The sequence below is a fragment of the Aphelocoma coerulescens genome, chromosome 3 (assembly GCF_041296385.1).
Source record: "Aphelocoma coerulescens isolate FSJ_1873_10779 chromosome 3, UR_Acoe_1.0, whole genome shotgun sequence".
Classification (NCBI taxonomy): domain Eukaryota; kingdom Metazoa; phylum Chordata; class Aves; order Passeriformes; family Corvidae; genus Aphelocoma; species Aphelocoma coerulescens.
The window spans coordinates 13,032,668-13,307,597 of record NC_091016.1 but is presented as its reverse complement, the minus strand read 5'-3'; the positions used below and the strand labels follow the sequence as shown (position 1 = coordinate 13,307,597).

Sequence of the window (274,930 nt, the reverse complement as noted above, 5' to 3'; positions counted from 1 at the left end):
CAGCCTTCCACGGGGGCTTTGCCCACACTTCCAGAGACAGCAGCCGAGGGAATATTTCATATCATCACAGCACTGCAGTTTTCCCGACATACAGCAGGGTTTTTCAGGGCCAGCGCTGGCAGGGCAGCAATTGTATGAAGGCTTTTACTTTTAAAGTCTCAATTTCACAGCTACAAGAGAAAAGATTGTGTTTGCTTCAGCTGATCTGAGCTAAGCTACTCCTCAGTTAGACTGGGCTTAGAAGTTACAGCGTTTCTACCAAACAGCTTCAGGAGTGCTCACAGTTAAACCAGGACAAGGATCAGCTCAGCAGGGGTAGTTGGTGTCCCGGCTCGGAGATCCAGCAGCTGTCCCCCTGTAATTTGTGTGTGGGGCAAAACTGCAGGAAGTGTATCGTGGGCTTGGCTCTGGCTTTACCTGAGAGAACCAAACCACAAAATCCAGACTTAAAAGAAGCTCGGGCAGCCAGGCCTGCTGGAGGTGCAGTGTGCCTGTAGCTGGGGTAGGTCCCAGGGGCTTGATGCAGCTCTTCCACCCTTGTAAGCAGGGAGCAATTCCCCTGAAGCTCATGGGTTTGAAGTTTCAAAGCCTGAATCAATTCAGGGTCTGGCAAGAGGGGCCTGATCCCTCCCTGCTCACATCCATGCATATCCCAAGCAGTCAGAAACCTTTGATCCCGTGTAGGTGCCCTGGTGACATAAGCTTCACTTTCAGCTACCTCTAGGGAGCACCAGAAAGTGTGTATCATGTTGAGGAGAACAATTGCTAGAAACGTTTGTTCTTCTGAGCACAATTGAGATGATCTTGTTGATAGTTTTGCACAAAGACCTTGGAGCCTGTTTTTTTTACTGCACCACAGATGTTTACAAAATAAGATTGTTTAGTTAGTTATTGACCTTGGGGAATACCTTTAAAGACCTGCAGATACTCACTTTTAAGTGAATAAAAGCTGTGACTTTCCTTCAGCTGTATTTGCTTTTTGAAAACATTCCCTTCAGTGCGACTAGTGGCTTGAAATGTTTATGGAAAGATTTTAAAGCCTGTTTTAGAGGGTATTCATGGAAAGCAAAATTTTATCTCAAAAACACAGTCATCTTACGAGGTGTTAATTTATGTTCTGGGAATGCAAACCAGTATTACATGTCTGATTTGTTCAGGATTTGTATCTCTGCTGTTTATCCAGTTTTGTCTCTTTTTCTGCCGTGCTGATTCCTACTCCTCTGCTCTGCTAGGGATGGAAAATTGAACATTTTATTTGTTCACTTCACACCTTCTGCATTTCCCTCTTGAACAGAGGGCTCCTTTCTTGAGCAACAGTGAAACTAAACCGCTATCACAAAACAAACTTGGGGCCCTGGAATATAAAACCACTCCCTGCAATATTTAAATTCCTTTGAAAACCATCCTCTGCCATAGGCCTATAAACATTGTCCAGCTGCAATGAGTCTTTAGATTCTAGGAGACCATCTGTATTTAGCAAAGAAATAACAATACTGTGTGCTGAAACAGAGATAGTTGCCATTTTAATACATTTCATGTAGATATTGGGTACTTCTGATTCTTTCTCTGTTGCCAGCTGTAAAGTAGATCAGGGAACAAAGGTATACCAGTGTAATATGCTTACTTTTTTTAAAAGACATTCATCTTTCTAAATAGTTACATGGACAATACTGGGTTTATTACAGGACATACAATATAATTGTGTAGTTTGAAGGACTGAGATTTAAGTTTAATGTTACTACTACCACCACATAATCAGGCTCATGTGTGTTCTTTGGCAATTTAGCATCACATTCCCAATCCCTTTGCTTCCCAAATGACCAGGAGCAAAGATCTAGAGCTCTTGTTGCAAGAAAACAGACCCTCCATTACCTAAAGGCAAAAAAATCTGTGATGTTTTATTCCTAATTCATGCCATTTATACCCATTTGTAAGATGCTCTTCACCTTGGACCATGTTGCTTCTATTGGTTATAATGTTTTCAGCTGTCCAGTGTCTGTGTCCCTGTACAGCACTGCCAAACACCAACTTCTCCCATCATTTTAAAACTCAAATTAGTTCACTAATATCTTGTCAATACTTCTGCTCATGCAGCTTTATTGCCTGGTTTACAAACATTTCCAACCTAATCCATGAATGCATAACACACTGAATTGCTTGTATTATTCCACTACCAGAAACCACATGACATTTACTAAATTAAAACACAATGGTGAGCACTTCACTCTTAAGTCCAAAGTCTGAACTGCAGTTTAAAGATGGGGTTTTTTTTGTAGAAATTAGCAGAACTTTTATGTAGACCTCTGAAATGCCTAATGGGTGCTTGTGTGCAAACTTCCCCAGCCATGTGTGCCACCTGCAGCACCTCAGCATTACCGGCTGTCCTCTGACTGCAGCCCATCCAAGGCAGAGCCTGTGTGGTTTTTCCTGCTTAGGAATGGAGTGGCATAACTGTAGCACTGGCAAAAATACCATAAATTACAGCAATGAAACAAGCACATTCCTCTGTCAAATGTGGCAGGTACTTGTAGCAGGGATGCTTTCGTGTGGTCCATGAGAACAAGATTTACTTCTAGGAAACCCCCGGTGAGAAAATTTCACACACAAAAATTGGAGGAAACAAAGCTGCATGTGGACAGGGATGCTGAATTCAAGAGTTACATCTTATGAGGTGTTTGTCCAGCTCAAGTTGCAAGTCCCTTAAAATCAGGATTTTATTGTAGGAGAGCAACCAGACATTTATTGTGAGTCATGACCACCTTTCTGCTGCTGGCAGAAAATGGCATGTAAATGAAAGGAACAATTTCAGTCATACAGCAAAAGTGCTTTCACATTTTAATTGTGCTGCGGAAAGGTCAAGGCTGGATCTTTGGTGAAAGGATAATTTGCTTTTATGGTTTATGAATGTGCCTCTCCAAAACTGAAGAAGTAGGAACTGGGGAATAAATAAAAATTTTCGTGTGCAGGCTGTTGCTTCTGACCTGCTTTTGAAACAGCTTTCCAGAGGCATCCTGAAATTTTACTGGCTTATCCCACATTTCCAGGGTGACCGTGCAGTTTTCAAGGCAGGGCTAGAGCATATCCAAGTTGAGAAGGATGCAATACTGAAGTGTCCTGGCTGTCCCTTGTGGCAAGGGGAATCCGTATGTACTGATTTGACTCTAAAAAAGGGTCTGTAGGCTTTCAGCTCTGCAGAGTGTGAGGAGAGAGGTCAGCAGAGTACATGGCTCTTCAGTGCCACACCATGCACCCTCCAGCACGGTCAGATGAGAAGGGGTGCTTTCCCTTTGCCAGGACACTTCCCATCCACTTCCCATCAACTTGTTTTTGACCACTGGCAGCCCACTCACCTTGTCAGACACAGCAAATGCAATTCTGTGAAGCCTCTAAAGGAGCTGCATAGAGGTAATAAGAATTTCCTTTCTCTTACCCAGTTTTTCAGCCCATGTGACCTGGGCATGACACAGCTGCAAGTAAGACACCTTTAGCAAGAGCCTCATTCGCACTGAGGTTTAGAAATGGGATTGGAAAATTATGAACAGACAAGCTTGTCAAGAAAAAGTAAAATGCCTTTGGTTCTGTGGCCAAATGTTAAGCACCATCCCCAGGTTCAAATGAATTACTGTATCTGCATTTTGATGAGCTACAGAATCAGACTGGGTCAGATTGGAGGGGACCACAGTGATGTGATCCAACCTCCCTGCTCGGGCAGGGTTGTCCTAGAGCACGTGGCACAGGAGTGTGTCTGGATTCTTCTGGAATATCTCCAACAAGGGAGACTCCACAACCTCTCTGGGCAATCTGTTCCGTGTGCAGTCACTGCACAGTGAGGAACCTCTTCCTCATGGTCAGGTGGAACTTCCCGTGCCTCAGTTCCTGCCCGCTGCCTCTTGTCCCATTGCCCGGCACCGCCAAGCAGAGCCTGGTCCATCCTCTGAGCCCTCCCTGCAGACACTGACAGACATGGATGAGGTTCCCTCTCAGTGTCTCTTCTCCAGCCTGAACAGGCCCAGCTCCCTCAGCCTTTCCTCAGAAGGGAGGTGCTCCAGTCCCTTGATCAACTTTGTTTCTGCTGGACCAGGAGCTGGACCAGGATTTCCATGTCTCTTGTACTGAAGAGCCCAGGACTGGACATGGTAAATACTACAAATAATAATAAATTTGAAAAACATAATGCATTAGCTTTGGGACCAGCTGCTTGCAGCAGCTCTCCGACCCTGGCCCTGTTATTTGTCTGCCAGCGTTGCTGCAAGCCTCAGCCCTCTGGGGATGTGCCTGGAGTTGATGCTGTACATCCTGCCCTGCAGTGGGAGAGAGCCCCAGAGCCTGCAAGTCCACAGATAAGCGTGGAGCAGGGTGCCATACAAAAACTGAGAGGTAAAGTGATTTACCTAAAGATAAGACTGACGAGACACTCCCACCCCTTAATTGCTTTAGCCCTGAAGTGCTGATGGAGCTGCAAGGAACGGAGTGTCTTAGGTGGGGCAATGGTTAATTCAGTGAGAAAGTGGAAGAAAAATGGCTTGCTCCAGATTTAATTCCCACAGTCGTTGTCTCTTACCTCTGTTGTAAACCTGAGGGCCTGCACGCAGATGGGAGTGTTTCTGTTAGAAATGCTTCTGACAATAAATATTGTGAAAATCAGCATTGTTTTGTTAAAAAAAGAATGGATGTGCACCTCCAGTGACCTCTATTTTTCACTTCACTGAAGTGATTATAAATGGCTTTACTTCTCCATCAGTGCCTTTGCTGTGGACACTAGGCATTGTTTTTACCTCACTGGCCGTATCCAGGTGTACCGAATTTTTTACTCGCATTTCCAAATGCCACCTCTGCCCCAAACTGGAGCAGACTGTGCTTCTGCAACAACAGCACTTTAAAACTTACTGCCGTGGTTATCCACGCTGAAGGAGCACCCAGGGTCGATGCGTGGGTACAGTTTCCATCCACAGCTCCGCTTAGTCCTCAGTGATTCACCCACCGGCACGGGAAAAGGGCAGGGGCTGGAGAGACGTGGGTGACAAGGGTGGGGACCATGGGTCTGTCCTTCAGACGGTGACCGTGGGAGCTGAAGCCAGACCCTGCAGTCAGGAGAGCATCAGATGTCGTGGGCCAAAATAAGGGTCAGGGCTCAGCCTGGGTATTGGAGAGAGACACGCAGGGAAGCTCCTGGCAGGAACTGGGGCAATCTGCCAAGCTCAATAGAGAGGTCTCCCCCTCTCTGGTCTGTATCCAGCCCTGCTGAGGAACAGCCAAGCCAATGCCAGGAACTGGAAAGTGAAACTGCGCAGAGAGAGAGAGAGGGAAAAAAAAAAAAAAAGGCAAAACGGGAAAGAAATGCAGGCTGAAAAGGAGGAAAGAACACCAGAGTGAAAGGCCGGCATGCTGGAAATAATTTGTTCAGACTGAATCCGCTAGCAGAGGAGCAGAAATTTTGCTGTGCTTGGGAATGTCGCACTTGGACTCGCTGGTTTACTGACAGCATTTCTTTTGCTCCCCCTCCTGTGCTGAGCTAAAGCCAGTGAGTGAGATGGAGGGAGGGAGGGAGAAAAAGCGAGGCCAAGAGCTTTCTGCGGTCGGTGGGGGCCTATAAATAGCCAGTGAAGTCTTCTAATACCAATCGGGTGCGTCACTAGGGCCCTCCCCGGCCCCGCTCCGCAGCAGCCGTGCCAGGGGGAGCGGGAGCTGCGGCGGCACCCCGAGCCGAGCAGCTGGGCTTGGCAGGGATGGAGCCGGGAGAGGGAGGCCGGGAGGTGCAAACGGGGTTGAAGGCTGCCTGCCGCAGTCAGGCTCGGGGGGAAAGGGGGGGAAATGATTCACGCGTCCCTACGAGCCGCCTTGCCTCGCCCCAGTGTTGCTAAGTGTATTCTGGTTCCTGCTCTTGCGACTGCCGGGTTAGCACTGATAAATGCTTCTTACTGGAATAAATAGGTGTCCAAGGTCTGTGCCTCCCCCTGACTTTGATGCTGGGAGGATTTCTGAAGTCCTGCTGTGTTGTTTGCTCCCCCACCTCACTCCTCCTCTCCCCATAGTGAAAGGTCAGAGGAGGAAGAAGAGGAGCTGAAGTTGGGCAAGATGTGCAGGCTGGGTCAGTGCCACCACTTAGTGATCCCTTCTCTGCAGGGTTAAACTGCAGGGTTAAACACTGCTCTCAAAGCTGACTAAAGGCAAAAGTCTGAGGGATGCTAGTGAGCATTTCTAGCCAAAATTTCCCATTGCTGTTGCCATCACACCACACCATGGTGATAACCCTCCCGTAAATAAAGCTGCTGCTCCTGCCTGATCTTTTTAAACCATTGCTGTCTAATCCAGATTTCAGGGCTGGGGTGAGAAAAGACCTGGACCTTGCTTTCTTGAGCTCCTGCTCTCAGCCCCATAGCAGCACGGTATGATAAAGCACTTCTTCCACAGAACTTGTATCTAAGACAGTATAAAATGCTTGCATAATCATGGGGATGAATTTTTATACTGATTAAAATGAGACTCCAGTTATTCCCCCCCCCCCTTTTTTTTTTTGCAACACTGCTATATTTTCTGAGCATCTGACCTGCTTCATATCAGTCATTTCTCCATCTGTTTTGTATTCCTTAATTCCTCCCTGGAAGGTTTGGCAAACTTAGATGCAATTTGATGTATATTTGTGGGAGCCCAGTTAATGGAGTTCTCCTTATCTTTTCCTGATTTCCTAAATTTCAGTGACTCACGATGTCACTGATAAAAGAATGAGGATGGACTAGCCAAATCTGACTGGTTTCAACCCTCTTCCAAAATAAATTTTAAATTCTGGGACATTGTTGAAGTTGGTGACATCAATCCAATGGAAAGAAGCAGAGTAACCTGCTGACAAATTCTTCTTATATGGGTCTATTTGCTAAAAATCAACCTGTTCAGCAGAAGATGCCAGACTGACACAGGCAGGTCTTTCTGATCAGCCAATGCCTTGAGATGTGCTCCCTTTCAAGGAAGGTGATAATTTCTCCCAGATTTGGGGCTCTCCATGGGGCCCACAGGTGCCACATCAATGTCCAGTGGAGGAACCATCTCCCCGTGACATTGCACTGCATCCAGCAACCCCTTCAGGCATCCTAATTTCCTAAATTCCCTGATGATGTTGAAGCTCTGGAGCCATGTGGAGTTGGCTAAGTGCAACCTCTGCAGGAGGAGGTGCAGTTTTCTGTGGGTATTTCAATAGCCAGCAGGTTTACCAGTACAAAGCCCAGCACAAAAAGGGGATAATGAGGTTGTGGTTAATCTTTCTGGTGTCAGTGGAGATCACTGACACATAAGGAACAGCCCGTGGTGGGCTTTGCTTTGTCAGGGGACACTGCAGTGCTTGCAGCAAGTGATAAAATGTCACTGAGAGAGAGTAGGACCATCTCCACGTAGGAACAGCTCACTTGAAGGTGGGTGACTCCAAGCATCACTGTTTTCTCAGGGTCTGAAAGCTTCAAAACACTTATTGTTGAAAGCATTTTAAAAGGATGGATGCAGAAAGATCTAGCAATCCTGCCTCCCCCTCCAAAAAAAACACCCTAAAATCCAGTGAATAAAATACTTTATATGAAACTTCTGTCTAGTCTGACTTTTAGGAGGAGACAGTGGACTTGGAAGCAATCAATAAATCACTATAATAATATTATCTCATCTCAAATGTAAATATAATTAATTGTACACTGAATGTTCAATGCTCCCCCTCAGATGTGCTCTTCTGTTTCTCTTTCCATCCAAGCCATCTTCTGTACAGGTTGCAAGAGCCTGGGGTGGACACAGTCGTGACCTGTCCTGTTTTCTCCACACCAGACAAGTCCCACTCCTGAGGATGTGATGTCTTGGGTGCCCATGTCCTGCTGCACACTCCATCGTGCCAGAAGTGTCTCCATCATTCTGCTTTTCCGGCTCTGCCTGCTCTCAGCAAAACACAACCGGAGCAGGAGCAGCCTCCCCAGGCAGACCTGTCTCAGCCCACAGGAAACCTCAAACCCCTTTTTCCCCAGCTCAAAACAGCCACCTCCACGTCCTTATTAATCTGAATAAATTTGGGCATGTATATTTTTTTCACAGGGAAAAATAAAATGTGACTTAAAAGAGGCTTAAAACATTTTTTTTTCCTAACAGTGAGGTCCACACTGACAACAGGATGATACGAGCTGGGATCTACGTTTCTGAACTGAAATCATGAGGATTACTCACATGTCTAAAAATAAGCCCGTGCTGAAATTCCCTTGTTGGATTAAGACCTAAACCCTGCAATTGTCACTTTTCCCACCAGTGTCAATGGCTTAACTAAATATACTGTCCACATTGCTGCCTGACATTCCCAGATTGTTTCTCTTTCCCCTTTCACTGGAACTTCTCCATGTTTCTGTAAGTTTATTTCACTTTTTGGTTGCTTGCTTCTTCTTTTCACCAGTTCATCAACTTTCCTGCTACATTCCTTTCCCTAGCCATATATGACCTCCCATCGTGTCCTTTCCATTTCTTCTCCAAGATTTGCCACCCACTGCTTCAAACTTGGAAGAAAATAGCCAAACTTCTGCAAGTGGTGGAAAAAGTATATCCAATTTGACCCTGGATTTGTGTCTCTTCCATGCAAGAAAGGGTAGAAGTTTTCCCAGGGTTGGGCCAATTTGCTGGTAGGGATTCTCTGATGTCTAATAAGAGTTGTGCTGTCATTTCCAGGTGACATGGATCACTCTGATGAAAAAAGTGGACTCATGGTTTAGTCACATATGCAGAAGCACCTAAGAGCAGACACGAGGAAAAGGCAAGGATTTCATGCAAGTCCAGCATTTTATTCTGTGCTTTGCAATAAAAAAGTTCACAAACAGGTTTTTAAGCTCTTAAAGATGTGTGGAGTTTGACAGCACCCATGTGTGAGGAGAACATTAAACACTCTTGAAGCACAATTACCTCTACAGCTGCTTTACCTGGGTGCAGCCCCCCCAGCTCTGGTCTTACATAGGAGAAGTTAAGTCACAAACATCATTTCTCATAATGCAGCGTAAGCTCCCCCCATCCTTGCTTACAATAAATAGCCCTCTCAGTCCGGAAGGAAATAATTTTCCCTCTCTGAGCTGCTTTTTTTTTCCCTCTTGGCCTTCCTCACCACTGCATTGATCAGTGTCTCAAAGAGGTCTTCATTTGAGAAGTTTCCTGATGCACAATGTGTGCAAGATTAAGCTTTTTTTCAAGAATTTGATGGTACAAAAGAAATGTATTTCACAATAAGGAGAACAATTGCCATTCTAAAAATCAAAGCATGATGATACACACTTTGTATTTCTGCTCCAAAGAACACTTTTGTTTCAAATTCTCTCTTTTCGGGAGCTGTTTCTTCTGAAATTTCTCACTGTTGTCAAGTAGCCCAAAGGGGGATTCTGTGTGTGTGTGTGTGCATGGGAAGTTTGGCATAATTCATTCAGCATATTGAGGTAATGGGGTTATTCTAAGCATGAAACGAGCTAATTTTCATGCCTTTTGGAAGCTGTTCTCCTGTTTGCCTAATTTCAAATTGTTTCCCTTTTGAAGGTTTATTGCAGCTGATTTGTGTGATGTGACCAGGGCAGCAGACTTGACCAGCTGGGACTGGTCCTGACATGGGCACCAGGCTTTTCTCTTCTCCATCACCTGGGGTAAATCCCATCAGTGTGAGTACAAGCCATGGGTAGGGCCAAGGGAAACCACTGCCTGCAGTCTCCTCACTCCCTCTTCCCAGCAAGACCACTCCATCACCTGGAAATCTCATGGTACCTCCCACAAACAGATAGGAGTATCCTTCAAATTTGGGAGGTGCTGGAAGTAATCTTTCCTGGCTCACTGCCTTGCTGGGCTGAGTGAACTGTGATTTTTACAGAGTGCACTCAGACCCTCATCTCCTCACCAAAAAGAGGAGGCAAGCAGCAGCACCTGCTCTTACAAGGGACACATCCTCCAGTCCATCCCACCTCCCTCATGTTAGTCCCATTAACCACAGGTTAGATTCTTTGAGTGTATTTAGTGGTCTGGAAGTGAATGATGCCTAAAATTTCACTGACAGCACAGGAGGTTAGGTGCTGAACTGGTTTAGATGCTTCCAGACCCTCCCATCCCACTGCAAACTTCTGCCAAGCTCGTACCTGTATCTTTAGGGATGAAACCAGGAGGTTGACCCGTGAGCGTGCACACTATGCTTAAGTGCTTTTGCTGAAAGCCTTTGAAATCCTTCCCCTCAATTTGATAAGACAACAATTTACAACTGATTTATGCCATGTCCCAGTCCTTCTCACTGTTATCCTGAAAGTACAATAGCAGTATGCATGATTCTGATGATGATTTATAACTCCCATAAACGCTGCTACTGCTTCAGCTAAGCCCTGCATTCACCCCACAGTACTTATGATGCTGTTATTAGGGATATGTAAAACACACATGAAAGGAGACACTCAGTGAGTTTGGGAGGCCAGACCCCCACATTCCAGCATGATGGGAGCTGCATGTTGTGCCAGGCAGAGGAGGCAGAAAGGTTTGCCAAGGGAGGCTTTATATCACCTCAGGGCTGTCCTCATGCTGGAGCTGGCAGGGGACCAGTGTAGCTCCTGGCATCCTTTCTTGCCATCTCAGGGTGGCTCTGATTTATGCCTGGCTCCAGTGGCCCTCCAAGGGCTGTCCCATCCAGCGACATCCCTTATCCCCTGGCCATCTTCCACAATTTCCACCCAAGCCTGGTTTTGGGCAGAGAAGTAAGGATTACTCTGCTTATACTTGGCATATCTCGAGATCCCAGTTATACAGGAGGCTGTAAGCTCTATGGCAGACAAAATATTTGTGTGACATGTGAATTAATCAATAAAACAGCTATTGGTAGTGGAACTGAGCATGTATGTCCCTGGCAGCTGAGAAGGGGCATTCCCAATCCCTGAAGCTTACGAAACAAAACAGATTACCACTGAAAATTTAACTCCAAACTGTGAAATGACAACCAAAAGAAAGGCTTTTGTTTTCCCTCTCCTTTTTTTCTTGAACCGAACAGTACCTAACTGTTTAACATGCAGGGAAGGATTATTTATGTAGGGCTCTTGTGTAGGTAAAGCACCACGTCCTTGGCCCTCTGCCCACGTAGCTCAGCACGGGATCTCTTGTTACAAATTGCAGCTGTGTAACATAACAGGAAACGTGAGGCTTTAAGTTATTCCACTGGAAAGATTAATTATTTGGAAAATAGTTATGCAGCAGCTTTGTGTATTTTTAGAGCAAAGGTGACCAGCACCATCTTAAATTTAAAGAAAGAAAGTTGCTGGGAAAAGAAAAACAGGAGCTTTGGGGAGTGAGAGAGTTTTGGGACAATTTTATTTTTATTTTTTTAAATAGTTTTTTAAATGTCTGCTATCATGGAAGGAGCAAAGCTGAGCTCCACAAGGGACAGCCCTGGCAGGGTGAGGGTGAAGGAGGAAGGGGATCTGTTGGATTCAACTGGACCTTGACCCTTCCCAGCCAAAATCCCATCCATCTACTTGGGGGGGAAGGTACAGGAATCCTTCTGACAGAAGAAACAGATGGGAAGTGAGTTTGGAGGTACAGGCTCAGTGTGGCATGTTGTGGTCTCCCCAAAGTATGCTGGGACAGCCCATGGTAAGACACCATATTCTGGGAGCCTCTTCCCTCCAGTCAAACACTCTTGAAAAGGCAAAGACGGTGTCTGGAGGGGAGCTTTTTCCATGGGACAGGGGATTGGGTGACAAGTGATACCTCCCGCTCACAGAAACAGCGTGGCCAGCAGGACCAGAGCAGTGATTGTCCCCCTTATGCAGCACAAGTGAGGCTGCACCTCAAATCCTGTCTTCGGTTTTGGGGCCCTCACTACAAGAAAGACATTGAGGTGCTGGAGCATGTCCAGAGGAGGCCAATAAAGCTGGGAAAGGGTCTAGAGAAGCTTCTAGGGGAGCACTGAAATAGGCTGCCTTGGGAAGTGGTGGAGTCACCATCCCTGGAGGTATTTAAAAGACGTGTAGATGTGGCACCTGGGGACACGGTTTAGTGGTGGCCTTGGCAGTGCTGTGTTAATGGCTGGACTCGATGACCTCAAAGTCCTGTTCTAACCTAAAGGAGCCCACGGTTCTCTGTCGGTCCCTCAGCCTTCCCCAGGCAGCCGTGAGCTTCTCCATACAGCCAAACTCCCAGGATTTTAATTTGCTCTTCTGCATGTGAGCAATCACCCCAATTAAAGGAAACCACTCAAAGAGCCAACTCGCTGCTGCAGTGCCTAGGCATGGGTGACAGCCAAGTCCTCCCAGCGCCTCTGCAGATGCTTCCCAGTGACTTCAGAGAGATCTGCGGCCAAAGCAAAATGTCTCCCTGATTAGGATTCCTCTTAGATCCAAATGTGCTTAAATACTGGAGCCCTCTGGAGGGATGTGGTTTGGACAAAGACATGGTAGTTATTTTTAGGCAGCACAATGCACCTTTTAGTGAAGTTTTTCCACTCAGACACTTAATGCATGGCCATTTTTGAAGAGCAGCTATTCCAGAGCTAGCTTTGAGCTCACCTGGTCTCCTGGGGCTGTTGCCCACAGCAGTGACAGGGACCTGGTGGTCGCACTCTCTTTGCTCAGCTAGAGCTGATGAAATGAAAGCCCCGAGGGAGAAACCCTTCAGCGTGAACATCTCAGTGGGTTTGGAGATGAAACTCATGAAAACCCTGACTTCTGGCCTGGCAGTTGTGCTCTTGGACCCCTCTCCTCTCCTGCAGGCAGAAGGAACAGGCAAGAGGTGCCTCAGAAGCAACCAGACGTAGAACCCAAACCATGTCTGTCATGCCTCCTTCCATCAGGAGACTGGGGAAGACTTTCCAAAGCAGCCCATTTTTACAATCCATTCTGGGAAAAGGACAATTAATAATAGAAAGAAGAGGCATTCAAGGCGTAAGTGTCTCCTAATTGATGCAGGACAGTCCATTATTTTTAATTTTTACGTTTCAGGTCCTGGCAAAGCACAGCGTCAGTTTAAGAAGGGGTGTATAGGAAGTTTCCTATAAATTCAAGAATGCTTCCTACGTAAGTAGCAAACCAAACAGAGAGAGCAGTCTCTTAGCATTCCAAGTTTTTTATTTCTGCCTCATTTGCTGCTACCTCCGACTAACCAAGATCTCCATGTTTATCTAATATAAAACTCTGTATTTTTGCAAAACTCTTCAAGGCACAATAGTTTAGCTCTACCACAATGATTTGACATTCTGCTTCAGCAAATGTTACTATATGAAACAAAACACTGAATATTTAAGAAAAAAATTTTTTAAAAAGAGGAGGAAATTATTTAATTTAATGGAGTCATTTCAGTGCACTTGATAGAAGACAAGAGGCATATTTTTCACCAGCCAAAAAAATAACACTAGTCAAAGGCTACTTTCTTCACTGCATTTGTACCTCCTGTGGCTGTCGGCTCTTTTATACCCATAAATGCACTCCCAAAGCAGATTCCACAAAATCCTTCTGGTTTGGGACCTGAAGAATCCCACCCTGCCCCATAGCCCACATCACCTGAGTGATGCCTGGGCAAATCATCTCTGGTATCATCATAGCACAAGTGAATTACAAGTCAGCTCTAAGCTACCCTGCATACTGTTGCATACTACTAAGCCATCCAAGATAGGACCATGGTCACTCAAATAGAAAGAAAGACCTAGAGAACACCATTGTGCCCAGCTGTAACTCCTGCTGGGAGAAATATCTCTTCTGTCTTCTGTGGCGATGACTTCAGGGACAATCCAGGATGACAAAATGCCTTATTTAGGTTTTTCAGGGAACTGCTTGAAGTTGGGTGAGACAGACAGAAGGCAAAAGTGAGCTGTGTGGGGAAAAGGTCAGTGCATGAACCTTTTCCGAGGAAAAAAGAAGCCACTGTGCATAGCAGAAATGTGGTTAGGTCTGAGGCTAGCAAAGGGTTCAGCTGAGAAAAAAGGACAGCATAGATAAGCTGAGAAGCTTTCAAGAAACCAGGTCTTTTGGGCAAAGCAACCAATCTTCTACATTCAAAAGCCACCTGAAGACGGGAGGTGATGGGGAAGAGCAAGCTTTTTGTGCCAGCCCATATACAACCTCATTGTACAACCAGAATCCACACCAGAGAGGCTGGTTGACACAACGGTCTTTGGAGTTTGCCAAAGAGCCAGATGTTCCTTGCCTGGGGGAATTATCTTCCTCACCTCAGCATCTGGTTCCTGTAGCTGCCAGTAAAAAGAAGGGGACAAGCACATTGTGCAGAGGGGCAGGTGGCACATTGCAGTGGCTTTTTCAAATAATTACAAAGAAGAAGTATTAAAACAATTTTTGGCTGAAATTATACAGATAAACGCCGTGAACAAGTTCTGTGAGCGTGGCTCAGGGAAACATTGAAATTAGTATTTATCTCTTGATATTCAGAGTGCTGGGGTAGATGATTTCAGGAATGAAGGCTTATTTGGTAATAAAGCCCTGTTTCTGGTGCTGTGCAAAGAGCAGATCCTTAAGTGAGCAGGCAGGCAGGCTATGAGTTATCCTGTGCCCACTCACACTGATTCATACCCTAAGGGCAGAACACCAAGCCCTTGTTAAACTTCCTGCAGGGTTGGGCATTTCAGAAACTATGTAAGAACAAGCCAAGGGCTTCAGTAATAAGGCAGAAAAAGAGTGATTCTCTTCATACTCCATTTGAGCAATAAACAAAATGTTTGTGTTAGAGGCTGTTGCAAATCTGGCATCTCAGTTATGTGCTGGGGTGAGACTGCTGCCTTCATAAAGCTCTGTGGGGTCCTTCCCTGGAGGAGGGCATTTTCCAGGTGAGAAAAGCAGTGTGAGCACAGGAACAATGGCTCCAGGTGCAAATCCCTTCCTGATGGGGGAGGGTTATCTGTTGCAGTTCCCCACGGGCAGAAGTTACACCAGCCTCAGGGCTCCCCATCCTGGGTCAGAGGGTTTCCAGCCAGTCCTTCCTACCTTTCCTTGGCTGCTGCTCCCCCACCATTCCACTTTGGTCCTTGCTGATCTCCGTGGAGCTCAGAAAAGGCAATGGGAAGGCCTTAAGAAGAGAAGTCTGGAAAAATCGGGAATGCTTCCTAAAACCCTGGCTTGTGTGACATCCATCTGCTCAGAGCGTACATTAGCGGGTTGTTTCTTCTAAACTGAAAGCTGTGATAAACTCAGCTGCTGTCGCTCAGTCACCATCTTTATCCTTCGGAGTTAATTGGCTGAGATGAAAGGGGCTATTCCCACTTCACAGATAACTACTGGCCTGCAAGCTGGGGCAGACCTCTGCATCCTACCATAGCAGATCCTGGGCCTTTCTGCTTTTCCCAGAGCAGCCAAGGGAGCAGGGAGGAGGTGCGAATGGCACCAGGCACGCTCGGGCTGCAGCGTGGACCACGCGTGGTGGCCCTGCTCAGCTCCCGAGCGCTGCTGGTGGAACCATGGTGGAGCCTGGCAGGCGTCTGAGCCACCAACACCAGCAATTAAGTGTAATTATCTAAGGGGAGCGTGTGCTACATGGAAACGCAGTCCTGCCATGAGTGCTGATGTTCAGAGGTAAACACAGAGCTGAGTGGGGAGATAAAAGTCAACTCTCTTTGAATTTTTTTTTTTTTTTTTTTCACACAGACCTGCTCACTGTTACAGCTGAGCCCTAGAGGGTTGATTTCTTTACAGAGACAGCGTTTAGGTGTTTGAGGGACATGCCACTGCCCACCAGATGCCATAGCAAGATAAGGATCTGGCCATGTCCTCTGTGCAGAATGACCCCAGCAAATCCTACCCATGGGGAGTTGGTGAGACACTGCCATGAGGAAGTGAGGAATCTCAGGAGATCTCAGTGTGGTGGGAATAAGGATGGAGAAGGTGAGGTGAGCATCCAAAGAATGGGTGAAGATGGGCCCTGAAAACTGGGAGATCCCCATTTTATGGTTTCTATGTGGTTTCAGCCACCTTGAGTGGGGCAGAGCAGGAAAGGCAAAACAATGACCTAGATAACATTGCTGGGCAAAACAAAGGACAAGATGTTTATTGGGGAGTAGCTCCTGGCTGGCTCCACTCAGGCTGCAAAGAGTTTACTCTTCTCAAGGCTAAACCTGAGATTAAAAGGAAGATCTCAAACATTGAAGGACCCCAGGGCCCAGCCAGGGCTTGTGAAGGAGGGGAATGGAGACACTGTGGAGCCGTGCCCACTGAGGAGAATAGCCACATCTTTGAAATAAGTAAAAATGGCTTTACCTGGACAGGGCTGGTTTGATGTTTATCTACCAGCTGGCAAGGCTTATGTGCCTTCAGACCAAAAAAACTGGGCATAAAATCCCAGCCAGATGTGCCAGAGCCAGCTGGGGGAAATGTCCCTTTGCTTTGAGGGACCCACTGTGCCACCTCCTATTGGATCTCGTGTGCTGGACGCATGGAACACCTCAAAAGAGATGCCAGCACCTCTTCACCCTAAAAAAGGAGCACCTGGGGGCATGGGGGGGGGGGGGGGGAGAAGCATTGCAAGGAAAAAATTTTGAAAAACATCTCTCCTTGGGTTGAGGAAATTTTGGTGGTATCAGGCAAGATTTTCAAAAGTGGCCTGTAATTATAAAAAAAGAAGCCATGGGTTTGTGCCAAAGTCTCCTGAAGTTACCAGGGAAATGACCTTGGATCTGTCCTGATCAGGATTGAAGGGGATGGTGCGTTATATAACCTCAACTTTATATTACAAATGCCTCAGGACACTGGGATTTTTACATATCAGGCAGAGTACTTGGTGAGAGGCTTTGAGGTGGGAATTGCAGCCCTCAATTTTTCTGAGCATCACAGAAATGTATCAAGGCCGTAGGGAACATTAATATATTTTATTGGACAAGCCACTAGAGCTGGAAACAGCTTGTCAGCTGTTGGGCACACAAAAGCTTCCAGAATAAAAGCAAAAAAGCTTAAAAGCTTTTAAAAAGTTCCCAGAAATCTCCCACTTGTGCCAACAACACCTTAAATAAACCATCAAAAGTAGCCAGATAAAAACTAAAAATATTCACAGAAGCCAAAGAAGTTCTGTAAGTGTGGATCAACTTTGGACAAATTATATCTGCTTTGCTTGGAAGGCAAATTTTTTTCCTACAAAATAAAAAAATCCTTCTTTTTACTAATTTTCTATCAAGACATGGAAATTTAATGAAGGGATTGATTGAAAACCAGCCTGGCTTGACACAGATGGAACTCTGACCTAAGCAGTTTTTATCGATTCAAAATTCTAAACATTTTCTAAAAATAGCACTATAGGAAATCCCTGTGGATTGGCAGGGTTGGTGGGAGGGCCTGAGCTCCCCAGGCATCTTGAATGAACAAGACCTGATAGCAAGAGAAATATTAATATTATGAATGAACCTGAACTGGAGCATTCCAGCACTGGAGCCTCGTCCCATTTTTTGTTTGATCCTCTTCAGTGTCCAGGACCAGACAGCTCATGAGGCTGAAGCTCTCCCAGTCACTGGATTTGGATTTCTGAGAAATTCAGTTGAAAAGACAAACAAATTCAAGGCAAAAGAGAGTATTTCTCGTTTTCTGTATCCTGCTTCCCTTGTTTTGTGAGTCACAAGGAATATTGGACAATTTCTTGTGAACCTGTACAGCTGAGGAGTTACTTGATCACTTATTGCCCAGGCACCTGCTGCCTGCTTTGCCTTTCTAGCAGGCATCAAAAAAATAGAAGTTTTTGCCCAAGTAAGAGCTCGGATATCACTTTGACATTTCTCATTCATATTCAAAATCTGCCATGTTGGGTCAGGCTGTAGGGTTTGTCCCAGCAACTCCTCTCATTCTGGACACTTCTCCATCGGAAGAAAAGGAGGATGTTAAAAGCAAAGCCCACAGGTTGTGTTTCTTGTATTGCTCTGCAGAAGGAATTTCAAGTGAGGCTGACATCACAGCACCACCACAGGCGCCAAGGAAGGATTCCATGATCCACAGGCCAGGACTGAAATGGGGACTGCAGAGCAGCGTCTCCCCCTCTTTGGGCTCCTTATTGAACCGAGGTTCTTGTCAAAGGCACAAACCCCCAGCCCCTTGCAACATCAGACATTTGTTTAAGTCATGGCGGCTGCCAGAAGATAATAGCTGTCACTGTAAAATTACAAATCATTCTGCATAATGCCGTGCTGATTACCATGAAAGCAATGGCAGGATTTGAATTCTACTCCTTTTTTTTCCTTGTCTTTGTTGCTCACAGCAGCAGCATCACAAGGCAGCATTTTGTGCTCAGGTCTGCATGGCTGGCCCGATCCACGTCTGCATCGCTCTTTTGCCACTCGACAAAAAGGTTCAGCAGGTACCTTAGGGCAGATGGATGATCCTACAGCAAAGCATCCTTATGAAAAGGGCTCCTGCTCGGATTCTCTTCAGGAACAGCATGGGGGGAGCAATTTTCACCTTCCTTTTCATGGAAAGCCCAGACAAGGGAAGCACAAAAGCCTGAAGTCACTTGCCCTTGCCTGCATTCACAAGTGGCAAAAAAGGACTTTGCACTTGGATGTCTGGAGCCATGGGGAATGACACACCCACCCACTCACCCGGGGATCTCTCAAGTGCCTGTAGCATGATGCTGCCATCCAACAGAGCTCAGCTAACATCCACCACCTCAAGTGTTTACCCTGAGTATTGCTCTGTAGTCGTGACTACCCTTCCCACAAAACCTGATTTAGATTGTCTAAGATGAGCTCAGGTTAAACCATGGCATCAGTGTCATTGTGTTTTTGCAGTAAGAAGGTCATGGAAATTTTGACCAGGGAGATAGTTAATGAGGGGTGCTTGGAAAGGTGCTATTTTGTGACGAGCATTTATCCAAAGGGAATCCTCTGCCAAGAGAGAATATTTTGTAGTCATGACAAAAGCTGGCACTTAATTCTACTTGATGTGAAGAAAAAAAGATCATTGTCAACATTTATTTCTCTGTGCTACAGAATAGGAGACTGCTTGACTCAGGGACTTTGCTGTGGGGAGTTATCTGGATTAAAACATAATTAAGAGAGATGTAGAAATAAAGTATGACAAGGGGCAGAGCTACGAAACAAGAAGCAGAAGAAGGGCTGGTATTTTCACCTTAGCCATCAGTAAACCCAGCTAATCCAACCACAAACAAAATGTATTTCATTGCTTCTCCCTGCCTGGACAGCCAGGGCTCCTGCAATCACCCCCCGCTGCAAAAAGCACAGGAGTACCTGGGGCAGCAGCGTGGTGGCTGGACAGCCAGATGTGCCTGTTGGCTCCACACTGTGCCCTGCCTTGGTCAGAAAGCTTTTGCCAGAGCACTGTGGAGCGAGAGGTGTCGTGCTTGCCCCATTTCATGCAGCTGGACTCTAACCCAAATTCATTATATATGAGCTCCGCTCGGTAAACACATATAGATGTCTCCTTCCTTCTGCCCTGTAGCAATTTAGGTGGTAAAACTGCAATTCATGTGGTGTGTTGATAAAACTCTGCTGCACCCAGTGCCACTGATGCAAGGCTGTGTCTGAAGGGGAAGTATAGACAAGGGGTTTAGGATGGTGCCCAGGTGCTTTGCTGATCCCCGCTCCCAAAGATTCTTCTCAAAGGAGTCTGAGGGGTCTTTGTGAAGAGCCTGAAGATGGGATTTTTGGACTCTGGGAGGGGTTACGGGTCACACTGAAAAATATGCCAAAACATGGGGTTGTGCAATAAATAAAGGGCATCAGGCCCTCAGAAGAGCTGACATGTCCCCCTCCCACACAGGATCCTGCTCTGTGTACAGTGGAATCCACCACTAGCTCACAATCGGGCTTCCCAAAGACTTAGAATCCACTATAAATGAGGCTTTCTGCCTTTTAACCCACCCCTGGAAATGCTGTCTTCCTTCTTCCTGGCATCACAGAGGTGCCAGCAGCGCCATTTCAGAGAGAAGAGACATTCATCTTCTTCTGTAACACCCTCAGTTTTTGCTTAGGTCAAGATGTGCTCATCTGCCATTTTCTGGTGAATCACAAGCCAGAAAAAGATCCTGGATTCTTCAGAGAAGGGGTGCATGAAGCCCTCAGTCACCATGAGTCACTTCTCTGCCAAATGCTAATTTTGCATCAGAAGCGTGTTTTACTTTGAGAGGACTTTTTTCTTTTTTTTTTTCTTCTCAGTTCAGTCATTTGAGGACACATCCTGCCTGGGAGGTGGTGAGCACCCAAAAATCCTGTGAAATTTGTGAGTGCCAGAGATTCTTATGTGGGATTTGGGACTAGAGCTTCCTTGGCTGTTACTTAGTGTAGACATCCTGATTTCAGAGGAGCAACTTAATTTTGTAATCGGTACAGTGGTCTAAGCAGGGTGTTAAAAACTAATCAGAAAAGGTGAAGCTTCACCTAGCAAGGAGGAAGATTTCTTAGGGGGTCATCGAAATTACATCTTTGTTTTCCTTCTTTGAACCATTTGCTGCCATTGTACTTGAAAAATATCTTATTCCCAATGGCAGCAATAAGGATGTCTGGCAGGTTTTATGGCATTTTCAGGACTTTTCCTCTCTCCCAATCTGTATACTTGATATTTACTTACGTCCTTCTCCCTTTCTCTTTCTTCATTTCATCAAGCTAAACCCCGTGAGTATTAACTGTCATGGTAAATAAATGTCAATGAGTTAAGAGGAAATAGAGCAGTGGTACCATCACAAACTTCCCTTTTCCTTGTGGATAAAACTTGGTAGGTCTTGTTGGATCCACATGTTTAAATGCTTAAACATCAGCCTTCAGCGAGCAAAGCCTCTGGATGCACGTTGTACAGGAAGAAGAATCTTGCAGAGGACATCCCTCCTCAGAAAGGGAGTCAGTGAGGATGCCAGAGATATGACCCTGTTCCCCAGCAATCATGGTAGATGCTGCATCACAAGCAGCCACATGGAAGTTTCTCTTCTTCCTGCCTTTCCCATCTAGTAGAAGATTAGAGGTTTCCACCTAATCAAGTACTGGAGTGGAGGCTGTAGACAGAGGACAACCTGCAGAGCTGAGATGTGCTTGCTTGGTAGGGTAACGTGGAGCAGCTCCACTGGGGAACAGAAAGCCAAGGTGGAGAGGGAGGCAGACAAAAAAAAAAGACAGTGAGGAAGCAGAATCCAGAAAATTCTTCAATCCCCCTCTCCCACCATGAGCATGATCACTGTACACTCACATGAACACTTAAGTGCCTGCTAAAAAGCCTGAAACACCGAAGAAAATACAGGCTCTAGCCCCAGAGGCAGCAGAAGGAATGAAGAGAAATATCCACCCTCCTCCAGGAGATATGGGACATAACCTGGCACAGGGAAACCTGCTCTGCTTCTTGCTTGAAATGTGCCCAAGTAATGTCTTTAGTGCTGAGACCCTGAGTGAGGGCTTCTAATGATTTATTTACATCTGGGATTGTCTCCCCTTGGTGCTCACATATCTGTGTGCAGGGCTGGAGCTCGCCAGTGAGAGGTGGGAAAGCTCTATTAAATCATGAAGCCTCTCCCCTGAAGCGTGGGGCCTGTGCTCTCCATCTGATAGAGACTGATACTGCAGTTTATCTCTGTCAGAAGCGCTGTGAACACTTAGCGTCTGTCTCTTAATCTCATTGTTTTCTTAAAATACCACATCCTTGGGCCCTGCTGTTGTTTCAGCAGAAAAAGGGAAAGGTGAGGGGGAAATTGTGCTTAACCAACCTGAAGGAGGTGACTGGGGGGATGCAGTGGGAGTGGTGGATGTTCTTCACCGAGGTCTCGACGCTGTCTCCTGGACAAACGGCAGGCTAGAGGAGAGGATGGCAGGGTGGGTTGAAAAGCAGCTGAATGTCTGGGTCCAGAGGGTCGTGGCTGGTGGCACAAAGCCCACTTGGGGGCAAATGGTTCAGCCAGGGATTGACAGCAGGGCCCATGCTGTCCCATGTCTCCGCTAAGGACTTCAGGGAGAGAATAGGGATGCATCCACAGGGAATTCGCAGACGATACAGGACAAGGTGACCTCCAGATGTCTCTTCCCACCTCAACCCTGCTGTGATTCTGATTTCCTTCCTGATGTTTTTTCCAATGAGGAAGCCTTCTCTGCCTCATGTTGCCTATATTTTTCTAGGAATCGCCATCCAAGACATTTGGCATCATCAGCCAAAGATTTCCAGCATGGGGAAACTGAGTCCTATTGCCAGGGTTTCAAATGCAGATACTCAGCAACCAGTACTAGCTTTGGTCAGGTGTTTCACTGCTCTTTCCCAAAGGGATGATATATTGATCATAATCTTTGGTGGGTTTCAGCAACTGTGGGATTTTTTAATCCAGTGAACCAGAGCTGTCTTACAGCTCTGTGATATTAGCAGAGCCTTCCTGCATTACACCTTGCCTGTAAGTTTTATTTCAATAGGGGAAACCATTTGTTCCCTGCCACCTCCTGAGTTGGCCAGACTTTCACAAGTCTATTGCTAACCTGCTTTCTCTAATGAAAGCATCAATTCCCAGCAGCGATAGTTGTCATTAAATCAATAAGACACGTAACCCATTCTTCTGGTGCCTCACAAAAATGCTCAAGCAAATTGTTAACAAGATTTGCTAATGCTGGGGTCCCACAATCCAGAAGTCTCTGCAAAAAATAATGGTGTTTGGCTCACAGAAGAACTTTCCTGGCTTGCTTTGTTCTCTGAAATATTTGAACCCTGTTTTCCCTACAATTTTTCAGTTTTTGAAACCTGTGGAGCAACTTTGCTTGGGTGGAGGCAGTTCAGGCTGGAACAAAGCCCTGACAGCAAATATCAAGGATAGTTTTCTGCAGGTAGTCAAACACTGCCTCAGACTGTCAGTTCTTGGTTTCCCCAGCAATTTATTTTTCCCCCAGGAAAACACTAAACTGGCTCCTAGTAATCCCTAAGGGGTTTCCTTCTCTCTCTGGGATCTATTCCTGATATTTTTCCTAAATCACTTGAATGTAAAACTATGGCCTCTTGTAGTCTCCCACCACTCTTCTGGGTGGTAAAAAACCTGTTCCTGGAAATCTGGAGTCTGGCTAATGCTTTAAGGATGAGGAGATGACCCAAAGGTTGGCAGGTTGGCAGTTTTGCCTCCTGAGTATTTCCTGACATTAAATTGCAGCTGACGTGGCTTTTCTCTCAAGCACTGGGAGCAGCATATGCTGAAAAGGGAGTGCTTCTATGGTAAGAACCAGCCTTTTTTACTGGTTTTACAGGGTTTTGGTGCCTGGGCCTGACATCTCCCTGAAAGACGTTTGCCAATGTTTGTGTGTGCATTGACATAGTGGGATTGAGGGCTGCAAAAATAAGGATCCTACTGCTGACCTTCTGGCTTGTAGACCATAATTAGTTTATGTCTGAAAAGCATGGCAACAGCAAAACACATCATGTGTGTCTGTTCAGAGAGGCAAGCAGGGACGAAAGGAGGGTGATGATGCTCAAGGAAGAAGAAGAGAAATGTAAGAAGAGTGAACAAGCTGGCAAAGGGGCCAGGAGTGCTCAAGAAGGAAGACACAGGAAGCTGATTATGAAGAAGCAGAGGCTGCGCTTCAGAGCATAAAGGGGAGCAGCACAGAGAGACACAAAGGAGCAGGACTGACAGGGAGATGGATCGGATGGGCAAGCCGTGGATTGAAGGCAAAGGCACAAAAGGGCAAGGACAGATACACACGGCTTTGCAATTAGCAGCTGTGATTTATGGTGGCTTCTTTGTCTCATCATCCTCCCCTGGCAGATGTCCTGCCAGCAGGGGCAGTCGAGGGGTATCTCGGGAGGAGACAAGAGGGATTTTAAATAGTCAGACTAATTGTGAGGTATGGAAGGGGCTTTCTAGCAATCTGTACAGCCTACCCAGGCAATTCTCATTAGCAATATCTATTCTAAATTAAATAGTAGCAGACATTTTTGCAATAATTTTAGGAGATTTCTTTTCTATTTACCTCAACATTTGTGCTTCTCACAGCAGGTTTCTGTTCCCTCAGACAGAGCCCGAACACTCAAAGCTGGTTTGGGCTTCAGCTGGTGGCTGATGAGGAGTTGGGGGGAGTTAAACAGGAATGAAGGTGATGCAGAGAAAAACTTCCTTTGTTGGCACAAATCTGCTGCACTGCTCCCTGATCCTTTCTCCTCATCCTGATCATCCCCTTTCCTCTGTACACACACACAAGTTTCTGTCCCATCCTTGTGCCAAAGCTCGAAGCATTGTGATTGCATGGCCCTCATGCAAGGCAAGGCTGTGAGGCTGATGGAGAAGCTCCAAGCCAAGAAGGGGGCTTAGATGTCTAACTGTGATTTATTTTCAAGGAGTTGTTTACACCTCTGCAAGATGAACACCTTCAGAAGGGAGCAATGGGCTAATCCTTACCCGGGGCTGCCCCGGAGGGGGCTCCATCACTGCCGGTCCCTGCCACAGAGGAGGGGACATCTGAAGGAGGAACTGGGACTGCACAGAAGGAGAACTGGAGACAACAGTGAATTTGGGAAAGGAGGGGTGCACTCCTCTGGGAGCAGAGGTCAGAGAGGCTCCAATGTCCAGAGGGAACCAGCTGCAGCCACAGCAAAGGCGAGTGGTGGGGCAGGAGGGATGCATGGGTGACCACAAGCTCCTCTGCTAGATGTCCCTCAGGGAGTGAGTCAGGACATGTGGGCTCACTTTCCTAGAATAGTTAGGGCCGAGGGTGTTTACCCTGTCTGCTTGGGCAGCTCAAGCACAGGCACCCTTTGTAGTCCTGCAGGAACCCACCTGCAGCTCCAGGCTGATGGGCTTCGTGCCCAGGGCACCTCGGGACTCATGTACCACTCAGGGGAATCAAGAAATAAAGCTCCTGGTATTGACTGTGTTAATAATGACACTAGAGACACTTATATAAAGGCAACTACATGAGTATATTGACTTTGCTTCTCTGTTCAATAGCTCCAGGAAAGCTGATGTTTGGGGTGAGCACACTTCGGTAAATCACTCCCAAACATCTAATTTTTTGGCCTGGCCTAGAAATGAGACTAAATGCACTTTTTTCTCCCTTAACCTGCTTTTGAAATTTCTTTTGCTGTTTTTCTCTTATCTGCAGGTCCTTTAGATGAGCTGCAGATACCTGCTTGTCCAGCTTTACTGCTTATTCTTAGTATCCCACACTCCTCCTAGTATTCCTTGAAGTCTGTAGCAGGTCCCCTGCCCTTAGAGGAGCTCAGGAGGAGCTTTGCCTGGGAAATGGGGATTTGCTGCCTCTTAGGCTGAACAAGAGCACACGCTGTGGTAGTAAAGCATTAAATCTCCTCTGGCATTTTGTGTAAGAGATGCAACCCTGAGGTTTTCTGTCTGGTCTGGGGAATGGTCTGTTTTTCCCCTAAGGGAATCTGTGAACGGCAATTTAGGAACATGAGTCAGGTGAAATACAGGTATCATCATTTCTGAGTGGCAGCTTTTAAAAGAGTCTGTATACCCAAAAAAGGTGCCAACAGCTGCAGGGGACAGTGTCCCAGGCTTGCTCCTGACAAGAGCTGATCCCCGTACTTGGAGGTAACTTCTCCCAGATGAGCCCTGCTTCCCCTGGAGCAGACTCTTGAGAAGATGCCTTGTTAGAGGTGCCTCAGTCAAGCATCCATGGATCTCAAATTAAGAAGGAAAAGTGAAGGGAATCCGTTTTTATCCTGGAAAGCAGAGGTTACTGGCCCAGCCTGGCTCAGTGGGGTGCTTCCAGCTCTCCAGAGGAGAGCTGAGATTTGCCCTTTGCCTGCTTGGAGCAGTTTCAACAAGTTCAGGAGGGAGGGAAGCAGTGGGAAAAGGGATGGGGATAAATAAAATAAAGACAGAAGAGAGAGAAGTTCTTTATGTTAATACTCACTGCCCACCTGCAGAAAGGGAAAGAAACATGCTTGGGTGTTTGTTGCCCTTTTAAAAACACATAGAAATGAAAGTGCATAAATTGTTTGAAAAAACAACACCTGCCAAACTGAAGGGGAGGAGGAGGAGGAGCGGAGAAAAGAAGAAGACATCAATTGGAGGGAGAGTGGAAAATATTTTGATTGAAAAATGTCAACAAGCTCTCCCAGAAGCAATAACAAGCAGCAGTGATTGTGTTTGTACAAAACAAGCCCTTCTTCCTGATGTAGAAGATTGATTTTATTTTTCCCACACAAAAGCCAAATGAAACCCCCCAGACATTCCAGCTCCATCCGCTGAACTCCCCAGAAAACTTTGGGTTGCAGAGAGGAGAAAATAAGAAAAAAAGAAAGCCCTCAGAAACAAAGTATGACAGCAAGGTCCAGATCCCCACAGACCTAAAAACAGCCCTGAGGGCTGGGCTCTGTGCTGGCAGTGACATTTCAGTGGAGAAGCTCTTCCTGCACATTCTGGCCCATAGCTCAAATTCAGGCACAGAAAGGGATTTTCGAGGTGTTTGGGTTGTTTGCAGGTTTAGTGCCTTGCCAGTGACTTCTGGGTTTTTTTATTCCCTAATCCTATGTGAGCATTGTAGGCCGAGAGGGACCTAATCCAGACTCTTGAATGAATCTCACAGAGTTTTGTTCTTAGACAGAAAATGAATTAGGTTAAGCGGGGATTAGAGGAGACACACCACATGCCCACTTGACCCCCTGCAATCACAATTGTTTATGTGTGAGCTGGAGGAAAAATGGGTTTGGGAAAAAAGAGTTGGTGTAAAAAATTAATGGATTTTACAAAGGAGAAAAAAAAAAAGTAAAAAAGTAAGCTTGGAAGGTTGAGGAGCCTTTCTTCATATGGCAATCCCATAGTACTGAATAGCCCTGGAGGTGTGGGGGAAAATACATCTAAGATGGAGACAGTACCCATGGAAAGATGGAGGCTCAGCAGCTGTGGGTAAGTCTGGGAATATTGAGACAAAGCTTCTTTGAGCTAAGAAGGCTGGATAGGGAGAGGATACCTTTAGACAGCAAAGATCATGAAGATTCAGGTGGTGTTTTACAAACTGCAGCAGTGGGTGGTGATGGCCTCTGGGTCCTCTTCCTTAACCCTGGCATTTCTCTGGCCCTGAGAGGCCAGATCCTGCCCTGCCTGCCATGCTGGAGCCAGGCTTGCTGAGCGTGGAGCACAATGCTTGCTTTCTGGATTTTCTATTTTAAGCAGCTTCCGTCAGAGGTGAGGAGTTGAAAGTTGCCATGCCGACAGGGAAATTTCAGGCCCTAAAATAGTCAAAACTTGCTCCTGCATCATGTGAGTGTGCGTGTGCTTCCTGCGAGGGAGGCGAGGACCCAGCTAGGAGGGTGCAGGGAGGCTGTAAGGATCCTTCCTATGCAGGAGAGGAAACCATCCTCTCAAGAAAATATCTGTAGGATGCTATCAGTCTCCTTTCCTATTCCTATAGGGTATCTGGATAAATTAAGCAGCAGCTGGCAACAGACTGCATCAGCAATGGGAGGATCTTAATGATCACAGCATTAAAAACAATGATTCTTCCCGTTTTCACTGTTACTGCTCCTGCTAGAGGTCTTAGGCTCTGGATCCTGATAGGGAATCCAGTCCTCAGAGGGAGACACAGAGAGCAGAGGAAAGTGAAAAGGGTGGTTTTTAAGAAGGAATACATATTTCTCAAGGAGTTCTTGCAGTGTGCTTGTGGGGCATTAGTGGTCCAGCAGGATGTAAAAGATTTGCAGCTGTGTGCTGGAGATACCCAAAGGCTGCACCAAGCGCCCAGCTACATCCTGTCAGTCATGGACCTGAAGCCTCCTGTCATGCAGGGATAAATGGGCTTGGGTTTGCCTTCTTCCTGCTGTTCAATTAAATTTCACCAAAAATCTCAAAATGTGGATGTTTGTGTAAGTGCTTTAAAACTGGAGTAGAACCTGCAGAAATGCCCAAAGTATTCAACTAGATCTGCCAGTGGTTAGGGGATGTTTTTGTCCCTCATGCATGCTTGGGTGAGATTATTCTCAGAAGCACGAACACAAATGCTGTTTAGACATCCCTGAATGAGGAGAAAATCTATTCCCTACACATGCCATCAAAAATGAACCCCAGCAGAGCCCATGAAGCTCCCTGCTGCATTTTGGTAGGGAGAAATCATAGCTCACCTTCCATTTCCCACATTCTGCCTTTTTTTCTCCCTCCCTCCCTCCCTCACTCCTATTGTTTTTCCCTGCTCGCCCCTCCAGCCAGTTGTCGCTTCGCAGTCCACGCTTACAAATGTAATTTCTTCTGATGTATGAATATTTCACAAGCGCTCCCTCCCTGGGGATGCTGCCTGTGAGGAGGAGGCAGCCTCTGCAGGGATGGAAATGGTAGCAAGTGACAATCTTAACGAAAGATCACTTCTCCAAGGGCATCTCTGCAGAAGAGAACACCATCCTGCAAGAGCTCCCAGCTCGTCAGAGCATGCCCTGCTCTCTGGCTGCTTGAATTGCCTTTGGCCGTGGGTGGTGGATGTATAGAAAAATACAGCTCGGTCTTTTCCCAGGATACACGGTTTTGTAGGCTTAGAGGGTCTTGGGATGCTCTGGTCTGAGCTCCTCATAAAAGTTTTAGAACTATCTTCCCTTCTGTAGATGCACAATGGCATAACCTAGAGGGTTATTTGGGTGAAATATTTTCCACCCAATGTCCAGACAGAGGAAATTAATCACATAATTTCATCCATCCTGATACACACAAGTAGCTGATAATCAAAATATGTATCTATTGCAAACGACAAATTAAGCATCTTCACTGAAGAAATGTGCACATGGGCCCGTGTTTCCCTGCACCTCCACATCTCCATCCCCTCCCAATCTCCTTGACCATCCCTTCTACACCTGCAGGCCACCACGAGGGGCTGGCACTCAAATGATGTGTTTTCCCAGGCAACCGTGACTTCCAGACCCATCCAAAGTATTTCCAGCAAAGTCTCCTCCTCGCTGGATCTCCACTCACTTCATCTTATTTTTCTGTAACCCATCAAGACTCAAAATGGTACACAGATATTGATTGATATACACAATATTTATATCATATTGAGATATATATATGCAATATTCAAGTGATCCCAGCAGTATGTATCTATCTGGAAGTTTATATCCCACCGTATGCAGAGAGCTGCCTTACAGACATCTGTCTGTCTCAGATACCAGAACGATGCGTCTCAAGGAAATATCTTTGTTACTGATGGGAGCAGCAACGCCCCGCCCATCCCGCGCAGCGGCCCCGGTGCCGTCTGTCTCTCCGACAGTGGGTGGCACTGTGCAATCAAAATAGCTTTGCTTTCCCTTTATTCCGCTGCCTTCATCCTTCAGCCCGCTGGGGTTTGAGCCCTGCGGTTCCGGAGGGACAGGGGGTTCAGCACCGACAGCATCTCAAAGCTGAGGTTCATAGCATGGGAACTGGAGGATGCTTCCCTGTGAAAATCCGAAATGGTAAAGTTACTCCGAAGGCTGAGCTTGATTTCAGGGATGCTCTTCATTGCTTCTTCTATTATTTAAGGAGCAGTAAGTATTTATTAGGATAAATCAAGTAAGATTGCCACTTGTTCCCCTTTTTTTCTTGAAAAACACAGAGAATAACTTCTGGTCTGCTTTTCCAGGATGATGTTATTTTGTGACCGTCCCTCTCCTATGCACATCTTCAAAATATTGAGACTCAGTGTTGTGACTTGTTCCTGATAAGAAGAGATGTGGAACTTGATTTGCATCTGTTGCAATAATTTCTGTTTGTGTTTCACTTCTGTTAGACATGCAAGGGAGATACTTGAGCCCGACTTTCATTTGCCCTAGTACTTTCTCATCAGCAAGCTCCCCCTAATTAACTCCCACTGCAAAAATTCTGCCAAATTGAATGGACTTCAAGTGAACAACAGTAAGATGGTGTGATCTGTGAGTCCCTGAGCGAGGGCACAGTCAGGTTCATCGTGCAGGGAAAGGACACAGAAATGTTTGCCCAGATTGCTGGGCTCACCAGCTGGACTGGGCTTGTATGAAAATGTTGTTCTCAAAAAAATTAAGAAAGTTTCTGCAATATTAGCAAACACTGAGCTGTATGGCAAACTGTATCTAAAAGTGGAATAGATTTTTTTTAAGCTAAACCACAGCCTTGGCAGGGAAACAGTGGGATGCTAAAGAAACAATGAGAAAACAACCACGTGTTCATGACAAAAATGGAGAATCTCCTGACACCTCAAAGCAAGACCAGGTTCCAAGGTGGCCCATGCATCAGAGTGAAACCCAGTGTGTCGTGTTGGGTACACCCCAAAGCAGAGTTTCTCAGGCAATGGCTGGTGAGTCATTTCCCAGTGATACACTGTACCAGGAGGTGTCAGTGTCTCCTGCCTCTGCTCTGTGTGCCTGCGAGGGGTTCATGGTAAGAGCTGCTCAGAGTTTGCAGTTGGGATCTGTTCAATAGAAAACTGCCCCTGCCTTAAGCAGAGGAATGGGACCAGCTTTCAACAGCAGCATGGTCCCCAGAGAAAAGCAGCAGAGTTTATAGGAGTCAGTAGGGGAATTAAAACTTCTGTTTGGTTCTTCAAATAGAACAGGGGGATATCCACATCCATACAAGTCCTGGGTTCACCCTAATGAAGATGACCCATAAATAGGATCAAAACATTTTAGTCAAGCAGCCCAAGTAATACAGTACCCACTGAAGAGGGTTTGTAAAACAACAGTGCATCATCTCTCTGAAGGGTATTTTACCTGAGGGCCCTTCCACTCTGTCAGTCTTGGCCAGTTCAACTTCCCTGAGGCAGAGGAGGACCCAAGTGAGGAAACTGCAACACAAACATCTACAGAGCCAAAAATGTTGTGTGACCCCAGGAACTGCTGGTTGTGCCTGCAGCATCTCGGGCTCAGTTTAGAGAACAGGTTGTGCCCAGCCTGGCACACTGACTGTGGACACATCCATCAGCAAGGATATAAGTCATGCCTGGGCAGTAAAATGCAAACAAAGTGAGTCTGCTGAACTGGAAATGCTCGATGTCATGCAATGGGGGCTGTGCTGGCGCTGGCAGCCAGGAGGCCTTAGGTTAACCCTGCTTGAGGTGGTGATGTGGGATCAAGCTTCTTTTCCCAAAGAGGGCACCCTCAGGACCTCAGAAAGCTATAGTTTACTTTGGAGCTGTGCATCAGCTAATCATTCTTAGATGTTTGGGGGAAGCCTTTGGAAGAATAACATTGCTTCTTTTGAGGACCCAGAGTAGAGAAAAGACTTTCACAGCACTCAGAAACCTGGTCCCTACATGCAGGGAGAGTAGCAGATGGTCATCAAATCCCTCTGAGGTGCAGTGAGAGGCTGGGCAAGCACACATAAGATTGGTGCCACATGGTGGACACTCACTGCAGACCCCAAAAGAACTACATCAGCAAGGGATACAACTGTGCTGTGAGAGTCCTGCTTTTTCCACTTTCAGAAGATGCCTCTTTGGCAATTGCAAAGCACACTCCACTTTTGCAGGCTAGAGCAGGTGACTGGTGTCTCTAGGTACCACTATGTCCACCTCAGGAGATGACAGCTGCTATGATGCTGGCCCGTGACCAATCCCAAGCCCTTTGTGCACAGTGTGTGTCTCCTTTCACAGTCATACCCTGCTCTTCTTTATTTTAAAGTAAATGACTCTGTGGGCCTTATGCCAGCACCTCAGATTCTCCAGTGTCTATACATCAGTCATGTCTAGATCCAGATGTGTGCTGATGGCAATGGCACGTTTTAGTGTAGCTCCAGCAAGGTTCATCTTAGTGGGACTGGAGGGGAAAACAAGAGGCTCCTGTCCCAGGGGAGATGTCTGGGTGTGAGAAAACACCAGCTTCCCCGAGGCACATTGACTTTGTACACCTCAGCATCTGGACTGCCAAAAACCTCAACACAATATCAACCCCCCTGCTCCCTTTTGCAGAGGACCTGGGGCTCAGGGGTACCAACCACATGGGCCAGACCTTCACCCTCCCCTTCACAGCATCTTCTCTGCTTGGATGGGCAGTGCAATAGCAGGGGAGCACTGAGTGACAACATCTGCTGCTGTGGTTGCTGCCCATATGGTATGGGTTTTGTGTATGCTGGTGGAAATCCAAAATCTGCACTTGTAGTGAAATCTGTGAGGTTTTTTATCAGGAAACTATGGTCCTGTCATCTGTGCCAGAGCTGGAGGTTTCCTGTAAGTTTCTAGCATTTCCCCCGAGATCCCCCCACCAGTCTCCCATCTTTCTTACTCCAATGGGAGCTCATTGCCCAAGATCTGTCCCCACTGTTCCCTTCCCATACAACATGTGCCTCAGTTCCTCCTGCCTTGAGAAGCAAAATTAAATTCTGCCCCTGCAGCTAAGAAAGGCCAAGCTTTGCCCAGACTTGTGCCTGTCCAGTGCCCATAAACGCTGTAATGCTTGGAAAAGCCCAAGGCTGAAGCCCTTGGCTCAGACTTGTTCTCCTGGCTATGCTCACCCTCACTCCTCATCAGGCCGGGTGTGGACATTGTGGTTGGTGTGGCCAAGTCACAGCCCTGGCCTGAAGTCCTTGCTATCAACAAGATGCCCTTTATGAAACTATATCTGCCAGGGTCATTTAATGGGAAGTGTTTTGCCCTGTTTTGTCTCAGTTGGATGCCTCGGTGGGACGGGTGGGAGGTTTGCTCCAGCAGGGTCGGTGTCTCATCCAGGAGCCAGAGGCTCCCAGAAGTGGCTTTTCTGAAATTAGTCTGCTCGTGACTCACAAACTTGTGTCTTGCTTTCAGATGAGAGAGGGAGATAGAGGAAGGATGTGTAAATAGGCAGACTGATGCGAGTTTCATTCCAGGCTCTGCAAATTGCTTGAGCTACATTAGAGATGTTGTTGGTGGGCTTTAGATGTGCAATTCCTGCCTGCTCCTTCCCTCTGAGCAGAAAATGAGAGGATTTCATTTCCTCACCAGGAGCAAAGCACATTTCATTTCCTCACCAGGAGCAAAGCACAGTGCTAGGAAGGCAAAATGACTCCTCATGCTTGTGTGCTGTGGGGGCCTGAGAAACAGCATGGCCATGAGAAGTGTACAGGGCTCCATCACTGGGGCTGCTGGGTCAGAAAACCTTCACCAAATCCTGTTGCATTTCTCACCAGCCTTCCCATATGCCTGAGATTTGGAGAAAGAAACTCTGCATAACATAACTGGCCACAGGGAGGAGTAAGGAAGGAGCCAGCAACAAAAAGCTAGATAAAACTTCACTAGTCCCATGTCCCTTCATGTTGGATACCTGCTTCACACACGGGGGTGTGAAAAACTCCCAGGAAACTATTTCAGCATATGCACAAGATTAAAAGACAATTGTTGTTTTCCTGCTGGCTGCAAGAGATCTGAGAGTACAGCTACACACCTGGCTGCAACTGTTTAATTATTGGAAATTTGAATTTCACTGAATGCATTTAGAAATAAAAGTATTATTCTATTTTTATTTACTGTATTTGCCACTGAGGCTTCTGATACAGTGACAAGAGAAGCTCCTAAGATATTTGTGGGGTTTTCACTTCTGGAATTGGTTTATCTGCTGTTAATGAAAATCTAGGCTGTATTTACAAGTTGCCTCCATTGCCAGTTGGAATTGTTTTCCATAGATTCCAGATCCTGAGGAAGGGCCCAGAGTCATGAATATTGCATTTCTCAGTCTGGGAGTCAGACCTGTGTACCCTAAGTATGTGCATATACCCTCACACAAACTCATACATCCCTTCTTGTTTATCTAGTTCAGCCTCTTGTGAAATACTTCTACCAGATTTGGTGCATTTTCAGCCCAATTGCTCTGAATTTAATTACCCAATCTTGCTAAAACTGTTTAAATGCAATTAGCCAATGCAATTATCCAATAATAGAGTAAGTCCAAAAACTAAAAGCAGCAGAAATAAAAGAGAGGGGAGGAAAAAAGAAAACAGAGGCATTTGCATCAGATTTTTAAAATTAATTTTCCTATTTGACAATATGGAAGGAACAACCCTCTGCAGCTAGAAAAAGATTGGTTTAAAAGTGGAAAAAACCCAACCCTGCCTTACCACTAGAATTCATTCTTTGAGAACGTTTTCTGTCTGAAAATGCTAATGCAGGGAAGATTTTGTACTATTTTCCCTGAGGTCCTCTTCAGTCCCCTGGAGGCACGAGAGATGGTATTGCCTTGTTCCACGTGAGTGGGATCAACAGTGGTCAGTGTCCCGTGAAGAAAAATGCATCCAGAACCTGCTGGGGCTGGGTGGTGATGCTCTCCATGAAAGATGCAGAGCCCTGGTGATGTCCTTGTGTTCTGGGGTAATCATTTGGGGATGAAGTGGGAACTTTGCTCCAGATGTGTGGGCAAATGCTGTGTCATGCACAGCAGCAGCATCTCAAAAATTTGCATCCCCCTTCACCCAAAATGGCCCTTCCAAGGACATCATATGGTCACTGACTCAGCCTTCACTGATAGACCCTGAGGCTGAGGGCTACTGATCAGCTCAGTCCCTTTCTCTGCTAATTCCTCACCACTTTCTGCAACATGTGAACAACCACATTAAACATCCAGACACCAAATGAACACAGCTCTCCCAGCTCAGTAATGGAGGTTATAAGCCAGATGAACAAGTTGAGACTTAATTCTATGCATTCACTTTTCATTCTTCATTTCACTAATTAAGCAAGAAACTTGGGCCATAAATTAGTACGGTTAAAGCAAATTAAGCAGTGTAGAGTACACCCTTAACTGTACAGATCATGTAACTGTGCAGATCATAGGTTGCTCCATCTGTGCTTGTTTGCTTAGCCCACTCTGGACAAAGTCCTAGTAGATTTTGAGCATTTAATTGTCAACTCTTCTTTTTTTACGGTTCACTGCTTGCAAGCCCACAGATTGGACAGACATCTAGAGACAAAGGGCCAAATCCTGCCCCATCCAGTCCCACTGGGAATGAACTGAATCAACAAGACAGGCGACTGTGCTGCCAAGGGTGGGACACACTAGTGCCTGGCTGCTCATGCTGCACTTTGGATTGAGCAGAAGTACGAGGAAGTGGTGTTTTACCGTGGAGGAATTTCCTACCTCCTACCTACCTTGCAAGACTCACCACAGTGACCTCCTGTCCCCATTAGCTTCCCCTTTTCAGCTCAGGCTGGATCTCAGAATTTTTCCTGAACACTTTCTCTATCTGTTTCCAGCTGGGTGCAAGAGGTGCCCAGTCTCCAGTCACGGGCTAACAGTGATAATTCATCCTTGTGCACATCCTGGAGAACCCTTGCTGCTCCCCTATCTTTCTGCTCAGTATCAGATCGTTCAGGAACCAAGTAGCACCCGGCCACCACTTGCATAAATGTGCTGCAGCACTGGGAATATCTGAACTTTTCCTGGCAGTGCACATGGTCTCCTGGAGAAGAAATTATAAGAACACCATCATTTAATTTTGGGGAGGTAAACTAGGGAGATGAAAGTGGCTTGTACTCCCATCTCAGCCATTCATCTCCAGGATGCACTGGGGTGAAAATGCTAGGAAGCTTTTGCAGGCAGATCTCCGACCCTTCATTAGCTGAGCCCAGCTGAACATCTCCATTCCTGCCTTGTTAGGAGCTGTGGCGCCTGAAAAGGTAAGTCAGGATTTGGGATGGATGCAGGGAAGGAAGGGCAAACCTCCAAACACCAATATTTTTTTGAGCCCCAAGGGTGTAGGTGAAGCAGTGCATCTGCTGGCTTGAAGTAGATATTGTTACTGGAATTTGGGATGCCTTTTGGATTAAGCATCATGCAGTCTCACAGGGCTCCACTTAGCTGACATGTCTGAGCTCTGCCTGAAAATTGGATCTCCCTGTCATTACTCCTAAAGCTGTCTTTGCCTCTCCTTCTTTCTTTTCTGATTCTTTTCATCCTGGCCAGTTGTAACATGCACTTCCCTGTTATGTTCTTCAGATGTGCTGCTCTGTTTTCACTTGAACGAAATAATACTCTGTGCTCTTTTCTCCCCCTTTCCCAGCATTTACCCTTTCCCCAAATTCCTGGTGCAGGCAGTTTGTTTTCTGTGGTTTTCCTTCAGCTGAGTTTGGTTATTAAACATGCTTTCTTCTTTCCAGAGAGACTCCTGGTCCAGCCTCTGAGCAGCTTTTCCAACACATGAAGTGTTTCCATGTCTTTCTTCCAGTTGTATCCTCAAAAAAGTAGCAGTAACCTTGGACATTTCTACTTCGGTCCCATTTTCTATGGACATGAGGTTTATTTAAGGGTGCTATGTATGGGCATAGCTGTGGATTTCCTCACAACTTGAACCCATCAACCAAATTTAATGAAGGTGGACAGAGAGTCAGAGGGCTCAAAGGCTTCAGGTTCTGAAAAGTCTCACGGATATGTGTGAGTGAGCAGACAGGGAAGGTGCTCTGTGTTGCCTAACCAAAAGGCAGAACAAACACTGATTTTTGGGCTAAAACCTCAAAAATATGATCCAAGAGTTCCAGTACCAAAGGCAAATTAAGAGCATGCACTTACTTTTCTTTCAAACCTCATGCTTTTGAAACCATAAAGTCTCATGCTTTTGGAGGGACCTAACTCATGACTTTTAAACCCTTGGGTATGGAAGTGGTCATGTTGGAGTCTCCTTGCAGCCACGACTAGTTAATAGACCATCTCAGCCCCCGGAGGGTAGAGCCTCACCTCCTCCTTCCTGCTGGTTCCCTTCCACTCCTAGAGGCAGGAAAGCAGGGCTCCCAGGCGGGAGCTGTGCTAATGCGACCAAGTATGTCATACGGGTCCCAGAGGGACCAGCATGGAACAAAGCAGATCAAAGAGCTGGGTGTACTGAGTAATCCTGGGCATGTCTCTTTACCTTCCCGTGCCTCCGCTTCTCTACTCATCCTGCAGAAACCCTTGATGGGGTGTGGGTTTCCCCACAGCACTCACTACTACAGAGTTCCCACCAGGTTGAGTGTGCAGGGAGGGAGGGCACTGGGTCCTAAAACAAAATACTTATGGGCACAGCAATGTCACAGGATAAGTTTCACCTTAGAGAGCAAAGGGGACAGCCTGTTTTGTAGGAGTCATTGCTCCGGGGCTTTGTTCCTTGGATGGGTTGTCCTTGGCTAGGGTTTGTCTCACAGGCGCTCATCCCAAACAACATTGAGGAGATAAAAAGCTAAGGTGGGGTAAAAGAAAGAAATGTAAGAGCAGGCAGGAAAGGAAGGCAGAAACTGGGACAGAGAAAGCAGGAGACAGCACTCTGGTTTGCCAGAACAGGTAGTTGCTGATTCAGGGCAAAATATTCCTATTGGGAGACGGAAAGGCTTCCCTAGCCCCAGCTGCCTGTGTGCACAGCCCCTGCACCAGCAGCCAGCCTGGAGTGGGTCAGGCACTGCTGCCCGCTGAGGAGCACAGCTGAGAACAGCCACATTTGCAACCTACAGTTCCCACACGAAGAAACCCCCTCAGCTGTAACCCAGCTCCTGCCTCCATGCAGACAGCTATTTACAAGATTTCAATGGGTAGGGCTGAAATGACTCCATGTCCAGAACTGCCACTGCCAAAGGAAGGAGACGAGGGTCTTTGCAAAGGGCCTTAATAATCTCTCTGTTGCTCTGGCTGGCAGTTTTCGGCATGCATCCCACATTCTTCAGTAGCCCTTTCCTTAGCAATGAATAGGCTTTTAGCATACTCTCATAATGGTTTCTTTTCCTGTGGCACTCCAAAAAAACTTTCAGTCTGCTCCAGCAGCCACCTCTGCTGCCTCTCCTTATCCACCAGAAGGATGTGGTGGCTCTGCTCAGCATATCCTCTGCTGCCAATAGAGCCTCTCTGTCACCTCTGAAAAAAGGTGGCGTGTGAGCAAGGGATGGAGAGTGGCTTTGCCTCTCTTCATTTTTCTCAAAGCTCCTTTGCAAGCTGGGGGTAACAAGCTGAGTTAGGACCTCTTCACCCACCCCCAAAAAGCACACGTGGTCCCACAGATCAGCAGCCCCAGTGCAGGACCAGGGGGCTTCACCCTGGGGCTGACTCTCTGCTCTGTGGCTGCACTGTGCCAGAGGTGAATTGCACTCCTTGATGCAGGAGGGCTTGGCCCTGATTTCAGGCAGGTGGAAAGTTCACGCTCCTCCTGCCTTATTTTTCTCATCTTAATTCCCAGCTGGGCTATTACTCCAAAACCTGCAGTAACAGGACTGTTACACAGCCACAGTGGTGTGTAATCTACTCTGCACAGGTATGTTGTTGTTTGTTTTGTTTCGCCTGGATTTGATAATGATGCTGCTTCATAGGGAGCTAAAATTGCATCAGTTCAGGGGAGTAAAAGGGCCTTTGGAGCTCCCAGCAGGTATCTCACATACCTACAGTAGCCTAGGCATCTTTGAAAATTGTACAATAGGTAAAGTAAGCTCAGATTCTCAAAGACTTTGAGATCACTGAGAACTACAAGCCCCAGTAAAACATCAGGTACCTATGTGCTTTCCTAGGTCCAGCTAAGAAATGCATCTGAAACTGTGGATTTTAGCAGCAAAAAGCTCATCTTCCATGATGCAAACGTTGGGAGGAAAGGGAGAGAGCAGCAATGCAACACCCTGCTGTGACTTTGAAGACTTTGAGGTTATTTTCATACTAACCTGCAGTCTCATCACACACGTTTCTGTGTTTCTCCTTTCTTTTGAGTATGCATTTACCATTTTCCTTAGATACATGTGACTGCCCTGCATTTCCACATATTTTTATGGCTCTTTTCAGGATTGAAGAGAAAATCTGCATCAGCCTTTTCTCCCATATTAGGAGAACTACTTTGTGAATCACATGGAGAGCTGGGACAACAGGAAACATAAAGATGTTAGCCTGGTACATTGGCTTGTGCACTGGGAGATGTGTCTCTACTTGACTACATCCACCCATCCCTCATTAACAGCACTTGATTCTAACATGCAATTTCACTGAAAATTTTGCTGAGGAGTGGAAATCTCACAGGAAGTGTATTTCTGTGAGTTTCACAAAAACAGGAAGGTTGGCTGAAGAGAAACCTTTGCTGAGCAGCTGCCTGAGATTACTTCCGAGCAGAAATTCAAGGACTCGCAGCCTCAGAGACCTATGGCATTATTAGACTCATGAGCCTAATAACATCTCCTGAGCCAGAATGCCAAATTCCCGTCCTCATGAAGGAGGGAATTACACTTGGTGGCTGAACAGCAGCCTTGGAGGACAGAGGCAAAAAGTTGTAACACCTTCTTAAACCTGTATTTCACAGACTATAGCAAACATGGAGATTTTTTGTGGTTATAGTCCTGATAGCTACCTGTCTCCACCAGGAGAGGTGCAGAGGGCGACAGAAGCATGCAGGGAGCTCTGTAGAGGACTAACCACATCTCTGGGAAAGAAATGATAGGGATAAAAACACAGCAGACTAATTTCCAGGCGGAAAATAAATTGAAGGCTTTCAAATCAAAGGACCACCTGGAAATACCTGAGTTGCAGATTGTTGGATACTTGGAAAGTATTCTCTGAAAATATCACATTCTTGCTTTGCTTACCCTTATGTTCTTTTCCAGTTTCTTCTCAAAGACGTGTTTGGTCCCCATGTTGGCTCCCACAGCCCCTTGGTGTGGCCACTGTCACATCCTGCAGCAAGCTGGAGGCATGGGGAGACAGCCTTACAGTGGCTAAAGGGCAGCTGCACGGTCGCCTGTGTTCCTTGGCAGAAGCTTTGTCGTTCCTGCTCACTGTCATCCCGGTTTACTGTCACCCATAATCAGGGATACAGTATTCATTGTCATGCCGTAATCAGGGATAAAATATGTAAGGATAGAGATTCCCCTTGTTGCTTCTAGCCACTGAATCACAATCAACGTTCAGAAATTGCTCACACTTTTTTTTCCCCCTAATGTTGCTTTTTATATCATACTCCATACAGCTGATGTAAATCAATGCAAATGCACGCTCTGCTTGTGTATGGATCCTTGAATGCCAGGCAAATCCTCAGATGTCCAACTTACCCACCTCCTGCCAGTGATAAGACACTTTATCAACCCAATACCACGGGAGAAATCAGCAGGCACTTGGAGCACTTTCAAGCTCTTCATTCAAGCATGTTTCCCATGGCTGAGACACTCCGGTCTCTTCCCTTGCTTCTTCAGTAGCAAAGCTTCACTGCGAGGGGAGATCACACAGCTTGCTTTCAGATCAGCCCAGCTTGTTTTGAAAAGCCTGACCCTGAATCTCCCCCACCAGCTAGAGGCAATGTCCCCTGCTAGGACAGGTTGTCACATATCCAAGATCTTGAATGTCTGTGCTTGTTCTTGCCCTTTTCCCCTACTTTCCCCTGCTTTTCCTTGCTTTAAAGTCAAAGAAAAACCTCAGGGAGAGCTTATGAAGGAGAAAATTCCACTAATCTTGGGGAGTGATTGGCTTTTCTTGATGTTTTTATATTATGATGGTTTTGAAAAAAGGAACAACAACACACAGTTTTAAAATTATTCCTGCCTCAATATAACTTTGTTTCCAGAGACATTAAAGGATCCTTAGCATAAACAAGGTATGTGTGTGTGCGTATTGTCTATATTTTTCATCTTCTTGCTGGTAAAACTGCATGTGCCTTTTAAGGATAAAGTTAAATATTTACCCTAGGTCAACCATCCCTGTCTGCAGAGTTTATATTTTGTTGGAGTTTGGGCAAGCAAGTGGTATTTGCAAAATTCCTTGCCTGCCTCTGCTATTAGAAAATGAATTTACGGAGGAATTTTTTTTCCTACTCAGAATATTTTTAATCAGGTGTGAGCACTTACCTAGCCTGGAGAAATGCTGAATCAACATGTGACACCATGGTAGGGTTGTGTTTGGGACTGTATTATTTCAGCTGCTAGTCAGGAACCTAAATGAAGCTGGGCCAGAGCAATATTCTTTGGCTCTGTCATCACTGGAGGCCAGGGGGTTTCTTTCTGTGGTTTCAGGTATCTTGAAATGTGGCTCATTCTAGTAAATTCAGGTAACTGTGCATGGGTAGCTGGTCCTGCATCCAGCTTGCAGTGAGGTGAGCAGGCCAGGGGCACTGGGAAGGGCCAAGGAGCACATCTCATGTTCCTCCCAGATGCAGGCAGAGAGCATTTCTGCAAAGGGGCTGGAGCCTGTCCAAACTGCTTGGCATCCCAGGCCCAACAAAATCTTCTTGCCAAACTAAAGTCTGCATACCAAGGAAGTGCTCTAGGCCTTCCTGCCTCAGCTCAAGTGTTGTGGCTCTTCAGAGGACTTCCCTTTGCTCAGTAGAAAACAAGATCTCTCTCATGTGCTCTTCATGAATCCTCCTCAGAAAAAAGCCACACTGTAATACAGCCCCTTAGGACACTGCAGGCTGCCCAGAACATCTCCGTTGGGATGTCTGGGAGCACCTTTATTCAAGCTTCTCTTGAAAAACATGAATATAAAATGCAATCCCTTCCTGCCCTCTTCCCTTTCATCTTGTTCCCTCCTCCCCCACCTTGCCTTCGAGGCATCAGTCTTCAAACTACTTCAAATCAAAGCTGTTGAAGGAGATGACTGATGGCTGAATTCTCTCGAAGCCTACAGATGTTTCTGTTGAGTCTCCCAAGAACAGAGAGCAAACAGCAGCCAGACCCAAGGAAAAAAGCTGCAGACGACTTTGCCAGTCTTAAGGAGAGGGAAATAGCAGCAGGAAGACAGAGGGAAGCAGAGGTGGCACAATAAGTGTTCTCTGCACTCCTGCTGCTATGCAGGTTTGTAGGAAATGTGGCCTGAGGGCCACTCTAACCTGTGCCAGGTGCTGAGACTTGTATGTATCGGATGTGAGACTCAGGGAGTTGCAAACAGCTCTTTGAAGGCCCTCCTCTCCTCCCCTAGCAAAGAAATTCAAACCTGACTCCTTCCAGTCTTGTGTTGACCTTCCACAGGTGTGGAAAACCATCACCTCTGTTTCCTAGGGGCATTAAAATTTGACCCTACATTTCCAGGAGGCAGCGGCTAGATTACATAGATCCTATTATGAGTGTCCATCCCACTGATGTGCAGCAACATTGTGCTAAAATTTAACAGTGGGAGTGGATAAGCAGTAGGATAAAGGAACTGTAAGCTTTTCCTCTGAGAGGTCTTGCTATCAACTTCCCTTCACAAAATAGGAACATCTGTGACAGAAATGGCTGAAAAGGGGTCCTGTGATCTGCTTGCTTGGTGATGAAACATAGAGGGGAAGGACCTGGTTCCCTTACAGACATTAAGATTTTTTTCATTCCTTCCACTGAGGCCAAAATTTCAAATACCTACCATCAAAAATTGGTATTAAGTTAAATTTGACTGGCAAACAGCATGACATCTTCCTTCCTGGGCCAGTGGTGAAAACTATATTGGCTGTTTCTTCACTGAAAGCAAAAGGATTTAAAAAAATTTTATTTAAAAGTAACTGGATTTTTTTTTCTGGTTGTTTTGTTGTTGTTGTTGTTGACTGTTTACGATTCCTCTGTTGATTTCTGGAGGAAGCACCCTAGGCCCGTGCAGGTGAAAGCCACTTAAGCCAAAAAAAGAATCTTCAAGTTTCAATAGGGAAAGTCAAAATCCCTCATTTAGAAACACCAGCAGGGTGGACATTGGAAACATGCAGACTCACTCACTGGAAAGCTCCCAAGATCTACAAGTGCTGAAATGAAAACATGACACAATGGATCAGTCAACGATTACTACTGAATAAGCCAGCAGGCTTCGGGGTTAATCACTGCAGCCATCCATGAACTCTCACAGGGTGTGGAAAAACAGTCAGCTTTGCCTAGAACATCTTTGGGATCATGTCCATTGTATGGTGGGAGGTTCATGTGGTCTGTTGTCTTCTTGTTGACAAAAGCATTGTCATCTGGAGAGATGTCAAGAGAGGAGGGATAACTATTTGGATCAGTTTTTAAATCAGAAAATCAAGAGGCGGGAAAATAGAAAGGAGAAATTGGGAATCTGAATTCCCATGGTGTCATTGACCAGGAAGCTTGACACCAGCATCCCTATGTCAAAGTGTTCTTTTTGAAGGGTTGGCTATCAAACAGCCTCAGCATGGGTTACAGAACTTTCACTGGGATCTACAGTCTTGGAGGTGTGTGTTCCTGCGGGTCACGTGGCTGTTCTCGTGGCACTGCTCTGAGCAAAGCCAGTGCCACAAGGAAATGGGGGGATGCCCCAAGAGAGAAGGAGTCTACTGTCATATGGTGGAAAAGGTTCTGTGTTAGTTCTTGCACTGGTCTCATACATGTGCCGCTATGAATGAGGTTTCTGATTTAATACATTCTTCTTGTTCACACCTTCTTGAATTTCTCCCCTTGCTTTCAGTTTGCACAAGGGAACAGCATTTATGTTTGTTGTTTGGTTTTAGAATCTTTTCTCAACTGAAACAAGGAATAGATTTCTTTATTTTCATATTTATTTTATAATTTTCCTTCTTTTTTGCTTTTCTCTTCCCCTTCTCATGGGTAAATGGAAAGAAAAAAGGGTGGGATCAAGAGAGAATGGCAGGGAAAAATGCAAGGAAAAAATGAAGCATGACATTTTCACAAAGAATGCTCTGAAAATATTAATTTAAAAACCATTTTAGAAATGCTTCTGATGGTGAAAGAAACAATTACATTGGACAGTAACTTGTTTATTATTCACAAACCTATTTGCAGAAAAAAATTCAAACCCAATTTTAAAAGATCTGCATAACTTTTTTGTCCTTTTGAGGTTTGTGGAATTGAATGTGTTTAAAAGTGTTTGCAGACACTTGTTTTCCTGTTTACTCTAGTCTCTGTTTCCTATCTCTGCTCTCTATTGATTCACAGACTTCCACAAACCAAGTGTTACTGAAAGGGAAAGTTATCAGGGAAAAAAAATACAAAATCAATAAGAATGTGCCTGGTATCGTGAGTCTAACTTCAGCACAAGAGCGAATCAAGAATTTTCATCAAGCTCTGAAGTGGATGGTGGTGAACACAACTGCTTGTTAGTGGTGTTGTTACCTATTTACACACAGACAATTCCCAGCAGCTCCAGCCATGGTATAGCGATCTTCAGGTCTATCCATGAGATTGGAAAGCAGAAAAGTCTTATTAAATCGGGATTATTGTCCCATCACACCCTGTCAGTCTCTTTAATTAGCACAGTCTACTCAAAAAGCAGATGTGTGGCTGGTTGTTTTCCCAGCGTGTTTTCTGCTAGGCTGTGCTTTGCTGATGTCAGGAGAATGAACTGAAATGGAGCCCCCGACAGAGTCCAAACACCGGCTGGAGCTCCTGGAAGTGCCCTTGTGAGCAAACATGACAGTAGTGCACCCACGAGGCTCTTGTGGGTTTGAAAGCTCCAAGTGACATTTATCAGGCCCTTGTATCATCACAGACATTGTCTGCTCCTCAGACAACCAGCTCGTGTGGTCAGACGTGGGTTTCTTCAAGGAAGGGTGCTCAGAGTCCCTGTGTCCACATCACCCTGATGAACCCACGGACTTGCCGAATGGCTTTGACCGTGGGGACGGGGACACAGACACAGCCTGTCCTGGTGCAGAGGATGGCTCCTGCCTCCATGAGAGGTTTCTGGGGAGGAGAGGGTGACACAGAGGGCACATGTGAACCCCACTGATGGGGACAATGCGTGAGTTGTGAAGACACTGAGGGGGTCTCTGAATGGAGATGTGAGCGGTGGGAACACTGATGGGGATGTGTACAAACCACGGGGACACTGAGGGGGACATGTGTGAGCCACGGGCACACTGAGGAGACACGAGTGAACCACGGGGTGGATACTGACAGGGACATGTGTGAGCCATGGGTGCACTGAGGGGATGTGACTGAGCCATCTGAGGTTCAGTCTGAACTGGGATGCTGAGGGGGACGTGTGTGAGCTGTAGGGACACTGAGGAGGCATGTGAACTATGGGGACACTGCAGGGGTGTGTATTGAAAGGAATGAGAAGGAGGTGTCTTTTCAAACAAACTGTGGGTCTGATGGTAGATAAAGCCAGATACTGAGAGGTGAAAGACGCAATGGGATAAATTCCATAAATTCCAGAGGAATTCCACTAATTGACACAGAGTGTTACTAACTCAAGGCTGTGCTAAATCCCTGGACTTAAAGAAAAAGAACACAAGGAAGGAGAAAAGGGAGGGAGGTACACATTAGAAAGGGGTCTGTATTAGGCGATTCGGGAAGTCTGTACCTCTCAAGTACCTCAGCCAATGGGGAAAGAGAGAGGGAAATGCGACCGGGAAATCAGGATAAAAAGGAGGCTGCGTCCTCCAACAACTTTAGAGACCCCATGGGAAATGCCTATGGCCTCTCCTTTTATTCGAAAAATGTTACAGGACAACTCTGTTTCCTTTTTAGACATAAACCTCTGGTGTTTGTGGATTAATTTTATTGACAGTATGAACCATGAGGTGGGGACAATGAGGGGCAGGTGTGAGCCACGGGGACATGGAGGTGAACAGAGGGGACACGTGTGAGCCCTGGGCCACTGAAGGGGACACTGAGGGGATGCGATTGAACGACGAGAACACTGAGGGGACATGTATGAACTATGGGGACACTACGGGGATGTGAACGAACAACGGGGATATTGAGGGGGGACAATGGAGGGACAAGTGTGACCCACAGGGCCACGAAAGCAGACGTTGATGGGACACGTGTGAGCTCTGTGACGCCAGCGGGGATGTCTGTAAACCGTGAGGACACACACGTGAGCTCGGGGACACCGAGGGGGCCCTTGAGGACACGGAGAGGCCTCACGCCACCCGCGGGCGGGCCAGGGCCCGCGGGCCGTGCGCGGGGGAGACGTGCGGGCCCGGCGGGCAGCGGCGGCGCGGAGCCAACGGGCCCGGGGGGCAGGGACGGGGCGGGCGGGGGGCAGCGCCCTCCCTCCCCCGGGCGGGGCGGACCGCTGCTCCCGGGGCGGGGCGGCAGCGCGCCACTGTCCGTGCTCAGAGCGCCGCGTGGTACCAGGACGCGGGGAGCTGCCGTTGAGCGCAGCATGGAGGAGGCGGCGGCGGGTGAGGGCAAGGCGGCCCACAGTCGGAACGGCCATGCCGAAGGCCCGGCGGCGGAGGAGCGGCGGGGCGGCGGGGCCCGGCTGCGGGGCTGCCGCGGGTTCCTGCGGCGCAACGCGCTGGTGCTGCTGACGGTGTCGGGAGTGGTGGCCGGGGTGGTGCTGGGGGCCGCCGTGCGCGGCGCGGCGCTGGGCCCGGCGCAGATCGCCTACCTGGCCTTCCCCGGGGAGCTGCTGCTGCGGATGCTGCGGATGGTGATCCTGCCGCTCGTGGTCTGCAGCCTGGTGTCGGGCGCCGCCAGCCTGGACACCCGCTCGCTCGGCCGCCTGGGCGGCATCGCGCTCGCCTATTTCCTGGGCACCACGCTGCTCGCCTCCGGCCTCGCCGTCGCCCTCGGCTTCATCATCCGCCCCGGCGCCGGTGCCTCCGCGCTCAACACTCCCGGGCTGGGGCTGCCGGGCGCGCTGCCCACCAGCAAGGAGACGGTGGACTCCTTCCTCGACCTCGTCAGGTGAGGCCGCCCCGCTCCCCTCCTTCCCCCGCCCTCCCGCCGCTGGAGGATGATGACAGACCCGGCAGTGTTGCACGCTGCAGCCGGGGCCGGGGAGCCCCCCTCCTCCTCTTCCTTGTCAACCTCTTTCTTCTCAACCTCCTTCATTTTCTTATCCTCCTGCATCTTCACATCTTCCTGCATCTTCCCCTCATTCTTCTTTTCCTCCTTCTTACCATCGTCCTCATCCTAATCCTGTCTTCTCCAGAAGCAAGGCTCTCTGCCCAAGTACCCACAGCCCGGTCAAGTGTAGGGCTTCATGGTACTCTGCTTCTCCCCGCTTTGTTTTTAATTTTGCCTGGGTGGCTGCAGGGATGAGTCGAGGCTTGCTCAGAATTCTGGGTGCCTGGGCCCGTTTTTGGTTCTGCCTGGAGGGAGAGCGGCTCCTGGGTGCTAGCTGTGGGGCAGGCTTTGCCTGGCACTTTCCCCTGCCCTCCTACCTGTTGTTGCCTGTCTCCCGCAGGTAGAGCAGGGCTGGGCAGCTCTTCCCATCCCTCACACACACCTTTTTCTTTAGTTCTCCAACACTTAGTCTCCTCACCCAAATGCCTACCTCTTAAGAGTGCCCTCCCATAGTTGTGGGCATGGAAATGCAACCCTGCAATTCCATGGAGGACATACCCTAAACATTGTCCAGTGTGAGGATGCTCTGTAGGTTTGTGAGCTTCCCATCCTACCTCTGCATCTTGCAAAGACAAGACTTGCATTCCCCAGATCTATCTGGAAATGACTTCCACTTCTAACCAGATAATAGTGTTTTTGTATATCCTTACTCCTCCTTACAAAGTTGCAGACTTCACCCTTTTTTTTTTCTCCTCTCAAAGCCCATGTCCTGTTGAGATCTCTCTGGCTTTTTAAATAAGATAGGAGCATACAGACAAACGAGGCAGGCATCTAGATGGTGCTTTGAGTATTGGACTTCCAACTACATTTCCTTGTGCTTTGCACCCAGGTGCAAACAGAAGAATAAGGGAGGGGACCTGTGTCACAGCAAACTGGCTGGAAAGTTGAGCTTAGTGGAGATCCTGGTAATTATGAAGCTGAGTGGGTTTTTTCTTTTATTTTGGTTGTTTGCTTTGCTTTTATGAGTCCAGTTTTTCAGCTGAGATATATTTTTGCTCTGTCTGGACAAGTGGATGTGGCAACAAAGATAAAAAGACTTTCTGAAAAAAAAAAACCAACCCCAAACCCAGAACTGTATTTACAAATTCAGTTTAATGTCCTTTTCTCCCCCTGAGACAAGTATGTTCCCTTTGGACAGAAAGTAAGTCTGGTTTGTTCCATTGGCAGCCCATGTACTCAGTGTCCTCAGCTCACCTCTCCCTCTCTTAAGAACCAACAATTAAGGACCTTTCTTAAGGACCAGCAGTTCCTGACAGCCTGTTAAGAAGGAATAGCAGGACAGTGGGAGTAGGTAGTCTGGCTGTGGTAGTGATATATTGTTGAATGGAGAGGAGGCAGGTGAAGGAAAATTACCAAAAAAAAAGGAGTAGGCACACCTGGGAGAGTTGGGGAGATGCCTGTAGTGATTGCTGCCCCAGTGCATCCTGGCGTGGCTGCTGTAGCTGGCGTTACATCCCTGTGTCACCTGGCAGCATGGAGTAGGATGGAGTTAAGGAGCAGGCCAGGGATGTTGCAGTGAGCTTCAGGCTGTGGGTAATAGCTAAAGTTCAGAGCAGACAGCTGTTTCTTGATCTGGTCTGTAAATGCAGGTGGAGAGTTCATCTTCAAAGGGGTTATGATGGTGATGGGATGGAGTCCCTAATTCCGAAGTAGTGCTCATAATGATGAGCCTTGGGTAAAGCATGGTGGGTTGCAGAGGAATTTCCTTTTGGGAGATGAGAGGACAGGAGGTTTCCCCCAATGCATGGATGGGGGGCTGTGAATACAGCTTTTTCTTGGAACCCCAGGGAAGGGTTGTTGCAGCCACACTCTTGGGCAGTCAAGTTGCTTCAGTAGTGACAGTGAAATCCACTCCAGAAAAGTTGTGATGATAGCCATCACTAAAATGTTCAGTCTTAGCACAAATCCCTGACAGACCCAGGGATGGAGAGAATATGTGATTTTCAGGAAATAGGATCTCTCTCTTTGCCATGTAATGTTATTTTTTTAACTGTTCTTGAAAATGTGTGCTTCGGTTTGAGCACTGAAATTGGTCCCTGCCAAGATGAAATTACTAGAGTAACCTCATCTTCAGATAACAAAGCCTTGATTCTGTAGGGCCTGGAGGGTTGAAATGATTGTTTTTGGTGTGGGTGGGTCTTGCAGCATGCTGTTCTTTGCTTCTTGTTTTATCTCGTCTGGCCATGAAACTTTCTATTAGATGCAAGAAAACTTTGTTTTCAGTTGTGTCACAAGTTGTGTCCTTCAAAGCTTTGCTGCTGCTTGGTTTCAGAGGAAGTGTAAAAAGAAGTTGCAGATGGGTAAACTGAGTCCCCCTATGGGACTGAACACCATTGTAAAACATGGCCCAGGGAAGAAGCAACAAAGAGGAAATCATGACTGTGTGTCACTGTTTGCTTCTTCAGATCCCTTCTGCCTTTGGGAAGTCTGTTAGGTAATGACCAAAGATGTTGCTTTTCATTGTTGCAGTGATGTCTGGAGGCCAGCTTAATTCTTGGTTTTCCTTTTCCAAGTCTAAAGCTTCCCCACAAACACGTGTCTAGGCATGGAGAAATGACCACTGGAAAAAAGATTTATCTTGGGCTTTGGTATCAAATGAATGATGATGGACTGTGAACACAAAGGCTGTCTCTGTTTTATTTTGTCCATTGACCATAACCTCCAGATCTGATTTATCTGTTTAAAGGTGCTGGAGCACCCTCCTGGTTTCCCTTCTGGCAAGTGCTGGAGGCAAGCAAGCCTTGAATGTGTCTAGTCAGGGCTTAGGCACACTGTCCTCTGCCCCAGGACTTGGGGTGGGGACAGCAGAGCTGTTGTAAGGTGCTTTTGTGCCCCGAAGCAGGGATGCTGATGGCTCATCTCATCTCGGGTCTGTCATGTGGGCAGCTCCTGGGAGCTTCCTGAAGAGGAGCATGGCCAAATCACTGCAGTGATCACGGGAGGGGATTCAACAAGAGTTCCCAGCTACTTCCACAAGGCTCATGGCTTTAAAAAAAGCACCCAGTAAGTGCGGTGTTCTCTGAACTTAAAGCCGGATCTTGGAATTCCTTAACTCTGTCAGCAGAAGATGAGGGGAGTGAAGGGAAATCTTAGAATTTCTGGGTTTTTCCCTTATTTATTTGGTGGAGAAGCTAAAGCAACAGGGAATAAAGAGAGCTTGTGAGCTTGATTGTGAAGTAGCTGGCAGCTGGAGGAAAGGGCTGGCTGGGATATGGTGGGCTCTGGGGCTCAGCCCCCACCTGAGAAGGTGCCACTGTACAGAGCTGGCTTGGCTCTGCTTGTGCCCTGCATGTAACCGGGGGAGGAGAGAGGTGGTGACAAGGATGGGACTCCAACCACCTGCTAACACAGCCCACCTGCAACTTAATGGAAAGCAGTTGAAACAGCAGGATGAAGTGTTTTGCAAGAATCTATTGATTTGTTAACACTTTTGATGGGCAATTGTCACAACTGAATGTTTCAATAAGATCAGAGTTTTGTTCTGGCTCTGATTTATATTTGCTGATTCAACAAAATTGAACAATTTCACAGGAACCTATTGATCCCGTCAAAATTTCTGTCAGTGGGTGATCGTGGCATTTCATTTCAGTGAGGTCAGTGTTTTGCTTTCATTTTATACAAAAGACTTAAGCAGAAAATCTCACTCATCAAAAAAGGAACATTTCAACAGATCATTTTACAATATTTTTTTTAGTGGAAAAAAAGATCTGAAACAGGCTTTCTTTGCCCAATTTTGGGATGAAAACATGTTTTGCAACTGTGGAATTGGCTTTGGGGAAGGGAATTCTGTTTTTAATCCAGCCCTAGCTGTAATAGTCTGGGAAGGGAAGGAGGTAATCCCTCCTTTTTAATAGGAAGAGTGCACAGAGGTCTACATGTCTGCCCCAAGCAGTAAGGTCAGGGTTTCCCAGGTTGCCAGGCAAGTCTGCAAAAGCTGTTTAAATTTTATTGCTTCTCACTGCCTTCTCTGTCTCTCTGCCAGATGTTACCAGCTGAGCTGCCAAAGGGAGCACCCACAGCAAGTTTGTGCCTTTGCTCCGAGTGTCTTTGGGGCCGTAGGGAAGGCAGACATGAGCACAAGGAGAAGGATCGGTTGTGTTTTGCTGGCTGGGCTGCAGAGCAGGTGGTCAGAGTGGGCCACTCAGGCAGTGACCCTCTCCTGGGCACCAGTTGCTCCAATAGCACTTGTTCCTTATAGCTTTGGTCTTCCCAGTGAATCACCCAAAACCAGCAACCATGAAGGCCATCTCTGAAATCCCAGTGGGGAAAGACAGTAAAACGTGTCTGTTAAAAAAGGAGAGGGAGATGCCACCTTTGAAGTCATAAATAGAATAAAAAGTGGCCAGGCAATGACTGCAGTTATACCAAGAGATAGGCTGACTTCTGGCTTTGAAGCTGATGGCTAGTTCTTAAAGTAAAGGTAAGCGTCCCTCTTTGCTTGTGTCACTTTCTGAGTCTGGAATCTCTCTTGAAGTACAGGGATTGCTGACTGATTTTTGTAGGAAGAACTCAGTGTTTTCATTCATGTGCCTGCATTGTCTGGCAGGGTTTTCTAGTAAGCCTCTGAACATTTCTGCTCCTCTCATTTGTTCCTTATATCTGTTGCCTTTTACTACTGACTCCCCCCAGTTACGTTTTATTTTCCAAGCATCAAAAATACAGGCTGGACCATTAAGGCAAAAAAGTATCAAATATCTGCTATAAGTAAATACATTTTCAAGTTTCTGTGTGTTACAACAAATGCACATACTCACAAATATGAGTATGTCCAGGGCACGTGTTGTGCATCCACGTATCAAAAAGCAGATGAGGAAAATTGCTGTGTGACATTGAATAAAAATCTTGGGACAGAAAGAAAAATGAAGGTAATGAAGGGTACTGGGCTCTGGCATTTTGCCACAGGTGCAATAAAGTTACTGTGAGTGGACTTGTACCATTGGGAAAAAAACCTGAAAACTGGAGATAACTAACACAGAATATTTTTTTTCTAGACTTCCTCAAAAAAAGTATGTTTTTCAACAGCAAAGTTTTCGGCCTCAGAAGTGGAACCTTTTTGTAAGAAGCAATGCAAGAGGAATGTGTAGTATTTTAGGGTTTCATTCCATTTGCCTGGATTTCCCTTCATGCTTTTGCTGCCAGAGCAAAGTTGTTTGCAGAGCTCTAGCAAACGAATCATTTAGAAACAGTTGTTAATCATAATCCCTTACACATACAGTGGAGGAGTTCCTGTGTAATCCTCATCCCACTGGTGGTAAGATACAGGGCTGTAAAGAAGAGAGCAATTTGACCATAATATCAAAATGGAGAAGGAGAAGAGTTACAGCCCCCCTTTTCTCCCTTTGCAGCTCCAGGTTTCCTTAGTCGTCTGGGATTCCCAAGAGTGGATGTTGCAGCTAAACTAAGATTTCTATTACAGCAGAAATACAGTGGGATCTTCCTGGGGAGTAATGGTCCATTTTTGACTGGTAAGAGCAGCTTTTCACAGGAAGAAAGGTGCATTTTATCTAGCTGTGCATAGGGGAGATGGTGTGATGAGCACAGTATTCAAGCAGGAAATACTCACACACTGAAACACCCGCCCTTAGTGCTGCTGCTTTCTTGTTCCTATTTTAAGAGGATCTGAGAGGGGTGCTTTCTCATCCTATGTGTTGTGCAGGTACGTGGAGGTTTCCTGGCGCAGCCCAGCTGTTGCTTCAGCCCCAGGACGCAGCTGTCCCCCATGGCAGCTGTCCGATGGATTTCTGATGTGGGTTTTTTTGGGGCTGTCTGCACAACTCGCAGCACGCAGAGAGAGGCTTTTGTGCCTGGTGCTTGGTGAGGGGACTAAGTCTCTCTGTGCCACATACTTCACTTTTATGGCACAAAGGAGGTGGGGTCTGTGCATGTGTGGAGTGAGGTGCTGGCAGCAGTGGAGCACCTGGGGTGCAGGGAGCACATCTGTCCACCTGCCATGTTGTGTTATTATGGCCTATCTCATTCGTGCTACGTGCAGCAAGTTTTGTCTCCCTGCAGTTTGGGGCCAAGGATGTCTGATCCCACACTGCTGTGCTGGGCTCCTTATCACCCAGAGCCGGGGTTTGGCCAGTGCTTCATTCTTGCGATAATCCACATCTGCTTCAAAGAGGCGACTGTGTTCTCTAGTACAGGGCATGGGGATGGGGCCATCAGAAACAGTCAACAATCCAGCCATACAACCAGGGTGATTTCCCTAAACTCCATGTTTGAAAGCTGGCTTTCAAAGCAAAAAAAAAAACCTTCTAAACGTTTGGTCCTCACAGAAAAGCCAACTGGCAGACACCCAGATTTCATTTGCATGCCCAATTACCCAGCTCATCAGCTTTCCTGTTTGTTGGTTCACCCTCATAGGAGGGATGTCCACACTTCCCCATGCGACTCCTCTGCTCACAGGGACAGAGCTGTGTCTGAGTTTCTGTGGTAGGTGAGCTTCACCTCACCAGGTGTGAGGAGCAAACCCTGCAGGCACAAGTCCATGATGGGCCCAGGCAGGTCACCAGCCAGCTTTTGTCTCTCCCCGGAGCACGCACCATCTTGCCCCATTCTTTTAGGCTGTGGTGGTGGTGTACAAATCCATCCAAGGGTAAGAACTTGTGATCTGACCCACCTGTAATTAAAGATGAATTTAATTCACATGCTGACTGATCTTAGGTGAGGAATGAGTACAGTCTGTGCAGACCTCCTGCCTCTAAGATAAGCCATTTATTTGTTGATTGCTTTTTATGACGTGACACATTTTGTTGTTAAGCTTTGGGATTGGAAACAGAGAAGCAAAACATTATTTTATGTGGTTTTGGTATTTAGCAGTCAGGTATACTTAGAAGTTGGATTGAACAGAACATACCCCTCCTGAGCTGCTTGATTAAGATCCAGATTTTTTTACTTGGCTAATTGTCAAGTCCTGTGACTGGTGCTGGAAAAATAAAGCAAAGTGTCTACTCTAGGTTCTTTTTTAGCACTATTCACATGTGAAGTAAGAACCTGCCCCTTGCCTTGCTGTAATAGGGTTGCTGGCATCACTTAACTATGTGCTTTAAGTATATGCTTGGAGATAAGTTAATGTTTGGTTACTGAGGCCCATGCCTGACATACTGTGCAAATTATGGAGGGTTTGGTTTCCTGGCCACATTTAAACACTGGAGAACCATGTTGTTTAGGCTGTAGGATTGCTTCCTTTGGTTTTGTTTTCATCAGGATGGAAAAGCTGATTTAAAGAAAAAAAAAGAATTGATTTCTGGTTGCTTTTCAGTCTATTTTCATCTCTTTGCTTCTTCAAAGTCCAGTCAGTTCTTTTTTTGAAAAAAGTAATCATCCTGCTATGAAAAGCTGAAAAGAAATATCCTTTTTTTCCCAACAGCATGGGCCCATTTGTATATGTGATATTTTACTCCTGATAAAAGCAAGTTTGCTTTTATTTTACTCAAGGTTTTTATCCACCAGGGAGTTCCAGCTGTGCAAGAACTGGAACAGCTGAATGGACAGCACGTTAGCTGTCCATTGATCTTATTTGACCAATTCTTTAGCGCCTTTGCAGAGTGAGAGCTCGCTCTCGTGCTTTCAGACAGACCAGCTGTATTGTCAGCTTTTGAGGAGGAAAAGTTGGTGTTTCTTTCATGCTTGGTGGAATGTAGACTCCAGAAGACAGATTATTCTTGCAGCAATCTTCCTAATACACTTGTAGTGCAACTGAGAGAGAGAGGCCGAGGTATTTCACAGCAGATGAATGTTTGATGAAGTTCCATGGCCTTTACAGTTGCTGTCAAGGCTGTGGGAAAACTCCCCGTGTGGCAGGAGAATGGAGCCATGCAACCAAAAAGGCCAAAGTCCTTATCTGGGCCATATTTTAATCTCCCTCTTGCTTTCAAAGATTTGACTCTGCTGCTCCATTTCTTGCTCTGGTTTGGATTTGCACATTCCATGTCATTCGTGGAATGACCACAGCTGAAAGCCTCATTTAATGTTTGCCAGGATAACTACGGCAAAAATGGGGGGAAGTTAGCAGGGCACAGCCTGGAGGGAGCTGCAGCTTCCTCGGAGCAGCGCAAGGAGCAAAGGATGGGGAGCAGCTATCCAGGTGGTTTTTACCACAATTAACTGGCTCTGGGTAAGGTCTTCTGTTTCCTTACCGTAAGAGTTCTTGTGCCTCTGTGATGCCTTCTACTGGCAATATTTTCTGCTCATACCCATCACCTTCCTAGCCTTGCCAGCTGGGGTCCTGCCCAGAGATCAGCTTTTATTCCTATTTTCCTTTCTGACACAGAAAACCAAAAGGTGTCATTTAACATGGGGACACATACTCTTTGCCTATAAGGGGAGAAAGGAATTGTAGCATTAAAACCAACTGTAAGATGCCACAAGAAGCTTGGAAGAATTCCCTGCTTGGTCCAGTTCACTATTAATTTCCTGTCTGCATCCTGTATGCAGATACTGGATGCTCAGAGAGAGTGTACATCACTTTGCATACTGTCCTCTCTGCACTAACCTGATGCTAGATTGGCATTTCTGTGTGAAGGCACTACTGGATCCCAATGTTCCATAGGAGTTGCCTGTACTTTCCGTCTGTGTTGTCAAAGCCCTTGCAGAGAAGTCTGGCCTGTGATATTGTTCTGCTCTGCCTTGGTGATTAGGGAAGCTGGCCTTGCTGTGTTGAAGGGTTAAGCCATTCTCATAAGTGGATTTTGCTGATTGGATTGTCCTCTATGTTGATGCTGTGATCGAAGTGTAATCACATGAGCAATGTTAAAAATCTGCCTGACACTGGAGGCCACAAGCTGGTGCTGCAGCTGGTGTGGCTGAGCCCGTTTCTGTAGCCACTGGGCAATGGGTGTGTGTAACCACTATTGTTTCTGATTGCCTCTGGTGGCCCTGCCCAAAAGGTGAGGTGTGGCAGACAAGTATCTGTCATCTCTTTCACGTGAGCCGAGGCATCCACACCTCTGGACACACAGCAAGCTCCGTGCTGCTACAGTGTCCTCTGTGCCACACACCTCACCAGCTCCAATGTGCTTGCCTTTGAGAAAGGAATTCTGTTTCTGAGAGCAGGATACATCGGTGCATTCATTTGAGAAGTTCTCCATGACGTATTGCATTTCTTGTTTGTCGTTTACAGAAACCTGTTTCCTGCAAATCTTGTTGCTGCGGCTTTCCGAACGGTAAGGTCTGTGTGGACTTTGGACGTGAGCTACAGTGCACAGGCTCTTTTATTGGAAGAGGACTAGAAAGATGGTGTAGGAAATACCAAAAGTTAATTTACTTACGGAAGGTGGGGTTTTTAAAAGCACATGATATAGTCAGACATACAACTTCCATGGAAAATGATTTGAAAAGTATTCCTCAAACAAAAGCATATTCAAAGCCCATCTTTTCTACCTTCACCAAAAATATTCTTAAAACTTTGGGTGTCATGTTGGGCAGCAGTGGCAATCCTACTTTGTGCCAGGCTGCTTATCATTTTGCAGGAGCTAGCTGGGAATCCCTTGGCTATGTAGGTTAGAGCTGGGCTCAGAACAGACAAGGCTGAAGAATTCTAGGCTCCCACATGTGTAAGCATTACCCATTGCCTGATGGTTTTATTCAGTAGTTTCCGTTGTATCCCTTGCTGGATTAATTACTCAGCCTGGCTTCTCTTCCAACAGAGACTATTTGGTGGGATGATAACTGGCACCGGAACACAGTGTGGTTTAAACTGATGGATAGGAGCTGTAGGGCTCCAAAAAGATTTTCATTTAGTTATTATTGCTAATTTTAGGTGTCAGGATAGAGAGGGTTGAGAATATTGTCATGGTGCAGAGTAATTCTTTATGATACAGGAGCAGAACAATAGCTTTTGCCTTCATGGTGTTCTGTGGGTTTGCTTTTGTATCAAAACCAAGGGCAAATTCTTAAAATCAAGTTCCATTTTGCGTGAATATATAATGTATATATATATATATATATATATATATAAAATGTATTCCATGAGTAAAAACAGAAGCAGTACAAAAATAACACCATGAAAAGGATATTCTGTGATGCCTCGAGTGTCGAGGTTGCTTGTGTTCAGGGATGAAATAAAGCAGTCCTCTTTTCCTCTGTGGTGCTGTTGTCACAGGGAATTGACAAGGACAGAAGCTTTTCCTTCCCTCATATTTAAAGAAAACAAGCCCAAAGAAGTGCCCTGCTTTTGTGAGGTGTCTGGTTTATTTATCAAAGTAAACTGTTGCCCTAGATTTTAGATATTTTGCTGACAATTTTAATGCCTGCCTCACCATTTTTTTCTGGTTGTGGTTTCTTTCTTACCTGCAGTATGCGACAGATTATAAGATGCTGCTCAGAAACACTACCTCTGGAAACACCACATGGGAAAAGGTAAGGTTGCTTCTTAGGTTTTGAAACAAATTGTTGTCAGTAGTATTTGACTACTTCACAGCCTTTAATCCTTTCCAGCAGTCTTGGGAAAGAAACAAGTACTTTTCTTTGCCTGGAACTGAGATACACACAGGCTGGATGAGTACCCACAGCCACAAGAGAAAGCTGTGATGGAGAGTTGAGCTCAACTGATGTGACCCATGACACTTTATTTTTTTAGGCTGTGCTTTCTTAGACCTGGTCTCACTTGATCTAAGTTTTAGTCAGTCTGCCTTATGTTTCCAAATAACTTTCTGTAGACTTGGAATTAAATAGCAATCAGGCTGGCTGAGTATGTCCCTTAAGCCTTAGTCTTCATTAAGAGTTTGGAGAGAATGAGTTTTTTTCCCTCTACCCAAGGCTCTTAAAAAAAAAAAGAGATTTGTTGGGTTGAGAATTTTTTCTCATTGCTGAAATTTCGTTTGAAGCAGTAACAAGTGGTCTGAAGGAGTAAAAATTACAGACAGAACATTACAAATAGGCTCTTGTTGCAATGGTGTCAAAAAGGGAACTGATGTGTAGGTGTAGACAAAGCAGAGAGTGGTATCTTCTATATGTAGCTGGTAGGACTTCCAGAGATGCTCTGTATCTCACTGAGTGTCATTTCTCCTGCAGACAGGGCTATCAAACATGTTTGTTACTGGCCAGAGCCAACATGTTGCAGGCCCAGCAGTAATTACCATTGTCTTACAGGCAGCATGCTGTGAAACAGACCCAGGGTCCCAGCCTGCAAGGTGTCACCTTGCTCCAAATAAAGTGTCTCATGTGCTGCCATGGGATTTTGGGGAGACTGGTCTGAGAAATTTCAAGGTGATTTTCTCTTCCTCAGGCTCATTCTGGCTGTCTGAGCTCAGTATCAGATGTTGGGTTACTATGTTTTTAATATGATTTGAATTCCCCTAGGGCAAGAGACTTGTAATGTTTGCATTTGTCATGGAAGGGCTCAGCTGGGGTTTGCACACCAGTTTGTAAAACCATAAAGGAAAAAGCAGTTTATGCTCCCCCAGGGAGCTCTGGAGCCTATCCCTGAGCACAGGAAGCATTGGCTTCATTACCTTCTCCTCCCCGTGCATGGTGTGTGAGCAGGTGATGCAGAACAGTGTTTGCAGACTCTGCTTCCAGCCCTGGGCTGAACTTTCACCAGCCCTGGAGACAGGATGACAGGTGACTGGGATGATGCATGAACTGAGCAGGGGCAAAGCTGTGCCTTGCCTGAGAGCCTGGCATCACAGGGTGAGCAGTTCCACTGGGGAAGGAGGCAGCTCCCTCCGCTCGGCGCTGCCCGTGCCTGTGGGATTGCATTAGCCCAGATCCGCAGTCACCCCGTGTGACACGGATGCAGCCAGTGACTGCAGAATGCCAAGAGGGCACTTTCTCTCTCGGTGCCCTCCTGTCCTCGGGCAGTGCATGCCCCTGCAGCATTGTGCTGCTAGAAACACGTTCGGTATGAAAGGCAGCGTGTGCTTAGCGTTGCGTGTTTGTTGCAGAGTGCACAGTTATTCGACGTTTAAGCAAGGGTAAATGAAAGGGGAGCAAGTCTTATATTTATCTTCAGTGTCAGGTTTGATATGGGCTCCTTAGCAACCAAGCACGTATTAAGGCTAACCATATCCATTGGACAGAGTGCTGGCTGTCAAGTATTTTCTTAATGCTTGTTCAATGCCATCACTTTTCCTTAAGAGATAAGAATGCATCTTTTGGTCCTCTAAAATGCAAGATTATTTTTTCATTTTTCCTCTCTCTTTTTCCTGCGTATCAGTCTCCTGTTTGATGTAACATCAGAAAAAATATTCTGAATATGCCACTGGTGTCTGTTTTTGCCAAGTTATGATGATGTAAAGGTTATTTCCACTACTACTTTTCCAAAACCTTTCTCAAGTTGTTGGAGCAAAACCAGAGCTGAGCTCCTTTAATTCCAGCAGACGCCCTTCTGTCTCTAGGGAAGAACAGACCAAATAAAAAGAGAGCATCATCTCAGTTTTGTTAGCTTAGTTTCAGTACTGGTCTGACCATAGTATTTATGGATAGATGAGAATTAAGTTTGGAAAGAAGAGTATGATTTTTGGATATCATAGTGACAGAAGTTTGGTTCCAGAGCAATAAGATCATATTCCTATCTACTTTTTTCTTTCTTCAGCAGAATATTTGAGTGAAGAGGAGAAATGTTTTCCTTCAATTTTCCATACGAATAGTGTAGAGCAAAATTTTCCATTGATTCTATTTTTTCCCCCCACTGGTTAACAGGCCCTGTCTTCTCTTGCTGATGAAATGAATAATGGGGCACGTAGATGTTTGCTCAGCCATGTCCTTTTTTTGTTGTTTCACATGCTCACCTCATGTTTACCCAGCTTTTATGGCCACATCCTCTCTGTTGCTTTGGCAGCAAGACTTCCTGGGGCACGGACTATCGCACTTTACCATCTGCAGGACAGGGAGCCTGGGGGGGCTCAGTTCCTTTTCTGACAGGAGTAAAAATACACAAACCAGTGGTTGCTCTTCTTCCTCACACCACATGGCTGCATTTTCTTTTCAGCCACCTACTACTGGGACAGTTCAATGTCAGCAGTTGTTTCCTTGATAAGCATTTTGTTTCAAGAGCTCAAAAACAATGGGATCTTCAGAGAGATTCAAGGACCAGAAGAGCTCCATGAATCTTCCTAAGAGAATGAATAATTTCAGGCAAACAATAGCATGTCCCATAGTTTGTCCAGGAACAAAGTTCTCAATAAAGCTGTTTTTGTTTGGTGTCCACAATGCTGCTTGGTTTGGCAGCCCCTTTGGGGTGATGCACTCTTCTGTTAGAGTACAAAAAGGCTGTTCAGCATCTGCCAGTTTTAGAGGCAGGGATTGTGAGGCTCTTCCGCTGAAGATTTACTGCTGGACTCATTCCATATTGTGTCGCAATGAGGTGGAATTCCCTGAATGCTGCTGCAGATCGTCCCCTTGATTTGCAGGGAGAAATTTCTTGCAATATGTTACTACTCTGGGCAAGTGATGCATCTTCTGCCTACATCTGCAGTGATGGGAGGCTATGGTGAATGCTGTGTGTTGTAAAGAAATTGGTGAGAGAGAGAGAGAGAGAGAGAGAGAGAGGAGAGCAAGACCTGAAAGTGGGGACAGGATGACAGCGAATAGAGGGAGACAGCTCGCAAGGTTTTGGCAGCGGCACACAGAGTCATCCTCTGGTCACCAAGCGGGCAGGGGGTCCCCAGATCACAAAATCTAGGCTTGAAGGGTTGGTGAGTGTGAGCACTTGGAGAACAGCAGCAGCAGTGACCACAGTGCTGGGAGTAAGGTGGAGAGACACCTCTCCAAGGTTGAAAGAAGACCATGTACTGTCGTTCTGAAGAGTACAGAGTTTCTCTCCCAGCAACACCCAGGTCAGAATGCCAGGCTTTTGCAGCACTGAAACACTGAATTTCTGTTCCACAGTGAAGTTTTATATAATTTTTTTTTTCAGAATGAGAGCCAAAACAAAAGAGTATTCAAAGTTTTTAGGACTTTTTGTAGGAAAGATTTGAGCACATTAGGGTAAAATTCTGTTCCACCTGAACTTCTCATATTAACCCTGTATCAAATGAACCCAGTATAAAATGATATAGATTATAAAATAACATCTCATGTACACAGACTGTTGATTAATGGGAGGGTGTCATTTTTTTGGTCTTAACTTCTCTAACCACAGAAGAGTTTAGAGCTTTCAGTCACAAAAAACCAGAATATAGCCAAAACTCTCCAGACAGAGAAGTGTTACTGTGTCTAACAGCATATTTCTTCAGACATCTCTGGAGATACACTGTGCCTCATGTTTAATATCTGTCCATGTTCTCAGTTCTTTCAATCAGAAATCAATAAGTAGTGGCAGCTTAGCCCTGGACAAGCAACTATCATAAAAATTTGCAGATTCCATATCTAATTATTTTTTACCTAGCAAATAAAAAAAGCTAGCACCTTCACTGTTTGTAAACCCTTCTGTTAACAGCAGTTTAGCCTTCCTGCTTTTGTATGTAATTTATATTTTATCCCCTTCCCTGCAGGACTGTGTTTCCACCTGCCATTGAGAGACAGTCCAGTTCAGCAGTGTACTTCCAGCAAAAACATCATCTTAAGCAGGCTGGTTTTATCAGATTTAGCAGATCAGTATCCTGAGTTCTTTAGTCAATATTCATTTCAAGCTTTTAGCTCAGAATGTATTTTTCTTTCCTAGTGTTGAGCTAGTGTCCACTTAAACTAGCCAAAAGGCCAAAACTTGTACACAAACCTCATCTGTTGTAGAAGTTCTTCCAAATAAAACAACAATTTGACATGTTGAGTTTGTACTGCCAAGTTGGGGGGGAAAAAAGAAACAGTTTGTCAAAACAATTATATTTTTATGTAGCCACAAGAGCACTCATTCAGTTCATATGATACTACACTGCCAAAGAGAGCTCCAGCTCTCTTTGACAAGCAAACCGTGAAGGACTAACATAACTAGTCTGCCCACAGGTCTGCTTTTGTTAATAGGTGGATCCTGTTTTTTATCCTCTCACTTTTCCCAGACAGTGACATGGTTTCTGAGAAGGGGAGCAGGTATCTCCCACAGACATGGACAGATGAAGGAGTAGGCTGCTACAGTTTGCTGCCTTTCTCTGCCTTTCTCCCCTCTTTTCTGCTTCATAATACGTTTTTTTTTTCTTGGGGTTTTCACCTTGGTATCATCATTGCACCAAAATCATGAGTAAATGGGAGTTTTTGTGTTCTCAGTGACCTGAACACAAGTATTATATTGAAGGGCACAAGGGGAGGTAGTAGCAGGCCCTTTCCTTCTCCACTGAATCCATGCCAGCTCATAGCTAGGGAGGTTTGTATCTGAACTGTGTTCTGATCTCTTTGATTCCCTCCAGCAAAATAGGTTCTTCCTTTCCAAAATAGGTTCTGCATGTCGATTTCAGATCAATCAGGCAGCAACAAAAGGAGGTGACCCTTTTGTTAAGTTTTGTGCTATTCTCACATGTAACAAGCCTTCTTGTTTTGTCTCTGCAGATCCCTGTCGGTACTGAGATCGAAGGGATGAACATCCTGGGACTGGTGCTGTTTGCTCTGGTTTTAGGAGTGGCACTGAAAAAGCTTGGCCAGGAGGGGGAAGATCTGATCCGTTTCTTTAACTCGTTCAATGAGGCAACAATGGTCTTGGTTACCTGGATTATGTGGTAAGTGTGTGACTGCACTACAGTCTAAGGCTGATTTATTTTTTTTATCCTGACTATTAATGAGCAAATACATTATTTCACTTACTTCCCTGGAGTCTAAAGTTTATGGGGTGAATGTTGCTCTGATCAATCCCACAAAGCTTTTGACTCCAAAAAAGTCTGTTAGTTAGGGACTGGAGCACACTGAACTTTCTCATTAGGCAGGAAACCAGCACTGGAGGAGGCAGGCACCTCTAGAGAGTGGTTCAGGCTACCTAAGCTGGGGTAGGAACAGCCTCCTGGCTGGGTTTTCCATCAGGTAGGATGAACCTTGGCCTTAGAGCAGTATCATGGCCGTCCTTGCGTAGCTATATGGATTTAGGCTGCTCTTGTGGCACCAGCAGTACTAATACCTCACATACAAAATTAAAAATATTCATAAGGATAGCTAGCAAACAAATGAACAGTGGGACATTTCTCACTCCCTTTCCAAAGCTGGTGAAAAAGCTGTAAATGCACCTTAGCAGAAGTATTTTTTTCCTCCTTCATTCTGCATTTTTTATTTCTACTGTTTTCCTCTCCCTAAGAAGTAGAAGGGTTTTAACAAAACACCTGATTTTACACAGTTAGTTGCTATCATAAGGGATTGAAAAATTCGGTCTCCAAGCAGCTTAAGCTTTTTGCTGTTGAGTGTAATTCCTTGGACACTGAATACTCATAAGAGGCAGTTCATGTATTCAGCTTATTCAGTGCTAGCACTTCAAGCCAATCAGTTGGTATGTAATCTTTTATTTTGTGGCTTATGGGGACCACTGCTACTCTTAACAGTGTAGCCCTTACTTGTTCTCTTTCCTTCCTTAAGGTTCTTGTGTAGTCCTGGTATTTATTCAAAATCTGTCAAGCTGCATGTGCTTCCCAAGGGATACTTGGAATGGTGAAATCATACAAGCAGAAGCAAAGGCAGCTTGAGCTCGTATCTGGTCCTGTTCAACAGCTACTCTCGTGTTTAGCAGCACTTCAGTCTCAACTTCCAGTTCTTTCCTCTCCAGCCTCCCTCTTCAAGGGGAGGAATTCAGTGTTCATGTTTGCAGGGCTTGGGCAGGACCAGGGCTCAGCTGGATCTGGCTAATCAGGGTCCTCAGAAACACAGTTCAAAGGCAGAATTGCAGAGGCTAAGTGGGGAACGTTCCACAGGCCCCCCATGAGATTTGGCCAAGGGAGGACAGAGGTTGCTCCCATGGGTCTGGGACGTAGGGAGATGCTCTCTGCATGGAACAGGGGAGCTGCAGAACCGCTGAGGGAGAGGCAGGCCAGGAAGAAGTGAGTGATCTGAGCAGCCTGAAGGCTTGCCCACCTTTCCAGACCTTTGCATGCTTAACCAAACCTTCAGAAGTTTGTCCTGACTCCACAAATCAGCTTCTCTGAACATGGGCATTGGATTCTTTATTCCTGAGATGTACAGCGAAACCTTTTTTAGTCACATGATTTCCTGGGGCAGGATTTTGGGGAGCTGGATGATCTTTTAGTATTTCTTAATCTTAGAAGCAGAAAGGGATGGAGCATGGACAGCATCAGCAGAGGTACTCAGACACAAACATCCCAGTAGAGCTTAGGAAGGAGCTGGCCCTGGGCCTGCAGTGATTCACACAGTTTATTTAGAGCTGCTGTGCTGTTGGTACAAGGGCAGTTCAGTCTTTTCAGGGCTGATCCCAGCTGCATTACTGGGACCAGAGGTGTGGCTGTGGCCTGCAGGTGGCCCTTCACCTGGAGCAGCTCCAGGTGCTCTTGACAAAGGAAACTTCAAACAAATGCTGACGTGGCATGTTTCTAGATGGGAGGCATGGATGTGTGTGTGTGCCTGGCTGTTAGCTTGGGGGAAACTCTGGAAGCCTGATCATTTAACTTAGTCCTTTTTAGGCAAATAGCAGAGTTAATTGCTGTCTTTGGCACACTCATCAGCAGCCTTTAGCTGAGCTCTCTGGTATGTGCACAGCTTTCTCTTAACACCCACTGTGTTGGCACCCCATATGTCTGTGATTTTGGTGACCTGACTCTGTACTCGTGCTGTGAGTTTCTGCATGTGTAAGACCAAGCACTTTCACCCCTCTCTCTACTTTAGTGATATGATACTGCTCCTCTCCTCTCCCCACTGGTGTCTTGTCCTGGTAGCTCCTGGCAGCATTCCTGCTTCCTGCTCACCTTCCCTTTGGCACTCTCCTAGCTGTGTCTCTGAGGGCATAAGTGAACAGACCTTTTAAAATTTGACTGCTTACCATCCACCAAACAAGAGTCTTAGAAAAGCCTTCCAAATTTGCCTAACCTGAGCATGTGGTGAATAAGGAACCACCCTTCAGTAGGAGGAGCAGATTCTTTAGCAGAATGTCATCTCCAGGATGGAAAATGTCGTGTTTTCCAAGGCTTCTTGTTTGCACTTAATGACAGCCAGTATTTCATTTACACAGGTACGTACCTATTGGCATTATGTTCCTTGTTGGGAGCAAGATTGTGGAAATGGAAGATATTGTGCTTCTGGTGACCAGTCTGGGAAAATACATCTTCGCCTCTATCCTGGGCCACGTCATCCATGGAGGAATCATTCTGCCGCTTATTTATTTTGCAGCCACACGGCAAAATCCGTATCGTTTTCTCTTAGGAATTATCACACCACTTGCCACTGCCTTTGCCACTTGCTCCAGGTGGGTTTCTGTGCCACTTCTGGGATTATAGCCTGGTTATGTTTGTCACCCTAAACTGGCTGTATCCACTTTTAGTTTTAGGTGTGAATATTGTTCCTGAGATTGCGAAAAGAGACTTCTGAGCATAGAGAGTCCCACTACTGTCAGCAGCCTGCTACACAGCACATGCTGATAATTAGCTGTTGAAAACAATTCCTCAAAATATTGGGACTGTAGCATGATGCAGATTTGGAAATATCTTGGAAAAAAAAAATTATTGTCTTTAAATGATCCTGACAGCTGTCCTTTCAATTTTAAGTAAAGTGAGGGTCAGTAGTGAGAGACTTTGTCCTCAGAAGTTTACTTATTAAGTTCAGAAGGACCTGGAACAAATTTAGACTTATTTTTGTAAGAGCAAAGTGGACTTGCTAGTGTAAAGGAATTTAACATTATTGATTTCAGAGATCTGGCCCTATTATTTCTCATAACCAAACTATTGAGCATGTCATTTACACTTTTCTCAAGTACAAACACCTGATCAAATAACACATCTGTAACACCTGAACAAACAACATTTCTATATAAAATCATTAAATCTCTATAAAATCATTTTGGTCATCTCCAAAACTAGATGCATGTCTGTCAAAGGAGCTGAAATACTATTCATAAACTCTCTCCTCTTGCATAGTAGGAGAGGGTTTATGAATAAAACCATGTGATTTGTAATGCAAGAAATAAATCCAAGAGTGATGTTTTATTTTTAATTACTTTTCTGTTCATTTGAGAAGGTACTTAAACAGCATTAACAGAGGTTGCTGTTGCATCTGTTGTATTTATATTATCATAGAATCATAGAATGGTTTGGGTTGGAAGGAGCTTTAAACATCATCCAGTTCCAACCTCCCCTGCTATATTTGCATCTGTTATTGTATTTTTGTAGTCTGAGACTTGTTCATTCCACAGCCATGTAATGCTGCATACTGTGTTAAGTCATGAGTTCTTGCTTCTGGGAGATTAAAGTCCTTATCAGCTATTTCTGGATGAAAGCAGATTATTAAATACCTCTGCTCAAAACTCAAGGAGTCGGGTCCCTCATTGCCATAGTGTCAGAGAGGGACTATAAAATGGCATTGTTGTCTTGGCAGTCCTGCCTGCAGCATGTTAGGAACATGAAAGCCATGAGAGCAATGGGGCATTCAAAGTACTCTGATGCTCTGTGTTTCATTTCTCCCCGTTCTGTTTCCAGCTCAGCCACACTCCCGTCCATGATCAAGTGTGTTGAGGAGAACAACAGAGTCGACAAGAGGATCAGCAGGTTTATCCTTCCCATTGGGGCCACTGTAAACATGGATGGAGCTGCTATTTTCCAGTGCATGGCAACTGTGTTTATTGCTCAGCTGAACAACGTCGACCTCAACGCTGGGCAGATCTTCACGATTCTGTAAGTTGCTTGCAACCCCATCCTTCTGGCCCCTGACACATTCAAGCTGTGGTCTCTCCGTTAATAGCTAGCAGTTTGCATTCCACATCTCTGACCTAAAGCTTACAAACTGCTATGTAACATAATTATAGGGTGATTAAAGGATGGAGTCTTTAAACCTTTACAAGATTTGCCAGAGTCTCGATTTAACAAAAGGTAGAACCTGGGGGGGGGGGGCGGTAATTGAATTCTGAAACAGACTTTGAGCTGTTTAAAGCTCTTTCTCACATGAAATTCCTCTCCTTCCTTAAGCATCTCACTCCTCCATCCTCCAGTCAGCATTAGGCTGGGTAATTGAGGCATTCTGCTCTGCCCAGAATTCCCCCTCTGGATGTCTTAGAAAATTCTCCTGCCATCTCCTCGCTTCCTTATGCATCTTTTTCATACTAAAAACTGTTCCTGCTTACGTCTGTCCTTCCTACCATCACACTGCTGGCTTTCCTGATCAGATCTCTTTTTGTTCCCCTCCTAACTGCTTTGTTCCACTATCCCCTCCACAACCTCAGTCCTACCTCCTTCTCTAAGACTCTCTCCCCTCTATGCCTGGAATATCCTCCAATGTCCCATATCCCATAAAGTGTCATTATCTTCATTTCTCTCCTCAAAATCCCTTAAATGAGGATGATACAAGCAGTTCTGGCTCCTCACTGTGCCCAGCAGCGACAGCTGCATCCACCAGCTGCCTCTTAGGGCTGGTTCCTGGCATTTTTTTACCTTCCCTGGGCAGGTTTTATTTCCTTCTTGGTTGTGTTTCCCAGTATGTTGTTTGTCTATTTAAGGCAGGGCTGGGGCATTGGTTTGTTGTTTTTTTTTTTTTTTGGTGGGTAGCCAAATTAGCTTTTCAGGTACTCTCAGTGAATCAGGTGTGAAGATAGGTCTGAGGATGATGCAGTGATAGCCCAAGGAGAGCTCAGTTGCAGATACCTGCACACAAAACGATGTGCTGAGTACAGGCACTGCAGGTTTCCAACTCCTGATTTGGGGTCTGTGTTGGAATGCGAAGGAGACGCAGAGAATGTGCTGTGCCCTGCACGGCACAGTTTGCCTTTATACATGTGGGGTCAGAAGGTGTAAGTCACTCAGCGTGCTGGAGCTGGGAATGTTAGTAAGGATACAGTTGTGTTGGTTGTTTTTTATCCTGGAAAGGCAGTCCTGGTGTTGAACCCGGAGCCATCGCTATGGTAACTGCTGCGGATCCCTGCTGAGCCCCTGTCCTCTGTACCCGTTCCTTTGCATCATCTGGCAGGAAGGGGTTTGCCTGGGAAGCAAATACTCTGTGTGTCCCATGTTGGAGCGTTTGTTTACAATTCCCATAGCAGGGAAACACATGACAGAGTGCAGCAGGGGAGAGCTGGGAGCTCCTCTAACCAGGCACGGACGTTGATTTGCAGTGTGACGGCCACCGCGTCCAGTGTGGGAGCAGCCGGGGTCCCTGCCGGAGGCGTCCTCACCATCGCCATCATCCTGGAGGCCATCGGGCTGCCCACCAACGACCTGTCCCTCATACTGGCCGTGGACTGGATCGTGTGAGTACTGCAGGCCTCATGTAGCTGCTGCTGCAAGGCATAGAAACATGGAATTGCAGGATGGCTAAGGTTGGAAAAAAGCGTTCAGATTGTCAAGTCCAGCCATCAGTGTAGCATCACCACCATGCTCACCATTTCATGGGGACTCTACCACTTCCCCTGTTCAAATGCTTTACAACTCTTCCCATGGAAAAGATTTTCATAATATCCAATATAAATCTCCCCATGTGCAACTTGAGGCCATTTCTCTCAGCTTGTCACTTGTTACGTGGGAGAAGAGAGTGACATCCACCTCACTACAGCATCCTTGTAGCATATTCAGCTGGAAACGCGGTCAAAGTGCAGAATAAAACCTAGTAGAAAATAAGACCCTACAAGATGTCTACCTACAGGACAGGTAGCTCATCATGGGGAATGGAGAAGGTGGTGCCTTCCCAGTTAAGGCAGTCAGTATGCTAAAATCCCTCTTCAGCTTTTTTATTCAGGCTTTATAGAAATGTATTTCTTCTTGGCTTCAATTCCCTTCAGAAGGGTTGTTAAAAGTCTGTTTAGAAGGTGTTGTTATTGCTGGAAATCAGTTGGACACTAGAATGGCAGGGGAGGACAAAGGAAATTGAGTCTGAATATCAGTTGTGGAAAGCTTCCTTGGTCACATGTGGGAAGCAGTTTCCATCAGAAGCTCTTGTCAGCTATTGTTTGAATTTTTTTTGTAGTTTCAAGACTGGTCAAAGCACTAACACAGGTGTCACAGAGCTGTCCATTGGCAGGACAGGGACACAGGGTATGTGGCACTCGTCACTGCTGTGGGTAGTGTCATGGCTGGAACATGCTGAGAGTCACACGTTTAGTAGACAGTATTACCACCTTTCCTTTCCATCTTCTGGGAAAGAAGTAAGAGGTCAGTATGGGTCAAGTGATCTGAATCCCACTTAGGTAATTTGTTTCCAGTTGGTGGGTTATTGGGCAGTTCATGGTTTAGACTGCACGTAATCCCTCAGCATTGCTTTTTGGAAATACCAGCCTCTCTGTATAGATGGTGCATTCCTACAGCAGATGTGGAAATTAGGATGCCTGAGGATACCCTTGAATTTCAGAGACTGGAGAAGGTGACAGCTGCATTACCTTCCCTTCCCTCACAACACGTGTCTGTGGAGCATAATCATATTCCTTCCTTAGGGTCATCACACTCTTTCTTACTGTAACCTCTTGGGGATCAGCCACCTCCAAAGGACAGGAGAGACAGGCAAAGCAGTGGCTAGCCCTTTTTATCCTGTCTTCCTAAGGAAGTACAGTAGTAGCTGTGCATTCCACACTTGTACTTGCAAGTGCTTGGAGGCAAGAGTGATAAACTTGCCTTTCCTTTCACTCTGGGCTGCTCTCGGCCTGTGTTGTGCTGGCTGCCTTCATCATAAAATATGTAGCATCCCTCTGTGGTCAACACTGTTCTAGTCAAGGAACTCAGCCTTGTGGTAACAAAAGGGGAAGGAGGGAAGAAGCTGTTTAATTACCAGAGAGGACCACAATTACAAGTTGAGCCTCTGTTAAAATTAGGCTGCAGAATGACTAGCAAGTCTCAAAAGGCACATGAAAACATTGTTCTTCTTTATGACCCATAAATATCCTCCATTACACCCTGGCACACTAGTTTTGTGTTGTAGGACCAAAAATTAGGGCAGGTGCTACAGGCAACAGATGCAGAGAACATAAGTCATTCTGCCTGCTTTTGGAAGGATCCCTTAAGTAAGTGCTTGGATTAAGGTACAAATCACTGTAGTTAAAAAAGAGAGCTGGGTGCTCTGAGTTACTTTCCAGATAAGCCCAAAATAAGTTCCTGCTCTGAACTTGCATTTGAAAAATGCTGGCCTGGGGAAAGGGAAGAGGAAGGAGGTGGGCTGTGAAAAGCAGGATGGTTGAGAAAGAGTAGTACCATTTCTGCAACCCACGGAGAGATCAGAACCAGCTGATAGTAACAGTTTGACTGCTCTGGTGCACATCTTTAGTTCTGAAATAGTGATGCTACTTCTGTGGAAAACACCTGTGATAACTACACATCTCCCTTGTCTTCTCCACTGATATGTTAGTGGTTCAGCAGGGGTGAATCAGCTCCCCTTATTGTGTTGTAACTCTTAAACTAAAAGCCTGCTGCTTTGGTTTTTATTTCTTATCTTCACCAGGGACCGAACCACCACAGTTGTGAATGTGGAAGGGGATGCCCTGGGAGCGGGCATCCTTAATTACCTGAATGAAAAGGAAAAGAAAGACAGAGAGCAGGAGCTAAAGGAAGTCACCGTAGAAGCAGTTGCTAACAGCAAGTCTGAAGCGGAAACGTCACCTTTGGTAACCCACAAAAACCCAGTCTCCAACACAACCAGCACAGCAGAGCCTGAATCCAAGGAATCAGTATTGTGAACTCGAGGCCACTCGTCAAGACCAGTCCTAGATGTGGCTCAGGGACTTGTCAACGCACCCAGACGTTTGCAGTGCAACCAGGGGCTGGATGGCTCTTCAAGTGCTCACTTCCAGTCTGTTTTGAAATATGATGGCCTGGGGAAGGGGAGGGAGGTGGGGTAGGCAGAGAAGGGGTGTTGAGAAGGACCACTTGCTTTGTAATAATATTTTGATAGCTTATATGTGTACATGTATACGTGTTGCACGTGCACACTTGTGTACATGTACGTGAGAACTACTATTGAGGCTTCTGGTGTAACAAGGCTTCCATTAGTGAAGGCTCAGATGGGTTGGAGATAGGGAGGTAGACAAACCCAGTATGTGCTTATTGTAGGGAAAAATTAGTAAGCTTATTTTTGCTGCTGTTTGAATGGAGAAGCAGTCTAGAAACTCCAGAGTGGGTGAAAATGTTGCTTAAATTTGTTTTCTAGCCTGGAAACACTTACCAACCATTACAGCCATGATATGAAGCAACATTTTTCTCCCACTCCCCTTCCTCTCATGTTCTCTGATCCATTAAAAACGTTGAATATGTCCTTAAAACTAGCTGTTTTCTATTTTTAATTTTTTTCATTTCATACCTAAATTAATAGCTTATTGGCACTTGTTTCATTCTCCCACTGCATTGCAGCTCATAGCAGCTTTCCTGCCTTTTGGTGAGTAACTCCCAAACTGCGGGACCAAACATAGGAGATCTTCGTGCGGATCAAGGATTGGTTTCCTCCTTTCCTCTAACCAAGCTGTTAAGGAAAAAATCCAGAGGAAGCACAAATTTTAAAAGTTAAAGTAACCCCTTTGGGGCTGAAAAAAATGTTGAGTCTGTTACAGCATTAGTATGTCTGAAAGAGGCTTGCCTGTGACAACATCCATAAATCCAGAAGTCAATTCCCTTCATGAAAACACACATGATCCGCTGCTAGCACACCACATCCTGCTCATGTTTATTTAATGGATAATCCAAACAACTTTAGTCATACTCCTCTTCCAGCAAAATTGAATAGGGGAGGAAAAATTCTGAACACACATCATGTGGAAACTGATGACAGGCAAGTCTGAGTCTTGGCTTGAAAGGGGAAGAGAAAAGGTGAGTTTATAACCCTAAGTATTTCAGTGATTTCTGTGTGGGAGCTGGCTACCTGTTCCTGCTAGGAGTTTGGTCCTGCTGTAAATGTTCTGGCAACAGTTTCCTTTTAGTAATTCTGGGTGGTGCTGGGCCAGGGTAATGCTTTAATGGCAGATGGTAACCTTTGCTTGAGGCTCAGCCAAATGCTTCTGGATTCTTATTCCTCCTTTTTGCCTTTACAGTGTCCTTCCTGAATTTGCATCCCAAACCTGAACAAAGTCTGGCAAACTCATTGCAAAGTTCCTGTTGATTTATCTTGGCTCTTTGGATGCTCATAGGTAAAAAGTTATGACTGTACACATGCCAGGATTTGCTTGGACTTCGGATGTTTTCCCTTAGCTACTTCAGCAAGAGATTGCACGTGGTCAATTTCCACACTGTTAATTCAGCAATATATATTTACACTTAGCTTTGATATAAAGTAATGCTAAGTCTCCCTTTTTCTTTCTCCTCTCTTGCTTCAGAGGAATCTATCTTGGAAAGATACCAGCACTAGGAAGAGGCAACTCCAATTCCATAGCAGCAGCTGCCCTCCTTTGCAAAGCATGCCTTCTGGTAAAGGGACACAATTAATTTTGCAGAAAGACACTCAGAGTGAGATGTGGCCACCCCTGAGGGAGAGCGCGTCATGACTGGCTGGTTAATCCTGTGCACTGGAGCCATGCAGACAATCCAAGTAGGAAAGGATTAGTCAGCCCACTGGGAAACTGCAGGTGGAGTTTCTTTTAAACAAGTTTATTTATAACCATGTCCACAAAATTTGGTCTTTCCTTGGCTCATCTTCAAAATGGAAGGAGACAAACACAATTCTGTAGAGACGTGTTTTGCCCAGCAGATCAACTTTGCATTTCTTCCTGTTAGAATCATCCTGACTCCTTTCGACTCAGGAAACCAAAAGCGCACTTTTAATCTAAGTGTCTCTTTGAAAAATCTGAATGCACCAGAACCCCAAATACTTTTATTTTAAAGCAGTATATGGATGTCTCAAGGAAGCTGAAAATCCTGACTGTCCCCTGTGTGCTGGGTTCTTGTCATGGTTTGATGCTGGCTAAGTGCCAGGCACCCACAAAAAAACCATCTACTTATTTTCCTCTGCTGTAGCTGAGCAGAGGAGGGGGAATTGAAAACTTCATTTTCATGAGTTGAGATAAGGATTATTGAAAAAAAAACACTTTAAGGCAAAACAGGTTTAAAACGTAAACAGTTATAAAGAAGATTTATTATTAACAGAATTAAAAGTAAAAAGAGTAATGAGAACCAAAGCAAACCTTCAGAACACCTTTCATTCCCAGTCCCTCCCTCTTTCCACCGACCGAGCAAGGAAACAAAACACAGGGTTTTGGTCAGTATTTCACTTCTTAAGTGTACTGTAGAAAAATTCTTAAGGGTTTCTTCTGCTGTGCCATGGGGTCCTTCCCACAAGAGACAGTTCTCTGCGAACTTTTCTAGCATGGTTTTAACTTTCACAAGCAGCAGTCCCACCTGAGCCTGCTGCAACGTGAGTCCCTTCCACGGGCCAAGCAGTCTTCCCACAACTGCCTGGCGTGGGTCATTTTAGTTCATGGGGTTTAGTCTTTTAAGGATGAGCTGTTCTAGTCTGGAAGTGAAGCCTCTCTTCTATCTCTGGAAGCAAGGGACATCTCTCTCTGTTTGAGTTCCTCACTAGAGTACAGCTTTTCAGTATCCATACTCTTCTTCCTGGGCTGCATGTGGATCTTTGCACCCCTCCAGGCACCTCATGAATTATAGGGAAACAGTTTGTTGCATTATGGTGCTGACCACAGTTTGCAGGAGAATCTCAGCTCTGGCATTTGGAGCACCTGCTCCCTCTCCTTTTTTTTCCACTGACCTTGGTGCCACCATGTTGGTTTTCCTCATGTGTGCTCACTTTTCCTTTTTCTCTGACTTGGAAGAAACTTGGTGCCTGTAAGTTGGAGTTGAGAGGTTGATCTTGTCCAGGCTCCACATTGGGGAATTGCTTGCCATGTCTCTTGCTGCTGGCCACATGGTCCCGGCCGGCCCGGCCATGTGGTCCTTGCTGGCACTGTGCGTGTGGCTCTGGCCTTGGGAGGGCCCTGGCTGCACAGTTCTGGCTTCAGGAAGGCCCCGGCCACACAGCCCCTGGGGGCCCCTGCCGGGATGGGCCCTGGTGGCCGCCTCGCCACCCCTCAGGAGAAGAAAGAGAACATGCTGTGGCTTTTCCTTTCTTAAATATCTCATCACAGAGGCGTTACCAGCTTCTCTAATTGGGCTAGTAACCTGCCCATTGTCAGAGCCTTCAGCAATTGGCTCTGTGCCAGACATAGAAGTTTCGAGCAGCTTTTCTTCCACCCCCACCAAAAACCAGGCTGTGTTAAACCAACACAGTTCTGTAGTTGTGTTTTATCCCTCATCAGACATTTAGCTCCTGTGCTTTTGTGAGACCCCCTGGAATACTGTGTTACAGGTCTGGTGTTCCCAACATAAGAAGGACATGGGACTGTTGGAGCAAATCCAGAGGAGGGCCACAAAGAGGATGGGAGCACATCCCCTGTGAAGACAGGCTGGCAAAGCTGGGGCTGTTCAGCCCAGAGAGGAGAAGGTTGCATTGCAGTCTTCCAGTATCTGAAGGGGGCCTGCAGGGAAGCCAGAAAGGGACTCTGTTTCAGGAACTGTAGTGGTAGGAGAAGGGCCAATGGATACAAACTGAAAGAGGGGAAATTTGGTGAGATACTGGAACAGGTTGCCCGGGGAAGTTGTGGATACTCAGCCCTGACAGTGTTCAAAGCCGTGCTGAATAAGGTCTTGAGTAACCTGGTCTAGTGGGAGGTGTCGCTGCACATGTCAGGGCCATTGGGACTGAATGATCTTTAAGGTCCTTTCCAACCCCTTAACATTCTGTGGTTCTGTGATGCTCTCCCTCACCATGACACATGCAGCTAGGATCAGGACATGAGGGCAGCACTAGAATGACCATGAAGTATCACAGCACCATTTCAGAGTAGAAAACATCTCAGTTATAATTTTTTTTCACCCTGAAGCTCTTGTTGCCCACAGGTAAGAGTACTGACCTGGGCAAACCCAAAGGCTGGGCATCCTTGCAGGCAGCACCTTGGGTTTGCCATATGATCCTTCTTCCCTGTGGTCCTGCACCTAGAGCGTGCCTCACCCTTGTAGCAGCGTGCCATAGACTGTGGCACATTGTTCCTGACAGGGGATCCCAGGAAATGGAAAATTAAAGCAAATAGCCCAGTATTAGTATTTTCCAATAGCAATGCAGAAGCTCAGAGTCTTCACTGAACACCTCTCCCACTCCCCACTAGTGGATTGCCATGTTTTGCATCAATATGAGTGTCTAGTCCCATGTAAAGCTTGTTAGAGCAGTTGGATTTAAGGAGGTCAACTCATTCTCACAGCAGGATTTTAATCAAGGAAATCTGACATTCCTTCTCTTGGGAACAGATATCATAGGATTCATATAAACCATGAGTATTCGGCTCTTAACCTGCCAGAAATCTGTAGTCTTACAGAAGCCCTACTTTAGACTTAAAAGGTGCCAGTTCTTTTGCTGTTTGCAGAACAAGAGGCATCTATGGAAGCAGGAGTGCTGGGTAACTACTGCTTGTCAGAACATCTTCGTTGTTTTTTTATCATTTATGTCAGAATTTACATTTCTTGTTTTTCTGTGATGTACCCATTCCTCGCAATAGCCATGATGCATTCTAGAACTCTCTACCTGGATTGTTTTCTGGAATATGAGAGATCCAGTATTGCCCTCTCTCAGACTGTAAAAAATGTGACACATTCCAACAACTGCCACCATAATGATGTGGATCCTGCTGGAAAGCCTGATAAGATAGAAGACTTGCCATTTGCTGTAAGTGGTCAGAGTCCTCAGGTAAGGCCACTGGGAGAAAAGTGAAAGAGCTGTTGAGGGATGTGCATTTTAGATGCTGTTCTTGATCTGCAGTGTAATGTGTTACACTGGGAGCTTCCTGTTCCAGGAGGCTGTGTGCTGAGAAGGTGCTCAGGAGCCTTGCAGGTGCAGCCAGGGGTACCTGCTCTGCTCTGCTCTGCTCTGCTTTCACCCAGGCACTCCACAAATCTGGTGCCAGTGTGGTACTTAACTCCAATGTCTCTTGACTGGACATTTATTTCTGTTCTCCTGACATAACTGTAAATTGGAAACCTTTAGTCAGTTGCTTTTTTTTTTTCCCCTAAGAGGAAATAAATTCCATCTAGAAAACACTATTTTTCTACTTGATTTTAGGTTGGGTTTTTTACTGTTTTGGTTTTTTTTCTGGAAGGTACAAGTTCTCTCCTCAGCTTGTGTCCTACCCTCTAGTACAGGAATTGCTTTTTGAGAGAAAGATACAGAAATTACATGGTGTGGTTCTTGGGGTGTCCTGTGCCAGGCCAAGAGTTGGACTCGATCATCCTCATGGGTCCCTTCCAACTCAGTGGATTCTGTGATTCTATGAAATACTGCATAAGCCTTTGGCATATGCAATCCCACTTTGTCTCTGAAGTCATTTATTCTTCCACTTTTACCTTTTTCAGTGAAGTTTCTTTGACCATTTTTCACCACCTTTTATTTTTTCTCTAGGATTGACTTTTCTCTCCATGCTTTATCTATCACTGCCTGATCTCATCCTGTTTCCTGGAATACCCTATGTTTTTATGTTTCAGTGGTTTGGAATAAATGGGAGAGTGGACAGTTTTGAGGGCTCCAGTTTGCATTCTGCCTTGCTCCTGTCCTGAACTCAGCAGAGGTTTGTGAGCCTTGGTAATTTAGAGTTGCTCTGAGAGTGCAGAGCAGTATCTGTCTGTCACACTGAGAAAGATGCTTGTTCTGTGCTGTGAGATGCAGCTGTAGATGCCTGAAAAGCTGTAGTGAGCAGTGGAGGGTGCCAGGACTCGACTACTTTTAGGATATTTTCAGTAAAGATCCTGTATTCCTAAGAACTGAGCTTCAGCTGAGTCTTGGTAATTGCAAAGGGCTTTAAACCCTTCTGGGGATGTCTCTTTCAGTCAGGATGGTTTTTGTGTGGAGAACAGACTAGAGCCAATCCCAGGGCTTCCCTTGCAGGGATGTGACAAACAGGACTGTGTCCTTCAGACATAAACAGAGATGTGCAGCCAGCCAAAGTACCACATCAGTTGGTGAAACAATCTCTGCTTTGTCTTCTCTGGGCAGCCCTGAGGAGGCAATGCCCTGAGCTGGAGGTGGGGAGAGACTGGGAGGATGGTATGAGGGGCAGGAAGGTTTCATGGTGCTTGCTCTGTTCCCATGCTCTTCCCTGGGCATTTGCTGTGGCCGGTGCCAGAGACGGACATGACCCAGTGTCACCATTCTTACTCTCCTGTGGTTCCTCCTTATTTTGCAGCAAGAATAGGGAAATCTGAGGTGTTTAGGCAGTTCCTCTTTCAATCAAGTCAAAGTCCCTGTCATCTCTGTGACTGACCACCCAGCCATATGTTGTAGGTTGTGTCCACAAGAGCTTGCAAAAGGGACAAAACCACCACCTCTTCTGCAAAGATTTGCAGTGTTGGTCAAGAATCTGGGCTAAATCTTCACCCTGGTCCTCTGCTAACACAGTGCCTTTCTGCAGCCACTGTAAAGCATCATCCTGTTGGAAATGATAATTTTTCATCCTGACCCTCCCATAGGCAGTGAGCAGTGGACCTCAGGTACGAAGTCAAAAGACCAAAAGATAAACTCTCACCAAACAAAAATTGTCACATCTTCACTGATTTTACCAGAGCCTTGGCAGTTCATAATCACAGAGCTGCCTGTAATGACTGATCCAGTAACAGATGAACAGCACAGAATTAGGCAGGTTGCATAAGTCCTATACCAGTGCTTCCTTTTCTCTAAATTAGGTTTACAGATATTTACGTGTCTTGCACAGGCAGTAGTGTGGAAGATAGTGAGTTGCAATGTTTGGAAAGCACTCTTAAGACACAGACCAGTAAATCTTGAGGAATAATGAACTTTTCAAAAATATGAAAGGAATCAAATAATGAAAGTATGCAGAATTGCATTGTGCTAGAGGAGGAATGACTGATGGAAAGGAGATCAGGTGGATGCATTTGCTGGGCTAATTTGGGGGGAGCAGGGGAGCTGGTGTCACTGTGAGCTGCAGTTCAGAAAAGGGATGTGACTTAGTCAAGGACGACACAGTGCCCTGTTCTATCTGCCTCCTTCCAGCTCCACCTGACATGCCATGAAAGCTTAGGCTCAGGTAAATTAACAGATATCACCATGGATTCAACATCTAAATGGGGAGCCTTGACAACTTAGTTCCTGACTAGTTTCAGGGGGAGAAGGAGTTTTTCAACTCGAACTCAAAGTTGTCTTGTCAGCGTGGGTGACAAAGGTGGAGAAAAAGAAGGAAGAGCTGAAAGGCTGCAAGGGCACGGCACAGAAAACAGGGTAAGCAAGAGGATAAAGGAGCATCTTTTCCTTGGCACTTTGATATAGATAGGATCAAAAAGGCTGCAGGCATTTATCCAGCACGTGGCAGAGACAATGCAAATCCCTGCCTGCTCCTCGGGTGGGATTTGCAGGGAGAGGCAGGAGTGCTGAAGTTTCTGAAATGCATCTTCACTGAGCAACAAGGCAGCATGCAGAGGGCCAGTGTGGAGCTCTGATAAGCTGCTCCTGGCTGCTGGCCATGACCAGAGGAATAGCAGTACAGTTCTGGATCAGGGATTGACCCACATTCCTCCTTGCAGGGTAGCTGGGACAAATACTCCTCAGATAAATGCATGGAGACCATTATTCTCCGAGGACAAAGACCAACTTGTTATCTATGGAAGCATATTGATGAAAGCCGTGTTCACTTGCTGCTTCAGTTTCTGGCTGGAGGAAAAAGGGTTTGACAAATGATCTAAAACTTTTTCCAGGCTTTGGGCAACACATTGAGACAGTTGCCCCTGAATATTTTAACTCTGACAATAAGTGATCAAGAGCCTTATTTGGCTCCTGTAGGTCTTCACATCTGAGCACTGTCTTGGGAAGTTAATGTTAACACAGAATTCATTCTCTGTATAGGGTCTTTACAGACATTTGTGACCAGCAGGCATCAGTTCACAGCTGCACAAGTGAATGAATACAGAAAAAGGTGAAAGAACTCTCTTGAGTCACATGAAGAGTTGCCAAGCAGGCTAGGAGCAGACCCTGAGTCCTGAAGCCAGGTTCATTGTTAGCTAGCAACTATCACCTCCTTAAAAAAATCCACACCTAAGGGTTTAGAGATATATTTGATTATGTACAGTTTTTAATAGAAGAAGAAAAAGAAAATCTCTTTGATTCAAGAGTTCACAGTGTGGTTACTTATCAAAATATATCTCAGTGTCAGCAGATGCATCATCCTTAACAGTTACGAAACCTCATTTGGGTTTAACCTCAGATCTCGGTGCCAGCAGGAGGTGAGGACTGTGGACATTTCATCAGGCCAATAGCTCTTATGTAAAATCCTGCTCAGGAAACACTTATACTTGTCTCCCAAGGCCACAGATGCTGCTTGCAAGGCAGGCGGGGCTACCAACAGGAACCAGCATGAGGAAATGATTTTTGAGCCAACTCTGTTGCAATGCAAAGTTAACGGTGTGGTTTTAAGCCACAGAGACCATGAAATTCGGTATTAGATGTTCCTTAGGATAGCTTTCACTTGCTCCTTCTGGTAAAACAACACAGAGAAAGTAATGCTCTTCCTTGCCAAGCAATTGCATTTAGCAATTGAAACTAAACTGCATATGGCATGTGTGTGCAACTTAATTGCAGTTGCATGTTGCAGAAGGAAATTACTAAGGGAGCTCTTCTCTCAAGGAACTGTTTACACATGTCTGAATCCCCCAGATTACATTCCCACAGAAAGAATTGTGCTTAACCATAAAAACTACTCCAGATATTAACTGGTTTGGATTGTAGCTTTTTTAAGATCCAGAAGGAATGCCACAAAAAGGACAGGCCAGGGCCTTCACTGATGTGCATTGATGTAATTTCCTGAGCTTTCCATGGCTTCTGGATTTCTGATGGAGATATCTCCTTACAGCATAGGGGATTGGTCTGGGCCTTTTAAGATGATCCTGATCAGCAAAGCAGCAGTAAAGCAGTGTTTTTAGAACTTATTCACTGTAACTAGAGGCATTTTACATGCTCAGAGTATTCTTATGATGTGGTGCCTCTAATAAGAAAAAAGTGTTTTCCTAGTGGTCAGTGTTGATGCAGAAGGAAACTTCCTCATGTTTTGTTCAGTTTGCCTTCTCTGTATCCCTCCTGCAGTGTCTGTTGTGTTCCTTGGAGTCTGCCCAGATCCCAGCAGGATCAGGCTCCTGTAGTATAGGATAGATCAAACTTAAAGATATCCTGGCCCCATGTGAGGACATGGACTGTTTCACATCCTGTTAGGAGGGGACAAAGACATGGTTTCAGCTTTGGAGAGTGTCTGAACTGAACAAACCCTGTTTCATTAAGGCAATACCTTAATGACTTTTTACACTTAATTGGTCAAATAACTGTAACCAAGGTGGCCCAGCCCTTGCTGCCTCCCTGCTCTGCTCCACAACAGATGCTCTGTTGACATGTCTTCCCTGAAGGCCACTGTGGAGGTGATGTGTTTGCCATCCATGAGCATTCCATTCTTTTAAGAACACAATCTTACTTAAACTTCCTAAGTTACTATCCTGGCTGCACTCTTATAAGGTCATGCTGTATGGGATGGAGACCATGCACAGAACCACAAATAGCTGAGCAGACCTCTGCTCCTGAACTGCTTCTGGTTACAGCAAACTGAGACTGACTCACTCACACTTTGTGAGGGTGAAGATATTGATTAGATTTTGATTAATCCCTCAGATGCAGGGATAGCAGGAACACCCCTGAACATGAGGAGTCCCCTTCTGCCTTATTATCCTTAAAGGTGCCTTGTCCTGGTTCCCTTCAGGACAAATTCCAAGTTGCTGTTTGGCTTTCAAATATATGCACCAAAGCTGAAAGACTCTATTATCCCTGGAGACAGGAGGGAGAATGTGATGTCCTGGTGTGAGACAAGGAAAGTTGTTTTCTTTTCTTTATCCTGTGAGCTCTCTGACAGCAATCCTGAGGTGTGTACGTGTGTGTGTGCTTTTATTTCTACCTGAACACATATTGCTCTAATTAGGAGGGAGGATTATTGTATTTTTATATGCTAAACCATTTGATTAATTACTTTAATAAAAAGACAGATGAACTCTGAAATTCACTGCCATCCACTCCAGTACAATCCAGTATCACTGATACAAATGTACCTGCCTTCAGTTTAAAACCTTGTGCTTAAGAGTAACCACTCCATTGAGGAAGAGTTTGTGCCATGTGGGTGTGTTGATCCTTATGAACATCTGTAGCTGTTCCTCTTTTAAAGCTGTGGGTTTCATCCTTGTGACTCTGTATCAGCCTTTCCATTGTCTACCCAGAACAGATGGTACGTGCACATATGCAAAAAAAAGACCATACTGCTGTGTGGGGGGGGGGTGTGACCCTGGGGCAGATGTTACAGATGTTTGTTGTGTAAGAACTCCCTGCCTACCTGGGGAGCAACCAGTCCTGTGGCTCAGGTTGGGATGGTTTGTTGTATTTAGGAGGGTGACACAATGGGATACTCTCTTTTTCCCTTCTCTCATGGAAATGTATATTTGTTCTCTCTTTGTGTAGCTTCTCAATCTGAAATAAAAACCACCCCAAACAGAATTCAGGTTTCCATCTTTGTTTGGAGAAGTCCTGGCCTTTTAGTTGGATCAGCCTTGCACAGGCAGCGTGACATCCTGCTGGACCAGGCTCTTAGGCTCTGTCACCTGAGCAAAGACTCCTCTGGAAATGCCCCTGGATGAGAATTGTGCACCTTGGTGTTTGGTTCCACTTTCCCAGACCGTGCCCTTTGTTGGCATGCTGGTGTCACTGATTGCCAGCATTTAACCCTTTCCCTGCCAGCATTTCTCCAAGCCCTCTGCACAGGTACTGGGCTCTGAAGGGGCTTTGGGAGAGCCTGGACTAGTAGTTATGCAGTGGTGGGGTAGAAGGGCTGACAGACACGCCTGTTGCCCTTCTTCCAAGACTTGGTTCCTTGGAGAAGGATTGAGGAATGGGAGTAATCATTCAGAAATGCTTTTCAGTAGGCAGCTGGGCTGGTAAGTTCAGGGTCATTTTAGATTTGCTACACAGTCCATCCAAGCAGTGTGCTGGTCTCAGAACTGAGGGCTTGGGTTTGCCATCTAAGTGGGTTTGATACAGCTTTTCCATGAAAAGCTTATATATCTCCAAAGGGTGGATTCTGTCCTGAGATGCACACACATAACATCACAAATCCAGGGAAAAACATCTACTTTGTAAGTGTAGGTCGGTTAGTTGAGAGCATTAAACTCCCAGAACAAATAAACAAGGGGGCAAAATTTGCAAGAATTGCAAGCATCAAAAGAAAGAAGCATAATTTGAAGGACCTGCTCGTATATGACTTACAAATTGTGACCGGTGTTAGGCCCTGGTATGTGAATCTTACAAAACCATCCATGTGGTGGTTTCCCAAAAGCCTTTCTGACCCCATGGTTGTGTCTTTGGCTGAACCCCTGAGGGGATATCTGGAGGAATGCTAGAGCAGGGAGATATCCTCTGGGACCAGAGCCTGGAGCCATTCACATGTCAGCTTTGCATACAGGTTTTCTGAAGTCTTCTCAGGTGATTATCAGAGCCATAGTGACTTGCCATTTGAAACCCATGAAGTTTTATGAGACCCATGGAAAAGGTGGAATGATTGCTTATCTTTAATGAGAACTAAGCTAAGCCTTAAACTGAGTCCCAGCTGCCTCCAGCCAGACATTATTAGCACTTGTTAGGTATTATTATGGATAAAGAGATAAAGTTTCCTATGATGTTTCAACAAAGAGATAAAAGTTGGATAAGTTCGAATTAAAGTTTAATGATTTTATTCTGGTTTTCTACCACCACATACAAATCTGGCCACCTGCTTTCCAATTTCTTAATTTCTTTTTTTTTTTTTTAAGAGAAAAAAGTATTTTTGGGGAAATGCTCCTCACTTCTTTCCTCTAAGAAGCTCTAGGCAGGCAACACACATTTCTCATTCACATGAAGAAAAGCATTTAAAAGTAAATTTATTACCAAAGCCACTGCTATTGTTCTAACTTAATATTTGCAGAGGAAATCTAATTATGGCCAATGAGCAGATTAGTCCTTTTTTTTAATCCCCAGTTTGTCTGATTAAGGTAGATAGAATTATAGGGAAGTGCTTTGTGAATTAAACAGAAGACAATACCATTTGTTCTGCCCCATAATGAATGGTTTGATTCACACAGGTTGTGTGGTACAGCTGCACTACCTGGTCACCTTTAAAACCTGTAGGTTTGTTGAAAGTCAGATCTCTGCTATGTCCCCATTATGAGCTTTGAAGTATCAGTGAATCATTGTAGGGGATCTCACAGAAAGGGAATATGGTATTTATTTACATTTTAAGCTCATTTTAGCCACCTGCACTACAGATTTCATTCACTCTCAAGCAACAAGTTCAGTCCAGCCCCAATCACTTGTGTGCAACATAACCACAAGGGATGATGCTTGTGAATTCTTCACTAAACCTCCCAGTTTTGGGGCAGTTGTTTAACAATCAATAGTTGTTCTGTGATGATCCTTTGCTGCAGTCTCTCTTCCTGCCTGGCTGCAAGGGAGGGGAATGGCAGATGTGATGTGTTGCCATCCTCCTGCTGTCAGAGAGGAGGCTCTCCGTCAAGTGAGGTGTGTGTGCAATGGCTCAAATTATCAGTCCCAAATTCTCTTCTGGTGTCATTTGTCATAAATTCAAGCCGTTCTTACCTCCCCCCAGCCCTGCTGTTTCTTCTGGCACTTACATAAACAGATTTTAATTTGTACCAATCCCAGTATTTCTGTTACAAATCTCTGTGCTGACGACTGGTTCCTGCAGATCCCAGCTCTGGTTTTGAAGAGCTTCTTGGTGCTGCTCAAAAGGGCCAAGACACCCCAGCAACTGGAATGAAAAAGAAGTCGCTCACATTTCCCCACCGAGAGCAGAAGTAAAATCTCACATTTAATAAGAAAACTTAATTCCAATTATTCACTGTCTGTTATAATTCACACTGATGAAAAGCTGCTACTACCTCTTGACCACTCGGCTCCTATTTCTTTCACAGCAACTTATCACCTTCCTCAAAGGCAAAGCATCTGGACCACACCAGCTCCATTCCAATCACCCCCCTCTGCTCCATGGCGCCTGGCCCTGGTCTGCAGCTGTATGAGTGTTTTAGAGGGCCTGGGTAGAGGTAAGGCGGTGCTGTGAGGGAATACAAACCCCTGGAACCCCACCTTTGTGGCTACATCTGTTATTGCTGGCGGGCTGGCCAGGCTGTTCGTGGTGTGATGGGCACATCGTGTGGCCAGAAAGGAGAAGTGCAATTTCTGTTTGACCTTTTCCTTGGGCTAAATCCTACCACTCGGTCCAGCTGTGCAAACAAGTGGTAAAACGACTCAAATTGCCCAGCTGCTAGCACTGGACAACGCACCCAACTCCGCACTTCTATGCTGACGCTAAAATACTTGTCACTCTAGTTTTCCCTCTGTTCTTCCTTAATCCTGCTTTACATGTTTCCTTTGTCAGCTGCCATGGGTGTGCTTAGGTCGTAATTTTGGGTGCTTCTCCGAAATCAGGAAGAAAAAGCACCAGCTACCTTTCTTAGGAAGTATTCAGTTGGTGCAGTGATGATCTAGAGGAGTGATGGGAAGTGTGCAGGCTTCAGGCAAGTCTTCCCATGGCTTTATAAAGAAGCTAAAGCAATGTGGTTATGCTTGAACCTGCTTATTTAGGCATTACCAGAGCAGCTGTCCAGCTGAATGACTGGATTCCTCGGGAGCCTGCTGTAGTTCCAGGACCATAAGTAGCTGATTAGTGACTTCAAATGTCAGAACAGAGAAAATCGGCAGGTGGAGAAGAAGGCCTGGGAAAATGGAAAAGTGTAGGGCTGAAATTCACAGCAACACCAGAAAAACTGACAGAGTCTGGGAAACAGAAGCTGGAAAGAATTAATCTAGATAAGAGTAATTACCTGCACTAATACTGGTGGGAAACTGTAGGTTAAGGAGCAGGATCACAAAGTTACAGGCAGTCAGAAGCAGGACTCCTGTGCTGTGAACAAGGCAGATCCTGTTCCAGGGTGTGTAAGCAGGATCACAGCCTGGACTACCACACCGGTTCTGCCTAAGTACAGCCAAGCCCATGCTGGAGCTTTGGATCAGTGTTGAGTTTCAAAGAAATGTGGCCCAAAGAATGAGAAACGAGATGAGAACAAAGAGAATGGTCCAAGATGTGGCAATCCTGACTTCTGGGGAAAGGAAAATAGTTGTTAGCCTTGAGAAGAGAAGGACAAACACCTGCAAACAACTTTCAGAGAAAGGTTAGGCAGAGCAAACAGCATCCCGAGCAGTTTGTACAAAGACTAATTAGTATTGTTATCAATGCTCTGGGAACAGATAGGTTAGGTCCAAGTCCTGCATTTGCTGACGTCTCATCCATCCCAAATATTTGCATTGCAAGACTGAAATTTGATGCTGAAGATAGTTCAGATGCTATGCAAGAACATATGGTGCACCTCCAGGCTTCAGGTTTCATCCCAGAGAGCTGGCTGTCTGACTTGTAGCGTGAAACCATTCAGGGTAGAAAGAAAAAAACTGATGTGCCAAAGACTCTGGATAACTGCAGGTCACTGCACTTAGGGGCATATTAAAACTGAGTACATACAGCTGGTGTTCATGATGGATCCAGTTCTGTACAAAAACCATGGATATTCCCACCAAAAAGGTAGCTTCTCATATATCAGAAATACACTGCTTTCAAATCTGATCATCATAAGGAAGCTCTACTTCATGTCATAGATACGGAGATTACTGCTGAATTGTCACATCCGCAGGTGCAGAGAAATAATTTGTCTTTGCTGGGAAAAGAACAAGTTTGAAAGAATCCTGAGGTCTCAAATCAGCAAGAAAATATCCTTGTTAATCTTTGCCAGCCTTGGGTGACTTCGGGTGGGAGTTTGGCTGGGTTGACCCCATATTATAGATCAAATAGGCCAGTTTCTCTTCAGCGAAGTTCCTAACAAAGAGGGCCAGACGCCAGCAGAAGAAAATCGTTATTTCCCCCCTGAATTTCTTAAATAATCTCTCCTTTAGATCACCAGTTGATTCCCCCCTTGTTTATTGACACCCACGCAGCCCAAGCCCAAGGGGAGGGGAAAGATTTGTCGGCGCTTTGGCTGTTCCCGCAGACATCCTGGCACTTGTTTGATCGGGGGAGGAACAGGACGCGGACCTTTCCTGCCGGGGCCGAGCCCGCAGCCGGGTGCTATTCAGCTCCCAGAACAATGCCTGGCAACTCCCGAGTAATCTAAACCGGCTAAAAACAGCCCAGCCTGGGGATGAATCATGGCCCATCCGTGTTTGCTTCCGCCTTTCCACTCGCCTGAAATCAGCACGGCCTCTACTGGCAGGCAAGCGGCTCCCTGGAGAATAAGCAATAAACAATATTTTAAAGGGATTTTCTTTCACAAGGGCTTTGCCTGTGTGAATTCCAATGAGAAGCCAACTCTCGAAAAAGTGTGCACATCCGGGACAGAGGGATGTGCAGCCTGCCGGGAGACTTGCTGTAGCATTCATCAAAGAAACCCCAAACACAGAAATATTACACAGGAACAGAGGGGATTTGGGCTTTTTCCTGGCTGTGAGTGCTTCTGAGAGCACCCACCACGTTATACCGCAGCGTTACAGCTCCTCTTCCTGAAGCAGCCCTGGAAAACATATTCCCACTGTGTTTCTCCTGGGAGAAAAAGCAAGATCTGCCAGGATGTAAATGGGGCTGGCTCCACTGGGTGCAGCAGAATGAACCCAGTTCACAGCCACTGGGAATCTGGACCATAACACTGGGATGGCAGAGGTGGAGCACACTGCAGGGCCAAGGACTGTGGCCAGCATCAAAGCACTAGCCAGGGACTTGGGGTACCTGTACTGTCCCCCTCACCCTGCTGCCAAACTGATAAGCAAACCCAGGATGTCTCTTTGGTCCTTCCTGGCCTAAAGCTAGGAACATTGTTGTCCATAAAGCACTTTATGAGATACTTGACCTCTGGAAAATCTCTGCATTATCTAAGAAATAATCTCCAGGATCCAGGTGACATGGACAAAAAAACCCACAACAGAATAAGCCAATGGAGAAAGGTTTGTATTTGCACATGACGAGAACTTGTCAGGATATGTCCACTCCAGCCACCAAAGAAAGGTCTGGCCAGATACAAACCCCAGAGCAGCCTGCTTTAAAGTGTGGCATGGCGATCTTCCCAGAAAGCTGCCCCGAGGGCAGAGCACGGCCGGCGTCCCACAGGGATCATCCCTAGGACAGGCCACCGGAGGGAGGTCTTGCACCGGGACTGCCTCCTGCAGCCGTGCCTGAGGATACCGGGATCCCTTCGCCATGGCGCGGGCAGTCGTGGCTCGCGCAGCGCCAGTTTCAGCCGGTTTGCAGCCAGGGCACAGCTGAGCCACGGGAAGGTACAATAGGGGTACAAGGAAACACCCTGTTGTTTACACAAGCCCCTCAAGACGCTCCGCAGGTTCCCGGGGCCCAGCGGGACCCGGCCCGGCCGCGGGCGGGGCGGGGCGGGGCCGAGAGAGGCCGGGGCGGATCCGGGCCCGGGGCGGCTCAGGGGGCGGGGCCAGGGCTGCTCGGGGGGCGGGGCCGGCGCGGGGTCAGCGCCAGCCGCGGGGCGGGGCCGCCCCGAGCTCCGCTCCCATTGGCTGTCGGGTGGCGGGGGCGCGCGTGCTGACGCACCCGGCGCTGCCATTGGCTGCTGGCGCGGAGGGGGCGGGGCGGGGTCGCCGCTCGGTGAGTGAGGGCCGGGGCGCGGCGTGAGGGGGGTCCCGGGGGTGTCCTGAGGGTACCGGGATTCCAAAGGGAAAGTGGCCCGGGACCCCCGGGTGCGGCGCCTCCTCGGCTTCTTTGCCTTTATTTCTGGTCTTTATGTTTAATTGCCATTTTTTTCCAGTGGCGGGCGAGGAAAGGAGCAGAAAATAGCAACCCGCAGATCCCGCAGGCCTGAGGGGCGAGAGCGGTGTGGGTTTTCCCCAAAACAACCCCAGAAATGCTCCCCAGCCAAAGCGGAGCTGGAGGGAGACGGAAATTCCATCGGCAGCCGCTGCGCTCACTGAATTCCATCAGCCAAGCCATACGCACGGGCAGAGGGAGCCCCTCCTTGGACAGAGCCCTCCTTGTCCGCCGGGCTTTGTGCTGCGCCTTGGCCGGCAGGGCCCTTCTGATGGCGTGAAAAAGCTCAGGGATCGCTTTTCAGGAGAGATCCCTGCGGACCTTCCCTTTGAAATGAATGAAGCAGCCCCACTGTCTTCCTCTGTTATCTAAAAACACGGCCGCGAGTACCATTTCTGGGAGACAATTGAGGGCTTGGCTGTAGCTGGGAGTTTGGGCTGTTTCCCTGTGCTTTTGAGGCCAGTGGAAAGTTTCCACCGTGCCTAAAGCTGTGGTCGTACATCCCTCCTCAGTCCTGCCCGAGGATCTGGGATTGCTTCTTCCTGTCGCGAGGGTTAATCTGGATGCGTCGCTGCCACGGGCAACCTGACCTCTGAATTTTTGTAGGCTTGTTGGAAAATGGTGAGAAACCTCGTTTTCTAGACGCTCGTGTGGTTGGGAGTTGCACTTAGTGGCAGCAGTGTTTTCACTTTGTTGTTAAATACGACTTTTTGCCCGATTGTTCTGTGTGTGGATGTGTGTGACATCCCCGTCTCGTTTGTGTCCGGGTGTGGTTTGGATATCCAGCTCCCTCTGAAGTTAACTGAAATCAGCTGCCTGAATTAGAGACTTTGGGAAATGCAGTGAGATCTCTGGTGTCTCTTTAAATACCCTTACAAATCCTGCAGTAAGCAGATTTACTCTCACTCCTGTGTGTTGGCAGGTTTCCTGGTTTCTCTTCAGCATCCAATTAGCTTCTGGAGATTTAATGAACCTGTGAGCCAGCACTTGCTCTTTTTTTAAAGACCAATGGCATCGTAGGAATGTAAATCACTGCATGCTGCCTCTGTAAGATAACAAATGATCTTAAGTTCAGAATATTTGCCCTCCTCCACACAGTTAGGAAAATAACAGGTGGGTCTTGACCTGTAAGTTTTATTTTATGTTGCCTAACACATGCTTTTCAGATTTAAGGTCAAACTTCGATGTTTTTACAGTTGTTTTTACTGGGCTGTCACCTGACTCAAACCACTAAATCTGCTGGAGGTAAAGATGTTCAAATCCCTTTGAATTTAACATGGCATCTTCTGAAAAATAAGGCTGTCCTGAGCTTGGTTGTTAGTTACATACAGCACATTCACTTTTAAACTTTAGAGGCTGCTTTGATGCCTTGTTAACCTTTTCTTTCTTTTATATGTGTATTTTTAAGCCACCTAACAAGGGTAGCTTTATTGATTCCGTTTTTTACGACAACCCCACTTCTTTGTGTGGAAACAGGACCTTTCTGAGGGCAGCAGAGAGCAGTGCCATCCATTTCAGATAACGGGATGTGCGTAGGGTTGGCTTTGGTAGCAATGTAAGGAGTGGAATGGGGGGGGGGGTCCAGGTGTGGGCTGGGGGCCGCTGGGTGAGGGCTGGCGGAGCTCGGGCTGTGCTCGTCCCCTCGGCAGCTGCTGCCGTGCGGGATCAGCTGCCGGCTCTGGGGAGGGGACAGGCGGCTGCGGGAGCTGCCACAGGTTGTGCCTGCGCTGGGGATTTGGTTTCCCCTGGAGAGCCGGCGCGTCCTCCCGCCGCTCTTTGTTCCCAAGCCCGTGGGAAAACCCCGCTTGTGGGAGGGAGGGGTGGGTCATAAAACGAGACTGTGACAAAAGAGCTGATGGAGGGAGTGAGCATCAACTTGTTTCCCACTTCCAAATATTGTTTGGGAATTCTTTTTTTTTTTTTTTCTTTTTGTTGTGTTTACTGTTGATGCTCCCTTGGCTGGTCTCTGCTGGCACTAGCTGGGGGACTACCAGCAAAATCACTCTGCTGACGTTTCCCTGCTGCCAGCACCATGGTCTGGGCTGGAATTGTTGGAAGAGGATGTGTTGAGTCTCCTTGATTTGGCTCAGGGGTTGTCCTGCAGCAGCTCCTCACTCAAGCCCAAGCGAGTGCAAGCATTTCCATAAATTAATTTCCCAGAGAGTTAATTTCATGAATTGAGGTAGAAGCTGCAGAGCTGAGCTCCAGGTTTGAGTTTTACAGCCTCCTACCTCCCCCTCTAACTTTTTATAGCTGCTTCTTGCTTCTGGGTGGCTTCCACTTCAAGGTTCTGGGTTTGTATCTTAAAAAAACGCTCAGCTTTCCACTCCAACAGCCTTCAGGGCTCAGCCACACCAGTAGGTGCTTTGTGTCTGAGTTAATGGTGTCTCATTCAGGCCCAGTGACCTCATGGTGCACAAAATGTTGGTGACATTGGCCATCAGTGCAGGACTCCAGTGCCAGCAAGGTATAAAGCCCAGGTTTGTTCCTGGCATGGCCAGGGTTGGAATGAGATTTTCCTGGTGTGTCACATCCTCAAAACCAGGAAATGCTGCTGAGATGTGAGTGTTTTCTCTTTCTGCTGTCCCACGTGACATACCAAGATGCTTCTTTATGAATTTCGGGGTCTCACCCAGGCCATGCTTAAGCTTTTCGTTATTGGGCAAACCCAGTTTTTGGCATGGAGACAAGGGGGGATGGTGAGATGCCATTGCTGTGTGCTGTGCATTTCAGAGAGCCCGAGGCTCAGCATCGTCCTGTGGAAGAAGCTCTGTCCTGATGGCTGTGGATGTGGGAAAGTCACCTTCTGAAGCCTCACTGAGCGGGAAGGCCGAGGGCGATGGGAGGTGGGACAGCGCAGATGTGGAGACGGACTTCCCGGAGCTGGCAGGGAGCCTGCACCGGCTTTTGGGGACAGAGGAAGCCAAGCCCAGCCTGCAAGGGACAGAGAGCGTGGCAGTGAGCAGACAGAGTCACATGGCCACTGGTGTTACCCAGGGAGGCTCAAGCTGCCACCCAGAAGTGTCTTCAGCCTCTGCACCTGGATTTCCCAGAGCAAGAGCAAACCCCTCAGGGAAAGGGGCGTTAATGGATAGAGCTGCTGATGGTGGCCCTGTGCCTCGTCGAGTTGGCCACTGGTTCCTCTCCTCAGAAGAACAGCAGGTGAGAGGGTTTGTACCTGCAGGTGTTGCTGCACCACCAGGAACTCCCAGGAGAGGTGGGGACTTGTTTGTCAGGGCTGGTCCAGCAAGGGCTTTCCATCTCTCCCAGCCAGAGTGTGCCCACCCCTGCCCAGGATAAGATGGGTGGTGAGGAAGGGCTTGGGCTCCAACACCCAAGATGTTGCCTCCATTCCGATGTTGCCAGTGCAGAGCTGGGAACTTGCTCAGGACAGTGCTCTTTAAATAAGCCTCTTGCTGCCAAATGACTCGTGCAGCTTCCCAAGCCCTTGAGATGCCTGTCCTCAAAACCAAGCCCTGCTCTGAGCAGCTGCAGGACATCCCACAGATGGAACAGAGTTCCACTTCCAGCCTCAGCTCATGGCAGGTCCAGGGTTGGGCTTTTATCTCCATATCCCAGCACAAAGGAGCCTTTTGTCCGGGTGCTGTGCTTCATTTCATGCATATCTCTCTCTCCCTTTCCTTTTCCACCCCGTCCTTGAGCAGGTGAAGGCATCGGGCTGTTGGGACCCGGCGTCCAGCCCTCCCAGCCAGCGCAACTCTGCTGAGGAGAACATCCTTGCTGGCAGCCACCACGATGTCCATGTTGGCCCTCGGAGACAAAGTCTGGGAGCTCAATCCCCATGTCCTTCCACCCCAGAGCTCCTGCGGCCCCAAACCCCGCCCAGCCCCGGGAGCGCCCTGCGGAGCCGCTCCGTGCTGAGCCTCTCCGCTCTGTCCTCAGAAGGGGACGGCCCCTCCGAGGAGCCGTCCGGCAGCTTGCCAGCCAGCACGGATGTCCCTTCTCCTGCAGCCACCACGGCTGCTCAGGACCTGTGCTGCCGATGGGGAGCAGAGGGCAGGGCCCTGCAGAGGCGGGAGCCCCTGGGCCCTCTGCTCGATTACCGCAGCGCCGTGGGGCGCATCCGGGAGATCTCCTCCTACCAAGCCGATTACTGGGCCTGTGCCATTCCGGATTCATTGCCCCCATCCCCGGACCGCAGCTCACCCCACTGGAACCCCAACAAAGAGTACGAGGACTTGCTGGATTATGCTTACCCGCTGAGGCCGTGGTACAAGCTGGGAAGGATGCCGGAGCCTTTCTTCCACGACTCAGGAATAGGTCTGGACAGCTTTTCTGCTTCTCCTGAGGGCACATCCAGGTCCACCAGCATCTATGGCCGAGCTGGGCAGGCTCGGGGAAGCAGAGAAAATGTTCTTTGGGAGGTTGTGGCCTCTGCAGAGAGATTCTCCACCCCGAAGCCTGGAAAAGGAGGCTGTTCAGGAGCTGGCTCGTACTGTGAACCTTTACCTATTGCCAAAGCATCATTTGCAAGGAGTGCTTCCTCTCATCCTTCCAGAGGTTTTGCTAAGGATGTAAGGGTGGAATCAGCTGGGCCAAGCTCACCTGGGTGCCCTACTGGCGATGGGAGAAGCTGGGCTACCAGAGGGAGCCCCTGCCCAAACTACACAGGGCAGGCAAAAAGCACCAGTAGGTTTTTACCCACCACAGGAGTGTTCCCCCTGAGGAAGGAGTGGGAAGGTGATGAAGAATTTCTTTCCCTGCCTCCGAGACTACAGGAGCTGGAAAGGCTGGCTCATTTTTTGTCCAATCTTTCCTTAACTATAAGGATGCCCAGGCATGACCACCATAACCTTCCACATCACAGCACCAGCAGGCAGCCCCTTTCATCCAGGTTGGCTCCTTTTGGAGAAGCAAGAGGCAGGGACAACAGAGGGAATATTGAGGGTTATGATGGGCTGTGGCAACACCGCGGCTCCCAAAGGCCCAGCTGGGAAAACATGGAATCATATGGCTGGATCCATAGGGACCCTCTCCAGGGACATCGTCTACCATCTGGTCTCAGGGACACGCTGGATGGGATGTACCTAAATGAACCACGGGTCAAGGGGCATCCAAAGAAGAGCCAGCAGAGTGAGTCCCTTGTCCAGTGTGTTAAGGTAGGCTGAGACCAGAAATAAAGTTTATTCTGGGAAGATTGCACATAAAACGTGCCTGTCTTTATGGCACGATTAATTAAAGCTTCCCGTTCTGCATGATGTGCCCCGCCTGGCAGCTGGTGGTAATTTATGCAGGGGGGCTCACCAGAGCAGATAATTCCTTCTGATGGAGCAAGACTCTTGCTTTCCCTGGGGCTCAGTGTCATAGGCCAGGCTGAGTGGGGATGTGGCACTCAGCTGGGTCCCCCAGCCCACCCATCCTGCAGGCAGGAGGCAGGAGCTGCAGCAGCTCTGAAGGGTTTCCTGATTATTTTATGGATTATTAAATTTGTCCCACCACTGTGCTCCCACCCTCCTCTCCATCTTCTTCCCACCCCAGTGCTGGGATGAATTTGGAAACGATGCTGGGCTGTTTGCACAGGAGCGTTATCATGCACATAGCTGCAAACTCATCCCCTCCTCTGCTATGGAAATAACTCTGTTGATTTAAAAGGGTCTTTTCTGTATTTGTCATGCCAAATTGCAGTGCCAGGGAAAAGCTTACTGCTTTATGGGAAACTCCTGAGGAGCAGGAGCAGGTCTTGAGCCTGATTTTGATGCCAGCAGAGGCTCCTGGGTTTCATGCAGCATCTTACAAAAATAATCACTTACTGAGATGCTTTAAAAACAAATGAAAGCACTTAATTGAATGAGACAGTCCCTTGGGCAAAAGCAACTGCAAATTAACTGCCTGGCTCCGGTGAGGAGGAGGAGGGTGAGGATATCTCTTGGGCTGGGAGGTGGTGGAGGCCAACCTCTTCCTTCAATCTGGGTGCTACCAGCCTCCAGCACCTCTCCGTGCAGAGATTTCATGGTGACCCTCAATTCTTCAAACTCACACGGTGAGTGCTGGAGCTGTGCAGGAGTTTAAGTTAATTTTTGCCTTTTTCCTGTTGACCCTTGGTTTCCCAGGCTTACAGATGTTTGTGTGCTGGTGTTGGAGAGGAACAGGTGCTTTCCAAAACACCACTGGCTCACCTTTTCCTGTCCCTGCCCTATCTCTGTTGCAGAAATAGATCGATGACCTCATTTTTATGCTTTGTTGAGCAGATGTTTTGCTCCCAGCTGGAAGAGCTGATCTGTTGGCTGTACAGCGTGGCGGATGTCACCGGCAGCTGGGTGCCACCCTCACCAGATGCCGAGAGCGTGCTGGCATCGCTGCACCGCTACCTGGTGGGTGTCACCCTTGCTCTGCTTCCTTCCCCCTCTCCTTGCAGGCAGCAAGCAGTGGGAAGCCAGGCATCACTGGAATGGTCCAGGGTGCACTGGGTTTGCAAAGCCAAATTTGGGAGCACCAGGAATCTGCTTGGAGGAAACTGCTCCCTGGGTAACCTGCCACAGGTGTGTCTCTTTCAAAAACCCTTCTAAGCAAGGCTGCTCTTCTCCTTGCCTTGCCAGGAGTTCAGGAAGGATGTGGCTGACCACCGGAGCCTGACTGAGAGCGTGCTGGAGAGGGGAGAAGCTCTCCTGGCCTGCATGGCATCAAATTCTCCAGGTGAGGAGGAGCACTTGTGTGGGGCTGCTCATGGACACAGGTGATGCTGGTCAAGGCATCTGTCCCCCCAAAATCCCTGGCCCAGCCTGGCTGGTGCCACAGCACACATAGAGTGGTTGCTCTGGTGATTTAGAAGGGATTTCTACAGGGTGGGCTGTAGCTGCAGTCACCAAAGGGGCTTTAGAGGTTGAGTGCTGCATTATGGATGGGCTTTCTTGCACAGTTCCAAAGGTTTTCTTTAAGACCCCGTATTTCTGCATCTTCGTGATGAACCTGGAGCCTCCTGGGTCAGTCCCCACCCCCTGCAAATGCTGCATCACAATGGGGATGGGATGAACAGCACATTATTGATTTTTAACATTCAATTTCCTTCCAGTCTGCCTGGGCAAGCAGAACTCTGCTCTGACAGACACTGAATTATTGCATTCCTGTCACCTCTATTCAGACGTTTTTGCTTTCCAGCTCTGAAAGACACGCTGGGTCTGATTGCCAAACAGTCAGAAGAGCTCGAGAGCCATGCAGAGCACCTGTATGAGTCCATCCTGGCTGCTCTGCGGGGCAGGGACGCGCTGCAGGACGAGGGGGGTGCAGCACACGGCTGCTCCATGGGTAAGCAGGGGGCAAACCAGCCTTGCTGCAGTGGGCAGAGGGGTGGAAGCACAGGAACACTGGAACTAGCAAACACCAAACATCAGGGTCTATTGTTACTACTTTGAATCTGTTTGGAAAGCCTGAGAAGGCAGCAGGGAGACTCAAAATAGCTGCCCCGTCATGTTTAACCGTGTCAGGGAAAGGGCAGTGCGGGTGAACCAGCTGATGAAACCCAAGAGGGCGAGGGGAGCGATGGCAGCGCTGCAGGGACCCGGCAGGCAGGTCCCTGTCACTCAGGGTTGGGGACGGCAGCAGTCCAACACAGTCACCTGCTCTCCCCAAATCCCTTGCACAGCACAGGAAAGATGAGGAAGGGTTATCTTTTAGTTTTGTGTTTTCTCAGAAACACTCTGATTGCTATATAATGGTGGGAAAGGCAAGAAGTGAATTCAGGTATAAAATAGGGGCTAGAAAACTTGTTTGCTTATTTCTTGACCATATCCTTTCAAAGAAAACTGGAGGCAAGTGTTTCAGGGGTGCCAGCCTCTTAGAAGACAATAACAATGGTTTAAGTAGTGTTTGGTTTGTTGTGGCTTTTGAATTGCTACCTCTACCCAGCTGTACCCTCTACACTGGTGAGATGGGGCAGTAGAGCTGGGGGTTTCTTTCTTTGTCAGACTGCAGGCAAAGCACAGCACCAAACACCTCATTTTATTTCAGGTGCTGCCTCTGTCAGACCTAGGCTGCATTAGCCCATCTCAGGAGGGCTGAGAAGAATTGCAGCAAGCACCAAACCACTTCCATCACCTCTCCAGAGATGCCAAAATCTGTGTCCAGTTGCCCACAGGGCTGATTCCGGCGTGGGTTTGTGCCAGGGCTTGAGAAAGGTGCCCTGTACAGCAGGTGTGCGGCTGCTGAGATGTCCGGAGTTGTGTAAGGAATGTACAGCTGGCCTTTTCTGGTTTGTTTATTAACATAGCTTCCCTTTTTTTATTGAAGTGGGCTGTTCTGTGTTAGCAAAACATCAGGAACACGGAGTTTTTAACTGAGCAATCCATAGTGTGCCGTGAGCTCGCTAAGTAAAGCCTTGTGATTTTAATAGCCCTGTTCTCATGGTTTGTTTATGCTCATCAAAAATAGGTGTGAGAAGCCAAGAAATAGTAACTCCTTCTGGTTCTTGGGAGCAAACTGAGGGCCTGTTTATAATTACCACTCCCTGCTGAAGCAGGGCCTACTTAACTTTCAATTTTGTTATTCAAAAACACAAAAAGCCATGATACTGAATCCTAATAAAGCAATAAACAAGCGAGTACAGGCAGGGAGGAGCCAGGTTCTGTGTAACCTGCTGCTTCCTGCTGCTGGCAGGAGCTCTGTTAGTGCTGTGCTGGTTTCCTGAGGTGAAGAGTTGTGCCTTCCCCCCTTCCAGCTACTGCAGTTAAATCACTGCTCAGAACATTCATCAAGGGTTTCCAAACCCTTTCTCCAACAGAAAAAGGGCAGCTCTGAAACAGCATAAGGTTAAGTAGCCAAAAAAAGTTACAGAATGTTGCTACTTGGCTTTAATTACCTTTAACCTGAGTGGTGATCATCATATTCTTGTGCAGAATACATAATTTCTTCCATTCCTGTGAACAGAACACAGAGAAGTTTCTGTTCTGCACAAGCAGAAGGTGAAAGCCAAGTTAAACTGAAGCAGTTACAGCAAATAATTAATTGGGGTTTGTGAGGGCGTTTTGATATTCTCCCATCTTCTACATCCTCAGCTTGAAGGGCAAATTTTTTTGGCCCATTGTGTCCCAAATACTCAGTATTTCAGCTCACAAACTACAGTCCGTTTTTCCAGGACCTTCAGGCCTGCTTTACCCTCATGACACAGCTCAGCCTGACAACCCCAGGCTTCAGCATGGAGCAGCACCAGCCCAACGACCCATTTGTGACTGAGGGGGAAACAAAGAACCACCAAACACCTGCTGTAGCCCAACTGGTTTTGTAATGCTTTTATTACTGTATATATTAACATTGGTTTGGATAGTATGTAGCAGGCATCTCAACATTGAAGTTCATTTGTGCACTCTCTGCAGGGAAGATGTTTTACCCTCAACACACCTCCTTCTGCTTCACTTCCTGACCTCAGCAGCACTCACTGCTCCTCCTGTTCCGGAGGAGCAGGAGATCACATGTATAATGAATTATACCGACAAGCACATCTCTACTAGAAAGCACATCACTTTATTGTGAAGGTCTCAAGTGGAAGAGTTCAACTTAACCATGACAATACTTTATGTATTACAATTGCCTGTTGATTTATGCAACTATGTTGAAGAAAGCTGTTAGCCAAAGTCACCCCCCCCCAAAAAAAAAATCAGAGGATATTTGCACCAGTTTTAGTTTATACCTCACAACATACCTAGGCTATATTTTTACTATCACAGGGTGTATTTACTACTAGGGGAATGTTACATGGTCTTTCAAACATGAGACTATTTACAGAATAGGCTGAACATTTGAGTTTAGATAAAGCTGAACAATTTTACATGTATAGGAAGTGTTATAGGCTAGCTTTCCTGTGGCTTTTAGCTAGACATCAGGCACTAATGATTTGATTAGCTCTGTACAAAGAATCACACACCATCCAAAACCTCTTGGCTGCTGGTTAGTTCCAAATTGTTTGAGAAAGCGCCTACTTGGAGCAACAGTTTGGTGGGGGCCTTGCTATCCCCATGTCACCCTCCTGGTGCCTCACTGCAGAAGGGAATAGAAGCTAAGCTGTTGCACTAAGTCAGAAGATACTGATTAAAAGAGGATGGAATTAACAGTATATAGAAAAGACATAATATACTGGTAGAAAGTTTTACCTCCCCAAGGTTATGCTGAAATCGTTCATGTTAGGGAAATACTGTTCTCTCCCCTGCTATGCAAAGCTGACAGGAATTCCCTACATCGAGTCCTTGAGAAATAAATTAAGTTCCAAGACTAAGTTAGGGAACTGTTGTACATTCAGAGTGCATTATGCCTCGTGAACCTCGGCTGGGTGTTTCTGGGACAGCACACATGCCTTAAGCACCATGACAGCTCAGGCTTTGGGGCCATAGTCACTGGGCGAGTTGCAGGGAGGGTCTGAGAGCCATGGCTGCACACACAGATATGTTGTTTTGTGCACAATGCAAGCCTGATTTCCCCCTTAGCCATACAAATTAAGACAATATTTATCACCATACAGTTTGATATTACTTCCAATAAGTACAATATTTATTAAACATTTCTTCAGTTTTGTTACATATTGTGCAACAAATTACAATATTCTGCAGCCACAAATTATATGCAGAGTATGAAGAAACTATTAATCAGATAGTGTGATCTCTCCATTTATAATTCTACAAGAAGGAACTAGCAAATCAGATCTTACATATATCTTACTAAATTTTATGCATGGAAAGTGACAGACACTGTTGTGCTGTTTGATACAAAATGGCTAAACTTCATCTTCAGAAGACTAAACCTGACATCTAAACATGCCAATAGAAACATCAAAACAAAAATACATCCTAACCAACCACAGGAAACAGTCTGGTATCAGGAAAAGCAACAAGGATTACACGTTTATAAACCAGCACACAAAGGTTTAAAACAGTTCTGAAAATGAAGTTAGCTGTCTTGAGTCAAGGGAATAAAAAAAGTCAGTATTGACCATTTACAATCTCTGACCTTTGTGGAGACGGTAAGAATCTGTTGTAGTGCAGCTACATACAGTACAATTCAGGCAATTTTTTTTTTCACTTGGGTTCAGATTGCAAATTCATTGTTGTGAGACAAAAGGGGGGAGGCAAGTTTTAGCAGCAACCTCCACTAGACTGCTTGACTGGAGTGCTCTGAATTTTAACATTGGACTTCTCTGCACCACCAGCTGTCGCTCCCGGACCCATTCGTTTTTTAATCTCGGCAGCCATGGTCATGAAAGACTGTTCTACATTTGTGGCATTCTTTGCACTGGTTTCCAAAAACGGAATTCCAAGAGAATCTGCAAATTCCTGCAAATTGAGAAACAGTGAACAGTAAGCTCATACACAAGTTCATACCTCACCTCATTTCCTGGAGCACCACCACTGGATAACCCACAAGTTTCTGGATCCCACCCCACACCCCATCTCCAGTCTGAAGACAACTTGCAGGGCAGGGGGTCATTAAACTGCCCCCATTTGCGACACAGGACACCTCCCACCTCCCTGCCCTGGAACCTCCGTGCACGACAAACCAGAGCAGGTACTCGGCCAAGCAAACACATGAGCCCCAACATACCTTTGCTGTTGTATAGTCTACTACTTTCTTTGTGGTCAGATCACACTTGTTCCCCACCAACAACTTGTTGACGTTTTCACTGGCATAACGGTCTATCTCCTGCAGCCACTGCTTGACATTATTGAAAGACTCCTACGAGATAAGAGAACTGTAAGCAAGGCCCTTGATAAAGAAGCAAGTTCAGCACTATCCCTTTGGTCATGACCAGGAAAGAGTATGAAGCAGTGCACTTATCCATGTGATTCACAACCACAGGAGAGGACTGTAATGCTGCCAAACTCCCCTGGATGGCCTTGGGCCAGTAACCACAGGGCCCATGCAGCTCCTGTTCCTAGCCCTACACAATCAGCCCTTCCTGCACTCTTCCCCCTATTATTTTTCCCTGCTCCATATATTGAATATTCAAGATCTTTTACCATCTGGGACTCTTCTTCCTTCTCCTGTAGCAGAGATAAGAGCCATGGCACACAGCTGAAACCAGACGCATCCCACATATTTACAAAGCATCAGGTATTAGGTGCAAGCCACCTTGTTGTAGATATGCTGGAACAACCTTTGACTCCAGAAACGCTGGACTAATATTCCAGTTAGTGACTGAACACAAGCATTCTTTTTCTATTAATTCAGGAAACCCTATACTTCCCAAGTGCCCTTCAACAACCGCACCAGTTCTTCAGAGATCCTTTCACAGAAAACACTGGCTCAGTTGTATCCTGCACACAGGCTGACAATTTTCTGTTCCAAATGCCAGTCTTTACTGTAGACCACAGTTTAAGTACATTCAGAAATCTTTCAACAACTTCCATCAGTAACTCAGACTTCCTGCTACCAAAGGCAGGGTGAGAAGTATTCACACAGAACAATCAGTTACCTGCTCACCAAGTTTTAGGTTAAGCCTAAGATACAATTGCTCAGGAGCCACAAATTCTACTGCTTCCTTTATTTCTGCCAAACCAGAGGCAAACACATACATTTAGCTTGATAAGCCTTAACACAGCCTGTAGAACTGTGGTCACTGTCTCCTTAAGATGTGCCCAGTTGTTAAATTCCCAATTTACTCATCAGCCTGGAGAAACTCTGCAGGCACAGGTTTAACACTCACCTGATCTGTAACATCATACACAACTATGATGCCATGAGCTCCTCTATAGTAACTGGAAGTGATAGTCCGAAACCGCTCCTGTCCCGCTGTGTCCCACTGCAAGACAAGTAACAGGGTCAGCTACTGCAGTGTGGCTGAGCCAGTGCTCTACATCAGCTTCCAGAAACAGCTCAGCAGAGCAGCCATCCAACTACAACCATATACAAGCCACAGCTACAGCAGTGGCTCTGAAGCTGAATGCATCAAACAGGATTCAAGGAGATCATGTATTTTAACTGAGAGTTACACTTCGTAGGTACTTTTCTGAAGTGCTCATGTTTGGTTTCAGCCAAGTGTAGTCAAGAGATCTCTGAGGAAAACATTAAGCAGTTTTGACCCCATCTTTGATGAAGATGCCATGGTTCAGTGGTCAGAAGAGCAAACACAAGCCAGGGCTTGAAAACCTGTTAGGAGTAAGGTCAGAGAGCTGCAGGTCTCCAACATGACCACTCCCTTCAACTTCCTTGGCACATAGGCTCTGGCAAAGGTATTTAAAGGCAACAACTCAAACCAAACTTGGAGAGTTAAGAAGGGACATAAGGTGCTTGACCTCTTCTCCCACCCAGGACAGGGAGCAGGACTCACCCAAACATTTCTCTCCCTGGAGCTGTGTCAAGAAGAGGCCAGGCTGTGTATTAAAAACAGACTCACAGAAGATTTCAGCAGTGGCAGCATTCCTAGTGGGCTGCTGTGTGGTCAGGACAGTTACATTAGAGTCTGGAAGCCCAGGCTTCTGGCTGTAAGCTGGACTCTGCTCCACAACACTGAATCCCTGAGTCATTGCCTTCAAGTCCTGAGAGCCTCTGCTTGAGCTGGAGGCAGTGGCTGACAAGGATTGTCTGACCTTGCACTGATATTAGATTTCATCACACCAGTCACCCTTTTAGAGTGCTTCAAGATTAAAGAACTGCCAAGTCTCTTCCCCTGTTTATTCCAAGTGAAAGGCCAAAAGCATAACCAGAAAACACCGCCCACTGCTAAGGCAGCCAGGCCAGTTACAAGCCTTTGTGTCAGTTTTTCCATTCAGGTCAACAAAAGCAGAGTTTCCAGCACTTAAGACAGTGCAGCCTGGTAGTAACAGCTGCTGTGGAATTCAGGCATCTTGGACAACTGAGTGGTATTGCTGCACTTACACAAATCCCAGCTAAATACTGCAGAACTACACCAACTTTGATATGAGAGCACTCCAGCACAGAATCTCCTCTTCCAGGCAAACAGCCTTGATAATAAGCACCCTTCTTTAGGACAGGTGATGACAGTGAAAACTGCCTTGCCTCTTATAACAGGGAAAATGTCCCATGTATTTTAATGTATTTTAAAGTACAAAGATAACCACCAATAGCTATGAATATAACTCTCTGCTCCAACAGACTGAAACACCCAGGAGTTGAGAAATGCTACTTACTATCTGAAGCTTGATTGTTTTCCCATCTAGTTCTATAGTTCTGATTTTGAAGTCCACACCAATCGTGCTGATGTAACTTTCTGTGTACGTGTCATCCTAGGAGAGAGAGTGAACAGAAGTCAAGCCAGCTGCGCCTCTTCTGCAGTCACCTACTTCATTATGCACCAGTCAGAGGACTTTGTTTCCTTGTAAAACCAGCCTCATCTCTCATGGTGAAGTCCAGGAGATGGCCAGGCATTTCCACCAAGTATTTACTTTTCAAAAATTCTGCAGCTTTTAAAAGCACCAACCAGACTTGTGTTTCAAAAACCAGTCAAAAAAAGCCTCTTTTCTGGAAATCCTGTAGTGTCAAGTCCTTGTGAGCTGAAGTGTAAAATACAGTCTTTGCTCGTGTTGGCAGACTGAAAAGCTACTTAGAATAACCACTGAGGTTATTAAAACACAACAGATTTTTGTTTTCCTTTGATGGTTTTTCATCTGTGTCACACAGCAGCTACCTAGAACAAGTCAGAGGCTTTGCCTGTCACACATGAATGTCAGATCCTCTGCTGCTGCAGCTGGTTGCTAAGGCAGGTTAGAGTTACAGCTGGAGTACTTGTGCTAAGGCCTCTGCTCTGCAGCCTGTGTCAATACAGGAGGGAAAACACTGCTTCAGGAGTCTGCAGGGACCTGGCTGCAGTCTCCAACAGGCCTTTAGGCACACAGAAGCTGCTGGGTCAGTCTTTGCTACCTTCTAGTGATTGTCAGCAGGAAGGAAGTTTCTATTCCTAAAGTACCCAAAGGATAGAACTTCATGTACAATGTACCACAAAAGGCTTTATGCAACCAGTAGGTATCATAAAAACAAGGGATTTCTATGGGCTGTGAATGGAAGACATCTTAGGTAATACATCCAAGTAAGAATAAAGTATTAAACCTTTCAGAATGACATGACATTTATTTCCTTAACATTTCAATACTCCAAAGGGTATTTTGAAAAGCCTGAAGATGTTCAACCTACAGCAGCAAGAACACAAGTAAGTGAATGCTGTGGTAATTCCTTATGTCAGGGTAAAACAGCTTAGTTGGAAAAGCACATCTCTAAAGGAAAAAGCTACTCAGTTGAAGAAACACCAGATAACAGAGCACAAACTTAAGATGGCTAACAAGAAAGAAAAGTTGGATTATTCACATGAAGCCAAAATTAATTCAAAGTATCTGCAAGAGAAGCAGGCTAGACTGCTCTGGGAATGCTGCTCCAGCTGTGGTGTAACTTCAGTGCGCTGCCTCCATACTGTGAGCAGAGCAGGTGCCCTCCTCCTGTTCATACCAGCCCCAAGAGCAGCCATAATGGCTTTAACTGAGGCTACTTGTACACCCCAGATCACCATTCCAGATTAGTAACATCGAGTACAACAGGCTCTTTCCAGAGGTGCCCAGAACAACTGCTCAGGCTGTGAAAATGAAGCCATCACCTTGCAGTAGTGTCCCACTCAAGTTTCTAAGCTCATGTCCCACATTCTGCTTCCCTTCCTCTCCTCCCGTGGCCACGTAAAGCTGCATTTTGCATAGGCAGAGATAAGAAGTTCACTGGACTTCAGCTTTTTCTACTAAGAGCTGTCAAACCCATTTTACATTTTCTTGTTGACAGGAAAACCAGAGCCAGAACAGCTCACCAGCAATTTTAACATTCACTAAAGAAAGCATAAGGCCTTATTGTTCCTGGAGTATTGTTTACATTACTTCTCTGACTAAACAACTGGTAGATCTTTTCACTGCAGATATCAAACTTCATCTGGCTGAAAATGTTCTTATCAAGCAGTAACTGATCAAGGTTTTACTCCTCATGCCTAAGGGCACACCCCCAGAATTCTTTCCATCCTCAGCATTCTACCAGTACTGTAATGATGGAAGTTAAATTAAGATATCTTGTTCTCAAGTAACAGGAAAATTAGAATTAAACTTAACTGGACATATTATTAATATTATTTCTTTCCAATTTAGTCAAACAAATACATCAGCTAGGCTCAAATTCAGAAGACAGGAGGAGTCTGCAATATTATTCTTTGGTAGTACCAGGCCTGTCAGACATCAGCCCTGCTACCTGAAAGGGAAGTTCTTGCTAAGTACCTCTTTTACATAGTTGTCAAGCATGATCACTTACTGCAAACCTAAGTAGAAGGCAAGATTTCCCAACACCGGAGTCTCCAATCAGAAGTAGCTTGAATAAATAGTCACTGCAGAAGGAAAAAAAAATTAGGTCACTTAATGAAAAATACTGTCAAGAATGAAGTTCCTTACAGTCAGTACATTATGACTTTTGAGAAGGGTAAATTAATTCACTGCTAGGGAAATCACCTACAACTCCAAGCTCCTCTATTCAGTTTAGAAATTCACAATTTACTTGGTAAGGGAAGTGTGAGGCAGATGCTCTGAACACAGCATTTTTGTGTGGAACTGTGCTTTCCTGGGAAGTTACTCTGAGGATAATAGCGGGACTATCAGCAGGAATACCACAGTCCTACCCCAGCCCTTTGTAGTCTAGCTGAGATGAAAATCATGCTTTGTAATTGAGTGCAAGCCCCCTTATTTGGCTGAGTAACTCAAATAACTCACAGGTGGTGGTAACAGCCTGCTGCCCTCCAGGGCCATTATCTTTGCTTCTCTAGACTCAGAGGTTTGATTCCACTGCCCAGCTGTACCAACACCAGGGAGCTGCCAAACCCAGCCGTTTCTTTCCTCAGTTCAAGTTACTCACGTTAAAGTTCCAGCAGAATGCAACAGTGCAATTGAATACCCACCTTCCACAATAGACTATGAGCAGTGACCAATACCACACCTGCCTTCCAGGAATTAAAGCAAAGCTCAAGTCATTTCCAGATGAGGATACATCTTTGGGGGATGTCAGGTGTGGTATCAGTAATTCTCAAGATACACTGAAGAACTGACAAATCTTTTGCTTAATGTTGAGTCTTCCCAACATTAAAGAATAAGCACAGTGTCACCGACCAGCCTATATTTACACTTCAAAGAGTGGTGAAGATTTCGCTGTTGGCAAAATACCGGTTTTTGTCTTAGTCCTAAGACTAATGGGGAAATTTCATGCTAGGGAACAAGTAACAGAGAGAAACAACAACCCATCACTTTACACAAGTTATTTTGCTTCTCAAGTACTACACTAACTCATTGTCAGTTGACAACCCTTCAGCCCTGTAATGGCCAAGATTAAGTCCTGTTCTCACTTAACCACAGCAGTTCAACAGCCATATTCTTATGCCCACTTAAGCAAGGTGAGTAAAGATTAAGGGTATGTAAAGTGCCTGAAGTCACTGTCCCCACCTATTATTCCCTAGAATCACCACTGCCTCTGGAATCCAGGCAGGAATCCAGCCAGGAAACTGCATCCATCCCCAGCTGATGCAGATGGCCAACCACAGCTTTTCACCACTCCTCTGCTCAAGTGCCCAAGTGCCTCTCACCTGGCTGGGCCCAGGCTGCAGAACACACCCGGATAAAACCTCCAGCCTCTGCAGCACCTATGCCCAAGGCTAGAGGGGAGTCAGAAGTGCTAAATGTACCAGCTAATAACCCAGTCCTTATAAATGCAACCTTCCCTCAGAGTGTACAGCTAAAACCACTAAAGGCATCAAAGAAAAAAAAATTCAAAGGATACCTAGCAGTTTGCAGTCACAGAATTCACCACTCCACCTGTCAAGTCATGCACTAACACAAGGCAAGATGGCTTTAGGAGAATGGCAATTAACCCAAACTGTTCAGGGGACACAAGTAACATTACCCCACAACCCACACATTGCAGTAGATTCAAGATGGCTGAAGCACTATTACAGACCAGAAAACTTCTCACCCCCAGTAATAGTTTGGTCCCCAAGAGCAGCAGAAACTCTGTAACCTGGAGACCAAGGTAAAGTATGAGGGCTCCAGGACCTGGTCCACTGTCACACCTATGCCTTCTTCCCCACCACTGTGCCTCAGCTTCCACACAGATCCTTCCAACTCCAGCAGGAAGTTTGGGCTGTTCAGTTCCCTACAAACACAGGGTTTTCATCAACCCTGAAGTCAAATTATTACTTAGAGCTTGCAGCAAATTATAATCCCCTTGAGAATATTAACACACAGACGAATATTAGCACTGTATTGGCTTCACTAAATTAGTGGGAAAAAAGTAACTCCTTCCTGGTAGAGGTAAGGCTTCAGCTGTAAGTCTGGGATCCACTTAAAAACTTCCACTTGCTTCCAAGAGTAATTCAGGTTCCCCCAGGCCCCAAACATGAAGAAAACTTGTCTTCCCCTGTTACTTCTCATGCTAAGAGCAGCTCCCAGCAAAACCTACCCATTAAATCTCTCACTCTTCAGAAGCAAACAAGAACAGTAACTGTGCGTACACAGAACTGATGTTAAGCTAATACAACAGGAACTCAGAAGCCTTAAATACTGGGTTTGGTATCTTTGCTATTCAGATGTCCCCTCATTTTGGGCTTCAGTATTTCCAGAACCACAGAGTCATACAGTGGTCTGCAGCACCAGTCCAGCTGCAGCACAGCTGGAAACAGCCTTTACTGAGTTAGTTCTGGCTCTGATCTTAGAAATGGGTGTTGTGTCACAAAAACGTAATTTTTTAAAACACTCCATATTCCAGTATTACGGTGCCTTCCTTTCCAAGTACAGTTTAAAGCTTTAAAAGATACAGCTTCCAGACCTTTTAAAATATAGCAGGTGCCTATTTAGGGCCATAAGAACCAAATGTGCAGTTTGTTAGACAGAGTGAGACAGCTCTTGGGTACAGCAAAGTTTAAATCAAGTAAAATTTTAAAAAGCTACAAAAATTTGCAGAAACCTATTTCTAGACTGAGCTACACCAACAGAATATTTGGGTAAAAGGGTTCAACCATAGCAATGCATCCAACAAACCACACAGATTATTTGGTATTTACTCCCAAAGAGCCACACAAATATTTCTGAGGCCACTGAATTTTGCTCTTTAAACCTGAAGACTTCAAACTCATCAGCTCCTCCAGTTCAGGGAGCCTTCATAAAGCTAGCTCAGCTATGCAGCACATATTCTCCACACTCCTTGGGAGACAGTGGGAATTCAGGTTAATCATTCAATTATTTCTCACCATTTACATAAGCCAGTCATACTTGGGACGTTTAAAAGAGCACTGTGGAAGAGCATGTGCAGCAAGGCAGGTGGGTACTGTGAGTAAGAGTGAGGCTTTCAAATCCTCCCCATAACTTCCTCTTGCCAGAGAGATAAAGGACAAAGGTGTTAAATGTAACTGCCTCTTGCCAAAAAAGAAAAAAAAAAAAAAAAGGCACCGCCAAAACAGCCCCGTTGATGTTTTGAGCAGTGCAGCATCCTCCTGATACACACATGTCCCACGTCAGAGAGCTCAGCAGAAAACCAGGAAATCAAGTTGAGGACAGACCTGGCCAAAGCTGTGTGGAACAAGGGACCTCTAAGATACCACTGTTTATATCATTTATATAAGGAGGCCTGTGGGGATTTTTTAAATGCCAGGAGGGTTTTATGCCAAAACAGACAAGGCTAGGTAGTCATCTGTCTGCAACAAGAACTGCTGGAGCTGGCTTTAATCACTGATGTCAGCTGCAAGTTTACTGTAAACAGGTACTCACAGCAGCCTCAATCCCCAGTCTTTGTTCTACCACCCCAGAAATTTTGAAGGGGAGCATGACTGTCACTCTGATTACACACTGTTTGTGCAAGTAAACAGAATCCAGAAGACATGATGCCACCTTGCATGGCAGATTGCTGTTTAGAAAGGTTAGAACACAAACAAGTTCAGATTCTTCCAGCAACCCAGGAGCTGTCACTCAATTGTCATCTACTAACCACCATCACACCAGACTGAAACCCACCTCACTGGTATTCCCAAACACTTCTGAAGAATGCAAAAAGTACCCTCCAAGATTTGCTCCAAAACCCACTGAGTTTCCTCATCTGTGCTTGAAAGTATCTAGAACAAGATCCAGGCAGAACACTGATCAAGACTAATTCCTGATACTACTTGGCTGCTATGGACTGTGCACCCACCAGTGTGTTTATGCTGGTCAGCACACTCCATCCAGGTTGCAGAAGGGCAGGAAATGCTGAACCTGACATGACCTAGTCACAACACAGTCAATATTGACATTTTGCTCATTTAAACACCGGCAGGGAAGGAGGAACAGAGGGAACACATCCCAATGCTTGGTGGGCAGGTGTTTTCAGAATTTAGCTTCCAAACACTAATTTTAATATTTCATCTACCCCTCTTCAGCTCCTTCACTTATCTAAAAACGAATGGTCTACTAGGCTGTCCCACAGACCTGGCTTCAAGGAAGCTCTCAGAAGCACAACTCCCCTTCAAACCTTTGCACGAGCAGGATCTAACCCTGTAGCTTTATCAGGAAAGCTGAAGGATGTAGGTCTTGAGTGAGAAATTTTAACTAGCTATCCCACTGACTTCTGACGGAGTTCTGGCATGCCCAGGAGAGAGGATTTGGGGCTGCAGCCTGATCTGAAGCTGTGATAGGGAAGTGAGAATGTGTTACATTACAGGCAAGGCACTTCTGAGAGGATGAACGGACAGATCTGTTACAGCAAACTAGAAGGAATAATGTCATAATCCCTTAAATCTTATTCCTGTTTTAACAGGGATCCAAGTACACACATCACAGTGACAGGTATTTTCTGCCTATCTCACCACACCCTTTCCCTCTCCTCCCCTCATCCTGCCGACGCTGGCCTCTCAGGAAGCAGCAATTTAACACTACGAGTTAATCTCAAACTACAGCTTTTCCTCTTTGTTTCACTTTCAAGAACTCAGCTGTGCTCACCACCAGGAACAAGCACTCTTCACTGAGAAGGAGCCTCTCCCAAAACACTGTCCTCAGCACTCAGTGCCTCGTTGCAGGCAACTACTCAGTCTAGAGGGCTGAGAGACTGCAAGAATATCTATGGAAAAAGCCCCCTCCACCTCCTTTGCCCTAGTGGCCTAACACTCTTCAGGCAGTGTCCCACTACAAAACTCAACAGTCTGCAAGGTAAATTTGAGCTAAACTTTTGAGAGCCATGAGGACCATGGGGCACCAGCAGTCTGTTAGATTTTCATCCACTGCCCACCTCCAGATACTGTTTTGGTGTTTTCCAAAGCTACAGGAGCAAGTTTGTGATGTAATCTTGCCAAGATGTAACTCAAATTCCTGGCTGTCACCAACGCCCTCACTAGCCGATGACTACTTGTTTGCTCCTCAGGTGATTTTAATGGACTCAGAGTCTATTAAACCAACCCCACTGACATAAGCACAGAGCACAGGAGCCATGGCCACATAGGTCAGGAGCCTCAGCTGTGTGGAAGGGCAAGCTGTGAGGACAAAATTGTGGGTGTCTTCCAAGAGCAGAGTCCATGGATATCCGGAGCAGCAATGTCACACCACACGTGCATTTCAGTAGCAGAGCCACTCCAGTGGCATCAGATGGGACAGTGGCTTCACCACCCCAAACTGGGGTGCCAGCAAAGCCAGCATCTGTGAAAGGATCCTGAACACATCCTACAAGGCTAAAGGGTTAGAAGCACAGCAGCTAATTTGAACTCCTTTCTAAACTAAGCCTAAGTCCCTCCTCTTACTCACTCAAAAAAGCCTTGAGCAAAATAAAGTTTATTGTTCCCGACAGCCTGGTGGGCAGGACACAGCTCCCCCGAGTTACCAGGATACAGACAACCCCTGGGCAGAGAGCTCAGACAGCCCGACTCCCGAGCAGGCCAACTGAAGAAAAAGGCCATACTCGCACAACGACCCTCCCAAAAACCCCTTGTGTCATCACCAGGTTTTCTAGGCAAGTGCTATTTCAGCTCGAAAGAGCCCCAAGAGCGTTTCATTATCAAGTCACAGCGTTGCAAAATCTACATAGGCAAGAAGTGTTTTGCAAGAGCCATGTGACACACACATGACTTGCAGCTAAAGCGAAGGGTGGACCCCTGGCTACGGAGCCGCCACCGGCCGGGGGGATCGGCTTTCACAGGGCGCCGGTGTCCCCCCGGTCACTTGTTGGAGTCAAGGCCCCGATGTGCATTCCCGAGGTTCGGGAAAATCGCCGTCGGCTACGCCCCACGGCGCTGTCGGGGCGGCGGATGCCGGTTCCCAGCGGGGACACCATTACCTCCCCACAGCCCCGCCGGGACCCACCCCCGGGCGGCCGCGCTGCCTCCCGCCCCCCCACCCCTCCTCCTCCCCCGCCGCCGCTCGGGCCCGGGCGCGGCTCCGCAGGGACTGGGGGGGGGGGGGACGGGGGACTCGGGCCCTCGGACCCGCGGGCCCAGCGCGGTCCCCCCGCGCCCCGTGGCGCCCCCAGCGCGGCCCCGGGGCCGCCCCGTCCCGCACTCACTATTCGGGGTTCATGCTGGACATGTCCGTGGGGCCCGCGGCCCGAGGGACGGCGAGCGCGCTGTGAGGGGGCGGTGCGGCGGCACCTCCCGCCGCCGAGGCAGGCGCTCCGCGGTGCGCTGGTCCGAGGGAGCCGCGATCACCCGGCGCTCGGCTCGGCCCGTCCGCCCGCGCCCGCTCCGCGGCCTCCGCGCTGCGCCTCAGCCCAAAATGGCCGCCGGAGCCCGACCAGGAAACGGGGCGGCCGCTCGCCGAGCAGCGCTTACATGGCCGGGGGGCGGCCGAGGGGCGCGACGGGAAACCGAGTCCACGCCGCCGCCGCCGCCCGGCCGCGCCCCCTCCTGCGGACTCGCTCTCCCGGTGGCTACTGCGGCGGCAGCAGCGCATGCGCGGTAGCCGGCCTTTCTTCCCTCGGCCCCGTCGGCTCGCAGCGGCGGCCGGCGGCGCTGATTGGCGGGGAGGCGCCGGCCGGGGGTGACGTCTGCGGGCAGACGTGGCAGCTCGGGCGAGTCAGCGCGCGGGCGGGGCCTCGGCGCGCGAGGCGGGGCGGGGCGGGGCGGGGCTCCATCCCGGGCTCCATCGCTCCTTGCATCCCTCCCTCCATCCATCTCTGCCAACAGCCCTCGCTCCATCCCGGTGCCGCCTGGGCAGGGCGTTATTTCTCCCGGTGTTTCCCTTTGCTCCGCGCCGAGCGGGCGGCAAGGCGAGCCCCAGCCCCGCCCGGGGTCTGACACCCGCGGCCCGGTCGGGCTGTCGCTGTCTCTCGGGGCCTGTGGCCGGGGGCTGCGGGAGGGCCGGGGGAGGCAGCCCCAGAGGGAACAGGGTGCGGGACAAGGCTCCCGGGGAATGCGGCCAGGCCTGCGGTGCAGGGAGGCGGGGAGGAGAGGGAGACCCCGCTCTGGCGCCTGTTCGGCCTCCCTTCCGGGCCGGTGAGGTGTAGCGATGGAGGCTTTGGCAGGCGCAGGGGTGGCCGGCGGTGCAGCCGCATCTGGAGCAGCACAGGGTAGCTTCAGCCCCTCTAAGGCCTGTGTTTTTCACATGCATTAATAAGTCACTGTCCCTTTTTGCACTGCCGTTGCATCTTTTATCAAAACCTCTTTACGAGCGTTAATCACATTTCACAACATTCTTTGGTCACAGCAAATATTTCTATGCTCTATTGGCTGCTGGGAAGCGGGTGTGGAGAGACTGCCACATGCCTGGGATCTCAGAGCAAGCAACCTGTTAAAGCGGGAAAAATTCTCAGTACAGGAGCCTACTTTCTGGTCAACCACTTTTAACAAGGTCTCACTGAATATCGAATTGTATTACTGACACTTTAGTTGTTGATGTTCTCAGGTTTATTCCGAGCAAAGCCCTGGCCCTTTCAACAGCATCAGAGAAAGTACAAGCGCTGCAGCGCTGCACATCATTCCAGACTTGCACACAGGGGACTGCTAAACCTTACAAGTCTTAACAGCTCCTTGTAATCAGCTCGGGAATTTAAATCCCCACTAAACACATATTATCCGACATTATTTCATTACAAAGGGCATAGTATAATACACTGACCAAAGTTTATCTTCCAACCAGCTCAAAGGACAGGAGGAGCAATCTGCAAATGGACTGAGATCACTGAAACATTTTGTGCAGGGCTGCGTGTGTGCAGGACTTGGGACAAGCTGGGAGGTGGTACTGCAGACATCTCAATGTTAAATGTGTTCTGTGCCTGGAATAACTGACAGGAATGGGTGTCTTTCACTTGGACAGCATCAGAATAGAGCTGAAGTCCCAGAGGAACTGAAATTGCACTCTTGTCACCTTTACTCCCCACAGTAGGATGAAGGAAAGCCATTCATGCTCCACACATCTTTGAGGTTTTATTTATGTTCAGTTCCTTACAAAAAGTCGATAAACTGTGCTGGCTGCAATAGGAAATAGTGAGCACTGGTTACACAGGGTTTGGGTTTCCTCTGCTCTCTCACACTACTGGTGAGGTAACGTAATCTGCAGTTGGATCTACCACATAACTTGCTGTACGAACTGTTGTTTCTGCGGGGGCCATCGCTGAAGTTTCCACTTCCCTTTCTCTATTACTTTGTGTATCTGTGAAACAGTGCCTGTTCTGTTTGATGTTTGCCATTAGAAATCCAGTGAAACTTTTGAAATGTGCTTTCCTCTCTGGTGCAGTCGTTCTCTTTAGGCACTCCATGGAAGGTGACCAGATGTGCAGGAATACCCCAGATGACAAACTTCATTTAGCAGACAGCAATTAATTCTCTGCTGAATACAAAAATTGATTTCTTAACATTTTTAACATTTGTGCTTTTACTTTTCCCTACCCCAGCGAAACAAAAACCTCCAACCACCCCAGTTCCTTACTCTGTTGTGAGGAATAATGCTCACAAGCCACAATAAATAGGACTCTGCCACATATGGTGCTGCATAAATGTACCCAGCCAAGTCAGAGTAGACACAGGGACAAACCAACACCAGCAACAGCTAACTATGAAATTGCAAATTAGATGTACTTCTGAAGTAGGGCACAGGTTAATAAGAGTTTGGGAAGCTGTTTCATCTCAGAGAAATAACAGCTTCCATGTCTGAAAGCATATTTAATCTGTGCAACTGTCTGGGCAGTGTGGCAGCCGGAGCAACCCATGGTTTCAGGGTGTAAGGGCAGAGGGAAGAAGTGGGTCTGCTCCAGCTCTGCGGGAGGTGCAGAGGGGACTTTCTGCTTCCCGTGTGGTGGGCTGAGGTCACTGCTGCTGTGGTGTCACCTGCTGCCGTTGTGTCACCATCTGCAGCCGAGTGTCTGCATGTGTACCCGTCTGACTGGATGAGCAGGCTCAGGACCCCTGCCTGGTTCCTATCTGGGATCGCAGCGATGATTTATAACCCCCTATCGCATTCTGTCCTGTCCCTCCTCCTGCCTTCAGGGGTTTTTCATGGCTTGTCTTGAACACCACGAACCACTGGATGGTTAGAGGGGCCTTGCTTGTCTCTCGCTAACAGGAGCGCAATGCAGGGAGCAGTATCAGATGCCAGTTAGGGGGACATTATTTATGTACCTTCAGGGCTGAATTCTGCCTATGAAAAGAGAGGTTTATATTATCCTGTTAGTGAAATCAGCTGCAGAATTTCCTTCAGCTTGGGCTATAGTGCTCTACCAGAGCAGCCAAGGAAAAGCCACAAGCACAGACTGGCTCGACCTGTAGCAAACTTCCTCAGTCCTGTCCACCCTGGGGCAGCATCCTGACCCACTAATTCATGTTTTTGAGGTTGAACTCTGCTGGTTCCTGGTTCCACTCATGTGATCTGCCCTTCCCTGCTCGCATGTCTCTCCTCCCCAGGCCACAAAAGGCCCGTGCCAGAGGAGCTCTGGGGAATGGGGGGACAAGAGGACAGAGGATGGGGAGGGAGAGAGAAAGCAAGCTGCAGTGGCTGCAGTCAGGTGTAAGAAGGGAGAGGAAGGAGGAAAACCAGCACAGATGATGGAGGAGGAATGTTAGAACTGCATGAGCTCAGGTTTTGCATTGCAGTACAGAGCCCCCCTTCCCCCCTGCCGCGGGGCTGTCAGTGGGACTGGGACGGGATCGCCTTGCAGAGAGCAGAGACCTGCACAGGATCCATTCTGCCTTTCTCTTCTGCCCTTATTTTTTATGAAATTGTCCATATTTTTAAGCTATATAACCACACCACACAGTTGCAGGGCAAAGGAAGGCTTCAGGTGTGCTATTTGACACTCTACCACAATTTTACCCTGGAAATGTCTTTCTTTCCCCTGCATAACAGTTCTTGAACCAAAGGTAGGAGGAATTGGGCTCCTGACCCAGAACTGCCTCCCCATAAAGCTGTCATGTTAGCACAGCAGTGTTCAGAAATCATTTGCCCCCTGCTGGGTCCTTTTCCCTGGACTATGTATAAAATTAAAAAACCACAGGTATTTATTTGCTCTCCTGCCTTCCTCTGCCCTTCCTTTCCCCTCCCCCTTCTCAGTGTCTGGTCTGTGGAGTGGGAAGCTGATAGATGCACAGCAGCCTCAGAAGAAGGTCAGGCACCAGGACCACACAACATTGCAATAGCTGTTTGGATACCGGGAGTGCAGGGGAACAAACACTGATTTTAGCTTATCAACAGCAGCGTGTCTCTGGCCTCCCTCACAGTCCTCCCAGTGCATAATTTCTCTGCAGGACTTGTCAGCTACCAGTGTTTTTAGACAATACAACCAGGCCATTTCAGATGTGTTGGCAGCACACCTAAATTGGTGTCAACAAATTCCTCCTATTAATTCTTGATTTAGGAATTAAAAGGCAAGGGAGAAGTAAGTTGCTGATGGACCTGTGGTGCCCCTGGGAGGGAAAGTACAAATGTACCCATATTCAGATGTAGTAAGATGTCAGAACTGTGGAGAGGAAAATTGTATTCTGGAACTGTTTAACAGAGCTGGTCCACTATCACACATTGCTTAAGGGAATTTATGGGTCTGTGAATCACCAGGGACTGGCTGATGTCCGTCTCTGCCTCTCACTTTGGCTGGACATCTGGCTGTGCTTTCACATGCTACAGTGAGGGGAATGGAGCCCAAGGCTTCACATTGGTCCCAATCACAGGCAGGAGACAAGAGGTACAGGCAGGGTGGAGTGTCAACAGCACTTGGATGTGAAGTGATAGCAGGGATGCTCGGGGAGCAGATGTCCAACCCCGGTGAGCTAAATCTCTTTTGGGAAACTCCCAGAAGGAGATCTAGCACCTTGTTCTGGTTCTTTTCTTCAAGCCTAGTTGCTTCAGTATTGCTGTGAGCAAACCTGTGTTTTTAGGGCAACTGTCACCCAAATTTGAAGTAGAAAATTATGTTGAGTTGAGCAGGACATGAAACACTGTAATAAGCAGGTTATGTATTAACTTTGATATCCTTCTTTACTTTACACTGTTGCCATGGTTCAGATCTTGATTTCACAACATTTTGGAAAACTGACAATACCACATTTTGTATTGTATGAGTAGCCATACAATACAAAGCAGAGGAAGCAGAAGGGTTTGGGAGTTGGAGTTTCTGGGACACAAGTCTCTGGAAGCAGGGTAATACTGCCAGCTTAGGACAGCAACTGAACAGATTTGCTAAAATAATGGAAAAAAGAAGGTTGGAAGAGACTCCAAGAGATGATCTAGTCAGTTTCTCTGCTTCAGCTGCATCTATTTGAATCTCAATAGCGATATTCTTGAAAACGTCCAGATATGACAATTCCACTGTTCCCACAGGCCATTTATGACAGCACCCACAAGAAAGGTAAAAAAAGCTCACTGCTAAAATGATTCCATGGATAAATTAAGCAACTTAGGCTTTTACTTAAGGTTGCTGGTAAATTCAGTACACTTTAGTTCATCTGTTACACCCTGGGCATCTTTTCAATCATAATCTTCAGGGCCATAAGCGATAAAGAAGACACAGCTTGAGCTAATATGCTGAGTTTCTGCAGCTCTGTGCCAGCTGAGGATGTGGCCTGTTTGTTTTTATAATGGCAGCTCAGACTCTGGACCACAGCTCTGCAACAGGAGGCTGGGCTTTGAGGGTGCTGTCTCCTGATGTCCTGCTCGCGGCACTCATCTCCTGCTAGCAAATGAACCCTTTGTTCCTGCTGCAGACCTTGGTTCACCTCCCCACAGACATCGGGGCAGAGTCCTGCTAGACAGCACGCTTGAACAGGGCCCAGAAGCATAAGGTTTGCTGAAGTGGGGGTCAGAGTACTCCCTGCAGGTGCTGCCCAGGGCTATCTTCTCCCTCTGACTCAGGCATTTTGCAACACAGCGGAGATAGCAGGGTAGTGCTCCCTGGAATTTGGCCGCTCTGCTCTTTGCCTAGGTGTCTGTTTGCTTAAGAGTTCGATTCATCAACCAATTACCATCCAAATGCTCTGGCTCCTACTCGCCCAGCTGGGCTGGCATCTCCCTGCCTGGCACCGGATGTTATTGAACACTGACATTGATCTAATACTGAAGGTTGTTTTATTGGGTTTTGTAGGTGCCTTTGATGCCAGAGTTCTGGAAGGCAGTTTCACCCTGGTAAGCTGAAAAGCTTGTAGGTTCTTATGCATGTGCATGGCATCCAGAAGTGGCAAAAGGATACATTTCTAAAGAAAAGCAGCAAATTAAATCAATGGCTGTACTTTCTTTTGGCTTCCATTCTACTGTCACACCCCTTTTCTTCCCTGTCAGCTTCTGTGCCACAAGGCTCTCTTCTGACCTCTTCCTCTTTCAAAAACTTTCTTCTTAATTTTTCTTTGCTCATAATCCTCCTCTGTTTGCTCATCCTGTTTACACACCTGCCCTGCACAGCATCTTCCATACTTTCTCTATTGCATGCTTACAGAGGCCTGCAACATGCAATTCAACAACAGAATGCCTCCCTTGTCTCCTGGCCTGACATTGACAATATCATTTCACACTTTCCATAATCTAAATTTTGAATCTCTTTGTGGTTTTTTGACTTTCTTGGCCCTTGACATTTTGTTCTCACCCTATTCATCCCTTGGAATCTCCATCTAAGTTGGTTTGGGGCGTTCATGAGCAGGCCTGTGGAACTGCTTGCACGTGCATGTGCAGTTTAGCTGTCAGGAGATGCATATACAATTTAGTGTCAGGAGAGAGAGTCTCAGACCTCTGTAATGACATTTGGGTCTGCAGTTCCATTATTAGACCGTCTTCTGGAATTATCTGTTTCCATGGTGGCTACAAATGCAGGAAGGAGGAGCCACCTCCCACACTACCCAGGAACAAATGCGTATCTTCAGGAGGAAAGGACAAACAACTTTTGCCAAGCTCCACAGGCACCTTCCTCTCCCTACAGGCTTAATCTGGAGTCCTGCCAAGGTAATGGTTAGACACAGGGTTTGGGAAATAGTTACAGCTCAAGGATGCAGCACTCACTAGACACTCAAGACACAGAACATACTGTTCCGGGCTTGGGCCTCCTTTCTGAAAAGTCTCAGAATTCTTTCTTATGACTGTGTTTTTCTTGTCCATACTTTCTTTTCACTTTCTTGATATATTTAATGTCTAAAAATGGCAACAGAGAAAAAAAAAAAAACCAAGCAGGCAACAAGGCCACTTAGTCTACCCAAAATTCTGAATGAAATCTCTATTTGATGCTGTATCTTTCTGTAAACAGGTACATTTCAGCTCAAGAGTTTTACTTTGTTAAGTATTATGGGATTTGGGAAGATTTGCAAATAAGCTTACATAATTGGTTTATCCTATCAGTAATGTTGATAACTGCATACCTTAGTTGGCTGGCAGACTAAACTTTTGAGTCACCATACACTAAATTAAACTAACAATCAACAGAAAACCAGATGGGATTCATCTTTTATTATTGTTTTTCAGCAGGAACCCTTAAATGTAACAAGAGCTCAAGGTAAAAAGCTCATGCTCTGCTTCAGTTAAGAGACTCAAACGCCTTCATCTTCACCCTAACATAGGCCAGAACTAAGTGAGGTTAGCTTACAGGGCTCTCAGTGATAACCTTTATTTAAAATCCTTCTGATGTCTGTTCAGGATTAGGCATCATCCCTATTATTTCAAACAGAAGCTCATCATTTGTATCATACTGCTGCAGTCCTGTGAGGAGCATGGTACGGATCAAAGAACTGTCTTTGAATGGTGAAATAATGTGATTTTTGGTAGCAGATTTGGAAAAAAATAAAAAAAAGGCTTCATTCTGCTTAAAACATTAATCAGTGAATTCAAGAGGTAAAACTCTTCGTAGTGGTAGAGCCAATATGAAAAACAAGCATCCATTGGGTCCACAAATGGTGAGGAACCCAGCCTCTGCTTTACTAAGACAGGTACCCCTCGGCTTCAACATACAGGCAACACATCCTATTTTACACAACTTAACACTTGCAAATTTTGAAGACCCATCTGTGAGTAAAAATGAGTCCAGACAGGAAACCTTTACCTGGATTGTACAAAGCCAAAATTAGGAAATTACACCCAGGATTCAGCAAATTGTGGAAGGTTTCCCATACAATTCAAAGTTTTAATGATTGGTTGAATTTGTTTTCCTTCTCTCAATTTCTTTTTCTCTTCTTCCTCTCTACCCCTCCCCCTTTTTCTTTTTGCTTTTTTAATTTTTTTTTTTTGGAAGATTGCACTGTGCCTACACTGACTTGGTACACCTATCCATACTATTTAGACACGCACAACCTGAATAAAGCAAGAAACTCTTAAATTCCACAGAGATGTTTCATTTTCAAGCTAAGAGACAGCAATATTTAATTACTAGCAGGCTAATCTTGCAATCATCACTCACCACAACCACTCAACACATGGAAAGGTGCTAAATTGATTCTAAATAGCACTGTGTAATGACTGATAAACATAAAAAACAAACAAACAGGAAAGCAAAGCTGTTCAGATAAAGGGCACGTTCTGAAATGTGGTGGAAAAGCATGAATTAAGATTAAGATATCCACAGTGGCAGGTAATTTAGATCTAGGTTGATTTCCAGGCATACCAAATGTTTCTCCCAAATTTCAAAGGCTGCTTACCACAGCTATTAGTCACCTATGAATTTTTTCTGTATGAGGTATTCTTCCATAGCTGGAAGGGTAGCTACACTAATTCATCAATATGATCCTTTTCATGAGACCAACCACAGCATGGATTTGCACTGATGAAGCAGCTCTCCAGTTTCTTCCTAAAAGCAAGCAAAAGGAGAGAGAACAGGTATAATTTCAGGAGGTATAAATTCACCATTACCTATTTACATTCCATTTGCTATTGTGAAAAATAATTACAAATGATACTATTTAAAATAAGGCACTGAAATTATTTGTTCCTTTTACCTTAAGAAAAAAAGCTTTTCAAAGATCAACTAATTCATAGTTAAATGCAAGTCATAGTTAAATGCAGTCACTCCCTACACTGCATGCATTACCTATATTGATTAACTAATGAGATGCCTTTTGTACCATGCAAAATGGGTGACATTTTGAATACATGAGATTAACTATATATGTTATATATGTGTTTTATAACACAATATTGCCCTGTGTAATATGCATTCCATGTCCAGGCTCTTATGCCCAAATACAAACTCTGCTAAAATGCGTGGTTCAAAAGACATAACAATATCATGCCTAAATCAAGGGCATCAAAACGTCCTGTGGGCAGAAAGCCACAGAGGATTATTATGTGTGATGGGGTTTGAAGACAAAAAAAATCAGGACAACTACATTTGCTTTGCTTTTTGATATCCATTGGACATCCCCATGGAAGAGATAGAGCACACAAAGGAACAAGGGTGACAGCTTCTGCAGTGATGACCTTTCGCTGCTTTTTTTTTGTTCTGGTACTCTGGTTCAGAAAGAACAATGGCCTACTGTGCTTTCCACCAACACATAATTAACAATATCAGAGATCCCAGCCCTCCTCGTTAATTCAAAACAGTGTCTGATCTTTTCTAGAGTGCGCCCAGTGTAACACGTGGTGAATTGAATGAGCACCCCACTCTCAGCAGCTATTTTGAAAGGCACCCAGTTCTACAAAACTATGACACATTCTCCCCAAAATCCTGCTTTGACTAGTCGTTCAAAATTGTGCAGAAAAATCATCTGCCCTATTTTAGTGGTTACATTTTATGCTCTAAGTCATAAATCTCAAAGATAACTGAGGAGGATGCAGCCTATCTAAAATAAGAGGACAAGGGGAGACTGTGCAGTGGCAACATGTACTGTTGCAATGTATATTGCAGACACAGGAGCAGAGAGAACTAAGAGCCCCTGGAAACACTTTGTATTCAGGGATACAACACAACCTGCTTGAGATCTTTCTTATAAAAGCTGAAGCAATGCATCTTCATTTTTTTTTGGTGGGCAGTCACTGTACATGACAAAAAGAGCTACATGAAACAAGCTGTGGACACGGCATTTAGTCCAGCTATAGCTTTTTCGGTCCTGATAAACCTACTAAACTGAGTCAGAAATTACTCATTCTTCTCCACAACATTGCTCCAAAGCATTTGGCTGCAGAGGACCAAGATACTGGCCTAGGATAATGAGATAGGAGAGAGTATTCCAAGAAAGTTCCAGCTATAGTTTTATGCTTATTGCGATTTTGCCAAGTCCAAACCCATTTCTCCTGCTCACTGGGCTACATCCCAAAGGACAGTCTGGCATGCATCCAGTGAGAGACAGGCCCTGAGAGAAATAACACAGGGCACATGCAGTTTGTCTAGTAAGTAACGTCTGTTAAATGTTTGAGGCAAGGTTGATGTTAATACCCACCACATGCTTAATAACTGGGAGTGATAACAGGGAATGACAGGATAAAAATGCTGCACTTTGCCCTTCATTGTATCTAGACATGTATGAGAGTCACTCAGTACTTTAGACTCCTTCCCTTTCTGAGCCAAAAGCTAGTTTTTATTAGTTTATTTTATTAATTTTAAATACAAAAAGTGTTCAAGACAGACCTGACCTGCAGAAAATGATCCTCTTTTTTATAAAAAGATCCTGTTGGCCTTTCCAAACAAATGGATGGCTCCATTTGGCAACAGTGTTCTTAAGAATCTATTCACAGTTTTAAATTAGTTTATTGTGATAGTTAATAATTATTAATACTAATTAATTATTCTAGTTAACTTAAAAAAAAAAGAAGTTATTGATATAAAAATGGAGACTGAACCAACATTATGACCATTTAAGTTTCATGTTCACTGAAAGAGTAGTAATTGCTGACACAACCAGCTCAGATAAAGATGTTTCCTTTCATTAGAGCAGCACCTGTATAGGCACTATAATGCTGACAGAAATGTTAATTTGGCAGCAGTTTGCCTTCTAAAGCAAGCAAAATTCATTGTGTATAGAACCTAGGAACTTTAATGACTTGGTTTCACTTTTGTTTCACAGTTGAACCCTGCAACTGTGAAGCTGCAGGATGAAAAGGCTCCATCTTGCTGCAATAAAGAAGTCTCTGTAGACAAGCTTACAAAATAGGTCTCCCAGGAATATATTCTGATTAAGAAGGGAAGAAAAACGATATACAGATGGGCTATTAATTTAACTGGATTGGCACAAATATGCCACTCCAGAGGAATATATTCCTTTTAACCAGAAATTTAAATACCAGAGATTTTAAAGGTGTGTCTGTTCAACTCTGAAAAAAATCCTTACGTTGTATCTGAGGGAAAAGTGACCAAGCAAAAAGGAGGCATTTGAAGTTGGACTTTTGAATATGTATAAATGAGATGCATGAATGGGAGTAAGGACAAATAAGGAACATGCAAATTTTGTGGGTGTTCAGGATGTCTTGGGAGACTTAAGAGTTTCCTGGTGGGCTGCAATCACATGCCACCCCTTCAGCACTACAGATCACCTGCTGAATGGACCTGAACTCATCTAGCTCCAGTTTGAGATAAATGGTGGTCTGCATGCAAAAAGCCACTCCTGCATCAGTCTATATCAGCAGCTGGGGAAGAAAGGAAGGAAAGGGGAACTTTCAGTGGTTTGATTTGATCTAATACATATTAAAATAAAAAGCCCTTTTGTTTTTTAAAGAATGCTGTTCTACAACTAGATAACAATGGATTGTAAATTACTGGATGTAAAGAGAAAATTTTGATATATTATACTGGCAATTTTTTGCTGCTTGCATGAAACAAACAACAAAAAAGCATCCTTTTACTGACTTTTATACAGAATATTATCATATTCTGGCAGAACAAAGTACATCACTTGAGCAACTGTCTCACAGTGAGTGATGTCTTGTATCTCTGCCAATATTAGCTTTATGGACCAAGTAACAATATTAGGTTAATAACTGCTGATTGCTATTTGTGTACCAGGCTGTTCTAATACCATGGTGATGAGCATGCTGTTGGTGTCTGGAACAGATGGAACACAAGAGATCTTTGCCTTGATTTTAAGACAAATAGGATTACCTGTTTCATTAATAATGCTACATGAAAGCACAGACAAACCCACAATTCTATCTCCATCTCCAGTAACTGACAGGAGGAAAAAGACACACAGCACACATTGGATGCACAAACAATTTACCCTAACTTTTAGGGAGAGCAAACCTTTGAATCACTTGTAAAGCCAATGCAGCTGCTTTATGCTGTTTAGAACGGGAACAAAATTCACCATCTTATTGTCAGCAACAAAACTCCTTTGCAGCTCTCTGCAAAGGTGATACTTCAGGCTGGAGATGAGGCAATTGCCTGCACCCTGCCCAACATCACTGATTCCCTAGCTGCTGGTTTAAAGACTTCTTACAAAGAAGTCATTGCAACAGCTTTCTGCCATTTGAGAAGAGAACTGAAAGTACTATGAGTGACACTTGGCATCAACACTTTGATATGACAAAGAAATAGGGAGAAAAGTACACTTCAATTCCATTATGTTGTTTCTTAAGTCCTACCACCAGCACCAGATAGACACTTTATTCTGGATTCTCTTATTCTTTCACAAAAATGAGGAAGAAAGACCAAGAGACAAAAGAAGAAGGACATATTTTCACTTTAGGTTGTGCAGTTCTGTTTAGAATTAAGCCTGTGATATTGGGGAAAAAATTACCTTGGGACAATCTCAGACATAGTAGAAGATACTGCTGTGTACTACTGACAAACTGGTTTTGAATGACTGAAAAAGCAGTTCTGTGGGGAAGAGAACTTGGACAGAGCACTGAGACCGTAACAATAACAACTCCTTTCTTATCTCAGTGAAAATCGAAAAGAGGAAACTGGAATCTACTGCTTTCATAAAAGAGCTGCCAATTTCCCGCTGATATCAGAAGCCAGTCATGTTTGGAAAGGAAATGACCTATTCCTGCATGGCAAAGCTAGCAGGTGCAGATGGCATGTGAACAAATTTCCCAACCACTGATCTGTCAAGGGCACAAAACAGAAACTACAAATGGTTTTAAGGACAATCGCTCAGTTCCTGCCAGGTCATCCACAGATTCTGAAAGCAATTTATTCAACTTGGCTGCCAAAAAGGTTTGAAATAAGGCCATCAACATAGGTGACGTGTCAGACGACTGCAGTGATATATCCCCCTCTCACAAGACACACAAACAAAATTCTATAAATTTCAATGTCAACAAACACCAGCAGACAATGCAGCACCACAATCATTCAAACGCACGCAGTGGCAAAGCCTCGTCTTTAAATGCAGTCATCTGCTAATGCAGCCAGAAGGGTTGTTCCACAGTGGCCGCCGGCCCGCAGACAGCCCAGCAGAGCTGTGCTGTGTCACAGGAGCTGCCAGAGCGAGCACGACCCGGCTCGTGGCTCGCGTCTCGGGATGGAAGGAGGAACAGTCATGAAAAATGCTGAAAGTCTGAGGAAGCGAGATTTAGCAGCGTCTGCTGAATGTGTCAAGCAAGGCCAGCGCTGCGGGCGGCTGCTCGCCGTGGCGTGCTGGCCGTCAGGCATCAAAGCCTCACAGCTAAAAGGAGAAAACTTTTGCCGTGCTTTCGCTCTTCTTTCCCTTTCTACCTGCAAATAACACCCATCTACGTCTGTCCAAGGAATCACCTCACGCTGCCACAAACATAAAGAGATTTTGAGTAGGCCCCCGTTCTCTTCTGAAATACAAAACTTGAGAAAATAACAGGAAATAGCAGAGCAAAGACAGTTTCCAAGAAGCACAGAGCCAAATCAGCACTATGTCCTTAGCGGGTAAATTAAAAATCTCTTCTGCTGCTCTGTGGAGCAGGGTGAAATATATTAGAAAGACTTATATTGCTGTAGAGCTTTGCATTTGCAAATATTGGCTGCATTTTCATTAGGTTCCAGTCACAAAAACAGGTTGGATAAGGTTGTTAGTGGTAATTTGAAAGCTAAGCAATGACAGCTGCACATACAAGACTGCATCCCTTCCTCCTTCTGAGGGATGAGTTCCTCTCTCCTGAAATGGGTATCAAAGATGATGAGAACGAATTATCTTCTAAATTGCCTGTTTCTCTTTATTGCCTACTGACCATTTGGTGAGAGAAGCTGGCTGGTGTTTAGAGGGTGGTTCATTTTACTTTCTCTATTACTTCTGTTCAATAAGAAAAGTGAATCTGTGTAATACGAAACAGCAAAGCTGTGTACAATACCATTGCAAGACTCCATCTTTATTGTCTCAGTAATTTGGTCTGTTCATTTTCATTAGGAAAAACCCAGAGTTTCCATGCCTTGGCACTACAGTTTAAGCGTGGGTTCTAGAAGTTAAACTACATGCTTTTTGTTAATTTTACTATCCCCATAGTTAAATTACATATCCACATCTAGCAGAGGTACTGCTAAATGACTACCAGAAATTGGTCTGGAATGGTGAGGTCATAATTCAGGGCACGAGATCAGAGTGTAAAATCTCTATACTCAGGGCTTTGCCAGCTTCAAGGAGAAAAAAATAATGTGGCGAGGAGGAAAGAAAAAAAAAATTAAATGCAAGACTGTCCTGTACCCTTCAGATTTTCTTAGATATTCACTAGTGAAATTAGTGAAATATTCTTGAGCAACAGTTAATTTTTAAGCTGATAATATTAAAAATACTACCCAAGGAACACTGAAAATAGTTCTGGAAAATGTGACCCGAGGTGCTGTGACTTACACTGAGCATGCTAAGGGGAAGACCACGGCTGCTTTGGGTATGGCCTGTGCTCTCAGGCACCAGGGTCACACTCCACACAGCCTTTGTGGTTAAAACTTGTTTTCCATGATACAGGCACTTCCAATATACAGTGTCAAAGAAAGGCTATTCAGGATAAGATGAACATGTGGTAATACTTCTCATAAGCAGTCTCCCAGTCTCCAAATTCCACAACCATGTGTTCCTCCTGCAGCCAGGAACAAATACCCATGTCTGCTCCCAAGGTCACACAAACAAACCCCTTCCCCTCACAGAATCAAAAGAACCAGTTTATTTGCATACTGTGGTAAGTACAAAGATCACTTCAAACTACTCATTTAGATTCAAGCAGACGTAGTAGGTAAATGGTTGGTATTAACAGAAAGAAGGCACTTAAGCTTCATGGTATCTAAAGGAGGCCTTGTATTGGAACACAGCTCCCATACACACCTGGCATTTGTAGCTGATACACAAGGTTCAGTTCTAACCTGCTGGCAAACACTGTGCAGGAAAATGGCACAAGGAGCTTTGAAAACCCAGCACTACTGCCTTCCTTGGCCCTGGAGCTGATTCAGATTTGGCTAAGTTATGCAAGCACAGATCTGAGCAGTCAAGATACCTGTGCTAGTTTACAAGGCCAGGACTGCTCAGGCAGGAGTCACTCAAACACCCCGGCCACACCACCTATCAGAGTGTTGTGAAAGTCACTTGGCAGGTTTGACACCACCCTGAAATCCTTACAGAGGGGAATACTGATCTCACTACCTTGGTGTTCAATATTATACACTGGGACTGTTGAAAGAAGGGCTCATGCCCTGATTGCCTTAAAATTGGAGAAGTAAGGCCAAGAAGGCAGGAATTAAATGCAGAAGTCTGTTATCGCATAGAATAATGTAAGAAATAACATTAAAAAAAATAGGATTTAACTTCCTCAGATTTAAGAAGTACTTATCCCTGGATAGGAGCTGTGCTGTTAGACAACACATCCTAGGGTCTACTGTACATATAGTTCTTGCAGAAGCTTTATTACTTTCTAGAACCATAAGGTACAGCTTGTTTAATTGAAATATTATTTTCTTACAAGCCCTACTGAAGGGGCTTGTAACTGAATTCTTACTGAGAATTTCAGTGAGGCAAAGAAGGCTTTTTATCACACCTATCTATACAGATTCTTCCATCCTAGATATGTCAACAGATATTTTGTATTTGGTGGAAAAATGTTTGCACTAGGCTAAGCACCTAGATAAAGCACTTTTGTTTTCCGCAGTCAAGACGTATCTCTTTTTACAGACAATGACATAATCTACATGAAACCCACCTTTCTTTCTTACCAAGTCTGATACAAGGTACACATTCCCTGTGTAGAATAAAAAGGTGTATATTCTCTGTGTTGAATAAATTTTTAGCTGGTGCTAGTAAACATGAGGTAGGTTATTCAAGCCCATGGCTGGAGCTAAATGAAATTTTCAGAGAGGACATGCGCAGGGCTGTTTATTCTGAACAGTTCTTCTGATAGGTTCCTCCTTCATTTTCCATTTAAGCTTTTGTGTTTTTTTCCCTGGGACAAAAGCATAGCTTGCCACTACCAGATATTTCAGCTACATGTTCTCAAATAGTCAAAGGAGGATTATTTTTCAAGTCAACCAAAGCACTAGCAAAACAATGGCTACAAGTTCTTACCTACTGAGTTGAAGATGGAAGATAAGGATGTTGATAAGACCTACAGAAAATTGTTCTGATTCACAAAATGTGCCTATTAAACTTGACTTATATGTTCAGGTAGATTGCTTTGTGCACCTGTTACTGGATTTTGTTTTCTCATTCATCCCCACTAGACAAATATATACAATTTTGGAATGATTAGCAGGTTAAGCAAAATTAATAATATCAGTAATACTGACCTAAGAAACAGTTTAAAAAATGTAATCCACATATAGATATAGACCAACTCCTGAAATTATAGTATATTTTCACCTAATAAATAACCAAGTTCCAAATAAATGCCAATAAACCTCCACAAGAATACAATATTGTAAACCTGTCCCTCAGTTCTCTATAACAGGGCTGCAAGATGAAAGCAGGTTTAAGTTTAGAGAGCTGCTTCCATTTGCCCTTTCTATGTCCCAATGAGGTGACCTTGCCAGTGCTGGAAATCACCAAATATGAAGGAAGTGCCTTCCCCAACTCTTCTGATTTCCTAAGGAAAAAAAGGCCTTTGTCATCATGTTTTGTGTATTAGTGCCTATTCTGCTGTCTTCACTTCCTCCTAGAGTAACTTTTGAATCCAGTGCTGATTTTCAACTAAATTTGAAAATGAATCACAGGTTTCAAGACACAAAATCATCCTAAGTTTAGTGAAAGTAGGCAGCCAGCTGGGAGGAAGAGGAGATCCAGATGGTGTCTCCAGCCATGGAAAAGAATGTAGCAAAAGCCTAATTCTTACTAGGCATCAGATGATCCATCTAAGACAAAGACCATACAGGCCAGGGGGAAAACTTGCATGAAGCACAAATCCACTGGAAACCAGGTTTCACTGATTCCATTACTCATGGGCTTCTTGCACATTTCTCTTAGACTTTTCTACCACACACAGGGCTCGGGTTCCCCAAATACCTGCTCATGCCATTCACAGTCCAAGCTATGCTCTCAGAATAGATCTCCTTAGTGCCCCACTAAATAGTTCTTCAAATACCATTTCCACATATCTACAATTTTTCTCAGCATAAGAAACCATTTTCACATGTGGCCTTATTTAAAATGTGATTCTGCTCACTGGCACTGGTTTGTAAAAGCATGAGTCAGTGTCATAGGTTAGCAAGCATAGTCCCATAAGGAATGTCCTTGCTAAGGGGTGCTTACAGCTTCCTCTGGGACCTGATAGAACCTATCAGCGGCCAGTTTGAATATGGACAATTCTTTGAGCCACTTAAAGTTGTGACCACCTCTGTGATCCACACTTAAGAGTAGACAGATTCCCCCCCAAGCTCTCTCTCATTTCCGGTGCAGGGACAGGTGGCTGCGGGGCCTGTGGGGGGGGGCCAGCGGGCCTGGCCCTGCTCGGGCCAGGCCAGGCCGGGCCATGGCCATCCTGGAGCCGATGGACCTGTTCCACCCACGAAACCCCCACACAGCCTTGCTGTGTGCAGCTGGAGCGGCTCGGCTCCCCCCCCTCCACAGCGATAAGCCACATTCCAGCTGCAAGGCCGAGGTGAGATTAACCCTTTTATTGCTGTGAAGAGCTAAAAACCTGAGGGAAGAGAGAGAGGAGATGCTTAAAGCTGAAATTCTGTTGTGAAGCTATGACGTATCAGAGTATCCCGTTGTAATTTCATGAAGATATGGGGGGTGGAGTGTTCAACTCGTGCTTGTGAGCAAAAGCACCTGTGCTGAGATAGGCAGATGCTGATGCAGCTGTAATTTCATGAGAAGTTTGAACAGGGAGAGATGAACCAGATGAGGACTTTTGCTCCAAACGGGAAAGGAGAAAACCTCAGTTCCTAGAGATGCTCCCAGAGATAGTCCTAAAGATGAAGATGAGGAAGACCCTTTTGTGAGGAATGAGACAACTCTTAGTTAAAAATTAAAACAATTCATTAAAAATGGAAAAATTGAAAAATTGCAAAAATTAGCAAAATATAAAAATTTGGGATCCTATGGCTACCAAATAGATGGTAGATGGTATGCCCCAGGAGTGCAGGGATTCTTGATCTTCTGGCTGAAACAGCACTGGACCTCAGGTAGAGAAAAAGGGCTTGCAGTGCTAGGCTGGCCTTTGGCTGGCCCAAAAGCCAAAAAAAATTACTAAAAGTTCCTTGATAGGAATACGCCTTCCCAGCACTGAACTCCACCTCAGCAGGCTGGAGAGAAAGGGGGCGTGCCTTTCTCGTGCTCCCTGTTTTATAGTGCCTTTGCTCCACCCACAGCCCACCCACAGCCCGCCCCTTCGGTTTAAGGTGATTGGTGTTTTCCCTTTGACAGATTATCTCTGTCCACCAATGGCTCATCCTTGTCAGAGGGGTGGTATTAGTTGAGATAAGGGTCATTAAAATTCAGGTTGCCATGGAGCCTACTTACAGGGTAATGGCTATGGGGGCTGGGCTGTTTGTTGGAACTGGGGTTTTGAAATCTGCCTTGGAACCAAAGGACAAGTAAAAACACCTAAAAAAAGTACTAAAATACATCGAACATCTTAAAACACTTGTAAAAGCATACAGTAAACTCAGGAAAGATAACTCTTATGGTGTACAAGTGATTAATGGAACTTAATTTTTGGTACCTGGGCTGATGGGTTAATTTTAACATTCAATTTAAAAATGTTTAACTCAAAATTAATTAAAGCACTTAATATGCAAAGACCAAGCACAAATAGGGATTTCATGTATGACACTTTGCTCCCAGGGAAGGAGAAGGGCCTCTGTTCTTAGAGATTAAATGCTCCCAGAGATGGGTGAAGAGAACTTTTGTTTCTGAATGGCTCAACCTTAAAATTGTACCCCAAAAACCTTCAAGAGTGGACCCTCGAAAGCAGTTGTGGGAAAAGCTGCCAGTTGGGGGAAGGGACTCGCATGCAAGCAGAGAGACTCCTCTTCCTAAATGGACTGAACACTATTTGGAAGTGGGTGGCTGTCTCGTTGTGATAATGTTTTCATAGCACAAGCAAGAAGAGACTTCTCTTTCTAAATGGACTGAACAAGGTTATTATGGAAGTGGTAAACAGACTGAACATCTCAAGAGTTGTCTTTTTACATTGTCAGTGGGAGAAGGGAGGAAGGTGGGGGAGGAGAAGAGTTCTGAAGGTGTGGTATAATTTTTTTTTCCTTCTTTTAGGTCTGTTAATAAACTTCTTTATATTCTTTCAAGTTTGGTGCCTGCTTTGCGTTTCTCCTAATTCTTATCTCACAGAAGATAAACAGTAATGAGCATCTTGGACCAAACCACTACACTAAATTGGTGTTTCCGCCCGGTTACAGAACCAAACCCCCCACAGTCAGTCTTTTTCTTTCTGTTTGTTGAGCTCAGGTATTCAAATCCCCAAATGGTATTCACTCACCTTTTGTGCAGGCAGAAGTCCTGCCCATGATGCCATATGCTTGTGAATTATCAGAAGGGCTTCAGGCTGTGTAGAAGTGATTTCTTCTACATCTAGCAGTGCCAGTGGACGGGACTAACCACCTCAGAACTTTCTGACCATTCTTCAGGGGTGCTAACAGAAGAGTCCATGGCAGTACTGCTAACTCAGATGAGGCAAAGCCAGCTGCCATACTTCATACCTCAGGATTTTAAACTGCTTAAAATGATACACCTAATTGTGCTTAGTATGAATTAGGGAGAACCCATAAAAAACTTCTCCGTGACAGGTCGGTTTGTAGAAGCTAGAAGCACCCATGTGGCTGTGGATGGAAAACCTCTTTCCTCTCTGCACAGCTGTATCTGGAACAAAGCATCTGTCCATGTCCTAACCCAGCCAAGGCTGCGGCTATTGTTGTTTTAAGAAAGCAAAAATCAGAGAGTCTTTAAGACTCCAAAACCACCTACCCAAAAAAAGAAAGCCGTATTTCTCCAGCAACGCAGACATTATAAGGCCCAAGCTTATTGCGCTTCTTCATAGAGCAAAATACTGTTTGGCACATTTTCCAATCCCATAAATGCTGTGATGGAGTGAAAATTAAATTAATGCTCAGAACAACTGTTATGACTCAGCCTTCAACCTAAAAGTAGTGATCAGTACTGATTATCTGTACCAAGCAAGTTTTGCACATTCTTTCACAGTTTCAGTGGCCTTTTTAAAAACCAAACACACACAAAAGGGAGGTGCTCCTCTTGACTCCAAATAAATCTGAAATTTTGGTATTTTGATATTCAAAACTTAGCATGTATCTCCTAAATTAACAAGTACCTTAATACTAGGAGGTAGTAGTAGGCTCTTTTTCCACCCCCCCAGCCATCCACTTTCATAAATTGCCAGGAAGATGGAAGACTGGAGCCCCCTGTTTCTCTTCCACATGAAGTGAAATGGCCAGTGGGGTTCCATGTTATCAGCATGTTGAATGTTGGAATAGGCAGAGAATGATCACACAAGCCTTATTTCTTTAGGGAATTGGGCTCGAAGAATCATCCCCCACCCACTTTTTGCATTAAAAAGACAGCTATTAACTCCCAGATCTGCCTGTGACAGACAAAGGAAGTGAAGAAACAAAACAAGCAAGTAATGATGTTAACTGAGGAATAAATTACTTTTGGTAGTCAGATAGAGGAGAAGCCTCCGAGGAAATGTAATCACCACACCCTGCCAGTTATTAAAGGATTGTGTGGAAGCCATGGCTGGGCGACTGCTTATGCAAACTTAAGGAAATGTTTGCTTAATAAAAAGATTAAACAGAAGGTCCCCTGACAACGTCTACTGTGCCTAACAGGACTCTTACAGAAAGCACGGGCTCTCATTCAGATCCATCCAGGCAGACTGTGGTGTCTGTGTGAAGCAGACAGATCCGTGCACGCACAGGTTAACTGCAGGATTCAAGCCACAGGGGAAAAAGGGGAAAATGCTATTTTTTGTCTACAGACTGTGACAAAAAACAAGCTCAGAAAATTAGTTCTGTTATGGATCAAGACTTACATGCATGTGTACTTTCCAGGCAGAGCAGAGTTGCAACCTATTCTATTTGAAGGATTTGTTGTTTAGCAAACTTTCAAATGAAGACTTTTCACATGCACCTGAATGAAAAAATTGTAAATTGAGATTTGGCCCAAAATACATATTTTAAAAATGTGGAGCTGTAGGGAAAAATTAATCAATAGATACACAAAATTTACAATAATAAAATTTACAAGTATAATTCCTACTGTGAATATTCAGCAGAAATGAACAACGCTGCAGAACTCTCTTGGTTACATTTTTACCAGTGAATGGTACTGTTCACATTCTTCAAGAAGATTAGAAGTGGGAGGTTGCATGGAGCTACTCTGATTCATTTAATCTTTTTTTGTCTTTTTCCAACTAAGCATTTTCACAGGGGAAAAACAATGATGTCATCAAGTTCCTCTCTCTGCTGAGACTGTAGAGTTGCAAGGTCTTCTGCTGATTTATGGATTAGAAAATTTCAGTGATATTACTAATAAAAGTAGGCTATCTTGCCATTACTGTGTGGTAGCTCATGAGGGAGATAGAAGTACCTCATGACCTGCTTGTACACCACAGTTAGGGGATGAAGAAACACCCAACATTCCAGGATACCAAAAAGTAGACCAGAATTAGGCACAACTTTTATTTGAATAAATCAACTCCATATTTTGTTAGTTATTCTTGTTTGCAACATGATTTTCCTAGTTAGAATAAACATACCCAGATGAGAATGAGACAGATTAAATTCAGCCTCTGCAGTGTGCTGCAGTCTTTCCTGCTACAACTGCTGATCCAAATGTTAAAAAAATCCAGGAAAACTCATACAAGCTTCACATTAAAAGTATTAAATTAATTAGCTACATTTTTAATTACTAGGCAAAAAGGACAAAGCTAGTTGTTGCCATCTTCACTATCCAGGCCGCTTGTCGTTGTGATGTTTAAGAAAAAGGGCTGAGATGCTGAGTTATTGGTGCCCAGCTCTGACTCCATTTGGATCCGAGCTTAACTAAGCAGAGACAGCAATGAGTTACTACTCAAGGCTGCCACCTCCTGTCTTAAATCTCCACTCCCTTACGGGCTGATTAGTAACCTGATCAGGGTGTTCTCCCAACACCGGCTTTGATTGTAAAGCTAATTCTGTGCAGAAAGGATGTTTCCTCAAAAAAATCAGAAACGAATATTTATATAAGTTACAGGAACTAGAGCAACCATGCAATATGTCGTATCCATCTTACAAGCAGCTATTGATTTCCATGGATATCCAAAGCTATGAGACCTAATGAAAAAATAAAATATTATTTCCTTCTCAAGCAGCACTATGCTGTGTGTCACTGTTCTGCATCTCAGCAGGCACATTAATCAATTGCCAGATAAAAATACATTACTCACATCTGAAATGTGCTACTGCATTTATAAACTGTTGATTAAAGAAAGATTAAAGAGAGAAAGGTTGCATTTTTTCCCCGAGTAGTAATACTAATTTAAAGTACAAGTGGCATCAAAACTGCCAACGTTGAGAAATCAGAGGACAATCTTACACTTTGCACACTCCAGATGTCTGACAGTTCTTTGCTTCTAATCAATTAGGCAACAACCTCACAGTTTTTTATTCGCATCTGAGACTTTCTCTTCATGAGCCTGTCTGCTGGAATCCAAGTAAATTCACATTCCTCTCTTACTATCTAGTCTGAGACATCAATATCTCCCTAATCAAGAAGCATAAAAATTCTCATACAAAAGTTTTAAGTACATCCAATGTTCACTTGCAAAATACAAAAACCCCAAACAAAACAAAACACCCAGAAAATCTGTATTTCCTTTCCTTCTTGTTTGTCTTATTCCATTTGAAATTCAGGGCAAATAATCTCTAGAGAATTGCTAGTTGAATGTTTGTGATATTGAGTGTGACAGGAGAAGAGAGGTTTTCCTTATTTTAAGATAGTGATGCACCCACAAATTTGAGCTGTTTCCCCATTTTCATTCTCAGTATTAGTAAGTTTTTGGACTTGGTTAAAAACAAAAGACTTTAAAAATACCAAGTCTTTTGAGAAAAAGTGAAAGGTACAATTCAAACTCCCAGCACTAACAGATATTGATAATTTGTATGCCTTCTGGAAAAACTACTTTATGAAAGACACTGTACTTCATTCAGAAATATCTCTCTCATTTATTCAAACCTCCCTGGTCTTCAAAATATTGTATAGAGCTCTCCAAGCATTGCAGGATCCTGAGCAGGAGAGCTTGACCCTGCAGAACAGCGGCACTGTAGGCCTTCCTGCATCCCATAGACCAGGGAACCAACCAACAGGTGTTTCCATCTCCAAACTTCTTGCATGTGGAATACTTACAGGATTGAATCCATGGGGATTGAATCTCTCCAATATCCTTGCACGTGGCCTATTTACTAAGCCCACGTGTCCTACTTCGGTGGTGCTCTCTGCTCTGAAATTTTTGTTGCACCTCATCTTGCTTCAATCATTGCAACTCGTAAAATCACAGAATCACAGCATGGTTTGGGTTGGAAGGGACCTTAAAGATCATCCTGTCCAACCTCCTGCCATGGGCAGGGACACCTCCCACCAGACCAGGCTGCTGCAAGCCTCATTCAACCTGATCCTTAACAGTCACAGAGATGGGACATCCACAGCTTCTCTGGGCAGTCCATGCCAGTGTCTAACCACCTTTGTTACAAAAAATGTCTTTCTTATGTCCAATCTAAACCTGCCCTCTCAGTTTAAAACCATTGCCCCTTGTCCTGTCACTGCAGGCCTTGGTAAAAAGTCTTCTGCCGCTTTTCCTATAAAGCCCCCCTCTAGTACTGAAAAGCCAAAATAAAGTCTCCCCAGAACCTTCTCTTCTCCAGGCTGAACAACCCTAGCTCACTCAGCCTGTCTTCATAGGAAAAATGGAAAATCTCACTGCTTTCTAGCTTCTAATATGTATAGTATTTTACAGCAACCACAGATACACTCATGTAAAAGTACTTGGTAAGGACTGATTTTACAAGTGCAGAAAACACGTAAAGAATGGTAAAAAAAAAATACATTAATCGATTTGTTAAAAGTAACATTTACCCATGTGGGGCTTAAGTTCACCACAATAAAGAATGAATTTATTTGAAACCACTTTCTTTGAAAATCTGAGATGCAAATTGACTTCAGCTACCAGAATTAAGCAAACTACATCAAAATGTTATTTTACATGTGCTGTGGATGAGTTTTGAAAATTGCATTTATTTATTTAAGAACTCAGTACTCAAGCTCAGAGTATTAAAAAATCAGTGGTGTGGTTAATGCACAGGACTGGGTATCAGATGATTTAGATTCTAGTCTTGGCTCTGTCTCAGACTTCCCCTATGAGATCATCACTTACAATTATCTTTTCAGAATTGGCATCTAATTTTGGATAACCCAGCTTTGCCTGCCAGACTTTAATATCTGGAACCCAGTTTTCAGAAAACGGTTTAATTCACTTCAGCTGGTATAAAAAGAATTCGAAATCTCTGGAAATCAGGTTTCTGAAACTCTGACATTCCATTGGTTGTCATTTATATCTGTGGAAAGTGGCCTCAAAATGTTACCAGCGTTGTAAGTGGAGATTTCAGATTTATTAATACTTTTCATCTGCTGCACATGCCTAAACAACTACAAAATATTTAGGGCAATGGAGAACAGGGTCCAGAGAGAGCATCCAGGGGTTTCCCATGAGTTCCGTGTCCAACACATCTCATCTGCACATTTCACTGCTTCATCTTAAGGCCTCAGAAATTAAACTGTTTCAGATAAGAAGCATAGCTGTAAAGGCAGATTTTCTTTACCATAAAACTGTTTGTGGCCCCTAAATTTCAGTGAAATCAAGCCAAGTATATGCCCTGCATGGATCTGGGCTTTTGTGACAAAGTATCATCACATCTACAGTGGTCAAAATTCATGATGATTTGCAGTGCCTGAACTCTATAAGATAATTTTGTTTGAAATGGAGTTTTAAAAGTTTCGAATGGCAGATGGGACATATGCTAGAGATACCACATGAAATGGAATTTTTGTTGAATTTAAAACACAAAGTGACCTTTACAATGTGTTCTTATGTTTATCTGGAAATGAGCTAACAAAAATAAAAGTTCATACTCTGTACCCCTGTGACGCTAAAAAGAAAAAACATTTTCTCCGCCTTGTGAAGAAATGTTTGTGGAAAGTACCTAACAATAAAAACCTGTCCTTGTAGTATTTTAATTAAACAGCCAAATATCTCACTCAAGAATCCTCATGTAACCTTCACTGGATCATACCATCTGTGTGAAGATGTTTTGCAATTATGCCAGTACTTCCAGCTCAGATGACTCAGAATGGGTGGTGCTTACAGGGAGGAGAAGCCAGACCCTTTTGTCCTTCACAGAAATCCAGGCCTGCTCAACACTCTCGGTCTGGTGCATTTTGACAACCAAGTTGTCTTTTCTTAGCAGGAGAATTACCCTGCTTTGGCCCCCATGGCCACGCTGCCTCTGGCACCTGAGCGCGGTTGGCTTTGATAACAAGGAAAGTGAGATATTCAGGATTTGGTGAAGGTCAGAGTCCCTTAATGCTAATGAAGTAGTCATACAATGTTGAAGGTGTGTCTGCTGAGGGCTCACCTGCCCTTTAAACCATGATCTATTCAGAAGTATCCAGACAGTTTTTAGCTTACTTCATCCACAGTTGGATAAATCCAGAAAATGATCAACATTTAGTCAGGGGACACTTTCTGTGAATATTTCTAGCCTTCTATTTTTGGTAAAGTAATGAAATAAATCCAAGACAAAGGTAAAATGCCTCAATAAGAAACCAAACAGATTATTGAAGAGAAAAGATTAATGCTAGTTTTCAGGTAGAGTGTCTTTCTCCTGCCCTGCCAATACAACATTGGAACCAGCCTCATCAGCATAGGAACTGGCCTCAGTTTCTCTAGCCAGACAGACTTTGCAGGTCCAAATTCCATACACCTACACTGGGAGAGAGGGCTCTGTGGGGAGTGGAAGTAAAACTAAGTGAGCAGTAAGACTGCTCACTGTTTGCTTTGCTGTGAGCAAGATATCACTGGTTCCTCCTAGACCCTCCTTACTCTTCCATACTGAGCAGAGCTACGGGACAGCTGTTCCAATAACCCATTTTCCCTTTTAATTCTAAGTATTTCCTGCCTCTCTTTGTATGCCTGCACATTAGGATAAGCACAGAGCACTTAACTGGCAAGTTCATAAAAGTCTATCAAACTCAGTATTAAGACAGAGGTAGTACTTTCTCTGATAAGCTTCAGCACTCTGCTTAGTCATCATACTTTTATTATCTTCTATCACGACATATTGATCTCTCACAAAAGTCACCGCAAGTCACAACACCTTCTCCTGGTAGCAAAACTGTGGATAGTTCTCTCCATGGCTGTAACAAGGAGCAGCAGCTAGTAGACAGTAGGTTTTTGGAAGACAAATCTTTTATTTACACAATATTATACAAAGATCACTTTTCAACTTACTGCAAAAACTCTAAGTTATGAAGTGTATTTACAAAATGACTCTGAAGATAGGAAACAATCAATTTTTTTTCTTCAGTTTGCTTATTTCTTTACAACCTTCTAAGCAAGTTTACACAAAGAAGATAATTCAAACGTATATAGTACCCATCAATTCATTGATTTTTAAGCTTTTCCATTTCTTTGCATTGTATGACTGACCTAAGAAAGAAATACAGACTCCTGTGTACTTGGGGTGTAGTTAAAACAAATCTTATTCTCTGTTACCCTGCTCACAGCAAATAACACTGATGAGTGCAGACCACAATAAAAGTTCCTTTCCTGTTAAAGAAAATGTTCTTAACACTATCTGCAACTTTCTTCCTACAGACACTTTAAAAAAAAATCTTTAAAACAAGAAGTAATATCTCAGATCAACTAAATCAGTAAAGTAAGTTTTAAAAGAGATGTCTGTTCAAACCACATTATATTTCATCTCCTGCACTGTACATGACATTTAATAAAATAGAAAAATCTTTTAAGGCTATCCAACAGCTAACAGCAACAACAGTTGGTAGTAAGAACAGTGGTGAATTTATTGACTATACCACGCAGGATGCAAGTTCTGGTACTTCTGGTACAGAACTTGTATCCCTTTGTTATAAAATCTTTATGCTGGGCTATAAACAGCAAATTAACCATTTATATTTGGCAGACTTCAGTATCACTATTTCTTGAGAGACTTCAATTACACTATAAATTCTGATGGCAATTATCAAACTAACCCTTTGTCATACAGAGTTTTCTTTAACTGCCAGCCTAAATTCCTGGCAGGAAAAGGCTCATCTGATAAAAGTGACAAAACGTTATTAAAAAGGAGTTGCGTGTTATATATAACCTATTTAAGGATCTAGTGAATATCTAACCTCAGAAAAGTGAGTGAAGGAAGTTTGCTCTTTTTTTACTTCATGTCTGCCATATTAAAAGAAATTTTATCTTGGAGCAGAGTAAATGTTGCCATCACATGAGGAGGTATAGCTGAAGCATTCTGTCTGACAAATAATTTGAACCCAAAATGAAACATTTCTCACTCAGAGATTGCAGATGCCTTATCCATGAGCATTAGTATGATGTGGCATGGTACCATATCCAGCTTTGTGGGACTAAGACACAGGCGGGTTAAGTGCTGTGTCCAGAATTACCCAGCAAGTCCAACAGCAGAGTAGGAAACAGTGTCGTTTCCTAGAGCCCTCTGTGCTTGGTTCAACAAGCTGAGGGATTTAAAACATACAGATTAATTAATTTTCTGGACAAAGAGCAGGCTTTTAAGGCAATTGCTTTATGCCTCTGTCTTCGACCAGCAATGTAAACCATGCCATGCTCTGAAAAGCAGATTAACATATGAACATTTATCATATGGATGTTAGAAAGCAATCCATACCCAGGTAAAGCTGTGCAGCTGACCAGGATGTCCTTCCATCACAGCTGCATGCCACTGGATTAGTCCATGTTTGTTTCTATAGCTTCTTTGTCCTACTAGGTATGACAACCCTGTTGTTTCCTCATTGTCAATATCTGGATGTGATTAAAGTTAAAAAAAGGTCAAATATTATGGCCTATATTCTGGTATTTTTAAAATTTCTGATTGTTCCCACTATTCTGTAAAATCAAAGGTAGAAAAAAAATTATAGCCATAAACTTATACATCTATCCCTATGTGATAGGAGAAATGGGTCTAAGGTCTTTACAAAAGATTTGATCTGAAAGGACCCGTGAGGTTCTGGAAGAATGGGTGGGGGGGTCTTTACCAACATCAAACCACATTAGTTTGTTGCAGAGCCAAGCACAGCCTGAACTTCTGAACTTTAGGGACACAGACTTAATAGACTCATGAGTATTAGCTTCTCCACCCAGAGCGGGCTAAAAGCTAATTTTAATGATCATGCAATGCCTTATAAGGGGGGGATACATGTTCAAGGGGGAATATGTAGTAGATGGTTGGGAAGAAGGGAGGGCAATATGCGTCCTCCAAAAAGTCGAGAGAAACCCCACAGGGGTATGGCCCAGTGGGCTGTCTCCCTTTATTCAAATAAAGTTGATTTTTGCAGGACTCTTCTGTCTCCATTGTGGACACTGGCCTTTTGCAGCATGATTTTCCACACAATATGTAACTCTCTTAACTATACAACCCCCCTCGTGGTTATATTCTTTGGGTAATACCTAATGGTAACAGGCTGCTGTTCACAGCGGACTGACATAGCTCATGGCATGAAAGGAAAAACCTGGGCTTTTCATAGAAGTCAGTGGAATTTGGGGCAACACAATAAACAAATATTGGGCTGCCCCAGACAATGGAGGAAGTCATAGTTATCCTTTACATATATTGGGCTGCCCGAGACAATGCAGGAGGTCATACTTATCCTTTATAAATATTGGGCTGCCAGAGAGGAGTCAGGAGATCACACTTATCTTTTCCTTTATTGAGAGCCCATCCCGCAAATGCAAACTGTTCACCAAGCAGACCTGGGCAAGGCCTCCTGGGAGGAGTAACAGCTCTTCCAGGATGTCTAGCTATGGAATAACACAATACTGATGGCAATCAGAATCTTTTAAGAGCTGCCTGATTTGGCTCAGTGCGAGGATAGCGGGCAGACAGACCCCCGCGGGGAGGGGAAGGCCTGAGGGGGGAAGGCGAGCAGCCCCTCAGGAGACCCGTCCCCGCCTCAGCATCGGTAGGAGACGAAAATAAAGAGCCGACCTGGTAACTTGGGGTAACTCGGGGACGCTTGGGGCGCCTCGGGGACTCGGTTTCGGGGCCACTTTGCCGCCCGGGTCCGGCCGCCGCCGCCGCCGCCGCCATGGCAACGGGGGCGGGGCCGGCGGCGGGCGGGGCGGTGGCGCGCGCTGACGGCTTCCGGCGTGCGCGCGCGGCGGGCGGCGCGCTCGGGGGGCCCGGCGGAGGTCGGGGCGGTGTCGGTGCGGCCGTCGGTGTCGGTCCCGGTGCGGAGCCGTGTCGGTGTCGCAGCGATGGACACGCTGGGCAGGAAGGTGGTGGTGTGCGACAACGGCACCGGGGTGAGTCTCTCCGGGCGGCGCTGGGACCCGCCCTGCTGCCGGGGCGGAGGGGAAGGGGAAGCCGGGCGACTCCCCCCGGAGCCGGCCCGGCTTCCTGCCGGCACCGCCCGCGGGCCGCGCCCGCCCGGCCCTGCTGCCGCCACCGGGCCCGGCCGCCATCCCGGCGCTGGCGCGGGCCCGCGGAATGAATGGGCGGGGGCGGCTGCCGGCCCTCGGCCGGGTGTCCCCGTGTCCCCAAACCAGGGGGGAACCGCCGGGGGTCTGCGGTGCTGCGTCTGCCGTGCCCGCCCCCATCTCCTCGGCGCTCTGCTTTTACCGTCAATATCGTGATTTCTCTACGTGATCTGAGCGAGTCTCTCTGTAGCAACGAGCGTTTAGACAAAAATACCGATTTTCAGAAATTCTGAATGAGCGCATTATACATCGAGCAACCAGGATATGTCCTCTGTCTGCAGGATAATTAGAGAAATGTTTGGGGGTTTTGTTGTTGGGGTTTCGTGGGGGGGGGGGGGTTTGTTTGATTTTTTTTTTTTTTTTTTTTGGCAGCTGCTGTTCAAAACAGAGCATCATCCTTTCCGTAATACCTCTCTGATCTGCCACGTGCCTCCAAATCGGCATTTTTTAAACGAAAGGTTTTCTTCCCATCCTTTTCACCTTTTCCTGCCTCCATAAGCGTGCAGGCACCCGCTGGAGATCCATCCTTTTGTCAGGCTGTGAGGCACCCTGGCAGGAAGTGAAAAAGATACCATTTTAAAACAAGAAGAAATCAGATGCTGTCGGTTGATATTTCCCCTTGGTAATTTTTTTTAGCAATCTAGGGTTTCCCCTAATAAAGCCGTATTATGTGAAGAGTTAACATAGCTGGTGGTACATTAAGATCTTCTGAATGGCAAAAAAAAAGCAGGTTGTTGGGGATTTTTTTATGTGGACATTTGTAATAAAGAAGAGGGGGGTTTTTTTTATAAGCCTAGGAAAGAATAGTTGAGACAAAGGATGATGTTACTAGGGATTCAGCATCCTAAATTAGAAGGTTTTCCAGTTAGCATCTGAAATTGTTGGAATGGTTCAGGGAGAAGAACATCATATTTGACAGTTCAGGGATTTGACAGTTTTGATGTCTTCATTTACCCTCATATAGCAAAAATTGTCTTTAATAGGGCTAGGGTTCAGAGCCTTTGGGCACTTTTTACACTATCATTTAGAAAAAGGAAAGAAGAAAAGATAGCATTTGGCATTTTCTTCTTACAAAGGCGCATGGAAGCGGCTTTACATTTTTGTTTGTTTGCTTGTTGGGGTTCTGTGGGTTTGTTTTTGGTTTTTTTTCTTTAATATTCCTACTGTGAGGCCCAGTTTAAAAAAAAATAATTTAGAGCTTCATCCATTGGTGTGATTCTTTATATGACAATAATCACTGGGTTGTAAAATATTTAGTGTATTGGTGGTGGCAGCAGTGTTGTGCCTTGGCTGGTCTCAGGTGTGACACATGGGGTAGAAGCAGTTGTTCCCATCAAATTTCACAAACTGGGTGTGCCACACAGATTTCTTTACAACCTAAGGCATCTGTGCCTGCTGTTAATTCCAGAGACATCTTGGATCAATACATTTTTTCCCTTTGTGAGTTGTACCAGCAGGATATAAATAACCACAGGAGTGGAAAGTGCCTTTGTGGTGCAAGAGGAGGGGCCTGTGTCACTTCAGCTGCTGTGGCTTTGGGTTGTGCTTGGCCTTTGGGCAGAACAACGTGTGTCTGGAAGTACCCTGGCTACGGACCTCCTTGGGTGGGAGAGCAGGGTATCAGAAGTAGTTGTTAAATCAGTCAACTCGAAATGTTTAGATTGAATTGGGATAATTGAACAAGGATTGGGATAACTAAGCTGGAAGAAAATTCCATTCAGTAAAACTTTTGAGTCTCAACTGCATGTGAAAATATCAAGTAGTTCTATATCATCAAACCGGTATTTTGATAATAATATTTTTCCTATGTGACAAGAGATGTTTTAGGTTAGAGTGATTTATGATACCCAATACTTAAAAGCATGATTGAAATGAAATCTCCTGCCAGGCGTCAGAAATCTTAGATAAAAAATGGAGAATATCTTTGGAAAAATCAGGTGAATTTTTAACTTTAGGCTTGTCTTTGAAATTTACTGTTCTTGTTAGGCTGCAGTAGGACTTCTGATATATCAGGCTGCAGCTTATCTTTGAGGAAGAGGTGAGGGACTAGAAGGAAGTTATTGCAACACGTAGTGTGGGAGGCAGGCAGTGGCACCTCAGAGGTCTAAAGCATTAGAGGTGGATGTTCTTATTGTTAGAGGCCAAATGGAAAGTTGCTTCTTGGCCTGTAAAATTGCTGTAACTGTATTTAGGGTTTTTGTTTGAGAGTTGCATCAGTGGAAAGGATCAGGCTCAGAGATCTGATAAGAATATTAGTGTTCATTTTAAAACCAGTCACGTGACCTGTTTGCAAGCTTCCTCATTCTTTTAGTTTGAAAGAACACTTATACATGCAAGTTCTTAGTGTTTGATGACTCAGTAGGAAGTGAAAGACTTGGTATAAACCACAGCGAAATGGAGAAGAAACTATATATGGTAAAAATTCTTACATACATAGGCTTGCACAACAGGCAAGCTAAGTAGCTATTCTTAAAACATTCAGAATGTATAGAAAATGTGTGCAAAAACAAATGATGATGAAGTCCTTGCAGAAATGGGTAAATTCGCGGAGTGCTCGTTATTGTTGGAGACATGAGCATTATACTGAAATTGTTCAATAATTGTTGTGAGGGGTGTGCACAGCAAGAGGTGGAAGAGAAACAAGTGCACTGTACTTAAATTAGAGAGTTTCAAATTGAGAGTGGCAGGAACAGTGAGCATTTGGAAAGTGGGCTTTGGAAAGAGAAGCTGTTCCAGATTACTGCACTTTATGACATTTACTTGAAGATTTTGGAGGATTTCCTATAAGGGACAGGAGGGAGAGGTATCTTATGTTTCCTGTACCCCTTCAAAAAATCGAAACCAGTCCAAAATCTATTGTTATACAGATCTGTGCATTTACCTGTTGGTAGCTTTACCAAGTCTGGTTCTTCAGCCATAATAGCCAATGTTAGGCCATCATAAACCTACTGAACCAGCTGAATACTCAGGATTGTATCAGGGAGAGTACTACAGTAGGGATGCTCCCATTGATAGGGAAGCTGACAAACAAGGCTCACTTGTCCTTATCTTCACCAAATTTTTATGTAGACTGGAGGGGAAAATTTCAAATTTGAAGGCAAATTAAAATTCTGTCCTTTCTGTCTATGGCTGAGTCTATCAAAATTTGTAAAATGTCATTTTTAAGGCTCTCTGTTCTGGCCAGAAAGAAGTGGGAAACAGACTGAATATCCAAGCTTAATCTCACTCATTGTAGTTCGCATTGATTAAATCTGGTTTTGATTGTGTTTTAGGCTGGTTGGAGAAATGACAATCTGTTTTTAAAATCTAGGATTTTAGTTAATAGTTAATTTCCTGGGAAGATGCGTCAAGGTCTTAATGCAAAAAGAGGCTGGAAGTTGCTATTCATATCAAATAGTAAGAATTTTCGTGGTTTTGTAGGTCACCAGTTTTTAGGTCAGTATAGTTGTATGTGATTTTGAGAGGTGTTTTAAAGGTTGGCCGAGGCACTGATTTTTGTGCAGTAGCTGTTTTGGTTGCATACGTCAGGGTTGCTATATAAATACTGGGGGTTTAGCAGGGCTTAAAAGTTTGAGTAGTGGAGCTTCTTGAGGGGAGCGTTTCAGGAGTGTAAGTTCTCAGGATTTATTTAAATATTACTTATCCTGTTACTTCTGTTGGCCAGCATGGCTGGGGGTGACTGTTAGGGAAGTTGATTCATGCTGGGGAACAGAAAAGGAGGAAAAAGCTGTACACAAATACATGGTTGTAAAGATGCACAGAGGTGCTTATGGTCGTGCTTAGAACAATTTAGGAAACCCTAAGCTGGAGGATGGGATTGTATGGGCTGTTTCATAGAACTTCCTTCTTAGGAAACCTTCTTGACCAGGTCCTGCACAATGAATTTTATAGCAAGCATACCTACACACTGTAGCATAAACAAAAACTGTATGATTGCCCTTAATGCAGTAATTCACTAAGCCTGAAAGGGAGCTTTTATTTATTATTTTTTTTTAATACATACACTGTTGTTTGGACTGAGCTCAGCTCTTCAAAATATCACATACGTTTTCTCAAATTTAAAACTTCTGTTAAAGCCTTCTGGTGTGTTCAGGTATGTGATCCAGAAGTGCTTGTGGCTGCTCTTTGCTTTCTCATAGCAGCACTGCATTCTTGAATACACAGAAAAGATCTGTGTAACTCCTAGTAACTCCTGGCCTTAGTGTAACCAAAAGAATTGGTAAATACTTGCCTTTTTAGAGTGCTCTGGGTTTGAAGTAGAATGAGTGAAATGAGTTGTGTACACAATGTCATTCTTCAGGTGTTCCAAACAGCTCTGCCTTTGGAGAGCAAACGCTGAAGGAGTGAAACTAGGGTCGCAAAAAAGCAAAATAAAAATCCTTTCTCCCCTCTATTACCCCAGCTATAATTGAAATATCTCTTGGCTCTTTCTGTAATTGGCTCTCTAAATTTCTTTCCACAACAGGTGCCCTTTTTTACTGCAGTAAGGTGAATAATTACGAGCAACAGCACAAGTGACTTTTCATGGTACCGTTAGTGTAATGACAGAATTCCTGTCAGCTGCAATTAACTGTACTCTTTGCTTGGATAATTGTTCCAGTGGCAGTCTTCAGACCTTGCTTCAGAAAGCTCAGTGAACCTTTGGAAAATTCTAGCAGATGGCTTTTAATACAACCTGCAGTGGATAATTACGTTTTGGGACAGGGTCCCAAGGAGACTGTGAATTGTCTGTTCTTGGAGGCTCCCAGCACCCAGCTGGTCCCAGCCCTGAGCATCCTGCTCAGAATTCAGTGGTGACTGGTTTGAGCCCAGGGTTGGATGAGAGCTCCTGAGGTTCCCTCCAACCTGAGGGGTCCCATGGTGCTGGGTTACCGCTGCTGCACCTCAGTGGTTGGGTAATTTTGCAGATGAAAATGTTTTTGTTCTGGCATGTTGATATAGTCCAGTAGGCAAACTGTGCATCAGAATAAAAGAGGAGTCTGCTCTGTGTGAGCTGCGGGCAGAACCTCAGAGTATGATACATGAAAATATGCTATCAAAGTAGTATAGCTGAAGAGCAAAATTTGCTGATCCCCATGTACTAAACTTGTAACTTCTTGCTGGCACATTTAAGGTTTGTATTTTACACCTGAACTTCCTCTAGTGACTATTTTTTTATTATTCAGTAAATTGTCATTGTTTTCTTAGTGTATATAGTATCTTGGAACCCAGTGTATAAAGCTTCCTTTTGTATATATTTGGGTAAAAAACAGTCTTTCAGAGCATCCTGTTTGGTGTGAACTGCCATCATCTGAGGTTTTGGTTGTGCTGTTGGTTTTAGAAGTGCTTGCTGCAAACTTTATCCTTAAAGGAAACCCTCAAAAGTATGACACTTCGAGAAATCCATCTGAATTCACATTTGAGCACTTTTTATAAGGGCATAAAACTTGAATTTGCAAGGCTTTGTTTTTTTTTTTTCTGGTGTGTAGTTTATTATGCTGCTGTGTGCTCTAATTGGAGACGTGATTTAACTAGGTTTCATTGGTACTCATTGTAAAGTGATCCATTACAAAATTACAGATTTCAGGTTGCTAGAGGACTTTTTTACAGAGTGGCAGGAAATCCAAATTCAGACACTGGACTCTTTTACACCTTGCAATGTACTTATTAATTTTAATACTGTTTCTCAAAAAATGACAGTCCTGATTCAGAAAACATTCTGGAAAATAATTTTTTCAGTTTTAAAGACCTATGCATCATCTTAAATGTGTAAAATTGATTTGAAAGTATAAATCAAATTGGTTTCCAGTGGGGCACATGCTCTTAAATTTCGACTTTTAATTTTTTATCCCAAACCAGGTTTGTATTGGTAAAAAAAATAATGCATATTCTAATAAAATTATTTCTTCCTTTTCAGTTTGTGAAATGTGGCTATGCAGGCTCAAATTTTCCAGAGCACATTTTTCCAGCTTTGGTTGGAAGACCCATTATAAGATCAACTGCTAAAGTAGGAAACATTGAAATCAAGGTAAATGTTTTGGTTGTTATTTCTTTCTGACAGATAAAAATATTTAGGGCAGCTTTTGACTTGTGTAATATTTGGAAATGTTTTTTTCCTTAACTCCCTTTTATGCTGTTTCAGTATCTCTTGATTCGTTTCTGTATTGGATTTTAGCCTGTCACAAACTACAAAGTTAAGAAGAGGGTAATCTAAAGCACTGGAGGCCTTCAGATAGTACACCTGAGGAGGCAGCAGGTAGGGCTCGAGTGGTTCTGGGCAAAAAGGGGCTTCAAATGCCAATATGCAAATGATGCCAAGATTAGAAAGCAGCACTCAGACAGAAGTGACTGACTGTCACCGAGCCGTACTGTGGGATTTTGAGACAATGCTGAAGAACTGCTGGAGCTTCCAGGTTTTTCTGTATGGTTTGCTTTCTACTCAGAGTTGATCATCTGTGATCTTGTATGAGATGTTTAATCTTGGTTGTGTTTGCGTTTCATTGTTTCTATGGTTTTTGTTTTCCTTTTGCTGTTGATGGATGTAGGTGCTCCACACCAGTTAGAGATGGAGAGGCTCTGTTCAGGCTGCTTTGTCTTGGGACATTATTCCAAGACATGGGGGAAGAACTACTGTTGGAGAATTCATTTTCTGAAGTCCAGGGAGCTATAATTTTTCACTTATTTTGTAATTACAGAGTAATACTTCAAATGTTATTAGTTGCTTCTTCAATACAGGCTTTGGTAAATGTCTTGGCCCTGCTGTGGTCACATCCTCCCTTCTTGCTTCTAACCACACAATTCTCACCTTGTGCTGGTCATGCTGCTTGTGCAGGCATGTTGTGAGCTGATTCAGCTGAAAAAGAGGGATTTCTTGGTCAGGTGGAGTTCTGACTGCCTCACTAGACTGTCGTGCAAACTCCAGTTGGAGAGCGAGGGAGAAGCAGGTGGCAATGCAGAACTGTAGAAGTGCCCACTTAGCCAGTGAAGGTTAAGTAGGACCACACATATACAGGCATTCAATTTTACTTTCCTTATTTGCTTCTGAGCAGCAGTTTAGGAAGAGGAGAAAAAATCAGTCCAGTCTTGTTCCTTATTTTCAGAACCCTGTAGCTGACAAGGAGAACTTGAGTTGTCAGGTTTCTGCTTCTGCCTGTAAAATGGTTGTAGTGTCAGCAGGCCATACAAGGAAGTCAAAAGGCTGAAAGACACTAGAGCTTCCCAAGATACGATTGTGGGTTTGTCTTGTTGCTATCTCAGTGATGCTTTACTTTGTGTCAGCTAGGACAATTTGGTTGAGAGGATAGAAATCTTTCCCTTTCACAGTAGAGAGGATTCTTTTGTAAGGAGAAGGAAAACATAGTCCTTTCTCTAGTAAGACTTGGGGAGAGGTATTTCTTTGAACTTAATGTGAGAAGCCTCCTTAAAGGAGGTCCTGGTAAAGTTTTATGAAATTATGCAGTGATTTATGAGTCTGAACTTCCCCCCCCCCCCAAAACTTTCTTGCATGAAATCTCATTGTTGAAGTAATGTTTTATTTCCAGCTGATTCAATACAGCCTGTCCTACCAGTTTTGGTATCCTCTGATTATCTGATACCTTAATTTAATATTGTTACAGATAACAGTGTTACATTGAAAAGATAGGAGGTAGAAGTGGGTAATTGCTATTATATCAGCAAAAGAACCTGTAAACTATCATTTTGCATGCATTGCTGGTCTTCTGCTTGAGCATGGATCATGTGGGTGTGTTTCAAAGAGTACAAACTGTGTCTAGATTCTTTCTAGAAGTTTTATATCATCTGCCTATAACAGCTTGTTGCCCTTTCTTAAGGAAGCAGTGTATCAAGAGAAGAAATCCCTGCCACAGATACTTTGGATATCCCAGTAGGATAATACAGTAGAAAGACTTGTTAAGCATGAGTGCTGTTTTTCTTTGTGAGAATCTTGCAGATTTCCTAAAAAAATGTATTTTAGTGGATGAGTTTTATGCCAAAATTTAATTCTGGGCATACACTGTGAGTTCTTACAGGATAAGTTTAAAACCGAGTAAAGGAAGCTGGCAAGAAGATTATCAGTTTAACTTTTCAAAACTATTCAGGAAAGCTGTACTCCTGTGAAATTCAGAAAGTCTGTGAAAGGAGCCTGGAAGCTGATCAAAACAGTGGTTATCATCCATTGAGTTTCCAATTTCAAGTTGCTTTGATCATATTTTCCTTATGGATTCTCATTTCAGCTAGCAGCAGGGATATAGTTTTTTCTCTTACTCAGGAGTTCAGTTATTACTGGGATTATTTTGCTTAAAATTGCAACTAAACCCAGAAGCATAGATGCTGCTCTTGGTTTTTACTGACATACAAGTCTTTGCAGCAGGTTTGGGGGGTATTAGTAAGTCAGTACTAAGGAGTAGTTTTCAGTTCTTGGATATATTAAGTGATTTTTTAAAAAAAAATTTAAATTTAGCAATTGTCAGAGCTAGTTAGATCAATTGTCCTGTGCAGAGTCTTGTCTAGTTCAGATATACACCTTGCCCAGGGCAAAACTCCCCTGTTACAGAATATTTATGCACAGAATCCTATTTATGACAGATAGGCAGATACACCAATCTTGTTTGCAGCCTAAGAAGCCTAAACATGACTTGCCACTGACATGTAGGAATAGCTTCCTTTAAAGAGACAATTTAATCTGGTGTCCTGATAATGTTAGTTTGGCCCTAACTAAACTAACTCAGATCATTTCCTGCTGTACATGCATCTCTTTTCAGCCTAATTCTACTGTGTACTTAAAATAATTTGAGAATTTCATTTAGGCCTTTTCTGACTTTCTTGCTTCTACCTTTTCTTCACCTTTCTTGACCTGTTGAAGTAGAATAACAAAATGATGGTAAGTGAGGTGCCCCTGTGCTTTTTGTTTACCATTTTTGCTTGATGAGACCTAGTAGCTGTTCTGTTATTTTTTAAATGCTATTCATTGTTTTGTCTTGTCTTACATTCTACATTTGAATACATACTTATTTTGGACATTGTTCATTGCTTTGGTTTACTGGCAACTAATTAATGGGAATATTTTATGTATTGCTTTTAAATGCTACATAACCTGTAGTTTTGCAAGATGCAAGAATAACATCGAAAGATTAACATGAACTCAGCATCTTTAACAGTAGAAATTACTTAACATTACAAACCAAGAGTTTGAAGAAACATTCAGATTTCAGTTAGACAGATATTACTGAGTACTGAAGTGGTGGATACATTGGATGCCACAATACTGATTCGTCTCTGCAAATTTGGTTGTGTTGTCCTTCTTCTTCAACTGCCAAGTGTATGTGTTTGTTAGTGTGCTAGTGCTGATGTTCTCAAGAGAGAACAATTGTTCTTTCCTTGAGCTTTGTTTTAAAAGGATGTGAAAGTTCTGTGCAACTTTCACTTTGCACCTTTGAATAGCAGTTTTTCCTGGGCTATGTCCTGTTGGGCAGCTTAGAGCCTGACAGAGCAGTGCACAAAAAAGGCTTCTGATCTTCTGATTCCTCTAACTGGTGGAGTTTGTGTCGTCTTAAATTCTCATGAGTAATGTGGCTGCATGGTGGAGTTCTCATAGTATGGTTTCACTAGAGTGCTTTTGATTGAAAGTGTTGGAGTCTTGACTTTTGTCTTCTGTACAGTCAAGAACTGAAGTGCAAGAAAAGTGCAAGTGAAGATCTGCTGTGCATGGAAAACAAGTAAACCACCTTGTCAGGGAGAGAAGGGGAAAGAGGAGTGGTTTCACTTAAACTGTTTTCAATTCACTTCCTTTTTATATAGTTAACAATAACTGCTTAGGTTACTTCTAAAACACGCATTATAAAACCGGATGCCAGATTTTTTCTCGTGCATCTTTTTTTCTCTGGCACTGAATAGTAGGTTGAGTAACCCTCACTTCCAAGTTTGCTGTGCCACAGTAACTGCGAGCTGTTGTGGCATAGGATGAAGCAGCTGGCTTCTTTTTTTTTTTTTTTTTTTCAATTAATATTATTGTGGACACAGAGCTAATGATACCTAGAAATACGTTCTTACAGCCTAAGTACAAGTGAATCAGTTTGGGGTTCTTTAGAAAAGTATGGGATACAATGAGGGAGCAAAGATAAGATGTTGCTGTGCATACTTCCTGTGGGAAATACGTGGGAAAGGAGAAGATGCAATGCTACTAATTTGAATGTGCAATGTTTGCATAACTAATGTTAATAAACAGATTGCTTAATCAGTGTGAAATGACTATACAAATTGCATTAGTTGGTTGTGTTTGTGCAAGAACATTACTGGGGTTTCTGGCTTGGGACTTTTGGCAAGGAACAGACGAGGTTATATTGTATATTTAGATATGTCTCTTCACACCCTATTGACACAGGCAATATGTAAACCATTGTTTCTTTTAATGTCTGGTGTGGAACTTATAATCTCTTATTTGCTTTTGCTCCTGTTCGATATGCTTATTCACCACTCATTATTCCTTTTTTGGTATTGTGCACAGAAATTTGCAACATGCATGGAAAAATATTCTGCCAATCCCACCTACTACCCTTATGTGCTGTTTTGCATCTCGGCTCTTAGAAATTAGTATTTGATAAAATAATTTGGGAGGTGCCAGTGGAGAAACATCTGTACTTACAAAGGTCTTTGTAGTCTCTAGCTCTAACAGGGTTTATTGGTTTCTTTAAGGTTAATTGAAAAAATCAAATCAGTAATATTTATTTTGGAAAAGCTTTAGGATGGGTAACAGCCAAATTTAAATATTACATGAAATATCCTCTACTTCTCTCCTAAGTACCTGCAAATGGTTCAAAAATGTGGGCATTGTTTAAGAACACATCTGGACACAGGCTGAAGCAGTTCACTGTCATTTTTGAGGAGTTTGGGGTTTAGCAAACTTTGTAAACACTGACATGTTTTTGTATTAAAATTTTACAGGATCTCATGGTTGGTGATGAAGCCAGTGAATTACGATCAATGCTGGAAGTGAATTATCCGATGGAGAATGGCATAGTTCGAAACTGGGATGATATGAAGCACCTTTGGGATTACACATTTGGACCAGAAAAACTTAATATTGACACAAAAAATTGTAAAATACTACTCACAGAGCCTCCCATGAATCCAACTAAAAATAGGGAGAAGATTGTGGAGGTATGTCTGCCTAGTAGAAGCTGATACACAGTCATTGGAGCATTGCTAAGAGATTCCTTGTTCCAGCAACACGCAGTGACTGTCTGAAGCAAAGCAGTTTTGTTCTCTAACCAAAACTCATTCTCAGCCATAGGCATGAATGCTGCTGTGCTTAAATTCAAACCAGCTGATCTCATTCACAAGCTGTAAGCAGGCTTCCTGTCTCAAGCATTAACAGCAGCATTAAAACACAGAATTGGAAATACATGTCTGTCTTCACATACCCAGGATACATTGATTACTAGCTGTTGGATGAATGTTAATTACTTTAAACAACTTGGACTTGTATAAGCCAGTAATGCAGAGGAGATTGGAGTTAGATGATGCTTACCAGATGGAGCAGTGTTGTTGGAGGTAGTTGAGAGGAAGGTGTGATGACAACCAATGCACTAATCTTTAATTAGTGCTAGGGATTATCAATGAAAGCCTTCTAAGAAGAAAAGCCTGGTTCTTGCATCCTCAATCTCAGAGTGCTGCCCTGATGATCTAAGCTCCAGCTGAATGTTGTGTTCAGTGTAGGTTGTCAGATATATATTGTTTAGCTCCTGTACTATGTGACAAAGACTCAGTTTTGAAGAGCAGTAATGTTTGATGAGAACAAAATGTTTTGTTTTCTGTTTTGTTGCATTTTTTTCTCATAAGCATCATACATATTTTCAATTAATGTAAGTTTGAATATCAAAGCTGGTATATATATTTCCACAAATTCATTGCTTAGTCTGTTAAGAATTTACATTTATCATCACCTTTCCTTTGAAATCCTTTTGATGTCACAGCTGCAGTAGTGCTTCCTGCAATGTGGCAGTGAATATATTTGTACTAATCCTTTCTTTCAGTGACCAGGGAGCAAATGAAGTCTGGCAAAGTTGGGAAAACTTAAGTGAAAAAAAATCAGACTGTGCAATCTAAATTTTTAAAATTTAAAATCTAAAAAATTGCATTTTTTAAGCAATTGTGGACATTAGGGATCTATAACCTGAGTATCAGGTAATGCAACACTAGTAATATCATGTTCTGTGTATCAGCCAGCTGTGGTGTGATAGGCAGAGCAGATTATTCTGGGTGGCTTCCTCATAGCAGGAATGGCTCTACTTCCTGTCCAGGCTTCTTTGCTTTTCAGTTGTCAACAATAGTGTTCTTGTTTCTGTTTTCCTGATAAATACAAAAGGATGGATTTTAGTTAATCTGGTGCCAAGTAATTTTATACCAGAAATTCAAGAGTCTAGTGTGGCCTCTGAATTCTGGTAGAATATTTGCATTGCTCCATTTGCCTTTTTAACACCACCCCAGAGATATAGATACTTAACCATGATGCAGAAGATTAGTGAGAACTAGAATCCATTTTTGTAAATTTAAATTTGAGTTACACAGAAGCTCATTGTTTCTATTAATGTTTTTAACGGAGCACAATATTATGAGAACTTACATTATTTAGTTTAACTGCAACATATTTATACTCCTTCCATTTTTGACATAGCCTCCTCCTTTCCATGGAGGCAAGCCCAGTATGAGGCAGAGGACTGAATGAAGATAATTCCTAAAGCCTGCAGTAAATATAATAATGTCTCTGTATTTTGGGATACAGTGCAGAGCATTTTGGAAGAAAAGCTTAGTCATCTGGACCATATAAAGATGATAGATAATTATATATGCTGTCCTTCATTCTGTTTCCAGTAATTTTCTTTCCTCACTTCATCGCTTTATCAGACCCACCTGCAATAGTAAGGCAGCAAGCGTTCACATGTCAGCTATTTTGTAAAATATATATTAGAAAAGTGCTTTTCCTTCCATAGCATGTACAAGACCCTGGTTGCTCCTCAGCTTAACAGGGTGTTTGCTGTTTGTCTCTATCTGCTGCACTCCCATTGTGTAACACCCTCACAAGCAGCCAGACTGTAGTGGCAAAGCAAGAAGCTGTAGAGACACTCGAGCACAGTCACTTCATCTAATCCATCTAATCCATTCCTTATATTTTTCCCCAGTTTTTAATTCTTCCTTTCTGTACCCAGTTAGAACATCACTCTGTAGGTAATCAAATATCTGCTGCCATGTGAAGAAGAATCTTTTCAGGGAAACATATTGCTCAGTATTTACATCTTAAGATTGGTTAGCATACATGTCCGGTGTCAAGGCAATTTCCATGTCAAGTATATCTTGGAAGAAAGAATGACAACACCCCCAAAGGTTATAAAAGGTTTTGTAGAGGCTTTTAGGGTTTGGCATATGTGAAGGCAGTAACTAGTGCCATTTGAATATTAATTTTGTTGTATGAAGGTGATAATCTAGATTTTTCTTACATTATTTTTTCATTTAATAAGCACTCAGGTTGTTTGAAAATATCCATTGGAATAGTCTTGGGTTTAGACAATGACTGCTGAAAGCGGATCTATTTTGAGTTGCTGCCCTTTCAACTGTTCCCTTTCTGTTCCTTTTCACACTGTTCTAACGGAGGAGGTTCTTTAAATAGTTCAGAATTCTAAAATTGTCAGGCATCAGCTTTTTGCTTCAAAAATATTTAGATATCTTTTACTTGAGCTGTGGGAGTACTTAGGAGTCAATCAGTTTCTAATCCTAGAAGTTGCAGAAGGGTTCAGAAGGCTGCAGAGTAGCAAAAGCAAAACCTCTGTATGTGTTGGAATAATCAGAATTCATCCATTTTTCCTGGTAAAGCTTTTAGAGGAGAAAACTGCTGTACAGCATGATTTATCTACTTGGCCTTTTCTTGTGTGTTTAGAAAGAAGACAAGATCTTATAAACTCTAAATCCTTTAATCTTGGCCTGCTTCTTAACTGAAACTAGTTCAGTGATTAGGGAAACCTAGTGTACAAGACAAGCAGTTACTTTTCCTGTTTCAGTGTGAATTCTGCAAACCTGCAGTTTTCTCTCTGTAGTGTATTTTGCACTAATTTTAAAAGTTTGGCATTGATTGCCCTTTAAAGAAGGGAAGAAGGTGGTTCAGATCCAGAGAACCACCTGTGATACTGGGCTTATTCTAGACTAAGATATGCAGGAGTCTAGTCTTTATTTGACATAGTCTGCAGTAGTACAAAGTCCGTATGGCTTAATATGAAGAATGAAAAATGCCTGAACTTTGTTTTAGAGCATACACCTTAAACAAACATTTTATTCCCAAGTCACACTTCAGTAATGAATTGTTCAGCTGGTCTACAAGTACTGCCTCCCACTCATTAGGCACTTTGGAAAAGTGAAAATTTGTGTAAAGCTGCAGAAATTGGTGTGTGGGTTTCTTTTGTTGCTAAATGGATGTGGAATATTTCATCTGGCTTGTCTGGTGTGAACAGGTAAGGCACAGAACTGAATGTACTCCTTAGTGTCTTAAAGCACATAGGGCTCTAATGTTTGTGTAGAATCTGTGTGATTAAATTTCTTGGGAAGTGTTTTTGACTAGTAAAAATACAAAATTCTAGAAATACAGTTTTCAAACACTCGTGAAATTTCTTTGAAGTATTTGGTCTATTTTGGAAGCTGATTTTTGCCTTCATCTTACAGGTTATGTTTGAGACGTACCAGTTTTCTGGGGTATATGTAGCTATCCAGGCTGTGCTTACTCTGTATGCTCAAGGTAGGCAAAATTAACCTAAAATTTCTTTAGTTTACAAATGTGTAGCTGAGCCAAAGTACTAATATGGCATCACTGGGTCTTAGGCTTAATTCCGTGCTGTTTTCTAAGGAAATTTGGCTCTGACTGGCATGCTTTGCTTTTTGTTTTGAGGGGTTATTTTTAGGTACCACTGTCAGTGTTATTTTCATGGATAAATGCAAAAACCTGGTTCCTCAAAACTGTTACTGTTCCAGGGTGTAATCATTTTGCCTTTGGCATCAAGTCTTAATGGCTTGCTTTGGATTTTCTGGAAAATGAAGAACTTTTTACCATGACTAAGAGAGTAATTTCAAGATGATCATGTGACTTCTGTACTATTTTCAGGGGAAAAAATAATTAAATGTTGAGTCTTTTGCTGTAGATAAACTAGATTGAAATGGTCCTCAGCCTGAGCAGAAAATTATGGATTGTCTGAATTCAGTGGAAATTCTACCATCGACTTCAGTCCATCTAGGATTTTAAGAAGTTACTCAAGCACATCAGTTCTAATACCATGACTCCTGGCATCTGTTTGTCAGTGATTTGGTGTATTTACCTGTGACATAACAGGACCTAAATATCCGAGTCCATTAACATGTCACTGTAGTTCCTATGTCCAAGACCAAAAGCAATGGGGCACTGGAAGGGTGGTTCTGCCATGCAAGTCATAACCACTTGAACCAAAACCACTTTTTCAGACCTGAATATTAATTTTATTTGCTGCAATGTGTGCTATTACATTTTTCCCCTTGGTTTTCTTTGGTTTGATTCCTTATAAATATTTAATTAACTAACATTTACAATCTTAAATTCTGCTGTAATTGTACATGTACCTTACTGTGTAGTGCTCAGAACGTGAGACAACTTAGAACAGCCTGCAGTGTTTCTACAAACCATCATCTGAAACAAAGCTGAAGACCTTCTAAGATGTAAAAATCCAGGGGCACATAAATCAAACATTTGATTTTGAAAATCAAAAAAACCCCCTCCTTTAAAACATCCTACGTGTTTATATTATTTCAAAGATTGAAGTAGTGGCTAAAGTTATATAGAGATGTGCCTCATTTCAGTGTACCACACTTTTAAGGTATCTCCTTAAAATATGTTTTCTTGCTTTAGGTGGCTTGTGAGAAACTATGAAACTGTTTTCTGATCAACTTTCACCATTGATTTTTGCCTCTTAACTATAGAAACTTCGGTTTCTACACGTTCATGATACCCGCTTTGTATACCTTAGAATTTAATAGTTTGAGGTAAACTTTTTTCATGAGAGTTGATTTTTTTATTCTGTGAAGGTGGATCTCATTCATCCTAATGCCACCTCTGTGAGGAAATACTAGGTGTGTGCTGCATAGTCCAAATATTCTCTACCTTACAAAAGTATTTGGTTTTCTGAATACCAGTAAAAATCAACAAGTCCTAAGAATTTAACAAGGTAAACCTGTGGCTTGAACATCTCTAGGTTTCTTCATATTTCAGAAATTAGTATAAGGCTGCACAACTGAATCTGTGGAGGAATTTGTGCCCCAATAAGCATTTAATGAACATAGATATTCCCTTTAATTAGAGTGGAATTTAAGATGTCAAAACACCAGATAAAATTGTAAGTGGTAGAGTTCTAAACATCTAGGTAAAAGTAATGCTTTTAAAAAAAATATATGAAAACATTTGTTACTATGACATCCTAAAGTTTAAAATCCACTGATGACTGAGGGAAGAGAGATTGTGTCAGGTTACATTGAAAAATCCTATCTTAAACTCACTGCTGTTCTGTTCTATTTATGAAAGTGCTAATAAAAGTTGTACTGCCCCCCCATTCTTTTAGGTTTGTTGACTGGTGTTGTTGTGGACTCTGGAGATGGTGTGACTCACATTTGCCCAGTTTATGAAGGTTTCTCTCTCCCTCACCTCACGAGACGGTTAGATATCGCTGGCAGGGATATCACTAGGTACCTCATTAAGGTAAGCTGGGAAGAGGGTTTAAGGTTGAGGCTGGTATCTGTGGTATGTTGGTTCAAGTCAAAATCCCTTGACAGCAAGAAACCACTCTGTGTTTTCCCTTTATTATTCATATGTTAATTACATAAAGAACTCCTGTATTCTCTGTATTGCTTCAGTCTATTCTTACTGTGTTTCCTCATCTAAATCACATGTGATGATATTGATGTTATTCACAGACATCACATTTTCTTAGTGGCAGTCTTGTAGGAAGGGAATTTATTCCATATTTGGGAAGGAAAAACGTGAAAGTTGGCTTTCTTGATACCTAAAGTGAAAGCTAAATTGTGTTCTTTCAGTTCTACTCATCTATTTTCAGAAAGGCTTTCTTACAGTGTGGAAAACAGTGTAGTGATTCTTCCCCGATTATTAAATAAGAGAGCATGTTTGATAGACAATTCATTTGTTTGGGTGTTTTAAATATAAGCAACATCCTAGACTGACAAACTTTATGGTTAAACTGGAATGCAGGAATGTTCTGAAGTGAAGTTCTAAAGATAAGAATTATTTTAGGTTTTTTTCATTTGTCTTTGTGCTGGTTATGCTGAAAGTTGTAATGATGAGGAGAATCTCCCATTTGGAGTAATGCTGCTGCCTTTCTGGGGATAATGCATATGCTGGGATGGATTTGTTTTAATACCCACATTTGCAGCTAAAAAAGGGAGATGAACAGAGATACATGTTTAAATGTACCCCTCTACTGAGAGATCTGGACTGTTCCTCTCATTTCCTGCTAACCTGCTGTGCTCCCTCCAGCTCCTCTTGCTGCGAGGTTACGCTTTCAACCATTCTGCTGATTTCGAGACAGTTCGCATGATCAAGGAGAAGCTGTGTTACGTGGGATACAACATTGAACAGGAGCAGAAGCTGGCACTAGAGACCACAGTTCTAGTTGAATCCTACACAGTAAGTGTCTTGGGACAGCTTTTCTTGTCCTAGACTTCCTAGGTTAAAATTCAGGTAGCATTTAGCTTTGATTCCTTTACAATTTTTCTTGGCAATAGCTCACTTCTCAGCCTGTAGAATCAGATTAATTGGTTCTGCAGAAATCTTCTACAGGCTTTTTTTGGATTTTCTGTAAGACTTTGTACTCATTTTTGTCATTGTAGATCTTTGAAATTTGAATGTTCAGGAATTTGTAGATAAAATGGACTTATTCTAGCATATGAAATTGTTTCATCTTCATCCATCCAGCAGTGAGACATGAGACTGATACGTGGTGTCAGGAAAGGTAGACTTGCTCCTAGTGGATACTTTGTGATCACAGTTGGAAAAATTTGCAGAAAAGCATTATTCTTGCTGTAAGATAATTTTTTTAATTGATATTAGGAGTTGGTGTTGCAAGGAAATATTTGGTAGGTCAATATAGATGTATCTGGTCCCTGATGTCTCAAAGTGAATTGCAGAGTGATTAAAGAATTTGTATATTCTTTCAGTACTACTGAATGACTTCTTGCAGTGCTGACAATTATCAACAATTTCCTGTGTTAAAACATTTGGGAGCAATGTAGGTCATTTCCTCTTGGTTTTTTTTAGTATTCAAGTGGCTAAAAGTAGTCTTTTCAATGGTGTTGTTTCTTCCCTAGCTCCCAGATGGCAGGATTATCAAAGTTGGTGGAGAACGGTTTGAGGCACCAGAGGCTCTCTTCCAGCCTCACTTAATCAATGTTGAAGGGGTTGGTGTGGCTGAATTGCTGTTCAACACCATCCAGGCTGCTGACATTGATACCAGGTAAGAGCAGAACGTTTAAAATTCTCTGTCTGGGTTGCAGGGGTGATGCAAGAACTGTCTTTAAAGTAACACCTTTTGCTTTAGACACTAATGTGTGCTCCTTAGGGAGGGTGTATGCTGGGAGTGGGGCTCAGGCTGAGCTTTTGAAGCTTAACAGGTTGTCTGGAAACTCTCTTGGTAAGAATGAGCAAAGATAAAATCTTGAAAGCACAATATTTTTTTATTTCTGCTTTCTGGGAAAGCACGAGCAAGTCTCCTGAACTTGTGCAGTCTGTCTTTGTGTAGTGACTGTTTTTTAGATTTGTATTTACTCCCCTGTCTGTAAGGTACCTACAGTAGTACTGAGTACACTATTACAGCACTACAAAGACTTTTTTTTTTGGGTCAGGTCTGAATTCTACAAGCACATTGTGCTCTCTGGAGGGTCTACCATGTATCCCGGGCTGCCTTCACGACTGGAGCGGGAACTGAAACAGCTCTACCTGGAACGGGTTCTGAAAGGAGATGTGGAAAAACTCTCGGTGGGTATCGGGTGGCTGCTGCATCCGGAGGGTGCAGAGGCTTCCCCTGAATCCCCACTAGAGGGAACCAAGTGGTCAGAAATGACAGAGGCTGCGGGTGGCCCTCTGCAACTTGCAAAATCTCTGCCTCTCGTTCCTCACGCCCTGCCTTTGCTTTGTACATACTTGCAATGAAGTTACCTTCTAGACCCTGCTAGTAGCAAAGTAATTCCTGAAGTCTTGGGTTGGTTCGAATGTAAAACAGGCTGATAAATGCCAGGACACAAATTGTAGTGTTGGTTAAACAAAGCTATGGAGTTTCTGTGCCTTAAAGTTGTCATAGAGAAAAAAAAATGTTTTTTTTTCAATCTGTGAAAGTTTTGGTTCATACTACAAGTGAAATGCTCAAAAGTGAGAGGCTAGAGTTCTAACATGCTTTCAGGTGGAGTAAGTTTCCCTTTTCCATTGGTTACTGTGATAAGCAGGCAACAGCTGCACACGTTACAGAGGTAACAGCATGTTGTACTGAAAACTCCTTTGAGTGGACTTTCTAATGGTGAACTGAATTGAACTTCCCTCCTTCTTAATACAGTGTTCTCTGAAGATCTTCTGTGGAATGAGTCAGTTGTACAGAATGTTTTACATCTGAGACAGTATTTCAGTCATAGCTTTGTACTCATTTTTGCTCTTGAAGTTAGAGCTTTAGCACTGAAGAACTTAAGGGAATATTAATTAGTTAAACTGGTTTAGATTGTGTAAATTGGTATAATTCTAAAATATTCATGATTTGATGATCTGGCAACTTCTGATAATTTTAGCCATCAAAGATTAGGAATTATTTCACTCTTTACAGTGTTCCTGAAATGCAGAAATTGGGTCTTTAATTTTTTGTCAGTATCCTGACGCCTGGGCTTTTTGTCAGTATACTGAAAGTACAATTTTTGGGCAAGTGTCAGTAGTTGTGTCTAATTTCCAGTGCAAAGTCATTATTTTACTTTGGTTGCGCAAGCTGGAAGCTCGCACAGAGTGCCCTATGCTAATATTCCAGTGTTTTAGTTGCATTTTTCTCACTAGACAGTTTCCACTTCATTGTTCTGGTGGAAAGCCCAATTTTATTTTGCAAGGCTTTGTTTCAAGAATCCTAGTAACAGTTTCTGTTCTTTTTCTCAGAAATTTAAGATCCGAATCGAAGATCCCCCTCGTCGGAAGCACATGGTGTTTCTGGGGGGCGCCGTTCTAGCAGACATCATGAAAGACAAGGACAACTTCTGGATGACCCGACAAGAGTACCAGGAAAAGGGAGTGCGTGTGCTGGAGAAGCTTGGTGTGACTGTTCGATAAATCCCAAAGCTTGTTCCCGTCACATGTCTAAAGCTTTTTTCTTTCATTGCCAATCTCTGAACTCACTCAGCTACATGCTATGGAAGGGCCTGTCTGTGGCCTTTTGACCCAAACGTCAGGTTTTGTTCTGGTTTCTTGGGGTAGCTTTTGTTAAATGTTTCTTAATGTGGCTAAATTTGACTATTAAATCTGACCACTTCCCTGCAAACAAAACGGAGCAAGAGCAGCCTGTCTACTTCATTGTTCCCTCCCAGTAGGCAATTGGGTAATTCTGGTAGGCTTTTTCTTCTGGGTTTATTGCTGTAGTCCTGCTAGCTTTTGTCTCTAGTTCACAAGGGGTTGTGTGCCTTTTTTAGCATAAGAAAACCTTTAAACAAGAGTTTTTGCTATTGGATCATTGTGGTGGTTATCTTTGCATCTTTATGCCTCTCTCTACATTAAGTTTGCTTTTTTCTTTCCTGCAATTAGGAATTTTGATTAAACATTGTTAAAAACTAGTTGAAGTAGCTGGAATGACTTTAACACACTGTTTCGATGTAATGTGGTTTCATATGCACTGCTGCCTAAACTGGCTTCTGAGGTGGTTCATCCTTAGAGGTGGTGGTGGGGCCTTCAGACTGTATTTCTCTAAGTGGGAATGTACAGCTGCCACAAATGGAGAAACACCTGATGTTCTGGCAAACGTACATTTGTGGCCTTAGGTGTCTTTTTTCTGGAGAGAGGAGACAGGTTTGAGCTGTTTTTCTTTTTTGTTAAGGGACAGCTGGGGAGTCAGCCTGACCAAAAATGCCTCTTTTCATAACTAAATTTCGGTATCGTGTTGTCTTGGCATAGGAAGCAAGAAAGTTAAATTACCTATTCTGTAATTGTTGAAGAAATTTAGATATGCTGAGACAGGAGCCTCTAAACTTATTGAAGAGATTTAATACTTTCAGAAATGCTTGTGAAAACTGTAACTATAGAGATTAAAACCCCCCGAACTAAGTTTTAAAAAGTCGGATGTTTTAAGTGCTTGTATGTACATCAGAAGCACTTCCATTAAACTTTACAAGTATATTAACCTAGTGCCAAGTAGTTACTGCAAATGAATATTTCAATGACCAGTGTTTATTGCAGCAAGCTGATATTTATAAACAACCAGTGGCAGTAGGTTATAAAGAATGACTTATATTTGTTCCAGTTAAGAATAATATTGAAATACGAGATGTTGGTTGGTAAATAGCCACAATTCATTTTATCCAGTCTTGATTTTTGATACTTAACATGGGATGGGAAAGGAAGTGAAAACCAGTGATGAACATGCTGTTTCCAGAAAGTACATTAAAGCTGAGTTGTTCTAAAAAAATGGAAGTTGTCACTAGTAAGTATCAGCCACCTTCTCTGAGTATAGTTGCCTGTATTTTTTTTCCTACTAGCAGACTGGTAACTCTTTGCAATAAAATCTGCCTTACATTAAGCATAGCAAAAACTGCTTGCATACAAATGCTAGCTAGACTTAGTTCTACTTTGCTTTCCATAGAAATAGACTGGTTTTCAAAGCCTACCATAACATTTAAGCATAAGGAAGTCAAGATGTGCTCTTGACTTCCAAACCTTGGAATGTATGAGAGATGCTTTCATATACTTGCCATTTGTCTACATCTTTACATTAATAATTGACCCCAGGAACATGGAAATATTAAACTCCCTTGGATTCTTAAAATGTGCTTCCTTTCTAAATTGAGCAGACAGCTTCCTTTGGCTGAGCGAGCCAAAGGGGCAGAAACCACGTCTGCATTTCTTTAATAACAAGACAAGTCACTATAGTATTGCTAGTAATGACCATTTAATTATAGGTGGGTGGGGTTTTTTGCAGCTATATTTACTCTTAACTTGAACAATATGAATTTACAGGCATGCCGGTCATGCCTCAGTGCATGCACTTAAGCAGTTACTAGATTTTTGGGGACATGAATGTAAGGGGTACTCCGAATTCCTGTAGTCTTCTAAACATTTAATACACAAGACTTAAAAATGCTGTGGGCTTGCTTTAGAGCTATGATTTCTCATGTGACTGTCTCTGGACTTTTCAGACAGTGTTGGGAATCATGGAAATAAACCAAAGAATGACTTAAAAACTTTTTTAAATGACAATCTGTCATGTGATTTTTCAAATCTAGACCTTGATCCTGCAACCCCTTTTCTAAACCATCTTCTCCCCTGTCCACTGGCTTCAGTGAGGTATGTGCATGTTTGAGTAAAGGTTTTGGAATTTGGCCCCTTCACTAGAGAACTTCACAGCACCATGAGTAATAAATGTCAGTTGATTGTGCAGAATCTTGGGTTTCCATGGAAACCATGTATATATTAAAAAAAGCAACTAGCATTTTATATTAACTGTGATCATGGATTCAGAGGAACACATTCGTAATCCAGATACTGAATGGGGTGTTCCAGTTGTGCTCAGTGTGGTTCTCCATGTATGTGTTTGCACACACAAGAGTGTTGTGTGTGTGTTCTCTCAGCTGACAGCTTCAATACTGCTATGAAAGCAATCTGGTTTAAAAGTCTTTTTGAAGACCAAATAACTTGAATTGTATTTGCAAAATGCTTCAGCTCCTATAAAATTAGAATAGAAGATGCCGCATCAGTTGTAAGTTTTTTGGGAACATCCTATTTTTAATGTTAAGCTGCTTCAAACCCTCCCCTCCCCCAGTGTTCTAGGATGTTAACCAATGTAACACAGATGGCTTTTTATACAGTTCTGAATAATGTTAACACACAACACTGGTTGAGACCATGAATGGAAATAAACATCTATTTAAATTGACAGGTCTTTTCAATACAAAAATAAAATCAGATTTTTTTCAAAGTAGATTATGTTTGCTTTGTTTCCTTTGGGAAATCACAGTTCTGTCAGTTTTTCTCTAACTTAACTTCCATCACAAAACCATCATGAGCTGCTTTTGCTGAGGAAATCTGACGTGACAAAATAACACATTCTCTACTGATTGCTGTCATACTCCATTCTTTAGCCAATATTCCACTCCCTCCATCCTTTTCTTTAAAAAGAAAATAAAATCCTTATCCTTGGACAGGAATCTTTTTCCAGATCAACCTCCATACTGCAAAATGAGAAGAGCCCTCAACTTGTATTGACCTCAGCATCCTTGGCTAAGGTCAGAAGCCACATAATGATGCCCTGTTTAGGAAAAGTCTCCTTGCCATTGTGACTTCACGTGCCATTTCACCTGCATCTATTTTAACTGATAGAAAAAGTGCATATGGGGTTGACCTGTAGCATTTAGAAGGACTTGAGTGAATTAGTGACTGGTCCACCACTCATGATGCATTTATCTGGTTTTTGAAATGAGCTCAACCAGCTTCTTCCCCCAGTCCATTGCACATACTGTGCTGGAGGAATGTTCCCCAGGCATCTTGTTCCTAGTAGGATAATGGGTTTGCTTTTCTTAGATGGAACCACTATGTGCAGTTTGGCTCTGCATGCATCTGCCAGTGGCTGGGTCAAACACTTGTCATCTTAGGGACAGATGCAGATAGACAGGATTTTAATAGAAAAAAAAATAAAGCCGCCCTTAACCCCAAATCTGTGTTTCATCACTGTGCATTCTTTGGAAAGAATAAATACATCTGGCTATACCTCTGCTCAGTACTAATTCATGATCCCTGCTCCTCCCCCTTGGCTTGTTTTGCCTGACATGGCTTTTGTGTGGAAAGGACTAAATACAGCTCAGTTGACATTTGCTAGTCAACTTTTTCAATAGTGAATTCCTCCCTGTGGGCACTTCAGCTATTTTCCACAAACACGTGTCATTAGCTGTTTCAATACTGTGAAAGATCTAGTTTCGAGGGATTTTTTGGTTGTTATTTGGGTTTTTTTTTTTTGGTTGGTTGGTTGGTTTGGGGTTGTTTGTTTGTTTGTTGTTTTTTTTAAACCTAAATATATCTGCTTCTACATTCTAACTCTGGGGAGAATGGTATAAGAAAAAAATGATTTGGACTTTTTCAGCAAGTATTTAAGCTAAAATTTTGCTTTATTTGGGCCCTACTCTGTCGTGCTTGTTCCTTCTTAATGGGTTGGTTTGTTGTCCTAATGGTGTAAGTCACCACCACTTTGCCATTATAGGCCTCAAGAAAAAAACCCTTCCATCCACAACAGGCTGCTAATTTTGCTTTGTACCTTCATTGCATTACAACACTAAAATAGTTCCTTAATAACATCCTCCATGTAAATTGCTTACCTTTCTCTAACCTGGTGCTGCAGGCAATTGAACCAACTAACAACTGCACAAAACAAGATTTCTGTGCATATCTGCTTATTGCTGAAACAGCCAGAGAAGAGTTTCTTGCCTTCTGTGTGCCTCATGCAGAATTCTGTTGTGGTGCTGCTGGAAAAAGTAGAAGTTCAGGGAGGAGAAGCAGGATGGGGCTTTGTTTCTCAATTGGTTTGTTTGGGTTTTTTGAAATTTCTTTTTTCCCTTTGGAAGCAACCTTAACGTTGAAGATTAGGGAAAGAGTTTCTATTCTGGGTCATGAATAAAACATATTAAGAGTCTTAGCAGAGACTTGGAATGATACTAAGGGCCATCTTCAGCCGCAGAACCCATGTTCCTTCACATACCTTTTTTAAAAAATTATTATTAAAAAAACCCCTCTGCTCCCTAAGGCCTAGGAGTAGTAATTAAACTGTAGCTGCAGGAATAATGACTGATATGGGCCCCGTGCCTACACCTTTTAATCTCCGCACCCATCTCCCATCTGGCTTTTGTTTGCCCTAAAGCTTAAGTGGTTTCAAGATCCTCCTCTTGCACGCATGTTCTCACCATGTGCCCATTTTAAATCTCTCCAGGTATTTTAACGAATTAATTAATTGCCAGTTGTTGACCTCAATGCAAGTAGATCCTGTAAGTCCTGACTCACATCAGGCACTTTTCTTAGCACAGCAGCACGTCTGGGGGCTACTCCAAATTGAAACCTTAGCGTTGGCCTGTAACTTTCTGTTCTAAACCACTCTGTGTAACCCTGATTTTGGCTTTCCCTGCCAAAGCAGGAAAAGCAAGGGTGGCATTAAGGACATGAAAGGCAGTATTTCGGGAAGCACCCAACCACATAATCTCCCTGGAATATTTTAGGGTTTTCCTGTTGTAGTGGGTATTGGCACAAATCATGTGGGACTGGCCCAGTAAGAGCAGGTGGGATTTATGCTAGCACCTGTAATAACTGGCAGATTTGTCCCCTCTAAAGTCTTCTTGTAAAAGAGGTATTAGGGCTTCTCATAGCATTGCTGGGAAACAACCTGGAACACAAGCCTCTGAAACGTGGTCACTGCTGGAATCCACATAGTGCCATGTGAGAACAAAATGCGGTAATGATAATTGCTCATTATCTAATTATACAAGAACTTACAGCCCCAGAGGGTGAAAACTAATTAAATGGTTATCCACTCTTAAAATGGCAACCAAAAAATGAGGAAAATTCATTCTTTTGGCTCTTGTTCCATTACTGTCAGCAAAGTCATGTGTTCCTTGAGAAGTGAATGAGACAGTCCAGGATGGACTGAGTTCTCTCCGTCCTGCTGCAGGGATTGAGGCAGGAAGCTTGCTTTTAGGAGAGTACTCTGCTTAGTCAAAACTACCTCAACTCTTGAGCTACAACTCAGAATGAAGGAGAAGTCATTGACCCAGGTTACCCAGGAAAGCAGCCGACGCTGGCCTTCAGAGCAGTATGGGTCACCTTTTACATTTGCTTGTGCAGAATTTTAAAGATAGATAGCTGGACCACTTGGTCTCTTGGTGTGGGTGTAGTGTGCTGGGGGCAGGCCTTGGTTTTACCCCATATTGAGAGGTGCTGCTTCCACCTAGGAAAAGTAGCTGCCTGTCAAAAAAAAAAGCGGCATTTTTCTGTGATTCAAGACCCTGCAGCTTTTGCTCCAGCAGTAGTAGACCTCTGTCTAAAAACCCTTATCCTGCCAAATCTGACAATGATTAGCATCTTAGGCCCTAATTTAACTTTCCAAAAAGTACCAGACAGCTCCTACCTCATCTTGGGCCACATGCCTTCCTTTGGCGCTCTCGTTCCTGCATCTCAGCATTCATATGCTACTGCTGCCTTGGTAGAACACCAAGCCCCTTGCTGCTTAAACCAGGGTCCCCCCTATACAAGGGACATGCCAGCCTTTCCAGGGCCAACACTGCTGAGCTGCTGTTCTTGGGGTGCTGGAGTGAGATGAAGGCAGGCAGCAGGCGTGGCTCAGCAAGACCACACACTTCAGCTTCTCTCACAGCGGCGCTCCAGCAAGCAACAGGTGCTGAGCTTCTGTGGGATTTGGAAATGCAGCGTTCCCCTGCCTGTCCTGCCTGTGTAACCCGATACTGCAGGCATTCTCAAAACACAGTCTGTAGGCTATAAAACACACCTGCGTGGTTATGGTGCTCTCTGGTAGCTCACAGCTCACACCTGGGACACCGTGGTAGACGCTGGTTTAGAACTGTTGGCTTCGCAGCGAGCTACAAAGCCCGGATATCTACCGCACCAGAAAAGCCCCCTCTAGCATAACCACCAAACACGAGAAGCAGAATGTCTGCCCTTTCCAGAGCCTGGGACTAATGATTTTAATCAGAAAAGCATAATTTGGATTAGGAATGAAAGTTCAGTGAGTGCAGCGGCACCCAGGCAGTTTCTGGGGAGCAGCTGATGCACTCTTGTCCACATTCTTGCAGTTACAGGGGTGTGTACATTTTTGGGTTGCCATTGATTGCAGAGCTGTTAGCTGGATGTCTTACATATTCAAACTGACTTTTCCCCTACTTTCCCAAAAAGCATAATGCAAGTTTCTGCTGTTAAATGTGGGGGGTACTAACTTGGGAGGTAGGTTGATCCCTTGTAAATCAGAATGCTTGCTATTTCTGGAGGTTTTCTTAAGGAGTGGAGTGGGTCAGAAGGAAGTGACTCCTTATTTTTTTAATTACCTACCCCCCCGACATTGTAACACAGTTGTTGCTTTCAAGAATATGCATGGTCTGTTTTCTTCAGACTATTGGCTCATCTGGTAAAATAATTAGCTGTTAAGCAGACAGAGGGAAAGGATCACATCTGCACAAGACAGGAAGACTGAGACAGTAGAAAGAGGAAAAAAAATTTCCCTGCTTGAATCACAGCTGCCCACCATGCATAGTAACAGAGCTTGCCAAGAATATTCAAATTGATTTAGGAAGAAAAGCTGAGGAAACTGTTTAACCCCAGCCTGCTTGGATCCGTGACAGTATCTCCATGGGCTTCTCTGCTCCCAATTTGGGCTGAAAGAAAAGTTTCCAAGCTGCCTGTTTCCCCAACCAGCCTTCCTGTGTCCCCCTTCCTCTTCTGCAACAGGAACACAAAACACAGACTCATTGCTGGGCATGAGGCTGTGAGCAGCTTTCCATACCAAGAAAATAACCAAAGGTGGGAACATTTATTTCATATTGATGGGATTAAGTCATAATTGGATCATGTGATTAAAACCAAGGGGCAGGCAAGTTTTTCGTGACTAATTTGGGGCAATGGGAACCTTTTTGCTGCCTGCTGTATACTCTGAATTAGGCCCCTTCTCAACAGAAGTGGTCAGCATGTGCATCATCTATAAACAACTTCTTCAAGTGTTCAAAGCCAAAGTCACTTGCTCAAGAGTTTTCGAGCACACAAATCCTTTGCAGATAATTTGCAAGCAGTTGAGAGAGTTTTACATCAAAAAATGGGTAGCAATACTTTAGACATGAGTCATACAGCAAATCCCTTTCCCTACTTAAATCAATCTACATCTCTGTGGATATACTCATTTAATGATTAAAAAATGGGGCATTTGGAGTATTTGTTCTCAGAACCTGTTATCTCTGGGATTGTCTTTTTCTGCAGGAATCCCAGGCCCACTCCCAGCCCTATCTTTGGGATAAATCCACAAAAAAAGATAATCGTAGAACTGCACAGAATTGTATCCAGATAAAATAAAAGTTCTATAATGCAGGTGTTTCAATGCTTGGTTTCAGGTGCTGTTCCCACCTAAGCTGTGGGTGGGCTTTCCTTGCCAGCTGGAGCAGCCAACTCCAGCATTAAGCCCTTCCAAACCTCTGCTCAGCTGCAACCTCCCCTACAAAAGAAGGCCTTTGGCACATAAGCTTTTTTCCAGTTAAAACACAAGTTCCCTCGGTATCTAAATGTCTGTTGTGAGGTGAATGCAGATCTGTTGAGACCCTGACAGCACTGAGCAGCTATGTGCTGTGTCCATGCCTAAACCACAACCAGCAAAGCATTCTCCATCAAGCTCGCCTGTGGAGGAGCCAGGCTGGAAGATGTGTGCTCAAGATGTTTTTGGATCAGGTCTCTCACAAAAACAGCTGTGGGAGGAAATGGGCCCAGTAGTCAGACCACATTCACCATTAATATTCATTTATGCACAAATACTAACACAATCATAGATGACTTCTAAAGAAATGAGCCTAAATATCTCCAGGAAGAGACAGCTCTGTGCTCTGGACAAATGATTTAGAGGCCACTGAAAGGAAACCCAAACCATCTTCCTCTATTCATGAGAAGGGCCTCTCTTGCAAAGAGTTCCTGCCTGTGCATCCTGATGAGGAGGAGACATCTCCTTGTAACACAGGATGAAGCACCTGGCTGGCTTCAAGGGGCCTCAGTGGTGTCTTCAACCTCTCTGATTTGCCAGGGTTTGGCAGCTCCTTGCCCACAGTTGACCACCTCCTAGGGACGCATTACACACCCTCCCACATGCACCAGCATGGAAGAGGTACTTGAGAGCCCCTAGAACTGGCAGCTCCCCCAGGCTGCAGAAAAGCCACATCCTTGCATAGACTCAGATCTCCAGTTGCTCTGTAGCTGCTGCTGGAGAGACATGATCCTCCCCTCCTGCAGAACCAAATCACTAAGCAGGGTTTGGATATAAATGTGTGTTGCAGTAAGGCTCAGATACAGAAGTAAATCAGGCTGTACCTGTACTCAGGTGGGTATGTTTGAGGGGACATGTTTAGTTACAAAAGGAGCAAAGAGGAGTAAAACAGAAGAGGGACAAGAGATGACGAGGAACTGAGGGAGGGAAGGCAATGAGATGGATACCACTGGCTTACTAACCATAATTTACACAGTCAAGACACTGTGACAGAAATATTTGCTGGCCCTTGCTGGTGACCACGCAATCAAGCATAGCCCAAGTATGCACTACAGAGTACGTGGTTTGTCACCCCTTGTTTTGTGTGAGGTGACAACAGTCAATGTGAAAATGTGTGGCACTTCTCCCAAGGCTTAGAGTACAGTAGATGCTCATCCCTGGCCAGATTCCTCCTGAAATCAATGAAATAAGCCCTGAATGGGACCAGAGGGGCATTGAACAGAGCTCTAGGGGTCCAAGAAAAATTTTCACTTGTTCTAGCATTGCATTTTTAGTTAAAGTACTTGATGCTTCAATTACTCCCTCTTAGAACCAGCTATGTCACAGGGAAAATGGAAGTTTGGGTTTTCCTCAAGGTTGCTGCTCCCTTTTGAAGGGCAAAGCCTAGAAAACTGCACAAGAGGGAGGAGACATAGAAACTTCCTCCTCAAGATTTGCTCAAGTTCCCTGCTCATGCAGAGAAGATATTAAAGGGTAGGAAGTGTAAACACACTTAACAGCAGAAATACTTTTTCTTTCAAACCAAATTCCTCTGTAAATCAATGTGAAGGAGCAAACACCCAAGACCAAATCCAAACCCCATGTCATTGCCTCATATAGACAGTTAAGCATCACTTATAGTGTAAGATGGTCCATCCTGACTTTCGATATCTGCAAGCACAGGGCAATGCCTGCCAACTTCAGGGGAGATGTTCGTGTGCACAACATGCAGGATGAAGCTTTAAAACCACTGGTAGTTACACTTTTACTGCCTGAAGCAACATTTTAATCTAAGTATTGGCCCCTGACAAAGGCTGTATTCTGAAGCGCTCGAACATCTTTGCTCCATCTGAGTAATTGCAAATGCCTGTCTTTAATCTATTTTCAAGAATTGTTGGGTTTGGGGTTTTTTATAAGTACAAAAGAAAATGTTTCTGTGTGTACATTCATGGCAACAGAGCTGCACAGAGACATAAACTAGTGGAAGGTCCATATGTTGAGAGAATATCATGTGTAATGAGAACTGCTGCATTTTTGTAAAATGTAATGGGACAGATACACAGCAGCTGTGGGTTACTCAAGAAGCAGCTAATTTAGCAAGCTGAATTCAAGGATATTTCCCAGATCTCCCAAACAATGAATAGCAGTGTTGTTTAAGATTACCATTATGCCTTACATCCTCCTTTGACTGGAAGCAGGGGGAGGAAGCCTCTATCTGTGCTTCTGGGGCAGAAGTACATGATTAGTGCCTAGCTATCATACAAAGTCCCAGGGGAGCAAGGGGGTCTGGACTTGAAGGAAGGAAGGAAATTGTGTAGGATAAACAGAAAAAAGCCTCAGGAAAGCCATCGAGATGGGCAAGACTTGGTGAAAAAGAGAAATAGAAATTAAAAAGGAAATATTGGAGGGATTGACTTGAGTTGTAACTAATATTAAACTTTAAAACAAACACACTGTCTTCTGAAACAGCATTAGAAATTTAGTGGGTTTGTATTTTTATATATTTAGGTTTGGTCTAAGGCAAGGCATTACTCATTTCAAACATATTAATAGAAGTTTTGAGGCTTGATTGCTCTTAGATTTCACTTTTCCAGGATTTTACCTACCCTTCCCCCTATAAAAAACCAGAAGATACAGACAACCTGGATGGAGTCACAGCTCCATTTTGCTGTTCACTGAGGAGACGGGGTTGGTATGCTCTGTTCTCCTAAGCTGGCCAGTTTGCCAGCAGCCCAGGTACCCTGCAGCCACCCCAGAGAGTCAAAAATAGCCCCACAGTACAGCCCACTAGATCCAGATGCCCTCAATTCCCACTGCAGCTGGAGCCAAGCGCCTCATAGTGAAGAGGGAGATACACCACTGGACCCACTCCAGGTTCTGCTTATTCACATATTAAAACAGGTTATACACGCTGCTTAAAAATAAAAAAAAAAAAAAAAAAAAAAAAGGGAGGCAAAATTAAAAATATGGCTACTTCAAACTCTGGCTGCCTACATGATCTTTATTTTTGTGGGGAAGGTCTCTGCAGTGACAATGTCAACGGCAGCTTGCGGCCACCCTTCTGCAGCTGGGACACATAGGGACTCACTAATCTGGAATAATTTGTGGGAGGATTTACACATGTAAACAAAAGTGACCAGGCCTTCACCAAAGTAAGAGATTATCTGAGTGAATAGACTTTCTAAAGAATTTTCAGATACAGTAACTTGCTAGTAGTAAACTGCAAAGGACATTGTTGCATTAAGATATATTGTGTTTATCTGTTTCCTGGATCTGATATTAGAATTTCCTTTTGCTGTACTACTGAGATAACCAAAACCTCTGCTTCTCTATAAAAGAAAAATGCTTGATTTCCAAACAAATGGGATGAGCTTACACAACAGAAGTATGAGGAAAATCCACTTCTCCTGGCCAAGCTCATCTCTCTGCTCCATTGGCGGAAACCAGGAGCAAATGCCTAAAGCTCCAAAACTTGATGTGAACTCCTGGGGGTAGAGCAGAGCAGAGGTTCATGCTTAACTGATGGAGTCATTCCCACAAGTCCAGCTTTAGAAATTCATTATAGCAACAAGCTCAAGCTAAACCTTTTGCTTGGTTACACAGAGAAGGGATTGCTCCTGATGAAATGAATGTCAAAACCACTGAGTGGCTTATGTAATGTAGCATTGGGCCTCCAAAGTGTTTTATGGCAGAGGAACACATCCGGAGTCAGCAAAAGACTTTCTTGGGCTAAGGACTTTCCTCTTTGCCATATAAGAGCTACGTGTGCAAGTCTGTGTGTAATTCTGTTCTGGAACCACAGCTGAAGTGAGATAACACAGCTAAAAGTTTGGGAACTACCTGAAATACATACATTTTAAAATATACATTTTTTTTCTTCTTAGAAGTTTTTGAACAGACCCTTTATACTTAGTGATACACAAATACCACTACTCTCACATCAGAATGCGATTCCCAGAGCAGTTCACTCCTTTGCACGAGGACAAAAGCCCAGCCCATCAGCAAGAGGAGCTGGAGTTTATTCAGGAGTCCATAGGAAACAGCTGTTGCTTTCAACCCAGCCTCTCCTTTATCTCCTTTATTGTTTATTCATGTCTCAGCTCATACTAGCCACTGTGAGCAGGTCAGGACTCTGCACTCCAAAAAGCTCCTCAGAAGCTGATGGAACTCAGCCCAGTGCCAGTAGGATGGAGGAGCTGGGCTTTATATTATTCAGTTCCCAGGTGGTGACAGAGGTAAATTCCTGACTTCATTAGCTAATAGGGCAGACAACAGACTGGCCATTGCCTTGGATTTTTGCAGAGGGGGGCAAACATTCAGTGAGTTGCATGAAAGAAACCAAATGCAACAAGACAAAAATGGAGGGTGCCTTTGGATATTTCTCCCCTTCTCTGAGTTTGTTGACAATTCCTTTGTACTGCAAAGGATGTTTACTCCCCATCTCTTCTGTAATGATGTAGTGAGTAGGTCTGTGCTTACAAACCTGCAAATGTTTATCTGTAAAGACTGTGCTGTGGTGTAACAGCATGCAGAAGTGGTCCAGAGCCCAAATAGACCAGGGTTATTTTCTGCAGAGAAGCAGGGAGTGGTGACCCCAATACATTTGCTGGAAATTTGCTACCAGGCAGGGGGAAAGACGGCAGTAATGAGCCCAGTGTGAAGAACAGAAATAGAAGGCAAGGCTCCCACGTCCTCCTTCTAACTGCCTTCATTTGTCTCTGTTTCCCAGTCAAAACGTGGGTGTAATTGTTCAGGCATAGCATGAAGCTTTAAAGACTCACAGTGGATACAGCATAGCGGGAGGACAGCATGATGTCAGCAAGAAGTGAGTTATTCTCCTCAGCAGTGAAAGAATGAGTGAACTAGAAATCCAGGGATGTCAGGACTTTAGTCCAAACTGGAAAGAACATTTTAGCTCACCAGACTGGCAAGAGACAGAGGGACGACCCTACATCTCCCCTCGCAGAAAAGCTTTCCTGAGTCACAAACCACCCAGAGCTGTATGTACCACTCACACCCTTCAAAGTGCTGCAAAACCCAAAGCAGTGTCCCCATGGAGAGAGAAACAAGAGTTTGCCACTTGGAAGGGGAGAGGAGAGGTGAATGCCTGCTTGTGAGCAGACCTCTTTTCATTTAACAGCAGATGACAGTGTCACTTATTTTCACAAACAGCTATTTAACATAAAGAAGCATCATGAATAGAGAACAGCAGATAAGGCATAAATTATACAGCTAACTCAAGAATATGGCTCCGACTCGACTTTAAAAGGCAGGCCAGATGTCTTCAGATACAGTCGGCTGTGAGTCGGTGTCGCAAAACCCTTTCAAGCTCAGCTAACTCAAGTCACAATGTGCACTTGATTTGCTTGGCTGAACGGGGAACTTCCCGGGCTGTGAGCAGGATCTATGCACAGCTGAAAATACGGTGGGAATGAGTCAGTTCCTTGGAGCTTGCGTGGGAGGCAAAGACAGAACTGTGGGTGGCTTCAAAGTGTTAAACAGCCTTTTAAATTCAGGCCCAGTTTCTCAGAGGAATAAGGAAACAGAGATATTCACCCAGTCTGGATATAGTTCCATGTCTTAGGTCAGCCTTGAGAAAATTGCTCTCTGATAGTAACAGCCACTTCCCAGGCACACAGATCCACTTGCTCCCAAGCCAGTTCAGCTTCGGATGTAATTCTGTGGAATTTAACAGCAACCCAATTAGTCCCAAGGCAGCAAGCAGCTGGCCATTCTCTCTTAACATCTGCAAGCTGCCTCCAAGGCAAGGCAGAGCCCCACCAGCTCCAGGATGGGCATTTCTCTGTCCATCTCTGCTCCCTGCATTTCACCCCTTTTGCTCGAGCTGCCTGGGACAATAACTCTTCCAACACAGGCATCTCAGGTACCCAGTCCCTGTGATGACAGAGAACTACTTCAGTCTTTCCAGCTCTGTCTTGGCAAGGAGTTTCCGCATCCTGAAGTCTATTATTCCACCAAGAACTTTGGGATATGGTCCTACCCACAACTGGTTTGCGCATATAAGGGAAAGGGGATGCTGTGGGTTAAATTACCTGGTGCATTGGAAATTCAGGCCCCATCCAGTTACCTCCTGCCAACTGTTTGTCATTCATTCTGGTTCTCCCATAGTGCAACTCGAGTCTGGTCAGCTCTAAAGAGGATTTATTGCTTTTACTGGATCAGTCTCACCCTTCCATTTAAGTGGATTAATGTGGGTTAGCTCCACACAGCATTAGCCAAGTCAACAGAAAGTTCCCTACTACTGGCAATGTTGTTGTTTTTTCTCTGTCACGATGAATTTTTAATGGTCTTTTTGTGCAAGAGCAGCTTTGCAAAATCTTAGACTCCTGCTTTCCAACTTAGATGATTTGGCATGTGAAGAATGCAATGAATATTTAAACCTGTAGCTTGGCATAGCCTCCACAGAGCAGCTAGAAACCTAGTCCTGGTCTTTTGGGGACTAGCCAGCAACAATGCAAAACCCCAAGCCTGGAAGAACAGCATGGGGAGCTTGTGAGGTTACATCAATCTTCGGTGCTCAACCAAAATCACTCTAACCCTATCATTCTTTAGATTCTTTTAATTAACCTCAGGATTCATATGGAGGAGCTATACACGGGTGGAGCTGTGGGTTATTTGATAGATGACTCAGATCAGTCTGCTGGTCATATTTTATTCACATGAGAGTAACTGCTGAGGGCTGTTATTTACCACTGGAACCAGGGTCCCCAAAACAGCAGACAATGTGCAACCATGTGGTAAAAATCTCTGCCTGGAAGATCTTACAATCAAACCAGATTAAATAAAAGGATCAAAAAGGAAGGCACCCCTCTTTTGCCTTCCTTGTACACATGGGTGAACTGGGGGCTCACACACACATTCAAGCAGCCACCAATTAAGAGGTTACTGTAACCCCTTTGTACGCAACTTAGCTCATGGCAAAATCAAGGCAAATCGACTTAGCTTTATTGGCTGTAAAAGGGCACCCGGTTCAGGAGCCACCACCAGAAATCCTCCATCATCCGCTCGAACACACAAGGATAGATGCTGGAATTCAGCCAAGACAATGTGGCTTTCATCTTTTACATGAAAGGGGGCTCCCTTTGACATTTTGAGGCCCACTTTTTTAAGAGCTGTTATGCAAACTTCAGCTCACATGAGCTCGAACAATACGATGGCACATACGACCGAAACCTTCAAGGCAAGCAAAGTTTCCGTGTGCTCTGCAATGATGTACATGGGAACAATCCCATTGGCTGAACAACTCCAACAGGTATCAGTTTGCAACCACCGGCCATAAAGGATGGCAGTGGAAATAAATTTCTGGTGTCAGTGTCCCCTGAGCCATGGTTTCAGTAGAGATATTAACATGGAAAGATGCACATTTCTTCAGAAGTCGCTGTTGCTCTTCGTCTCTGTGTGGCCTTCCAGAAATCCCAGATCTAAATATTGGCAGTTCTGTGCTATTTAACTCGTGAAGCTCTCCTGTAGTCAGTGGCCTTCTTCACACATGATTATATTTAGAAGGCTCCATAGGCTGGTATGTCATTATCTCAGTGTGTTAATTGATTAAGTCTGGCCCACATACAGTCAGCTGGACTATTCCCTTTTGGGTTGTTATTATTAGCAAGGTATTTTAAGTTATTTTAAGCCTTTTGGAGCACAGGAATCTCTCTCATCATGCAAGCAGAAGCCCACGGAAATCTCTTGGAATCACTGGCTTTCCAGCTACAATAATTTAGCTGCATGATGGAAAGATACTCATATTGATGCAAAAGAAAGTGGTAAAAAAAGGTGAAAGCAGACTTTAATCTGACAACAGCAACAAAAAAAATCATCCACCTACAGTCCTTCAAAGATGCAGCCAACACTCACAGCTGAATTGACAAATTGTGAAGCAGACCCTCTAGCAGCTAAGAGTCAGACTGAAAAAACCCAGGACATTACTCGACATATTTATTTGCTCTGATTGGGAAAACATGTCACTTCCCTCCAAGATATCACTGGTATATGTTAAAACAAGTATTCCACAAGCGATGAAATAAACAGGGCTTGGCTTCTAAAAGATGTGTCTGAGCACGACTGGCTGTTTAAGTGAGAGGTATGGTGTGAAAGCAAAGCTGCTCTTGTGGGGTGGCTGTTTAGTGTCCAGCAGGGCATGACTGCCAGCTGAGTTTAACCACAGGTAAGGCACTTGTAACAAGAGTTTTCCCACACTGTTTGCCCAGTGTCTAATCAGGGATGAGCTCAGCAAGAGTACTAAGAGCTCTCTGTTTTACCCAGCCGCCTACTTTTATTAAGCCTGTAGGAAATTTATGTCTTCGAGACCTCAGTCTGGCTTTCCCTGGACATGTGGCTCAAGAAGCATTACTGGAGCAGGACAAGCAGAAGATTAATGGTGCAAATACAAATCTGTAAGAAACCAAGCCAAAGATGAACTCGTGTGTGTCTTTTTACTCCAAGCTGTAATTAAATTCAATGAGGCGCAGAGCCTTAGGACCCACATCTTAGAAAGCTCTGTACCTACTATTTTCAGTGATCTGTGGCCTGGTTTCCAGAGGTGCTGCTCATCTATACTTCATGTTGAAGCAATTAAAATTCACTAAACAACCAAACTAGAAGTCTCACATTAGAGTCCAAACATCAACCAGTGAGTTTCTGCATCAGAACCACCAAGTTTCTACTATTTGGTTGAATTGCACAACTGTCCAGGCCTTGTATTAAGCAAAGCAGTTCTTTGTGTTGTTTGTGACTAAGACCGAATAAATGAGCTTTAAATGCATTGTGATGGCAACTTAGGCTGCAGAATTTTCCTGTATTTCTCTATAGGTTTTGGGAAAATGCACAGACCTTTGCACAAAGAAATAAAGCGCACAGAGGCATTCTGGTATTGTTCTGAGCATTAGCCAGGCTCTTAGAGAAATAGCTGCCAATAATTAGAGTGTTCTAACCCTGTGCTTTGGCGGTGATTGTACTTTACTAAAGTCAGTGGGAAGTTTGCCACTGACCTCAGTGGGGCCAGTGTTTTACACCTACCAAGCTTATGGGTTTCAGAAAAAATTAAGACATTCAACACCTCTCAGAGCAAAGCCCATCGAGCCTAAATACAGACTTTACACCTTCCTGTCAGACACCCCGTTCATCCTAGTTTACATTCACAGCTACAGCACAGCTGCTTTGGAAAGTATCTGAGTTCTAGAAAACAAATATTATAAATCCAGCTCAATGTCAGCAATCTGACAAATAAACAAACCAATAAATTGCTGCGTTTTCACCACCTGCCTCACACCCTCAATCTGTTTTGGGTCTTTGATATACAGGCGGCTCCAGAGAAACTGTACAACAATAAGAACGCAGTATCATCCCAACAATAAGGAAATGACGATTATAGGATCCATGAAAGGGGATTAAATCTCTTGCCAGGAGAAGGATTTGGAGGAGGAGACTCTGTCATTTGCAAAATAGCTGCCACAGGGCTGCAGCTCCTGAACATTGTCACATTTCAAGCGTGATCTGTACAAAAGAGTGACTGGAAAAAACCCTCAAACTGTCACTTCAGCACTAGGAAAAAAACCAGAGAAAATGGTAGAAGGGTTGCTATGTTATTTTAGAGAAATCAAACATATTTCAAATAAAATTTTGTTAGGGTTAATGAATAAACTCACATCACACTTACATTCAACTGGATTTTTTTTTAAGAGGCACATAAACTTTCCTGTTTGAGGGGATAAATCAATGACAAATTGTCTGATGTTGAGAAGAAATTTCCTCTGCTAGCAGATGATTCCAATACAGAGTTTCTTGTATTCTTTTCCTTTGAAGTATCTGGTACAAGCTGTGGTTAGAGACAGGATATCAGCCTGATGAGCCCCAAAGACATTTTCTTGTAGCTCAAAGTTCAGATGGTCACAAACAGCAGTTGTTCTGGCTAGAAAAAAGCATCACGCATTTGCTCTAAGTTCAAAAGCTCTCTGCTCAGCACCTGGATTTGCTGCTCTTCATGCCACATCTTCACAACCACTTCCTTCAGGAACTGGCCATAAAACGTGCTCTGATGGTGACAGCTCTTAAAATGTTATGTATGTGAGTGGGTTTGAAAACACAGTCCTTTCAGAGGTACTTCTTTGTTGCAGGACCTTTTGGTCATGAATGCTAGTACATAGGCATCCTTTCAGCCTTTTTTTAAATCTTTGATTGGAATTTCAACTTAATATCAGAAATAATTGCTGCCAACTTGAAACCCTGCAAGCTGTCAAAAATGAGTGAAATGTGGCTGAGCGAATCTCCCTGCCAGTTTGTCACTTTTAAAGTCAAAACTGCTTACTCCTCCTAGCTACATTTCTTTTGTGAAGGTCCAAGTAAATGACAAGTTCTGGTAATCAGACACAGGAAAAAATGGGTGACAAGCTAAGGCACTAAGTTTAAAATCAGTGATCCTAGGGTCCCACAAAACCCTTCCTCAGCTGTCGCTAGGACATTAGCTCCTTTACAGGAGCAGAAAGTGGCTCCCATTTCAAACAGCCCTTTTAAGACAGAGCTGGGGAGCTGGTGCACTGTCTAGTGTAAGAAATCCCTTTTTGTGGATGTAGACTGCCATTGTACCTAGTGTCCCTGAGAAGGATGGGGAAAGGAGAATAATGGAATATCCTCAGTTGGAAGGGATCCACGAGGATCATCAAAGTCCAACTCCTGGCTCTGCACAGGACACCCCAACAATCACACCCTGTGCCTTAGAGTCTTCTCCAAATGCTTCTTGAACTGACAGTCTTGGTGCTGTGACCACTTCCCTGAGGAGCCTGCTCCAGTGCCAAAACACCCTCTGGATGAACAAACTTTTCTTAATATCCAACCTAAACCTTCCCTGACACAACTCCAAGCCATTCCCTTGGGTCCTTTCACTGGTAACCAGAGAGAAGAGGTCAGTGCCTGCCCCCTGCTTCCCCTCCACAGGAAGTTGTAACCACAGTGAGGTCTCCCCTCAGCCTCCTCCAGGCTGAACAAGAAGTTCAGCATGGGAAGTTCACCTCAGAGAGCTGCCAGTCGAGAAGGTGCTTTGGGTGCCAAACCTTAAGACACTGGCATCCAAACCCTTCAGATCCCAGGAGAGAAATCCTGGCTTCACTTTAGCGTATGGGTCTTTCGCCACTGACTTAAGTAGAGTCAGGATCTTACCGCAGGGAACTGGAGAACAGTCTCCAGTTGTCTCCTGCCTGTTGCTGGAAGCAGTCCATTTATTCAAAGTCTAGGGAAGCACAAATGCAGCAGATAGCATTGCATTGGTGATGGCTGCTAGAGTTTTGAAATTAAACATATGCGGTATTTTTTACGATCTCTCTGGGACATTGCAGCCCTTCAAATCTCTCTGCAAAGACAGGGGTTAAGTGTGAGGACTCCTATCACCCTCCAGCCTGCTCCAGGCCCGTGGCATTTCTGGCCACATGTGGAAGTTCAACTATGTCTCAGCCTTGTGGCAGAAACTGTATTTAAACTGTGGAACTGGCACTGTTGCAATGGCTGCCTTGCTCTGGCCAAATGGCTTGCCACAAACCCCTCCATTTCAGAGATGAATGAATGCACAGGCTTTCCTGCTTGCCAAAATGCCCATGGTTTCCCCAGAGCCCAGTCAATGGCCCCTGAGAAACAGCATCATTGACCATCCAGCACGTGACCCTTGAGCCACAGCAAAGCAGAAAACTCCTCTGAGCAGAATATATCTCTCTGCTTCATCCTATTGCTATTTGGCTTGCTATTTGGAAGCCTTCTCATTTCTGTGGCTGGCTCAACCACTTAATAAGGTTCTGGGGCTTTGCTCAAGATGAGGATGTTCAATGAGATCTATTCACTGAGCGAACAGAGAAATCCTGCAGCCATCCTCAAGACTTGGGGTCACTGCACAGAAAACCCCATTCATTGTTGCCAAGCCACCAGGGTCAGCCACACAGCTGGAGTTTTACCTCTTTATTTAGTTATTTAAAGGGTAGCTATCACTCAGGCTTTTAGATCATGTTGGTAGTTTTGGATTTCTGTTCCAAAAGGATATTCACATACATATGCGTATGTACATATACATTTCCAGTTCGACAGCCAGAGCCCCGGTGTTGGTCTGAACGCTCCTCTTGGAGGCATGGACCATCCGCCCTTCCTGACAGGAATACATGGAAACTGCTGGGGGCACTTCAGCTTGAACATCAGGCCCCATACCCACACATTACTGTGACAATGGGAGCTTCCTTTCAGGTATCCCTCAAAAGAAATTTAAAAAAAGATTGTATTTCTTCTTATGTTCGTATCTAGGATGAACCATATATCCTACATCGGCATTCAGTCCTAACTTCTATTTCCTTTTTTTTCCCAGCTGTTCAGAGTTTTCTGAAACAAGTTTATTGGGATTTGAATTTTGCAATATTCAGACTCCCAAACAAAACCAGCGGAGTACTGCTTCTTTTGGCTGCCCACACCAAAATACTCTCTGCTGTAAGTTGTGGCCAGCACTTTTGCAAAATGTGGTTGAAAGTTATACTTTGTAACCTGGCTTTTATCATTGTTCTCAGGAAGTTGTAAAGAGTAAGCACTTTTAAAGTGAAATCACTTGTGTTCAGCCCAGGAATTGGGCTTTTAAAGCTGGAAATTACTCTCTGGGGCACAAGGATGATAATGCTTCAAATTTTAGAAGTGTCCTAGCTTTTAGTTTCTGAATCAGGTCGGAGCTAAATGTAATCTGCATACTGTAAATCTCAGATTTGAAGATAGGGTACATTTGGAAACATATCAGACTTGATACTTCAAGGGTCTCCCTGTATTGACAAGTTCCCTATCCCTGTTCTTCTTTTCTACAACTGAAATGTCACATTAAGAGCTCTATCAGTTAATAAGATAACATTGGCACAACACTGAAGTGGGGAAATTAAGAGTGTGAAAATCAGCAAAGTGCTTGCTCAAAGCACTAAGCCTGATAGTACTCCTGTCACTTGCCTTAAAATAGATGTTGGCCAATTCAGTAGCTCATTGTGACATAACCTCAGAAAATGCAAAAAAGGGAATGCCAGTTTGTGTGACATTTTCTATATAATTAATAATAATTAAGTAATCTAGATAAGAATTAAGTTTAAGGCTGTGTATGACTTGGCAATGTCTTATCCATCCCAAAGTATGCATTAATTCTCACTCCCTCAGGCAACGATACTTACTCCTAACATCAGTGACTTCTTAGGTGATTACATGAACTACATTAAGCCTGAAAATCACTTTGTCCTTTCCTCGCCACCTCGGATGGCTCACGCAGAGAGATGGGATGCGTTACAGTCCTCACAAACCTTTCTCTTTACAACCACCCAGAGCGCTGCCGTGAGATCCCGTCTCACATGGCGTTAGGCAGCAGGCTTGGAATCTAACAGAAGCCAAACCAAAGTCTGTCAACTCTTCCTAAATGAATTTACAAGTGGGGAATGAGGGAATGAGATGAATGGCATGGGATGGTTGTGCATTACTGCAGGGAAGCAACTAAAAATATTTGTGGGGATCTAAGTATACGACCCCAAAAATACACACATACTTTCCACCATTTAAATATCTTGTCTCTGGGCGGAAGCCAAACATTTTTCTATTTATTTCCACGTATGTCATCAAGATTCTAAGGAATTTAATTGCCTAAGTACAAATGTTAAGAAAATACCAATAGACTGAACATCCTGGAAAAGGACAAGGAGTTAGGAGGATGTTAACTCTCCTAACATTGTGCGCTGAACAAAGGAAAGCATCTCCTCCTTGCTCTCACAGAAAAAGGCTGCATTTCTTTTATTACAAAAGACAAGTTCTATCTGTGGTAAGAACTGAGAACACATGCAAAACCTCGTTTCCAGGCATCCTGACAGCTACTTCAAATTTGCATTTTTAAGTGGAATTAGTAGAGCAAGGAGATTTACACACTCCTTGCTGGCAGCTTGGTTTATGCTCCATGCAGCAAGGCTCCTGACAAAGCCTGAACTTCCTGATTAATCTCCAGGATGACAGGAGAAATCACCTTTGGATGAAGACGGTGGTGAACTTGTGCTCAGGATACTCCAGGCCAGATTGTGTCACAAAACCCCCATATGACTTTATGGAAGTCATTCAAACTCTTGGACTTGTTTTCTCAACAGGAGTAAGTCTTTTTTGCCTATTTAAATTACAAGCTCTCCAAGCAGAGTGAGAAAAACTTCCTACCGAGTGATTAAAGGAGGCCAGGTGAATTCCTCTCATGCATCCTGCCCCTTAAGGCAACGCTAGGCAGCTGCATTCCTGAGAAATGCTTGTTATACAGAAGAACAGAGCTGGAGGGACCCAGACTGGTTATCCCTTGCAGCTGCCCTCCACTCTGCCATTCCTGACCTGATGCTGCTTCTATGAGGAGAGGCTTCTTAGAAGCTTTTGTAGGCTTCCTGAGGGAGCAGTCAAGAAAATCCTCTCCTTACCCTCTGACTCCTCAGTTTCACAAGCTACAAGGAGAACAATTCACACAGGTGGAACTGTGTTTGTCTGAACCCAAGGATGCCTCTCCACATGAAAAGCCTGGGTGTGAATGGGGTCAGCACAGCTGCTGCTTAAGCAGGGTAAAGAGACGCCTGGAGAGTCACTCTGACCCAGGCAATGGTAGCAGCACATTCGCTGTCAAGTCCCTGCTGGAAAATGCCAAGCTGCATTTGACAGACCCTAAAACTCAGTCTGGGTGAGGATATTATTCTAAAATGTATTTTGTAATAAATTTACTAGTGAACTAGATTTATTAAACCATAAAATATTCAACATATGGTTGCAAGCTTACAGTATCTGTGATTGCATCCTACCAAGAGGACAGTACCTGTCCCAGACAGACAGCAGGAGTAAATTATGTGGCAGAAAGTTGGTTGATGTTCATGGTGCCTCCTATCTTGATGACACTTGCATTTTCCACAGATCCAGTGCCCAAATGTAATATTTTCTGGTTCAGTTTAGAAACCTCCAGGCATAAGCAACACCTTTGATTCACAGATGAAAGGAAGAGGACATTGCAGGCTGCAAGAAACATGGTTTAGCCAGGCATTTTGTGGGACAAGCTAAATCCAAATGGCCAGGGAATAGGGTTGGAGTTCTTCTCCATTAGTCAAGAGAGTGTGATGGACTGTGAGCAACACTTTGCAGCTTTGCTGTGGATGGAGCCAAACACCAACACAAACGGAGTGATTCTGTGTGCACCAAGTCCTGAACACAGCACCATACCCACAGTGAGCACTTCTCATAAGGGCGGCAAGTCTTTTTAAAATCATGTAACATATACATACCATTAGTTGTATAATAAATGTACACAGAAATCTTTGTTTATATGAGCATATAATGTTTCTAGGATTATGTAAACACAAATAAAAAGGAATAAGAAGTGTGCTCTTTGCCTCCTCTCTTACATACTGCTCGAGGCAGCTTTGTTGTTCAACAGCAAAACAAGCAGCAGCACATAAAAAAGGAGCAACAGCTCAGTTAGCACTTACCTACAGAAAAATAAACCTGGGCTCTGCAGATGTGGTCAGTGTTGGCCTGACCAAGCTGTTGGAAATAATTACAAAAATTCAGATATACTCACTGGTTTCCCCCTGGTTGTCCCAGTCGATTGGCAGCAGCTTGGTATCCATTTCAACTGGGTCATTCTCTTTCCGTGCTAAACCTCTCTGAGCAGGGATGGCAGTGCCAGGCACCTCAGACATCTCTCCTTCCCAGCGGCTGCAAACCTGCTCTGTGGGCCATCAGCAACTAGGACAGCCCTTGCTCGGCAGCCACATCTGCAGCCTTTCCCTGTTCCCCCCTTCTCCTTGGAGCCCTGCTGAGATGAAACAAGGTAAAATAACAATAGCCCTGCTGCACCTCTAACTCAGCCCAAAGCTGTGTGTGGGGTGAGGCCTCAGGGGAGACGAGCAGGGAGAGCAGGAGGGAGCCTTGGCCGCTGCCATGGCTGCCAGGGCCTACTGGGGCCTGATGCCACCAGGCTGCATCCTCCTGCCAAATGTGCCAAACATCTGAAAAACACCTAAAAATCACCTGAAAAACCCACCCGTCCTTGGCCTCCCTTGCTGTGTCCGCATGAGAATGGCCTGTGCCCAAAGCTTAGCAGCCTTTGCCACCCAAAATCGTAAAATAAAGCAATTTTTTTCCTTAGAAACCCCAAGCTCTGGAGATGCCCCCATTCTGTTTCCCCCTCACTTCCCAGCCACCTCAACAAGAATAAATAGCATCATTTTGACAATAAACAACATCGTTTTGATATGATGTATTTATATTTACATGGTACATTTTAAAGCAATAGCTACACTGATCATACATATTAGAAACAATAAAAAAAGAAGTTAAGAACTAAAATGTACATCATACACTTGTATATATATTTTTTTTTACACAGAGGTAAAAAGGCTTATAAAAATCAATACAACAGGGTTTTAACTTTTAGTATATAGATACATAATGATGAGGCTTCAGGCACTTTAATTTGTTAACGTGAGCAATAGCTTGGAAAAAAACAAACAAACAAAAAACCAAAACCTTTCCACAACAGGAAAAAAAAATTGGTTAATGTTTTTGTTACCACAGATACAAAAATAAAATCTGAATAATTTCTCTCAAATGATTGATGTCAGTATTGCAAAGCTGACTGGGAGAATGCTACACACTGTTCAGCAGCAGTGTGAAAATTAAGGAGAAATATTTACAAAAAACCACCCATTTCTATCCTTGTGCCCTTACACCACTGCCATCATGAACCAAATAACGTACGCAGCAAAATCTACAAGTATTACAAAAACCCAAGAGAAGAGGGAGGAAGGAGGAGGAAAAGAAAAAAAAATAAAAAAGAGGGACTTTTTTTTTATAACTTTTATTTTCAGACATACAGAAAGGCTTGGAGTATGTCTATTTTACTTAAATAAATAGGGGCACTTCAAGACCGGACAAAAAACTGCAAGATCTTTTTGTAGTGTTGTGCTTTATAGAGAGAAGATCTTACAGATGTTTGTTTACATGAAACAACTTTTGAGAACAGAAATAAAAGGAAAAGGTTGTTTCATTAATTATTTTTTTACGAGGCTGGCTTGATGTTTACTAGACACCATTGAGAGATTTGTCAACTGCTATTAGGCACAAAATATTTGTATTTCATTCAGCAAACCCAGACACATCACCCAGAGTGTAACACTCCATCCCTTTTCCACTATCATTCATTTTTTTTTTCTCCAACCAAAAAAATCCCCAGTAACTGCTATGAATTAAACCTACCCAACTCTATAGTGTATAATAAGCACATTGCATACTTAATTCATGGTTGACTAAAAAGCTGTGATTAACTCTCAGAGGAACCGTTGGGACATTCCACCAAGAAAGAATGGCAAGCGTTCCTTTTACATTTATTTGGCAAATTAATTCTTAAAAAAAAAATTCCTCTCTTTTAAGACTGATGTCAATGTGCAATAGAGGGAGGGAAAGGACATGCGTCCACTGGCAATTTACTGCAGAAAGAAATTATGGCAGGAACAGCAGTGCCAGCTTTGACAAGCCAATCCCTAGCTGCCTCAAAGTATTCGGATTGTACTATGCTAGTTAGAGCTCACTGCGCTAAATCATTTTTTTTATTTTTTAATAAAAATTATTTGGCTATTCCTTGTAATATATTAGAAAAATACTCTTTTTCCAAGCTAATTACAAGCCTTGTACACAAGACAACATGACATTAAAAAAAAATAATTAAAAAAAAAATTAAAGTAGTATTATCCTGCTGTATGCACCTTATGCATCCACTTGATAAACCTGGGTGGGGAACTGGGGAGGGGGAAAGCCAGGCAGACGCCTCGGTCTGGCTCCTGCAAAGACTCACATGCTCCATCCCACACACAGGCTCACAGCAACGCCGGCCGTGGAAGTATCTGGAGGATTGGGACCGCAGGTCACAGACTGGAAGTGGTAGTTAACATCCTGGCTTTGGATTTTTAAATACCTGCTTAGATTGCTAAATGTTGGTACTACAGTGGACGCGAATGTTCTCATGCTCATGTATACAGAAAACAAACACACACGATTTTCCATATAATCCACCACTTAATGCAGCATTTCCCCAAAATTGCCATAATAGTGCTTTTGACATTGCATTGTTAGTAATTCTTTGCATATCAACAATCTTCCTCATCTGGAACCTTAGTGTTTTATTCACAGATCACTATGTTGCTGGCTAATGAAGAAGTTCCCTTTCTTTTTGGGCAGAGCTCTGAAAACACAGTTTTATTTTTCCAATGTTATTTAGGGAAAAGAGAAAAGCCTAAATTTTAAGTTTCCCTTTCAAGTAGTGGTCTGAAATGATTACAGGTAAGGAGGACTACCAGATTCTCAATGGTTATGTGACTATGGTAACTGAGCCTTACTTTCTGTTCACAGAGGTTTACGAACAGAGAAATAATTTAAGATGTTTGCTGAAGGAAATGACGATGGACCCTAGAAGAGAAACTGCAGCTTAGATGGCTATTTTAGCTTTGGAAAACAGAACAAAAAACCCAAAGAAAACCAGTGACAGAAATACTGTTGTTGTGGTACAAGTTTGTTACTAGCACACCTTCTATACACGCACAATAGCTTGACGGTAAGTTAAAATATCTTCCAAGTGAGATTTCATTCACTACACCGCCCCATTTCTAGAAATGCCAAAGCTTGCTAACACACTGATGGTACCACACAAGCGGAGGCAAGACAGACACAACCTGGAGATGTTCTACAATCCACCACCATTTAAAGCAGTTCTTCTCTCAAACTCATTTTAAATGAAAAAAAAATATATAAACATGTACAAGACAGTCTGTTTTGATTACAGATTAATAATACAAAAGTCTATGCTGTAGGTTAGTTAGTTAGAACAGTTGATGAGCAAATCAATGCAGTGTGAGCCCCAGATGACCCAATGTAAAGTGATCCAAACTGGTGGTTTCCGGATGCTGTTGGGCACAGTGGCTGCATTAAAGTGAGTGACCTCAGTGCTCCAAAACCAACGTGTTCCTTGAACTACAGGAAAAACCTAACACTTTGAATGCATCTGTAGTCATCCAGCAGCTTTGTGTTTTCCACCACAGCACCTGCACATGACCCCACAGTGGTAACAAGCCCGAAGCGGCAAGTAACAGCACATACATGGAGCAATGAAAGACAAGGCGATAAGGGCCATCCACCGGAGGCAAAACATTTCATCACTGGTGTCGCACGAGCAAGGATCTGTATAGTCTCCTTCTGGGTCGGACATACAGTGATAGAGCATAGTGTCTGCGCACCACATACAGCTCACTCGATGGATGCAAGTCTTGACACGGTCTGGAGCATCCTGGCATTGACCCCGCTTGTTCTCCTCGTGGTTGAACATGTCCCTGCAGTACACGCACCGCGACCTCTCACCATCTTCCTTCCTCCTGGGCTTGAATTTGACAGGTTGAGTCTTTATCACAGCACCCTTGGTATCTTCACCCAGGTCAAAGTCTGAGTTGTCTACGTAAGGATAAGTGTATTCGTGTTTCGAGGCCTCGCTTTTGGCAAAACGTACGTAGGAGTCCATGTCATCAGGATCAAAGTTCTTTCCTCGTGCTGGGGCATGGCGATAATCCTCATATCCAGTCATCCAAATCTTTTCCCGAGGATTGATGCGCACTATCTCCTCATCATCGTCTGGAAAGTTGACGTGCCGGTAGGATCGTGGTACTGACTGTGGAAGTAGGAAGGAGGGAGAAAAAAGAAATAAGCTCACTTTGCTACTGGTAATCACGGTCTCCTTGCTTCATGAAGAGCCAATATTTAACAACTGTGTCTTTCCTTCTTTATATGCCCCTCACCGTGATCCATCACAGAGTTTCAGCCTTTGGCTCAGGAGGGAGCACAATGGTCACAGTCCTACACTGGCCTGTGTGCTTGTGGTACAACACAACATGCTAAACCTTAGTGTTATCCCTCCTCTCCTCCCCTTTTTTTAATAACAGGAAGCCATTTAAAACTAACTGAGAAAGAAACAGGGAGAGCAGAAGGAGGGAGTTCTCTCTCAAGCATGTGGAGGAAAACCAACCACCAGCCTTAGCTCTGGCAGACAGAGGTCACAACACTGGGAAGAAACCTTACTTGTTCTAGATGGTAGTGGTCAGAGCTGTAATGGTCGTGAAGGTGGCCACGAGTGCAAATTCTTCGATGTTCGCAGGATGCAGGAGAAGCCAGAGTTCGCACAGGCTGTTCCCTTTTCTGAGAGGAGTTGGAGGAGCTATCTGTAGCATTCTGTTTTAAATGGAAAGGGCGGAAAAAAATCATCATACATTCAGCTGTTACCACACAGGGCATTAAGAGATGTTTTGCCACTCATTGACTTCATGCACACCTGCAACATTGGCAACACCTGACCGCTGGAGGCTTCATGAAGTTTCACATAAAATATTTGAAAGAGGCAGATCTGTTGCCAGGCCATAAAAGCTGTCGCCACACACATGGAAAAATAATATGCCATAGCCTGCCCGTGACATATTCACCAACACCACTCGTATTTGCTTGGCATGTTATTTGTTATCCTGGGCATGGTGGGATGATGAGTTTACACCAGGAGCTACCTCTGAAGAGCGAAGTTAAACCCCAGCAAATGACACAATCCTGCAGGTCCTGCAGGCTCAGACAGAGCATCTGTGTGTCCACGCTGTACCCCACCAGTTACCCAGGCTACAAAAATACTGGCAATTTTGTTAACCTTTACACATTCTCCAAACACTCACTGAATTCCAGTTCATCACAGGCTACTTGAATAATCAGCTTTCCTTTAAAAACCTCAGGACTTTTTTTTCTTGTTTTGTCACTTTTTAGCCACTCACAATTAATGTGAAATAAATGTTACTTGTGTTTTTATACATTCCTGGCTTCCTTGTGAGCACTTTCTTTAGGTTAATTAACCACATCATTATGCAACAATGATCACAAAAGGGTGAAATATCACACAAGAACATGCTGTTGCCAATACCTGCTGCTTCTTAACAATCATATTTATCTTCCTGCAGAAACACACAGTGGGGTAATAATGTCAGCCATCATCTCTCCATAGACCTTCCTTGGTTAAAACAGTTGCCATACAATATTCAGGATTTTGCCCATTAATTTTATTTGTAGGTTTTGGGCTTTTTCATATTACCATGAATATCAACAGACAGCTGTTAAATGCACCAGCAAACCAAGAGCAGGAAAAGGAGAGCCTCCATGCACAACAAACAGAACAGCTGTAGCACTGCACATGCCTGAAACACTGGTGCTTGAAAAAAAAAAATCTCCACCCCATCCTCATCTCAACTAACAAGATGTGCAGCAGCTACAAGTCCATGGAAAAGGTTCCCGATTGCCACTGCAGTCAGTTGAGACACAACCTCAAGAGCAGAGAAGAATTGTATCAGCAGTAGCAGAAGACTGGTTTTACCTGAAAAGCTTCTCTCCTTGTCAAGAATGCACTCTCTAAACACTATTTTCCAATAAATCGTACTAGACACATTTCTTGCTCCAAGAATAAAAGAACCCTCATTGTGAATATTTGTTTATTCTGAAAACAGCACTCTGAAAGACTCTGTCCAAAGGTGAGAACACCTTGAAGCATTGCAACACAAAAATAGATGTTGGTTCTCTTTAACTCTTATAGCACTTTAAAAGCACCGAGCTCCCAACTTATTTTGTTGAAATCAAATACACAGTTGTTTGCAGTGTGATGTAAAGCCAGGCTGGGTTATCTGAGAGGTACAACAAGCAGGATGAGTTTTGAATGGCTGACTCCCATTAAGAACAGACTTTTAATGCATGTGTTTGTTTTAGGTTTTTTTTTTTTTAAACAAGTACATAGAAGCAGATCAACTCTAAACATAGTTAACACCACCTCTGAAGTGTAACTGCACCAATATTCAGGCTCTTTTAAAAAAGAGGTTTCATCAGCCCAGTCTTTGTAACTTTTATTAGACAAAAGCATTTCAAAGCTGGAGTTTAAACCTTTCCAAGCTAATTCTTGTGCACTTAGCTTCAGGTCCTACAGTATCTAGCACATTTTGGAGACATTTCAAAAGAAAATGAGCAGCTCCTACAAACATTTTGTAGTAACATTAAGCTTACAACTCTTTTGAAAACTCTGAGAAGAGTTTTTAGTTACAACAGCCATGATGGCACTCACACAAGTACCTTTTTTCTATATGTGGTGCAGACCAGGATGCTGAGCTGTGATTTAAGCTCCTCAGAAAGCCACACAACACACCCCATGGCCCAGGCAGCCCCAGCCTGGTCTCAAAGTTAAACTTCCACTGACATGAAGCAAAAAAGAGGCAGGGCCTTAAAATGGTACCATGGCAGCAGGCAGGACCCTTCACTGTATCCACAGCTGAGCCCTGCTGGGACAAGCCTTTTGTGGATACACTTCGAAAACATTATGGGTGCTCATGGTCCAAACAACGCAGCCTGGGGAAATTACCCAGTGGGAGGTCATTGCACATACTGTCCTGCAACTGCCTCCCTGTCCTAGATGAAAATAAAAATCCCACCCAAACTGGATATAACTCCTCGATAATCTCAGCAGGGCAGCTGGGAGCTATAACCAGCCCTCCAAGCACTGTGCTATTTGCTGCCTCTCCGGGAAGGCAGCATTTCTGCAATAGGCAACAGAAAAGAGCTTGTAGTGATTTTTATCTTGCCTGATTTGTATCTACCTTTGCTTTCCTCCACACCTTCTTCTCCTTTACACCCATCAGGGCAACCAAGCCTCTCCTCCACATGTGTTGACATGGCTACAGAACCTGTTTGCAGCATACCAGAGGCTGCGCCGCTGCTCTCCGCTTTCACCTTATTAAAAATTGCTGCATTTCCACATTCAGTGTCCCCAGATTAGAGGGGCAGTTTGCCAACACAACTACTTATTCTAAGCACTTAGAAAGGGGAAATCAAGCTATCCAAGATTGGGTCTCTGCTCACCCGTCCACAAAGAAGTTTATGCTGACTCCTGGTTGGTGACATTAAAGGCAGTAGCTGGTTCACAAAGGCAGTATCTGCAGAGTTACCTTGCTGACCATCAGCTGGGATAAGCACTGGTACTTTCCACCAAGGTTCCCTGACTGAAGTTTCAAACTGACTGGAGAAGAGTGCTCTCAACATACATGAATGTGTGGTCTGAGGATTGAAGAAAAAAAAAGAGGTAGAAAATACTGGCCTTCCAAGCAGAAGGTCACCAGTGAACCCCACAGGCTCCTCACCTGTGCTGGTGGGCATACTCATCAATGATATGAGGAGAGAGATGAACAAGATGATGACACAGTTTTCTGATGGAACTAAAGTTATTCATGAGAGTCAAAATGAAAGCTGACCCTGAAAACTTATTTAAGAATCTCATAATGCTGAAAGACTTTTAACATGCTAGATGTTAAAAAGCCCCTAAACATAATTAACCCTAAAGTGCAATGTGACATAAACACCTTGGTCTGACACATGGAATGATGCCCTCTGAGCCAGTTACTGCTGTTCAGGAAAGAGGTCTTGGGATTAAAATAGGCAGCTCTGTGACAGTGTCCACTTGGTGGCCCAGCAACAGGTTAAAAAAAACCAGCAGCCACAAAGACAATTGCCGAGGCACTGCATGTATCTGCTGTGCTTCTCCAAGCTCTCTGTGGTGCTGGCCCTCCTCCACACTGGTCCAATAAGGGTACTTCCACCATGGCAAGCTCACAGAGCCATGGCCAGGACCATAGAGGACATGGGATGGCTTCTCAACAACAGCTAACTAAATATCCTAGGTCTCTCCTGGGAAAAGAGATGGGAGAAGCCTGGGAAAGAGATCGTGGAAGGGAACAAGAAGATGAGAACTCTACTGAATTGTGAGTCCCATAGAAACGTGAGCAGGAAGGGATTATTCTTCCAGCATCCTTCAGAAAGGAAGATCATGAGGCATTCACTGGAACAGGCTCAATAAGGTTCATGCAGAAGGAGGTACTTTTGATGGTGCCCACAGCTAAAATGCAGTTCAAGAAGCCAGAGGGAAGCCCTCAGAAGGAAGTAATCGACCAAGGATTAGAGGCATGATGATGCCTCAGGCCTCTGAAGGTGTACTCTTCTCTCAGTGCCACTCCACTGGGACTGAACCTGGACTTGGTGACCAGTGACAATCAGGCATGTTCTCAAAGAAAAGGCACACTCATCTTCAGCCAAGTGCCATTAAGAACAAATGATGGCAAGACTTCGTCAGTGAGGGAAACAGGGAACAATTTCTGTCCCCCACAACAACACTGGGACTTGGCTGGGATTTTCTATCATCAGCATAGCACAGAAAATTTTGGGGAGGGGGGCGAAGGGTGGAGACATGAGAGATTTGCTGCAAGTCATCCAAATACAACACACTCACCTACAGGAATACATCGAGAAAGGACATGGTCTCCAGAGCCAGGCTATTTCACTGATGGAAAATCGGGTCCCAAACCACTGAGCCACTGGTCTTTCAGAGAAACACCATCTTCTTCTAAAACCTGTTGAAACCAATCCAGCTCCAGCATTTGGGTTTGAGGGGAAACTATTGAAAACATGCCCGGTAGTCACAAAAGAGAAAAGAACCCAAAACTAAAGTTGCTGGAACAGGGAGTCCGATAAGAAACTCTGTTTCAACATGCCCTCAAACTCTCAATTAGGAGACATTTGTGCTGCTTGTACCAGAACCTTCTGACTGCTATAGCCATCACAAACTCTTGTGGTTTCACTGCTTGGATAACAAAATCATTAATCACAACCATAAGAGTAATTTTATAAAACCTGTGCAACACATTTCCTGTTGCAAGCAAGCTGGACATATCTGAGCAAGCACACGTACTGCATGTGTGGTATGGCTGCTTTAAGAAACAACACTGGGCTTCTACTGGCAAACGGTGGCACTGTGGTAATTTAAAAAAAAGAAAACCATGTCCTTGTTTCCCCCTCAGACTTTCAGAAGTGACTCATTAAATTAAAAAACCCCAGTCATTAGTAAAGAAGATTATGTTAATCATTTACTGCAGTTTATTTCTCATTGAAATGGATTTGTTACACAAGAAGGCTAATCAGATACCTAAGCAATAGGCATAGATGAGCATGTATGAAAAAAATATGAGAAAAAGAAGCCTTCTCCTGCTTCTGAACTGGACTGATCACCTAGCCTCTAATGGCTTCACAGAATATGTTCACTCTGTGTGATGCAACATGCAAAGCTGACTACAAAAAAAAAAGAAAGATTCCTCTCAAAATTATGAAGCAATACAATCTGTGGCAGCTTGTCAGAAATTGGCTGCCAGAGGGAAATTATAGAGTTCTGTCACTTAAAACTTCCAGAAGTGCTCTCTGCCAGCTAAAGGATTTACTGTCAAAAATAATTGTGGGTCAAGCAAGACAAGATGAATTTTTTCCTCTCTAGAATTTTAATGGCTGCATGAAGGAGGGGGGAACTGATGTTCCATGATGTTGAACAATTAGCTTTGCAAGTAATGGTCCTGAAGGAATCAAAAACTCATGCCAGCCTGGCCTTTACAAAGCACAAGGCAACCTGCTCTCTATTGCCCCCCTTCACTTTGCCCATCTCCCACCGCCATGCAAGCCCACACACCACAACACCCAGATCCAAGAGGGCCTCTTCACACGCAGCACAGAAAAGCAAAACTTGGTAGGGTTCACAGTCTTATCTTTATGGAAGGCATCCCTCTGCAATAGCCAAAGCTCATTGCAGCAACTCCTGGGTTCATCTGGAGAAGCCTGGATATGTTGAAGAAGAGCCCAGCACCAACCTCATCTTTAGAGAAGGCATCCCTACCATTCCCAGGACAAGAAAACCAGCTCCACACCAACTCATGGCTTGAGGATGAGCCTGGAAAAGTGACAGCCAGAGAGCTGCATCCTCCCGTGCCACAGCCCGACCACCTCCGGCCGAGACCTGCAGTGGGCTCCCCACTGGCAGCCGGAGCCCTTGGTGTGCTCTGCCCAGGTGCAATCCCTTTGGAGCCCTGGCACAAGGCAGCTCTTCTTCACTTGACCCTTTCCTTTCACTGGAATACAGGGAGGCACAGCTGTGCTATCAGTACGGAAAGGAAGAACGATAAAGCCAGCGAAACAGCACAGCAAGCGAGTGATACCGAGCTCTGCGCTGGTCTGGGGCTTATCTACGGAGCTGCTGTTTAGGAACTTCACAAAGAGGAAGTCTGAGAGTTATTTCGGATGCATGGCAAAGAAACATCCACCTTTCCAAAGAAATTAAGATAAAATATAGTCTCCCAGAACTCCCTCAGCTTAATCTTGCCAGAGCAGGACAAGTCCTTCTGTTCTCCTCCAGCTTTTTTTTTTTTTTTAAAGCCTGAAGAGATACAGCACTTCTGAGTTTCACAGATAGTGAACAGCACAAATCCTAAATTTTGTCTCAAAACACCTTTTTCTCTCTATTCAAGACATTTAGAAAAGGGAACAGCTGACATTTTCCATCCATCTCTAAGTGTGCCTTGTGTATTCAAGACAGCCCATTTCAAAGGGAGCTTAGATTATCCAAGTATTAAGAAAAAGATTCAGTGTAAAAAATCTTTTAAGATTTGAGACTCCTGTCTCCTAAGCACAAGCTTTTAATTTGTCATGGCAAGACAAAGCCATGGATGAAAATGCTTTTGTCAAATTTCTGTTTGTTTCCTATCACTGAAGACAAGACAGAAATCATATTGCAGAAAATTGCTTCCACACATTTTGGAAACATTTTGCCACTCTCATCCACTGGGGATGGTTGGAGCTGAACATAGTTCTACTCTGTTGAAAGTCTTGAAGGAAAAGCTTCATGTTAGATCATATTCCAGTTCAGTTCAAAGACTAATTGGCTGTACACAAGCATTAAAATAAGCATGAATTCAGGCTTGTCCAACACCAGAACAGGACTAGAATTTCTCAGATGTTTGGACTGTTTTCTAGTCATCCCTTAAACAAATACCAATATAAAGTGTAGAAGGCTAGCTATTTTTCACTGCTACCTTCTTTCATGTTAAGTTTTTGTGGTTACAGCTTTTAGTGCCAGAAAGATACTGGTGGCTGTGCTGGCTGAAGTCAGCAAAACTTAAGGAACATTTACAAGAATTCAGTGCACCAAGATCATCTGCATTAAACTCCTGCTAAACCCGACTCTGGCATCATTGGGCAGTTCTGCATGGACCACAGATGTGGCTTAACAGCTCACTTCAAGAAGTGAAAAGAATATATGAGACTCAGACACGATTAAATGACATGACAAACACTCAGATGTGGTAAGGGGGAAACCTCAGGGAGATTTTCCTGTTTCACTACTTGCCTCATACAAGCCATCAGACACGTCTGCAAAAGCAGGCATTTGAAGAGATACAAAGAGAAACTTTGTCTGCAAAAGTCAGAGGAGGACTGAAGCAAGTCAGTACCACATTTTGCTCAGACTCAGACCTGGACCAGAGGCTCTGAGCAGGTATATACAACACTTCCTTCCCAGGATACCCCTCCCCCTCGCTGCACCACTGGGCTAGAGCACCACTTTGATGGAAAGGAAAGTCTTTGCATCAGGTACTTACAAGGGAAAACCAGAATGTTTTAAGGGGGGAAAAAACCCAAACCACAAGCCCAGCTTCTAGGGCTGCTTCCCCAGGCAGCACAGCAATCCCACAGCACAGCGGTGAGAGCAGAGTGGCTCTGTCTACCCACAAGGCGCTTGTGTCCTCATCCATGTGGAGCGCCTCTCCTTACCAGGACTCCCACGCTTCCTTCTTCATTCCTGCAACTCCTCCGTGCTGTGGCCTGATTGGATTTCTCCATGCTGAGACAAGCTACACTGCTTCAACAGGATCTTTTTACTTAAACCTGGGAACTGTTTAAGCTAACCAATTGCTTAAAAACCATCTAGGAGAGAGGGTGGCATTTTCTGTTTGCAGAGGCTTGAAAATGACATCCCGGTGCGGACTACAGCATTGCTGGGATGCTCCAGCATCCAACATTTGTGCTTGTACAGCTCGGCAAAGATTAGCAAAGCTCCTTTCTCTAACAATATTATCCACATTACCACAGCTGTCCTCTGCTAAGGCCAAGAGAATGGCCACCATGGTCTGAGCTGCTGAGGGGAGGCGATGGTCGCTGCTTCTCCCCCCACCAGTCCCATCACCTGCTCTGTGGGCATGCGTGGGTGCAGGACCACAGGAATGCAGCCCAAAATCATTTGTGCGTCAGCTCCCTGACCTCAGTTGACCATCCATGTGGTGGCACAGGAGGTATGGAGAGCAGAGGTGGGGGAGGCTGGAAGGGGAGCTCCTAATTTTCAGGTGCTGACAGGGAACTTAGCACATCCAATGCTGCCAAAAAGCATTCCTTTTGCAAGATGGGTAAGGATGCTAGGAAATAAAGGAGGAAAGTTCATAAGGGGGTGTTAAATACTGGACAGCTGAGCGCAGCTGGGAACAGATGGCTCCACAAAACTCACCACTGAATCTCAGCTCTTCTACACAGGATCTTTCAAGGAGGGGGGAAGAAGTGCTAATGAAAATTAAATTAGCCAAGCTAAAAGAATTGATGCATCTAATCCATCATTAATGTCTCTGCTATGTGCACTGCAGCCTCTAAATTCAGCAGTGGTCCTCCTGTATAATACACCAGGTCACAAACAGAGGAAGAAAAAACTAAGTTAAATGCAAACTTCCCACAGCAGACTGATACAATATTTTAAGAAGTCAGTTAGGGGTCATTTATTCCCACAGTTATGAGCATCAATGATATTTTAGCTGGAATTTATCACCAAAATAGAATCCAACAGCTGATGAAAACTTTTAAAATACCCTCTTCATATGCACTGCAAATATGTCAGGCTCTGCTTAAAAATGTAATGGTACTTATTTACTTCTGTCTTTCCTTCTCCTTTTGCAGAAAGAGCCAGAGACATATGAACTGCTTCCTATAATCACTTCTGATTTAATTTTCATGAAGTATTTATGAGATACAGGGCAAGCAGACCCTTAACAAAACACATTAGACAGGTGAGGGAAGGAAACAGGCCTATTTAGATGTAATTCTTTATAATGCATTTCTGTACTGGGCAGAGGTCCACTCTGAGCTCCCCAACTTGTGTTCTGCTGTTCATCCTCAGCTACTACCAAACACATCCTGGGGACAGAGGGGACACCATCTTGCAATATTTTGTCAGTCAGAAGAAGGTTGTGGGGGTTCTTTACAGCTTTTCTTTTTTGCTTGGTTTTTTCTTTCTAGGGGTGGGAGGGGGAGTCTGTCAACTTAAAGGAAAAGCTTAAAGCCTCATATAAAAGCATGTTTCATTGCTAAGCTTTACCAAACTCCTCTTTTTCTTTTCCAAACTCTCCAAAAAAAAAGAAAGCCCAAACAAACAAACTAGCAAATCCCAACCCTGACCATTTGAGAGAATCCAAAATTCAAGGGCACACTCCAGGCAGCCTCAACTCTCTGTTTGTTTTGGGTTTTTCTTTTCTGTCTGTTACACAAGACAACAGATTCAAATCAGACTTGCTAGTGTTTACACAGCAGGTGGGAATTACAGGTTCCCTCACGAAGGGAAGAGCAACGCAGTCATTTGCCCCACAGTTCCAACTCAACTCCCTTCCCATCACTGCCCAGACAGATGCTCCAGCTCAGCACCAGGAGCCAAATGCTTTTCCCCCTCTCAATCGTGCAGAGAGGCCACAGTCCAGCTTTGCCTGCTCGCTCCAGAGCTGCATCCCTGCAGTCCCACGGCACTGCCGGGTTATGTGCCAGGCAGCCATTCCCTAATCCCTTATGCAGCAGTACAGGAAGTTGTCAATCATCGCTCTGCCCCTGGCCAAGGCTGCCTTCTTCCAACAGTGTTTACACCCCGTGCTGGATCTGCTCTGCCTGTCACCTTCAAAGGCAGTGCCTGGGGCCAGCCAAGACACCCCAAATCTAGCTGTCTCTGGTGCCTCCTCCTGCGAGTGCCTTGGGACAAGGCGTTTTGTTCCAACACAGCAGCCAGTGAGACTGCAGCTTACAAATATAGCTGTGCTGAAAGCCACTTCCTCAGGTTGAATATGCAAGTAATGGAAAAGGCCATTTTCTGCCTTTGTGAAATTTTCAAGCACCCTGAAGCTGAAAGAAAGGCCTATACACTTCAAAGGCTGACTGCACAGCCCAGATTAAAGAGGGAATCTAATGGAAAGCTACAGTCATATCAACCATGTATTTTCAAGGTAAAAACATTCATTTGGCCATAACACACCCCCATCAAAACCACTTCAGCTATCCTGGCATCTCCTTCTTGTCTCAACTGAAGGACGAACTTCAGAGTAGAAACATGAAGGAGCAACGCAGGAAATTAAGGAGGAAAATCCCCTAAATCCTAAACCAGACACAAGTGCAAGAACCACCTTACTTGTACCACCAGCACAGCAGAGGTCTCGCAGAAGGTGATGTATCCAGGGCCAGGGGTATGCAATGAATTTCAGGTAGCACGATGGATACTGGTGGGGTGGTAGAGGTTTTCTGCCTCCCGCTTAGCCCATCAGCTACAGTTTCCCTTGAGCCAGCACTTCTGCTTTTCCAGCCCTACAGTGAGCTGGCTCCAGAAGCTAAACCACCGGAAAAGTATTCGCTTTCTTTTATAGGGCTAGTTTTTGGTTCACTTCCCTGGGTTGGCTCAGCACAGGGTCAGCTGTGGTAGGGAAAGGGGGATGGAGGAGCCCCTGTCTGCTCCACTGAGGCTAAAGACACATCAGTCAAGTTGCATCCGTCAGCTGTGGTTTCACATAGGTGCTAAAATAACTCCTGCAACCCCAAATCCTGCTCCCCCACATCAATCATGCTCTTGGCATGATTGTGCTGCAAAAGCAAGGTGGGGGAACTGAGCTGGCTGGAAAATAACTTGCTTTTCACAGGCATCTTGACTCAAATCAGGTCCCCCTTACATAATACCAAAGAAATGCCCTGGAAACCATGGCTGAACAAAAGTAAAATAAAGTAAAAAAAAAATCCTTTCCCCCTCTGTTTTACTGTATGTTAAGAAAGGGCAGTTTACTCTTGGTTGGATTTTGTTTCTGACACATTTGTGCCTTAAACACACAAGTGCACTACAGCATTCAGCTCCTGATGAACTAAAAGGGAACACGCTCATAAACGGCTTCACACTTTAACTCATCACACAGTTTAAGTACATTACTTACACAGCCAAATTATTTTTTCAGGAGACAAACATGCAGCTTGTTGACTGCAAGCATGAAATGTTGTTACAACACACTCTTGATCAAAAATTCACCATCTAGAAACTACAGCTAGAGGGGCACCAGTCAAGTCACCTTTGTACAAGGAATACCACAGGCAGGTTTGCTGGTGACCCTTTTCATCTTAAAGGCTCATGCTACAAGAAAACAAGGCCTTCGGTAATCTGAAGATTACTTAAATTAATGCAAGTCTGGTTACACATAACAAAAATTAAATAGAGTATAAAATGTAAAGAGCTGGCACACTGAAATACGACAACATATCATCATCTAAGCACAGGGAAAGGGCAAAATTTGTGTTGAGAAGGAGAGGAGAGAATTAGGAGAGAAGGAAAGGAGAGAATTAGGAGAGAAGGAAATCTCTTTTGAACTGCTGGGGAAAACTGAACAAAACTGAGTACTTAACTGGTGCACAAATTACAACACAAGTTCTGGCAAGATGCAGCTATAAGGAAACTTCCACCACAGCAAAAGATCAAATTTCCGTTTCCTGTAGGATATATCCCAATCCCACTGCACAATCAACTGTGTTTGTATGTGGGAATGGTACAGAGCCAAAAAATACACTACAAAAAATGGTCTTGAGAGGAAGAATTGTGACAAGAGAAATTGCTTACCCTCAGCAAAGTAGCTCAACACATCCCAGTTGTTGCTATAATTAGCTACATAAAAACTACACAGCAGTGAGCCTTAGAATATCTGATAGCAATACAGATACTTTGCGTTTAATAATTTGTTCTTCTTATTTGTAATTCACTTAGAGTGAAACAACACCAAAGCAACTGAAATTCGGTCCATTTGGGAATTGTGTTAAAATGCCTACTCCTGATCTGCAGCAAGAAAAGCGTGCTTTACCTATCAGAGAGTGACACAAAAGCAAAAAAAACCCATGATAAATACAATAAAGCAATACATAAATTGTGCAAGACCCCTAGCCCCTCTCCTTTCTTTCAAAGGAAGCACATAAAGCTTCAAATTTACCCCATGAATCTTTCTCCTATCAGCTCCCCTGAGCTCTTCACTTACATCTCATGAGTCTGTTATATACACAAGAATAAACAGAGTTTATGTTTCTGTGTACCTCTGCACCACAGTCATTTTTATATTTCCTTCTGTCCAAATGACAAGTTATGAGTAAGAGTAAGCAAGGGCAATCTATAGGCTGAAGTACATGGTAATTGCCCCTACATTTTTGAAGGACTTAAGGAAAAGAGCAGCTGCCTTTCCAGATGATACCACACTGTTCCAGTGACAATAATATTAAATTATCAGTTAGTACAGCTTGCTTGTATTTGCAGAAAGAGCAAGAAAATAAATGAGTTAATTTCCAGCACCACTTGAAAAAAGCAGGAGATCCTGAAAGAAAGGGAGAAATACAACACTAGAAAATAAACCTGACAGCCAGATAAAAAACTTGCCATTTGACCTTCCCTACTGAAAAATCTCTTTCAGCATTGGTATCCATTCTCATTGAGTGATGTGAATTTGTGTGGGCAAAGTTAACCTGAAGGCAGGAAAAAAACCCAAACAGATAAAGCGCAGCTAGACTTAAAACTGCTAAAAAAAGCCAGGACCTTTTCAGTGTTTTAGTGGCATCTCTCCTGCTTTCTGACCCTCGGCAGACCAGCAGGAAGAATTCCACTGAAAACCTCCTGATACAGCCTGGGATTAATGGGATGAAGAAAAAAACCCAATTAAACCACAGATAAACCAGTAACTTCAGGCTCTGGGACTACCCTGGTAGCCAGCCTGTTGGAACAGCTCTAGGCAGCTTTTCTTGTGAGAAGAGGTGTGAAGAGCCAAAGCCGTGTTCAGACACGACAAGCACTGCCGAGGTGCTGAGGTGGGGCTGAACGGGTTGCTCAGGTGCTGGGCAGGGGTGCCCAGAGCCCTGTGCACAATGTGAGTGACCCAGCTGTATAAAAGAACATGACTAAATCTCAGTCCAGTTCATTGGTCAAAGCCAGCAATGGCTATTCTGTGTTTGTTTGTTTTTGAGGGAAGGATTTGAGCCTGCTGGTTTTTCTGTGTGTGAATTTCTCTCTTCTTGGCAAGTACTTTTTTTTTTTTTTTTTTCCCTTTAAAATCTGAATTAGAATAGCTGTGGTTTACAATGCAAGCCCAAAATCCAGACATCAGAGGATGTGGCTAGCAGCAATGAACCCTTTGGCTGTTCACACAGAGCACAGCTGGCTCCTGGGCAGGAAGAAGAACAGAAGTAAGGCCATCATGTCCTGTCACTGTAACAATTCCCATGTTGCTCTGCTCAGCCTCACAGAGCAAAGAAGGTAGATTTGCTCGAGGTGACAACCCCATCATTCCCACAGAGAGCTCTGAGCCTCCAAAAGGCATTTTCCCCTTCTGTTACTCGAGGACAGCATTAAGAAAAAGGAAATTGCAAGCTCTTGCAGCTTCCCAATCCCTGAGCACAACTTCTGACTGAAACACATCTTGCAACTTGTTGTTCTACTCTCAGCAACATCATTTTCCATAGAGGGCTGGGATGAGAGATGCTCCAGCATCCCACAGAACTTACGAATATATTCCAAAGTATTTGGACTGGGTTTCTACTGTCTACTTTAAAGAAAAAAAGCCACAGTTGTTCTTTAAAAGAACCAGCTGAATGTGAAATGACCAAGCCAGCAAGAAAAATTAGATTTAGTGTTTATCTAACTAACATAAATCTTTTAAATTTTAATAGTGAGGCTGTAACATGCTTGAGGCCCAGATGGGAGATGAAAGTAGACAAAAGGTTTCAAGGAAAGGCAGCAGGGATAAATCTGGTTTTTTAATTAGGAAAGCAGAAGAGATGCAAGAGGGACTGTAATGCAAACATCTGCCCCAATATGCACCCTTCTGGTGGAGAAAAGGTAAAATTGTGTCTGTCTCTGAAATGACTGTCAGCAGTGTCCAAGCCACATAACAAACTTCCTAACTCAAACATCCCTAAGCACAGGAATCCACGTTCATGAGACTATTTCCCCCATCTTGCAGTTGGGGAACCAAGGTAAGTAAGCTTTTAGCCAGGAGTCAACAAGAGAAGCAATGGATGTGTGTGCACTTTGAAAAGCCACTTTTTCTCAGCCATGCACCTCTAGATCCTGCCTGCTCAACCTGCCAAACTCTGAAGGTCTCACACTGAACAAAAACTAGGATTTAAAAAAAAATATTACTGATTATATAAAGCAGCTGTGATTTTAACATGCGTATCAAACTTAATGAGGCTGAGTTTTGCTGTTTTCTCCCTTACATTCCTCTTAAAGCAAAAGGAGACTGCAGTCATTTTTAGAGTCACAAACATGGGAGCTGCTGCTCCTCCTGCCAGTGGGTGTCTTTTCTTTAGCACTAAAGCAGGCACAAGGCTGCAGATTTATCTGAAAAACACATGAGTGGTGTTTCAGCTGAACTGGTCATAAGGTTTCAGAACAAACACCTCTGCTTTTTCAGATGGGATGCTAAAAGAGACCATTTCAGGCACTCTGCAGACTCTGGAAGACATTGACCTTTTTTCCTTGGAATCAATTCACATTTTTCACTTCGTGGTCATGTGGGATTATTATCTGTAATTGAAAGTAGAAGTGTAGATTAGGGAAAAAATCTTTACACAAAAAGTCAATTATACGGCAAATTCTGTGGCTGAGGAACTACAGAATGCATTCAGTCTGTATCAAACCCTACTTCTGAAATGAATGTTAATTAAAGAAGGCTGAAGATGCAGGCTGGATGGATGAAGACAAACAGAACAATCTCAGCCCACTGCAACGACAGTGTTCCCCCAATGGAGACAGAACGGATGGCCAGTCTTACTCAGATTGCATCTCTTGAGAGGACGATTTATAATGTACAAGACAGAAGAAATTTATTTGCTAACATATGGAAAACATTTACGGGCTCTTCAGAGGATCTGAAACTCAAGAAACACAACTACATATTGTTAAAACTCCTAAATGGAGATTTCATTCTAGAAATAAGCATTTTTCAACTCGAGTCTGTGACATTTAGTTCTATATACTGTTGTTTCCTGCCCTGTCAGGTATGAATTTCAGAACAGGTTGTATGCTGTAGGTCTAAGCCACAGGAGAAGTGTTAGCTGGCAAAGCCCTGTTTTTAAAGATATAACCCATGCTTCAGAAAGATGGATGGCGAGCACATGCCATAGGGATAGGGCAGGATGCTGCTGCCCAAGTTATCATCTCGGCTCTGCAAGTTACAGTCATGGGAGGAGACAACTACTGACACCAAGCAAATGTTCTCACAGCCACAGCTGCAGATAATTCAAAACCCAAAAGAAGTCCCCCTTCTGATACAAGAAAATGGTCCTCCACTAAGCCATGCAAGGTCATAGCCTGCAGGAGAGCTCTACCTCCGGGGCAAACCTTCTCTTCTTTCCCATGGAAGTAACCTGCTGGATGCCTGGAAGGGCTGCATGCTGGCTGAGGAATAAACAAAACGGATGATGCACCAGTTGCACACACAAAACTATGCACATCCCACGGAGCCATACTGGAGCTAACAGGATCAGGGGCTTTATAAAAGCCCCGTGTCAATCAATGGCCAACAGCCGTATCGGGGTCAGGGCTTGTGTGCAATGAGGGGGGCTGTTCTAAAGCCGGGAGCATCACGTTGGTGCAAACATCTGCGCACGATGAAGTTGGGGTGGCCGGCCACAAAGCAGCCTCAGAAATGTGAAGTTTGCTGTGCTTGAACAGATTGAAACATCTTCAAGAAGAGCAGGACCTCGGGCCAAATATTTGAGGCAGCAGTGCAGCAGCAATGGCTGAGATTTTCAGAGACGGGTAAATGTCTGATTAAATGACTCAATCATGCAGATGCTTTTGAAAATTCTGCCGCACGCAGTTAAGTTTATTCATGCATGTGTGGGAGAGGGGGAGGACTGTGAAGATTTTAATAACTACCTTAGGAAATAAAAAGAACAAATGTACTTTCTCTTTAAAACAGAGAAAAAAACCCAACCAAACCCAAAAAATCCACTGCTGTGGCTCGGTAAGAGTTTACAGAAAGTTCTACAGAAGTTTAGCATGGAAGGATGACCAAATGGACTATGATACACAAGTCAAAAATATGTGCAAAGAAAGAATGGAACGGAACAGTAAAAATAAAACATTTCACAGCCCTATCAATTTCTTCCAGTTTTAAACTGCTCCATGCTTCAGTAAGTTATTTCTGGCTTATGCAGTCTTCATACTCCACCATAACCTACCAGATAAATAGGAAGTTGAGAGCTTTGAAGAGCTTAAGGACTGCAGGAAAAGGAAAGACTTCATCCCAGAAAAACAAAGAAATATTAGGGAAGAAGATGTCCCCAAAGCCTTATTTTTGGAGTATGACAACACATCTGCCTGGTGTGCGATCTTGACAAACAGCACCATGCGAGGTCCCACCACCAGTGAGGTCCTTCTTGCACTCTGGAGATCAAGGAACCCTGCAGGGAGCGCTGCCAGGCAGGACACAACTTGTTCTCCGAGGACCCAAGGAGATGCCGACGTCGCTGAGGTTTCCCTCCTTGCTAACGCTGTTGAGCCGTTTGTTTTTCCTTCTCTGTCAGGCATCCTACCCATAAACGTCTGCATGGCAGGGAGTCACCTGTCACCTCCCCAGGGTCAAGTAGGTGGGAAAAATCTCCTGCACTTCTGGCTCTTCATTTTGAACACAGGAGTTTTGAGTGATTTTGATACAACTGGAGCACCATTCATCCAAATTTTCCAGTGTAAAACACCACCTACTTAAAGGCAACAAGTTCTTTCTCCTTGCAAAAAAGCATTCTTCGACTTTAAAAACCAACACAAGATTGAGCTTGTGGAGAAATTCAGAAGCACTCCCAGGTCCCTAAACATCAGCCAGTAGGATTTTAGCAAAAATATACTTTCCTGGTTCCACAGGCCACTCATCACTGTTTAAGCATTGAATATTCCAATGTGTAACCCAGTTAGAGCTGGTACACATCCATCCAAGGAAGATTTTGACAGTCATCCCCTTTCTGATGAGCACAGAAGAGCCACACACACATCAAGAGTGACTAGCCACACCCAGCAGAGCACAGCTCCTCCAGAAAACTTGGGAACAAAGCAGCACGTATCAGTAAAAGGCTCTGGCTCCACTGGTGCCTCCCCCGTCTGTCCCATCCCAGTGCCTATAAATCACTTCTGGCAGGTAGCTGGGAAGCAGCTGCTAATGATAGTTTTTGCTGCAGAGTGCAGGAAGTCACCTTTTAACCCTGCCTGCTGTTGTTTGTCTCCCTGAGCGTGACAAAAGGACAGATGCGGACAACTCGCCAGCCGTTGGGAAGATCCGGTCAAAACTCAGCAGGGAACCTGACATGGTCCCATGCTGGCCAAACATCATCCTCAAAAACACCTTTTGGCTTTGGATGCTTCCTGGGACTTATTTTCAAGCAGCATGATGCTTGTACTGATTTTTTTCCTCCTTCACCCTAAAAATCCAGGGAAGTATCCCAAAGACAATTTTGAGTTTGCTGGTGCTGCACGGAGGATATTCCACCTTCCCCTTTCCTGCCCTCTGGGCCCCAGGGGACAAGGAGGGCACTTGTAAAGGAACTAAAGCATTTATATATGTGCACATGGGGGGGTTGAATTAAAGTTAGCAAAAAACTTTATTAAAAAAATGTATAAAATGTGAGCAACTTGTTTCCAGCCCATGGAATAGCCCTAATCAGTCACATTTTCACCTGACAAGTTTATTTTGCTTTTTAACTTTCCTTTTGAAGTGTGCAAGGTTAGCAGCTGTAGTTCCAGTAAAGCTCCAAAATGCATTTTACACAACAGCACAAATTAACCTCCAACAGCTCATTCCTGTTTAAGTCACTGCTGCTTAGACAGACACCACACTTCTGGTGCCTTCCTCCACCCGAAGAACACCTGTCTGAACTTCCTATGTTTCATGTACAGGTGAAACATCTTTTGAGTTGGCTTTTGTTTAAAACTGTGACTTTGATTTAAACTGTGTTTAAAACCTTATTTCCTTGAGTAGGTACCTGAGTAGCAGTCACCTTGCTAAGTACCTGAGTTTGCAGGAAGCTTTTTAAGGACAGAGAGAAGTATTAGCAGGGGTGTGCACCACTCAGTCTAAGCCAAAAGCAATTCAAGGGTGATTATTTCTTCACTTCTAGCCCCTGACATCACCTGCTCTGACATGCCTTTCACATGGTGATGGGAGGCCAACAGGAGGCCTCACATTCTGTAGAGGATATACTTGCATCAAATAAAACACACCCAGTGGCCAAACATCATGGTGGCTGAACGCCAACCCTGAGGCATAAAAAGAAAAACCCCTTCTAACCTGACCATGTAAACCTGAACATAAAAGAGAAGGACCTTGGGTGACAGGTACTTACAGTGAAGACATCATCATCGCCGACCTCGGCCTCGTTGTGAAGGGTGGATGAGGAAGTCGTAGATCCTAGAAAAAAACAAACCAACAGCATTTTAAACACATGACTTTTCCACGAGACATTTTTTTTTTTTCTGAGGCTGTTAAACATTTGGGTTCTCACAGGTCTGTGTGTTGTAGATACATGAAAGTGGCTCAAATTAAGGAAGAACAACCCATCTGCTGGTAGCTGGGTTGGAGAGGTAAAATCTGAAAGTGTTTCTTGAAACGCAACTGTGTGGCTGCCAATGCTAATTAACAATGATAAAAATAGCAGTTACAATTTCCAATTACAGAAGACTAATTTCTGAAGAATGGTAAAACTATGTACTAATCATTGCTCCAGGCTGATTCTCAGCTGTCAAGAAACCATGTATGAGTTTTTCTTCACTTACTCCCTAAATCTGGGGGGGAAAATAACCTTTAATTTAAAAGAAAATGAACCTCACATTGACAATGAAGAGTGAGATTGGGTTTTTTCCTTCTAATTTTGGAAGCTGTTATATCTCTGTTATCACCTACTTCTCAGAGAAGAACCTTGCCCCATGTAACAAAGTATTAGAAAGGAGCTGATATGTGTAAAACCACAGACAAGAGAAAAATACTGGGGTGCAATTTTCATTAGGTACATTAGACAATCTTCTGGAAAAGTAGGAAAGCATATCAAAAAGCTTTCCTCATCCCGCAGGTGTTCCTGTGGAGCCCCTCCAGAGCCTGGTGAGCACCCACAGAAAGGCCTCAGGGAAGGGGGCACTCGCCATCGCTGGACTTGACACCAAGTTTATGCTGTACCTAAAAAGGAGTGACTCCTCTCCCTGTACCCAGTCAAGATCCCAGATCCCCTTCCTGGCTGCCTAAGGCTGCCAAGGAGGAAGGATGCAGCAAGAGGATGTGTTGGGGGGGAGAACCCTCAAGTCAAAGATCTATTTTTTTGATGGAAGCCCACTGCTAGACTGAATTAGGGCCACATCACATCCCTGACCAACAGGGCAGAACAGTTTGTACTGCCTTCATTCTGGAAATTTGTTAAAATAACGTGTTTTATATAATGCTATTGGCACCACCCTTGGCTGCTCTCAGTTGCATCACCACGAAGATGTGCAGAGCTAAGTGTGAAAGCCCACTTAAAACACTGAGTAATATGGAAACATTTGTGCCATTTGCTACATTAGCTTTAAAATTGAAAAAAGCTGAAGCTCTACGGAGCTGCATAGGGTTCTTGTACCTGTGCCCCAAACTTCTGATGCTACAAGGAATGAACTACTGGTTGAATATTCACAATAAAGCAGTGATTAAGTGAAGTTCTGAATGCACACTTAGTTGTGCTTAATATTACCTGGTGAATTTGATCAAATATGTGAACAAAAAATGAATGATAAATGAAATCCGCTGCCTGACGCTGTGTGTGCATGAGCCAGTTATTGTTTTTCATTCAGAAAGCCTCATTTGGAATTTAAGGAGGAACACATTCATGAGGATCAGCCTGGACTGTTAATGGGATAAATATAGATTTGCTGATTTTGAAGTATCTGAGATACAGCAGAACTTGATTTTAAATACCTCCACTGTAAAATGGATCAAGAAGAGCAAAACAGGAGCTGCCAAGTACTGGCATCTCCAAAATACTACTCAATACAGCTGAGTTATTATCTCCTTGAAACTCTGCACAATCCCATGCCACTTACATAAAACATCAGTTTTATGACTCAGAATGCTTCACAGTTTTAACCAGAAGAAGAAAGTCTGCTTGTAACTTCTCAATGTTAATGGCACAGAAAAAAGCAAATGAATTGAGAAGATCCTTCCTCTAACTGATGAGGTATTTACCAGCAAGGTGCCCTGGGGGATTAATTCTCTCCCAGCATCTACCGTGTTCATGTTAAAGCAAGGACAGACCATCCAGAACATTAGGTTGTCTTATGGAGCTGATGTCCTCAAAAAAATATACATCTATACATACATCTGAGTTAGTATCCTCAGAAAATGTACCATCTGTGTATAAAAATACCCTGGTCACACTGGAAGAGAAGGCAAAAGGTTTTGGATTACTAGGCCTCTGCATAAAATAGTATGGCTAAAAAAAAAAAAAATCAAGAAAAAAATGTATGAAGAATCAAATTTCATTAAAATAACATACAATTGAATTATAGCTGTATTGTGATTGCCTGATTGCAATGAAATGTGAAAAGGAAAAATTTATGACAACTTCAAAGCACAGACAATTCAAACGCATTTTTTACAGAATTAAAAAAACAACACCCCAAAACACAACAAAGTCTTCAAGAACTACCATTCAGCTTAAGAGGATGCAGACAAAACTAATTACTACAAAATAAAACCAAAAACAAACCGAAGTTTTATTCAACTCCAGGCAGGAATTAAATCCTATGGTTTAACAAAGACTCAGTAAGATGAGATTTGACTGCAAATAAAGAGCCTGGGCTGTTTGAATTGCCATCACTAGTGTGAAACCCAAGCCTATCAAAAAAAGCAGTAACAACAAACTCGATAAAAAATGGGGAGAAGTCTGGACAGACAGGATTGAAAAATACTTGAGTGAAACACCTTATCTCCTCTAAGGGATGAGGAAACTCGATTCTTAAAAGCTGGGGCTTGCTCACTGTGGGATAAGGGCCCCAGCTACACTTGGACACATGCACAAGAGACTCTAAGCCCAAGAACTGATTTTAAACACATCCCTGACTCAAACCCCCTGCCCACTCTTCCAAGGGTGGAAGTGTCCACCCCCACGCTACCTTCGATGAGGTCCTCGATGGCTTTCCTCACTCCTCTGTCGAAGGCTCGAGCGTCAGCGGGGCTTTGAAAAGTGAGCCCAAACTTTCTGTTGTCAACTTTCCAGTGGTGGAAGGTGGGGTTTGCCTTCGTGTACACCAGGTCCTTCTTCACAAAGCACTCCAGCACCACCTGGGAGGGCGTGAGCCCCAAAAGAGGAGCAAAGTCACTTTTCCCACCCCAAGGACACAGCCAGCACCGTCTCAGGCTGAACCCAAAAGCAAGCCAAGTCATGCCTCGCATAGGGGAACATCCTTCCCTACCAAATGATGACTAATAAACACCAGACACTGTAATTGTTCTCAAAACCATTGCACATTCATCTTTTGCTTGTGCTTTGAGTAGGTGCTCGTTCCCTACCCCAGGAGCATGTTTTGGACCCAGTGTGGCACAGGTTAAGCTAGCGGGGGGCTCTGGAGGAAGGACAACCTCTTCCCTCAATAATTGTGCTCAACAGAAGTTTTATCCACCAGCAGCAGATTTAGGAGGTGCTGCAACACTCCCCTCACTGTTTTTAAATTGTTCACCCCAGCCAGACACTCATCTCAAGTTCTGCTGTGCCAAAAACCATCTCTAGAGTGATGCTCAGGGACAATAGAATAGCTTGTCATGTCTTACTCCACCTCTCAAAACCATAAGCATGGCTCCCAAATAACGTCAAAAGAATCATCCTAAGCAAAACAGCATTGCCAAAGACAAACCATAATTGAAACAGCTTTAAAACACCAGTCTTTTTGAAAGCAAGATCATTTCTGACTCAAATAAGGTATTTTTTGAGCCTGTGGAGGGAGTGCTGCTTTTAAGCTAACCCATATCTTCACAGGAGTGCATTTCAGAAGAATCAAATATATAAAAACAAGATAACAAACTATAACATTTCAAGTGGCCCCTGGAAATCAGGAAAAGGCTTTATTAATTTGATTTGTGCAGGGATAGAAGAGAGCTCCTTTTTAGATAAACAGCTACCAGGAGAAACCGAGTGTGTCAATTCATAAGAGACAACTTGTCTTCATATTCTCACTCAGCTTGTTCAAACCTTGAACAGCACACAGCATAAATAATTCATGGCCCTTTTAAAAGGCTTGCACTGCATTACTCAGTGCAATGTGACTGGCTTCATGGGCTCTTTACACTTCAATTCACTTCTCACTTACCCCCGCGCTAGGTCTAAGAAAAAAAAAGGAAAAAGCCACAGGCCCTCTTTCATTCAAAGGGGATCTTTGCACGTGGATGTCAAAAATTTACCTGCTCCTTCCAGGTGGCATTACGCCAGCCTAGGTAGCAAAAGATGGCAATTCTAGATGAGGATGGGTTTGTTTTGTCCAATCTGGTATTACTTGCATATGCCGGTTTTTTTTGGTTTTTTTTTTAAAACTTGCACAAGAATACAATAGCAATAGATTTGGGATAATTCTCATTATAAGAACAGACAAAAGTTGAATTAGGGTCTATTACCAGTTTGTCTTTCTGCCTTTCACCATGGATTAGAAATCCACTTCTTCCATTGCCCTCCGGGTACGTGACCTTGCAGACGCCAACTCTACTGAGACCGCCTCCTTCTTGCGGCAACCATCCCCCACTGGAGTCATCTCGGGTCATAACCACAGCTTTGACTCGCACAATATAGCTGTCACTGCAATGGCAACAAAACAAAAACAGAACCTTTTGTGAGCATCACAGTCACATCGCAGTGGTTCTTCTTGAGGGAGGTATTTAGACGGTGCTGTGCTGACCCCAGCCAAGAGTTTCTGCCCAGGATAGAAGTCCACCTCTGTCACGGACGGCCTGGAACACTCAAGCTACCGTAGGAAAGAGACCCACCAAACAGCAAGGAACGAACCTGCTGGGTTTCCAGATGTCAACACAAAGGTCAAACAACCCATGGTCCCTGATACTCTGCCTCATGAAGCTACGTACAGGGACCAAGAGAGCGGGGTGAACCAGGCACCACCCCAAGGCCAACTCCCACTTTGGGACATTAGGTTTCCAAAGTGCTGGAAGAACACATGGAGCTCAAATAACTCATGAACAAAGCGTTTCAAGGTTTCTGTGATCAAATTTGTGAAGCGAGCTTTGGAAGATGATGCTCAAATTCCTCCACATCTGGGACAGTTTTATGGGGGAAACCCCACAAATGTGGCTCCAGCCGGTACCTCAGATGAAAAGAGATGGGAATCAGCTCAGCTCAGGTCATCAGGACCATACCATGTCCCTGAAACAATTTTACCAGCATTTCAAGGGGCTTTGAAAGGCAGAGCGTCATAACCTCACAAGAAACTATTCTGGAAGCACCTAAAATCTGGGGATAATTCAGATGCCCACCACAAGGGCTCAGAAGAGCCCCCACAGTGGGAGACTCCAGGCCTCCTGTACCCTTTCCACAAAGCAGTCACTCCATTATCTGCTGGGGACATCACCAGGGTCATTTGGAAGCATAAAAGCCCCTACAGAACACAAGCAAAAGCCACACACCTTGCATGGAATATGCAACAGATTGCAAGCTAAAATGGGTTGTCCCCAGCACAGAACTGTTGGGAAATACCCAAATTAGCTTTTCTGTCCTCATGCTGATGCTGCATCAGTGCTGCCCATCACGTGCTGGACACTGATTAACACAGAGATGCTGAGGACAGCGCTGACAGCTGTGATGCCCTGGCAGGGAGGTCACCACGGCGCACTTGGATGGCAGCCATGCGCAACCATGGCACTGTCAGCTGCAGAACTGCTGAGGCACCCAAAGGTGCCCACAAAGCTGCTGCAGGACCCTCAAACCTAGGAATATCAACAGGGGTGAGAAAAAGGGATGTGCAAAGAAAAGTGCCCAGGGACTGTCCGTCTCCAGGCTACCAGGTGACCTCCCCAGGAGAAGCAAGATCAACATACAGAGGGCTCCAAGAGGCAGCCTTTCAAAATGACAGGTATCATCCTTTATGGAAAGAAATTCCTTCCTGAGAAAAGCTCTGTATCCAGGTATTTTCCCAGCATCCTGTACAGCATGACAAGCAGTAGTAGCTTTCTTCATCCTGCACCAGGTAGAACTGCCTCATTTTCAGACATTATTTTTGCAGCAATTCAGGTGCTAGATCTTCAGTTCCAAGCTTCCCTCTCTCTAACACGACCAGATTTAGCATCTAAGCAAGCAGCCTCACGGATCCTACCTGAAGGCAGTCTGAGGACAAACCAAGGGAAGCTAGTTTGTCTGGGACCAGCTTATCTCTTCTGCAGCTACACAGATCTCACAAAACACATGCTGCAATTTTCTCTTCACAGCCTTTATTTTATGGATGTGCCAACTTTCTCGCTGGACCTACACAATGACAGCAGTGCACAGATGCTAGAAGTTCATCCCCTGCTGCCTGAGTACTCTGCACTGGCTGATAAAAAGCTTTCCAACATACTCTGATACACGGCCACAGCTGAAACACACAAAGTATTCACAGAACTGAGAAACTATGTTTTTCAGAATATTTTTGCTTGAGTCCTTAAAGCAGCTTCCTGGTACAGTAAACAGGGCAAGTGTGTCCATAAATAGATCGTTACCTTTTTATTTTTTAATGAAAACCCTTTTCTAGATTTTACAGTAGCAACTTTAATCTCCTGACTTCCTGATACTCAGAAATAAGCAAAATACTTCAGCTAATTTCCTACTACGCAAAAATTGAGCTGCTTCCATCCAAGACAGTTTTTGTTTTCTTCTCTGTACCTCTCCCATATGGTCTATAAGGATTAGCAATTAGCAGATGAAGTAAAAAGAAAGCCAACTATACATTTCTGTATCTTTCTACTATTCCCCAAGGATACTTTCTGGACTTATTTTTAGCTCTCTTCTGAAGTCGGAGCCACTCAATACGACCTTCCCTCCCATCCTCCCGCAAAAGTCATCCACAGAAACTGCTGCTTCTCCTTCCACACTTGAAAATTGCCACTGGCATTATAGCTTCCTGCCGGATTTACTATTCACTTTTATGGCAGCAGTTGGAGCCTTTGGCTGTCCCAAAAGTAATGCTGTTTTCAGTTACTTTGCTGCAGAAACTGTCCACTTAAATGAAAATTAAGCAAGTAGCAGCTACTCGGTACTTTGTGACTCCTGCCAGTTATTTACACATTTCTATCACCTCTCAGTTAATTCTCTAGGCTCACAATTACACTTGAGTATTACTGGATACCTATACATTAAACTTAGGTGCCCTGACTATCCCTGCCCATTATAACAACAATCTGGTGGGGCACAGAGCCACGCGGTTTTCCTCTTCATATCCACATCTATCCATGACCTGTGGCCCTTACAAACTCTGCCACTGCACGCTGAGAGAACACCATTTAAACTGTGTTCTTCCCATCCCAAAGAGCAACCTCCTTAAGTTTATTAAGCCAGAAAATCTAGTTTCCACTCCCCTACCATGGCAAGCCGACCTCTGTTCCCCTATTAGACAAGAGCCTTGTCCAGCAGAAGGGTTCACCTTTGGCAGGGCAGGCAGAGCTCTGGCTCCATTAACGTAATCCCTTGGCACGCTTTCCTGCACGATCAAAAGTCACCAGTGACGCTGGGCTCCCTGCAGAGCCCCGTCCCCACTCCTGCTCTGCTCCAGCCACAGGCACGTTTCCCAAAGCACAACCTGTGCCAAGGGACTCGGAAAAAAGAAAGGAAAGGTAGAAGGAAAGGAGGTTGTTAAGGGTTCTTAGGGCTTGACATCTTGGTTTAATCACTGGATTAGGACTCAGAAGCTGCATGTTGAATTTTCAAGCCTACACACAGCTTCCTCCAGTCTTCTATGTCTAAATCCTGCCTGCTGTTTCCATCCACAAGCCTAGAATAGGCAATGCTTCTTTCTCTCATGCCAGTGTTGATAAATACTTGGGAGGTACTCAAATATTTCAGTTCCATATAAGGACCTCGCTTCCTTAGTGTAAAAGCTGTTTATTTTCTTTGCTATTTAATTTTACACGACTGCATCAAGGCTCTGGCTGGTTCCAAGTATTCCAAATCCTGAAGAGCAAAGGAGCGATCTGCAAATCCCATGTGCGTGCCACTGACGAAACGTTGGTGCACTGGAGTAGCAGAATAACCACATTCAAGCCATCCACCTGCATTTTTGGCATGGCAACTGTGCAATTTGACTCTTTCACAAGAAATGGTTAATGAGGTATGTGAAAATATTTGGTCCATTACAACTAGTGAGATACTGATAGCTAAAAATGAAACACTTAGAGAAAACCCCACAGTAGCCTTAGTTCCCCTTGTTTTATTGGATCCTTGAAACTTTTAAGACTGCTCTAATTGTTGGATTTATTTCATGCAAATTATTCTTAATTATGCTCTTAAATGCTATCTTAACCCTACAGATTTGTCTTCAACAGCCTTAAAAGCTTGGGAAGAAAGTATCTGAAGGGATTACCCAGCTGCAATAGCAGGCAGCCAGTATGTTCCAGGGCTGCTCCAGGTTGTCTGCTTGCCCCACCCTGAGTAAAAAAAAAAAAACCAGAAAGAACTTGGGGAGTAAAGGTAGCACCGAAAAGCACGTGTTGTTTTCATTGGAAGGAAAAAGAGAACTCTTTAAAAATTATAGCTCGTGGGTATGCATATATATCTACAAAAGTAGAAAAGAGTGTGTGCATGTGTAAGTGCTCTTCCGGAGGACACAGAATTTTCCTAAACAAGAAGGGACTGAATATTACCTCTGTCATCACTGCACCCTGGTTGCAGTAGCTGTAAGTCCAACTCACAGAGCGTCTGTGTGCCTAAGAGACAGGTGACATTTAAGGCTGATACAACTGCTGCCCCCCAGCATGCACACACGTGGCTGCCATCATCCTGTGCTCTCGGACATGAGCCACATCACCTCCAGCAACACCAGTGGGGGACAAAGCCATGAGCTCCTTGGATGGCCAATGGGGGCTTATGGCTGCAATCCTTCATCCAGGACTAAACACCAAGCAATTCACTCCTTAGTTAAGGCTTTATTTTCACCACTGTCTTCGTAAAAGGAGGGTCAAAGTAGACAACTCCCTTCCACCAGCTTCCTTTTCCACTTTGCTTCCAAAGCAGCAACTGCAAATACCATCCAAGAGGTCTAAAAATCCCAAGGGGGAAAAAAAAAGTAGTCCAACCCACCACATTTACTACTTTTTTTTGAGTCACATGTAGCATCTAAAACACTTCACAGACACCTTCCATAACTCAGTAATGTTTTTCCCTCTAGCCAAGCTACTTGATCAAAATATAAGCTTATAAACTTCCACGCTATTGCTGCCATAAGGCACTTTGGTATTTTCCTCCCTTCCCAACTCTACAGCTTACGAGGCCAGGAGAGATTCAGGTCTCAGAAAAAAAGGTAATTGCATATAATGGGTTTCAACATTATGGATTTCTGTCTTTTAATGCACACATCTACATTCCCAGATCCCAGGTTTCAGGGAAGAGCCAAAAGGACAGCAGGAAGCTGCTAATGGAACAGCAGCAAAAGTCAAGCTGTTCAGCTGAACCAGGCACATAAACACAATTTAAACTATCTAGATCCAAACAAATATAACTTTACGACTACTGGGGCATAATCTGTCTCTGGCTGACCTGGATGTATTTCACAGTGCCAGGTATTTTCCCTGCCCCAGCAGCTCTGACAGCTGGAGTTAAAGCCATCCTATCTGGCCCAGGTGATTGCTGCAGGTTATATTGTAAGGATCCTCTCTGCAGTTCATCCCACAGCCAGAAAGCAGGGACATTTTGGTGGAAGACATGAAAAGCTGCCATTTTTGGAGTCCCACTTCCTTTATCTGTTGGTTGGTTCGTGAACCTTCTAGCAAGGGTGATGTATCTGCAGATGATAACCAGCATTTTCTTCTTCAAATCCTAACTTACCAATTCCTTTGAAAGAAACCTTCTGAGTGCATGCAGCTACAGCAAATTAAGTTGGTATTTCCATACCATTTAGATTTCCAGCAGGTTTGAAACTTTTTCATTAAATATCACCAAGAAAAAAAGACATCTGCGTCTCTCTGGCCAGATCAAATGTTAGAATGGAATCTGAAGAAAACCATGGAAAACCTCCCAAAAGTCTTCCTTGCTCTCACCTCTGTATCATACCAGGAACAAAGAACCACTCTACCTGTAACCCAACTCTTGTATAACCAATTTGCAACCTCTATTTTTCTGCCTTTCAAATCCAGTACCACCAGAATAAAAGGGCATCTGGGAAATTTTAGTTTCCACACAGTCAGAGTAAATACAAACAATTCAGTCTCCACATTTCTTGCTCCAGAGATGCTGGTTGAGTCTAGAGCAGCCCCGAGGGCAAAATGAAGAGGGGTCAGGTCTCCACAGTCAGTGCTCAGCAAGCCTGGGTTTGCTTCCAGCACTGCAGCACATCCAAAAATCCTCCATAGGAAAAACTAATAGCAGTTTTGGTTGGTTTGTTGTTTTTTTTTTTTTTCCAGAAGAAAAAGGACTTCTCAAAAAACCAAGACACCTGCAACAACCCAGCCGCCCGCCTCCACATCTCCCTTAAATGCCGAGGCAGTGAGGAACAAAGGAATCCTTTCACCAAAACGTTTGTTCAACATTTAAGGCTGATTTTATTGAGTTTACGAGAAACAGCTCTATCCTAACTAGCTCAAATGGGATTTCATAATCCCATAATTAGTTCAGGTCCTTCCAGGAAGTACATGAGAATTCATTCCTGAAATACATATATACATATATATATTCAAAAATATATGTATTATGTAGTCCTGCATGGATTAAATAAATTTTTTTTGACCAGCGTAACACCTTTTCCTGTGCCAGACTTGCCCAGTGATCCCCACAAAGTGCTGTATGTGTGGGGAAAACCTCAAGTGAATTGGAAGCAGCTTTTTAGGGAAAAAAGCTGGCTTACAAGCCAGCTGATAGGCAAGCAAAGATTCATTGATGCAGCTCAAGCGCACAGAATTTAAGGTCCCTCCCCAGAAATTAGCTTATTACACAAACAATATTGAATTAAAATGAAAGTCTAATGGCATTGGGGCAGATTAACTTCTGACTTGTGTCTGTATTGAAGCATTTATGTAACATAGTTGAAACTGTGTTAGAGCTACCAAAAGCCACAGCAAATTTTGTTACAAAAAGACCCAAAACAGTATTTTGACTTTTTTTCTGCTAAAAGATAGCCATGACATCACTGGGTCATGCACACTAATGACAAAACTTTTAATGAGCAACCATTCAAGGGAAGCCCTCATAAAAGACTTTCCTTCAAATTTGTTGAATGCAATTTTGCAATAAATGGTTATAGCTGCACATGGTGGCACATCTTGAAAAGTTAAAAGGGACAGCATAATCAATTTGAATAATTTACCCTGCACTTCATGCAGTACAGGCAAGAGTTGCAGCCTCAAGTCCTCCTATTTTCGTGCAAGAGTACAAAATATTAAGATTACAAGGAAGCTAATTAGCACTATCATTTACAGTAATGAGTAATAAATTGTTGTTGCATGACAGATGGTATTTGTTTTATATCACGTGTAAGATAAGCAAAAATCACACTAAAGTTTAGCCAGCCAAAAAGGTAGATTCATAAGATCTGCATCCTGAATTGATTCCTCCCACCTCAAAAAAAAGTCACAACCAAGTTCTGCCCTAATTTTTTTCCGAGCATAAACTGACCATAAGCACTCAATTACTGCTATCCTATGTTAGCTAATAAATAGCAATATTTAGCAAAATAACACCCCAACACACAACCACAGAAACTGCATTCCAGAAAAATGATTATGTCTGCACACAAACATATACAGAGTATTCCTGTAAACTCAAAGTTTACAAAGAAAAGAAAGAAAATCGCTCACCCAAAGGAAGTTGAATTTTCCCCCACTCTCCTCCATTTTGATCAGTGGAGACTACAACTATATTTACCCCTCTGTAAACATCCTCAATGACAAGTATGTTATAACTATGAAGAGTAGATAATATTTTGCAAATATTAAAGAAATAAAATAATTCTGTGACTCAATTCCAGCTGGGTCTGTATCAGAGGAGAGGTGAGGGAGTAAGCCTTTAAATCTAAAGGGTTTTCATCTTTTGCCAGAGAAATAAACATAAAAAAGAAGACATTCTTGGCTATATCAAAACCAGCATGCACATTGTTTTTGCCTTCAACCTCTCTTTAAATCCCCTACTCCATCAAATGTCCATGGAGAGGGACAATAAGGGAAGCAGCTTCCCAGGCAGCATCTATTTTTCCTATTGGTATTTAAAGAAAGGGTGAATGTTGAACCATTAGTTCTGAAAAAAACCTGATATGTAACCATAAATGAAAGGCTGTGTTTCACAGAAGAATTCATACATATTCACTGATAAATCATATGCTGATTTAGACAACATTCAGAAGGGCTGTGGGGGCAGATGGGGGAAGGCGGAGGAAAAAAAACCCCAAGAGTAAAAAATATGGAATCATATGCATCCAGAGCACACTTACCTGCTGGGGGATGCCATTTCCTCTACATGTTAAACCTTTACTGCTCCATTTTACCACCATTGCCACCGCCAGCCTCCCTGCCTGCACTGGTTACCCCGCGTCCCAGCTGGCTGCTGCCGGGCAGGCAAGCCAAGCGGCTTCCCCCCATTCGTGATTCAGTCTCCTTGAGGGATGTGCTGCATTGTGCGGGGTGAGTCATCCCAGAGGTATTCTGCACATTACAGCCCCAGCCGGACCATTACTCATTCGCAATATCCTCCTGGCTCGGAAGAGCACATCGACCAAAGATCCTTGTTTCCCCACCCCGGTTATAGGCTGGGAAAAAAATAAAATAATTATGATACAGCTGCCATAAACTCATGATGGGGGTGTTTAGCAGCAGCTGATGGGGCAAACGTGCTGCCGACAGGCTGCCCCAGCCCAGCAGGCATGTCATCCACACACCCAGGGCTGCAAACAGGTCCAAAGTTGAATGCAGGTGTCATTTCCTCTGGTAGCCTGTCAGCACTTTATTCCCAAAAGCTGCCAACACAGCACTGGGACCAAGGGTCCAAACCACTCAAAAGGCTTGGAGGAAGCACTCAGCCTCCCAATGTGTCTGCCTCCATCACAACTTTTAATGGGGTTTTAAATACTTCCAGTGGGCAACGAGCTGGTATCAGCTATAGATCCTCATACACCCCACCTTTGCTGGCAGCCCACACAACTGAAGTGCCAACAGTGACATCCCTGCACACAAGCTTCGTTTTGGACACTTGGTCTCAAATGCTCCCTTGCTGCTCAGAAACCTTCACAACTGCTGGAACCCCTCACTCAGCCAGGGTGCCATGCATGTCCCCAAAAGTTCTATGATGATCCCCAACGTCTTCTCATTAAAGCAGAAATGTTGCTCAAGAAATGCCTCAGCACCAACAAGAAGAATAAAAATTGTGACACTGGGGCTCTGAAAGCAGCTTCTAAAAATACCTGTCCAGTTTCTGAACTAATCCATGCTGATGATTGAGCATGAGGGCAGAAGAAAGCTGTTTCCAGGCTCAGCTGCTTCTGTCTGCCTCAAACCCAAACGGTTTCAATCCTGATTTGGGACAAAAATCCCTTTTTCCTCAAGGTGGAGAATGGTGACCAAGGTGATGCTGCCTGCAAGCATCCTTTAGAGGACAGCCACATCCCTACTTTATAAACACTGGCAACCTAAAATCACATGTGCTCCTGAAAACTTCATGCTTGGACCATGGAAATATTGAGCTAAGGACCAACAAGGCTTGAACCCAGCTTCAGTGAGCAGGCACCAGGCTGCGTGGAGGATGCTGGGACATCAGAGGTGGTTGGACTAGATGGCCTTTAGAGGTTCCTTCCCATCCAAACTATTTTGATTCCATGACATTCCAAGTCACCAACATTTGTTCACTGCTTCTCTCCAGCACCCAGTGAGCACTTGTGCAGGTGCAGCTGCAGACACCTATTTGCAGCTTGGCTGGATTTTGTCATGACAGTGGAATCAAGCCACAGTCCAAAGCCCTTGATGACCCTGATGCTCAAAGGCAACAAGCAGCATGTCAAATTTGTTACAGTGGTATCAATGGACAGCTGCATTTACTGAATTTCAATAGACAGTATAAAAAGATCATTAATTTGATGGCCAAAGGGCAGTCGGTGTTGGCAGAAGTGCATTTGCAACCAGTGGGTTAACTCATCAGTCAGAGTATCATGCTATGCAAGTAATTAAAAACAATAGGTGGGGGTTTTTTTTAGATTTTAATTGCACATCCCCAGTCCACATCTCATCCTATCCAGATGTGCTGGAATCTGCCACCTCACTTTCCTCTTCAAGCTCTGCAGCAACACTGCTTTTACCTTCAAATGCTTAATGCAGCACCCATCAGCTCAATCCTCATCTGTCTCCAGCAAGAACTCAGCACACAAGTCCAAAGCAACGTCAGCCAGAAAAATTCAAGAAAGCTGTCTGGCACTTTTTGCTGCAAGTCCAGTTTCTAAAGCTTTTCTCCCAAGGGATGGGGGAAGATGAAATTAGCCTCCCTGTGTAAGACAAAACTATCCTTGAATAAGCTGTGTTGTAATAATGTTTTTGAAACAACATCTTGAGCAGTTACATCTCCCCAAAGCTTGCCTGTTCTCTTGCCTTCCTACTGGTCCGCAGACCATCCTGCCACTGGTCCTCCTAAAAACTCAAGGCTCAGCACACAGAGAGACTTGGGACTGTCAGAAGGTTCTTACCAATGAGCAACATTAACAAACAGTTCCAGCATGACAAATTACATAGGAAAGCCATCACACTGTACAGGTACCACAGTCTCGCAGCTGCTGTGGGGCAGCTCTCAGCTCATGGGACTGGGCTGAGCCACCACCTGGGTAACCTCTGCAAAGCTGCTGGTCAGCACAGGGTCAGGGGCAGGTGGGGACAAACACCGCGTGTGAAAATGCAAGATGGAAAAAAGCTCTCTGTTAAAATGTTACAGCATGCTCAGTCCATAGGGATGGAAATACTGCCCTTGCCTTTTGTCTACATCCAGAAGCTGTTGCATCTGTCAAGAAGAAACACCAATTCATTCAGCTGGCTTCAAGCCCTGCTCCCAACAGTTTTCTCCAAAGAGAAGCAGATATCAAGCCACTGGATCAGCATCAACTGAATAACTCACTGGTTGGGTTCTCACCTTTGCACACATTCTTTAACCTTAAGGCTAAGCTAACAAACCTCAGCTCCAAGACTGGCAATGATGCTGCACTTAAAAAAACATTAATATTAAAATAATTGTTATTTTTCCCCTTAAATACTGCCCTGTCCAGTAGATTGCACACCCAACCCTACTAGCTCAATGCTACAGTGAAATATCCTCTAAAGCTTTCTTGCAGTTCCTAGTGTGGATCGAAGAGTGGCCGTGCCAACACATGAACATTTTCCCCACTTCCCAGTAAGAATCATGCTGCTACAGGGTTCTGCTGTTAGAAATCTAAAGTAAACATTGCACCTGGGGAGCCAACAAGGTGGTGGATCTGCCTTTTGCTGCCCGCCAGCCAACTGCAAGCATGGTTCAAAGAGCTGAGACAGTGGCTGGAGCAAGGGGAGCCCATTTTTACTGCAGCTGCTGGAGTACTTGTGGTGAGAAGAATGAAATTCAGTCACCTTGTTAACAGCAGTCATGTCAATGGGCTGAACTTCTGCAGCAAAACATTAACAGAGCGCCCAGGACCAAGCCCTGGCAGTGGTGAACCGGGCAAAAAGATGTCTCTGCACTCATTTCCAGTGCAGTGTGAGGTGTTTGAGTATCTGTAGGCCCAGGTCCATTTTGGGAATACTGAAACTTGTTATGCCTCATCCTCTGGGAACACCAGGCTACCCACCTTCGGTGTAGCATTCAAGATTAACCACAGCAGTACTGACTGAGCACTGCTTGCTGTGCCTTGTAAGAGGTAAAGAAGGTCACTTTTCTCCATTTTTAGTTAAATTTTAAAAAATAACAAAACCCAAAATAGAACAAACAAAAAAACCCCCCAACAAATCAAAATCCCCCCTAAACAAACAACAAACCCAAACAAAAGACTTCATAACCATGGTCAGTGTAGTTTTATGCCCAGCACTTGAGAGACACCCGTTTCACTCATGCTGTCCCTGTTGTCCACAAAGCTTTCTTGAATACCGGGTTTATTAAGCTGTGTTGTAGGGAAGAGCAGGAAGTATGGCTAAAATAGGAAAAGGAGCACAAAAGTAGATCCTTAGGAAGGACTTCAGACATTTTATGATATGCTTTAGGCTGCTGAACATTCCGGGAACACCAAAATGCTTCTCCCTACATATCATGACCATGTTTTCCCTATTTTGAACGTCATTCTCATAGATGAATGGACCTTTGTACATATGTATGACAACAAAAAATGACCCCAGCATAGATGGGTATTCCCAGCCAGGATCTGGGTGGAGGCCATATGGATTTCATTTCCCTGCAGACAGATCAAAGGAAAACGCCAAGAGCGTCTTACTCGACTCCAAATAAACATCCATGACCAGAAAAGAGGTTACACAAATGACATGCACCGAGCTCCTCCACGCCGGAAAAGCCTCATGTGCTTTTCTTCTAATTAAACCCTTCCTCCATGGCTCCTAATTGATACCTGGACAAACAGCTGTAATATACTCCAGGAAATCTAACCCTGTACTTTGCCTTACTTGTGTGACATGGCCTCAATCATCACAGGGCACGCTGCAAACTTTCATTTTCTTGATAGAAAACTGGTTTAAAAAACAAGCTACTGAAAAACCAAGGCCTTGCTCCTCCCTTTTTTTTTTTTGCACTTTAATACTTAGCTCAAAGTAGAGGTACTTAAATGTGAATCTTTTAACCACTGCATCTTTGCTTTCCCCTTCTTTAGGATAAAATTTTTTTACCATGCGAGTACTCTCAGACTAATTATGCACATCCTAAACCAGATATATCATCTTGTGTCTCCTCCAATTTCTTCCCTCTAGATTTCAAATCATCTTTACTGCTCTCTGAGGGCTGGCACTATCTTCTGGAAAGCCCCCACACCACGACTCAATACTCCATGGTAAAACCACCTGCAGACCAAGAGGCAGACACAAGGATATGATAATCTTTATCCACCTACATTCCTAAAATCACTGAAAACTCCCATAAAACTGTGCTGAGCAGCTCCAATTTCATCCTCTCAATCTGATGTTGAGTGTGCTTCCTGTCAGCCAGCTCCCTGTTTTGCTGGGGACTGACTTGAACTAACCCACTTAAGTTTTCAGGATCACTCTGCTTCTCCTGTCAGTGTTAGTAAAACATTATCTTGCCCTTACAATGTACCTTGTCCAGCTCTTCTTTTCAGTGCTCTTGGGAACAAGCTGCTATTTTATAGACTTAAAGGAAGATGGTTAACGCTTATGACTCCACTTACATTTTAGTAATGTGAGAATTATTTTATTGCTCATTTATGACAGTGATCCTCACAATCTGCCTCCTTCGGAGCACAGAAACAACACGAAGCAGGCTTCCCCTCCTGTAAAGGGTACTGCAAGTGTCACCATGCCTGCCCTGGATCAGGACATCCAGCATTAAACTATTTTCATAAGGGCATGCAGTGGTAAGACAAGGGGGAATGGCCTTAAGATGAAAGAAGGCAGGTTTAAGTAAAATATTAAAAATAAATTCTTTATTCAGAAGATGGTGAGGCACTGGCACAGGTTGCCCAGAGAAGCGGTGGATGCCCCATTCCTGAACTGTTCAAGGTCAGGTTGGATGGGGCTTTGAGCAACCTGGTCTACTGGGAAATGTCCCTGCCCATGGCAGGGGCTTTGGAGCAAGATGAGTTTTAAGGTCTGTTCCAAACCAAACCACTCTATGATTCTATGATTCTCTTTCTTAGTTTACTGATTTTATTATTGAAGTCCTATAGCAGGCGGAGATTTCTCACCAGTACCATTCAGTTTCCTCTGGCTAACTGTGCATCTCCTAACCCCTACTTTGTTCTCCCTGCAGCCAGCTTTCCTGTTTACATCTCTGCCGTCGCTTCCCGTGCACAGCCGAAGGGCTTTGGAAAAAGGACAAACAAACAAGCGTTTCCTCAAGATGCCGGCAGTTGCGTGCCTGTGCCTCTCTCCCTACCACTGTCCTTCGCCTGGTCACAACACTGTCACATGCATTTAATGGCTTGCATTTCCTGTGCTCTGCTTTAATAGGCAGAATCTTTTAAATGCTGAAAGATACGGTGGTGCCAAGTGCCCGCTGAATGTATCCCTGGCAAGAGGGATTTTGCTTGCACACAGCAGAAAAATCAATCAGGGGAAACATCTTGGGGTCATCCTCTTTTCTCATTCTAGCAGGTAAGGATGAGTTGTTCAACACACTGCATGTTCATGCTCTCACACCCATTCCTTCCAAAAAGGTTCAGCATAGGGACAGCTGGATTCCCCTGATATATATGAAGGAGATCAAAGACTCCCATGGTCTTTCCTTTTAGCAGCAAAGATGGTGAAGCAGCTTCTCATCCTGTACCCATCAGGGTTTTTGGTACACTCACTATTAGCTGGGAGCTGCCACCTCAAATCTTCTGGATTCATTGGGGAATACCAGAACATCAGACCAAAAAAAACCTGCTAACAGCTTATGCCAGTGTATTAATTTAAATGGCCACAGCACTGCTTAAAAACATAAAAAAATGAACACTGAAGAGAAGCAACATTATCTTCTTGCAAAAGATCTGTGGGAAAAAAGCATCTACCTTTTATCTTTGGGTAAAGCCCAATCTATACTATTGACTTCCAATAAATTATTAAAGTATCTACAAAGGAGGAAGAAGATATACCCTGATTTTTTTTCCCTAACTTCACACTGGTTTTTCTCTGTCTCAAGCTGTGTAACAACCACTCTACGCATGTTCAGCACATGATAATGAAACCGCAAATGTTTATCTCAATCCAAAATGGCTTCATTTTTTTTTCCTCCCCTTAAACTCAGATTTAACCAGGATTTTAACTCCAAGGACAGAAGGTTGACAGGAGGTGCATGCTTACCCTTTGATCCTCCACCTATAAACTTGGGTTTTTTTCCTTAAGGCAGTTTCATCCAGCTACAAGTCTGACTTTAGGATTTATCTGTCTCTGCCACTATGTCCATTAATACCTTGGAGCAAGAGAAATTATAGCAAGGAAGAGCCTTGGTCTGAAGATGGGTTTCTGCTGTAGTTGTGCAAAGGGAGGGCAGCTCCATGCCCAGCACTCCACTGTGATGTTTTGGCTCCCAGACAAGACAGCAGTGGAAGAGCGATGTGTCAAGACTGTCCTGCAAGGCCTTCTTTTCCACTAGGAATTAATATTCAGAGAAAATAGCAATGGCGTTCCAGCCTCCTAAGGGAGAGATGTATGCAGCCACTGCCCAAAAGCAAGGTGAGTACAAACTCTGCTAAACAGTTTGCACCGTGATGGGAAATCACAAGTCGACAAAACGTCTGAAAAAACCCCAAACCCAAACCAAAGAAAACTCCCTTGGGCCTCTCTGATAAAGGGCTATTTCCAGCATTAATCTGAAAGGTGGAGCAAGGACCTGCAAAATCCAGGGATGCCTTTTTATTAATTTTAGCACCATGAGGAGGCTGGTGCCCAACCTGTGCTTCCTCCACCATGGGGACAGCCCTGGGAGCCACCAGGCCGACGCCAGGAGGATGCTGTGGATATCAACACAAGCCAGTGCATTCCGCTGCGGAAACCCGAGGCAGTGCCAGAATGAGCTCTGAGTTAAGGCCCAGCTCCAGCGGATTCAGAGATGGAGTCAGATGACGACAGCTCCATTCAAAACAGAAAGCTGAGGGGGAAAGTCGGTTACTCATCCAAATCCAGTGCTCTCCCCTGGAAATGCATGGATGATGCATAGCATCAATTTTGAGAGGGGAGAAATCACATTTCTCCTGTCTTCACCCTGTCCAGATGTGCTTGGGCTGCAATGAATCCAGGGAGGATATGGGAGTTAAGTCCCCATCCAACACACACACACACAACGTTTTAGGAGGAATATATTTACACATTTAATGCATGTATTTACAAACTGTGTTGGGATTAGCTAAAAGTAACAAAAGTTAGTAGGGTAGCAGCTAAGATTGTCTCCATCCCATTATAACAAGGCAATGCAGCATGTGGATGTGGAAAACAGGCACTTCCCTGTTGACTAATGGCCAACACTCACCTTGCTAAAGGATTAGGTGGAAATCTGTGGCTGTCTCAAGAGAAAGCCTAGGATGTAGCAGCATCCCTCTTCTGGAATTCCAGCTAACACTTGGACAGGAGTCTTCCAGATGCACTCACAACCAAGTAAATGAAGTTTAGCTGAAACAATGCTTCACCAAAACTAACACAGTGACTTCTGGAATTTGGTGCTACTTGGAGATGTCCTAAAGGATGCCATCAATAAAATAATAAAAAAGGTACTTTTAACCCCTGGCAGTGATTCATCTAGATATCTTTTTCTAGAAAAAAGCCTTATTACTGAGGAGAGCATTTCCTATTATTTGCATGAAAATTCAGAGGACAACAAGCAGATACTAATTTGTTAAAAAGACAGATAAACATGTACAGGAAATACTTCTATGAAGGTCCTGATCCTCTGAAGATTAATGATCTACAGTACTGGAGACAAAACCATGACACTGAGGAAACAAGCAAACTATAAAAACAGGAAGAAGTGGAAGTTTATTTTTATAATGTTATTTTGAGGGAATATTTGTTTTTCTGAAGCTTAAGATACCAGCAAAAACCTCCATCTGCAGGTCACACTATTCTCTATACAAAAGCAGCTGCAGTGAGTTTCCTCACCCAGGTCCCCAGAGCTGTCAGATGGGGAGGCCATCCTGCACATTACAGATCTGCTGTTTCCCTAACCAACACCATTGCTCGGCTCTCACCTCATCTAAAGCCATTATGAATTGATGCATGGACAATACTCTGTAGCTGACACCAATAAATCAAGTTATTTTGCTGTTGCATTTCCCCCACAGCCACAGGACTAGGCGTTCCCTCCAGATATGTGTTTTGGTGCATTTACTGTAACAATATTAAGGTAGCACTTGTTGGAAATGAAGGGCTTTGCCACAAACAGAAAAGCTGTTCTGGACTTTCCTGCCTTAAGTTTTTGTTCAAATGAAAATAAAACCAACACTGCTGTGAATGACAAGGATGCAGCTGGGACACGCTGAGGCCAACCACCACTTCTGCACCAACCTGCTGGCGCAACTATTTTCAGACCATCACAAGTCACCAAAGCTGAACAGACCCCATCACTTTGTCTGGAGGCACCAACTTTACTTCTCTCAGAAACATCTTGTGCTTGCTCATGGCAGCACCACAAGGAGCCCTCAGACTCCTGTTATATCATACATAACTGATCTTCCTTAAGTGAGTCAGGCTGAGGCACAGCACTGTCCAGGGGTCTTCTGCTACTAAAGGAGGTGGGGAGAGTAGGAGACAGGGACCCCACATCAATCTGTCTTCACTTAGGATCTTTTTCAAGCAGCTTCTCCACCTTCTTCTTGCACAAGCCTGCAAGAAATTTATATAATTCCCATTGGAACCAATGCTATGCACGTGTACTCAATGCCAACCTAAGAGCAGAATTCAAATCTGTCTGCAGAATTCCCAGAGCACCGAAAGCCATCAATGCAGAAAATAAGTTTAACTTAACCTGAAAAAAAGGTTTAAATATTTATGCTCCTAATATGTCCTCATCCCTTCACTCTTCAGTACCATTTATAGCTGAATTATTTTTGTCCACTGAAAGTCATCCCTTTGAACGAGGGCACTCACTGTTTAGGAAATACAATTAAATTTCCATGTTAGTTAGTGGATGTTAGTTAACTATCAGGTGGGAAATGATCTACATTAAAAATACCATCAATACCATCAGCCCCGCTTTCCACTTGGATTTGACCTCTATCACAACTGCAACAATGATGCAGATGTTATTTGTATGGTTATTGCATACAAATATATAAGTATCTATATACTGGATCAAATATTAAGCAGTTGCTATTTGTCTGACACACACTACACCAAGCCACACGCCTTCTGGTTTTGTATCAAGCAGGACAGTGACTGCCTGTAACAGTATGGTCATCAGTGGGCACCTGCCTTTTGCCAATTCACATTCCCTTTCCACATTCAAATCCTGCTGAGCTGCAGCAAATTCAATAGACCAGTTGTTACCTTTGCTACCTTTTGGGTTTGTTTGCCACACGTGTGCTCGTGTACCAGGGTTTTATGGGACCAAATGTTCTACACCACGTCGTAGCTCTTCCTGTCAAGTACTGGTATTGGTAATTAAACAACTCACATCAGTTACAAGCAGAAATTGTAATAACAACAACAACAGACAGAGCCCACAAGCGCCAGCTTCTAGGAAATCACTGTCGGGAGCACTGTCAAGGTTCATGCTCTCTGGCTAATTAACTACTTGAGGTGGTGTTAAGGAGCTGCACCCATATACAGCGCTTGCCAAGGCTTCCTGCGCTTTGCACCCTGATGTGTCACCCAGAAAAGTCATTTCAACTCTGAAATGACACCCAGATATTCTGACTTCACCCATTCTTTGCTCCAGATGAAGGAATGAGCCACCAAAAACCCCTGTGCAATGTTTCCACAGAAGTACCGAACTCTGGCTCCTGCCATTGAGGCAGATCATCAGGAGAGAGCCAACTAGCAAAATACAACAGTGCTTTGCTCCACTGTCTGCCAATACCCAAGAGACACTTTCAGAAGTCATGGACTGGCTCTTTTCAAGTCCTTTTCTTCAAAGCATATAAAAATAGTATGAAGTAATAGCAAAGCACAATAAAATGAGGGGTGCCTCATCCAGCTTCTGAGCTCTGGCAGCTCTGGTGACAGGACACAGGGCCCAGGACAGTTGTAAGCCAGATGATGCTGAAAGCATTGTTTGTTCTGGGACATCTCATGGCTTCTTCGCTTTGCACACTCCTGGCTGCATGGGGCATTTCTGCCTTATCCATTAAATCAACCAGTGTTTGAGGTCCACCAGTACCTGGCACACCAATGACATCAGAAACAAAAATCACAACAGCAATAAAATTCAAGCAGCTTCAAAAATCTTCATGGCACTTACAGACTCTGGGCTGTCCTGCCAACCAAGTCATGGGGAACAAAGTCCTGCCAAGGTAGTGATGGGGAAGGCTGAGCTCTGGTGCCAGGGACCCCAGATACCTGTCATGCCTAGAATACCAGCTGTTGCCAGTATGGAGGATGGCACAGGCACTATTGCAAAAATCCCACTCCTGGATAGCACCTGGGGCTTCCTCACGACCCTCTGCCAAGCATGTGGCACTGCAAGCTCCAAGAGGCACCTCGTTTGCTCTCCTGAAATGCTGCTGTGGAATAGGCCCAGATGGCTCTGATGAGCCCAGAGATGCTCACACCATCTCCAAATAGCTGGCTTTATTAACTTTAACCTGCATCCATGGGCTGCTGAAGGTGCTACATCCTGTTTAGATTTGTAGGGATAAAATTAAGCTTCTCCTTTGATAGGGAGTAATTTTTGCTCAGCGCCACAACACTTGTTTGGGCAGGCTTTCTATTCACCTGGGGCAAGCATGCTCTTCAAGCTTAATTAGATCACATCCCTAGCTAAAAAACTTAATAGTTAATTGAAACTTCATGCCAACCTATGGTCTGCTCTGCATGTCTCTCATGCCTTGTGTAATGGAAGTCCAAGGGTGGGAGAGCAGCGTGGGGTGGGGAGAAGGTTTAATTTTAGCCAAAAGGAAGAACAGAGTCAGCACACTGCCTAGCTGAAGAAACAAAAATAAAACAAAAATCCACTCTGTTTCATGACATGAGCTGACTAGTATATGCATGACCCATAAGGCAGAGCAGCACTGAATGTCAAGAAGTGTTCACAAAACTAGAGGTACAGCCATGGACAACACAAGCCAAGAGTGCTGTGCTATGCAACGTGGGGACACAGCCTGCACAAGCCTTGGAGCTGCCAACAAGGCACTCCTGACAAAACTAAGGCTTATCCTGCAGAGGGGAAGTCATCACATACAGAAGCAAGGATCTTTTTTAAGCACAGAAGAGGTTAGTATATTTAACATCTTAATTAGCTCATGCATGACAAAGCTACAGTGCTGCAGAAGAAGCTCCTATATTTAAAATGTTCCAAAATAAAATGAATATACAGAGACTGGATTTTAGCCTTTTAGCCATTTCCTTATTTAAGGTTTAGTTTTCAGAATAAGTTAAATATAAAATAGCAAGAACATATACAAGCTGTAAACAAGAACAAACCTTTCAATTTGTCTTTATCCAATTAACTGAAGAAACTCATTCATGTTTCCCTGGAACCTTCCAACAAGCCACACTTCGCCCTCTCTCCAGTCATATGTTTCTTCCTGGGTTTCAAAGCCTTCCCTCTGGTGTCAAAGGAGTTTCTAAATCCCCTTTATGAATTATACAGCAAGAGATGCCTGAAACAGGTGCTCAACCAAGGGCAATCCCATTGAAGCCATCCAAGGAAAACCCTCCTTGGTTTTCTGCCACCTCACTAACCTAGGGAGCTCTAAGGACAGCTCTGGCAATTTACAGATAGGACTTCCCTGGACCTTAAATAATGCAACTTTGAAAAAAAGATAAACTTTCCAAGTTTTTTGCTGTCCAGAATTTCAAGCTAAACATCAAATCAGCAAAACACCCCAAAGGGGTTACTTCTTTCATCAGTGAATACTTGTAATTTTCAAGTGTCTTGAAACAGGAAAATTTACCTATGATTTAAAAAAAAAAATTTCAAGAAACTTCTCAGCATTTTCTGTACTTGCTGCATGGGATCTTGAGGAGAGGTTTAGGCAATGGACAGTTTTCTCCTACCACCACCACCACCATTTCTGTAGAACACAGCACGGGTCCCTGCATTGTTTGCTTTGCACCGCGGACTTCCACGCCGCATGGCCCTGCTCTCCAACCACCGCCACCCGTCATGCTTCAGCTGCCTCTCCCTGGCTATTTACTTAGGGCTGGGTAAGGCCAGGAATTCCTTCGTGTAACAAAATGTACAAACGTGCTTTTATGTGGGGCATTTCGATGCTGGAGAGTGCTCTCAAGGAGTTTCCCTTTTCTGTCCTGAGGAGCTGGCTTTACTCAGAAGTTTAGGGAGCAGCACAAGTTTCTTCCTGGCAGAAGTCGAGGAAAGGGGTTCAACATTTATTCCATCCACCTAAGGAAACAAGAACTTAAAAGAGCGCAGAATGCAGAACATAAAACATGATAAGGCTTAACAGGTAAGAAAATAGCCAGGTGCTTTGTATCTGGTAAGGAATGCACCACTCAACAATAAGCTAACAAAGATTCTCACCATCTAACACTGGAAGACACCACCTGCAGACACAATGAAGATTCACCTCTACTGGTCTAAGAAAAATAGTCACCACCTCCTTGTGCCCTCTGTAGCAAAGGGTGACCCAGCTGGCCCAAATTCACATCACGGCAGTTAATAAAACCATGATATGAAATTAATTAGTACAAAAAAAATAGTGCTTTTTCTGCTGACCCATCACTAATTAAGATTAAATTCTCTGCCATTCCATTCTTGCCTCTTCTCCCCACTGCTCTCATTACACACGGGGATGTTTACTTCAACATCCACTGTAAAATAAATCCAGTGCTAACCACACTCAGAAGTAACATCAGTAGCTATTTACCAAGTATTTTTTAACGCATGCTAAGATTTGGAGAGTCACTCTCATATTAAGATAAGAGAGGATGTGAAAGATCTGTCTTTGATGCTCAGTTCTCAACTGAAGGAGAGTTAATGCTGACCATTTCAAGAGACAACCTCTTCCAAACACGGGCATCTTCTCTGCAACCACCAGCAGCGGCTTTCAGCTAGATCTCTGGAGCCCATTAGTGAGTTCTTTACAGCATTAATCACAACGAAAAGCTTATGCTACGTATTGCCTCTAACTGTTCCATAGACAACTGGTCAGAGATGACAGAGCCAGATGCCTCTTGCAAAGCAGTTGGGTTTTCCAACCCTTGCTTACCCCTGTAAGGGCAGGGGTTTCTTTAATACTGGACAAAGGCAGCACCTGGCTGTTTTAAACACCCACACTATGAGCAGGTATAGCCAGGGCTCACTGTGTGTGACCCAAAGTGAAGATCATCTGAAGAATGTCCAACCAGGAATGCTCATTTTCAGTCCCACCTCTACCATTCGTACCCCAAGCACAGAAATCAGAGCAACTTTTTCCTTCTTAAAATATGTACAGGCAAGCACAACTTGCAGTTGACAATGTTCAGGAGGGTACTAAACTCATGCAGAACCACAAAACCTGGTCTCCTTAGAAAATATTCCTCCCATTCCTGCAGCAAAGAGCAAGCAAAAGAGGAAAACAGTCTAATAATATTTAATTGCTTTTTTTTTCTTTATATGAAATTTGCACAAAAGGTATGCCTTTTAAAATCTCAACATTCAAGTGCTGGAACAAAGGACATATTTTCTCCTCTCTATCACCTTACCCCAAATCAACACAGAAACCTTAGCTGCACTCACAATCCAAAGAGAAGGGATTAGCAAAAGCACCCTGTGATTTTATTGCTTCAATCACTGCAGAACATGGAGTGCATTTGGCCAAGAGAGGCAAACCCAAAGCAGCAAAGTGCTCTCCTGCTCACTGCTATTCCCCTTTGGTTTTGTTTAAGTCAGCACTGAGGAAGCAAATTAAGCTTCCAACTCTCAACTCCTATAATCACACGAGATACACGGCACTGGCTCCAGAAGTTTATATATTTTCTCTTTAAAACATGAATGGGAAAGTGTACACAAACACCCTTCTTTCCTCATCCCTTCCTTCCCTTAAGAAGGGCTGTTTGTTTTTTTATTTGACCTTATGAAAGGTTGGGGAAGCTATTCCAGCAATACTCTGATAAAGGTAGCCCACGCTTCCTTAGGGATATAGCAAAGGGAAGGAGAAAAAAAAAAACAAACCACCAAAACATCCCAACCAGCAACAAAGCTGCTAGATGTATTATTTAATAACTTTTGGGCAGAACAGCAAATTTTATCAACAAATTAACCCAGTCTACAGTTCACCCAGAGCTCTCCTAACTAGAAAATATAGAGTACACGGATGTAGAAGCACTAAGCACTGCAGAATTTCAGTGCTCCATAGTCAAACCAAGCTAAAAATGCCTCAGATGGGGGCTTTTTGTGTTTTAATTTATGGATCTTCAGGACCATTTCTAAAATAGTCCATGTGGCTGCTAACTCTAGGGAACAGTTGCTCTTGCTGCTTATGGGGATTTGGAATGAAGAGGGGGCTTTTCTGCATGCACTGGAAATTTATTTCAGGACTCTTTTTTAAAGGCACGCATGCAGAACCAAACCAAATGAATGGTTGGTGGCAGACTTTGTTAAGCTGTAATTCTTTTCATTCATAGGCTGTGATTTTAAAGGGCTACTCAGCTACTCACTGGGGGAGGATCAGCACAGCTGAGGTCACCGGCACACCAACTGCTATCTCCACACCCAAACACTGGGAGACCCTGGCTAGATCCTGATCCTGGCCTCTGGGCACACAATTATTCCTAGGACCCAGTAATAAGCCTGGGAGAGAAGCAAGAAGATTTTTAATGGGCAAGCACAGGAGAGAAGCTGGGTAAAAACATCGGAGTAAGGCAAGCACACATATTTTAACATCATCCAGCCCAGCATCATGCGAGATGGCCACGGCAATCCCAGGATCAACAAACTCTTTTGCAGTTCAATCCAAGGCATCAAAATAAGCCTATTTCTGTCTCCCCTGTATCTGCTGTCTGCTAACCGTTTCTACACATACCACATTCCTATAATCATAACTTTGAGGTGGGGGAAGATCATCCTCCCCCATTACACATCAAGTCGAACAGATAAAATCCCTCAACCTTCCTCCTGACGCTGCCCATCCGCACAACTCTGAGTCTGTAAGGATATTAACCAAAAATGGTCACTTATCCAGGCAGACTGACCTGGGAAGGTTTAGGACTTCTGGGTAAGGGGGAGAGAGACGCAGACTTTGATAATTGATAAAAGCACAAACAAACCTGATAAACAGCTAAAAAAAAAAAAAGTTGATATTTATCATGTAACTTGTTTTAGGAACTACTGTAAAAAGGCACATCACTGACCTGATAAGATCTTCCAAACCAGTGGAGTTTATGTATACATAGGCACAAGGGGAAATGGTTTATTTGGGCTTTAAGGTTCTTCCTGTAGTGTTTATAAAGGGTATTTCTAGAACTTCCTGACTGCATTTGTGAGATCACGCTCTCTTGTGCGCCTCCAGCTCCCTCTCCACACCAGCCTGCCCCTCTCCTATCAATACCCTTAAATTTTTCCGTTTTATTTATTGTTTTTAACCAATCTGGTTAACTCTACATTTCACTTCCTTCAGATAACAAGCGGAAGCTCATCTCCAGCACTGCTTAGTAATTTTCCAGCCATTCAATACACTCATGAAGTATTACTATACCAAAATGCCAAATACTTGCACAGAAAAGAAAGAAGGAAATTTTTCTCTTAAGCAGCTCTAATGGCTTAATTGTACTGCAGCCTTTTATTCTTGCTTTTAAACACAGAACACAAGCTCTGCACTCTTGTTTTCCTCCTAGTCCAGCTAAACACCAGGTGCCTTTTTAGAAACACAAGGTCATTCAAGCAATTCAAGTATCAGAATTACTATTTTATAAAACTCTATACCATTTCCTAACCCTTTTCATATTTACAGCCACCAAACTGCATACATACAGTAACAACATATAAAGCAATGATGGGTTGCAACCAGCTTAACACCTCCCATGCCAAGTTTCAGTCACAGATGAATTACATTGGCAGCGTTATAAATCTCTAGTGATAAAGTTTTTGCTGTAATTTCACCAGTATTTAAAATAAAAAAGCACACCACTGAAGTATCAGTGGCTTTTCTGTAATTTATAAACACACACACTTTAAATACATGGAGCATACCAAGCTCTTGAAATACAGAGATTTACTCTGAAGTCTAACAGGGCCTCCTGGACGCCGGCCCTCCATTGCCACCAAGGCAAGCAGGGCTTTTAATACAACGTAAAATATGAAAATAAAGATTTTAAAAAGAAATCAGCACTAAGGAATCAGGCACCTTGGGTTTTAGGAAATATGATCATGTAAGGTGGCATGTAAGGTTGTTGAAATTGTGAAGAAAACTGGAGAAGGCAGGTCTAGGTTTGGCTCCCACTTTCAGCAATGTGCTCTCCCTTGCAGCTCTTCCACAGCCAACCTGGCAGCAGAGGAGGGTGAATTTCTCAGCTTGTCAACTTCATCAAGACCCACTGCATGGGGCATCACGCAAAATTAGGCATTCATCATCCCACTGAACCACTGGACTTCTGACCTCAAACCCTCACCTACACAGTACAGAAGAATGACGGAGAGGTGCAAAGATCCAAGTGTCACAGTTATCGCACAAATATATGAAACAAAAGTGAGTAATTGAACAAAAACTAAGCTACACATCTAAAAACCTCCAAGCATGCTTTAAATTAACCCAGGTAATACGTTCAGATCTCTAATAATTTTTAAGAACGAGACAGTTTGTAAATAACTGCAACCCCAGAGCCAGATGCCCGCAGCAGCAGCTGACTGTACTCGCCAGGTCTGCTGATGCCTTCCAGCAGCTCTTTTATGGCATCCCTTGGATCACTGGAAAACAAAAGAAGCAGCTCTCCAGTATTAAAACCTGGACACTTTTCCCCTTCACAGCCCTCAAGGTTTTACAAGGATGGATGCGGTGACGAGCCGCCCAGAACGCCGATCGCTACCAAGGCATGATCCCAGCTATTCACCCGCCCCTCGCCTCGTTCTGTCCCAACTTGAGGCAAGGCACACGCTTCCCTCTATGCTGCAACTTGAATCATTAGTTAGTAACCTTCTCTCAGCTCCAGGGCATACCTTTCCACTCGTAAAACCAGGTAAACAGCCAGCATGCCTTCCAAGCACTTGGAAGCCCAGGTGGGAGTGTTTGGACATGTCAGCAAAGAAATGCAGTGAGCAGAGGTAAGCTGAGCTCCCTGCTTTTAGCCAGGGGGGTGAACATGATGGTTATCTTTTTGGGCAGCATCCCCCTCAAAACAGGGACCTGCTCAAGGTGCTATGGGTTAGGGGAGTCATTACAGCTGCAGAAAAGCAAGTGCTGCCAATATTTAAAAGGGAGGAAACCAGATATACACAAGGTTGTGGGAGACCCTTCTTTCACCTCATGTCTGTCCCCCAGAAAAATGCTTTCCACCACCAGTATGGGAATTAATAAATAAATAAAAAGCATAAATAGTCTAGAGACTTGAACAAAAAAAGTAAATTACACAGGTATGCTTTAGCTCAGATACTAATTGCTGCTAGTGGCATCAACTAATCCTAAACATGGACTTAATTCCTACAAAACCACATCATTTAAGAAATGTTGTTTTTCTCTAGGTGAGGGGAGGACCCGGAAGGAGCTGGTAGGCAAATTGTGGTGCTGCAAAAGGCTCCAGTGTTTAGGGAAGAAGCTTTGTGATTTCCCACAGCGTTTTGAAACTGACTGCTGTACAAATGCCTTCAGTGTATTTCAAATACTGCAGTGGAAACTAATCTTGCTCTCAACTACTCAAACAGGCAAGCAATGCTCTACATTTTAACGTACAGGAGGGAAGCTGCCACTTTTAGCTAGAAAGAAAAGAAGTAATGGGACTATCCAAACAGGATGTATGTATAATGCAGTTAAAAAAACCAACAACCTAAGTGTTTCCAGACCTCCTTGGGACTTGAGTGCATGTGCAGAACATGCTCCTGTCCTTGCACAGCAGCACAGGTCCTTACAAGCTGGGAGATGTGTTTCCCATACACAGGATCAAAAGACGCTATCAGGTTTTACAACACATCTCCCAGCACCATCAGTGCCAGACTGGCAAAGAGCAGCAGCAGAGGTGGAACAGTGACCAACTCAACCTTCCTACTTAAAAACAGGGGGAAATGGTTACTCTCAACAGGAGACAAACATTTTTGTTCCTAAGGAGAGATGTACACAGGTAATGAGCCCTAATGTTACTTTCAAAAGCCCATTTATTCTTCGGGTAGTTCACTGAAGATGTTATTTCTGGCTTGCATTTTGCCTCATTTCTGTAGTACCTCAGACAAAAAGCTCTACCTAGCAAGGAACAAGCTCCATCACCACTGCAGTCTTCAGGTCATGAAACGCTTTTCTCCTCGCCAGGCACTGCTGTCCAAGTCCAAGCACTTCGGGCAACTCTGCAATCTCACTTTTGAACACACCACAGATGGGGAAATCAACTCTGTTGTTAGAAAGTCCCGTAAACCCTCCTCCCCACGCCTGCCAGTAAGAAGTTTCCTTCCTAGCTGGAATAGCCATCAGCAATACTCAGCTGATAGACTCAAGATCTCTCCTCTGATTATATACGTAGGAGTTGAGAACAAAGAAGCGGGGGGGGGAACACAAACAAACCCCCAAAACATAGTCCTTGAAGTGCAAGCTGCAAGCAAAGAAAGTCAAAGAATAAAGTTATTCAAAGACTGTAAGAACAAGCAGGCTGGAGACAAAAACAGTAATTTGGGTTAAATCTCACTGTAGACCTACTGCAACAGGTAGAACCTGCTGGCTGTTGGCAGAAAGGTCTCCAACAGCCTTGAAAGCAGACTTTGTAATAGTGCTTTTGATAAAACACCTTACTTTAAGGTGAAGCATCTACTTCTACTGCATGGGGTAGACAGTGTTTTGCTACATTGGGTTCATGTTATAGTGATCACCTTCCCCTGATGTGAGGAGAAAATACTGCCACGAGGGCTTGGCTGCAGCATGAGTCGTGGTGACAGTGGAATTCCTACTTCCAGACAAGTGTGACACGTGAAGGAATAGATATAAAACAGGCAAGAGGCAAAAGAATACCCTCAAGAGTGTGGGGGAAAGGAAATGCAGACAGAAAAGGAGATGGAGTGAAGACAGCCTCCTGGACTTTGAGGTGATGTCCACCTGCCCACGCAACATTTGTCTGACATCAAGGGGGAGCAGAAAAATGAGCTTGGGAGCATTTGCGGGTACCAAGACTGATGGTGATAAACCTCCCCAAACTGCTGTGCTGGTGGGCAGAAGTGCAGTATTAGGGCATTGCTTTGCTACTCTTACTGCATCAGCAGGGCTTGCCCCTCACCCCAGCGCCATCCTGCAGCCCTGTGCCCTCCACTCATCCAGCAGTGGGGGCCAGCAGATGGTTCTCCTTGCCTTGCAAGGAACCAAATCCTGAGAAACCACATGGGCACACCCAGCCTTTATCCCCAAGAGCTGATGCAAAACCCAAGGTGAGGGTCAGACGCAGAGAGAAGGCGGCCAGCACAGCCCAGCTGCATTTCTCTGCAGCTTGAGAGAGTCAGGTTTACAGTACTGAGCAAACACCAGAAAAATAAATGATTAAAGGAAATTTGACAAGGAAAGGGGGTGGACGTGGGTAGAGAAATGGGAAGGAAGGAAAACTCAGAAGATCTTGGCAGAAAACCAATAGGTAAGAAAAGAAACAAAGAAAAAAAAAAGAAACAAACAAACAAACAAAAAAAAAAAAGAAAAAAAAAGGAATCATTGGAAACCATCAGCTATGGCCAAAGCGGAAAGAAATGGCCAGTGCAAGCAAGATGCTGGGAGATGCTGCCCTGCTCTGCTTGCTGCCAGGCTTGGAGCAGACCTCTCTTTCCAGTGCTGGGATTTATGTGACAAGAGCTTCTTGCTTGCATTTGGTAGTCTACAGAAACGGGGACCTGCTGCAGTTCCTATCTCCTGTCAATCAACTCCACAGTCTATTTGTGCCTTTTTTTAGTCAACTGACCTTTTCTATTTTACTTCTTTTTGAAATTCTACACTGCTTTAGAAGCCTAAGTCCTCCAAAAATCAAATGCTCCACTTAGCAAAAAGGGCATATATCAAAAATACAGTCTCCAGAACTGTACTTTTAGTTTCACTGATCTTTGTGCCCTCTCCACCCCTGCACAGCTCTTGAAAGAAAGATCACCTTGTGCTGTTAAAAGGGGGGAAAAAAAAGGAAAAACAAAAAAGCCACATTTTTCAATGAATTTGCTGTAGTGAGCAGTTCCTATATCCATTCTGCTGGAAGGAAGGAAATTGAATTTATCGGTTCCTCAAGCATGCCAGAGCATGTAAGAAAGAAAAAGGAGGAATTGAAACCAATAGTTAAGTTGTGTCTCATTCCTGAGCTCCTATTTTCCAGCCTGGTCCAGAAGAAGGAGGACAACTACCATCGTCTCCCTGCAATTTGGTGGCCAACAGGAAACAATTTTGTGGTTTAAATCCAGCTAACAGTAAACCAAGCCCATGTTAAGAGTGAGCCTTGCCACACAGCGTACTTTTGTTTGCAGCCTCAGGATTTAATTAAACAGGTAGATAAAACCTACCTTTTAACCCACGCTCCAGGGTGTGCCTCAGTGAGATAAAAAACAGGCTGCCAAAACAGGTCAAAGATGATTCCATTGCTAGTGCAGCATCTGTGCCGTGCTCAAACACTGTCCCACCACCACTGTCCCACCACACTCTTAAGGAGGGGAGCTGCACCAAAAACCCTCACTTTCTGGCCCAAAGGCAGGTTGGTTTGGTTTCCCCTTTTCAGTGCAGAATCTGGGTTATCCATGGGCTGCATTGGGCCATAGCATGGCCTAATGTGCTGAGAAATTAAAAATCTAGCTCCCTTCCTCTTGTGGCAACCCTCTTCCCACAGGTCTCCATTCCAGTTGTCTGACCAAACACCCTCTCCATACATCTTCCACCTACAACTTCTATCAAGGCATTTCCAAAACAGAAGTAGAAAGAGTAGAAAGGGTAAATCCCTTCTTTCTTCCCCGCTCTTCTTCATCTGACAGCTCTATTATTCCCTTATAAACAACAACTTCTCCCAGAGACCGAACAAAGCAGCTACTTACATGTCATATTTTAAACAGGCATGTTTTCAGGCCAAGAAATAAACAGTTATATTTTGGCAATCCTTCATTTCCTGTCCTATTTGCGAGCGATAATGTCATAACACACATTGTGTCCCATGCCTTCCTCCCTGGCTGAAACTTGTAGCAAAATAATTTAGCTGAATGAGCTGCCTTTGATATCTACAGAAAAATCATCAGAATGGGGCAAAAATGTAGTGAAAATGAAGGGGGGGGAACATTTTTTTCAGCACAAAGGGCAAACTGCAATATTGGTAGACTCAGTATTCAGAGCAAACATCGCTGGTGTCTGCTCAGCGGTGGAGGGAAGTGAGATTTTGGGACCAGCGAAAGAACTAGCAAGAGCAAGCTAAGTCTAATTTTCTTTCCCTAGACTGGAAAAATGCATCGGTGTGATCTCACGCTGCATTTTGCTGTCCCGGACACCACCACAGCAACCCTACATATATCCCACTTAACCCAGCTCGTTAAAAACCTCCGGGGGACCAGTCCCACTTGCAAACACTTGGCAGGAGCGCTCCCAGCTCGCTGGAATAAACCAAGCGTGCATTGGAGCGGCGGGGACACTCCCGGGACACAGCTCGGCCCGGGCATCGCGGCTCCATCCCAAGCAGCACAAGGCTGCGGACCAGCACTTCCTCGTTCTCTGACCTTTTCCATTTAATTACTTCCTGTGACTTTCTTGGAACCATGCATCGGAACGAGAAGGCGGCAGCCTCCGGGCATATCCGAATCACTTTAAGGGTTCTGCTCCGCTCTCCTCCTCACCCGCGGAAAAGCCACGGGCAGCCCATCCGGGATGGTTTCGGAGAGGGTCCCCACAGCCGCCCATCTTCTGGCTGCAGGCAGCGCTGCCCGAAATCCCCTCACCGCTTACGCCCAGCACGGCGGCTTCGCGCCTCTGATTTATTACCTGGCATCCCCATTCTCCCCCCACCCTGCAACGTGCGAGGCAGCACGGGCTGGGTGAGGGGGAAGGAGGGAAGCAGAAATAAAGGCTGAGATGCAGAAAGAGGCTCTGGCTTGGCAATGACAAATTGACCTCTAAGTATCGATCTCAAATGCTGCAGTTCTGAAGGGACCGATGAGTTTCCAGCATCCTAAGCCCTATTTGTTTCCCTCCTCGGTTTTATAAACTATCTCAAAACTCAAAGTCTAATCGAGCTGTTCTCAAGAAACTACTTTTAAAAAAAAGGTTAAAAAAAAGGGAGGGGGGGAGGAGAACTCCTTGTTATTTACTTGAAGAGGGTTATTTTAAAAGGCATCCTGACAGTGGTCCTTTTTTTGTAATCTGGCTGTTAACATTTGCTCACAGTGCACTCAGTGAAACAAGAATAGCTATGCAAATTAAAGCCAGATATCTAGGGCAAATAGCACGATATACTACCATTGTTCTGACAGCTTGAGAAAACTTATCAGGAGAGCCTGTCCTTATTGCTTTTAACACCATATATATTGGAGAAAAAAAAAATCAAATCACTTCACCCACCACTGAAATGAAAAAACAACCCATGAGTCACCGGCTTCAGCAACGCTATCAATCAATGCAAGGCTGGAAGCGAGGAGCTTACAGAGGAAACCATGGCTTACCTAAAACGCCTCGCCGTGCCCTACAAAGCCAAGGCCTGCACTAAACTCTGACAAGCCCAACTGCGGCCTCCAGAAGAGCCACTTGGGACATGCACTGATGTAAGGACCACAAGTCATCACTGACCCTGAAAGTCAACACACCCAGACCCCAACAAAACAGCTCTCAGTGGCCTGGGAATAGGTTGGGTACCAGCTCCCTGTGGTCACCAGCCTCCCCACCTCCGAGGGACCAAAGCACAGTGTTGCTGGGTTGACAGGTGACCCCAGGAGCTGTGGCGTGACCCAATAGCTCCCACACACATGAAAACCATCAGCTGAAGCCTCTGTCAGCATGGCAGTGCAGCAGCACGTGGAAGAAGAATTCACTCCAAAACAAACTGCAGCCCACAATTAAGGGAAAAAAAAAAACCCCAGCTAACCATCAGAGCCAAGTGTTCATTGTTTTACACCAACACTCACCTCTGCACTGAGCCCTGCAGGAAAACACATTTAGAGCAGTATCTTGCCTCAAGATAAAGGCTGGTGAGCACCAGATTTTTGTCCACTGAATTAGGTTACAGTTGGCCTCGTGTTCTCAAATGCAGAGACAAGGACCCACTTCTCTTCCTCTCATGCAATTTACAAAGTCAAAAAAAAAAAAACCAACCAAACCAAATGAAGAACCAGAAGGTTTTTATTGGAAATGAGTTGGCCACGTTTTTCCAGCCTGTTAGGTCATGGTAATATGCATGTGAGAATCTCAACCACTTCTTTTTTGGTTTGGTTTTTTTTGCTTGTTTGTTTTGGGTATTTTTTTTTTGTTGCAAGAACCTTACCATCTTCAAAATAACCACAATTTCAGAAGCTACATATAAACACGTATTTATAGTCTCTTCATTAAGAGCTGCCAAAATAACAATTCCTCTCAACATGCACGTTGGGGGCAGAAGCCATTTCCTTCACCACTCATATTTCTCCAGTAAATCGCCCTAAAATAAATTTACCATGAGGAAGGTGTAAGCGTGGCACATGCCACCAATTATGATTTTTTCGGACCGAGCCAAAAAGTTGCACAGTTCTTACGCTGCTTTATAAGCCCTGCAAGGAGTCGTTTTAAAGCACGGTACATCCTATGGCGCTTGGCACCAACCCAGTCCTGCACGCCAGTGAGTCATTCCTCTTGACTGTCAAAACCCCGAAGGAGATAGCCAGGAACAGCCCTTGGGCCAGCACGGCGTGAAAGAGCCCTTCCTGCCATTCCGCTGCAATAGCTTTAGGTTTTATTTTGGGGAAGAAAGCATTAAAAAAGGGAAAAGGGCACCGCCGGGCATTTTGAAAGCCACGGTGCGGCCTCTCGGGAGGTTTCTTTAGTGGGGAGGTGGCGGGAGGGCTGCGGAGCGGGGGTGGGTGGCGGGGGGTGATGGTGAATGGGGAGGCCGCCGGTGACCGGGTTTATGAATGCGGCGTCATGTGACGACGGCGGCGGCCGCCCTCCTATTCACAAAACGGCGGCGGCCGGGGCGGGGATCCGCGACGTCGTGTGTCCCCCACCCCAGCTCGGCGTCCCGACCCCCCCAGGCCCGGGGCTGCGGGGTGGGGGCGCACGCCGCTCACCTCCCCCCTCGCCGCCGCTTCCGCCTCCGACCGCCCCCGCCGGGCGCCCCGAGCCCCTCGGCCGGGCCGGGGCGGGGAGCGGCAGCGGCGCGGGGCTGCGCCCCCTCTCCGCGGTGCCCCGGGGCTCCGCACCCCGGCGGGGCCGCGCCGCCCTCCCGGGGGTTTTTATGAATGAAAGGGCCGTATGCAAATGAGCGCGGCCCGGGGGGAGCGCGAAATGGCGGATGCGCGGGCGGGCGGCGCGCACACGAACGCGCGTGTCCGCGTCCCTCTGTCCGCCCGCGGCCGGTGCGTCTGTCCGTCCCTGCACGGGGTGTGGGGGGTGAGCGACCCTCACCGGTTCCCGCCGGGGCAACAAAGGCTGCCCCCTCTCCCGTCCCCCGCGCCCGCCCGCCGCCCCCGGCCCCGCTCACTCGTCAGGGTAGGCTTCCTCGGTCATCTTCTCCCCGTCTAGGCTCATCCCTCGCCGCGGGCGGCCGGGCTGCGCCTCCGCATCTTCCCGAGCTTCACATGGCGAGGGAGGCCGCGCCGCGGCGGGCCGGGGCTGGCGGCCGCGCCGGGCCCGACGGCGCGGGAGCGCGGGCGGCGGCGGGGGGGGGGGGGGGGAGGGGGAGAAGGGGGGACTACGGCCGCGCTCGTCGCCGGGCGGCGGCGGCCGGGGGCGGAGGAGGAGGAGGAGAGGCGGCGGTCAGCGCGCCGCGGGGGCGCGGCGGGGCGCGGCGGCGGCGGCGGCGGCGCGGGGTCCGGGCCCGGGGGAGCGGCGCAGCGCCCGGGGGCAGGCGGCGGCGCCGGGCCAGCCCCATGGCCGCGATCACGCCATGGCGGGGCGCCGCGGGGGGCGGCGGAGCAGGGAGGGAGGGAGCGGGCAGCCCCGGCAGGAAGCGGCGGCGCTGCCGCGGCCGCCGGGAGCGGGCAGGGCAGCGCCGGACCCGGGCGGGAGGAGGGAGGGAGCCGCAGCGACGGCGGTGGGGAAGGAGGAGACGCGGCCGGCTGTGGCGCCGCCCCGGCCCGGCCCCCCGAGCCCCCGCGGCGCGGCGCAGCGCAGCGCCCGGGGTGCGGTCCCGCCGCGTTCGCCTCCGCCCGCCGGCGCCGCCCCCCGCGCCGCAGCCCCCGCGCCCCGCCCGCCACCCAGCGCTGCTCTCGGCCGGGCCGGAGCGGCGGGGCCCGCCCAGCTGCGGCTTGTGCCATACGGCCCGGCCCGGCCCGGCCCGGCTCGGCTCGGCTCGGCTCGGCTCGGCTCGGCTCGCCGGGTTCAGCCTCACCCGGTCCGGCTCAGCCCTGCGCAGCCGGACCCAGCAAGACCTGGCTCAGCCGTGCCAGGCCGCGCTCAAAGTCACATCGATTACGTTGGAAAAGACCTCTGAGATCATCGAGTCCAACCTATGACCGAACACCACGGTGTCGGTCAGACCCCGGCACTGAGTTGCACGTCTGGTCTTCCCTTAAACACCTACAGGGACAGTGACTCCACCACCTCCCTGGGCAGCCCATTCCAATGTCTAATAACCCATTCTATGAAGAAATTCCACCTAATGTCTGACCTAAACCTCTCCTGGCGCACCTTAATAGTGTATCCCCTTGTCCTGTCACTGCTTGACTTGGAGAAGAGGCCAACCCCAACCTGGCCACACCCTTCTTTCAGGTAGTTCTAGAGTGATAAGGTTACCCCTGAGCCTCCTTTTCTCAGGCTAAACAACCCCTGCTCCCTCAGCCGCTCCTCATGAGATTTGTGCTCCAGACCCTTCATCAACTTTGTCGGCCTTCTGTGGACATCTTGGCTCACCTCAACCTGACATCTCCCAGGGTGGCTGGGTTCAGCCCAGCCTGGCTCCGCTTGGTTCGGTTTGGCCCAGCCCAGGGCAGCCTGGCTCTGCACAGCTCCTCATCATGGCTGATAAGACTCACAGGAAGCGTTTCTGTACTGTGGTGCTGTGTGCCCAGTGAGTCGTCTGGCAGATGGTCAGTAAAGAAGCCTGGGGAGCCAATGTTGCCCCCACAGCAGTGCATCCCGAGGTTCAGGTGCTGTTTTCTCACCACCCTTACGTTCTTCCCACCCCACCTTGCCCTCTACAAGAGCTCAAATCGCCCCTTAGAGCCACATTCAGAATTGCTGTGGGGTGCATACTAGCTAGCATGCTTGTAACATCATACAGCTTTTCTCGTAGGTCAGTTCAAATGTTTTTTGCTGCAATGAACAGCATCATAACTGTAAACACTCTCCCAACTTGTGTTCCTAGCTACAGCATGAGATTCCCCCTCAGGACTTGCTTGGTCCACAGAGGAGGGGTAACAGGATCCAACTATGGAAAAGAAAGTTTGGCCCATGAAGCTGAGGAACCAGCTGTGAGTTTTGGGTTTGCTTCCTCCATCAGGTCCTCTGTGATCAGGCAATCCTGGGAGAAGAAATGTGTCTGTACCACCTAAGCACATCACCTTGCCCTCCAGCTTTTGCAGGCCCCTCCACTGCAGCATCCCTTTCCCACTGCAGGTAGGGAGATGTGCCATCTCTGCTCTCTGCATAGGGATGTTCAGTCTCGATATGGCTGCAGTTCCTAAGGGAGTCACATACTGATTTATCTTTCAAGTCTAGTCTATGGTATTTAGTCTTAAAGGGGCTTTCAGATTTTGGTGTGGAAATTGTGTTTCTGCTCCTCTGGGTTTCAGTTTCTAAGTGCTGTAAATTTTCTTTTCAGGAACAGAAATGGAATCCCGGAGAGAATCTGTGGACTGCTAGTAATGAGATGGAGGCAAGAGCTGATGAAAGCTTTGAGGTCTTCTCCCCAGGGAGAAGCAACAGGGCCTTTGGAGGTGGTACCAGAATCTGCAGCTTTGTGGCACAATATTATAGTAATGCTCCAGTCACTGCTAGAGGTTTGGCCATAACACCAGATAATGTGTGAGAGTGCAAGCCTGCTGCCCTCCCCTTGGCAGACTGTGGGTGCTCTTTTGGGTGGCAATGCTGCCTATCCCCCCACCCCCTTCCCACCCATTCCGTTGCAAAGCACAGTTTGTCACCCCCTCGGCTGTGTTAAGGCATCCCCCACTGAGGAGTGACACTGCTGGATCTGCTAAATGGTCCCAGCTAATAATACCCCCCAATACCTCTTTCTTTTGGAAAGTTATTCAAGGATCCAGCTTGCAGAATGGCATGATAAACATCTTGGCAAAGCTGAGCTGACAGCAAAAGGAAGTGTCAGGGCAGGAGTAAGGGGTTGGGGGCAAGGAAATGGTAGGAACGTCTTCAGCTGCTGTACAATAAAAGACCAGATGTAATGATTTGACATTTCCACCCATCCTATGTCTTTTTTTTTTTTTTCCCAAAGGATGCTGAGATTGCACAGACCTCTAACATGCTCAAAATCTTTCATGCCAAAAATTTCTGTGATTAGCAGGAACATTGATGTGCTTGAAGTGGGGAGTGTGGTATTTAGCAGTTGGTTACTACAGAAGCAGAATATGGGGAGAGTTATAGCCATGTGAAAAACCCAGGGCACAATCATGTAATTAAAAGGCCATTATAATGGTTATACCTCTGAGGAGGACTGGATATTAATCACTGTCTGATTAATACTTGAGAGCTTGTCTGTGTGATCTGGATGTATTTTTATGTGTTTATATTGTGTGTGTGCATATTTACCCCGATGGTGAGAAGCAAATGTATCTGAGGCTTGGAAGCTGAAGTTTTACTTGATCTAGCTTCTTGAGTCATTTCCTGTGGATTTGCAAGATCTCTTATTTGATCTCTGCTTTCACTGTCCTGCCAGTTTGCAAGCTGCTAAGTGATTTATTCTCTTAATGATTTCTCTCACTCACTGCACAACCCTCTTACTATTACTTTCACCGAAGTATTGAATTTTATTTTTCTAATATTCAGGTTACTGTGCCGGTTCTTGTAAGTAGCGTGTTTGAGCTGACTGACTTTTCTGAATGAAAAGGCTCTCTCTCAGAGGTGTGATTTCTGTTTGTGTGTTGTGTTGTTTGTATACAGAGCTTCTGCTCAGACACAGAATAGCGCTTCCCTGTGATGCAATCGTTACCTAGAATTAATTAGCCTTTGGTGGCAGAGCTTCAAGGCAGCAGCTCCTGCATACTAACGATTTGCCTGCTATGACTGTCCTGTGTTTTATATTCAAAAGAAACATTTATTTTGCAGAGTGATACTTCAGCTGTTGCAGAGAACCTTGAGTCTGCTTGGATTGGAATAAACTTCCCTGAGTGCTGTTACCCCTTTAGCTAGCACTTATTTCGGGTGAGAACCACTGGAATTTGAAGTGTCAAAGTTTAGGGCATTTACTGCAGGCTTGCAATGTAGCCTCCTACCTTCACTTACTCTCACTTGTAAAACCTTTCAGCCTTGGAGCTGAAATCTTCCACACTGTTGATTTAGGAACCTAAATATGAATGTTGGTACCCTGTTGACTGTGCTGAATTCAATGATTTTTCCACTGACTCACTTGGTGACTTTGAATGAGTGAGGAGTGGAAGTCAGCAGTCCTGAATCATGCCATCCTCCAGACAATTACCCCCCCATCCCAATAATTCTTTCAAGCAGCAATCATATTTTAAAAGCAGTGTTTACATCTGTGTTTTGCCCCATCATAATTGCTCAGAATTTAAGAGCTACAGAAACAATTTGCAACATTTGCAGTCAGAGTAAAGTCTTTCAGGGCTGACACTTTCTGGGAGGTCACAAAGTTTGGAAACACTAAGGTTTTTTTCAGCAGGAGTGGGATTGCTGCATGTGGTTTGGAGAATTGTTGGGATCCTTTTGGGCATCTGCAGGGGAAGAGGATGTGGAGAGCTCCTTGCAGTCTTCCCAGGATGTCCTTTTGGAGGCTGGTAAGACCAGAGCAGGCAAGCAGAAAGGACCCTTGCTGCCAGATGGGCTGACTATCCCACTTCTCCATTTTTTGGTTTTTGTAAACCTGTATTTTACTAGGACAGAAAGTGACAACATTTAGGCGATCTCGGTGCTGTTGCCTGTATGGCTTTCCTGGACACCATGGGATCAGCTTGGGCAACAGCAATGACTGTGCTGATGGCTGGGAAGGCACTGACCAGTGCATGCAGTCAGGCATGAGTCATTCCTGTGGGACAAATCTGGTGTCATTTGTAGCTGTGTTCATCAAACCTCATGCTCTCCTTCATCCTCTCCCAAAATAAAAGCAAAGTTTATTGAAATGGGGAGATGACGAGGAAAAGCATTATTTTCAAAACCCTTGCTTTCCTTTCAAAAACCTTGCTTGCTTTCCTACTGGGCACTGTTGCCCTCTTAATATTCAGCAGTAAGTGATTTATAGCCCCCCTGACATGGTGGTTTGGTGTTTCCTTTGTGTGCATAACTTCCTTTTGATATAAAGGGATGATAACAAACCTAAATTGTAGTCTCCCAAGCACATGACACATTGTCTTTGTGGTGCAGCAGTGCAGCAGTTCAACACTTCAGCCTTCCCACCCCCAGATTCCACCCTGGTGAGAGGGTGGCATTAGCAGGTTTAGCGAGACAGCAGTGTTGGTGGGGGCGATTCCTTCATACGTAGTGGTGAGGATGATGGTTTTGGGAGTCCCACTAGAGTCAAGTCCCTGGCATACACTCAACGAGAGATGGGTCCACAACTGCTTCTTGAACTTTTTGCATACCTTTTTGTGCTGAATGCTTGGCAGAAAACCTGCTACAAAACCTTCACTTACAGCATGCTGCCAGTTCTGCAGCAGTGCTTTGCTCCTGCGCGTTCCTGGCTCAGCGTGCCCTGGCCCATCAAATTGAAAAATAAGTGTGCAGGAACTTTGCAAGTGTGACTGCAACCTCAGGATTAGCCCTAAATCCAGGCTACTTTTGGCATGAGGGAAGGGCTGCTCTTCTCTTGAGATGCCTTTCCACCCTTGAGAGGTTTCTGCATTTTTGATACAGCTGTTTCCAGGGCCTCATGGGAACTGAACGAACAGATGCCAAATAATCTGGTTTTACTTCAGGGAGCACAAAAGTGGATGGATCTCGGAAAAACACTGGAGCTGTGTGCACCTATTCCTCCCCTCCTTGGGGGTTATTTGAATTAGGTTTAAACCTTTAAGTGTATTTCAGAAAGCTGCCTTCTGATAGCCAAACTTCACTTGGGTGTTCCTCCTTTCCTCTCACAGCTATTGTGAGACTGTCCCCTCTGAACACCCACGTCCCCTTTATTGCAGAGCTCTTTGATCAGCCTCAGCAGGTGACATGAACAGTTGACCGACTACTTTGGCAAAACCAGTTTTTGTGGCTTGACCTCCTTTTCTCACCCGGTGTCTTGCTGTGAGTACAGGGTCCTATTCAGTGTCTGAGTGGTTATAATTGCAGGTTTACCCAGTCCAGACCTGCTGTGGGAGAAACCCCCACACAGGTATCAATCAGGAAAGGCTTCTGGAGTTAAATTAAGCTTTTGAAATATGGAAATGCTGACATGGCTGGGTCGGATGTTTAATGGTGTATGGTACACAGGGGAAATGAGTTGTATGTACCCTGCCTGTATCCTCATTTACCCAGCCCTTGGCTTCAGCACTGCTCAGTGACACTGACCCACTCAGTCCTTTGCAGATGCTTGGCCATATTTAATTTCAAAGGGTGCCAGTCCACCCTCTTCTCCAGGCAGATATTTTCCCTTGTGTCAACATCCTCATAACAACTCCAGCTAGGCAAATATAGCACATGGCTTATGAGTGTCCTGGAAGGACTCAGAGGTGGAGAGTTAGAGCTAAAGAAGGTTCATGATTAACCCCATGCACCACTGAATAACTTTGGGATAAGTCGCAGCACATGATGAAGAAACTGGGAGGAGAGTTTAATGGTCCTGCAGAGAACACCTCCTTAGACAGCCACCCTCCAAGATGTTCCCAAGGATTCCCATGGAAAATAATCCTATGCTCCTTTTATGTTCTGGTAATCACAGACACATTATGCTTCCCTGCCCAGTTCTAAGGAGAAAAGTAATTAGTCACTCCACACAAAAACCTTTGGGGACTGTACATATACTCCAGTACAGATTGCAGATCCATCTAGAAGGGAATGAAGACTCACAGGTCTGCTCTGTGTGTGGTCGTTAACAGAAGCTGCCATTTGCAGGTACTGGGTGCAAGGCCTTCCAGGTGCTCACTGCCAGCTGCATCCCCAGCAGTGTTTCCTGCCAGGCTTAACAAAGCCCAGAAAAGCAAGCCCAGGTTATGAGAGCTTCACACCTACAAGACCAAAAGCACAAGCTTGATTGTGCTCACAGAACTCCCTTGTTTTAGACAGTAGACTCTCCAGTCTCTTATGGGGAAAAAAAGGGCTGGTTATTGCTGGATGCGTGTTCTGACCTTAAAAGCTGAAAGTAAAAACAATCCAAGATATGGGGCGTGCTAAAGTGGCAGCTGAAGGGCTTTTTTTGTTCCTTCTGCAGTTAATGCCATCGTGCTAAAATTGCAAGCGGGTGGGAGTCGGGGTTAATTTAAGGTTTAGTGTGACCAAGAAGAATTATTTAGAAAATAGCAAATGGACGACATTCTGAAAAATAAGCTTCACTTCCCTAACCAGGAGTACTTGGCTTAAGTTGCAGAGACTGTGAAGGAAACCTCCAGATCCATAGCAGGTAAACATTTGCCTTTGATTCTGTTTTTCTCTTCAAGTCTAGAAACCCCAGCATTTACACTTAAATGGATGTGCTGTAAGCTATGTTTAGGAAGAGAATTTCATCCCCTCCTGCACGTACTTTTACACATGATAATTATTTGGCTGCAGCTTTGCAAAGTATGGCTGGAGGGATGGTTTGAAAGGGAGGAGTTACATGGCACTGATGATCACTGCCTGATTCAGCCCCACTGAAGGCAGTGGCAGCAGGATCAGATGATCCAGAAGAGATATTTTATTTTAAATAGCCCTTAGGGACCTTCAGTGACTTATGGTAAATTCCTGCCTCCTGATTTCATGCACTGGAGAACACACATGTATGCTGGAACCATGCATGTCTTCAGGGTCACATGTTCAGTGTGGACATGAATCTCTGCATTTTGTAACCATTTTTAAAAAACCTAATAGGGAAGTAGAGAGCTTATGAAGATGACGTTTTGGTGAATGATAGTAGTTTTTTAATGCCATCGTTTTTGTCTTTATCAAACCTATCAGAGTCTGGGCTCTTCCTTTAATTTTTGTGTTCTGCTTCTTTTCTCCCGCCTGATCTGTTCCTTCCATACAGCAGGAGTTGTAGTCCAAAACTCACTGAGGGGTGAAAGAACTGCTCTATAACCACGTGGTCTGGATGCAATACCTTGCACATAACTGCTTTTCCTTGTGCCAAAGACATTGCCACACTACTGGTATTTAATTTGTTACCGCACAAAATGCTCTGAATAGCTCTGACATTGAAACACTTCCTATAAATTGGTTCCTGCTCAGCTCTTAAGAAATTTGGGTCTTCTCTTTGACATTTTTTCAGTCTAAGAAAGTCACAAATATGAAAGCTCTCCCACATGACTTGATCAAAATCCTGTGAGATGGCAGTCTGAATTTTGGCTTCTCTCTGGCTTGCAGGAAAAGCGTGACAAGTCTTTGTTTTCTTGAAAGAAACAGGGATAGCTGTCTTCTTTAAATCCTGAGAGGGTGGAAAGCAGAGGTGATTTCCACCTTCCTGTGGCAAGGTCAATTCTATCCCCTCTGCAGATGGACCTACCCTAGTAACAGGATGAGCAAGGCACCTTTTGAGAAAGGTCACCAGAGCCTGTTGCCCTGTGCTTTCTAAAGAATGCTAGCAGTGGTAAGGGCTTTGTGCCACTACCATTTAGCTGTCACCAAAATCACAGCCAGAGCTTTCTTTGATCATAACGTCTCCTATTGCAGGAAGCTGTGGAAGCTCTGCAGTAACTTTGCTTCACACAACTACCCCAAAAGGGGCTTTGACCTTTTAACAATGGCACTTCATTATACAGTATTTTCTTATACTGATTTTTCAAGTATTGGGTTGGAGATAATCACTGAGAAACATGAGATCTTGAAAAAACAATTTAAAAATACAATAAGTTATATATTGTGACTTTTGATTTAGTTAGATTATCTGTGTAATCATGTCTGATCTAATATACTAATTTTCATTTGTACCCTTCACAGTCATTTGTAGGGGCGGAGGAGAGTGTTGGTCTTCCATTACAGCAGACGAACTAAACCCAAGGAGATACCTGGGTGTCAGGAAGAAGACTCGAACTCAGGAGCATTTGGGAATCATTTAAGATAGGAAAACAACATCCACTTGAGTTTAATTCCCTGTGCTTGTTTATGTGTGTCTAGTTGCTTGGCTGTAAGTGGTGCATAAATCACCTGAGACCCTCCATTCCTCTGTAACTTACTATTGGAAAGGACAGAAATAAATTCTAATATATTTGTGAGACATACCAGAATTACTCCGAACTTAGAAGAATTTTGGAGCGAAGTTTAAATGCTTCAAGCCTAAATAGCACGCTGCTAATTCTCTTCTTATAGTTTATATCATCAGGGGTTAAAATGAAATACTGCTGTGAAGGTGCCCCATCAAACTGAACATGGTTGTAGTCGTTTGCCTTGTGTGGCCTGAGTAAAAGTGTTCCAATGTGCATTTCCATCCTAGGAAAATCCTTTATGCCCTGATTTCCAAGTTCAAAAATAACTCTCTGCAGATGAAACACGTTTTTCACCCTTTAAAGTAGTGTTTTCACCTACAAATACTTGCTGCCTAAACAAGAGCCTTTCCTTTGCACTTGTGCCAACATGAAACTTGGATAAAGAACTAAACTTAGATTCTTAGTTATAATGCTCCCACTGACTTTTTTTGGTTTTGTTTTTTTAATAATGACTGTAAGACATGTGCCGTCTCTCTTCTGAATTTTAATCTTTCTAATGAAGGTGTGTTTGAAGAAGTCACACCCTTCAGAAGATGTTTTGTGGTATCGTATTTGTGCCTTTAGTGTTGAGGACCAGCTGCCTTTTCAATTTTAATGCACTTTTCAGGGTCTTACATCACAGAGGCCTAAATTAAAACGCACTTACCATAAAGGGGTGCAGCACATGCATTCATCCTGGAAATTGCACTGCGACATGAAAGATATCCAAACACTACATGTAATTTTGAAGATGAGCAAGCCTTGGCCTTTCAGATGTCCCACGTGAGGGAAGCGCACCCACGTCCCACAAAATTTTAAGCTCCTGAATCATGGAAGTCGGATCTAAAAGCCTCTAATTCCCACTGAATTAGAGATGTTTGACGATGTATGTGACTGTGAAAATTAAGCCCAGTGCTGGATCAGGGGTGGTCGACTGCCTGGTGGATGTGAGCCTGTGCAGGAACCCCTGTGGTCCAACACCCAGTGTGACCCCAGGAGATGCAGAACTCAGGGATGGGGCAGCTCTCACTTTCTCCCTCCCAGCTCCTCCTCCACATGTTATGCAGGCTCAGGGATCAAGACCTTGTGGCTCCCCATGGCATGAAAATTTTGCTTAGTGGTTTGCAGGCTGAGAAGGGCTGGTCATGCCTTATGTAAAGAATTAATTGATTAGCTCTAGATGTCTTTCTCCTAATTAAGGCTATTGGAGAAAATTTTTTCCTCTCTGGTATGGTGGTATAGACCAAGATTAAGACTACTGCACCTTTATTTTGGATCTTTCATGGTGAGACCAGCAGCTGGTCTTTAGCTTTTCTCCCTGCAGCTATGGAAACCTTGCCACAGACTGTGCACTCCTGCAGAACCAGAGACCTCCTTTTGGGGTTCATATGGGTTTAATGCCAAATTCTTTCTCCACATCCATGGCTCCCAGGAACCACACAGAGAGCCATCAGCTTCATTAGCCTGCAGGTATACAGAGGGAACCCCAAAACGTCAGCCTGAGTGAGACTTCCCTTCTTGCCTCTGTTCAATGTCAGTTTCACTTGTAACTGTTCAAGGGAAAGATTTTTTTTTTCAATCTCTTTCAAGTATCGGATATTGGCAATCCCTCTCCTGGAGTGCTGTGGTTGGAGAATATCCTGGGATAATTTTGGAGGCGCAAGGCTCTCCTGTGTCTAGACATTTCAGTAAATGTTGTTACTCAGCCTCCTGTGGGGTTACTGGGCTCAACACAAATGTCTTAGGCAAGCTCACAAGGAAGAGGAAATATGGGAATATTTGCCAGCAGAAGACACTGTCTCCCTTGACATTTTTGTCTGTAAAACAATGGCTTACAGAGAGTTTTGAACTGGAAGGTGTTGTTGGCCTCTTTCCTTTTCATTTTTTGACTTTTGTTTCCTGTAGGAGGGTCTCTGGAATTCCTTAATGTTGTCATTGAGTCCTAGGGATTTCCCTCTTTTAGATGCGCTACAACTCTCAGGTTGCTAGCAATGCAAAATTGCTGAGGGAAGACATTTCTGTTTAAACTGGAAGCCATGAATACAAGAGCTGCTTCTCCCAAATGAAATGTTGTTTTTACTTCCACGTCCCCAATCTTATATCTTTGCTTTGTACTTAGGTATTTCCACTTGAGACTTCCCAGTTTCCTAGAACTTCTAATTTACTCTCTTTCTGAGTCTGTGGAACAAGATACTAAATCCATCTTACTTGGGAAAAAAAATTAAAGAAAGACAATAAAACCCTAATTGAAACATTTTGCTGAAAAATGTCACAGCATAGTGATTTTTGAAACAAAAGCCAAAGAAATACTTTTTGCTTTTCTAAACTAGGAAAAGAAATGCATATGTTTACCCATTCAGTTGGAGTGGAATTGGAAAAGCTTTGTCTCATAGGCATTGCCAGCTTCAGGAAAAGGAGAGCCTGGCTTTGTCTTCTTATGCGTATTCGTGTTTCTTTGTTATCAATATTTAGGAGTCAGTCTTGGGAAGTTTTGCTGTAATGTTAAGGAGAAGGCTGCAATTCCAGGCATTAAGGTGGCTCCTTTGGAAAGGCTGAAATGTGGCTGCCTGCTCTTAGGTGCCCATGAACTCCTCTAAAACCACAGGGACTCTGCACCCCACTTCTTTCTGACTCAGGACAACCAGATGTCCAATGCCCAGGTCCATTCTGGAATCCTAACATGCATCTTTGTGATATTGTTTTGTTCCAATTTTTTTTTCTGGATAAGGTTTTTCTCCCAGCAATCCCTTCTTCATCTGCAGTGACTCATGTCAAGAAGACAGGACTCTCCCATGCAGGAGAATTGTGCCTCACCCACCTCACCACCCTTCCCAACTCATCCTCCCTTCACTGCTCCTTTCTCTCTTCAGAGTCATCACCCAACTAAGAGCTTTGTAACTGGTGCATTTATACCCCTGCTCTCCCAGATCTCAAGGGATAAGTTCCCTGTCAATCCTACCCAGAGGGATCATTCTTGTGTGTGCAGTGACTTTAGGGTACATCATGCAGAACCTCAATCCAGGATTCCCTGGCCAAAACCCAGACACCACATTCCCCTCCACCATGTGAAAATGAAAGTAAAGCTTGGCCACAGCAAAACCACAGAGCAGTGGTGAAGCCTCCAGTGTTTGTGGAGATGGTCTAAAGCACTCAAACCTTTACTTCAGATTTCCAAGGGGTGCAAAACACATGGATGTGTCTGTCAGCAGGACTTCCAGAAGGACAAAATGTCACTGGGATCCCCACTACGAAAAGCTGCCCTAAGGTCGGTGACACAGGATTTCCGCAAGCGGGTGCTTATCTTGCAGACAAATCTCCTGGGGGGAAAAGTCAGACACACACACACAGGTACAGTGAGCACAGCTGTCTGTTGTGGGGCTGTAAGGAACTGCCGGAAACCCACGGAGGAAGATGCAAAAAAAAAAAGGGGAAAGGCGGGGAGGGAAGAAGCTGTTTTTCTCAAAGCTTGGTTGCCCTTGCAAGCACAGTAACATCACAAAAGAGACACATGGCTAGGCAGGTTTAGTCCATTAAATCATTTTGGTGTTCTGTAGATGGTGAAGTAGAGGGAAAGAAACTTTGCTGCACACCAGTGCAGTGGTTAACGTGATGTTTTCAGGAGAGTTCACCCATGAGTAGGCACTGCAGCTTGCTGTGCTGATAAAGATCATTTCTGCTCTGGAGTTAGGTAAACTGAGCCATGGGAGCAAATCAACTCCCCAAAGCCACACTGTAAATGTGACAGAGGTAGAAAGATTAAATATGAACAGATTGCCCTTACCCTGCCTGCTTCACACACTTATGTAGAAGTTAAGGATGGAGTAAAAATGAGGCACTTCAGGGCTCAGCTTGGCCTGAAGGAGCAAAGGTTTGTTGCTCACTCCATGTCTGTCCATGCACTGTGGTTCAGGAAGGCACAAAGCAGAGAATATAACCTCTGAAAGACCTGGGGAAATAATAACTGCCTCAGTTCAGGGGCTGAGCTGGAAAACGGAGAGAAAAAGAACTAGATTGGGTCAAAGCAAAAGAAATGGCAATTTTTTTTTTTTACTTGTTTTTGCTTGGGAGAAACAAGAAAAAAACCCCATGTGTTATTTTGGGTCAACCCAAATGGCATTTTGAATGCAACATTTTGTTTTGAGGTTAGTAACCCCTCTTGTTTCTAACACTTTCTTTTATTTCAGGTCTCTTTTGAGTGGAAAATGCCACTTCAAAATAGCAAATCAGAGGGTTGTGCTTAAGAGGCAGTGAAATAAAATGCTGTGGCATTTTCAAAACAAACAATTTCTTTCAAGAAATGTAGATATGTATGTATTTCCTCCATAAATTTTGGGTACAAATGAAAATGTTTGCCACGTTTCATTCATTTTGGAAACTCCAAAATTGCATGGTTTGGGTTTGTCTTTTTTTTTTCCTAGATATTTTAGGGGCTTTTTTTTGGCCTTACTCAATTCCTGCTGAAGGAATTGCTTCTGCAGAAACAACAAAAGGGAGATGTGTAACCTGAGGAATGGGAGATTTCAGGGAACAGGACAGGGCTCACAGCATCACCTGGGGCAGAGGCCAGTGTATCGCTGAAGGCAAAAGCATGACCAGTGCTCTCTTATTTCCCAGCAAAGCTACTGAAGAAGCAGCAGTGACGAAAGAGTTGAGGCAACAGGGGATGGATGTGTGCAGCTTTACGGAGCTCAGTTTTAAGTAGCTATGCTGCTGGAGGGCTGATTTTCCATCAACCAGATCACCGCCATAAAACCTTGCATGCTGAGTTTTCTCAATTTGCTGGCAGGCCCTAGAGAGGCAGATGTGTCAGGTCATGCGAGGGATGTTGAGGGCTAGTTTTGTTCTTGTGCACCCCATCCCCTGTGGGGGATCTGCAGGGCTCTCTCCTTTGATAGGTTTGCCCTGTTAGGGCTATGGATCTGGAGGTGCTCTCAGAGCTGCTACCCCTCTGCTCTAGATGTGGGCTTGCTCACTCTTCAGGCAGGATCAGGATCTATGGAGGAACAAAATGCCTTGTGCTCACTCCAGATAAGAGAGGTGATGCTGATAGGCATGAGGGGAACAACCCAAGCAACCGACTGAAGCAGAATGTGGTTTGCAACTCAAGTGTTTGCCTGACTGGTTGGCACTGTGAGGCAGGGGCAGGTGGAAACTGGTCCAGGGGTACTGCGCTGCACTGTGATGTTCAGTGGACAGTCAAATCCTAGAGCTTCTCTTTCCACCCATAACATCCACTGTGGAGGCAGTAGCCCTTTAAAACCAGACGTAGGGTAACTGGCAGCTTAGGTGACAGGCATTTCCTTCCCAACCAAGAAATAATGCTGTGTGCTTTGACTAGCTGGGGACAGACATTCTGAATTCAAGCCATTTTAAGTTAGAAACCCCTTTTTCTGATTTTCCCAGAGCTGGCCAGCTGTGGCCTTCTGTGTTTGCTCCATCATGAGATGCTTTGTAATGAAGTGGTGGGGTCTCAGCAGGCCTTATTCTGTCACTGGAACAATGGAGCACAGACTTTCTTTATATCCTGAAGGGCATCAAATAATAAGAACAAGAAAAGTTGTCCAGCTGTGCTTCAGCTGGACTACTTTTCTCTTTTCATTTTTTCAGTCAGTCTTAGTCGACAGCACGGCTGCCTGACTCATTTGTCTTCTGAGGAGGATACTTAAAATGTAAATAGAAAACTTGTTTTAAGAAATGGCATGTGCCTAGCATGAAGAAGTAAGAATTACCCCTGCTGGAATAACCTTCCTTTCATTGGGATTATATTAGGGAGGAATTTGGTCTGCTCCTTGGCAGCTCCATGCACAAGCTAGCCGTTGTTATTAAAATCTAGAAACTCATTCCTAACCTTAGTCACCTCAGGTGATTTGCACTTGAAAAGATCACACAGACTGGTAAATTTGGGAAGGATACATAAAGGACTAGCAACACAAACTGCCTTCTGGCTGGCAAGGGCTGGGGTTACTCAGATTTCTTGGCAGTGCTGGGCTATTCACTAATTCAGTTTAACCCCCTACAAAGTCCATGTAGAGGTGAAGAATTGTAGGCAAAATCCACTGGCTGGTCCCCCAGCTCAGAAGACTGCCCAGAGGTGGCTGCCATGTCTCAAGGTGTCCCAGAGAAGGATGCCAAAGCGTCTGGCTCCCCTGGCCACTGGGAGGTGTGGCTGTGATGGTCTAGGCGGATGTTTGCTGCTCCCAGCCTCTCTCCAGTTCCTTGTCACAGTAAGGTGAAAATAGACACGATAAGTAGCTTAAAGAGCAGATTTTAAAGAGAGCAGGTTAAGGGACCTATGGGGCCTGGCAGTGGGAGCAACTCAACCAGCACAGCTGCAACTGGAGGAGGATGTGCAGCTCCACCCGCTGGGAAAGGGCTGGGAAAGGGCTGCCTGGGAGGCAAAGCCCAACTCAGCAGGGACCTGCGAAAAAGGGGGCTACAAAACATTTTGCCTGCATCTGTTGAAGCAAAGCAAGCAGGCTGCATGGAGAACAACTCATATGCTAAGCCCATCATACTTGCTGTCATATTTTTTGTTGTCAAAACCACTACAGAGAGCAGCACATTTGCAGGAGCCTGGCTTCAGCAAGCAAACTTCCTTGTGGCTTCCTGCCGGCTTGGGGAGGATTCGTGGCTGGGATGCTTTACCTCTTCCATGCCAACTCAACTGGAGCCATGTCTCAAGATGGTTCTTTGATACCTTGTACAAAGGATTGTTCCTTATGGTGTTTTTGTCATGAAATAATATGTTTCTGCAAAGTCTAATCTGATTAAAATACAAAGAATTAGGATGGGGGACTGGATATGTGCAAAGTAATATTTATGTATCTGTTTCTTTTGTTAATAGATAGGCTTGCCAGTCCCACAAAATCTTAAGCATGCATTTAGTGTTCCCAGTGGCTAATCCCATGAAAGTCTACTCCCAGTGTGTATTCAAGCACACACATACATCTGTATAAGGCACGGACTGCACGGCCCTAACACTGATGTGCTGACTTAGAGCTGTCAGCTGTGAATGTTCCCATGTCTGGAGTGTATCCTCAGACTCAGGGATGCCTGAACCCTCACTGTCTGGATCTACAAGGTGTTAAGTGGAACTTGGAAAATGGAGGGCTGGAACGGAGAAGCAAGAAGTTACATTTAATGATGTGAAATAATGGTAGAAGCCAGGCACAGGATCATTAAATAATGGCTTTGGTTGTTCATTATTTACTTTAGCCTTCCTTCTGCCTCTGTGAAATGCTGACTCCTGCACTGTCCATCTAGAAATGGCACAGTTGCCATCACTTTTTCCAAATGGACCTTTTCCTTTAATATTTTGAAAGCAGGCCTGACATATCCACAAGTATCAGTGTTAGGCAGAGGGAGAGAAAGCTCAGAGATAATGTAGTATGTGCACATAGCAAGGCATGCACCTTATCGCTCAGTAAAATCGGTGAATTACTATCAGTGCCACAACAGTGTTCTCAATTACTGCAACAACTTACCACCTTTGATACAAGACCACCAGAATTTTGGTCTGCAATCTGATAAAAAGCCAACTATACCGAAGCAGCAAAGAGATTAAAAGCAAAACAAACAATTAAAGGAAATGGAGGGGAGAAAACTCCAACAAATGAAAAATTACAGACTAGAATTTGAATTGTGTAACACTTGCTATACTAAAAACTCTCACTGTATATTCCAGTATTGTTTTGATGGCAGATCCATTGCTCATGTGAGACTGGAGTGGCACCAGTCTGTTGGTACTGCTGTGCAATTATGGGATCTCTAGAGCACTGGTGATTCCTTCTTACAAGGACCCTACAGGCTTGGATACTTGGGAAGATGTGCTGGGTTTGATTTTCAGTGTAACCTGAAGCAAAAGTCATCTTGAGACTGCCAGACTGTGCCTGGTTTCAGATCAAACCTCTGTGAAAGTAGTGAATTGAGTAGGGTTTCCACTCAAAACCATAAATCGGTCTTGATATGCTTGAAACTTTGCCCAGATTTTTTTTCTTTTTTTTTTTTTTCCCAAACTTGGCCTGTGTTCTAGCTTTGTAACAAAACCTAAAACAAACATCTCTGGGTTTCGGGTTTAGTTGTGAAAGTTTAACACAGAAACCATTTTCCTCCAGGGGGAAGGGGGGATGCTGGCCTGTGTGCTAAGGCTGAGCTTCATTTTTTATTCTTTTGAGAGTGACAGTGACAGCTTGTATTTTCTACCTTTAAAGCAGCTGGAGAAGAGGCTTTGGCTCAACATCTGATTTGAAGGACAAAACAGAGGAGGGTGACCATCACATCACTGCTTGGATCTCCAGCCTGGTTTTCCCATCCCTGTTAGCAACAGGGAGTACATTAATGCGCAGAAGCCCTACTGTCTGGCTGTGATGCCACTTAACTCAGACCAGAGCAGCTCTGAATCAAGGTCAACATTTGATAGCATGGAGGCCAAAGATAGCAGGAGGACAGATTTTTGCCTGGCACATGGTAAGATCAGCAACTGGGAACCATGCCACCACAAGAGAAGGAGCTGTCAGAAATTGCAGCTTCCAGCTCACGCTGAATTCCCATCTCACTGGGAGTGAGGCTTGTTGTGTAAGAAAGCAAGATACCATCCATTAATTGCTGGCAGCATTTTGTCTTTCTGAGAGATAGAAGCTTCTGATTCCTCTTGTGTTTCTCCCAGTAAGCTGTGCCTCACATTTTGTAAAGAAAGACCTAGCTGGCATTCCTCCCCTTGCTCTGGTCTGCATGAGAGAATCCAGGACTCCAGCATTTTCCCATTAATCTAGTGCATCTTGTGGTGTGAAACAGGGATTCTTTAAATTGTTTTTTAGTCCAGATTACTAATGTCTACAAGGTCAAAGACTACAGGGGTTACCATTCACCATGCTAAGAAGTTGCTGCTGTCTCTGATGAGCACAGATATACTGTGTGGTCCTCAGCTTTTGATCCAGTGGCGTTAACGCCAACACCAAAGTCCTCTCGGTGTGCCTGGTTATAATCACAGGAAGCTCATTCATTACGCAGGTCCTGAAGATATGGAAGTCTTGCTAATCAGTTTGGATGGGAGGGGTAAATTAATCATTTCCTTTTACACTTGTTGATAGAGCAATTCATTCTGTCATGAGAAAATTCGGAAGTGGGGGAAAGTTTCAGTAAACTGTGAGTAAAACCTGAGATTTCAATCAGATTTTGTAGTCCAGCTTTGCTGCTGCTTTTGTCTTTAATCATACTTTCCCTGTCTCCTCACAGTGGGGCCTTTTCCAGGGTTAAGCCATGCTTCCCAGAGCTGTCCTTTTGAGATAACTGGGAAGGTAGGCAACTTTTCATCCAGGGAATGGACAGAGGACCTAGAGAAGTGCATCTGCTGCCCCCACTCAAAGGAGCAGATGAGATCTTGGAGAAAAATGCCTAAGGCAGTACCGCTACTGTTATCTCCAGCCATTAGCAGCAAAAGCCGATTAGGGACCTCCCATGCTTTCCTCAGAAAGTAGGAAAGGAGTGTCCAGAGCAGTTGGGACAAATATTTTCTGCCTCTGCTTGTCCCATTGGGCATTGCTGAACTTTACTTGCTGCTACAGAAGGATCCAAAATAACACTCTTTTGGCTGCTGCCCTGGCTCTCTTCATGAAATGCGGGAAGAAGTGTGCATCTTCAGTACTCTGTGTCCTTCTCCTGGCAGTGCCTGACTCCTGCAGAGATATTTTAGCCTCTCCAGAGGCAGCTGCTGAAATATTGTTGAGCATAGCATTGGAAAACAAGGAGAACTGAAGCTGGGGTTTTTTTTGTTTGTTTTGGTTTGGGGTTTTTGCTACATCAGGCTTTAAGCTGTTAGTTGTAACAATAACATTTCAAATCATAGTTCAATAACACCACTATGTGTTTTAGGGATATTGATGTCATGGTGGTTTTAGACGCTTGTCTAGGTCCTACCAGTTTTGGTGGGGTATGTACACAAAGGGCCTTCATGTTACTCCATAGCACCTGAGGCCTGAAACCAGGGATCATTAACAAAATGTTACATGTCAAATCCATTTAAACATCCTACATCATCTAGATACTGCAGCTGTCAAATAAAGCAAACAGTACCTTTGCATGGCTGTTGTATTAGAAGAACTTGGGGCTTATTTTGCTTGATTGCTTACCTGTCTGCTGCAATCTCCTTGTGCTAAGTACAGACCTCCGTAAAGCTCCTGACACCTGGCTCTTTGGTAGGGTGGGACTGGATGTTATTTAAATTAGGGCAAGGGGGGGCAAAAGAGCAATCAATGCTTCTTGTGATCACAGAATCACCTTTCAGTTGCACCAGTGGCAGATAAAACTCTTTAGTTAATTGGAAGGGCTGAAACCCCAAGGCAATTAGACACCATTGGATTTAGAGGCTGCAAAAGAAGACAGAACAGTGTGCTTCAGGAGTTTCTAGCTTGCCAGGCTTGCATGAGTGTGGCTGCACTTTCCTTTTACAAAACAAAGCTATTTTTCTTTTTATTAAGTTACTACATATGTGAAATGGTCTCTTTTAGACCTTTACTCCTCAAAGAAGCAGTGCTGCTTTATCTATGTTGAGGCAGTGAAAATGTTATATGCTACCAACCCAGCTGTGCACCATGTTAGTTTATGGAGCTGACAAAGGGGTTTTAAGTTAATCCAACTGATTTGTTAGTGCTCTTATGCAGAGCTGACCTCTAGCTTTGTGTTGATGACAGGCAGCAGACATTGGCATCCTCAAAGGAACTTGGTATTTAGGTGTCTTTAAGCTGATGTAAGTGCTCCTTCTCACTCAGGTTGTACTGGTATGGTGCTTTGGGTATTTATGGTTAAAGCTGTCATTGGGCAAAACCTCACCGTGGGCTTGCAAAGACCTTGCCAAATCAAGTAGTACCAGCTGGACCGAGCTTGAAGTGAAATGATGAAATGCTGGCTACATGCAAATGCCTGTGGGTTGGGTGTTGGTAGCCCTGCTGCTTGCCAGGACCTATTGCTGGAAGGCAGTAGCCACAGCTGCTCCTTTGACAGTCAGTGGCCCAAACTTGTATTGATTGTGACAAACTTGCTCTGGTTCCTCAATGCAGCTTCTGCTCTTCAGCTCCTGCTCTCTTCCTGGGAAGCTCCTGTCATAAAGACAGACTTGGCTTTTAGCTATGCAATTTTGGCCCCGAAACGAAGTGATTCTTAGCTGCAGTAATTGTACCTATGCACCATTATTACTGACAAAATGTTGTAGTTCAGCCTTCCTTACCTGCTCATACCACTGCCACCCAAATCACTGTGTTGGCAAAACAAATGTCAAAGTTACTGAAGAGAGCTTGAGCTGATCTAATGGCAGATTGCTGCTAGAAGAGGGGAGTGCAACCCCTCTTTCTCTGTGCACCCCCTTTCTGCCCTAAACTGTGACTATTCTGCTCCCCTTTTGTGCCAGTCTTTAGCCTGTTTGGGACCCTTCAGTTGAAAGCACTGAACCAAGGGCTTGATAAAAATGAAACCTGAAGTGAAAAAGGAAAAACTAAATCCACACTCTCACAAAAAGAAGATTTTTGGACCACACTGATCAGAAGAGAGTGGAGTCCAGCACAAGGGATGGGACAGAATGCAGAGTGAAAATGGTATGTTCAGTGAGAATGGAAATGGGATAAGGAAAAAAAAACAAGAGGAAGGAGGAAGAGGAGAACAATGAACTGTTATTTAAGCCCATCCACTGCATGCAACCTTACTTTCTTCCTGTAGCCCAAGTCTCAAGGCAGGAGACTTGTCCTCTGCCTTATGCCTTTGGCAGAAACCTTTGCCATTTTTTTGCAAATGGGTTTGGTAGCAGCAGCAACAGCCATGGCACCCGCCAATGTGCAGAACATGGGATGCACATGGCAGCTCAGGACCCCCTGCTCTGGATATTGGGATGAAGTTGTTGGCCTCAGATTACTAAGCAGTGCTGCTGGACACATGCATGTACAATGACCTGGGAAGACGCAAGGAGTTAAGCTCTGAGGCACAGAGGAAGTGAGTTGAAATGAATGTAAGAAGCACTGTTTTCAGGCTGCAAGACACATAATGACTAATCTGAACAAAAGCTCTCTATCCCAGCAAGGTGTTAATTATATGTCTTGTCTTTCTGGATATGTGTGAACAGGGTCTCTTTGCCCACTGGGAACAATGGGTGTAATTATTATTTAGTTGGAAAGAGAGGAAGCCCAGCTGCCTTTAATGCACAGGATCAAATGAAGGCCAATAAAGTGCACGCACACGTGGCCTGCACTCTGTGGCTTAGTGAACCTACAGAGTTTGCCAGTGTAATTCTAGGGTGTGGAAAGAAATGAACTCCTCCACTGCTGGCAAGGTGCTGGTGTAGACAGAGCTGTGCTGACAGATGAGTGTTTCTGACAGTTTAGCATGTCTGGGTACGTTGGTGGCGTTGCCGTAGGCTGAAATTCCCTTTGGTGGCACAGGCCGTGTCTCTATTAGGGAATTCAACCCACGGCCCTCCACAGCAGTAGTACAGGCAAGGACAGTTTCACTTATTTTTTTGTTGTTGTTGTTAGTGCAAGATACCTCCTAGCCCAGGACAATGTTTTTCATGCGTTGGTTTGCTGATGTTCTAGATGTATTACGGGGTACAGCACGTTTTTAACAGTAGAGCTCTGTGTTTTAGGCTCCGGCTAGGGAATGAAGGCTCTGAGGCTGAAGCAGGAAAGTATTTATGCCAGAAAGTAATGCAGAACTGCTCAGGAGGGGGGCAGGGAGCTGCATCATGAGGCTCTTGTAGAGACAGAGGGCAGCTCACTTGAGCCTGTGTATAAGACACTCTCTGTCCTATCACTCCAGAGCTAAATTAGAAGATAAATCTCAAAAGTCACCATAAGACTGTCTAGGTAGGGCCTGATACTGCTCTGTTTCAAGCAGTATCTGTTCAATTCCCCAGTATAGGACATCCCCTCGGCAGAACAATCCTGTGCACAAAGCTGCCCAGCTCTGCTCTCTGCCACAAACCCTGGATGCTGCTCATCACCTCTTCAGCAGGCTCTTGCTATAGTGTATTCCTCTGGCTTGCTCATTTGCTCCTTCACTTTGGGGAACAGAGGATTTTCTCCCTCCTGGCTGAGCACACAAAGTGTGGACCATTTTGTCAACATCCATGCTGGCTCTGATTTCAAGAGTTGACTGTCATCAAGCATCAGTGTCACCAGGGAGCTTTCTGTTAGGTATGGTCCAGAAAACTGCTTGGACCGATCTTGCTAATGACTTATGTGCAGCTGTAGAGGAACATGGAAACCTTATCTGCCAGAATGCTAGAGGAATTTCTGGGTTTAACCCTCCATAGAGTATTCTGAGCTTTGAATGTGAATAAAAAGGCGTCTTCTGGTAAATGTGATTAATTTTATTAGGAGGGAAAAGGTAAGAAAGTTAAATTTATTCAAAAGTACAGTAAGTATTGGTTGGAAAAAAGCATAGAGACCGTCTTATGGATAACTTAACCATAGATAACCAAAATCTGAGAGTGCAAACAGAGCACAGATCTTTCCGCTACCTCCTCAAAGCGTAAAGACTGGGCAAAAAGGTGATTTAGTGAAAGTTTCTTTCCCTCTGCTAAAAGCATGCTTTTCCTGAAGAGGTGCCATGCATAAAGAAGAAATCATGCTAAAGGCATAATTTTGTTTTCCAAGCCAATGTTTCATTTGCCTCCTCTTAGAATATACTTTGCTTATGATCTTGGCATGGCTGTACATATTTTCTATTCTCTTCAGAGGTGGTTTGCTTTGTTGTCATAGCAATGCCTTCTAACTCCTGCACTCACCAGTTTCTTTTCAGGTTCCTGCAGGCTGCAACCAGTCCCTCATTGTGATGATCACATCTCCTAACAGCTTTAACGCCTCTTTTTTTTTTATCTCCTAACTATAGGCACATTCAGTAGCACGATTCCAAAGAATTCTGGCCCAAACAGGTTTTCAGCTTGAAGTTGGAAAAAAAAAAAAAGAAAAAAGGCAATAACATTGTTTGTATCTGTTTGGGGTTTTCATTGTTCTGATGATGATCTAATATTTCAACATTTTTATTCATTCATTCATCTTCTTAGTTTTTCTTGGATGTGAGCTATAATTGCCTTGGTGGTCTGGCTATTGGAGATGAGATGCACCAGGCTGGAGAGGTCCTGGATGACTGGAAGCTGGCTAATATTGTCCCAATTTTCAAAAAGTGCAAGAAAAATGACCCTGGAACCTGCAGGCCTCTCAGTCTCATTTCACTGCCTAGAAAACTATGGAGAAGATTATTGAGGGAGAAACTGAAGAACACCTGAAGGACAATTCACTCCTTGGTCACAGCCAGCAGAGCTTCATGACAGGAACGTCCTGCTTATCAAACCTGATTTCATTTTATGACAGAGTAGCCCACCCAGCTGATCAAGGGAAGCCAGTTGATGTCACCCTTTTGGATTTCAGTAAAGCTTTTGAAACTGTCTCTCACAAGATCCTTCTGGACAAAATGTCCATCCCCCAGCTGGACAAACACGTCCTCTGATGGGTGAGCTCATGGGTGGGGCACAAAGGGTTACAGTGAGCAGGGTGACATCAGAATGGGGACCTGTCACTAGCAGGGCTCTGCAGGGCTCCATTCTTGGCCCTGTGCTCTTCAACATCTCCATAAATGACTTGGATGCAGGACTGGGAGGGATACTGAACAAGTTTGTAGATGACACAAAATTGGGATGAGCTGTTGACTCCCTCCAAGGCAAGGAGACCCTGCAGAGAGAACTGGGCAATCACCAACCATATGAAATTTATAAAGGGCAAATGCCAGATTCTGCACCTGGGATGCTGCAGCCCTGGATGTACAGACTGGGGAATGAGAGGCTGGGGAGCAGTGCCATGGAAAGGGACCTGGGGGTCCTGGTCCATGGCAAGTTGGATATGGGTCAGCAGTGCCCTGGAAGTCAGGAGGGCCACCCCTGTCCTGGGGGGCATCAGGCACAGCATTGCCAGCCGGGCAAGGGAGGGGATTGTCCTGCTCTGCTCTGCCATGGGGCAACCTCACCTTGAATCCTGGGGACAGTTTTGGGCACCACAATATACGAAAGAGTGTCCAAAGTAGGGCTACCAAAATGGTGAAGGGTCTGGAGGGGAAGACATATGAGGAGTGGCTGAGGTCACTTGGTCTGTTCAGCCTGGAGAAGAGACTGAGGGGAGAGCTCATTGAAATCTACAAGTTCCTTGTGAGGGGCAGCAGATGGACAGTGCCAATGACGGGATCCCAGGGAGCAGAATGAAGCTGAGTTGGGCAAAGTTTAAGTTGGATATTAGAAAAAAAGGTTCTTCACCCAAAGGGTTGACCATTGGAACAGGCTACCTGGGGAAGTGGTCACAGCACTGACCCTGTCTGTGTTGTGTTCAAGAAGCATTTGGATGATTCTCTCAGGCATGTGGTGTCATTCTTGGGACTGTCCTATGCAAGCCAAAGAGTTGAAATTTGATTCTTGTGGGTCCCTTCCAACTCAGGATATTCTGTGATTCTGTGATTTTGTGATCGATGTGGCTTTAGGACTGTTTTTCCCTAGACTGTGATCACAGTGGCAATGTGAGGCTGGGACCACACCAGCTCAAACAAAATTGTCCCCTTTTCCTGTGCAGTCTCACTCAACATCTTTCCTTATGCAAAGCTCCACTTTTAAAGACCTCCTCCCCTTGTGTCCAGCTCCACCCTGAGCAGCTGGTGAGGCAAACCTCTGCAGTCAGTCACTGCTGAGCCAGGCAAGAAAGAGTTAAAGCTACAGGAGTGGGGGAGGCTGGATGAATTCCTTAAACTCCCTCCCATCATCCAGAACATTAATTTACTGTAAAGCAGATATTGGGATATTGCTGGACATGGGCAAATTGGGATGGGGTAAGAAGACAAATCTGCACTCAGCCTCTGTGCCCAGCTTTGCTGTGGGCTTCTCTGTCCTTGAACAAATCAGTCCCTCCATCCTGCACATCAGCACACCCCGGGCGAAAGAGAAAACACTTTCTATGTGTTCAGGTGGGAGGGAAAAATCTTTCCAAGCCCATCTAGACTTAGGTGCCACATGGAAGGGATGATAACAGATACTGTGTACAAAGAGCACAGACTTTCCTTGTCATTTCTGCTGCTCATGAGAGACCAGAGCAGGGAGAACTGTGGGTTTGAAGGTACTGCTCAGCAGCTGCCCTGAACTAAGGGGGGGTTCTACTGTGAGCAACATACCGAGATTTAAGTTGAAGTCTGACCTCCTTGTGTTACACCTCCACTGTGCTGTGCAGCATATGTATATGGGAAACACTTTCAACAGGATGGGGTGATTCCACTGTCTTCCACTGCACAGCTCTCCCTCACTTTCTCGATGTGTATCTGCAAGGATGGATACATGAGGGTTCCAAAATTGCCAGCCAAAGGAGCCATAGCATATATGCTCACTCCCAAATATTTTCTTGAGACAGATTATTACAGGCTTGCATTCCACCCTCACCACACAAAATACAAATCACTGAACAGAGATGGCTCCTGCTCCAAGGAGCTTTGTTCATTGCACAGTGGCTGTGTGAGGTTGCTGGCTAATATTTTGTTGCTGTTGGAATTAGTTTCAATATGAATCAATACCATTTTTTTAGCACAGTAGGCGCATACGCTATACAATTGAAAGCAATTTTAAAGGAACTTGTGCTTTAATGAAACTCCTCTTGGGTTTTGGTTACAGAGACTATCAGGAAGGATCATTGGTTTTCTGCTGTCTTTATAAACATTACATTCACTTTGGATTGTTGTTGTTGTTGTTTTTAAATCAAAGATGTTAGGGTTTTTTTTTTTAAATTTTTCCCCAAAGTAGGAATATTTATCTTTGAATCCTCCAACAGCTTTGGAATGCAGCCTCCACACAGACTTTAATAGCAAAACCCACTTCTTCTGACTCAGGGACCATTTGATGAAATGTCTAGAAAAGCAAAAAGCAGCAACAAAAAAAGCTTTACACAGATGCTTCCCTGTGACTAACAGAATGTCCACCCAAAGCAGAGAAAGTATAAGTACGTTTGTCATACGTGGGTGTATTTTTCCCATACATTCATTTTTAAAGCTATGCAGTAGAGCACTGTAAAATTATAGTCTTACAAATAAGCATTATTTGACCGTCACTGGGCTGAGCTGATGACTCAGTCTGTGACCTCCATGCAAGTCATTTGATTTTCTTGTTCCTCAGTAAAACTATGTGGGAAACAGGCTGAAAAAAGAAAAAAAGACAAACCCAGAAGGCATTCCTGACAATATGTTCCCTACCTAAGCTTTGTGTGTTGACTGGAAACACAACATTTGAAATAAGAACTTTACAGCTGCTGGCTTGGTGTCTGTGCCCAGCGCTGTAGGAATTGTGGGTGGCCAAGGTCTCTGAAAAGCATGCTCTAAATATGGGTTGTGGTGTCTGACCTATTCTAAAACATTAGCAGTAGAAGACTTGCAGGCAGCTGCCAATATCATTATTGTGTCCCACCAATCTCATTATAGTGTCCCATTGTCACTGTGGTGTGAGCTGGGGCTTTTAGCAACATAAATGTACTGGCTCCAGAAGCACTGGGAAACATTGGGCTTACAATACGGAGCTTACAGGCTTCATTGTGTCTGTCCACATCTGAGTCCTTGTGGTTTACCTTCTGGTACTGGACTTCAACTTGACCTGAAAGTTACAAGTTTGCACATAAACACCTTTTATAAGCACTTAAAAAAAAAATTAAAATGGTCTCATTATGTCTAGAAAGCAGCATAATTGTATAGTGTTGCCAGGACCCAAACTATTATTAATTAATCCAATCCATGAAGTATTATCAGCATTTTGAACACTTCCTTGCTGTTTAAATTGTGGGGCAAATCTCAAAGAATTATGAGATTGACCTGGTTTTAAAGACCCCGTACTTGCTGGCCAAATCTGGGTGCCTTGTCTGGATTTTCTTTAAAGCACATCTATGTCAGGTTTTTGAAGACTTCTTTGGAGAGGATGGCAAGAAGAAGAAGAAAATAACTTTCTTTAATGACACTGGGTACCATATGCAATCTCCTGGTTCCAGGACCTGGGGCTTTAAAGGGTGAGACTTAGAAAGGCCTGTTGGTTTTGCCTCTGTCTTTGTTTTACATATGTTTCTAGTTTATTTTCCTGCTGCTATTAACTGCTTTTTTCGTTTGCTTTCATTATGCTTTTCCCTCAGTTTTCAACTAAGGGGCCTTGATCTATTTTAAAGAGGACACAGCAGTTATTGTAAAAAGAAATCTCATTAGCTTTATTTTGACTCCTTCTTTGTGGTTGCCAGTTATGTGAACCCCTCCTCCCAACCTGCTGTCTAGTGTAATTGCTACCTAGGAACAGCAATGTTAAGCTCTCTATACGTACAGAGAGACTTATGAGGTGTCAACTCGGAAGCATCTATACCATACCTTGAAGGCACAAGCTTACTTCAGAGCTGACTCATGGACTGACAAACCAAATCTACTGGATTGAAGTGCCACAGCCAAAGACATAATTGCCCTTGTTAATTTGGATTGCCTGTCCACCAGGTGCTGGCAGGGTTGGAGAGTTGGTCTTGCTCCTCTGTCTCTAGGCCAAGTTCAAGCTCTGTCATTTAGATGATGTATCTGCTGAGGGTAGGACAATGATACCAAGTGAACAAAGCCAGCATTTCCCTATGCAGCTGTCTTGCTAGCAGGATTATCTTACTGGCCCCTGATGCTGTGGCTGTCCCTGTCCTTGCTCACTGTAGTCAGCTGCCTCAGACAAGACAGGGATGTTGGATGTGGGATATGTGAGATCTGCAAAGGGATCTGTGTGATGGACAAGCCTGCCAAGCAATGGAGCTATGAAGCAATAGTGAAATCAGCCCCAGGAGGGTGACTCCTCTCTCTTCTGGGGATGTAAGTCGCTGAAGCTGAGTCACAGTCCCAGCCATTTGAAAGGATGTGGGGCTGGAATGAAATATAGCAACAATTAACAAAAGCAGAATCTACTGAATAAGAGCTTCCTCCATTTCATTTTCCTTATGGATGTTATTGATTCATCACTCTAGCAGTCCTGGCTCCCACCCAGGATGCAAAGGGCATAATATAGGTTGTTTGGAGGCAGTGGCTATGAATGATAAGGAATATTCTGTTCATCATTTTGTACAGGAAACCTTCTTGTATGTATCCTACCCAAATTGCTTATGTAGAACAGCAAACTGTATCACGGGGAAAGAATCGTGCCTGTTTGGATTGCTGTGCTATTTGAAGGTGGCTATTACCAAGTGGGTAGTATCAGTCACTGTGAGTAGTTGTTCTGGGAGCAGATGATGCAGTGAAAGCTGCTTCCTATGCATCTCTATCCCATGCCTCTGTACACACAACCCTTTAAATACAGCTTCATGCAGTGACTTGCACAGTCCCACAGCACCTTCTGTTCCTCCATCATATGAGTCCCACCTGCTTTCCTATGCCACAGTGCCAGCTGGCCAGGCAGCAGACACTGGTAGTGGGAAAGCTCCAGTAACCAGTGTGGAGGCTGGCTGGTGAGTGCTTGCTGCTGGGTCACCCTATCAGCCAAATGGGTGACTCTGGAGTTACAGTGTCTTTTCTAAACCAAGGCAGTCATCTTTTCTCAGCTCACTTCTGATTCTCATTAGGCTTGGTGAGACTGCAAAGATATTATTTTTCTACTTCTCTGCCAAATTTAGCTGGAATTGGCCAACAGGTTTAAAAGCATTTGAATGGAGGAGGAGGGTGGGAAAGGACAGGAAAACAGACAGAAGGATCACATAAGCCTCATCTCAGCAGGCTAAAAAAAGAGGAGAGTTTAGCATCTAGTTATTACATTTCTTTGATTTGTCTTCAATACTGGAATACAAAGAGAGCTGGTTTTTATCCAAACAAGTAAATAAACAGTTGTCATGACTGCTTGAGAGATCATTTTTCTGTTACCTGTGTGAGTGAAAGGAAGAAGGAAAAAATCTTGATGCTTATATATTTGGAAGGGGAAAGTGGAGGAGTAGAAGAGATTATGAGCAAACAGAGGGGGCAATGGTGATCACATACAGTTAAAATAATTTTCACCATGGTAACAAAACATAAGCTCCCCTAGAATGCACTTGGACCTACAGAACCAATGTAAGCAAAGATAGTATTGAAGTATGTTTTGTTTAGAACATAATTCATGGCAGCTCCAATGAAATTCTTAATGAAGTATGATATTTTCCCCTTAAAAATCACCTTTTGAAGATGGAAGCTGTTAAACTCTTTTAATCTCCACTTCCAATGTTTGCCAGCAAAATCTGATCCAGGAAGTCAATTAGAAAGAATCCTCCTGTGTGCCAGGTTTAATTATCTCGTTGTTGTGCATTGAATCACTATGTAACTCTACTCTTTAACTTCCTGCACAGACTTTAGGATTGTTAAATCTTATTTTCCAGAGGTATCAAACAAACATTGGAACATACAAAGCTAGTATCATTGCGTCTGTCTTGTAAAGGAAGGGGGATTCATGAATTTAAAAGATCCTTAGGGAAAACTTTCCCCCTCAGCAGTTATGTTTTGGTGGTGAATACAATCGTGTAAGCAGAATCTTTGCTTGGATCTCGTGTGGAAGAAACTACTTATGAAAAAAAGAGCGAATCTAAACCCTAGAGTCTGTGTCTTCCTACTCTAAGCCAGCTGTCTAAAAGGAAATGGTCAAAATCTTGTCAACCATTAGGAAAGAATTTGTTTACCAGATGTTCATAATAATCCTGTGAGTATAAAAAAATAGGGAAATCTGACTCCTTACTGAGGACCAGGGCTTGCCACTCCCGTTTCATTGACATCAGCAGGACTCCTCATGTCACAGAGGGCAAATATTTTTGTGAGAGCAGATTCCTGCTCTGAACCCTCCTATGTCATTTACATACATACCATCATTTCAGGATTGCTCAGAGGCTGCTGTGGGAGACCTCTTTCTTCCCATCTCCTGCACACTTATGGTCACGTTTGCGTAGCTCTCAGTCCCAGAACCTGAACACCAGTGTGTGTGGGCTGGGCTGGATCTAGATGTTATGTGTGGTTGGGACAGGAGATGTCCTCCAGGATCACCAAAACATCTTTAGAGAAAGGGTAGTGGTACACTTGAAAAGGGTCATTCAGTTTGGGAAGCCACTGGAGACTGACAGCCTAGAAGGACACTCATTCTTTTCTCCACCCTGTTGGATCTATGGAAAGATAACATTGCTATTAATTTAATGGAGTTGTCCATTAAAGGGCTTCAAGGAACAACCACTGACTGAGCTCAGCCCACTAATTCAGACTGCTTGGGCCAGGCTGTCTGTGCCTGAAGTGGAGTAGGCAGCACTTACATAAGGTGATCCCACCTATAAAGTCGGGAAGCTGATAACCCTCTAGCAGATGGGAGCTGACAAGTAAGTGGGAGGTGGACACATCTTCCAACAGAGCAGCTGTTGCCTTCCCAGCCAGGTCTTTTACTCCTAACTTGCAACTGCCATCCAAGGGTCAATTGAAAAGGAGCAGGGTCTGCTGAGCCTTGCAAGAGACGTGTTTTAGGATTAAATGTTTGCATTCTCAGTTGGTTAGAGCATGGTGCCAACAGTGCCAAGGTCATGGGTTTTATGTCTATATGGACCATTCCCTTAAGAGTTGGACTTTGTGATCCTTCTGGGTCCTTTCCAACTCAAAATATTTTGTGATTTCTGGGATTTAGTCACTTTTGGAGGGTTGCTTGGCTCATATG

General features: G+C 44.5%; 5 protein-coding genes and 3 long non-coding RNA genes across 12 annotated transcripts; 5 read left to right on the top strand and 3 right to left on the bottom strand.

Moving 5' to 3' along the window:
- The first annotated feature begins 15,455 nt into the window (after positions 1-15,455).
- On the top strand, positions 15,456-25,486 carry LOC138107632 (uncharacterized). Of its 2 annotated transcripts, none has more exons than XR_011149649.1 (3): positions 15,456-15,530; positions 24,231-24,489; positions 24,995-25,486. It is a non-coding gene; the product is annotated as an uncharacterized lncRNA (long non-coding RNA). The 2 variants fall into 2 exon arrangements; XR_011149650.1 differs by having other exon boundaries at positions 15,464-15,530; positions 23,144-24,489.
- Positions 25,487-45,733: 20,247 nt separating this feature from the next.
- On the top strand, positions 45,734-70,706 carry SLC1A4 (solute carrier family 1 member 4). The gene is made up of 8 exons (XM_069009078.1): positions 45,734-46,303; positions 55,590-55,632; positions 56,765-56,827; positions 61,889-62,055; positions 64,497-64,730; positions 65,956-66,150; positions 67,581-67,715; positions 69,890-70,706. The coding sequence occupies exons 1-8, from the start codon at positions 45,777-45,779 to the stop codon at positions 70,122-70,124; spliced, it is 1,599 nt and encodes a 532-aa protein (XP_068865179.1). The 5' UTR covers positions 45,734-45,776; the 3' UTR covers positions 70,125-70,706.
- A 16,072-nt stretch (positions 70,707-86,778) lies between these two features.
- Positions 86,779-98,431, top strand: CEP68 (centrosomal protein 68). Of its 2 annotated transcripts, XM_069009074.1 has the most exons (8): positions 86,779-86,863; positions 87,358-87,977; positions 90,090-90,518; positions 91,022-92,476; positions 93,566-93,688; positions 93,914-94,010; positions 94,473-94,619; positions 95,322-98,431. In XM_069009074.1, the coding sequence occupies exons 2-8, from the start codon at positions 87,975-87,977 to the stop codon at positions 95,351-95,353; spliced, it is 2,286 nt and encodes a 761-aa protein (XP_068865175.1). In that variant the 5' UTR covers positions 86,779-86,863; positions 87,358-87,974; the 3' UTR covers positions 95,354-98,431. The 2 variants fall into 2 exon arrangements, with proteins under 2 accessions (XP_068865175.1, XP_068865176.1); XM_069009075.1 differs by lacking the exons at positions 86,779-86,863; positions 87,358-87,977 and having other exon boundaries at positions 89,249-90,518.
- Positions 96,810-110,215, bottom strand: RAB1A (RAB1A, member RAS oncogene family). The gene is made up of 6 exons (XM_069009076.1): positions 109,830-110,215; positions 103,587-103,659; positions 101,444-101,539; positions 100,000-100,095; positions 98,898-99,029; positions 96,810-98,629 (listed from the first exon to the last, which is right to left on the bottom strand). The coding sequence occupies exons 1-6, from the start codon at positions 110,213-110,215 to the stop codon at positions 98,432-98,434; spliced, it is 981 nt and encodes a 326-aa protein (XP_068865177.1). The 3' UTR covers positions 96,810-98,431.
- Positions 110,216-111,675: 1,460 nt separating this feature from the next.
- LOC138107134 (uncharacterized) lies at positions 111,676-139,379 on the bottom strand. 3 transcript variants are annotated; one of them, XR_011149256.1, is made up of 4 exons: positions 139,290-139,379; positions 137,973-138,106; positions 118,357-118,505; positions 111,676-112,090 (listed from the first exon to the last, which is right to left on the bottom strand). It is a non-coding gene; the product is annotated as an uncharacterized lncRNA (long non-coding RNA). The 3 variants fall into 3 exon arrangements; XR_011149255.1 differs by lacking the exon at positions 137,973-138,106 and adding an exon at positions 131,045-131,142; XR_011149254.1 differs by lacking the exon at positions 137,973-138,106.
- A 68-nt stretch (positions 139,380-139,447) lies between these two features.
- Positions 139,448-162,978, top strand: ACTR2 (actin related protein 2). The gene is made up of 9 exons (XM_069009073.1): positions 139,448-139,606; positions 145,677-145,787; positions 150,698-150,913; positions 154,463-154,535; positions 156,379-156,515; positions 157,308-157,457; positions 158,138-158,283; positions 158,672-158,804; positions 159,954-162,978. Exons 1-9 carry the CDS (start codon positions 139,559-139,561, stop codon positions 160,122-160,124), a joined length of 1,185 nt encoding a protein of 394 aa, XP_068865174.1. The 5' UTR covers positions 139,448-139,558; the 3' UTR covers positions 160,125-162,978.
- A 21,548-nt stretch (positions 162,979-184,526) lies between these two features.
- SPRED2 (sprouty related EVH1 domain containing 2) lies at positions 184,527-244,438 on the bottom strand. Its single transcript, XM_069009072.1, has 6 exons — positions 244,281-244,438; positions 211,176-211,353; positions 209,684-209,852; positions 206,893-206,957; positions 188,395-188,544; positions 184,527-187,987 (listed from the first exon to the last, which is right to left on the bottom strand). The coding sequence occupies exons 1-6, from the start codon at positions 244,325-244,327 to the stop codon at positions 187,337-187,339; spliced, it is 1,260 nt and encodes a 419-aa protein (XP_068865173.1). The 5' UTR covers positions 244,328-244,438; the 3' UTR covers positions 184,527-187,336.
- On the top strand, positions 243,976-247,331 carry LOC138107628 (uncharacterized). Its single transcript, XR_011149648.1, has 3 exons — positions 243,976-244,288; positions 246,240-246,355; positions 246,561-247,331. It is a non-coding gene; the product is annotated as an uncharacterized lncRNA (long non-coding RNA).
- The last annotated feature ends 27,599 nt before the right edge of the window (positions 247,332-274,930 follow it).

Bases quoted from the DNA above. Each gene is read 5' to 3' on its own strand.
- SPRED2 (XM_069009072.1), bottom strand. From the start codon at position 244,327: ATGAGCCTAGACGGGGAGAAGATGACCGAGGAAGCCTACCCTGACGA. The intron at 206,958-209,683 runs GTAGCGTGGGGG...GTTTTTTTCTAG, and splicing joins CATCGAGGACCTCATCGAAG to GATCTACGACTTCCTCATCC. The intron at 188,545-206,892 runs GTAAGTACCTGT...CATTTAAAACAG, and splicing joins GCGATGATGATGTCTTCACT to AATGCTACAGATAGCTCCTC.
- ACTR2 (XM_069009073.1), top strand. From the start codon at position 139,559: ATGGACACGCTGGGCAGGAAGGTGGTGGTGTGCGACAACGGCACCGGG. The intron at 139,607-145,676 runs GTGAGTCTCTCC...CTTCCTTTTCAG, and splicing joins TGTGCGACAACGGCACCGGG to TTTGTGAAATGTGGCTATGC. The intron at 145,788-150,697 runs GTAAATGTTTTG...AAAATTTTACAG, and splicing joins TAGGAAACATTGAAATCAAG to GATCTCATGGTTGGTGATGA.
- SLC1A4 (XM_069009078.1), top strand. From the start codon at position 45,777: ATGGAGGAGGCGGCGGCGGGTGAGGGCAAGGCGGCCCACAGTCGGAAC. The intron at 46,304-55,589 runs GTGAGGCCGCCC...TGTCGTTTACAG, and splicing joins TCCTTCCTCGACCTCGTCAG to AAACCTGTTTCCTGCAAATC. The intron at 55,633-56,764 runs GTAAGGTCTGTG...TCTTACCTGCAG, and splicing joins TTGCTGCGGCTTTCCGAACG to TATGCGACAGATTATAAGAT.
- RAB1A (XM_069009076.1), bottom strand. From the start codon at position 110,215: ATGCGCTGCTGCCGCCGCAGTAGCCACCGGGAGAGCGAGTCCGCAGGA. The intron at 99,030-99,999 runs GTGAGTGTTAAA...CTTATCTCGTAG, and splicing joins TGTATGATGTTACAGATCAG to GAGTCTTTCAATAATGTCAA. The intron at 98,630-98,897 runs GTATGTTGGGGC...CTCAATTTGCAG, and splicing joins TAGACTATACAACAGCAAAG to GAATTTGCAGATTCTCTTGG.
- CEP68 (XM_069009074.1), top strand. The intron at 93,689-93,913 runs GTGGGTGTCACC...TTGCCTTGCCAG, and splicing joins CATCGCTGCACCGCTACCTG to GAGTTCAGGAAGGATGTGGC. The intron at 94,011-94,472 runs GTGAGGAGGAGC...TTTGCTTTCCAG, and splicing joins CATGGCATCAAATTCTCCAG to CTCTGAAAGACACGCTGGGT.